The sequence below is a fragment of the Columba livia genome, chromosome W, assembly GCF_036013475.1.
Source record: "Columba livia isolate bColLiv1 breed racing homer chromosome W, bColLiv1.pat.W.v2, whole genome shotgun sequence".
Taxonomy (NCBI): domain Eukaryota; kingdom Metazoa; phylum Chordata; class Aves; order Columbiformes; family Columbidae; genus Columba; species Columba livia.
Genome location: NC_088641.1, coordinates 7,708,935 through 7,997,292, shown reverse-complemented (window position 1 = coordinate 7,997,292; position 288,358 = coordinate 7,708,935). Strand labels below are relative to the sequence as shown.

General features: G+C 42.8%; 5 protein-coding genes and 1 long non-coding RNA gene across 17 annotated transcripts; 5 read left to right on the top strand and 1 right to left on the bottom strand.

Moving 5' to 3' along the window:
* The first annotated feature begins 15,594 nt into the window (after window positions 1-15,594).
* Window positions 15,595-21,596, top strand: LOC135577086 (uncharacterized). Its single transcript, XR_010468683.1, has 4 exons — window positions 15,595-15,807; window positions 16,889-17,149; window positions 18,106-18,276; window positions 18,627-21,596. It is a non-coding gene; the product is annotated as an uncharacterized LOC135577086 (long non-coding RNA).
* A 28,762-nt stretch (window positions 21,597-50,358) lies between these two features.
* LOC135577085 (zinc finger protein 366-like) lies at window positions 50,359-64,556 on the top strand. Its single transcript, XM_065044779.1, is given in 4 exon segments — window positions 50,359-52,715; window positions 52,718-52,768; window positions 52,771-53,855; window positions 56,567-64,556. Coding segments are annotated over 4 exon segments (1,503 nt in total). The 5' UTR covers window positions 50,359-52,573; the 3' UTR covers window positions 56,792-64,556.
* Window positions 64,557-74,660: 10,104 nt separating this feature from the next.
* Window positions 74,661-83,407, top strand: LOC135577212 (uncharacterized). The gene is made up of 3 exons (XM_065045108.1): window positions 74,661-74,736; window positions 76,731-80,526; window positions 80,839-83,407. The coding sequence occupies exons 1-2, from the start codon at window positions 74,661-74,663 to the stop codon at window positions 77,828-77,830; spliced, it is 1,176 nt and encodes a 391-aa protein (XP_064901180.1). The 3' UTR covers window positions 77,831-80,526; window positions 80,839-83,407.
* Window positions 83,408-117,138: 33,731 nt separating this feature from the next.
* On the top strand, window positions 117,139-222,068 carry LOC135577084 (polycomb group RING finger protein 3-like). Of its 11 annotated transcripts, none has more exons than XM_065044768.1 (10): window positions 117,149-117,434; window positions 132,873-133,009; window positions 151,685-151,802; window positions 176,028-176,124; window positions 178,747-178,802; window positions 179,921-180,031; window positions 180,797-180,885; window positions 182,334-182,471; window positions 187,022-187,102; window positions 216,444-217,070. In XM_065044768.1, the coding sequence occupies exons 2-10, from the start codon at window positions 132,977-132,979 to the stop codon at window positions 216,489-216,491; spliced, it is 771 nt and encodes a 256-aa protein (XP_064900840.1). In that variant the 5' UTR covers window positions 117,149-117,434; window positions 132,873-132,976; the 3' UTR covers window positions 216,492-217,070. The 11 variants fall into 11 exon arrangements, with proteins under 11 accessions (XP_064900850.1, XP_064900849.1, XP_064900840.1 ...); XM_065044772.1 differs by having other exon boundaries at window positions 117,153-117,434; window positions 132,873-132,913; window positions 216,444-222,068; XM_065044773.1 differs by having other exon boundaries at window positions 117,430-117,552; window positions 132,873-132,913; window positions 216,444-222,068.
* Window positions 163,468-170,555, bottom strand: LOC135577083 (endogenous retrovirus group K member 21 Gag polyprotein-like). 2 transcript variants are annotated; one of them, XM_065044767.1, is made up of 2 exons: window positions 169,679-170,548; window positions 163,468-165,279 (listed from the first exon to the last, which is right to left on the bottom strand). In XM_065044767.1, exons 1-2 carry the CDS (start codon window positions 170,079-170,081, stop codon window positions 165,110-165,112), a joined length of 573 nt encoding a protein of 190 aa, XP_064900839.1. In that variant the 5' UTR covers window positions 170,082-170,548; the 3' UTR covers window positions 163,468-165,109. The 2 variants fall into 2 exon arrangements, with proteins under 2 accessions (XP_064900839.1, XP_064900838.1); XM_065044766.1 differs by lacking the exon at window positions 163,468-165,279 and adding an exon at window positions 165,289-168,987 and having other exon boundaries at window positions 169,679-170,555.
* A 617-nt stretch (window positions 222,069-222,685) lies between the features above and the next one.
* Window positions 222,686-255,145, top strand: LOC135577082 (endogenous retrovirus group K member 21 Gag polyprotein-like). Its single transcript, XM_065044765.1, has 2 exons — window positions 222,686-223,507; window positions 224,199-255,145. The coding sequence occupies exons 1-2, from the start codon at window positions 223,105-223,107 to the stop codon at window positions 224,957-224,959; spliced, it is 1,164 nt and encodes a 387-aa protein (XP_064900837.1). The 5' UTR covers window positions 222,686-223,104; the 3' UTR covers window positions 224,960-255,145.
* Window positions 255,146-288,358: the final 33,213 nt, after the last annotated feature.

Genomic DNA, 288,358 nt, shown 5'->3' with positions numbered 1-288,358 from the left:
CCCCCTCTGCACCGATGTTGTAATGCTGAATGGAGAAGCCTGAGGGTGAAATTTAAACGTATCACCAGTGGATCCGTAGTTTTAATGAAACTGGGAAATTAAAGCAAAAATTTGTTAATAGACTTATTCTGTGGTAACTAGTTGTAAAAGACTTCTTATTAAATTCACCGTGCTAGTTTTTGAGGTCATGGGAGAGAATGAAAGAAAGGCCATTTTTTGAGACTAATGGAATGCCAAATTTGGAACAAAGTTTTACCATATGAATTCTTGTATTTGCCAGAAAGCCCTATACCTCTCTTGGATCAAGATTTGTTAAGTAAATTGTAAACTCAAATAACATTTTCTGAGAATTCTGTTTTGTTGCATGTCCTACAAGAAGCTGCTTGGATGGTGCAGATCTGCTTGCTGCAAGTGAGAAATCTCCAAGGAAATTTTGAATGCTGTATTTCCACTAGTATGAACAGCCAATGTTTCGGTAAAGCAAACACTACACTGATAGAACTGAAACAGGACTTCGATCCGGTAAGGGAAAACAATATCCAATAAATATGACAGCCAAAATGGAGTTAGAAACTTTGAGGAATAAATTTATGACAACCTTACAGGCTGACTGCATTCTATTAGACTTGCTGATCTGTCTGTTTATAGCTACAACATAGAAACAACCTGTGGCTATTGTGGGACAGTATGATGAGATTGCTATCAGACTGATATACCAATTGTTACTCTGATCAAGAAAATGCAGGGAATAAATTTAAGTCTTAATAGGCCATGATCCTTTTGTCATATATGTACCATTTGTGAAATTTAATTTTGATTTTTTGTTTGTAATCTATGTCTTTGTAAACTGCACTAGCTGGTTTTCTTAACAGCACAGCTTTTGGCATGCATAAATTTAAAATGTAAATTGCTGCAGAACCTCCAAGTCTTTAACATCAGGTCACAGACCATACTTGTGTCTGGTCTGATCCTACATACTTGCACAGTTTTTGTTGATGGTTCTGGGAAGTCTCATAAAGCTGTAGTGGTATGGTGTGAAGATACCGATTGGCATCATTCTGTAAAAATTATTGAAGGTTCAGCCCTGAAAAAAGGTCGTAGGTAGGCGCTGGATAGAGACTCGAACTCTTGTGGGTTACTCTGAGCAGTATTTATTGTAGAAGATTCACAGGAACAGCAGTGTTGGGTCACCTCCTCAGAGAGTGACAATCATACAGCAGTATAACTAGTCATTATTTAGGGTTCTAACAGGTATTATGCAACTAAGCAAAATTTATCACTGTCTATCACTGTCGATATCTATCACTGTCGATATCCTCAGGTTCCTTCCGTTCCAGTGGTCTGCGGGTTCCACTTCTACTTTCTTGGCAAGTACCGAACGAAAGGTCATCGGGTCACAGGGCTAGCTTCTTTCGAAGTTCCACCTGTCTCATTTGTTATCCATAGTTCACCAGTCTAGCATAGAAATCAGCAACCCTAACAATAGCATTTATCAATGTCTTAAGTAAGGGTACAAAACAAGCATAAGGTAACCACGCTCGTGGTTCTGCGTAAGGACTATACAGGGGACAAGCTGAGACTTGCAGCCTTAGCAGCACAGCTTATAACACTGATATAGGCCTAAAATCCTAATTTCCTACAACAGTCCCCCATTTTCTCTTTAAAATTTCCCAGTTTACTGATAACGATAATAAAGCTTCTGTTGATTCAAGAGATTACAGCAACAATTACAAAACATTGACATACATTGGATCAAAACAAAAATGATCACAATGACAATCACAATGACAATGACAACCATCAAAATCTTCTTCATTAACATTCCGAGATCAGGAAACCAGGAAGTCATCCATTGCCACAGGTCTGCGACAGCCCAGTTAGCGTCATCTCGTTGAATTTGCTGCATAACATGACTAACTTTCCAGATTTTATCCACTTCAGTTATCAATTGCTTACTCTGATCGATATACATACAGCAACTGGAGTTTAGCATGGTACAGACGCCTCCTTGCGAAGCTAGCAAAATGTCTAAGGCCATTTGATTCTGTAAAACAATCTGAGATAGGTTACGCAATTCTTGAATTTCTGGTGTCACTCCTTGATACCAATGCATATAATTTCTGATCTGAGCAAAACTGTTTTGCACATAGAGGAAGTACTGCGTTACTGCCTCGTCCCCTTCCAGGAGGGCAGTTTTAGCTGACATAAAAGTAAACGGTACTGCCAAAACTCACCCAAACAAAACTTCAGCAGGGCTGAGTTTAGTAGTAGCATGAGGAGTTGTACGAAGATCCCATGAAACAAGCGGTAATGCCTCAGGCCATTTGAGACCTGTGTCTGCAGTGACTTTTGCCAAATGATCTTTAATAGTGCGATTCATCCGCTCTACCTGTCCAGAAGATTGTGGATGGTAGGGCGTGTGAAAGGCAGCCTGTATATCAAGAGCAACATAAACTTGCATTAGAACAGCAGCAGTAAAGTGCGGTCCCCTATCAGAATCAATAATTTCAGGGATACCGTACCTCGGAAAGATATCACGAAGCAGGGTCTTAACCACAATTTTCGAATCGTTCTTGTGAGTAGGAAAGGCTTCCACCCAGTGCGAAAGTTGATCAACAATAACAAGAATGTACTTATATCCCATAGAAGGGGGGAGTTCTGCAAAATCAATTTGCAGTTTCTGGAAAGGAAAGCAAGCAGGCGGCCGCTTGCCAGGGACTGTTGTGACCTTTGTGACCCCATATTTCTTGCAAAGAGTACAAGAGTCAGTCAGGCGTTTTGCAGCACTGTAAACTCCAGGCGCTGCCCACAACTGTTGGATTTTAGAAGCTACAGCTTCAGACCCCCAAGAGTACGATCGTGAATCCAGCGAGTTAGAGGAAGGACATACCTCATAGGCAATAAGGGTTTATCACCTAGTTTCCAGATGCCGTCCTGTTGCGTTGCTTCCCAGCGTTTCCATTTGTTGAGCTCTTCTTCATCCAGTTCATCATAAAGGGCAGGACCAACAGGAAAAGGAAGAAGGGTAGCAACCACAGTCGTAGCAGGAGATGCATCGTGGACTGCCGCCGCTCTCGCCGCGGAGTCGGCCAAGGCGTTGCCATGAGCGAAAGAATCAAGGCGTTTAGTATGAGCAGGAATGTAAATAACAGCAATTTCTCGTGGTTCCTGGATAGCGAGCAGCAAATCATGAAATAATTGTCCATGAGCAATAGTACGGCCGGCGGAGGTCAAAAAACCGCGTTCCTTCCAAAGTGCGCCAACAGAATGACAAATGCCAAAAGCGTACTTAGAGTCTGTATAGATATTAACTCGGAGACCTTTAGCAAAAGTTGCAGCACGAGTCAAGGCAATTAGTTCTGCGGCTTGTGCTCCAAGTGCTGCAGAGAGAGGTTCAGCAAAAAGTACGCGATTTTCAGTGGCAACAGCAAAACCAGTAAAACGCTTACCATGCAGATAGTAACTTGATCCGTCTGTGAACAGGTTAAGGTCAGGGTGGGCGAGAGGAACATCTTGCAAATCTTCTCTGGTTTTAGAATAAGTGGTGACAAACTGCATACAGTCGTGTGGGTCATTGGAAAGGTGCACCTCAGGTAGAAGGGTAGATGGGTTTAAGGGTTTTGACCGTTTTAAAGAGATATTATCAGTCAGTAACAGGATGGCTTCGTATCGATGTGTGCACTGCGGTGAGAGAGACTTGGTAGCATATCGGGTTAGTAAAAGTTCAACTTCATGAGGCACGGCAACAATCAATTTGTGACCCAGAACAAGTGGGCGAACTTCTTCCACTAATTCCGCAGCTGCTGCTACTGATCTAAGGCAATGTGGTGACCCTTTAATAACTGGGTCAAGAGCAACTGAATAATAACCCACAGGTCTTTCATAGGGTCCATGAGGTTGTACTAGGACCCCCTTTGCAATGCCACCCTTCTCGGTAGCATACAAAGTGAAAGGTTTAGAGTAATTTGGCAGGCCTAAAGCTGGGGCTGTGACTAGGGCTTGCTTCAAAGATGCAAAGGCATTGGACAATTCTGGCGTCCAGACAATTGGCTCTGGAGCTTTGTCCTTTGTAGTTTCAATAAGTGGTCTAGCTAGTTCGCTAAACCCTAAAATCCATGGTCGACAGAACCCAGCTTGGCCAAGGAAAGCTCTCATTTGTTTTTTAGTAACAGGTGGTGTAATTTGAAGAACAGTGTTGATTCTGTCGGGATCAATCTTTCGAACTCCTCCTGCTAAAACAAAGCCCAGGTATTTTACCTCTGGTTCACAGAATTGTAACTTAACTAATGAGGCACGATGACTCCTATGATATAGTCGAATGCAAAGGTGCTCTGTATCAATTGCACAGGCCTCCCGAGTTCGGCTAGCAACAAGTAAATAATCAACATATTGAATCAGTGCAGATTTGTTTGGCAATTCAATATCTTGGAGATCATATTTGAGAATTTGCGAAAACAAGGTAGGGGAATCAGTAAAGCCTTGAGGGAGCCGAGTCCAAGTCAATTGGCGACCTTCCCAAGTGAAGGCAAACAAAGGTTGGCTTTCTTCTGCTACAGGTATGCTAAAGAAAGCTCCTGTCAGATCTAAAACAGTGTACCAGTGTGCCCAAGATGGAATTTTGGTTAAAATTAAACTTGGATCTGGTACAACTGGGTGCGGAGCTTCAACATAATAGTTGATTGCCCGTAAATATTGTACAAAATGGTACTCAGGATCTCCATCCTCATCTAGTCGATTTTTACTTACTGGAAGAATTGGGGTATTAAATGGACTCATAACAGGTTTTAGAATCCCTTCATCGAGGAAGGTTTGAATTTGTTTTCGCAAACTCGGCAATGCAACAGTTGGTATTGGATATTGCTTAATAGCAGGAGGGGGACCACCTTTAGTTTTAATAACAACCGGCAGCACAGACTTCAAAAGACCAATATCTTTAGTTGTACGACTCCAAAGTCCAGAAAGAACATTCTGCAATTCCCACGGAACGGCCACTTCTTTCTTCGGAGTATGATCTAGAGTGAAAACACTTCCAATAAAAATCAATTTAGCTTTACCTTTACCATAGGTCAATTGAGTGCCAAACTCTTGTAAGAGATCTCGTCCCAGCAAAGAAGTCGGTGCCCCCGGTGCAATAATAAAGCGAGCCCATGTAACTTTATCGCCTAAAGTAACAGGGAGTGGTTTAGAGAGAGCATGGTTAAGCACAGAGCCTGTAACACCCTTGATAGCAATAATTTCCTGCGATGTTTGTGGCACATCAAAGTTGAGAAGTGAGAGTGTAGCCCCAGTATCTACTAAGAAAGAGACTGATTTTCCATTAACATCAGCTAAGACATGGCCTGTAGAGGAAATTTCTAAGGTCATTATGCAATGCTTACTGAGAGTAGCTACGACGATATGGAGGCGGCGGAGCAGAAGGGGCATCAGTAATACCACCAAGTTGACTACCAGCAGTGGCAGCAGGTGCAGCTAGAGTAGCTCCTGGTTGATATTGAGGTCGCAACGGGCATTCACGTTGCACGTGTCCTAAATTACCACACCAAAAACAGGTTAATTGTGTTGCGTCATTTGTAGGGTTGGTAACAGCAGGGTTTGTAACAGGGAAAGAACCCCCCATGGGTGGAAAGGAACTTCCCATCCCGATTCCTCTGCCGAGGAGTCCCCGGCCCCGAGGGAAGCGAGCTCGGAATACCTCTCGGACTCCTCGGGGATACCCACGTCCCCGAGTTGCGGAAACCCCCTGAGCTATGGCTACAGCTAGTAAGTTCATATCTTCCTGTCTTTCTCTCCGATACTGTCTACGTTCGACCTCACGTTCTTTCTCCTGCCGAAGGCGCTCAGCCTCCCTTTCTAATTGTAGCTTACGTTGTTGCTCTTCTGTGCGGCCGTTATACACAAAATTAGCAACAGAGAGAACTTTTTGTAAATTCTCTGCTTGCCAGCCAGGCATATGTTTTTGAAAATGTTTTCGAATATCAGGGGCTGACTGATTGACAAAAATGCTAATAGCCAATGGTTCCTGAAAATTATCTTCGGTCATTCCTCCATACTGTATTAAAGCTTTTCTTAAGCGGTGCCAAAAGTCTCCTGGGTGTTCATCAGGAGCCTGTTGGCACTCTGTAACTTTTGACCAATTAGTCACTTTTTCATCACACTTTCGAATTGCTTCAATCAGCTTATCAATTGCAACTAAATAGGTAGCTTTTTGGTCCTCCTCATGTAAATTCCAATTTGGATCTTGTTCTGGCCAGGGATTACGTCCCTGTGTCTGTTCAGCCAATTCTTTATCTTTAGCCAGGATCTTTTGTTTTTCCTCATGTGTAAATAATTCGGACAAAAGTGTTTGCATATCATTCCAGCTGGGAGAGTAATCTCGGGCAATAGTTCGAATTATTTTAGAGCATCGCTCCGCGTCATCACGGAGTCGCGGCATTTTATCATGCCAGAGTAAAAGATCACCTGGTTTCCAGGGGTAATGTGTAGTTACCCTGAGAAGCGGTGGCTGGTTGCCAGCATTACTACGACCAGCTCTAGGATTAGCCACATAGGATAAAGTCATAGGGAAAATACCTGCAGGTGAATCAGTTTTGGGCTTAGAATTGTCACTTATTTCATCATCCAGATAAGCAAGTAATTGGTGTTTATTCATGCTCTTCTGGAGTTGCTTTCGTTTTCGTATATCAGCATAGTCAAACCACAAATACAAATAGTCCATTTGTTGGGGCTGGCGGTCCTCCAGGATTTTACGGAGAGACTGCAGTTTAGCTTCTTCAAATGAGCCATAAATCGGCCACCGATCATCAAGGGAAGCCCCAGCCACTCTGCTTATAAAAGGCCAATCATCTTGGCAGAGGGCGATTAATCTTTTTATGTGCAACCCTGCGGTTCCTGACAATCTTCCCCAATTTGAAATCATTTCAGCCAAAGGCGTATTTTTAGGAACTAAGGGTCCAGCCCCCATCCTTGTAAATATATTTAGAGACTATTTTCCTACAACAAACCCAATCAGCAGAACTTGGCACAGCTTTACATTACTAAGAGCTTTTTAAGGAGGAACCTCTACATTTGATTTGTGATTCTGAGTACGTAGTCAAGGTCCAACACACATATCTGATTCCGAACTTGTTTGTTTTAAAAAAGAACAAAAAGGAGGGAAGTAGGGGAAACACCACAAAACCAGTTGTCAAAAGCACTGTATGTGATGAAACACTTTGCAAGTATGACCCAAAACCATGCTAAATCAGAAAGAACCTACGTTAGTTATGGTCAAATCACTAGTTAATGGTGAATGAAAAGGCCACATCAGTTGATAATCTGGGGAAAAGATTATGCTTGTGTCATTACAGGCCAAGGATCGAAGTGGATTCCCACAAAATGGGTCAAGCCATGGCTGAATAAAGACAACAAAGATTCAACAGATGCAGATGGATAGGAGGGAGATAAGTTGTGAGGACTGTTTCAGATGTAAACCATGGATCCTAATTCAGTGTTATAGATGATCACAGACCTGGTAGTCTAGAAGCCTATTAGAAAGCAGGTGGTGTACCTTCTGTGGAGAATGGCAACTTGAGCAAACAGCAGGAGAGTCAAAAGGGCAATATTACATTTAGATAATTAATACAAAAATGAGGTAAAATTATGAGACATTCCTACCATAGTATCTATTGCACTCTTTCTCCCTAGTCTAGCAGCTGGTAAAGCTTTAGGAGACATATCAAAGTTAAGCTCTTGGTCTCTTAAATAGGTTAATATAACTTCTAAGATACTAACTCAATTAATAATAGATGTTGATGGTATTAGGCATGCTACTCTGCAAAATCGCACAGTTATAGATCTTTTAACACTAGGTCATGGTTGTGAAGAATTCGAGAGAATGTGTAGTATTTACTTGTCTGATCCTTCTTAATCTACTCATAGTACTTTAGACAAAATAAACCAGCACATTAAGAAGATTGTAATAGTAGAATTAAGGTTTGACAAATGGTTTGAAGGTTTGGGAATAGGTGGGTAGTTGTTTGATCTTATTAAGTAAGGTTTAACTGCATTATATGTAATTTTAATTATGCTGTTAATCACTTGTTCTATGTTGCAGTGTATTTCAAAGATGATTCAGCGTGCTGTTAAAAGGGCCTGACTGGTTCAAGATCAAAAAGGGGGAATTGTGGAGGGGTTTTTGTTAGATGGAGATTTATTGTTGAATTAGTCAGGCCCAAAGGAATCTCAAGGCCACTTCGAAAAGCTGAAAACAGGACCTGCTGTGGGAGAGAGGCAACTCTACAATAACAAGGCCTCAACATGACATAAATCAATGGACCTGTCATCAGTGAGACTCCAGCGCGTAGACAGCTCGTGAACATAGATGAGATCCAATCAATGAATGCATGCTTGGAGCGTGGATGCGTGATCAGAGAATAGTTGCATATATAAGGAGGCTTGTTCCTATAATAAATGGCTTTGTGTGATTCATATTGATTCGGAATGGTGAGTCCTTTATCGTTCCAACAGAAAACCTCCATTCTCTGTTGGACTTTGAGGGAAATATAGTTAACAAAGATGAGGAGAAAGCTGAGGTACTTAATACCTACTTTGCCTCAGTTTTTACCGGTAAGACAGGTGGCCCTCAGGACAACTCATCTCTGGAGGTGGTTGACAGAGATAGGAAGCCAAATAGGCCCCTTGTATTCCAGGAGGAAATAGTTGGTGATTTACTGAGCCATCTGGATCCTCACAAGTCTATGGGACCAGACAGGATCCATCCTAGGGTGATGAGGGAGGTAGCGGAAGAGCTCGCCAAGCCACTCTCCATCATCTTCCAACAGTCCTGGCTCACTGGGGAGGTCCCATACAATTGGAAATTGGTGAATGTTACCCCAATCCACAAAAAGGGCTGCAAAGCTGACCCTGGCAACTACAGTCTGACCCTGGCCTGTCAGTCTGACCTCGGTGCCTGGCAGGGTTATGGAGCAGATCATCCTGAAGGCAATCACACAGCACCTCCAGGATGGACAAGGGATCAGACCCAGCCAGCATGGGTTTAGGAGGGGCAGGTCCTGTCTGACCAACCTGATCTCCTTTTATGATCAGGCGACTCACCTGGTGGATGAGGGGAAAGCCGTGGATGTGGTCTATCTGGACTTCAGCAAGGCCTTTGACACTGTCTCCCATAATATACTCCTGCAAAAGCTGGTAGCCCATGGCTTGGACAAGTGTACTCTACGCTGAGTTAAGAACTGGCTGGAGGGCCGGGCCCAGAGAGTGCTGGTGAATGGGGCTGCATCTAGCTGGCGGCCAGACACTAGTGGTGTCCTCCAGGGGTCAGTGTTGGGTCCAGTCCTGTTGAACATCTTTATTGACGATTTAGATGAGGGGATTGAGACCATCATCAGCAAATTTGCTGATGACACCAAGTTGGGAGGGAGTGTCGACCTGCTGGAAGACAGAAGGGCTCTGCAGAGGGATCTGGATAGACTGGAAAAATGGGACGATTCCAATGGGATGAAGTCCAACAAGGCCAAGTGCCAGGTCCTGCACTTTGGTCACAACAACCCGCTGCAGCGCTACAGGCTGGGCACAGAGTGGCTGGAGAGTAGTCAGGCAGAAAGGCACCTGGGGGTATTAATTGACAGGAAGCTCAACATGAGCCAACAGTGTGCCCAGGTGGCCAAGAAGGCCAATGGTATCCTGTCCTGTATCAAAAATAGCGTGGTCAGCAGGACAAGGGAAGTGATCCTTCCCCTGTACTCTGCATTGGTGAGGCCACACCTGGAGTATTGTGTTCAGTTCTGGGCCCCTCAGTTCAGGAAAGATATTGAAGTGCTGGAGCGGGTCCAGAGAAGAGCAACACGACTGGTGAAGGGACTTGAACACAAGACCTATGGGGAGTCTTAGTCTTCAAACCATGTGCTAATATTTTTCCTCTTAGCAAACTTGAGGTATTCCATTGCTGTTTGAATATCGCAGTGGATTGATCAAACAAATTCCAAGAACTTTGATTTAACAAACGGTGTGCTGGGTGTTCAGAAGATAGTGGTGTTTAAAGACCTTCCTAATGCTACCCATACATTTTGACGAGAATCAAAAGCAGTTCTTAACAAAAACCCAGGAACTAGATTGCTTCTCAAGAGAATGAAAAAGATACAAATTTTCCACATGCTTAACACTTTATCAAGACCTACTTATAGAACTATATTACACATACATGTCACTGCTAAGTTAATGCAAGGGTTACGCTTCACTCTGTGTCCTCCGAAGGTTCTGTTGCAGGAAGTTGATTTGATTGAACGTGCTTCAACTCCAGCTTTACTGCTTGTCTTGGAACCCACAATGGACCTTGATCTGTGGAGAGACACATATGCCCTCTACCATTAAAAATAACAGGTACCGGTCCCTTCCACATTCCAGTGGTGGGATCGCAATACCTCACCATAAATTCAGGTAGAGTGTTTTTTCTTCCTAGTCTGATCTGATAATGATGGATGATTACAGGAGGCTCCTCATGGTCTCCAGTTAAACATAAATAATTCAAGGTAAACAACACCTTTGCTAAATGCTGTTGACAGTCTAACTCTTCTTGTTTCTGTTTGTTCAAATACCCTTTAATCATTTGATGTGCCCTCTCAATGATTCCTTGGCCTGTTGGGGAATGAGGTATACCTGTAACGTGTTTCACTCCCCTGTCGAGGATTGGCTCAAGGAGCACGGACATGAGTCCACCAAGCAACTGTACGAGCAGAGCCCATTTTAGTTGACATAAGTAGGCCTTAGTTAGCTTGTCTATTAGGCCGTGGGAAAGGGGGGAACGGAAAAGTACTAACTAAGGCAGGGTCAGGATATCCTTGAAGAGATAAGAGTCAGAAGAATGCGGGATGCGCATAGCTAGCTAAACCCAAGTAGGTGGAGTAAGTAAATGTAACCTTTTAGTGCTTAGCCTATTAGATAGAGACAAGTATGCATAATTTTGGTATTTGGTATAAATGCACGCTATCTCGGGCAATAAAGTCGAAGTATGCTTTATCTCTCATATTGGGTCGACCGCATTTCTTCCTCCGTCCGCTCGGGTTTGGAACTCTGATGGAATTTCTCTCTGCACTCCCCATTTCATTAGAAAAGTTCTAACTTTCTGACTAACATAGGCAGGGCCATTGTCTGTCTTAATCTTTTCTGGGACACCCATTACAGCAAAGCAAGCTGTGAGATGTTTACATACATGTTGTGCTTTTTCCCTTGGTAAAGCAGTAGCCCATATCATTTTTGAAAAAGTATCAATTGTGACATGCACATATTTAAGTCTTCCAAATTCTGGCACATGTGTCACATCCATTTGCCATACTTCTAAGGCTTTTAAACCTTGAGGATTGACACCGATTCCTATACCTAGCATCTGGCTTCCACACTAGGGACATGCCTGTACAATGCTTCTTGCTTCATTTAAAGTTAAATCGAATTGTCTTTGCAGACCTCTGGCATTCTGATGAAAGCTCTCATGACTTTGTCTTGCTTTTTGGAACTTATCCGTTGGAGGCATGTGCTGTACTGAACTTACTAAACTATCTGCAATTTGATTTCCTTCACCTAGACCAAGATTCCATTGATGACTGCGAATGTGAATCATACAGCAGGGTTCTTTTCTTTGACTGAAAATAGCTCTCAACCGTACAAACAATTTTCCTAATCGAGGATTATTCTATTGTCTTAGCAGAGCATTTTCCATTCTTGGTATTACGCCTGCTACATACAAAGAATCTGTGACAACATTTAAAGCAGACTTCAGCCAATTATTTAAGGCCCATATTACTGCCGTAAGCTCTAAAGTCTGTAATGAATCCTCTTTTGAACCTTCAATTAAATGCTGTTTTCACTGACTATTCTCTTGCCAGACACATGCTGCCTGGTGTCTTCGTTTTCCTGCATCTGTATATACTGTAAGCCCTTTGACAGGTTTTGCTTTTACTTTGCTTCTCTCTAACCACTGATTTGTTCTAAGGAATTGCCATAGCTTTCCTTTTGGTTGTCGTGAATGTACCTTGCCTGTAAATCCTAATAATGCATTCTGAATAGGCACCGAATTTCTCAGCCACCATTCTAGGTCAGCTCCATTTATTGGAATACTAATGTCGTCGGGTTCTTGACCGCTAATTTCTATTATTTGATATCTTCCTTTTCTAATTAGTTCTCCAACTGATTCTGGTCTTGTTTGAATGCTGAATTTTGGTTGGACACTAAGAAAAACCCATTCTAATAATAGTAAATCATTTTCTGTTTTCAATCTGACAGTGGCACAAAAGGAAAAATCTGCAGCGAGATCTATGGGGAATTCCCCATCTTTGTTTTGTCACTGGCAGATGATTGCACATGGATGTTCTAGATTGCTAATAAGAAGGGGAATTGGTTGATCAGAAAGTCTTCGGCTAGACCAATTTGTCTGTACTTTTTGTATAATATCGGAAAGACATTTGAGGTGCACGGATTCTAAGCTTACTTTCTTAGCAGGATCACCTCCTTTCAGAAGTGAAGTAAGAGGTGCTATGTCATTGTTAGTAATGCCTGCGCAATTTCTAATCCATTGAATGTCCCCTAACAATTTTTGGACATCATTTAATGTCTGTAAATCAGTATGTAATTCGATTTTTCGTGGACGAATCTGCGCATCACAAATGGACCAACCAAGGTATTTCCAAGGTGCAGACTTTTGAACTTTCTCTGGAGCTATAACCAACCCCTTTTCTTTGAGTTTGATCGTAATTTGGGCTATGGAACCTTCTGTGAACTCAGCTTGTTGACAGAACAGAATGTCATCCATATAATGGCAAATAATTGTTTGTTTCCATGATGCATGAATGGGTTGAAGTGCCCATGCAACATACATTTGGCACAGTGTAGGAGAATTTTTCATGCCTTGCGGTAACACTACCCACTCATACCTCTTAGATGGTTCCACTTTGTTTACAGAAGGCAGTGTAAATGCAAAACACTGTGTATCTTGCTCATGTAAAGGAATGGTAAAGAAACAATCCTTTAAATCTACAATTAGAATATGCCAATTTTCCAGTAACATTACAGGTGATGGTAATCCAGGCTGTAAGGCACCCATGGCTTGCATTTGATCATTTACCCTTCGCAAGTCATGTAATAATCGCCACTTTCCACTCTTTTTTGGTATTACAAAAATTGGGGTATTCCATGGACTAGTAGAAGGCTTGATGTGCCCTGCAACTAATTGCTCTTCTACTAATTCATGTGCCTTTTGCAGTCGCTCTTGCATTAATGGCCACTGGTCAACCCAAACTGGGTTATCAGTTAACCAGGTCAATGGAGGGTTGGGCGACTGCTCTCCAGTGACCACTAAGGAAAAGGTGAAGTAGTTAATATGGCACCAAGCTGCCCCAAGACGTCACGTCCGATAAGCGTCTCAAGGCTGCTTGGCAATTCCATTACATACACCCTAAGGGTTACACATTGACCTTCAGGGAAAACAATGGAAATGAGATCAACACTTATATTTGGAATAGTTTGACCCCCTACTCCAGCTACAGTAGGAAAGACTGATTTTTGAAGTTTCCATTTTTGTGGCCATTTGGATCGACTAATGATGGAGAAATTGGCTCCAGTATCAAGCATTGCATTCACATCTACAATAACAGTAGAATCAGATTGAAATAGTTGTACACGTAACATGGGACGCTGAGTCATTGATGAGGTGAAGCAAACTGCAGGACCTGTCGATCCAAATCCTTTATTGCCCCTTTCTGTTGAGGATGCTGGAGGAACTCCTGGAAGCATTGGTAGGCAGTTTTCCAATGCTACTACCTGAGCTATTTTACTCCCGGAGGGAATAAAAATTGGTGGATGCAGAGTGTAGACCATGATTTGAACAATTCCTGTGAAATCTGCATCAATTAACCCTGGTATTACTATAAGACCTTTGATACCAGCAGAAGAACGGCCAATCAACAAACCTCCAATGAGACTATTTTGTCGAAATAAAGGTCCTTTAGCATTTGTTGGTATTTTATGAACTGCAGTATCGGCCAATGTTATATCTACTGCTGTTTCCACATCAACTCCGAGGCTTCCTGCGGTGCTTGGCTTGTTGAGGTGAAAGAAACCTGGTTCACAGTTGGTTGCTGTTTGTAATACAGGTTTGGAGATGTTCTTTGTGTCTTCGCATGCACTCTGTTTGCACTCACTTGACTGTTTCCCAATCTCCGGCAAGTTTTTGTAGTATGAGTGTTAGATTGGCATATGTCACACCAAACTGCTGCAGTACAATTCACTCGCATGTGTTCTTTACTTCCACAGCAATGACAGGCATTGTATGATGATTTATATGGTTTATTTGTAGATCGCTGAACTGCTGGTACAACTGCTTGGATTGTAGATGAGACTTGCTGGCTAACTTGTCGAAAAGATCTCTGCATGACCCCTTCAAAAGCGGCAGCCATCACCTCCGCTTTTCAGTGTTCTTCTGTTCTGGCTACTCATGTCAGCATTTGTTCTACTGAAGATCCTGGTGGCAGAGTTGCTAATATTTGTTTGATCTTTGAATTTGCATTATCGAAGGCTAGCAACCGAAACATTTGGTTTTTCATTTCTTCTGACAAATCCGGGTTTTGCATTATTCCTTCATGTAGCCGGTCAATAAAATGCGTGAAATTTTCTGTAGTACCTTGGTGTATTCCGCTGAACGAGGGAGCTAAGGGTTCTGGTAAAGTTAAGAAAGCATCTAGAGCAAGTTGTGCAGCTTTCCGGTGAACTTCAGCAATAAATCACAGTTGCACTTCTATTGTAGCGTACTGTCCACGACCCGTATAGGCATCGGGTACCACTTTGGTTAATGGGTCATTTGGACTGGTGTGTTTGACTGTTTCTTGCTGCACTCGTTGATACCAGGCCGATTCCCACAGGAGGAATTGTGCTGGAGTTAGTAACAAACGCATTAAACTTTGGCAGTCCATGGGACACAATAAGTCAGCGGTAAAAATCCAATGCAGTATTTGTCTGGTAGCTTCTGAACGTATCCCATAGTTGGTGATTGCTTGTTTGGCTTGCTGTAAAATTTTCCATTCATGTGGTTCCCATACCGCTGTCTGGGTGTTCGGATTTTGAATTACCGGTAGGGCTAATTTTGCTGGAGACCAATCCCCTTCTAGGATGGCATCTTTAATGATCCATGACCATCTGCCTGGTCAAGGCTGTGGCTGGTCAGTAGATTCTATGGGTACCTTTGGTTGCATTGTTTGTGGAAGGCAACCTGTTTTTTGATACCCGACTTGTCTCTTATTTTTCTCTACATCTGATATTCGCAAGTTAAGTTGTTCAAGCTTACTGATAATAACTTGCAGTGAATGCTCTACTCCTTGGGGTGAGCCCAATGACGTAAAAGGAGGCTCACAGGATCCCTCCGCATGGATTTGTGGAGGTACGTCAGAGGGTGGCATTGGCCCCTGGTGCTGCGGCCCGACCCGGCCCGGCCATGAGGATGACGCGGTAGTCTCAGAGGAGGAGGTGTCTGACACGGGGTAAGGCGGAGGCGGAGCTGTAGGAGGAGGGCGGCACTCAGGGCCTCCCACATCCTGACAGTCCCCTGGTTGCATTTCCGCTTTCTTCTCAGATTGCCCCAGAGACTCAGACGGGGAAACTTCCGGTTCTCCTTTTGTGGAGGGCAGAGCCTCTAACTCTCGCTGCAGATCCGAATGCGAGAGTATTGGCTGAGCCGGGACCCCTCGACCACCTCGAACAGCAGGCAGACCCCACAAAGTAGCCCACAGGCACTTCCTCTCTTTCGGCCGACAACTTTGATCAGCACAGGTCTGTTCGGGTGCATGCGCTTTCGCAGCCGCCATTGCAGCACTTTGCTCTGCCTTCATAACTTCTAATGTCTCTAACACGGTTCTCCACAAATCTCTCAGAGCTTTGATTTCTTTCTCTTCTTCCCCTCTGATAGTCTTATCCCACATAGTGTCCCCCAATAATCTCCACTCCGTTGGGGAAAACAAAAGTGGAATTTCTTTAAAGTGTCCCCATTTCTGGGTGAAATAAATAACTTACGCTTATTTTATGGATAAAATAAACATTTAATCCAATTCCTTGTATTCCTTAAACACGTGTTCATTAGAGCATAAGCAAAACAGCGCTGGGTGCGCGGGGGATTCACTCCGCCCAACACGCACACCTTTAAACAATAAAAAGTGTGCTTAAATACAGTAAAGTATTACATATTCATAATGACCCCAGGAACGCCTATACATATTCATAACCTTTCCCCGCTTCTGATTAAAATGAGTCTCAGATAACCATTTCCATAGACCCTCCCCTGTTGCGCCTGCGCAGTGCCACTTGGTGAATTTGAGGAGGGGTCTTTGGGGGTCTTTGGATGAAGGCTCCTTCAGCTTCATCACAGTGAACTTTTTACCTTTGGCTCATTATGTTGAATTGACTGGGACCCAAGCTGCCAAGTTGAATGAAACCAGACTGGCGCCCCCTTTTGCTGTAAATCTTCGTTATCTTGTCTCCTCAAGTTTACAGCTAGGTGCAGTAAAACTTCTTATCTTGGCATTCGATGGGGTTCTGTTCTTCTTAACATAAAGCTCTAAACTAAGCATTTATTGTGTGACTAAGCCTTAAAGTGTTAGCTTGTTAGTAGGCACCCATTATAAGTTTAGTTAACCCTTAAAATGTTAGTTCCCTCTGTCAATATAACTTCATAAGCAAGTTTCATAACTTTTTACATAGAACTTAACCACCTTTCTCCAGGTTCAGAGCCCGTGCCTCATTTGGTTATATCTGTAAACATTAAACATCTTAGCACGAATCACAACTGCATTTTTCACATGGGCTAATGTAATCAATGTGATTAACTTTTCCTGTGACGATTTGATACCTCTCTTAGAGAGAATAGTCGTCGACAGCGCCGCAGCTGCCTCGAGCTCCATTCTGATGCTTTTAGGCGCAAGCAGTCTTTTCAGTAGGAGGCAAGTGGCCAGCTCGTCTGGTGCTTGTCTTTTGTTACTGGACAAAGCACACTCTCCTACAACCCGGTTTGGCTCCGTCTTTTAATGAATGCTGCTTACCGCAGTAAATGGCACTCCGGAGATCTTACTTTTGCTAACCATCCTCTGCTACCAGATGTGGAGAATGAAGAATTTGCATGGTAAGTCTCTTTGAGTGTGACGGGCGGACCGGCGAGGACAGAGATTCGGGCTCAATATGAGTTTAACATCAATGCTCTTTAATGAACATTTTAAAAACACATTGAATATCAATGTCCCCCAATATACGTTTTACCAACACATACATACTCTTTACTTAGTGGTCACCCGACAAGCACAGGCTATGATTAGTCACTCTCTGCAGTCACGCGTCCCCCCCCCCATGGTGATTAGCTGCAGGGCACTGTCCATGAGCTGTTCACACGCAGTGACGACAGCGCCCCTCCTGCAGCCTGGGTTGAGGATAGACCAGCTTCTGTTTACTTAAGTGACTTCCGTTCTGTCTTTGGTGTCTCCAGACAACCCTCCATGCAGGTCCTGGCCTACATCAAGCTCTGGCTTGTTCACAGCACACAGACCATGTCCTCTTTCTTCCAAAAACTCTCCACAAGTAGAGAGAAAGGAGAACCTCTCTCGACCGGCTAACCACCTTCCTTCTAATACACCCCAGGATGCCATTGGCCTTCTTGGACACAAGGGCACAGTGCTGGCTCATGGTCATCCTGCTGTCCACCAGGACCCCCAGGTCCCTTTCCCCTACACTGCTCTCTAATAGGTCATTCCCTAACTTATACTGGAACCTGGGGTTGTTCCTACCCAGATGTAAGACTCTATACTTGCCCTTGTTATATGTCATTAAATTTTTCCCCGCCCAACTTTTCAGCCTGTCCAGGTCTCGCTGGATGGCAGCACAGCCTTTTGGCGTGTCAGCCACTCCTCCCAGCTTAGTGTCATCAGCAAACTTGCTGACAGTACACTCTATTCCCTCATCCAAGTCATTGATGAATATATTGAATAATACTGGCCTCAGTACTGACCCTTGAGGCACTCCACTAGATACAGGCCGTCAACTAGACTCCGCCCCATTGACCACGACTCTCTGGCTTCTTCCCTTCAGCCAGTTTGCAGTCCACCTCAATACCCGATCGTCCAGACCAGACTCCCTCAGTTTAGCTGTGAGAATGCTGTGAGAGACTGTGTCAAATGCTTTACTGAAGTCAAGGTAGACCACATCCACCACTCTGCCATCATCCATCCACCTCCTTATGTCTTCATCAAAGGCTATGAGGTTGGTCAAGCATGACTATCCTGTGGGTGACTACAGTGGGTGCATGGATTCCCTGACGGAGGGCATGGGAACAGAAGTTAGCCTTGAAGATATTAAGGCCTACCCGTAAGAAAGTTGGGAGTAAAGGCGTATCTGGAGATATTAAGGTATACCCATGAGAGAGAAGGGAGTAAAAGAGTAACATTGATGATAGCAAAAATAGCCAATGAGATATTACTGCTGTAACTTGTAACCAATAATGAAGAGACACATAAACTGGTAAAACTGTATAAAAATGCACTTGTGGCAATAAATGGCATCTACTACTTTCATCCTGGAAGAACTTGGTCTATGTTGTTTGTCCATCTCAGTCGCGACATATGGTGACCCCGACGTGATCCTGCATGAAGAGGATCTCGCATGAAGAAGAGACAGCGGTGAATCTGTGACAGCTGAAGACGAGCTGGGGAGACGGAGCCCAGTACAGCTGATAGAGCAGCAGGGAGAAGCTGCCAAAGATCCGGATCCTTGAAAAGACACCACACCAAGAGTTGGTGAGCTACCAGAAATGGGGGGGGGGGACTTATCTAGAGAAGAGGGTATTATATTATCTACATGGGAATTGCTTCTGAAGAAGCAGGGTATTAGCCTTCTGGAACTGACTTTACGAAGGATGTTACTACGGGGCAAAGCACTACCTAAAGATCCAAAGAAACAACAAACAACTAAACTGTTAACGACTTTGAGAGGATTAAAAGAGCAACAGAAACATGCAGAGACAGTGTGTGTGGGGGGGAGGTGGCTTACCTGGGCTAGATTTGGGAAAAAAAAAAAAGTGCACTGTTCCAACCCCCCCTGTTACTAATGATTCTCCAGCACTGTTCAAGTCTGCCTTATCTGATGACTCGGATGAGGATGAGGGTCTGCAGCATTTTCTTGAAAAGTTACAAGGAAAAGGAGTATGTGTACGTGTTGCCCCAAGATCAGATAAAAACCATGAAAGACTCAAGCAAAATTAGACCTATGCAATGTAACAGCTATAGATCATTTAGGGTGGAACGATGGGGATTCATTGAAAGGGTCTTCCAACTCTTGGAAGAGACACTAATTGGCACACCACAATTACAGGTGTTATTAGTTTCTGAAATCCTGAGGCAGTCAACAGACCTTGCATATCAAGCTATGATAAAGGTGCCTGAAACTCACAAAGCAGCCAAATCATTTACAACTCTTAATCAGGGTCCCAATGAGAATTACATGCAATTTATTGACCATCTTCAAGAGACCGTCAGTAAGCAGGTCGACAACTTAGAAGCTAAGGAAGCACTAGTGTTGAGATTAGCAGTAGAGAATGCTAATGTTTGCTATCAACGTGTTGTCTGTGAGTTTTACAGTACAAATTATGTGCTTCTGTGTATTGAGTCTCTGAAAATCAAGCAGCTTGTCAGGAATGCGAGTTAATTGTTTCACTGGTTGTTGTTAGAATTGTTTCTTTGTGGTATTGATTGTATAAGTGTGCCGTAAAACCTTCTCCCCACTTTTCCCACTCCCACTGCGAGCAGCCCTGTGCTTCCCCTCCCTCCCTCCCTATTCTCACGATTTTTTTACTTACGAGATGGGGTCAGAAATAACAGTTTTCAGTCGTGTTCCTAAGAAATCGGTTTTGGGAGGTGTTTTCGAACATAGGAAAGCACTTGGTATGTGGAAAGAGGATCTTGTTAAATATTGAAATCAGTGGTGGCTGCTGTATAAGTTAAGTGATTGGGAAAACTGGCCGGAGAATAGAACCTTGAAATGTCTTTAAGTATAACACAGCAATCATAGATGTTTTCCTCTTTAACCTGTTTTCTTTGTGGGTATCTGTTTAAGCATGTTTCAATTTTAGTAGGTCTTCTGTCTGTTGTGTGGTACGGTGAGTTTGCAGACTGTTAAATCATGAGAATCCATGGACTCAAAATGTGCATTTCGCGATAATGCAGAAGACCATGAGTAATTTAGTTCTTTACTCCGTGAATGTGATGGTGAAATTTTGTGTGGAATAGCTGTTACTTTTCTTTCTAGCATGCTAGCTTTATTCCAGCATTCAGACTTGCACAACTCTGTGATAGGCAGTGTCTCATCGCAGTGTACTAAATTTGGCTCTTTTGTATGCACACCAAGTAAAGAATCCTGTTTTGGGGATAACAGTTGTAGCATGCCAGATGAGATGCTAATAAAAGCCTTGCCTAGTCCAGCTTGCTAAAGAACAGCGGGGGGGCGGATGCCGATTGGGCTCCAGCGCATCCTGAGCTGTTTTGTCAGGGAGACCCAGTGGCACCTCTACCTGGCTGAGCAGTAAGCAGTTCAAAGGTGCAATGCAAAAATCGAGATATTGTCTTGAATAAGTGTAACTGTGATCCATCTGCATATTTTAACTTGGTATTTGGTTTTCATAAAATTAGCCAATGAGATTTTACTGCTGTAACTTTTAACCAATAGTGAAGAGACACATGAATTGGTAAAACTGTATAAAAATGCACTTGTGGCAATAAATGGCATCTACTGCTTTCATCCTTGTGAGAAATGCAGTTTTGATTCATGTTAAGATGTTTAATGTTTACAGATATAACCAAATGAGGCATGGGCTCTGAACCTGGAAAAAGGAAAAGGTGGTTAAGTTCTATGTAAAAAGTTATGAAACTTGTTTATGAAGTTATATTGATAGAGGGCACTAACATTTTAAGGGTTAACCAACCACATAATAAGTGCTTACTAATGAACTAACACTTTAAGCCACATAATGAATGCCTATTTTAGAGCTGTATGTAACCAATTGTGTTAAGAAAAAAAAAAAAAAAAAAACAGAACCTCATCGAATGCCAAGATAAGAAATTTTATAGCACCAGCTGTAACCTTGAGGAGACAAGATAGCCAAGATTTACAGCAAAAGGGGGCGCCAGTCTGGTTTCGGTCGACTTGGCAGCTTTGGTTCCAGCTAATTCATCATAATGAGCCAAAAAGGTAAAGAGATCACTGTGACGAAGCTGAAGGAGCCTTCATCCAAAGACCCTCAAAGACCCCTCCTCAAAATCACCAAGTGACACTGTGCAGGCGCAACAGGGAAGAGTCAAGGAGGAGACTATGAAAATGGTTATCTGAGACTCATTTTAATAAGAAGCGGGAAAGGTTATGAATATGTATAGGCGTTCCTGGGGTTATTATGAATATGTGATACCTTACTGTATTTAAGCACACCTCTTATTGTTAAAAGGTGTGCGTGTTGGGCGGAGCGAATCCAATGAACACGTGTTTAAGGAATACAATTAAGGAATTGGATTAAACGCTGTTTATTCATGGAAAAAGCGTGAGTTATTTATTTCATCCTGGAAGAACTTGGTCTATGTTGTTTGTCTGTCTCAACCGCAACAATTCCCCTTGGTGAAGCCACGTTGACTGCCCCTAATGACCCTCTTATCCTTGATATGCCTTGAGATGGCACCAATGATAAGTTGTTCCATCACTTTCCTGGGGATGGAGGTGAGGCTGACCAGTCTATAGTTACCCGAGTCCTCCTTCTTGCCCTTTTTGAAGACCGGAATGACAATGATAAAAGGAGGTTATTCCAGGAAAATTGCTAGACCCAAAAGGGTATCAGTGGGCCTTTGTCATAACTTCCCCGAAGATGGAGGAAATTAAACAGCTGTGCACCTTGCTCAGACTATTGGAGGACCCTTCTGTTGTAGGGTTGATTGAGGGCAAAGAACAAGAAGTTGCAATTGCTATCACAAGGATGCACTGATGGAAATATCGCACCAGCTGAGACTCCCTGATTCTCATCCTTAAGCCGTATCATCAACAAAGTGTGATCAGCAAGACTTGCTCACCCTTTAACAGTCCCATATGCCAGTGCAGAAGTCTAATGGCAAGTGAAGACTAACAGTAGACTATTATGGCCTGAATAAAGTCACATTGCCACTGAGTGCTGCTGTGCCAGACATGCTAGAACTTCAATATAAACTGAAGTCAAAGGCAGCCAAGTAGTACGCCACAAATGATATTGCTATTGTGTTTTTCTCAATCCCCTTAGAAGCAGAGTGCAGGCCACAGTTTTATTTCACTTGGAGAGGTGTCCAGTACACTTCGAATTTTCTGCAACAAGGGTGGAAACACAGCCCTACCATTCATCATGGACTGATCCAGACTGCACCAAAACAAGGTGAAGCTACAGAATACCTGCAATACACTGATGACATAGTTGTATAGAGTAATACAGCAGAAGTTTTTGAGAAAGGGAAGAAAATAGTCCAAATCGTTCTGAAAGCTGGTTTTGCCAAAAAAAAAAAAAAAAAAAAGGAAGGTCAAGGGACCTGCACAGGACATAATTTTTTTGGAAAAAAATGGTAAGATGGATGTTGTCAGATCCCAATGGGTGTAATGAACAAAATAACAGCTGTCTCTCCATCAAATAGCACAAAGGAAACAGAAGCTTTCTTAGGCATTGTGGGTTTCTGGAGAACGCATATTCCAAATTATGGTATGACTGTGAGCCCGCTCTATCAAGTGGCTGTCATGGAGGGACCCCAAAATTAGTTGTAGGTGGACAACCAAGGTCCAAAACAGACTTTTATTCTGTCCAGGAAAGTTCGGCAAAACAACCAATTAGAAACAAGGTTTATACAATTAGTTAGCACTCTGGTAACGTAACATACAGGTTCGGATATCAGTTGAGGAAATTATTGGGATACAGCAAATAAGAATAATGGAGGTCCACAGCATGCATACCCACACTCACAAGAAAATGCCAGAGCCGTCCGACTCCAGGATACTACACTCGCTTATTTGGCGAGGAAATCATTTAATACACTCGCCTATCTGGTGAGGAAAATATCTATTAAGTTATCACTCACCCACATGTGGAGGTGAGGCAGTCCCAGTCCCGGGAGGTTACCTTAGATGGTGTCCCAGTCTAAGGGGAGGGCTCTTGACTGCAGCAGACCTGCGGCTCCGAGAGGACCACACAAAGGGGATCCTCAGCGGGAACCCCATTTTTATAGTCTTGTCAGATCTGGCTGTGGGCATTCCAGAAGCTTCTTGGTTTCTCTGTGCCCCCCCACTCTGGCTATGGGTGCCCTGAAACTTCTTGGTGCCTCTTCCCCTCTCCTGGCTAATGGCAAACAAAAGGAGCTATTAACTGCCCCACTGAAGGAGAGGGGGGATGTGTTGGGGAAGAGTGGCATGTGCATGCACCTTCCACATCGAAGGAAAGGGGGGGGAGGGCAGTGTGCAACTGCCACAGTGATCCAGAAGAATCATAGAATAGTTGGGTTAGAAGGGACCTTCACAGGTCATCTAGTCAAATCCCTGTGCAATAAGCGGGGATATCTTCAACTAGATCAGGTTGCTCAGAACCCCATCCAGCCTGGCCTTGAATATTTCCAGGGATGGAGCATATACCACTTCTCTGGGCAACCTGTTCCAGTGTTTTACCACCCTCATTGTAAAAAATTTCTTCTTCGTGTCTAACCTGAATCTCCCCTCATTTAGTTTAAAACCATTGCCCCGTTACCTACTGCAACAGGCCCTGCTAAAAACTCTGTCCCCATCTTTCTTATAAGCCCCTTTGAAGTGCTGAAAGGCTGCAATATGTTCTCCCCAGAGTCACCATTTCTCTATGCTGAACAACTGCAGCTCTCTCAGCCTGTCCTCATAGGAGAGATGTTCCATCCCTCTGATCATCCTGGCAGCCCTCCTCTGGACCCTCTCCAACAGGTCCATGTCTTTCCTGCACTGAGGGCTCCAGAGCTGCAGTATTCCAGGTGGGGTCTCACCAGAGCAGAACAAAGAGGGAGAATTACCTCTTAACCTCCTGGCCACGATTCTTTTGATGTATCCCAGGATACGGTTTGCCTTCTGGGTTCCAAGCGCACATTTCCAGTTTATGTCCAGCTTTTCATCCACCAGTACTTCCAAGTCCTTCTCTGCAGGGCTGCTCTCAATCCTTTCATCTCCCAGCCTGTACTGATACTGGGGGTTGTCCTGACCTAGGTGTAGGACCTTGCACTTGGCCTTGCTGAACCTCATGAGGCCCATTTCTCCAGCTTGTATATGTCCCTCTGAATGGCATCCCTTTGCTATATCAGGCGTGTCAACCACAGCACTCAGATAGCTGTCCCCTTCAAATTTACTGAGGGTGCATTCAATCACAGAATCATATTCGGTTAGGGTTGGAAGGGACCTCTGGAGATTATCTAGTCCAACCCACCTGCTAAAGCAGGTACACCTAGAGCAGATTGCACAGGAATGCATCCAGGCAGGTCTTGAATGTCTCCAGAGGAGATTCCACAACCTCTCTGGGCAGCCTGCTCCAGTGCTCTGGCACCCTCAAAGTAGTTTCTCCTCAAATTCAGATGGAACCTTCTATGCTTCAGCCTGTGCTTGTTGCCCCTCATCCTATTGTTGGGCACCACTGCAAGAAGTCTGGTCCCATCCTCTTGACATCCACCCTTGAGATATTTATAAACACTGATGAGATCCCCTCTCCGTCTTCTCTTCTCCAGGCTGAACAGACCCAGCTCTCTCAGTCTTTCCTCAAAAGAAAGGTGCTCTAGGCCCCTAATCATCTTCGTAGACCGCCACTGGACTCCCTCCAGTAATTCCTTATCCTTCTTAAACTGGGGAGCCCAGAAATGGACACAGTACTCTAAATGTGACCTCACCGGGGCAGAGTAGAGGGGGAGGATAACCTCCTTTGACCTGCTGGTCACACTCTTCTTAATGCACTCCAGGATACCGTTGGCCTTCTTGGCCACAAGGGTACATTGCTGGCTCATGGTCAACCTGTTGTTGACCAGAATTCCCAAGTCATTCTCTGTAATGATGCTTTCCAGCAGGCCCACCCCTAACCTGTACTGGTGCCTGGGGTTATTCCTCCCCAGGTGCAGGACCTTACATTTGCCTTTGTTGAACTTCATCAGGTGGTTCTCTGCCCAGTCCTCCAGCCTGTCCAGGTCTCGTTGAATGGCAGCACATCTTTCTGGTGTGTCAGCCGTTCCTCCCAGTTTGGTATCATCAGGAAACTTGCTGAGGGTGCACTCAGTCTCTTCATCCAGGTCATTGATGAACAGGTTGAACAGGACTGGACCTAATACTGACCCCTGGGGAACCCCACTAACTACAGGCCTCCAAACAGACTTTGCACCATTGATCAGAACCCTCTGAGCTCTGCCATCCAGCCAGTTCATGATCCATCTCACCGTGCATTCATCCAGCCCACACTTCTTGAGCTTGCCTATGAGGAGGTTGTGAGAGACGGTGTCAAAAGCCTTGCTGAAGTCAAGGTAGACAACATCCACTGCTCTTCCCTAGTCTACCCAGCCAGTCATATCGTCATAGAAGGCTATCGGGTTGGTCAAACATTATTTCCCTTTGGTGTACCCGTGCTGACTACTCCTGATAATCTTCTTTTCCTCCACATGCTTGGAGATGACACCCAGAATGAGCCGTTCCAATACCTTTCCAGGGATGGAGATGAGGCTGACTGGCCTGTAGTTTCCTGGGTCATCCTTCTTGCCCTTTTTGAAGACTGGAGTGATGTTGGCTTTCCTCCAGTCCTCAGGCACCTCTTCTGTTCTCCAAGACCTTTCAAAAATAATGGAGAATGGCTTTACAATAACATCTGCCAACTCTCTCAGCATTTGTGGGTGCATCCCATCAGGGCCCATGGATTTGTGGATGTCCAGTTTTTGTAGACTATCTCTAACCTGATCCTTCTCAACCAAGGGAAAGTCTTCCTTCTGCCTGTCTTTCTCTTCTATCTCTAGGGTCTGGAATACCTGAGGGCCACTTTTAGCAGTAAAGACAGAAGCAAAGAAGGCATTCAGTAACTCTGCCTTCTCTGTATCATCTGTCATCACTCATTCAGCAGTGGACCTACATTTTCCCTAACCTTCCTTTTATTGATGATGTACTTGAAGAAGCCCTTCTTGTTGTGCTTGACATCCCTGGCCAGATTTGCTTCCAAGTGGAGCTTGGCCTTCCTCATTGCATCCCTGCATACTCTGTTTCCTTGTATTCCTCCCAGGCAGTCTGTCCCTTTTTCCACATTACATAAACATTCTTCTTCCACATTAATTTTGACTGGAGTTTCTTATTCATCCATGCTGGCCTCTTACTCCCTTTAGTTGATTTCTTCCTTATAGGGATGCATCGGTCTTGGGCTTGGAGGAAGTGATGATTGAATATTAGCCAGCTCTCTTGGACCCCCCTACCTTCTAGAGCCCTATCCCATGGTATTCTTCCAAGCAGGACCTCGAAGACACCAAAGTTGACCTTGCTGAAGTCCATGGTTATAGTCCTACTTATTTTCCCGCTTCCTCCATGCAGGATCCCGAACTCCATCTCATGATCGCTACAGCTGAGGCTGCCCCCAACCGTGACATCTCCAACCAGTACTTCTTGGTTTGTTAGGACAGGTCCAGCAGCAGATCCCACTGTCTATATCACTGAAGAAGATATTAGACCATACTGGTCCAAATATGGACACCTGAGGGACACCACTTGTTACTGGTGTCCATCAGGATACTGAGCCATTGATCACTACTGGATGCAACCATCCAACCAATTCTTCATCCACCAAACACTCTGCCCACCAAATCTGTATCTCTCCAATTTAGAGAGAAGGATGTTGTGTGGGACTGCGTCAAAGGCTTTACAGAAGTCCAGATAGAAGACATCTGTAGACCTTCCTTTGCCCACTGATGTTGTTACTCTATTGTAGAAGGCCATTCAGTTGGTGAGGGAGGACTTGCCCTTGGTGAAGCCATGCTGGCTGTCTCAAGTCACCTCCCTGTCCTCCATATGCCTTAGCATACCTTCTAGGAGGATGTGTTCCATGATATTCCCAGGAACAGAGGTGAGACTGACAGGTCAGTAGTTCCCAGGGTCCTCCTTTCTACCCTTTTTAAAAATGGGTGCAATGTTTCCTTTTTCCAGTCATCAGGGACTTCACCTGACTGCCATGACTTCTTAAATGTCATGGAGAGTGGCTTGGCAACTATATCAGCCAATTTCCTCAGGACTCTGGGATGCATCTCATCAGGTCCCATAGATTTATGTATATTCAGGTTCCTCAAGTGGTCGAGAACCTGATCTTCTCTTACAGTGGGAGGGACTTTGCTCCCCCAGTTCCTGTCTTGCATTTCGTCCACTCAAGAGGTGTGGGAAGAGAGCTTGCCCATGAAGACTGAGGCAAAGAAGTTGAGTACCTCAGCATTCTCCTCATCCGTTGTTACCAATTTACCAGTCTTGCTCATTGAGGGGGTACACTTCCTTTGTTCTTCCATTTCTGGTTGACATACCTGTAGAAGTCCTTCTTGTTATTCTTTGCATCCCTTGATAAGTTCAGCTCCAGCTGTGCCTTGTCCTTCCCTACCCCATCTCTGCTCAACTGGGCAGTGTCCCTATACTCTTCCTGGGATACCTGTCCCTGCTTCCATTGCCTGTGCATTTCCTTCTTGCCGTTTAGTTTGACCATCAGGTTTTGACTCAGCCATGCCAGTTTTTTGTCTTCCTTACCTGATTTCTTACACCTGGGGACTGAGAGCTCTTGAGCTCTATGGAAAGAAACCTTAAAGATCTTCCAGCTCTATTCTTCTCCCTTTTCTTTGAGGGCGATTTCCCAGGGGGTCCCATTGGCTAACTCCTTGAAGAGCTGGAAATTTGCTTTCCTAAAATTCAGGGTCCTGACTTTACTCTTTGCCTGACCCGCATCCCTCAGGACTGTAAACTACATGAGCACATGATCACTGCAGCCCAGGCTACCTCCAGTCTTGATGTCACCAATTAGCTCACTTTCATTGTTGAATATCAAGTCCAGTATCACATCCTCTCTGGTAAGACCATCTGTTATCTGGCTTAAGAAGTTATCCTCATTGCACTCCGGGAGTCTCTTGGATTGCCTACAACTCACCGTGCTACTTTTCCAGCAGATGTCAGGGTGGTTGAATTCCCCCAGCAGGACATGGGAAAGCATTGGAGGAGATGGAAAGATGCTGTATGGTGTCCTACATGACAAGTCACAGAAACTGCTGAAGGACAAGGTGAATCGAGTCATTTTGGAATAAATGGAAAACCATCCAGCGGGGTTTAGATATTGCTGACTAAGAAAAGTGGCCAGTGCCACTCTACTCTGACTCACAGATTGTGGGAAATGCCCTGCATAAATGGAAGCAGACTGACAGCACAGAGATAAACCCATCTGGGCTGCTACATTGTGGCAAGATATTGCTGACCAGGTAGAGAACCTGGTTGTAAAACTATGTCATGTAGATGCTCATGTACCCAAGAGTCAGGCCACTGAAGAACATCTATTTATAAAAGCAACCAGCAAGCGGATCAGGCTGCTAAGACTGGAATGACACCAGGTAGATCTGGACTGGTAACATAAGGGTGAATTATTTATAGCTCAATGGGCCCATGATACCTCAGGACATCATAAAGAGATGCAATATATAGATGGGCTCATGATCGAGGGGTGAACTTAACCATGGACAGATTATCCATGAATGTGAGACATGCACTGTGATCAAGCAAGCCAAGAGGTTAAATCCTCTCTGGCATGGAGGGTGATTGCTGAAATATAAATATGGGGAAGCCTGGCACACTCTCACAAACCCACTAAGGCAAGCACTATGTCCTTACAATGGTGGGAAGCAACCACTGGATGGCTGGAAACATAACCTGTGCCCTATGCCACCACCCCAAATTCTATCCTGGGCCTTGAAAAGCAAGTTCTATGGGGACGTGGAACCCAAAAAAATAATTGAGCCAGACAGTGAGACTCATTTCTGAAACAACCTCATACACACCTGGGTCAAAGAGCATGGCATTGAGTGGATATATTGCATCCCTTATCATGCACTAGCCTCTGGGAAAACTGAATTATATAATGTACTGTTAAAAATTACCGTGAGAGCAATGGATGGTGGGACCTTCCAACATTGGGATACACATTTAGCACAAGCCACCTGGTTAGTCAACACTAGGGGATGTGCCAATTGAGCTGGCCCTGTCCAATCAAAACTTTCACATACTGTAGAAGGGCATAAAGTCCCTGTAGTGCACATAAAAATATGCTTGGGAAGACAGTCTGGGTTACTCCTGCCTCAAGCAAAGGTAACACCATCTGTAGGATGTCTTTTGCTCAACAACCTGGATGCACTCGGTGGGTAATACAGGAGAATGGAGGAGTCTGATGTGTATCTCAGGGGGATTTGATTTTGGGTGAGAATAGCCAATGATTTGAATTGTATATTGTTAATTGCTATATAATACTGTATGTCATCACTACTGTGGTTGCTATTTGCCATATTAATGGTATTACAGTAAGAGTCAACCAGATTAATGAAGAATGAACTTTGATGAAACTGAACAAAGTGCAACAATGATAGAATCAGACAAGTGCAGAGGCAATGGAACCAGAACTGTCTTCAATGTGCAATGATTCAACACCACACATTTTCTTTCCTGCCCTGAAGGCCTGTTATGACAGATGGAGCCCAAATTCATGGACTAAATTAACATAATGGACATTTTGGAGAGATGACTCATAGCCTAAGGGAATGATAGCTGTCTGTATATACAAAAAGAAAGGAAAGGTGACGATAGTTAGTTGGAACATATTGGAGATATACCTGCTGTGGCACAGACATAAACATAGCCACAGATGCTTTGAGATATACCTGTTCTGGTGCAGACTTATCCATGGCCACAGACACTTTGGGGTGTCCTGTTCCCACATGGACTCATCCACAGGTTACAGTCCCTTCGACTTGAGTTCATACTGGAGTTCTAGCCTTTCCAGTACAGCAGCACAGAAACAGCAGTGATGACCTGGTCATCTGCCAGCCCAGGCACATTGCCACTGCTGTTATCAAAATGTTCCCAGGCACAATAGAGTCAGATGATAAGCAGTACAGCAAGCAGCAAAAGCAAAAGCAGCCACTAACGAGTACTAGACTCTAATTTACAGTATGGCAAGCAAGCCCCATAGCAACTATAGGAGCCTGTAAACTAATAGCTAAAAAGCAATAACAACCATAAATTTGATCTAGCACATTCAAAAAAAAATCTGTCATTATCTTGAACCCTTTGAGCCCTATATGGGGTGCCAAAAAGGACTGTTGTCGTAATTTTCTAAATCAAATATTTCCTTCATATTAAAAGAAGACAGGTAACCCTGACATGATGGTTTCTGAAATACATTTCTTGGCTATTTTTAGCAACACAATTTAATCCTAACATTGTAATGTTTGGGAAACTTATTTGGCTTTTCTTACATCCTCAGTTATGATGAATATTAAGTAAGAAGAATATCAATAATATGTCACACCTAATGCCCTTCATTTCATTATCTTTAAGGACTTCATGGACATGAATAAATTAAGCATTAAGACAACACTCTGGAAGTAAGTAATATGCTATAAGGAAGAAATTGAAGTATGAGGAGTGACATGAATTACCCGAGTCAGTGGCTAATTGAGAAGCAGAACCTGAACGTCCTGGCTCTTGCTTTCAACTTCTAACCACTAATCATGTTTTCCACACTCGATTGCTGGGAGTGTTTTATTTTAGCAAAATCAAGCCAGGAACCTCATCAAAATGCTACAGTTAGAAAATCATGAATCAGAAAACATCTGGATCATGAGAGTGCTTGAGGAGGTTGCGTCCTAGAAGTCTTTCCATACACCTTTCCCAGTCAAGCAAAGAGAAAACCAGGAGAAGCTATTTTCGAGAAAACGTTGCAAGATTTCCCCTGCGGTTTCCTACCCAGGTCCTCTGCAGATATTTTTAAAGCAAATTACATGCAAAAGTCAGAGATGTGTGTCTGTAAGGGGAGTGGAGGAAAGGAAACTGTGCACTCACCAACCCGCTATGCTCCTCATAGGTGCTACCAGGTGTTCTTTTCACATCATTCTCAAGATGAATGAAAAGCAATCCAGAAGGTCTTCTTTTTTAAAACTTGGGTCTGCCTTAAAACTGAACTTTAAAAAGAGTCCATCCACCAAAAGACTGACTTTCAGATCTGGCCCAATGCAGCACTCACTGAAATCAATACAGTCCTTTCTTTTAGCTGCAAGGCCTGTGGCTATGCATAAGATGATGGTAATGTTTGATAACCAAGAAAAAAATTGTTTCCTTTAGACCTTCTTAAAAAAAAATAATGATACTGAAAAGGAAACAACGGGAGAATGAAATAAAAATGACAGTATACCTGTAGTATACAAAAATGCCTTTGAGAGCAAATTAGTGACCTCTACAACTTTAGCTTGTGATACAGTGCTTTCTCAGAGCAATAAGAAGCAATGAAACTGGATCAGTAATCAACAGCAAAATGATCAGCTTCAAATCTGGCAATTCGCCACTGATATAAAATGCGCACACACATACCCAGGTACAGATGCATATTCCCTCATGTGGCTAATTCTATAATGCTTTGGTGGGTGGTTTCAGGCCTGTCACATTTTGTGATTACAAGAGAACTGAGCTGAAAGATGAGGGGATGCTTCACTCAGCAAGCACTGATGCTTACAGACTTGAAAAGAGATCTCAGTCTTTGTTCTTGGAGGAGACTGTCTTAATATGGGCCTTAAGAGGTTCAAAGGATGCAAGTAAGGTCAGACAGGACTGAAAATAAGAGTATATAGGGAAATAAAGAAGAGGAAAACACAAAAAGAAAAAGATTGTGGAAAATTTCCCCCCTCCCAGTTACAGAGCAGTGAATACAGAAAAACTGTTCACTTAAATGGACTTAGGCTGAACAATGTTTTGTACCCCTGTCCTGTTGAGGAGGGGGTGATAGAGCAGCTTGGCAGGCACATTGGTGGCCAGCCAAGTCAACCCACCACAGCAATCAATTCAGGAGACAAAGAAAACCTGGATTTATTTTTATGCTATTTTGCTAATATCCATAATTTTATTTTCTTGAAATGTTGAGAAAAATAATGGTTATGAGTAAAACAATTGGTGATGTTTTTTTGCAATGCTCTTAACAGCACAATAAATCCAAAAATACTCAGTAAATCCAAAATACTTCAGTTGACTTCACAGGATTCATGCTGATGTAAGAGATTAAGATCATCTTCACAGTTATATAGGGCAGGCTGAAACCATTCTTACCATGCATTATAAAAACCTTAATCCACATAGTAACTTTACATGTGGAAAATTAACAAATCAATATTGCAGTTGAGCACAAGAATTATTTCACCCTGTTGCACCCTGTTGACAGCTATTTACAGTATTGTCTTGAGAATGCTGATTCATTCCCACAACCTGAACTGTGGCATTACAGTTATTAAGAAAAAGAACAGAGGAAAAACCTGTTCATTATGTTTTGCTATTTGTTAACCATCTGATTTGGAACCATTTGGACATTCACTGTGCAGATATAGCCTCTATGGATGGGACAGATGCCAAGAGAAAGTGCAGTGTCTCCTTCTCCCTTTATCATGTTCACTGCCGGGTGAATGTAGTTTGCCTTATGCAAGCTAACAATCTCTGCACTGTACGTGGTTACAGACAAATAAAAGAAAAACAAACAGCATGTCTAAGGAGGGACCAACAAGCTTGGCTGATGGCACCCCCACACAACGGGATGATTCAGGAGCTCATTTGGGTTTCATCTTCCCCCAGCTTATTAACCTACTCATTGTCAAATGCCTTATGACAAACCAAAAAGGACAGCACCATATGTAGACTGACTGTTAGTCAGGGTTTAAAGCAAGACGACAATAAACTGTGACAGACACTCCCGCCACCCCTTCCTTTAGATCAGAAAGATGATAGGGAAGATAAGGAGGAAGGAAGAGAGACTTAGACTTCAAGTTGGAGAGTTTTAAAGGGTTTACTAATACTACTAATAAATAGAGAAAATATACAAAATATACAAAACCAATCTTGAATGCTCGATGTGGAGTTAGCGTCACTCCAGCAGCAGCGGAGCTGGGTAGACGGAGCTGGTGTGGCTCCAGCAGCTGTAGGGCAGGTACCCGGAAGTCATGGGCAGGGCTTCACAGCAAACTGGAACCTGGTTGCAGGGATGCAGGGCCTGAGGACTTCCAGATCTCAGGCAGACAGAGAAGGTCTTCTCTAGATGCTGGCCATGGTCAAAGAGAGATCGATCCTTGTGATCACCCTCTTATATAGGGGGTATGACGATTATGGGATGGAATACTTCCATTGGTCAGTTCTAGTCACCTGTTCCATCCACCCCTCCTCAAACACGCCCCTCTCATGACAGAACATGGAAAATCTTATCAGTCTTTCCTGGCTACCATAGTAATAAATCTAAACATGAGCTTCTTCAGCATTCCATTGGTTTTCATATCAGCACCAAGTACAGCATTCAAGGAAAAATATGCAGGCAAAAACTCAGAAAAGTACAGCCACCTAGAAGAACTTAGCTGAAAGGAAAAATCATTAAAAGAGAACTGGTCATGTTTTTAACAAAACCAGGACACTGTTCAGCTTCTAGGTAACTTTCCCCAAGGTGGCATCTACTGGAGCTCACTGCAATTTCTGTCCAGGGCACGTGTCTGGATTCACTTTACCACTGTGTTGTTGAGTCTTGCTTCTATACCGAAAAGCAATACAGGAAGAGTGTGCCCGGGCCTGGAGAGCAGCCTATGCAGCTGCGAGTAAAGACTAGAGAACTTCTACAGCCAAAGACTTTGATTTTATCTCGATCTGAAACTTCAGTCTTACAAAAAAAAAAAAAAATCACCACAAGAATGGAAATTATGATCAGATGTTGCTACCTAGGCCAAATAGTGTGACTGAGTCGTCATTTTTTGCCTGTGGTCTCATTTTCTCAGGATGTAGTTGAATACTGTTGCTGCTGCAGTTACCTATGTATTCTTTCCTATATACACTGGATAGTCGTGCAAAGATTACTGTTTGAAACCCTCCTCAATTTTTTTAGCATGTTGACCATGGACTGGCATCATTAGAAAGAGCTTGTGAAGCACAATTTATTCCCTATTGGAATAAAAAGAAAAGAAAAAAAAAAGGCAGAAAAAAAGAAATCAAGTCCTTAACATCATAGACATTAGTCTGGTTTAAGATCTAGTCTGATCATACAGACTGGCACTAGTGGAATCTTCCTACTCCTCAGTGCTTACCCTGACCATGAATTTGTTTTTTCCTGGCCTCTCTTCTGCCTTACAGAGACTATCTACTGGACCAGGGAAGCATTTACACTTGTCTGCACTTATCTGCATTGAGGCTGGGACTGTACCTTTCTGAATTTGTGTCTGTAGATTCATTTTGGTAACAGCACAGTGAGAAAAAAAAAAAAAAAAAAAAAAGATAGAACTTCTAAAAACATTTTCTGAAAAAAACAGATGAATTTGTCTTTTAAAAACTTGGTTAAATATCATAAATAGTATCATCTGTTGTGACTTGGTTTGCATGACTCTAGATACTAATGCTTTTATTTCTCCACAGTCAGAAATTGCATAGGCAATGACCTTGCAAAGTAGTTTTTGGCATGAAATTTACAGTTTCAGTGCCTTCTCCTCCCTGGGTTGTGATTTTCTGGCAGGACTTGGGAGAAATGGACAGAAGTAAGAGCAAGTCAAATACTACAGTGGCTGCACCCTGGGAAGCAAGTTTACCTGGCCTTGGATGCGGCAACCTGAGCACTTGGGTGGTGGAAAGGGAGCTGACAGTGGGACCTGAGTCAGGATTAACAAAGACCTTACATCTCCTGCTCTCCTTGCTGAAGTAGGGGGCTCGCACAGTGCCCTTCAATCAGAATACCAAAGTCTTACAACCCGGTGAAGCTGCTGCATGAATGTTTGTGGACAGCTTCTTAGCATTGCAATCTCCAAGAAAGTGAAACCTGCTATTTGAAGAAGGACATCCATGACAATGAAGTCCTTCATAGAGGACTACACAGTTGATCACATATTTTCAGTGACTTATATAAGAATGATCATAACTTGGACAGTATAGGTTTTCAACTAAACTTTTGCAATGTATTCCCAATTGAGAGAAATAAAATTATATCTGATGGCAGTCTGCAGGGTTTAATTAACCTGGCATGCCTGGCGAATAAATAAATAAAACAAACTTTAAAAGTCTGGAAGATTCTATCATTTGTAAGAACTTGTGATGATACTAGAAAAACTATTTCAAAACAAAATCAAAATTTTTCAGCTATTAGACTGACCACACAGCACAACAGAATAATTTGGCCATGTGTGAGCCAACGCAGGCAGGTCGCAAGAAACAACTAGTGGCCATGAATGCAAAGAGCAAATTTATTTTAGTTACCTTGCTACCAGGGGATCTCTGAAACAGCACCTATGCTCCCGGGTAGAGGTGACACAAGCAGAGACACAAGTGCTGCAGAATTCAGCCCTGGTAGAAGATCACTGGGCCTGCTATGTTTGCCTGTATTTCAAGGCTTCAAGCAGGCACAGACTTCCGCTCTTTCTCACAACAAAGCAGGAATCTCAGGCACAATGATAAGGTACCTTAGAGTTTCTCACAGGCCTATGTTATCTAACATGGAGGTTCTACTTGTCAAGCACACAAGGTCAGTAAAACAATTAGTGTGATGTATGTGTTTTTTCTACACATTTCTACAAAGATTGTTATCTGCTGTTTCCTTATTTTTTGCAGAAAAGCAGAGTTGTTGACTTACTCTCCCCTCCCTCCCTTCCTTCCTTCCACCCTCCCTCCCTCCCTTCCTTCCTTCCCTCCCTCCCTCTCTCTGAAGGTACTGTACTTATATGAATTAAAGAGAATGAAATGATTGTTCTTATTCTCTTTCTTAAGTCATTTAAAACACTATTCCTGCTAGTTTTCTAAGTTTATTGCAATCTCTCCACAGGGGAGAGAGAAAGATCGATTACTAACATGAGAGCAGGTAGGGAGTTTAAGGCAAGACTCGTTCCAACTTCGGTAATTGGTAAGTTAAGTAGAAATGCTTTATGATTAATTCTTTAGAAGTGCAATACAGGGTTTTTTTTTAATTAAGAAAAGGCATTTATCAGATACAAATTTAACTGATAAAAATATAATAACCATATGCATTGACAAGTAGTACATTTATGCTATAGATATCTATAGCCTGTTTTTTAGATACTGGTGCTAATAGCATGTGGTTTAACCAATGCAGACAATAAAATGTTTTCCAGCGAGGCTTATAATATTCATAACATAACCTGCTGTTAATTTTGCATATAGGTTTTCTCCGAACAAAATCTTGTTACAGGCTTCACTAACTTTATCCTCAATGTTTCAGCAAGCTTCAATGGGCCGTTGCTAAAATAAACAGAGAAGCTGTGTCATATGCAAATTGATATATTTCATATATCATCTGCCACTACTGAAGTCTGCATCAACCTGTAGTATTGTGGGAGAAAAATTCCAAGAGTGTGTTTTTTATTGTTGTTTTTTGTTTGTTTTTTTCTCCTTCAAATGATATTGTGTTTATGACTACATGTTTTTATCTCTACTTATCTGTGTATACAATTAGTCTAGGAAAAGCAACATTTAAGACATGCTAAGACAGTTCCAGGTTCTCACTTGTAAAAAAAAAAAAGAAAATTAAGTTCACCTTTCATAGTATGTAACAACACCGAGGTTGATGACCAGCATCAATAACAGTATGGACTCAAATGTTGTCTGTTTATTTGTAGTTTACATTATTGTAGATACCAATACTATTTTTCATGTTGGGCATAAATGTATCAGAATGATCAGAAGTGCATAAAATGAGTGATTGAATGTAAATGTATGTTTCAAATACTGAAAGAGAAAATTCCCTTTCCCTCATGCTTTTATAAAAGGAGAATGTAGAGGTGGGGGGAAGAATTTGGACAGGTGATATTTCTCTGCAGAAGGAGAGCTTGGTCATCTTTTGACCCAATATTTCTTCAAGCCATGGCTCTCTGAAGTGCAAGGTCCTCTACAGCAGGGGTGTTGAACTCATTTTCACCAGCGGCCACATCAGCCTTGCAGTTGCCTTCAAAGGGCCAAATGTAATTTTAGGACTGTATAAATCTCTACAGGATGCCTGGAGCCCAGACAGAGCAGCTCTAAATTGCAGGCAGGCAGGCAGGCATTGCAGAGAGCCGGCAAGCAGCTGGAGCTGCCCCTCTCCCACTCCCACCAGGGCACCTGGGCTGTTCTTCTTCCCAAGGGACAGCTCTCCACTCCTACCCCTTGCTGAACCAACTAGTAGAATGGATTTTCTTTCCCCTCTATTTGGTGTCTTTCTGCAAGTTTTTCCATAGGAAGGAGTGACTACCCCAAATTTAGCCCGATTTCTGGGTAAGTTGTAAATTCTCTTCACTTTAAGAGCAGCATATGGGTTCTGCCAAAGGAGGTGGAAATAACTTGTTTCTTGAACTATGTAGCTTAATGTTGCAGCAGGGTCTAGTTTGGTACCAATTATTAGGTTCACTTGATGATACTTAACCCACAAAGAATTATCTGCTAATAGCAAGAAAATTCCAGATGTTGCCGTGAAAACCACTTGCCACATCTTTCGCTTAGGATACCTGGGTTTATGTTTTACATGAATAAATACTGATTCAAATTAAGTAGAAGATTTGGACAGCTATTTTGACAATTATGCGTTAACATCTGGAAAAACAACTTTACTTCAAGTGAGAAGTAGAAGAATCTCCTAAACATTAAAAAATATTTAAGCTCTGTATTTATTGTGGTATTTTGCTCAAATTGCAGTGTTAGTTTGAACTGCACTCACCAGGAAGTTTTGATCTTCTTCAGAAGATCAGTTTACCATGTAGATAAGAGCCAGTGGCAGCATTTAGGTAGAGATTTTGGTTTTGAAGTTACTAAACATTAATGAATTCTTGATTTGGACCATGTATACGATAAATTATTTATCTGAGAGACTGTCTGAAATACATAATGTATTGGGTTTGCATGGCAAGGTTTGAGGTGGGGAGGGCACTACAGGGGTGGCTTCTGTGAGGAGCTGCTAGAAGCTTCCCCTATGTCAAATAGACCCAATGCCAGCCAGCTCCAAGACGGACCCACGCTGGCCAAGGCCAAGCCAATCAGCAACTGCCGTAGTGCCTCTATGATAACATATTTAAGAAGGGGAGAAAAAAACTGCACACCACAATCAGCAGCCACAAGAGAGGAGTGGGAATATGTGAGAGAAACAACTACGCAGACACCAAGGTCAGTGAAGAAGAATAGAGAAGAGGTGCTCTAGATGCCAGAGAAGAGATTCCTCTGTAGCATGTGGTGAAGACCACAGTAAGGTAGACTGTCCCCCCACAGCCCATGGAGATTAACGGTGGAGCAGATATCCACCTGCAGCCCATGGAGGACCTCACCCCAGAGCAGGTGGATGCCTAATGGAGGCTGTGACCCTGTGGGAAACCCCTGCTGGAGCAGGCTCCTGGAAGGACCTGTGGATAGAGAGGAACCCACACTGGAGCGGGTTTGTTGGCAGGACTTATGGCCCCATGGGGGACCCACTGTTGAGGAAAGTTTTTTTTTTCCTAATGAAATAAATTACTCACGCTTTTTCCTCATTAACAACAATGTTTAATGCAATTCATTAAATTGTGTTCATTAAAGCATAAACAAAACAGCGCTGGGTGCGAGGGGAGCCTATGCTCTACCAACAGGCACACCTTAGGTTTCTGATGAACTCTTTTTATTGCCTCAAATAGTCCTTCTTGCACTCAGACTCCGTGGTTGGTTGTCACTAGGGGTCTTCTCTCTTTCTCATTGGTGGTTGGAGAGTTCTTTCTTCCTCAGTGTCAGTTTATTTGTGCGCAGACTCCAGGTTGTTGCTAAGGGGTCTTTTCTACCCGGCTCCCCCCTCCTTTCGTGGCGGTCGCCCCGGGAAGGTCACCTTCTCCTTCACATCACCCCCCCACCTTTCCTATATACATGTGCATATGGTACATTTAATTTCAAGAACAAGTTCCAGAACTCTTTACGTAAAACTTAACTATCTTTTAATTTTCCTCAGATTCAGAGCTCGTGCCTTATTTGGTTATATCTGTAAACATATTTGTCTTGTGGAAATTCCCCTTAAACGTTTTCTTGACACGAATCACAACTGCATTTCTCACACTAAGTTTCCCAAAGCAGAGACTCGGACATGGATTCCAGAAATTCTTCTTAAACAAATTATTTATTTATTAGGTACAGCTTAAACATCAGCTTGAGCTGGGTGCCTCCAGAAGAGGGACCCCAAGCAAAGGAAAGCCTGGGCAATTATACCCTTACAGTCTAAGCTTCCTACCACTCGTGTGTCAATTTGGGCCAACTGTAAAATTAGAATCTGGGGTCTCTCTGTTATTTTTTTGATCTCTTCATTTTTGTCAGGTGGGTCATTTATCTCTGTGGGTAGTTGTTTGTTTTTCATGACTAGACTAAAAGTCAATGAAAGTCCTGTCCTTCAGCTGCTATTTTGCACCTGCAGCTGGGAAGAAAACAAGACCTTGGCAACAGCCAAAACATTCTTCTGTTTCTCGTCTGCTTTAGATGTGCTATTCTGTTCTTTTACTTATCTCTTGGGATGCAGCTCCTGCTGATGATCAAAAGCTCCCTTGTCTTCTAGCTTGAACCAATTCTGGGACCATTCTAGGCAGAAAGTTTGAAAGTTCACAGCTTGCAGCCTAAGTAAACTTAGTTACTTAGGCTGAGTTATGCTAAGCAAGTTCTATAAGCAGTATACCAAATAAATCATTAAATCACAGTATGTTTGGGATTGGAAGGGACCTCAAAAGATCATCTAGTCCAATCCCCCTGCTGGAGCAGGAACGCCTAGGTGAGGTCGCACAGGAACATGTCCAGGCGGGTTTTGAATGTCTCCAGAGAAGGAGACTCCACAACCTCCCTGGGCAGCCTGTTCCAGTGCTCTGTCACCCTCACTGAGAAGAAGTTTTTTCTCAAATTTAAGCGGAACCTCTTGTGTTCCAGCTTGATCCCATTACCCCTTGTCCTATCATTGTTGGCCACCGAGAAGAGCCTGGCTCCATCCTCATGGCACTCACCCTTTATATATTTATAAACATTAATGAGGTCCCCCCTTAGTCTCCTCTTCTCCAAACTAAAGAGCCCCAGCTCCCTCAGCCTTTCTTCATAAGGGAGGTGCTCCACTCCCTTAATCATCTTGGTTGCCCTACGCTGGACCCTCTCCAGCAGTTCCCTGTCCTTCTGGAACGGAGGGGCCCAGAACTGGACACAATATTCCAGATGTGGTCTCACCAGGGCGGAGTAGAGGGGAAGGAGGACCTCTCTCGATCTACTAGCCACCCCCCTTGTAATACACCCCAGGATGCCATTGGCCTTCCTGGCCACAAGGGCACAGTGCTGGCTCATGGTCATCCTGTTGTCCACCAGGACCCCCAGGTCCTTTTCCTCTACACTGCTCTCTAATATGTAATTTCCCAACCTATACTGGAACCTGGGGTTGTTCCTGCCCAGATGCAGGACTCTACACTTGCCCTTGTTAAATTTCATCAGGTTATTCCCCGCCCAACTCTCCAGCCTGTCCAGGTCCCGCTGGATGGCAGCACAGCCTTCTGGCATGTCAGCCACACCTCCCAGCTTAGTGTCATCAGCAAACTTGCTGATAGTACACTCTATTCCCTCGTCTAAACCGTTAATGAATATATTGAATAATATTGGCCCCAGCATTGACCCCTGAGGCACTCCACTAGATACTGGCCTCCAACATGACTCCGCACCATTGACTACCACTCTCTGGCTTCTCTCCTTAAGCCAGTTTGCAACCCACCTCACTACTCTATTGTCTAGACCACACCTCCTCAACTTAGCTGTGAGGATGCTGTGGGAGACTGTGTCAAAGGCTTTACTGAAGTCAAGGTAGACCACATCCACCGCTTAAGGTAGTCTACTTAAGGTAGTCTACTTCTTAATATGATACCTGTATTTCTGATTCTTAAGTTATATTTCTAATCATTAAGAAATCACAGGATCCATATAGTTTAGGAAAATATAGGAGTGTAGCAATTTTTTTTAAGACTATCCAACCACAGTGTTCTTTGTATAAGTAGACCTTGTACCAGAGGTAGCTTCGTGCTTAGTAATTACACCCTATTGTTAGGATTGTCATAGATTTATGGCATATTCTTCTGAAACAAGACCTGGTCTTTAGAAATAGAACCTGAAGCAGGATAGTGAAGTAATAATTAACCAAAGACAATGTTGCTTAGTGTTGCTCAACAGATGGAGTTGAGTTAGCGGGCATGTGATGAAGATGAGAAATGACCCCTGAAGAAATGACCACCAAAAGGACTGTAAGAGACTGTAATGCCCACAAAAAAGGATGTTAGATGGCATCAGAGACCGTAGAATAAGTAGCCTCATGTTTATGTAATTAATTAGAATAGGCGTGTGATAAGAATTAGGCGTATTTCTAGGAAATGTAATGCATATATAAGTTTTCTGTTAATATAAGCCAAGTAAGAATGATCAGCTGGCAATGCACTTATGGAAGAGCATGCCCAGTGCTGTCCCAGCACCGATTAATAAAAGGAATGCTACTTTTAAAACAAAACAAAAAAAAGATATTTTAAGAGTTTATTAATTTACCAATTTTATGGTATCAATACCACGCTGGAGCAGTCTGTTCCTGAAGGACTGCACCCCGTGGAAAGAACCCACGCTGGAGCAGTTCATGAAGAACTGTAGCCCATAGGAAAGACTCTGGAGAAGTTCGTGGAGGACTGTCTCCCATGGGAGGGACCCCATGCTGGAGCAGGGGAAGAGTGTGAGGAAGAAGGAGCGGCAGAGACAATGTGTGATGAACTGACCACAACCCCTATTCCCCCTTCCCCTGCACTGCTTGGGGGGAGGAGACAGAGAAAATTGGGAGTGAAGTTGAGTCTGGGAAGAAGGGAGGGGTGGGGGGAAAGGTGCCTTTAAGATTTGGTTTTAGCTCTCATTATCCTACTCTGATTTGATTGGTAAGAAATTAAACTAATTTCCCGGAGTTGAGTCTGTTTTGCCCGTGATGGTAATTGCCGAGTCATCTCCCTGTCATTATCTGACCCACAAGCCTTTCATTGTATTTTCTCTCCCCTGTCCAGCTGAGGAGGGGAGCGAAACAGTGGCTTTGGTAGGCACCTGGCATCCAGCCAGGGTCAACCCACCACGCATAAATAAGAATATATGTATATTCGTATTCATAGTAAATGGTCAAAAGCAGTAAATGCTATTTTTAAACCCATTCCCCATTAATGAACACACAGAGCAATTTCAAATGAATGCTTAATAATTTGACTTTGAGTTTGAACTTCATTCTTAGATTTCACCTTTTAGGTTTGTTTTTCCTTGAAATAATACATTTTTGCAATCATTTGGAGTTTATTTGTTTTCACATTGTATATTTTATTGCTAGGATAACTGTAACATGATTGAGTATAATGGTAATTTGTAACACAACTAATATCTTTCTTCAGGAGTCAGGAAGAGGAGGTTTTTGGCTGGTGTGTTATCCTTATCATGCATTGCTGAGAATTATATAGTCTGAGGTCAGATTGAGTACAAATCCACTACCAGCTCATGGCACAAATTGAATGTTTGTGAAATGACTTTTCAGATATTTGCCTCAATGTTATTAAAAAAATTCATTGAAGCAATAAACCAAGAATAAAAAACAAGAATGAAAAGAGAGATGCTCTGTTTCTTTTGCTTAAAGTCTTATTGCTGCTATTGCTAAGAGCCATATTTATAGCACACATAAGTAAAAGGTCAGTCAGTTTCCACAGAATTAATCAAAGCCATTATTTCCATATGATTTGTTCTCAATTGTAATGAAAATACAGACAGATTTTTCTTTTGTTCTGAAAAATAAAAACACAACTACACCAATGATGGCAAAGATGATATGGAAACAAGTTGTATGGAAATCCTAAGTTAACAGGTCTGATTTGAAAAGCACAGAAATGGATAGAAGTCATTCTGTGAATGTCAGTTGTCCTTTTATACTTAGGACCAGGTTCTTTAATGGTGAAAACTTGAAAATCGGAGTTTTGGATGTAGAATACTAGCATTGAGTTACGTTCTCAGTAATGTTTTGTAGTCTATAATACAGATTTTTGATCAGGAGAGAATTTGAATCTTTGAATTTTAAAGAGTTTTTATTGTTTTCTTGTTCATTCAAACAAGCACATGGATAAGAGCCTTGCCTTAGGACTGTTGGGATGTAGGACAGATACTGGTACACTGGGAGGCAACCATGTGCATCTCGCAGATGCACATATTGGCACGTCTTCTAGGTGCTGTTTCTAGTAGGGTGTCATGGTTTAATAAAATAACAAAATACCAATACACTACTAGAAAATATATATATATAAAATAGAAATAAAAGATATTCAAGGCAATTACTCATGAACTCGGTCCACAACTGAGCAGCCAGTCCCAGCAAGCCACACTTGCTCCTAAAGCCAATCCCAGAGAGAGAAAAAGAGATAAAAAAGGCAGAAAAGCCCAGAGGCCTCTGCAGGATGGCAAAAGGCTGACCTAAATGTCCCAACCAAACTCCCCTGGCTCGATAGCAAGAGATAGCTGTGGCAGAATGCAAACCCCCCTCTCTCCCCCTCCCTCCTTCAGTATGGAAGGAGTAGGCACATCTCCCTCTCTCTCTGCTACTTGAGGCTAACAGCTTCTTTTGTTTGGCCCCAAAGCACCCTGGCCAGGGCCATAAGAAGAAGGGAGTGCCGAGGCGCCACTGAGCCGCTGGGCAGCTGCGGCCAGTGTGGGGGATGTTTGGAGGCTTCAGGGGCACCCACAGCCAGTGTGGAGGTGCAGAGAAGCTTCTAGAATGCCTGCAGTCAGATCTGATCAGCCAATAAAAAACGGGATTCTCGTCAAGACTCCGCTCATTGTCGCGGGTCTCTCAGAGCACGAGCCAGATGCTGCCACCGAGAGCCCCCCTCCCCGGGATGGAGACTCCGCTTGCCTTGCCACCATGTGTGTGAGTAAAACTTCTCACAGGATTGCGAGTATATTTATACTTTCCGTGCATATTTGCACGTGTAACTTTCCGTGCTCAATATGAGCGTGTGTAAAATTAATCCTTGCATAATCGTGGGTGTATTTTCCTCCCGTGCTTCCACATAAGCACGTGTAACTTTCTGTGCATATTTGCACGTGTACTTTCCATGCTTAATACAAGCACGTGTACTTTCCGTGCACATTTGCACGTGTAACTTTGCGTGCTCAATAGGAGCACGTGTATAAATTATTTCCTCGCACAATCGCGAGTGTATTTTCCTCCCGTGCTTCCACATAAGCACATGTAATATTCCGTGCACATTTGCACATGTAAGTAAATTAATCCTCGCAGGATTGCGGGTGTATTATAAATTTACCCTCGCAGAATCGCGAGTGTACACTTTCCGTACTCACTACGAGTACGTGTATCTCTTTAAAAATAATCCCACACCATGTTTAGGCAAGTGTGTACTTCTCCGGGATTCAGGGATGTCTCCAGCATTGTTTTGGGTGAAGCCATGTGCATGCACTCTGTGGACCGCCTGTTGTATTAGTTGCTGCCCCTTAATAATTTTCCTCAACTGATATCCGAACCTGTATTTAAGTCACTTTTGGAGTGCTAAAACCCTGTTTCTCACCGGTTTAAACTAACCTCGGGGTGCCTCCGTGACAATAGCAGAAGAGCAAAAAAAGCCCCACTCTTAAATCTGAAGCGTGATGCTAATGGGATGGAATACTCTCATTGATCAATCTGGATGTCAGTCAAGCTCTGCCCCATCTCTGTCTCACTGCCTCACACCTGTGGACAGAGCATTCAGAGTGTCCTTGGCCCTCAGACCAGAGCAATTAAAAACATTAGCTCTGTGCTGGGGTGTTATCTGCTTGTTCTCAAACTAAATCCAAATAATGAGCATGCTAGCTATGAAAAAGAAAGGTTTCTAACTGTATGAAGAAAATTATCCCATTTTCAGTCAAACTGGCACATAGTGCCAGATAGTATGTGGTACTTAGAATGGAAGAAGCACAGAGGGATGAATCCTGGTCGAATATAGTTTACCCCATATAGCACTTATATTGTTTCCAGTCTTTGATACTGCAAAGCCTCGATGATGCAGAAAGACATCTGTCTGAATGGACCGCACCACTGACCCAGATTTGTCAGCAGAATATTACCCTGAGAAACAAAAGCAGCCAATACTGAATAAGATAATAGGTCTTTTGTGCACTGATGGTTTAAAGAGGCAAAGGTGTGTAAGGATAGGTAGCTTCTTTTTAGTTGATGAGAAATAATCCATAGCTTCCGAGCACTAAAGAATGTTCCCCAGTTCTAATGAAACAAACTGCTCCTTAAAACAGACCTTGCAAGTGCTGTGTAGACTCCTACAGATAGTTGTAAAATAATTCATTAGTTTGATGGAAAACATAGCAACTACCTGAAGGGAAGTTATAGCCAGGTGGGGATTGGTCTCTTCTCCCAGGCAGTTAGCAATAGGACAAGGGGGCATGGGCTTAAACTCTACCAGGGGAAGTTTAGGCTGGATATTAGAAAGAAATTCTTTACAGAGAGAGTGATCAGGCATTGGAATGGCCTGCCCAGGGAGGTAGTGGACTCGCCGTCCCTAGAGGTTTTTAAACTGAGATTGGACATGGCACTTAGTGCCATGATCTAGTAAACGGACTAGAGTTGGACCAAGGGTTGGACTCGATGATCTCTGAGGTCTTTTCCAACCCAGTCGATTCTGTGATTCTGTGATTCTGTGATTCTGTTAAAACTTTTATACCCCCACTAACTAGACCAACTGTTTAAACCAAATGAACATTTTCTTCTTAAATGCAGTAATTTTACCATTCTAGTTTACTATCCCAGAAGACCATTGAAAAAGGAAGGAATGTCAGCTTGGAGAAGAAAGACTTATAGAAAGACAAATAATGTGAAGCCCTTGAACGAAGAAAGTCTGAAAAAAAAAGATGACTTGCGGCTTTCCTCTTTCTTGCTGAAAAGCTAATATTCTGAAACTGAGACTGCAGTTCTCCACTGCTGTAAAAAAGTCAATGGAATTTTATGGATGATATTCAGATTTTCATTCAGGAAAGGGGTCTAAGTTAATACTTACTGGTTATTTAAAACACACACTGAACTACATGCTGGATGTCTCTTTTTTCTTTATATCTGGCAGGAACCAGTCCTTCTTGCCAGGTTTCTAAAATAATAATGATCCAATGAAAAATTTTAATATTTGCTTTAGTTCCTTCCAAAATGAATATCTTTGTGACTTGTTTTTGTAAAACAAATGGTGTTATACTATTATTGAATCATAGAATGGTTTGGGTTGAAAGGTTGCAAGTTTTGCATAAATAGCAACTGAGTGAAAACTAAGTAAAGACTTTGGTGTTTAGTTCAACAGCTGTATGACTGAATACATTTAAAACTAAAATCTATACCGAAGGGTGAACTGAATGAAGGAGATCTCATTAAACCTATTAAGAAAAGCATAACCACCTCTATAATAAGAATTTACAAAAGTCAGTGACTGAAAAAACGGCTGGTTGTTTAATAAGGCTGGAGCTCTCCAACTGTTCAACTTTAGCTCAAGAAATGTAATAGTGTCATTTGTCACTGATCCTCACCACATTCTATGCAGAAACAGCTTTTAGATTTAATTCTTTCCTTATAGATGCCAATATTTCAGGCCTCAAGAGGAGAGCAGAAATGTACTCTTAGAGTGCACAGTTTCTACAGTCATATATGTTCATTTAAACATGGAAATTCTTTTCCAACTAAGAGCAGCTGTTCAGCCACCATTAGCCTTCCTACATTTTCTTCTGTTTCATCTTTTGAAATAAAAACCACAAGTGCAAACCTCATAAAAAGTAGCCTGTTTTTCAGAGGGTACATATAACTTTCACTCATTTTGGTTTCATTTCAGTTTTTAGCCCTGTGTTGCTCCAGAGCAAAATCAGAACAGTAGTAGTCAGTGTTTAAGCTGGAGCAACTTCATAACTTCCCATTTTTATTGCTGAGTGTTATAGATGATCACGATAAATAGCACGCACTCGTCGGAATAAATTGCTTAGAATTTATTGCAGCAAGCGGGCAAAACAGCGCTGGGCGGCCGGGGAGTCTCCTGCTCCACCGCGGCACACACTTTTCAGCAGCCGCAAGCCTGGTTAAATGTGGTAAAGGATTACATATTCATGGTTATTCCAGGAACGCCTATACATATTCACAACTTTTTCCTTGAAAAGGCCGTTCTTATTAAAATGAGTTCCAAGGAATTATAGCTATAGTCTTCACCTTTGGCTCTTTCCTGTTGCGCCTGCGCAGTGTCTCTGTGTGGTCACGGGCAGGGCTCTTTTGGATGAAGGCTGCAGTCTATCTTGTCGTGCACTTCTTATCTTTGGCCTAGCAGACTGGGTTTGGCCAAGGCTCCAATGGCTTGAGCTGGTTTTCCTCCCGCTTTGTGCTGAAGACCCCCGTTATCTCGTTCACACAAGGATACAACTGGGCCCTTATCTCTGTCAGTCTCTTACTGAATGTTCTGCAGGGTACACTAAATTAGGGTTTTACACATATAAGTTTTTTACAAAGACTACATACAGGTTGCATTGTTTAATGGCAGCATGTACTAATATCATGTTATATGATCAGGTTTCACAGCTACTGATAACATATCCATTTAGACCGGTTTGATTAACAAATATATCGTTAAGTCTATTACACTGAGCTTATGTTTATTCTGTAGATAGAAGGCACTTTCATACTGGAAGCAGAAATTTGGTTCTATTGAAGTCTAAAGACATTTTGCTGTTGATGTCAGTACAGAATATGAGCTGGGGACTATAACAATTTGCATGTTTATAGAGTGAATAGCATGATTTAAATACTTTTTTAAAAAATCCTTTTTCTGTAGAAATACGAGTGGAAATGAGAAAGTAAATGGTGATTCATATTCTGTGTTAAACTCTCTTCCCCTTTCATGAAAGTTAACTCGATAACATTATTAGCTGCTGCATAGAAATTATATTTTGGAAATACTTCAACAACTATCTGAAATCACTGTAGCCTTTCTTTTATTTTTTTAAAACTACACGGAGAGTGATTATTTGTGGTTCTATTTTTCAAAATAGTTTATTTCCAAATATACTTATTTACATAAAGAAAGAAACTGTGAGGATGCTTGTCTGTTCTATAGAAATTAACTTTTTTTATAAGATGTGGATTACTAGGTTCGGGGGAGGGGTTATGTTTAAGTGCCAACATAGCACAGAAACATCTGTCTCAGTGAGGTTTCCAGACCAATTATTCCAAACTAAAAAAATGAAATACTGCTGGTAAAACCTAGAATTTTTAATGACTATTCAGGTTTGAACTAAATGTTTAGAATCACACACTGCTGTACTAGATAGCATTCCATCTTAAATAACGAGGTGCTGGAGAAAGAAATTTTAAAGTGCTTATATAGGAAAGAAAAAAGGTCCCTAGGAGATATTTAATACAAAGTCTTTCACTTCATTCCCCCTTATTTATTGTTGAATACTAAAATGAGATAAGCTACTCCAGAATCAGATAGAACAAAATTAATGGGGAACTGCATTATTAAAAGCTTTCAAGTTATCTAATGAAATTATTTAAAGAAGGGACTTCTCCTTAACTATTTCTCACATGGTGGTCAAATCTGCAGTCTCTTCTGTGGTTTCTTCAGGACTCACATTTTTATGGAATTAAGTTCTGATTAATGTCAAGATCGTTCCTCCATCCAAATTAGCAAAGGTTTGCTACCGACATGAAAGGAGATGAGAAGAGAGGCTAGATTTAATTTTTTCTTGATTTCTACATTACGGGGCTTGGCAGTTTGAAAGGGAAAAAAAATAACAGCAAGGTTATCCATATTTAGGCTGTAAATCTGTACTTTCCTGTACTTTCTGTAAATCTGTACTTTCCCTGCCCTTTTAGGTCCTCTTTTGTTGGTGTCACGGAGGCACCCCGAGGTTAGTTTAAGGGACAACAGGGTCCAAAACAACTTTTATTAAACCAGTGAGAAACAGGGTTTTAGCACTCCAAAAGTGACTTGAATACAGGTTCAGATATCAGTTAAGGAAAATTATTAAGGGGCAGCAACTAATAATTCAGGAGGTCCATAGTGTGCATACACGTGGCATCACCAAAAACAATGCCGGAGCCGCCCCTGAGTCCGGGAAGAGTACACACTTGCCTGAACACGGTGTGGGATTATTTTAAAGGGATACACATACTTGTATTGAGTACAGGAAGTGTACACTCGCAATTCTGCGAGGGTAAATTTATAATACACTTGCAATCCTGCGAGGAGAAATACATGTGCAAATGTGCACGGAATATTACACGTGCTTATGTGGAAACACGGGAGGAAAATACACCCGCGATTCTGCGAGGGTTAATTTTACACGTGCTCATATTGAGCACGGAAAGTACGTGTGCATATGTGCATGGAAAGTAAATACACTTGCAATCCTGTGAGGAGAAATTTTACTCACACACGTGGCGGCAAGGCAAGTGGAGTCTCCATCCCAGGGAGGAGGCCTCTCGGCGGCAGCATCTGGCTCGTGCTCCAAGAGATCCGTGACAAGGGGCAGAATCTCGACGAGAGTCCTGTTTTTTATTGGCTGATCAGATCTGACTGTAGGCATTCCAGAAGCTTCTCTGCACCCCCACCCTGGCTGTGGGGTGCCCCTGAAGCCTCCAAACATCCCCCACACTGGCCGCGGGCGTCCAGTGGCTCCCTGGTGCCTAGGCACTCCCTTCTCCTAATGGCCCTGGCCAGAGTGCTCTGGGGCCAAACAAAAGAAGCTGTTAGCCTCAAACAGCAGAGAGAGAAGGAGATGTGTCTACTCCTTCCATGATGAAGGAGGGAGGGGGAGAGAGGGGGGTTTTGCATCCTGCCACAGTTGGATTATACAGCACCTCTTTAACTGAGCTGGTCACTGACTGTTTGAACACTTTCCCTTGTAGGCTTGGTCCTGTGATGTGTGTAACCGTGGACAGTGGAATATAACCATATGCTCAGTGAGAGCAACCAAAGGTTAGTAGTGCAAGGAAATCATTTATTTATAGTAATTTCAAGCAGTTCTAGAGCCTCTGCCATAACTTCGTCTTCCAGATAGACTGAAATTTTGCATAAAACAGGCTGTGGAAGAAGGGAAGAACTGACAGACAAGAGACAAGAGAGCAATTAGACACAACTGACTGTCACTTCTATGCATTTTTGGCAGCATTTCAATAATCTAACAAAGCCAGTACATAAAATAGCTGGGTTCTCAATTGCTATGGGCTTTCTGAAGCATTTTATACTCATTTTTCTGGGAAAGAATCAGATACACAATCTAAAAGACATTTGAAGGACAGGTCCACACTTTGAAGGGGAGATTTTGGTCTACAGGCATATTTTATGTTCAAATTGTGTGAGTTTAATATTGCTCAAGATGAACTTTGAAAAACTTTTTTTCCCTTTTAGAAAGAAGTGGAGTCTTTTTTTGGTATTCAGAGGATTCCCTTCCCCTTCTCCCTTTTTAATAAGTCAGTCCTTTGTACCCTAAGAATCTTCAAGATTTAACTGTTCCCCATTTTGCCCAGGGAGTTAGGATGACAAGGAAACATAACAAAATGCATACTCCCGAACAGTTCTGATGGAACACACACACATGCTTATATGTGTATTTATATATATATATGCATTCACACACATATTTGTACAGAGAGGGAGAGGGTGTGTATGTATACACTACTGCCAATTAATGAGCTAGGGACTGAAAGTCACATCCTGGTATAATTATTAGATACTTATCCCAGTTTTAAGCATTTTAAAGGTTTTTGCCCTATCACAGGTGTTTTTGGAATGATCATTTTAGAGATCCTATAATTTTCACTCTAATTACTATTCATTCTTTGTGCATGGATTGATCCCTTTATCTGAAGTATCCATCTTAAAGTTTTTTCATTGAGCCTTTGGCTTCACACAGTATCTCAACGATAATTCAACAATCTACTCTATTAGAAGGAAGTAATCTGTTTGCAAGCAGGTTTTTAAGATGCCTTCCCTTGTCCACAGCCTAACTAGGTCAGAGAGATGTGCTTTTATCTATCTTCAGAAGTGGATTTGCCCAGCACAGAGCTTCCTGAAATGAAACAGGAGCATCTTTAGTACTCTAACCATCTTCGTGCTCTCCACCCAATATTTCCAAGAATGGTTTTATAAACAGTATCAACATGTTATGGGTAACAATGGGAAAATATGTCTAGTTTTCCAACCTAACCTCCGCCTGGTTGGACAGTCACATGTATGCAGACATACACATACACACTTTCAGGTAAGTGCATGCAATAGGTAGAAGCCTTATTTAAGATGAATCAAAATTCATAATCAATGTTTTGGATGAACTTCATATTCAGGAGAAGATCCCTGAAATTTTGCCAGAAGACAATTATTAACCTGTTTTGTCACACTGTACCATAGAAAGGATCAGAGCATTTTTATGTGCCAATTACTCTGGATTGTTGGCATTAATTCTGTATTTAATTTTAGAGTGGGGGCTTTGCTCACCTGTTTAGAAACAAACAAAAAACCCCTAGACTATGTTTATAAAACTGAAAGTAATTCAGAGAGTAGTCAAAGGACTTTCCTCCCCCAAATCTGCTGGGTAAATATCTCTGGGATTAAAACAACAACAACAACAAAAAAATTAATCTCTGCCTTCTTATTACAATACAAAATGAGAGAAGCCAGGAAACATGGCACAAACCCTGATGGTACACAGTGTCCTTAGATCACTTGGCCATTGTTTTCTCTCACAGCATCACATGCTAATGATACAAACAAGTTTAATTTTTTTTTTCATGTCACAGCCATAATAAATGTGCACATTATTGTTTGCATTGCCATATCCTTTAGATGCACCACCAATTTCTAGAGCCTGTGCATGCACATCCAAGGACAGGATTTTGCCCACAAATAGCCTGACTAAATTAAATTAAGCAGAAACATTGCCATACAGATTCATCTGCTAAGTAGTGTGTCACAGTATAGCATGTTTATGTATGTTCACCACCAATTCTATCACCAAAGACAAAAGCTGCTTTGTTCTCCACTAGTCAATTTAATTCTGCTTTAAAAGGCATTTGTCTTATATGGGCCTCAGACATCCTTAGTTGCATTTAATTAAAAAACCAACAACCTCCAAACCATTAAACTAGACAATAAAATGAACAGGAAGAAAAAAAGAGATTTGGGGTTTTTGTTTGTTTTAAGGAATATGGGGAACACAGAAAAAGTTAAATATGATGAAGAATGAAGAAATGAGTTTTAATGCAGACAGTACACGAGCCTTTCCCTTTTCCTGCTGCCTGCAGCCTCGGAACCCTGTTACAAAACTACACAGAATTACTTTATTTGGTGAAGAATTCAGACCACACCCCTCACATATGGGTCTCCTCCTCTTGGAGACACAGAAATTTTCCAGGGGTCCTTGGAAGGAGAACTTGGAAATGCAAGAGCATGCCAACAAAAATGCCTCCTTCTGTTGCTCTTGAGGGTTCCTCATCACTACCAGACAGACCTAAAGATCACAATGATAGAGGCTCTTCCAGTCTCCCCTTGATGTGTCAACAGCCAGCACAACCCAAATACAGTTCCCAGATGATCGACCTCTGCAACTTTGGTTTTCAGTTCTACCGAACTCTGGAGCACTTTGAAGCCAAGCCCATTAAGCAAGAACCAGTGAAGCCTAAGATGGCATGGCCCAGTAGCCCAGCATTTATGCAGGTTCCTTACTCTTATTATCCCAAAGTCTGTCCTGGCTTAATGTTTCCTTTTGTTGTGCCCCCAGACTTTCATTTCAGGAACCCCTTTCAAATGAAAAGGTCTCCAGAGCCACCCTTCAGGAGGGCTGAAGTAAGAGGAAGTGGTGAAAATAAACAGAAAGTGGAAAGAGTAGATGTCAACCTTCAGATAGACTATGTTGATGTGGGGGGTGAACAGAAATGCTGGCAATATCTCATGTGTGAGAAGTCCTATACATCCAAGTACAATTTAGTCACCCATATTTTGGGGCACAGTGGCATTAAACCACATGCTTGCACCCTATGTGGCAAACTTTTCAAGCAGCTGAGCCACTTGCACACGCATATGTTGACACACCAGGGCACCAGGCCACATAAGTGCCAGGTGTGCCACAAGGCTTTCACTCAAACCAGTCACCTTAAGAGACACATGATGCAACACAGTGACATCAAGCCTTACAGCTGCAGGATCTGTGGCAGAGGTTTTGCTTATCCCAGTGTGCTGAAAGCACACAAGTCTAAGCATGAGAGTGGCTGAGAGAACATTTGTGTGGAGTGTGGTCTAGACCTCCCAACCTTGGCCCAGATGAAAAGACATTTAACAACCCACTGTGGCCTTATACAGTACAATTGCAATGAATGTGATAAGACCTTCCAGTATCTGAGTCAGCTGCAAAACCACATGATGAAGCACAGAGACATCTGTCCGTATATCTGCACTGAATATGGCATGGAGTTTGTGCAGCCTCACCATCTCAAACAACACTCCCTAACTCTCAAGGTAAGCAATCATGAGGTGCACTGTCACCTTGCATGGGAGGTAGCACAAGGATTACAAACTATTAAGGATACACATACCTCCTTGGAAAGAAGGTAATCAGTCTATAGAGCCTCATGCTGGCCCTTTGCCAGTGGGAGAATTTTATGCAGAGCAAAAGCCCCAGCAGCACTGGCAATACTAGAAGCTAAATGTCTCTTTCAGTCTTAAGAAAGTACATGCAAAAATGTTTTGTTATAAACAGGACCTAAATTAGAACACCTGTGTTACTTCCCAAAATTGTATTCACATCTCTCTGTTTCTGGGTTTTATCTTCAGAATGACTTTCTGTAAAATACTATAATTTTGTAGAGCTGTCTAACCCCCTCAGAAATTTTAACAGAAATTTTCTACTGAAAAACAGATATATTGCTTTGCGTCCCTTAACTGGGAAGTCAGTGGATATGCAGTAGGCGGTATGTATGCAGCAAAATAAAGTATATTATTACTCATCAAAATTTGAAGAATCATTATAATGAGACATTTAAGAAAAAAAATAACCTAAGAAAATTACCCCTTTGTGCATAAGTTATCCAGAATGCCAATTAATAAAAGTGGACAAGCAGGACCATAACCCCAGCCAATTTGTATCAAGTGGCAGTCTTGCCACTGCTGTCAATAATGGCAGCAGTATCAGTTTATACTAGGAGCAGGATTTGGAATACATCCAAAAGGATCACTTTAAAAAACAGGAAAAACATAAGTGTTCCATTCAACGATGTCTGAAATTAGTTTATCCACCTTCACAACAATGTTATTAAGATATATCAAAAAACTCACACATTTTATAAAAATTTGCTTCCAGTCTTGCATATTTTTCCTTTAACAATTGAATTTTGGCTTTTATACGAAAAACAGAAAGCTACAGCATTTTAGTCTAATAGACACATTTTATTTTAAAAAACAACCACCTCTACTTCCACATTTGCTTGTTCTTCCCTACTACACTCTTATAATTTCTGCTCTTTCTGGAGATTGCCTGGTCTTTGGATTTACCATGCAAAATTCTACCAATTCAAAACTTGATAGTTTTTTATCATAGGAAATGCAATGCCCTTGAACCTTCAGAGAGATTCTGCTTCTTTGTCCACAGCTGCAGCTGTGAACATAATTAACAGTACTTAGCTGCTCAAATGTAGCCTCACATCAGATAACTAGAGTTGCTGTTGGTGTTCACAGTCTTAGCGTTGCAATTAACTATTAAAACCACTTACTGGTACAAAAGTAGAGATTGTTTCGAGTCATATTTGTAATGGGGGCCTGCAGGAGGAGTAATTGCTCTTGGGACTTCACTAGTAAATCCTCATTACCTTCAGCAAGTTATATTCAAACTCTTAAAGTGCTTAGTGGTAAATTAATTCATTTTCATAGCATCTAAATGACTTTTTGAGGAGCTGATAGTTATACCACATGGCTGTGACTAAGAACATTGAATTATGCATTAGTAAATTGACCGGGTGGCATACAGGGTGCTAGAAATGCTCTGTAAACACCAGATAAAATGGGGTCAGTCCACTGGAGTTAGCCCAAGTCCCACTAAGAGTAGCTTTTCCTCTTCCTTGAATGTAACATGTATGTCGTTATTTGGTGATATTGCTTGAATACTTCTTGGTTATTTCAGATTATTTTCTATAGCTTTCTTCAAAACAGGGACAAGTCTTTTTTAGAAGCCAATGATGCTCAATTACTATAGGCAGGCAATACTTTACTCTCTTAACTGGTTAGCTTTTATTCTTGGTCAATAAGTGTACACATTTGACCAATATTTTACATAAGCAGAAGAGTAGGACAGAGAAGCTCTGATACTATGTCTCACTGATTTGTAAGCTTAGTGAGGGAAACAAAACTCATTATTTCATTAAGCTTATATTTTGTTTTTCCTCTCTGCTTCTCAGATTCTTGTAAGAATTTGCCAAGAAAAAATACATAAGTACCTATTACTTTAGCAAATGATGTTAAAAGCAAAATAATTTATTACCTGCTTTTCTATTGCAGAATGAATAATTTATATATTGCTGTACTAAAGATGAAATTATCTAGAAAATACTCCATCTGTTAGGGAATAGATTGCCTTAGCTTATTAAATTATTTGGTGTACTGCTTCTTATAGAACTTGTTTAGAAACTGCTTATATAGAATTCACTTGGCATAACTTCTGGGAGCTGTGAACCTTTGAACTTTCTCCTTTGTTAAGTAAAAAAGGCCTCAGAGTCTTCAAGCTAGAAGATAAGGGGAGCTGTGTCCCTGGAGATAAGGAACAAAAGAGCATCTAACAGAAGAATGTTTTGGCTATTGCCAAGAACTTATTTTCTCCAGCTGAAAGTGCAAAATAGCAACTAAGGGTCAGGTCTTTAACTGATGGCCCATCTGATGAAAATGAAGAGATCCAATGAAGAACAGGGAGACCCCAGACTCTGATTTTGCAATTGGCCCAGAGTGATATGCAGAAGGTGGGGGCTTGGATTGTGGAGATATACTTGTCCAGGTTTTTCCTCTGCTGAGGGCCTCTCTTTAGGAGGCACCCAACTCTAGCTGCTCTATGCTGTACCTTGTGAATAAATTATTTATTTTAGACTAATTTCTGGAATCCATGTCTGAATCTCTGCTATGGGAAATCTAGGGAAAAGGAACTTCTCTAACACATCTACAGAATGTTCTGTTTCTTTTTCTTATAGGGTGTGAAAGAGCACAAATGTAGAATTTGTGGCTGGGAATTTACTCTGCTGGCCAATATGAAGCGACATGTTCTGATCCACACCAATATCAGAGCCTATCAATGCCATTTATGCTTCAAGAGCTTTGTACAAAAGCAGACTCTCAAGGCCCACATTAATGTTCACTCTATTGTTAAACCCTTTAAATGCAAGGTAACTGTATCTTGTTTGGTGGCAGAAGCATAAATCCACTGGATATTTCTGTGATGTTATCACCTGGGTGATATGGTGGAATTAGAAAACCAAGACTTGCTAACACATTCTGTAGCTGCATTTAAATTAGCATAAAACAATCTAGTTTCCTTTATTGATCCATGTTCTGCTTAGGTAGCACAAAATAATGGAGGTAAATATCCGTGATTTATTCCCTTCCCCTTCAATATCAGTAACTTCCATCCTCAGATATTTTTCCACTTAATGAGCATTTAAATGCCACTGCAGTTTGAGGAGAATATACATACCTGAAATTTGCTTCGTACAGCCACCCAAACAGAAGTCTAAGTGTTTAATAGCTTGAAACACTGACTAAACACATAGATCAACTATGCACCCTGCAGAGGACCATGGAAAAGTAGCAGCCACAACTTCATACAGTGATGCTATGAAACAGATCAGGGAAGTCCTGGACTGGACTCTGCAGCCAACCAGAACTGGATTCAGTCTGTCACTAGGCCTCAGTTCACAGGGATGACTAGCAAGGTCCTCTCCTAATGTTGTCCATAAGGAAAAGGGACAAGATCCTCATGATCTCCCACTTTTATATGAAGTATTCACGTGGATGGGATGTTATACTCCGTTGGTCATTTTCTTGGTCACCTGTTTTTTCGTTGCCCCCTCTCGCGAGATGTGCATCCATTCTCATCCATTCTTATTAGTGACCTCGCATTCCATTGCTATGTCTACCAAAACATTTATCTGGTTCTTCAGGAAAATGCAGCTAATATGAAGGCTTTAGCTGACAGGCAAATTCACTAAAAGAGAAACTTGTTTTTAACAAAACCAGGACAAGTACCAAGCCGTACTACTGGAACAAGATAATGTAGCTTTTAAAACAACCAACCTGGCAAATCCAGCCGTGTTCCTGTCTGCCAAAGTGGAAGAAGGAAATTTGACTCACGATTGCCTGCAATCTCGGAAGTAGGCTCCTCCAAATTACTTAGCAGCTGCATACTCCTTACAGACCACAGTCAAGTGGAAAGGTAGAAAGAATGCATTTGTTTTGACTATTTATAATGCTTCTGTGTATACCATATACCAAATTATAGCATTGGGATTAAATAATGAGGGAACTGTACTTAATCCAATGGAGCATAGAATATATGGGCACAACAAAAAGAGAAAAGGTGGCATACTATTGACATTGATGCATGTATTGTGCGAGAACAAAAAGGATTTATATGTGAAAGTAATACTGTTAAGTCCCAAGATATTTGTTTGGATACAGAACAAATTTGAAGTGCAGCTTCAGGAGAACCCTGAAACTGTGCTCATGTATATAGGAAAAGGGTGTGCATGTATGTGAACTATATGTCATTCAATGCTTGTAGATGATCAGATGATAATTACTAATAATCATTCTAACATCTGTGTTTGTAATTTTACCGGAATAGTAGCATGTGATTTTAATTATTCAGCTCCTGTTATGACTCTACAGCTCTTACAATCAAATTATACAGTATTCAACGATATCTTACCTATTCCTATTGGAATGAACCTTACCTGGTGAAGAAGCTTTTGCAGCATAATGATCAACATCAGCTATTAAAAGTTAGAGAAAGCGGACAAAACTCTTTGGTTACTGTACATCATGACAAAGAAGAAATACACAGCGTATTGAAACAGGTAAAGAAAGATGGTGAACATAGGTGGTGGGATAGCCTTTTTGGATGGTCACTGACAGCCACTGGACTCTTTAACAAAATGCAGCATCCTGTTTTTGTTTTACTAGTATTGACTTTATCATGCCTAATTTTAATAATAATATTATATATTAGAATTTGGAATATGTTTAAACGAATAGACCACGTAACATATATGACAAAAGTTTTAATGAAGCTTTAAGCTCAATAGCTACAAACCTTCAAAAGAAAAGGAGAGGTTGATACCTGTATGTGGAGGGGTTTTGATAGATAAAGATTTGTTGCTGAATTAGTCGGGCTCAAAGGAATCTCAAGGCCTCTTAGAGAAGCTGAGAACAGAATCTGCTGTGAGAGAGAGGGGCGTTCCTCAATCACCGAGGTCCTGGAATGGTGTGAATCATTGGACGTATCATCAGTGAGACTCCAGCGCATGGACAGCCCACGATACTCATTTAGCGAATCCATGCTTGGAGCGTGGACGCGTGATTAGAATATAGTTACGTATATAAGGAGACTTGTTTCTGTAATAAATGGCTTTAGCGTGATTCACATTGAATCGACTTGTTTTGCTGAGTCCTTATCTCGTTCCTACAAATGGTGACCCCGACGTGATACTCTGAACGGCGTACCACCGAGGTCGGGGAAAAGCCTGTAGCGGCCCAGCCGGAGGCGGATCAGCTGGACTGAAGACCGGGCGGAGGCGTACGGACATTCCGCATTTTTTTTGAAGAAGTCACCGTAAAGGGTGAGCGGCTGGGAGCGGGAGGAGGGAAGAGTGAAGTTATGGGGCAAAATATATCCTCGAGGAAGAAGCTATAGTTAAACTCCTCCTGCCTATTCTCTCTATGAGAGGACTTAAATAGGAAGAAAGTAACATATGTAGACTATTAATTCGGTATAGAATTAATGGCTACCCGAGAGAAAACGAGAAGGCTTTTAAACGTTAACTTTGGGACGATAAAGGGCAGAAATTATGGAATAAGGTCAGCAATGGAGATGATAAAGAAACTAAATCACTAGCGACTACTTGGAAGCTTATATTGTCCACTTTAAAAGAACTTAAGGCGGAACGGGCTGCGGTTACTGGAATTTTTACAGCGTTACAGCCTGATAAGAACTCTAAAAATAACTGTGAAGCTTACCCAGTTCGTGTCTTTGATCCCCTTGCTGCCCCAACCCCTGTTGTGCCGTCGGCACCCCCGATGATACGGCAGTCTGGGGCGGGGGGAGGAAAATCACTCGGCAGATGGGCCCCCATACCATCACACGACCCTGAAGAGACTAAGCAGTTCAAGGAACTGGAGTCAGATAATTTGTCAAAAGAACTGGTGAAAGCTGAGAATGCTAAAGTTGTAAATAAGTCTAATATCAGTCCTTTTACTGATTCCTGTCCGCCTTTACCGCCTTCTACCCCTCTAAACTCCTACGCCGGAGGAGAAGCAGTCGCCGGATAAGAACTGGGCAAAAGAACTGTGTGAAAAATCAGATCACCTACTAGCGAGTGAATCCAACAGTCAGCAACGCGGTCATGCTGATCGTGACGGGAAAGGGGATTCATTGAAAGGGGCAGGTATCCCACAACTCCTGGAAGAGACACTAATTGACACACCACAGCTACAGACGCGACAAGTTTCTGAAATCCTGAGGCAGTCAACAGATCTTGCATATCAAGCTATGAGAAAGGTGTCTGAAACCAACAAAGCAGCCAAATCATTTGCAACTATTAATCAGGGTCCCAATGAGAATTACATGCAATTTATTGACCACCTTCAAGAGGCCATCAGTAAGCAGGTCGACAACTTAGAAGCTAAGGAAGCACTAGTGTTGAGATTAGCAGTAGAGAATGCTAATGTTTGCTATCAACATGTTATTTGCAAGTTTTACAGTACATATTATGTGCTCCTGTGTATTGCCTCTCTGAAAATCAAGCAGCTTGTCCGGAATGTGACTTAATTGTTTTACTAGTTGTTTTTAAGTGCGCCGTAAAACCTTCTCCCCGCTTTTCCCATTCAGGCTGTTCCCTGTGCATCCCCCCCCCCCCCCCCTCCCCCTCCCTCCCTCCCTCTTCTCAAGGTTTTTACTTGCAAGATGGGGTCAGGAATAATTGTTTTCAGTTGTGTTCCTAAAAAATCAGTATTGGGAGGTGTTTTAAAACTTAGGAAAGCACTCGGAATTATAAGGAAGGAATATCTTGTTAAATATTGAAATCAGTGTTAGCTGCTGTATAAGTTAAATGATTGGGAAAAGTGTCCGGAGAATAGAATCTTGTTGCGATTAATGTTGTTTTTGACGCCAGAAGAGCAGGACAAAACAAATCTCTACAAGAAATCATTAAATCATTTCAGACAGTTTTACAGGCAGGGCGATTTGAACTTCAACAAGCTGAGAGAGTTAACTGATAACACGCAGGTCACAGTAAACTTGTTAAAGTCTGCAGGATGCTTTCCTTATTAACCTGTTTTCTTTGTGGGTATCTGTTTAAGCATGTTGCAATTTTGGTAGGTCTGTGCTATGTGGTACGATAAGTTCCCAGTCTGTTAAATCATGAGAATCCGTTGACTCAAAATGTGCATTTTGTGATAATACAGAAGATCATGAGTAATTTAGTTCTTTACTGTGTGAATGTGATGGTAAAATTTTGCGTGTAGTAGCCGTTATTTTTCTCTCCAGCATGCTACCTTTGTTCCAGCATTCAGACTTGCACAACTCTGTGACAGGCTGTGTCTCATCTCGGTGTGGTGGATTTGGCTTTTCCATATGCACACCCTGTAAAGAATCCTGGTTTTGGTATAACAGCTGTAGTGCACCAGGTGAGACACTAAAAAAAAAAAAATAAAACAAAACAGAAAAAAAAAAAAGGCCTTGCCCAGTCCAGCTCGCTGCGGCGGCAGGGGGGCGGGTGCCGATGGGGCTCCAGCATGCACTGACCTATTTTGTCAGGGAGACCCAGAGGTACCTCCACCTGGCTGAGCAGTAAGCCGCCCAGAGGTGCAATGCAAATATTGAGATATTGTCTTAAATTAGTGTGACTGTGATCCATCTGCATATTTGAACTGGGTGTTTGGTTTTCACATCTGAGCTCAGTATTTTTGTTTGCATATTCATATTTGGTACCAAAAGAATCTTGTTTGGGGAGATAACTACAAAATGGGAACCGGTTCCACTGCTAAAATTCCACCTTCCTCCCCCTTAGGATGCATCCTTATACATTAGAGTAATTGCTTATATTGTTAGAAAAGCATTTAAATTGTTAAAATGCTATGATAGATGTGAATTTGGAAGAGGTTGTATTTAAAAGTTGCTAGAATATTAACTGATTTAGATTTAGGGAAATAGAATAATGGATTGATGTTTATTATACTGGTTTATACTGGTTTTTTTTTTTGACATCTCTAAATTGTCAAAGGTAAATGGAGCTAAGGAATGTAACTATTGCTGAACTACTTGAAATTGTATATGAAGTGTATTATGGTTGGAGTGAAATGGGAAAACAAAAGAAACAAAAGAGCAAAATATCCCAGGCCTGTGTGCAGCTCATTGTAACTGAGAAGTTTCCCAGAGCCTCCTACTTCGTACCAGCCATTATGCCAGCTGCGTGACCTTGGTTATATCTAAAACTGCAGCAGGAAGAGAAAGAAAAAAAACATCTGGAAAAACCTGGCTGCCTGCTTTACATCCCCCCCACTGCAGCGATGTAATACTGAATGGAGCAGTCCGAGGGTGAAGTTTAAAGGCATCCTTAGCAGACCCATAGTTCTAATGAAACTGGAAAATCAAACCAGAAATTTGTTAATAGACTTATTCTGTGGTAATTAGTTGTAAGAGACTTCTTAGTAAATTCACCATGCTAGTTTTTGAGGTCATGGGAGAGAATGAAAGAAAGGCCGTTTTTTTTGAGACCAATAGAATGCCAAATTTGGAACAAAGTTTTAATACATGAATTCTTATAGTTGCCAGAAAGACCTATACCTCTCTTACGTTAAGATTTGTTAAGCAAATTGTAAGCTCAAATAGCGTTTTCTGAGAATTCTGTTTAGTTGCATGGCCAACAAGAAGCTGCTGGGATGGTGCAGATCTGCTTGCTGCAAGTGAGAAATCTCCAAGGAAATTTCAAATGCTGTATTTCCACTAGTACCAACAGCCAATGTTTTGATAAAGCAAATACTACACTGAGAAATCTGAAACAGGACTTCGATCCGGTAAGGGAAAACAATATCCAGTAAATATGACAGCCAAATTGGAGTTAGAAACTTTGAGGAATGAATTTATGACAACTTTACAGGCTGACTGCATTTGATTGGACTTTCAGATTTGTCTATGAAACAACCTGTGGCTATTGTGGGACAGTATGATGAGAATGCTAACAGACTGATATACCAGTTGTCACTCTAATCAAGAAAATGCAGGGAATTAATTTAAGTGTTAATAGGCCATGATTCTTTTGTCATGTATGTACCATTTGTGAAATTGAATTCTGATTTTTTTTATTTGTGATCTATGTCTTTGTAAATTGCACTAGCTGGTTTTCTTAACAGCACAGCTTTTGGCATGCCTAAATGTAAATTGCTGCAGAACCTGCAAGTCTTTAACATCAGGTCATAGGCCATACTTGTATTTGGTCCGATCCTACATACTTGCACAGTTTTTGTCGATGGTTCTGGGAAGTCTCATAAAGCTGTAGTGGTTTGGTGTGAAGATAACAATTGGCATCATTCTGTAAAAATTATTGAAGGTTCAACCCAATTAGCAGAACTTGGCACAGCTTTACATTACTTAGAGCTTTTTAAGGAGGAACCTCTACATTTGATTTGTGGTTTTGAGTACATAGTCAAGATCCAACGTATGTATCTGGTTCTGAATTTTTTTGTTTTTTTGTTTGTTTGTTTTTATAAAAAAAAAGGGGGAAGTAGGGGAAACACCACAAAACCAATTATCAAAAGCATTGTATGTAATGAAATACTTTGCAAGTATGACCCAAAACCATGCTAAATCAGAAAGAACCTACATTAGTTATGGTCAAATTACTAGTCAATGAAAAAGGCCTCATCAATTGATAACCTGGGGAAAAGGTTATGTTTGTGTCATTACAGGCTGAGGATTGAAGTGGATTCAACAAAGATTCAACGGATGCAGATGGACAGGAGGGAGATAAGTTGTGAGGGCTGTTTCAGATGTAAACTATGGATCCTTATTCCGTGTTCTATATGCTCACAGACCTGGTGGTGTAGAAGCTTATTAGCAAGCAGGTGGTGTACCTTCTGTGGAGAATGGCAATTTGAACAATCAGCAGGGGATCCAAAAGGGTGATATTATGATCAGATAGTCAATGCATAGATAAGGTAAAACTATGAGATATCTCTTCCATAGTAATCTAAGTTTAGCAACAGATAAAGTTTTAGAAGGGATATTAAGGTTAAGCTATTGATCTTTTAAATAGGTTAAGATAACTTTTAAGATATTCATTCAATTATTAGTATATGCTGATGGTATTAAGTATATTACTCTATAAACTGCGCAGTTATAGATATTTAGGAGGTTAAGAGAAAATATCATATTAACTTGTCTGGTTATTTTGAATCTATTAAAATAGTGTGTTGATAAGGTTGTTATAACGGAATTAAGGTTTTAAGAATAGGCAGGTAGTTGTTTGATCTTAGTAAGTAAGGTTTAACTGCATTATATGTAATTGTAATTATGTTGTTAATCACGTGTTCTGTGTTGCAGTATATTTCAAAAATGATTCGCCGTGCGGTTGATGGGGCCTGACTAATTCAGGAAAAGAAAGGGGGAAGTGTGGAGGGGTTTTGATAGATAAAGATTTGTTGCTGAATTAGTCAGGCTCAAAGGAATCTCAAGGCCTCTTAGAGAAGCTGAGAACAGAATCTGCTGTGAGAGAGAGGGGCGTTCCTCAATCACCGGGGTCCTGGCGTGGCTTGAATCGTCGGATGTATCATCAGTGAGACTCCAGCGCATGGACAGCCCACGATACTCATTTAGTGAATCCATGCTTGGAGCGTGGACGCGTGATTAGAATATAGTTAAGTATATAAGGAGACTTGTTTCTGTAATAAATGGCTTTAGCGTGATTCACATTGAATCGACTTGTTTTGCTGAGTCCTTATCTCGTTCCTACACTGGGAGGTGCTAATGTGTTGCAGTCCCAGTAAGAAAGGCACTCAGACTTTGTTAGGAATCATTTAAAATGCTATTTATTGGAGCTAACACTATAAGGAGAGAATAGTATAGATAATCTTACGCCTCTTTAGAAGGTGGAAACCCTGAGTGGTATAGCATCAAACAAGACCCCAATTCACATGCAGCATGCTGAGCAGACCCTGTCCACAGAAGAGATTTTCTCCTTTTGGTCATTTGAGCTATTATAGGATTTTATTGCAAGAAAACAACTCTATTTATAATTTCTACTGTCAAACAGAAAGGATATTATAATGAGAACTTCTTGCTGCATTTGTAGATAAAGGCAAGGCCATGCAGATGGCATAATTGCTAGTACTGAGTGGGAGCTGCCTGCACCCCTTCTTTGAACATCCAATGCAGTACCAGCAATCACACGTTAATGTAAGTGGCTGTTCTTTTCCTAGTATTTCAGGTGCTGCTCAAGTGCTGCTCAGTGCTTCCACCTTCATAGGTGGCAAGGATCTCTTTCTCTTGGGGTGTGTAGTTACTCTGTTTCCCCAAACATAAGACCTACCTCATACATAAGCCCTAGCATGATTTTTCAGGATTTTTGAGGATGCTTGAAATATAAGCCCTAGTTACAGTTCATAAAAAAGTCAATTTAAATAGTGTCCAGGCAGCTATACACGTAAAAAAGTAAAATTAGTTGGCAATAGAATGCAGCAAGACAGATAGACCCTTTACCAAGAAAAGCAGACACCCCAAAAACAACTGCACTCAAAAGACCCCACGAGACACAAAACAATAAGGGTTGGCAAGCGCCGGGCTCTCACACACAGATGGGGTAGTCCTGCTAGTGTCACTCCTGTCACAGGCACGTTACCTGTGATCTGTTACCTGTGTTACCTGTGATCTGTCAGGTCCCTTGGCGTTCCAGCTGCTCTCTTCGGCGTTCGACTGCAGCCAAGTGTAGCGGTTGGCTCCCCCTAGTGACCAGAAGCAGCCACAACGCTCTAATATGATGGGCTCGGGAATGGAGTGACAACAGACAGACTGTTTGTGGAAAAATAAGACATCTCCTGAAAATAAGTCCTAACGCATCTTTTGGAGAAAAAATTAATGTAAGACCTACCCCGAAAATAAGCCCTAGCATGATTTTTCAGGATTTTTGAGGATGCTCGAAAATTAAGCCCTACTCCAAAAATAAGCCCTTGTTACAGTTCATTTAAAAAGTCAATTTAAATAGTGTCCAGGCAGTTATACATGTAAAAAAGTAATACATTTTGGAGCAAAAATTAATATAAGACCCTGTCTTATTTTTGGGAAAATAGGGTAACTGAGGATCCAAAATCCCAGTGGTCAGTCCTGAATTTTATCAGGGCTCCTTTGCCACATACTCCAGGAGATTTCCACATCTCCTGAGGTAGTATATAGGATATTTTGTACTCTGCCACTGTGAGAGTCGGTCCAAAAATGGAGCAGTATTTGCCTGAACATTGCCATCAAGAACTTAGAGAACTGAAGCCCTGACAGAAAGAACGCATGGACAACGACTTGGAGAGAAGTCTGAGGAGAAGCATTGTGTTGCACTGTTTCTCTGATTTGGGGGGTCTGCTACTAACAATGGCTGCTGTGTGGACTTTGCCTGCTGCTTCAGCCAAACGAGCCCCAGCCTCCTGAAAGCTATTGTTATGAGGGTCTCTTCGACCCAGGGACAATAGCTGCCATCCAGAAGAATGTGTTCTCACCTGCAGCCTCAGTTACACGTGTCCCTCACCTGCTCCCCCAAACAATGGCCAACAAAAAGGAGCATGCCCAGAAGCTCGCCAAGGGTCCTGAGGTCACCCAATGGACCAAAGACCCCTGAATGCTGGACATGTAAGCATTGGCAAAAGAAAGCGTGAATCTTTCGAGCCTGCGCAGTACGAGCCTGGACTGTGAAATCAAGGCGGAGACTGGCCTAAAACAATGGGAGCAAGGAGGGGTGAAGAAGCATAAAAGATGACTCCAGAATGAACACCGTTGAAGATCTTCCCACCAGAGGATCCCGAACCACGATGGAGGACTGGCAGAACTCCACGGGATCCGGAGACCAGAGGGACGCTTCTGGAACGGGACTAGTGATAAACGCAACCTCATTTCTCATCTTTACTTTTACTTTTCCCCATTTCTTTTCCCTTTTCTTTTTTTTACTTTCTCTCTCTATCACGTGCCGCTTTGCGGGCAAATTAATAAAGTAACACTGCTTGATTGAATTATAACCCCTTGGTATTTTAGTCGCCTTAATTTTGCGCTTCGAGATCAAGGTAAAAGAACCATCATGAGTCCATCACCGAATGGACCGTGACAGTTGTCAGTTTAGATAGGGCCCAGGGCTACTGCCCATGGTACTTCTTGCTTCACTTGTCGGAATGCTTGCTGTTGCTTAGGTCCCCACTCAAACTGATTTCACTGGGTCATGACATACAGTGGTTTCACAAGCTGACTGTATCCAGGAATGTGCATCAAACAGAATCTGACCATTCCAAGGAAAGTTTGAGTTATCTTCTAGTTGGTGAGTTCAGCAAACATACTCATTTTTTCTACTGCTTCCCTAGGCATTTGCGGTCTTCCATCCACCCATTTTGTGCCTAGGAATCATGTTTCTGTGACTTTAGACTTCTTGATGGTTGTATTGGTTGTACACGGAAAGGTTGGGGAGCAGAGGCTGCAGGGGCAGCCTCTGTGAGAAGAGGTAAGGGCCTGCCCTGTGCTGGACACAACTGGTTCCGGCCAACTCTGTAACAAACCCACCACAGTCCAAAGGTGAGCTGATCAGCAAAGCTGGTCATACCTTTGTGAAAACATATTTAAGAAAAGGAAAAAAGCCAGACAGGCGGAGGAGTGAAGAAAAAAAAGTGAGGAGTAGTACAAACACCAAGGTCAGAAAAAAAGGAGGAGGAGATGTTTCAGGTGCCAGAGCATGTATTTCCCTCCGGCCTGTAGAAGAGACCATGCTGAGATAGATATTCACACTGCAGCTCATGAAGGACCCCATGCCAGAGCAGTTGGATATGTCCTGAAGGCATTGCAAACCATGGAGAAACCATACTGGAGCAGATTTTCCTGAAGGATTGCAGCCTGCAAAGAGGACCTATGCTGGAACAGGGGAAAAGTATGAGGAAGGAGCAGCAGAGAGGAACTGTTATGTACTGACCGTTACCACCCCTCAAGTGCAGGGGGGGGGGGGGATGGAATAGTTGAAAATAAAGGAGTGAAGTTGAGCCTGAGAAAAAAGGAAGGTGGGGGGAAGGTGGGGGTTTTTAATCTTTATCACTATGTAAATCTATTTTAATTGGCAATAAATTAAATTAATTTTCCTCAAGTCTAGTCTGTTTTGCCCATGATGGTAATTGACACATGACTGCCCTGTGCAGAGAAAAGTCCCATCAGAGTTCCAGACCCGAGCGGACGGAGGAAGAAATGCAGCCGACTCAATATGAGTGATAAAGCATACTTCAACTTTATTGCCCGAGATAGCGTGCATTTATACCAAATACCATAATTATGCATACTTGTCTCTATCCAATAGGCTAAGCACATTTACTTACTCCACCTACTTGGGTTTAGCTAGCTATGCGCATCCCACATTCTTCTGACTCTTATCTCTTCAAAAATATCCTGACCCTGCCTTAGTTAGTACTTTTCCGTTCCCCCCTTTCCCACGGCCTAATAGACAAGCTAACTAAGGCCTACTTATGTCAACTAAAATGGGCTCTGCTCGTACAGTTGCTTGGTGGACTCATGTCTGTGCTCCTTGAGCCAATCCCCGACAGCCCTGTCTTTATCTTGAGCCATGAGCCTTTTAATTCCATTTTATCCCACTGTCCTTTTGAGGAAGGGGAGTGAGAAAGCAGCTGGATGTGTGCCTAGCAGCTGGCCAAGTTCAACTCACCACAATTGTACACCCTGCTTCCAGCAGGATTTCAATAACAGCTTAACCTTTTTCAACTGCTTCTTCCTTTGTCCCCAGAGAATGATGTCACTGATGTACTGATACAGGGAACTGACAATTAACTAATTAACACTTAAAGAACTAACCCTACCCCACATCACTAAAGACACTTAGAGAGCTAATCCTTTAACCCACATCACTATTGCCTAGCCTTGCTTAACTCTGTGTAACTTATTGTATGAAAAACAGGACTTCACTGACGCCTTGCAAAGATAATAATCCTTGGGTGCATCCTTGGTGCATCCTTGGGTGAACTAGATAACAGAAACTTGGGCACAGGACAGGAGATATGCCAGTTATAACCAACTCAGCAGTCTGAGACCTAACCAGCTCATCACACTAGACCAAAAGTGAGCGTGTACAGAGAAGAGGACCTGGGTTCATGATCACTGTGCAGCTGCAACCAGGAGGAGCTGGAGGTGGAGACTATGGAAATGGTCTCCCGGAACTCATTGTAATAAAAACTGCCTTCTCGGGGACAGGTTATGAATATGTATAGGCGTTCCTAAAACTTTCATGAATATGTAACACTTTACTGCATTTAACCAAGCTCATAGCTACTGTAATTTTACACACGTATTAGGTGAAATGATTCCCCGTGTGTTCGGCGTCGTAAATAAATACATACCTTCCTTATAACCTCAAGGGTTGCAAGGTCATTCCGGGCCTCATTTTGGCGAGCCAGCCAGGAGGGCATTCTGTTTCCTGCTTGAACAGCTGAGAAGATCTTAGGTGCACCCTGAAGTTTTCTTTTTGGAAAGATCTCCATCTCCGTTGTTCATTGCAGGAGCAGACAAAAGACCTCAGGCCACGATAGCGGATAAGGTATGTTGTAATAAAATTGCATTTAATCGCATTTGGCGGCAAGCCAGTGAGGCATGGAGAGACGTCTCACGCGTTGCCACAGTTCCGCAGTGGGAAAAGGTACCTGGGAAATGGGGAGGTTGCTGTCTGTTTGTGGGTACAGCTGCTAGCGATCTTGGGGGTAGATCGAGCAACTCCGAGATTTCTGCGTCTTGATTCTGAGATCCAGGATGGACTTTTGCTAATGACTAATTTAGCAAGAGTGAAGGGTAAAGCAGAAATCTTTTTTTTCAGCTGCTGAAAAAGGTAATAGTGAAAAAGGAATAATTGGTCTATAACTGCGTGTTATCTTTTGTAAGTGCCCGGGCATTCCATGCATTCCATTCTAAATCGTAAAGTAACTCCTAAATCCTAAGACCAACCAGTGTCTGTGTGAGCTGTGTGAGTGTGTGCTAATTACAGTAATTACTGTTTATGGTGGTATGCTTTAGCCTGTGATCTGTATAAAGCAGAAGATGAGCTTAAAACACCTCGATTTAAGTCACGTGACATATGAGTTAAAATTACAGTGCGCACGATGTAAGAAAGTATATGCAGATATGTTTTTCACCCTCCAAAATCAGGGACATAATAACAAAATAGGAACTGGTTCCGTTAAAATACTAGAATACCATCTTGCTCTTCTTAGGATGCATCCTTACACATCAGAGTAACTTAGTGGGGAAACCTGATAAAAGGAAGTTTGAAACAATATTGTATTCACTTGTGGTTTGAATGTGGGGTTATATCAATTAGTGGCAATTGAATGTTTTTCTGCAGAACTTGGAAAATAGGATGAGATACAGTACTTTAACATAATTTGCTTTTATTGTTATGTAATAATTTTGAGAACACAAAAGGATTTAAGTTGTTGAACTCTGATCCGTATTGAATTTATGTGCTAGTCGGAGATATGGAAAAAGAACAAACTAAATGTTATGTCATTGTATTTAAGAGTGGTTTGAAAGTGGCTAGAATATGAACTGGATCGGATCTAGGAAAATAGAAATAATGGACTTATGTTTAATATGTTGTTTTTCTGACATCTGCAAAAGGTAAATGGGACTGAGGAACATAACTATTGCTGAGCTAATTGGAATTGCATATGAAGTGTATTATGACTGGAATTAAATGGAAAAACAAGAAAGCGAAATATCCCAGGCCTGTGTTGTCACATAAATTACAAGCCTGTGCCAAACTGTAAGATAAACTCAACCTCCCCCATCTGTGTGACCTTGCCTGTGTCTAAACTGCAGCAAGGAGAGAAAGAGAAAAAAAAATAGAAAAAAAAAAACAAACACTGCTAGAAGTGGCAGAGGGGGAAGGAGGGAGGGGAGGACAAGCTGTATGCCTCTCAGGGTAGCCTGACACCTGAAACGGTACAAGCTCCCCTAGAGAAATTATAGAAACTGAGGGCAACAGAAAGTAGAAATTTGGAAATGTTGTTTGATGAAGCTTGGAGAGTATTCAGGAACAGGGAAAAGGAAGATTGTTGAAAGGATCAGAAAGTATGAAGAGGTTGGAAGGCTTTGAAAGCCTTTAGAGAGAGATCAGTGTATATCAGGAAAACGAATGTTGGGGAAGGTACAGAGGAAGTAGGCAGAGAGACAAACGGACAGTAGCAAGTTTTGAAAAAGACTGCTGGGAACCTGGAAGAACAGAAACAAGTGGAATTTTTGATGGATGGACAATAAGTAACAATTACATAGTAGGTAAAGGGAGTCACTGGCCAAAGTGAAAGGGCGTATTTTTGTGAAGCTTTGAAACAATAAATTGGGTAAACAAGTAGGTATTGATAAATTTCCATATATGTCCAATTCCTTGAAACCTTGTTGGGAGAAATTTGTTGGAACAAATGGATGCACTAATCAGATTCAAAAAAAGGAGAAATTACTCTGGAGGTAAATGATCAGCAATATACAAAAATAATGGGCTTGCTTTCAGCAACTGTTCCCACAGAAGGCAAGATTAATGAAGAAGTTGTGAACCAAGTGTATCCCGGAATATAAACTACTGATGTACCTGGAAGGGCAAAAATGCTCTACCCGTCGAGGTAAAAATCAAAGAAGGAGAAAAGCCGGTAAGGATAAAACAATACCCTTAGAAAAGGGAGGACAGGGAAGGAATTCGGCCAGTAATAGAGAAATTCATACAAATTGGGTTATAAACAGAATAACAAAGGACCTCTACCAGTGGTAGCAAACACTTTTCTGACTGTATTAACTCTAATTTGATTTGGTTTACTGTTTTAGATTTAAAAGATGCTGTTTTGCCTCTCTCTTCGTGAAGCCAGCCAGACAATATTTACGTAAAACACAGCTCACATGGACGGTGTTGCCACAAGGATTTAAAAACAGCCCAACAATATTTGGAAATCAGCTCGCTAAAGATCTTGAATCTTGGGAAGCCCCATCTGATGAAGGACAGATGCAACAATATGTGGATGTTCGCTACCAGGACACAGAAGACGTGCATAACCTGAACTGTAAGTTTATTGAACTTTTTAGGGCTCCAAGGATATGGGGTATCACAGAAGAAAGTCCAGATGATACAGCAACAAGTAACTTATTTGGGCTATGAAATTAGTGCAGGGCAGAGGACCCTGGGACAGGCTCAAAAGTAGGCTGTGTGCCAAACTCCAAAGCCTCAAACTGTACAAGAATTACGGACCCTTTTTGGGCATGACAAGGTGGTGCCGGTTGTGGATTTATAATTATGGATTGTTTGTCAAGTCATTGTGTGTACTAGCAGCCACAGATCAGGAACACCTGCAATGGAATAAAGGAGCTACACGAGCCTTTGAAGAACTTGGTAAGGCATTGATGACTGCGCCTGCTTTAGGACTCCCAGATGTGAGTAAACCATTTTTCTATTCTCTCACGAGAAGCAGGGAATATTCTTGGGTATACTGGCACAGGATATTGGCCCGTACTGACGAGCAGCGGCCTATTTCTCCAACCAATTAGATGCAACTGCAAAGGAGTGGCCTGGATGCCTGCGGGCAGTTGCAACAGTGGTACTGAACAGATAGGAGGCCCGGAAATTTACTGTGGGTCAGAAAATGACTCTGCTAGTATCCCACACGGTGTCTACAGTTCTAAAAGAAAAGGGGACATTGGCATTCCCACAAAGATTTCTCAAATATCAGGCTAAATCATCGTCACTAACATTGTCAATCCAGCTTCTATCCTCGGTGGTCACATTGGAAAACCAGTTCATGATAATCACCCAGAAACCATCGAAGCAACATACTCCAGCTGACCGTATCTAAAGGACAATCCTATGGAGAACATGGAGAACTGTTTTACGGACATAAGCAGCAGTATCCTGAATGGTGAAAGGCATGCTGGTTATGCTATAACTACTAGCCATGAAGTGATAGTGTTATAGTTGAATTGAATTTTGTGGGCTGTGTTTTGATTCTGTGGACCATATCCAAGATTCTTGGTTTTGTGAACTGTATCCAAGATGCTGTATCCAAGTTCAGGATGTGCATTCAAGCATGATTTTATATAACCATACCCTATTCTTAAAATTGACATAGATTTATGACATATTCTTTTAAAACAGGTAACTGAGAAATAACTAATAAACATGCGAATGTTACTTAGCATCGCTTAAACAGATAGCTTGTGTTAAAACAGGTGTGGAATATGCTAATGGTTGTCAAGAATTGTAATGAATATGTATGTGACCAAATTGTATAAATATAGTGTAGTCTGAATCAGTTGCTGGAACCAGCTTTGGGTGCGAACCCCTGGTTTCCCAGTGCTGAAATAAAGCACCGCATATAACTATGCCCGTGGTTATGTGTCTTGAATGCTAACATTTTTGGCGACCCAGATGGGACCTCGCGAGCATTGCTGAGGCGGATCGCATCTTGATCCTGCTCCAGCTAGCACCGAGGTATTCTTGGGGAGCACATCGGACGCGACCGACCCTCTGCTGCTCACGACGGACCTCTGACTGGTAAGAAGGTGCTTTATCTGGATTGTTGGGTACCCACTTGGTCTGGTTCTGGTCTGGTAGCCTGCTGGTCAGGCATCTGGTAGCCTGCCGGTCAGATGCGGCGAAAGCCATGCTCGGTTGGGCAGGGAGCTCCCGGGGTATCGCCTAGGCAGCCGTCCGTTAGACAGAGGGAAACCTCTGCAGGTTCGGCATCTGGTCTGGTTATTTGTGCGCACCTGGTCTGGTTATTTGTGCTGCTCAGCACCTGGTCTGTAGTTCTGGTGATTTAGTCTGTATTCACTGTTGAAATCGGTGATCTGATCTGTGTTTACTGTTGTTCTGGTAAAGTTACTTGTGTTATCTTTCTGTGTTGATATGTCTGATTCAAAGGTATCGCCGTTGAATTGTTTATTGAAACATTGGAAAGAGGCTGGGTTTGGACAGTCTATGCATAAAAAGAAGTTGATTGAGTATTGCACTCATTGGTGGCCTGAGTATAAATTACCAAATGAAGTACAGTGGCCGCCAGAGGGCACTTTGAACCATGAAATTATTGCTGAATTGATGAGGTTTTGTCAGAGAGAGGGCAAATGGGATGAAGTTCCATACATCGATCTCTTCTTCTGTCTCGAGTGAAAGCATGATTGGAGAGAGGGCTGTGGGTTAATGTTAGTGCAAGGTAACAGCAATAATAAGTGTACGGGATGCACAACGGAAAAGAAATGCATGACGTGTTTGGCTGTAGAAAATAGCAGTGGTAATGATTCAAAGACGGATTTACTGTGTCTTGATGTTGCGCCTTCTGAGGAAGGGGTACCAATTAGACCCTCCGCGCCTGTCCTTCCCGTTGATAGTGATGACGAATCAAGTGATGAAAAGGAGACAATAGCCGGTGTAAAAGGAATAACCGTAACCCCAATATCTCATCAAACTAGAAACAGAGAAAAAGAAAAGGAAGCGCAAAAGGGGGGAGGATTATCAAATGTGATAGCACCCCTGCGGCAGGCGGTAGGTGTTGGGGGGGAACCAGTCTATGTAAAAGTCCCTTTTTCGCCGGGGGATTTAGTGATCTGGAAGCAGTCGGTTGGTCTTTATTGGGAAAACCCAGATAAGGTCGCAAAAGTGATTAAGATGATAATTAAGACGCAGAATCCTGATTGGGATGATTTACAAGTAATTTTAGATACATTAATGGATTCTACAGAAAAGGATATGGTTATACGGGCTGCAAGGGATAAGGTGAGAGAAGATATCCGGAATGGGAGAGTAGAGGGCAATGTTGATGAGAATTTTCCAAAGGAAGATCCCCGATGGAATTATAATACAGGAGGCGGGTTATGCCGCCTCCGGAGGTATCAGGATTGGTTACTGATTGGCGTTCAAACTGCTATGCCGAAGCAAATGAATTGGTCAAAATTGTATAATGTAAGGCAGGAAAAGAATGAGTCTCCCTCAGCCTTTTTAGTAAGATTGAAAGAAGCTGCCAAAAGATATACGGATTTAGACATAGAAACGGAACAAGCGAAAACTCAGTTGGCTCTAATTTTCTTAGGGCAATCTCAAGATGACATTCGAAAGAAGCTGCAGAAATTAGAGGGTGCACAATTAAGGGATCTGGACGTAATGTTAGAAACAGCTTGGAAAGTTTATAATAATAGAGAAAAAGAACAATTGAGACGCCACCAGCAAAATTTGTTGGCTTTGATCCAGGGACAAGGCAGGGGAGTAGGGGTCCGGGGTAGGGGAGCTGGAAATAGTCGAGGAGGAGGTCGGGGACGTGGTTCGTGGAGTGCCCAAGGAACTCCCCTGAGACCCCTCATGAGGCTGGGCATAAATCAATGTGCTTATTGTAGGCAAGAAGGACACTGGAAAAATGAATGCCCGGCTAGGAGCCCCGTGGGTCAGATGTCCAATGCGACGGGAAATGCGGTACAGACTATGGTGTTAGGGGAATACAGTAATAACAGCTGACTATATGAAGGCACGGAAGTGAAAACCCGGAATAAGGAGCCCTTAGTGACAATACAAGTGGGAGACCGGGACGTAAGATTTTTAGTAGACACGGGAGCTACTTACTCTGTATTAAATTCCTTACAGGGGGCGGTGGGTCACAGAGCTACAACAATTGTTGGTGTCACAGGGAAGGAGGAAGTACGGCCATTCCTGCAACCTTTGGATTTGTGTTTTGGAGAAAAGGAGCTAACCCACAAGTTCTTATATGTTCCAGATTGTCCAGTTTCTCTTTTAGGACGAGATTTGATGACTAAATTAGATGCCACAATAACATTTGAGGATGGAAATTTGGTAATGAAAGTTCCGGAGTCAAAGGTAGGACAAATTTTATTACTAAAGGAAAATCCAATTGTAAAAATACCACAGGCAATAGAAGATGCAGTGATTCCCACGGTATGGGAAACTGACATACCTGGGAAGTCAAAGGCAGCTAAACCTGTGAAAGTAGCACTGAAGGAAGGTGCTGAACCGGTACAATTAAGACAGTACCCATTGAAATTGGAAGCCATATTAGGAATAGTATCTTTAATTGAGAAAGTTTTGAAATATGGAATTCTAGAAGAATGTGAATCAGAATACAATACTCCAATCTTTCCAGTAAAGAAACCTGATGGTAGCTATCGACTAGTCCAAGACTTACGAGCAATAAACCAGATCACTAAGGACATACATCCAGTAGTTGCAAATCCGTATACCTTGTTAACATCTGTGAAAGAGAAATATAAATGGTTTACAGTACTTGATTTAAAAGATGCCTTCTTCTGCATACCCCTTGACCAGGAAAGCAAAAAGCTATTCGCTTTCGAATGGGAGAATCCACACAACGGGAGAAAGGCCCAATTAACCTGGACACGCCTTCCACAAGGATTTAAGAATAGTCCAACTATCTTCGGAAATCAACTTGCCAAAGAACTTGAGGAGTGGACTACGAGAGGCTATATCGGAATTCCTCGACAATGTTATTTGATGCTGCAATATGTGGATGATATTCTGATTGCTGCTGAGACCCAAGAACTTTGCATTCAGGTAACAATTGAAATATTGAATCAATTAGGAATGAATGGATATAAAGTGTCAAAAAATAAAGCTCAGATTGCATCCACAACTGTGATCTATCTAGGATGCGAGCTTTCTCAAGGACAGCGAAGACTGAGTATAAACCGTGTACATGCTATCTGTGCGATCTCAGAACCGCGTAACTTACATGAATTAAGATCTTTTCTAGGAATGGCAGGATGGTGCAGGCTCTGGATCATGGACTATGGACTTATTGCCAAACCTTTATACGAGGCACAGAAGAATAAGACCTTGGTGTGGGAAAGACCACAATAAGAAGCTTTTCAAAAATTGAAACAGGCTTTAATGCAAGCGCCTGCTTTGGGCCTACCTGATCTGAGTAAAGACTTCCAGTTATTTGTACATGAACGACAGAGACTTGCTCTAGGGGTATTAACCCAACGGTTGGGATCTTGGAAAAGGCCCGTCAGTTATTTCTCTAAACAACTTGACCCGGTAAGTGCTGGATGGTCGGCGTGCTTGCGGGCGGTGGCTGCTACCGTGATATTAATTCAGGAAGTCCGGAAACTGACTATGGGGAAAAAGATCGAAGTGTTTGTATCCCATATGGTGACTACTGTATTGGAACAAAAGGGGGGCCATTGGCTTTCCCCAAGTAGAATGATGAAATATCAGGCAATTTTGACAGAGCAGGATGATGTTACCCTAAAAACAACTAACCTAATGAATCCAGCTGTGTTTTTAAGCGCAGAGACTGAAAAAGAAAATCTGGAACATGATTGTGTGGAGGTCATTGAATATACCCACGCAAGTCGACCTGACCTGAAAGATACCCCATTGGAGAAGACGGATTGGGAGCTTTTTACTGACGGCAGTAGTTTTGTGGAAAGCGGAGTGCGGTATGCAGGATGCGCGATTACTACTGCCAAAACAGTAATTGAAGCTAAATCCCTACCACCAAACACATCAGCACAGAAAGCTGAGTTGATAGCCCTAACTAGGGCATTAGAGCTCAGTGAGGAAAAAAGGGTCAATATTTGGACTGACTCAAAATATGCGTTCGGGGTTGTTCATGTACATGGAGCTCTTTGGAAAGAGCGTGGACTACTCTCCTCCCAAGGAACAAGCATCAAGTACCAAAAAGAAATATTGAACTTGATTAATGCCGTTCAAAAGCCATCACTAGTTGCCATCATGCACTGTAAAGCTCATCAGAGTGGGACATCAAAAATTATTGAAGGAAACCGACTTGCTGATCAGACAGCCCGATCAGTGGCACGACGAGTCTGGATGATGGCGGGTCTTGTCTCCCAAAAGGTAAGAGTAATTGATTTATTACCTACACCTTCAGAGGCACCTGAATATTCTACAGAAGATGAGTGTCCTGGTTTTGCTAAAAACAAGTTTCTCTTTTAGTGAATTTGCCTGTCAGCTAAAGCCTTCATATTAACTGCATTTTCCTGGAGAACCAGACACATGTTTTGGTAAACCTAGCAATGGAATGCAAACTTATTGATAAGCACGGATGGACATCTCGCGAGAGGGACGAAGAGAAACAAGTGACCGAGAAACTGACCAACTGTGTATAACATTCCATTCACGTGAATACTTCATATTAAAGTGGGAGATCACGAGGATCTCGGCTCTTTTTTCCCTTTTTTTTCCCCTTCTGCTTATGGCCGACATTAGGAGAGGACCTTGCTAGTTGTCCCTGCAAACTGAGGCCTAGTGAGAGACTGAATCCAGCTCCGGTTGGCTGCAGAGTCTAATCCAGGACTTTGGTTGCCGGCTCTGCAGTTGCTGAGACTTTCAAGATTGGTTTTGTATATTTTGTATTATTTTCTCTATTCTTATTAGTAGCATTAGTAAAACATTGTTAATTTTTTCCAACTCTTTTCTCTCTGTCCTTCTTTCCTCCCAATCGCCTCTCCTTAGTGTAAAGGGGGGAGAGGGAGGGGCAAAAAGGGGGAAGTGGGAGGGAGAGGGGGTTAACAATACATCTGCCAGGGTTTTATTGTCACCCCGCAATCTTAACCCTCGACAATGAGAAATTGGCAAGACTAGTAAAAGCCGTCAAGGATAATTCTGGATGGTATGTATCCACCAACGGACAAATTGTGGTGCCAATCACAATTATGAGAGGGATACTTCAGGCGGAGCACCAGAAGTGTCATTGGGGTGCAGAAGCATTGGTAACTTATCTAAGAAAACAAATTATCTCGGTCCAGATGTTAACAATGGCAAAATCTATCACAGCTAAGTGTGAAATTTGCTTGAGAAATAATCCTTTAGTTAAAAGAAAAGTAGATATGGGAAAAATTAGGACAGGTGTACAACCAGGGGATTGTTGGCAAATAGATTATGTGGAACTCCCCAAAACTCGAGGATTCAGATATCTGTTAGTTGGGGTATGCACCTTTTCAGGATGGCCAGAAGCCTTCCTTTGTCGCACCAACCAGGGACAAGAAACTGTAAAATGGTTACTGAAGGAAATAATTCCTAGATTTGGAGTACCATTGGGAATATCATCTGATAGGGGACCGCATTTTGTTGCTCAAGTGGTAAAAGAAGTCAGTAGATGTTTGGGAATTAAATGGGAATTACATACCCCGTGGAGACCACAGTCTAGTGGCCAGGTGGAGAAAATTAATCAGACGTTAAAACGACAACTTAGCAAAATTTGCCAGGAAGCAAAAATTCAATGGCCCCAGGCCTTACCAATAGCGTTATTGCGAATTAGGATTAAACCTAGGAGTGGAATGTCGGTAAGTCCATACGAAATTCTGTATGGCAAACCATATGAAGCACCTGATCCGAATCCAAGTGTACATGTAAAAGGTAATCAGGATGTGTACAATTATGTGTTGTCTCTCGGCAGGACATTGAATCGACTCAGATCCATATTAGTGTGGAATCGCCCACTAGCACTTGAGAATCCGGTACATGATATAGAGCCTGGAGACACGGTGTATATAAAGACTTGGAGAGAAGATCCTTTAAAAGAACGTTGGGACAGACCTTATCAAGTACTTTTAACTACATTTACCGCAATCAAGGTTGCTGAAATAGACTCCTGGATACATTACACCCGAGTGAAGAAAGTCCCAAAACAGTGGCAATCACAATTAGTGGGTCCAACAACACTTAAAATCACAACGCAGGATGTCTAACTTTTGTTACCATTTTGTTTTTATAGTAGTTTATGTACCCGGACTGTATGCCACACTGATTTGCAAAGTCACTGGAGAACAATTATGTAAAACACAAAGGGCTATAGGAGATAGTGACGATACTCAAATGCCACAAATAGCTGGATTGGGGCCTTGCTAGGCAAATTGAACCTGAACCTGGGAGGATGGGTACATTCATTATTAGAGAGTTTATTTTTGCTTGCCATTATAGTTGCTCTTTTCTTTTTGCTTTATGCTTGTATTAAGCATCAAATAAGTCAATCAAACGCCAGGAACGACATTACTGTTCTTAGCAGACCCACTTTTGACAACCCTCCAGCTTATAAGGAAAACATAATGTAGTGAAAATGCATTGTCTAGGAATAGAAAAGCATTTTCAAAGGGGGGAAATGTTATAGTTGAATTGAATTTTGTGGGCTGTGTTTTGATTCTGTGGACCATATCCAAGATTCTTGGTTTTGTGAACTGTATCCAAGATGCTGTATCCAAGTTCAGGATGTGCATTCAAGCATGATTTTATATAACCATACCCTATTCTTAAAATTGACATAGATTTATGACATATTCTTTTAAAACAGGTAACTGAGAAATAACTAATAAACATGCGAATGTTACTTAGCATCGCTTAAACAGATAGCTTGTGTTAAAACAGGTGTGGAATATGCTAATGGTTGTCAAGAATTGTAATGAATATGTATGTGACCAAATTGTATAAATATAGTGTAGTCTGAATCAGTTGCTGGAACCAGCTTTGGGTGCGAACCCCTGGTTTCCCAGTGCTGAAATAAAGCACCGCATATAACTACGCCCGTGGTTATGTGTCTTGAACGCGAACAATAGAATCTGGACCTCTGCCTAGAAGTACTTCAGCATAAAAGGCAGAAATAATCACCCTTACTTGTGCTCCAGAACTACCTGAAGGTAAAACTGAACTTCTATATGGACTCTAAGTATGCTTTCAGGGTCATGCATGTGCATGGAAATTTTTTAATAGGCTTATTCTGTGGTAACTAGTTGTAAAAGACTTCTTAGTAAATTCACCGTGCTAGTTTTTGAGGTCATGGGAGAGAATGAAAGAAAGGCCATTTTTTGAGACCAATGGAATGCCAAATTTGAAACACAGTTTTACCATATGAATTCTTGTATTTGCCAGAAAGCCCTATACCTCTCTTGGGTCAAGATTTGTTAAGTAAATTGTAAGCTCAAACAACATTTTCTGATTATTCTGTTCAGTTGCATGTCCTACAAGAAGCTGCTTGGATGGTGCAGATCTGCTTGCTGCAAGTGAGAAATCTCCAAGGAAATTTGGAATGCTGTATTTCCACTAGTATTAACAGCCAATGTTTCGATAAAGCAAACACTACACTGATAGAACTGAAACAGGACTTCAGTCTGGTAAGGGAAAACAATATCCAATAAATATGACAGCCAAAATGGAGTTAGAAACTTGGATGAATAAATTTATGAAAACCTTACAGGCTGACTGCATTCGATTGGACTTTCAAATTTGTCTGTTTATAGCTACAACATAGAAACAACCTGTGGCCATTGTGGGACAGTATGATGAGAATGCTAAGACTGTTACTCTGATCAAGAAATGCAGGAAATGAATTTAAATCTTAATAGGCCATGATCCTTTTGTCATATATGTACCATTTGCGAAATCTAATTTTGATTTTTTTTTTTTATTTATAATCTATGTCCTTGTAAATTGCACTAGCTGATTTTCTTAACAGCACAGCTGTTGGCATGCATAAATGTAAATTGCTGCAGAACCTGCAAGTCTTTAACATCAGGTCACAGACCATACTTGTGTCTGGTCTGATCCTACATACTCGCACAGTTTTTGTTGATGGTTCTGGGAAGTCTCATAAAGCTGTAGTGGTTTGGCATGAAGATAACAATTGGCATCATTCTGTAAAAATTATTGAAGGTTCAACCCAATTAACAGCTTTACATTACTTAGAGCTTTTTAAGGAGGAACCTCTAAATTTGATTTGTGATTCTGAGTACGTAGTCAAGGTCCAACTCACGTATCTGACTCTGAACTGTTTTTTTGTTTTTTTGTTTTTTTGTTTTTTTAAACAAAGAGGGGGAAGAAGTAGGGAAAACACCACAAAACCAATTGTCAAAAGCATTGTATGTGATGAATCACTTATATCTAAGTGGTGCAGCCCAAATTTGCCCTGAAACACTTCGCATGTATGACCCAAAACCATGCTAAATCAGAAAGAACCTACATTAGTTATGGTCAGATCACTAGTTAATGGTCAGTGGTCAAGGCCACATCAATTGAAAACCTGGGAGAGAGGCTATGCTTGTGTCTTCACAGATCAAGGGCCTCAATGGTTGCTGGCACGAAATGTGAAACCTGTGTTATCTTCCTGACAATGATTGCTTCAGCTTCTGCATTTTTGATGCCTGCACAGACGAAGAATAACATGTGGATTACTTTAGCCAACATGACTGACCAGGACTCCATATGCCTAGCTATGGCATCTCCGGAAAACCCCTTCTGCACATGCTTTGTTGGCATCCTCCTTGGTGACTACTGCAGCATCACACAATTGTTTCAAAATAGTGGTCGGTGCAAAGGCATTGCAACGAACTGTAATAATGCCAACATGGCACTTTGGATTAATTGCCTCCCCGAAGCAGGTATTGAACCACAGGAACTGGAATTGCTGGTATCTATGCCCATGGACGCTTGTATCCAGCTGGTTTGTGAACAGTGTCAGAACAATATACAAGAACATGAATGGATAAAACTGCAAAATGTTAATGCTACCCTTGGTGACTATAGAAATGAAACTCGATGGTGTAATGCCTCGCAGAAGAATCCAAGGGGTGTGGTTGATAATGTGGGAACAGCGACCCCAAAACCTCCTGTATGGTGTATTCTTGATCTGTGGAGATAGAGCCTGGCCAGGAATTCCTTCTAATGCTGTTGGAGGACCGTGTATTTTGGGACAATTAACTCTCTTAACACCCAATGTATCTATGATAAGAGATCGCAGAAGAGCAAGACGGGAAAAACACTTTTTGCATGTATATGAATCAAAATGTAAGGATAATGTAGATTTTTGGGGATCAGGGTTAAGAGTTTTAGGATCTCTTTTATCTGATGTTGTCACAGCTAAAGCTTTAAATACTTTAGAAAAACTAGGATGCTGTCTAGTTAAGCAAACTAACAGAACTCTAAGGCTTTAAGTGGACTTTTGTTAGATGTAGATTCTGTAAGACATGCTACACTGCAGAACAGAGCCTCAACAGACTTTTTGTTATTAGCTCAAGGACATGGGTTTGAAGATTTTGATGGGATTCATTAAATAAATTGTTTAGTGGCTGGGAGCTTTCAGGGTTGTTGTTATCAGTAGTGAAAACGGCACTGATTGTCTTGATGATTGTTGTGGCTGTGTTACTAATGTTGCCATGCATGATTTCTCTGCTGCAAAGGGCCCTGCAGTGGACAATGAAGGCAATTTTTTTAGCACAAAAACAAAAAGGGGGAACTGTGGGACTACGGTGGGTCCTTGGATTCCCTGATGGAGGGCATGGGAACAGAAATTAGCCTTTAAGATTTTAAGGCCTACCCGTGAGAAAGATGGGAGTAAAGGAGTATCCGGAGATGTTAAGGATGTACCCGTGAGAGAGAAGGGAGTCAAAGAGTAACATTGATGATAGCAAAAATAGTCAATGAGATGTTACTGCTGTAACTTGTAACCAATAGTGAAGAGACACATGAATTGGTGAAACTGTATAAAAATGCACTTGTGGCAATAAATGGCATCTACTACTTTCATCCTGGAAGAACTTGCTCTATGTTGTTTGTCCATCTCAACCACGACATCTACATTCTTCCACTATGGGAATAAAAGACATTGGCTATGTCAACGGCGGCTTATAATTTTGCTTGTTTTGTCTCCAGTTCCATCTGCAGCTGGGACACGTCCGGGACAGCAGCAGCCAAAGTTGGGGTCACTTAATTTAGGACTTTATAATCTATCATTTACTTTGCATTGGCTTTTTTTTTGCAGGCCATATCAGTCTAATGTAGAGGGAATGAGTTGACATTACAACACCTTGCTTTTCTCAGTGTTCAAACGGGAGTTCAAACCTCCCAATCAGTTTGATGCTGGTTTTAATTGACAACTTCCATTGCTATTGGTACGTGTTATTTGGGGATGTGTAAAAGGCCCACCGCCTCCGATTTAGTTAGTTTACAGAGTTTAGAGTTCTCTCTACAGCAGTAATGCCAAAGGCCCATTGATGTCCCTATGAGTCACTTGCCCAGATTGCCTAATTCTGGCAGGGTATAGGGATAAGTGGTGATGTGTTGCTGGGGCTGCCTGAGCTCTGCAGCAGGAGCCAGATTGCCTTGTCCTGCCCTGCCCAGCTCCATGCCTTGTTCAACCACTGGTGTGGACCCAGCTGACCTTTTGTTCTTCCTTAATAACTGTGACGTGGGCTGTTCCCCTCATCTTCGGAGGGGAAGAGGAAGACCAGGTGTCCTGATCCCAGTGCTCCAGCCTTTTGGTGAGCCAGCTTGTCAAATACTGATAAGGATAATGGCTGAAACACTGTGGCAAAACCAGTTCATCCAGCCACAGGAGATGATACATTCAGTATAGTAATTGAAATGATCCAAAAGCGGTGGCAGAAAGAATTACTAAACTTGCTAAAGACAAAAATCTTTGGCGGGGAAAGGGAAAAGCCACAGTGTGCTCAGTGCTAGGAGTGGCCCTGGTGGCAGATCAAAGCACCAAGCACCTGGACAAACAAACCGAGCAAGAAACAGTAAAGGTCCTACAGGACCAGTTAGCTGCAGAACTCAGTACCACTCAGCGTCTCCTTGTAGATCACATGCCTTAGACCGGGAGAAAATCTTACGGTCTGAATAGGAAGAATATAAGCAGGCAAAAAATTACCAGACAAATCTTGATTCTGTTCCAGACAGTGAGCCCAGTTTTACCAGCCCAGCACAAGCAGCTGAGGAACAGGGTCTTAAACTCCTGTATCCACCTGAAATAAATAACTTACGCTTTTTCTATGGATAAAAAACATTTAATCCAATTCCTTGTATTCCTTAAACACGTGTTCATTAGAGCATAAGCAAAACAGCGCTGGGTGCGCGGGGGATTCACTCCGCCCAACACGCACACCTTTAAACAATAAAAAGTGTGCTTAAATACAGTAAAGTATTACATATTCATAATGACCCCAGGAACACCTATACATATTCATAACCTTTCCCCGCTTCTGATTAAAATGAGTCTCAGATAACCATTTCCATAGACCCTCCCCTGTTGCGCCTGCCCAGTGCCACTTGGTGAATTTGAGGAAGGGGTCTTTGGGGGTCTTTGGATGAAGGCTCCTTCAGCTTCATCACAGTGAACTTTTTACCTTTGGCTCATTATGTTGAATTGACTGGGACCCAAGCTGCCAAGTTGAATGAAACCAGACTGGCGCCCCCTTTTGCTGTAAATCTTCATTATCTTGTCTCCTCAAGTTTACAGCTAGGTGCAGTAAAACTTCTTATCTTGGCATTCGATGGGGTTCTGTTCTTCTTAACATAAAGCTCTAAACTAAGCATTTATTGTGTGACTAAGCCTTAAAGTGTTAGCTTGTTAGTAGACACCCATTATAAGTTTAGTTAACCCTTAAAATGTTAGTTCCCTCTGTCAATATAACTTCATAAGCAAGTTTCATAACTTTTTACATAGAACTTAACCACCTTTTTCCAAGTTCAGAGCCTGTGCCTCATTTGGTTATATCTGTAAACATTAAACATCTTAGCACGAATCACAACTGCATTTTTCACACACCTAAAGAATTGGAAATTATCTGGGAAGTATCTTATCCCCAGAACGAGGAAGCAACAATGAGGCCCCTCATTAAACCTGAATCTACTGACAACAGCCAAGCAGGGGCGGGTTTGCAAATTGCCACCCAAACAATACCATTCTCTGTGGCAAATTTATTGGAGATTCAGGAGAAATATAGCAACTTAGCCCAAGAAACATCCTGCCAGGATGACTCCCCTGACCCGGGGGCTTCCTGAACCACTGAAACTGCATGCGGCACGGCTGCAGGACCTTTAGGGGGATGTGCCGTCTCCATGGAGTGGGGGGCGTGGTCCCCGGGGTGGTCGAGCCGTGGCTTGGGGGAAGGTGGCTCAGGAGTTTAATTATGGCAGCATGGATTTGATGAGGAGAGTCACAAAAACGAAAACTGCTGTACCAAGAGTGGAACAGCAGGTAAATCGAACTCCTCCCCTAGGTGTCTTGGAGACAAAGAGAAAGCTTTTGTGGGCTGAGAGAACTGAGAGGGGAATTCTCCAAGATTTAATAGATGGAATGTCTACCCTGGCCCTGGAAAAGCTTCTCAGGGCATGGAAGACACTCCATAAAAATGAACTGCCTGCTTGGGGGGTCATGAAAGCAGAGCCCTGACACGGGACAGTAATTCTCCCTGAGACACCCACTGCTCCTGAGGGTGGATAACAGACCAGCCGCCCCCAGTCAGTAAGCCAAGGGGCGGCCAGTGCGATCATTTAAAAAGGCTCACAGAAACTGTTAAGGGGGTTTGCCAATCAGCAAATCCCCTTGACTCCTTTAAAATCAATCCACCACTTTACTGCTGAGGTGAACCAAGACTTGGCCACAAATGAGTTCAATGGGTTGCCTCCCACTTACTGCTTTCTGTCCCCAAGCCCCCTCTATTCTTCCAGGGAAAAAGTAAAACAAGGACCCCGCAACCCCGCTCCACAAAACCGGACAACCTGTCCTCATGAAACTACCCACCACTGGCACTGTACCCTTCATTTTAAAGACAACAATGAACATTTATGCATGGAAAGCTACTGACACCCATGGGAAAGAGCACCAGATCAGCACCCGGTGGATCATCCCTTCATTTTTTAAAAGAAAAAAAAAAGGGGGGTGGAAGAAAAGTTGCCTTTTAGTAATATTGTTATTTTAGTATGTTTGGGGATTTTTATTTTGTATGTTAGCTTTCTTTTATCCTACATGAGAGAAATTGTGTGGGGCAAATGTATATTCATATGTTGTATAGGGCTAACACTGTTTTTGCTAGTGTGCAACCAGAATATACCCAATTTAGCTCGGGAATTGATACAAGGTTTCATATATATTTGGAAATAAATTTGCAATGATTGGTTTGAATCTTAGAAAATTAGTTAAAACAAAAACCAACCAACCAAACAAACACCAAAACCCATGAGGTGCGGAAATGACCTCGCAACCCTTGAGACTGTAAGAAGGTATGTATTTACTTATTTATTTACGGCGCCAGACACATGGGGAATCATTTCACCTAATACGTGTGTAAATTTCCAGTAGCTGTGAGCTTGGTTAAATGCAGTAAGGTGTTACATATTCATGAAAGTTTTAGGAATGCCTATACATATTCATAACCTGTCCCTGAGAAAGCAGTTCTTATTACAATGAATTCCGGGAGACTATTTCCATAGTCTCCACCTCCGGCTCCTCCTGGTTGCAGCTGCGCAGTGATCATGAACCCAGGTCCTCTTCTCTCTACACGGTCACCTTTGGTCTAGTGTGATGAGTCGGTTAGGACTCAGACTGCTGAGTTGGTTATAACTGGCATATCTCCTGTCCTGTGCCCAAGTTTCTGTTATCTAGTTCACCCAAGGATGCACCAAGGACGCATGTCCCATCCCAACAGATGGGATGAGGGATGAGTGTACTCTATACGCGACACGCGCCCTGGCTCAACAGATGAGACCAGGTGTGAGTTAACTCTGGGTTAATTCTGCACAGTTATGTGAAGTGAATGACAGACAATCGCCTCTGGGGTCCAATTCAATTGTGAGTTTTACTAAAAGTACTTGTTGGAATATTGGTTACAGCGAATGGTGACTTGGCAAAAGCATAACAGAACTTATCAACACATTAACAGCAAAAGTCCTACTACGAGCGATATATTGGCAACCATCAATAGTTATAATATGAAGTTTAACCAGAACCCAACGGCAGAGCTTAAAGATGGTGTTATCCTTACATGTTTAAAAGGGAAAGTGGTAGAGAGGGAAGAAAAACTAAGGTATAAAGGAGAATTAATTACATAAACATGAGGCTACTTATTCTATGGTCTCTGCTGACATATAATGTCCTTTTTGTGGGCATTACAGTCTCTTACAGTCTTTTTGGTGGTCGTTTCTTCCTTTTTCAGGGTCATTTCTCATCTTGATCACATACCCACTAACTGAGCTTTCCACATTGGCAGCACACAAGCTTATCTGTTAAGCAACACTAAGCAACATTGTATAGTCTTTGGATAATTATTACTTCAGCATCCTGCTTCAGGTTCTATTTCTGAAGACCAGGTCTTGTTTCAGAAGAATTTGCCGTAAATCTATGACATTCCCAACAACAGTGCATAATTACTGAGCACAAAGTTACCTCTGGTACAAGTTATGCTTATACAAAGGACATTGTGGTTGGATAGTCTTAAAAGAAATGCTACATTCCTATATTTTCCTAAGCTATATGAATCTTATGATTTCTTAATGATCAGAAATACAGCTTAATAATCAGAAATACAGGTGTAGGAACGAAATAAGGACTCAGCAAAACAAGTCGATTCAATGTGAATCCCAGAACCATCAACAAAAACTTTGCAAGTATGTAGGATCGGACCAAATACAAGTATGGCCTATGACCTGATGTTAAAGACTTGCAGGTTCTGCAGCAATTTACATTTAGGCATCCCAAAAGCTGTGCTGTTAAGAAAACCAGCTAGTGCAATTTACAAAGACATAGATTACAAATAAAAAAAAATCAGAATTCAATTTCACAAATGGTACATACATGACAAAAGAATCATGGCCTATTAACACTTAAATTAATTCCCTGCATTTTCTTGATTAGAGTGACAATCAGTCTGTTAGCATTCTCATCATACTGTCCCACAATAGCCACAGGTTGTTTCTATGTTGTAGCTATAAATAGACAAATCTGCAAGTCCAATCAAATGCAGTCAGCCTGTAAAGTTGTCATAAATTCATTCCTCAAAGTTTCCAACTCCATTTTGGCTGTCATATTTACTGGATATTGTTTTCCCTTACCGGATCGAAGTCCTGTTTCAGATTTCTCAGTGTAGTATTTGCTTTATCGAAACATTGGCTGTTAATACTAGCGGAAATACAGCATTTGAAATTTCCTTGGAGATTTCTCACTTGCAGCAAGCAGATCTGCACCATCCCAGCAGCTTCTTGTAGGCCATGCAACTGAACAGAATTCTCAGAAAACGTTATTTGAGCTTACAATTTACTTAACAAATCTTAACGTAAGAGAGGTATAGGACTTCCTGGCAACTATAAGAATTCATGTATTAAAACTTTGTTCCAAATTTGGCATTCTATTGGTCTCAAAAAAAACGGCCTTTCTTTCATTCTCTCCCATGACCTCAAAAACTAGCATGGTGAATTTACTAAGAAGTCTCTTACAACTAATTACCACAGAATAAGTCTATCAACAAATTTTTGGTTTGATTTTCCAGTTTCATTAGAACTATGGGTCTGCTAAGGATGCCTTTAAACTTCACCCTCGGACTGCTCCATTCAGTATTACAGCACTGCAGTGGGGGGGAGAGAGAACCCCCCTTTCACTGCTTTAAAAGCAGGCAGCCAGGTTTTTCCAGTTGTTTTTTCTTTCTCTTCCTGCTGCAGTTTTAGATATAACCAAGGTCACACAGCTGGCATAATGGCTGATACGAAGTAGGAGGCTCTGGGAAACTTCTCAGTTACAATGAGCTGCACACAGGCCTGGGATATTTTGCTCTTTTGTTTTCCCATTTCATTTCAGCCATAATACACTTTATATGCAATTTCAAGTAGCTCAGCAATAGTTACATTCCTTAGCTCCATTTACCTTTTACAATTTAGAGATGTCAAAAAAAAACAGTAAAAGCCAGTATAATAAACATCAATCCATTATTCTATTTCCCTAAATCTAAATCAGTTAATATTCTAGCAACTTTTAAATACAACCTCTTCCAAATTCACATCTATCATAGCATTTTAACAATTTAAATGCTTTTCTAACAATATAAGCAATTACTCTAATGTATAAGGATGCATCCTTTTCAGTGTTTCATCTGGTGCGCTACAGCTGTTATACCAAAACCAGGATTCTTTACAGGGTGTGCATATGGAAAAGCCAAATCCACCACACCGAGATGAGACACAGCCTGTCACAGAGTTGTGCAAGTCTGAATGCTGGAACAAAGGTAGCATGCTGGAGAGAAAAATAACAGCTACTACACGCAAAATTTTACCATCACATTCACACAGTAAAGAACTCAGTTACTTATGGTCTTCTGTATTATCACAAAATGCACATTTTGAGTCAACGGATTCTCATGATTTAACAGACTGGGAAACTTATCGTACCATATAGCACAGACCTACCAAAATTGCAACATGCTTAAACAGATACCCACAAAGAAAACAGGTTAATAAGGAAAGCATCCTGCAGACTTTAACAAGTTTACTGTGACCTGCGTGTTATCAGTTAACTCTCTCAGCTTGTTGAAGTTCAAATCGCCCTGCCTGTAAAACTGTCTGAAATGATTTAATGATTTCTTGTAGAGATTTGTTTTGTCCTGCTCTTCTGGCGTCAAAAACAACATTAATCGCAACAAGATTCTATTCTCCGGACACTTTTCCCAATCATTTAACTTATACAGCAGCTAACACTGATTTCAATATTTAACAAGATATTCCTTCCTTATAATTCCGAGTGCTTTCCTAAGTTTTAAAACACCTCCCAATATTGATTTTTTAGGAACACAACTGAAAACAATTATTCCTGACCCCATCTTGCAAGTAAAAACCTTGAGAAGAGGGAGGGAGGGAGGGAGGGGGAGGGGGGGGGTGGGGGGATGCACAGGGAACAGCCTGAATGGGAAAAGCGGGGAGAAGGTTTTACGGCGCACTTAAAAACAACTAGTAAAACAATTAAGTCACATTCCGGACAAGCTGCTTGATTTTCAGAGAGGCAATACACAGGAGCACATAATATGTACTGTAAAACTTGCAAATAACATGTTGATAGCAAACATTAGCATTCTCTACTTCTAATCTCAACACTAGTGCTTCCTTAGCTTCTAAGTTGTCGACCTGCTTACTGATGGCCTCTTGAAGGTGGTCAATAAATTGCATGTAATTCTCATTGGGACCCTGATTAATAGTTGCAAATGATTTGGCTGCTTTGTTGGTTTCAGACACCTTTCTCATAGCTTGATATGCAAGATCTGTTGACTGCCTCAGGATTTCAGAAACTTGTCGCGTCTGTAGCTGTGGTGTGTCAATTAGTGTCTCTTCCAGGAGTTGTGGGATACCTGCCCCTTTCAATGAATCCCCTTTCCCGTCACGATCAGCATGACCGCGTTGCTGACTGTTGGATTCACTCGCTAGTAGGTGATCTGATTTTTCACACAGTTCTTTTGCCCAGTTCTTATCCGGCGACTGCTTCTCCTCCGGCGTAGGAGTTAGAGGGGTAGAAGGCGGTAAAGGCAGACAGGAATCAGTAAAAGGACTGATATTAGACTTATTTACAACTTTAGCATTCTCAGCTTTCACCAGTTCTTTTGACAAATTATCTGACTCCAGTTCCTTGAACTGCTTAGTCTCTTCAGGGTAGTGTTATGGTATGGGGGCCCATCTGCCGAGTGATTTTCCTCCCCCCGCCCCAGACTGCCGTATCATCGGGGGTGCCGACGGCACAACAGGGGTTGGGGCAGCAAGGGGATCAAAGACACGAACTGGGTAAGCTTCACAGTTATTTTTAGAGTTCTTATCAGGCTGTAACGCTGTAAAAATTCCAGTAACCGCAGCCCGTTCCGCCTTAAGTTCTTTTAAAGTGGACAATATAAGCTTCCAAGTAGTCGCTAGTGATTTAGTTTCTTTATCATCTCCATTGCTGACCTTATTCCATAATTTCTGCCCTTTATCGTCCCAAAGTTAACGTTTAAAAGCCTTCTCGTTTTCTCTCGGGTAGCCATTAATTCTATACCGAATTAATAGTCTACATATGTTACTTTCTTCCTATTTAAGTCCTCTCATAGAGAGAATAGGCAGGAGGAGTTTAACTATAGCTTCTTCCTCGAGGATATATTTTGCCCCATAACTTCACTCTTCCCTCCTCCCGCTCCCAGCCGCTCACCCTTTACGGTGACTTCTTCAAAAAAAATGCGGAATGTCCGTACGCCTCCGCCCGGTCTTCAGTCCAGCTGATCCGCCTCCGGCTGGGCCGCTACAGGCTTTTCCCCGACCTCGGTGGTACGCCGTTCAGAGTATCACGTCGGGGTCACCATTTGTAGGAACGAGATAAGGACTCAGCAAAACAAGTCGATTCAATGTGAATCACGCTAAAGCCATTTATTACAGAAACAAGTCTCCTTATATACGTAACTATATTCTAATCACGCGTCCACGCTCCAAGCATGGATTCGCTAAATGAGTATCGTGGGCTGTCCATGCGCTGGAGTCTCACTGATGATACGTCCAATGATTCACACCATTCCAGGACCTCGGTGATTGAGGAACGCCCCTCTCTCTCACAGCAGATTCTGTTCTCAGCTTCTCTAAGAGGCCTTGAGATTCCTTTGAGCCCGACTAATTCAGCAACAAATCTTTATCTACCAAAACCCCTCTACATCCCAGGGCAAAACACAAGCATGGGAAAATAAAGGGAAAAGGAGATAAAAGTGTGTAATTGATTTAGCAGTTCTCTCTGCTAAAGAAACAATACAGCGACCATTTCTGTCCCCAAAGAGCTACTTAAAGAGAATACTGACTCTGCTGCCTGCTTTCAGTTTCCTGTTCATTTTTATACAATTCCTGCAACCCTGCACAATCTCTCAAGTCTTCTACCCATTTTACTCTTGGAGCCACACACACTCCCCCTGCCTCCAAGGACACTTCCCCTACTCACCAGCTAGTCCAGCTTGATATCCACTAGTGATGACACACTGACATACACACCCTCACTCATTACAGTTGAGGGCACCAGAAACACACGGGATCCATGGTCAGATGCATTCTAAGTTGATGGCACTTAGACCTCCATATGCACACATGCCCACAGAATAGCGAGCCTCCCACTTTTTAAGAACCAACATCAGCAGATGGCAAAGACAGACTCCTTGACAATAGAAAAGTATTGTGACCCAAGGGGATGTTGACCTAGCCATTAACTCGAGTTTCTCAGAACAGCAACCAACCAGAATCCAGTATAAAACCACTCTACCTGCATGGGATATCAGTTTAGAACAATGAAGATTAATACATGCTGCTGACAATACGTCCACACCACCTGCATGGTACAAGTATGCACTGAATCTGCATGGGACAAGCACGTGCTGATTACATGAACAATAGTAACTGATTAGCCCACATCTTAACATGGGTGATTTGATTGGTCTACACAAGTGTATTGTAACATATATAAACTCTGTCATGCCAGTAACACTTCACATAATGTATTTATAGCTGTGTGCACAGGTAAGGGTTCATAAGTATATACTTGCTTCACTAGTTGGAATTCTGTAATATCTTGTAATATACATATATTTGCTTTACTATTGCAGTATGTATACATTTGCTTTCCTAGCGGTAATTTTGTAGTGTCTTGTAGTGTGTGTGTGTGTGTATATAATTGTTTTTATTACTAGCAGTTTCGTAGTAATTTGTACTAAATCGATTCTCAGAAACTCAGACCTCCATGTCCTTGTGTATTGAAGAATCCTGAGAACCCCGTGGTTATGATCTTTACACAACTGCATGTAAGGAGCCATTGAAGGAGGAATGTTGTTTTTGCAACTGTAAATCTGAAACCCGATAAAGACTGAGAGACATCTGGCTATCAATCTTGAATGTAAAACTAAGTCTCTTTGAGCTAATCTTGGAATGCAAACTGATTCCTGTGTTTAAAAATTAAGCTAGGGGGAAGGGTAGCCGGAGAGCCAGGAATTCATACTCTCAATGGAAATAAATCAATAAGGGGAGTGGGTTTTTAGAATTAGATGAATGAGATATGTAAACTGAGGCAGGCATTGGGTAGTCTGTAAACCCTGCAGTACCCAACCAATAGGGAACAGGGGAGGGAATTTGCAGCCAGGATTCAGGGGGTATATAAGCAAGGGATTTTTGCCCTATTATGTGTGCCTATCTTTAGGTAGGACACCCAGTTTTGCAGAATCATTAATAAAATATACTTTGCTGAGAGATCCTGCCTGAGTCTATTATAATGGCAAGATGATTATTTCCTACAAATTTGGGGGCTCACCTGGGAATCGAAGTTGTCATTTTGGGGGTCCCTGTTGCCGAAGGACGAGAAGGCGTGCCCTGTTGATTTCAACAGTCCCGTGGATCATCAGTGGGGACTCCAGGAGGGACCGACAGAAACCCTGAGGCTGTATTGAAGAAGGCAGATCCCTGTAAACCATAGGGGAAAGGATAAAGGAAAAAGTGGTAGGCACAATACAAGCAACCAGGCAGCTCTGTGCATGGACCAAGGTAAGAAAACAGACTGCTAAGTACTACCTTGGTGGTTGGGGGCATTCTGAGAGGAGGGACGAGGTGGAAGGAGAAGCCTTGGGACTCAGAAGGGGGAACAAAAATGCTAGGCCTAGGAAGGATAAAGGAAAAACCACTGATGACATTCCTCCATACAGTCTATTAGGGAGGATTTAAGGTATTGGGGAGACATGTCATGTAAAAAAAATGAAAGATAAAAAGAAAGTTATAAAGTATTGTGTTTTTGTCTGGACAAAGGAGCCCATAACAGGGTGGAAGGTATTCTAGTCAAAATATGGATCCGATGACGATTGGCTATGCCAAGATCTAAATTGGTACATAGAAAAACTGTAGTGGGTTCAAATCCTCCTCAGAACCAGGGTGGGTTTGAGTCCCTCCCGTGCTGCAGCATTTTTATGAGTGCAAAGTGCGTGGCCTAATCAGCATAAAGCACACATAAAAGGGGGTTTGAGTCCCTCTTGGGAATGGGAAAATATCCTTTAGACATAAACCGTTGACCAAGTCTGAGACTAGGATTGGATCCAGCCTCGCCTAGACTCCTCTCTGAGAAGGAGTTGAGAAAGTAAGGGGGTCCTTTCTGAACCTCATGACTCAACAGGAGGGTCTCCCTGATTTTTTTTAGCAATGGGAAATAAACTCAGCATAGAAAAGGGGACACCTTTGGCTCAGGTATTGCAAAATTGGGAAAAGATTTATGGTACAGCAAGTTTGTCAAGAAAAGCATGCAATGACCTTATGTCAATAATTTGTAACTAAAAATCACGTAGAAAACAGATGTCCTGGACAAATGAATTACTGGTATGTATAGGATGATTTGCCATATGACCACCATAAAGAGGATGGTCAAAAATTAGTATGAAAACCTCAAGAAAGAATTTTAGCTGCAGTTGTGAGTAATTTAGCTAAGGCGCCTGCAGAGCCAGTCTCTGCAACACCCTACGCTCCTCCCTCTGTATCGCTTCTTGATTCCCTCCCCAACTGTCTTTACTGTCCTTACTGCTTTTGCTGGGCTTTACCCTGGGACTGCTAAAGTTATTTTGCAGTGCAGCCAGCAGCAGATGTGTGTGTGTGTGTGTGTATGTGTGTGTAGGGGAAGGAGTGTGTGAGGGGGGATGTACGTGTGAAATGCTCTCCCCCCTCCAGTGCTACATGTATGCACCCATTAACCCTGGGGATTTGGTTATGTGAGAAAATCAAACTCTTAAGCTAAGGGAAGATGGGGATCGATGTGCATCATTATTTTCTATTTTTTTTTCAGGATATTGAAACGAAGAAATAAACTTAACAGCAGAATCAATTATACTGTTAAGCAGGCATTCTTTATTTTATCAGTGCTGGAGAACACTAGGAATTATTATCTATAAGTCCTGCAGGGACTGGATGCTCTTGTGTTGCTTATCACATATTTGTTACAATTTTTAGAAATTTTTAACATACAATACATCTCTACTAAGAAATAATTGATGAAGTTAGTTATTCTTGATTAGTTTCTTACTTACGATACATCTATTAATTACTAGTCAAATATAAGCTAAGCACTCTGCTTCTAAACAACGTATTATTACTTAATCTTCTGTCTCCCTCTTGTCATGCAGAAGGACCTAATACTTGAAAAATATCCCCTCATTTTGCAGGTGGTTAGAAAACTTTTCTCAAGTCAATTGGTTAATGATGGATATGTCTTTTGTAACTTAATCACAGTATACATTAATTTAGCAGCTTCTCTTCAATATAATTCATCCTGAGCTGATGTTAGCCTGTTATTGAGAGAGTTAGTCTGTCCAGAAAGATAATTTAAAAGAATGTGGAAATTAACCCTACAGAGAGGCAGAAACTGAACTGCCTGGCCCCAAGATGATTCCAATTGAGATTATAATAATCAAACAGAGATAATTGCCAAACAGTGGTTAAAAATCTGATAAAAGTAGTTAGAGCTTTCGAGGAGAGAAGAGTAAATTGAACTAAAGTGCAGGAATATAGACAGAACCCAGCGACTACTGGGGAAGATTTTGACAGGCTTTGTAATGAACTAATAGCAAGCATGTTTGTGGATCAAACGGTCTCTGATGTACGAAATTATGTGCTAGCCTGGCAAGGGAATTTGCAAAGATTCTGAGTGTGGCTGTGTTTGTGTATGATGGTTGGGAAGAGAAATAAAAAGTTGAACTAATGAAACAAAGACAGAACTGGAGATTGATTTGTTAGCAGTAGCTTTAGCTAGGAATTTGCAAGTGAAGGTTAAGGATTGAGGGAGGAGAAAGAAAAAAAAAAAAAAGAGAAGAGAAGAAAAAAAAACCCACCAAGACCAACAAAAACACGGAGGATTCAGACCTGTCAAGGTTTAAAGCAAGGCAACAATAAACCGTGGCAGATGTTCTCTGTTAGGCCCTATAGATCGCAGGCAGACAGACAGGGTCCTCTCTAGATGCCAGCGATGGTTGAAGAGTGTGAGACCCTTGTAATCTCTGCTCTTACATAGGGTGTATGATGATTATGGAACAGAATACTCAGTTGGTCAGTTTTAGCCACCTGTTCTGTCCACCCCTCCTTCCAAATATCTCCTGCTATCAGTTAACCTTGGTTACCATAGTAATAAATCCAAATATGAGCTTCTTCAGCATTCCATTGGTCATCTTATCAGCACTGAGCACAGTGTCCAAGAAAAATATGCAGTTACTTAGAAGGCACTTAGAAGAACTTAGCTGAGAGGAAAATTCACTAAAAGAGAAACTGGTCTTGTTTTTAACAAAACCAGGAAGAGACCGAAGTCGAGTGATAAAAGGGAAAGAATGAGAGAAAATTGAATGCTATTATTGTGGAAATCTGGGACATTTACCCCTGAGGCGGCAACTATTCATAATGACTAAAGGAGGAAAACTCAATACTTTGGAAAATCAGAAGGGCTGAAAATTTTTTGTATGTGGGGAAACTTGTTTAAATCGCAAAAGGACATATAATTGGTAAAATAGGAGGTCGTGACATCAAGTTTTAAGTAGATACAGAAGCTACCCTATCCCTTTAAAATTTTACCCTAAAAATATCTAAGACCGAAGATAGAGTTGTAATAAACAGGGTAGCAGGGGGAAGGAGAGATAATTATGAATAAACTATTTGTGACAATAGGAAATAAAAGTGTATGGGGAAGGTTTACTTCAGTGGAAGATTCCCCAGCTTATTTATTAGAGAGAAATCTTTTATAGGCTCTGGATGTGGAAACACAGTTATTGCCTGGGGGGGTTGACAAGGAGAAAATTTGAAAGATATTATATTACCTGGAAGTTTGTGTTGGTTTTGGATGGGGTGGAGTTAATTTTCTTTATGTGACTATGGTTTGGTTTTATGTGAAAAACAGTGTTGATAATACAGAGATGTTTTTGTTATTGTTGAGCAATGCTTGCATAGAGTGGAGGCCTGTTCTGCCTCTCACACCATCCCACCAGCAAGTGTCGGGGGATGGGGGGGGCAGGGAGCTGGCAGAGGAAACACAGCTGGGATAGCTGACCCAAACAAAGATTGCTTGAAGGATACTATTTGTCTTTGTATTGCTTTAGCAGAAAAAGGTCACCGTGAATCTTTTTCTAAGCTTCAGCTGTATCAGAAAGAAATAACATATTTAGGATTCATATTAAAAGGAAAAATTAGTAGACCCAGAACGGGTCCAAGCTATTGTAGAAATATCTTGAATGAACCTTAAAGAAGCAATTGTCAAAATTAGTATTAGAAACTAGATTACCCTGGACTAGATGTCTGCCTATAGCCCTGCTGAGAATCAGAACTGCTTCTTGCAAGGATATAGAAATTTTGCTTTATGAAATGCTCTTTGGGATACCATACCTAGGCAGAAATAATGGATCCCCACAGTTCGAAACTAAAGATATGTTTCTCAAAAACTATATACTCGGGTTGTCTTCTTCTCTATCTTGGCTCAGGCACCAAGGGCTTCTAGTACAAACTCCGACATTAGAGTTTGCAGCTCACAAGTTTACATCCCAGAGACTGGGTCCTAGTCAAATCCTGGAAGGAAACTAAGCTTCAGCCAGACTGGGAAGGGTCATTTCAAGTTTTACTGACCACAGAGACAGCAGTACAAACAGCTGAGATGGGGTGGACTCATTGCACACAGATTGAAGGGCCAATCAAACCTCCAAAGGCCAACGGCAAGTGGCAAGTACAGACAACTGATGACCCCCTTCGACTAAAGATACAGAGATGAAAATGAAATGGAACATTTGGGGATTATTAATCCTACATTGTGGAGAATTTACAAATGGGTTACTCATTATTAACATCACTAAAACTGAAGGTTCCCTGACAATTCGAGTAGATGCTTGCCAGATCCTTAATTGTGAGGATGTACAGAGCCAAAGATAACTGAGTTATGAAAGCAAATACTCTGATAAAATGATGCTGCTAGAATAACAAGAAGAAAGAAGCAGTACCAAATACCTAACTCCTGAAGAAAAAAAATGTGAAATCATGTTACCTAGGCTTTAAGCCACCTATAGAATTATATCATAAGAAAGTGCAAAACCAACAAAAGTAAAAAATAAGAAGAGGAGGAAATTGTAAGGAGCCATTGAAGGAGGAATGTTGTTTTTACAAAATTGAGCACCTGACCACAGCGGGGGGGAGGACTGAGAGACATCTGACTATGAATCTTTAATATAAAACAAAGTCTCTTTGAGCTAATCTCGGAATGCATACTGATTCTTGTATTTAAAAAGTAAAGCTAGGGGGAAGGGTAGCCAAAAAGCTAGGAATCCATATTTTAAATAAATCAGTAAGGGGAAAGCGTTGTTAGAATTAGATTAATGAGATATGTAAACTGAGGTGGGTATCGGGTAGTCTGGAGACCCTGCAGTACCCAACCAATAGGGAACAGAGGAGGGAATTTGCAGCCGAGATTCAGGGGGTATATAAGCAAGGGATTTTTGCCCTATTCCGTGTGCGTACCTTTAGGTAGAACACCCAGTTTTGCAAAATCATTAATAAAATATGCTTTGCTGAGAGATCTTGCCTGAGCCTACTATACTGGCAAGATGAAAATTTCCTACACCCTCTAAGCTCAGGGTGGAAGAGACCTCTCTGCTGTACTCTGCGTTTCTCCCTAGGGTGGCCCCTGTGGGATTCTCAGCCCAGTATTGCTCCCTCGTGCGTGCACACTTTTTTCAGGTAGCATCCTTGTATGCTATCTTTTTGTCAAGATGAGGGTGACTGGGTGCAGGGTGAATTTACCCAGAAATAGCCCTTGTGCAATACATGGTTTTCCCCTGCCCAATTTAGTCTTCTTGTCACACAGGGACAGGCACCCCGGCACTGCTTTCCCCAAACCTGTATCTTCTCCACATGCAAAGACAAGCACCCCAGAACAATATTCCCCAAATGGGCACATTTCTGCATACAGGGACACTCATCACTGCCGCAAATGATGTGATAACGAAGAGAAGCTGCTAAATTAATGTATACTGTAATTAAGTTATAAAAGACATGCCCATCATTAACCAATTGACATGAGAAATGCTTTCCAACCACCTGTAAAACGAGGGGATATTTTTCAAGTTTTAGATCCTTCTGCATGACAAGAGGGAGACAGAAGATTAAGTAAGACACTGTTTGGAAGCAGAGTGCTTAGTTTATATTTAACTAAAAATTAATAGACATATTGTAAGTAAGAAACTAATCAATTATAACTAACTTTATCAATTATTTCTTAGTATAGAAGTATTGTATCTTAAACATTTCTAAAAATTGTAATGAATATGTGATAATTGTGTGTATATAAGGAATTCAAGAGCATCCAGTTGTTAGAGCACTTACAGAGAATAATTCCCAGAGCTCCCCAGTGCTGTCAATAAAGAATGCCTGCTTAAGAGTATAATTGACTTTGCTGTTTATTTTTTCATTTCAGTTAGCGAGCCAGGCAGGAGAACAAATTCTGTACAGTTGCAGGATCTTTTGAGTCAAGGACTCTCTTGGCACACCCTGGAGCTTTCTCTGGAGAGACTCCTCATCTCAGTCAGATCACTGTGGGGGCAAACAAGGACCTCTTGTAAGAAGGCATTCTTTTCTGAAAGTGGGGACCGGTCATGTGGTTGTAAACTATCCATAAGTCGTGATACAGAATTTACACAGGATAGTGTATACCAGGTTGCTAGCAACTTGAAGGTATACTGTAGTTACTGTAGAATTGTTTGTGTGGACAACTTTTGGTTGTTCCATTACTCTGTTGTGGTGTAAAGTTGGCTCTGTACATAGCTGTAAAGTATACTGTAGTTTTGTTTAATTCTTGGATACACCTTGGTTTTGGTTATGCACCTTAATGCCTAAATATACAGCAGAAGCTGCTGTGGCTTTAACTTGTAAGGAATGTGGGTGTTGTGAACCAATCTATGTTGTAAAACGTCCTAATTGTAGTGCTGAGTGTTATAAAGATTTGAGCTGTGTGCTTGAATTGCTTTGTGTTAACTGTAAGTATTGGAGAGAGTGGGATAAACTTGGAGTACAAACTGTGAGTATTGTATGTTGTGGGAAGCTTTTAGTATTATCTGTGGAGTGTTGATATATGTATTAATACTCCTAGTTTGTATTTGTTATAATATTAGCTGTGTTGTTCTGTATAAAACTTAATGGGAGGACAGCACAGTAATGGTATTCTGAAAAGGAGCCTGTTACGGTGTATTTTAGCTCACAGGAAAGAGACTGGGGAACCACCTGGTGACAATGTGAATAGAGTGTCAGTTTACTGCAGGGTGACAATAAATCGTGGCAGATGCTCTCTGTTAACTCCCCCCCTACCTTCGCTCCACTAAGGAAAGGTAATAGGAGGAAAAAGGAGAGAGACTTACAAGTTGGAAAAAGTTAAAAATGCTTTACTAATGCCACTAATGAATAGAGAAAATAATACAAAATATACAAAACCAATCTTGAATTTCCTGGGGTAGGGCAGAGTTGCTCGCGGGGGAGCTGGCGCTCCAGCAGCTGCAGGGTAGGCACCCTGACGTCCTGGGCTGGACTCCGCAGCAAACCGGAACTGGATTCAGGGATGCAGGGTCTGGAACCAGGCCTCGGATTGCAGGCACAACAGGCAGGGTCCTCTTCAGATGCCAACCATGGTCAAAGAGAGCTAAACCCTTGTGATCTCCCACTTTATAGGGTGTATGACGTAGATGGGACGGAATACTGTTGGAAAGTAAAATGTGGGAAAGCAAGATGTGCAGTTCCAGCCATCTGGATGATAAAGGAAGATCAATACTAACATGACCACCAATGAGAAGTTCTCGGGTGTTGCAGGTTGTTGGCCCAGATAAAGTTTCAGCTTGGATTCAGCCATATGTTTTACGGACTGCTATCAACCTTTGGGGCAGGGATTTCCTATGGCAATGGCACGTTACTTCAACCACTGCAGACACAAATTTATCTTAAGGGTCGCTGATCTAAAACCCCTGCTCAAACTTACTTGGTTGTCAGACAAGCCAGTTTGGGTCGACCAGTGGCCCTTGAAAGGGGAAAAACTGTTCCAGGCTCATTCACTAGTTCAAGAACAGTTGCAGGCAGGACACATAGTACCTTCCACGAGTCCGTGGAATACTCCTATTTTTGTTATCCTGAAAAAATCAGGGAAATGGCGTTTGCTACAAGATTTACGTGCAATTAATGCAGTAATGCAACCTATGGGAGCCTTACAACCTGGCGTCCCAAATCCCACTATGCTGCCTAGTAATTGGACACTACAGATTATAGATTTAAAGGATTGCTTTTTTACCATTCCACTACATCCTGACGATTGTCAGTATTTTGCTTTCTCAGTTCCCAGCATTAACAATGCTCAGCCTATGCAGCATTATCAGTGGACGGTTTTACCTCAGGGTATGAAGAACAGCCCCACAACTTGCCAGCTTGTTGTGAGTACCACTGTGCAGCCTACACGTGAGGCATTTACAGAGGCTATAATATATCATTACATAGACGACATTTTAGTTTGTGCTGAACAATCTGATTATCTCCAAGGTGCGGTAACACACTTACTTCAAGCTTTGAAACTTTATGGCTTAAAAGTTGCACAGGAAACAGTACAGACTGTGCCTCCTTGGAAATATTTGGGCTGGATTTTAACAGAAACTATGATCAGACCCCAGCCTTTGACAATTAATAATGACGTTAAGACACTGAATGATTTACAGAAATTGATGGGTACAATTAACTGGGTACGACCCATGCTTGGAATTTCTAACCATGAACTCCAGCATCTGTTTAATTTGCTAAAGGGAGATTTAGATTTAACATCTCCTCGCACTTTAACTCCACAGGCACAGAGAGAATTAGAGCTGATAGCACACAAAATTACAAACTTACAGGCTGACCGCATTCGAATGGATTTGCAGATTTGTCTATTTATAGCTACAACACAGAAACAACCTGTGCCTATTGTGGGACAGTATGATGAGAATGCAAACAGACTGATATACTTGGAATGGATTTTTTTGCCCAATTCTTTTCGTAAAACTATTACTGAGCCCCTGGAATTGATTGTTACTCTGATCAAAAAAGACAGAGAACGGATTCAGGCTTTAGTAGGCCGTGATCCATCTGTCATATATGTACCTTTTGTGAAAGCACATTTTGATTTTTTTGTTCACAATCTCTATCCTTGCAAATTGCGCTATCTGATTTTCTTAACAGCATAGCTTTTGGCATGCCTAAATGTAAATTGCTTCAAAATCTACGTGTCTTTGATATCAGACCACAGACCGTACTTGTATTCAGTCCCATGCCAAATGCTTGCAGAGTTTTTGTTGATGGTTCAGGGAAGTCTCATAAAGCTGTAGTGGTTTGGCGTGAAGATAACGATTGGCATCATTCTGTTAAAATTGTTGAAGGCTCAACCCAATTAGTGGAACTTGGCGCAGTTTTGCATGCCTTAGAGCTTTTTAGGGAGGAACCTCTAAATTTGGTTTGTGATTCTGAGTACATAGTCAAGGTCCTACAGTGCATCCCCTCCGCTTTTCTTAAAGAAATCTCACAACAGCAGCTCTTTGATATGTTTGTATCATTGCAAACTGCATTACAGCTTCGCAAACACCCACTGTTTGTTACTCATATACGCTCTCATACAACTTTACCAGGTCCCATAACTGAAGGCAATGTAATTGCAGATTCTTATACTGTAGCTACAGTCCACTTCCAGTCTTCCAGGGCTTCACATGCTTTCTTCCATCAGAATGCTGCTGCCTTAAAAAAGGTGTTTGGTCTCACTCTCCAGCAAGCGAGAGACATAGTGCGCTCTTGCCCGGAATGTCAAGGTCTGATTACAAGCTCGCCCTCCCTTGGAGTTAACCCTCGCGGACTCTCAGCTAATGACATTTGGCAGTCTGATGTTACACGTTTCATCTTTTGGCCGTTTGAAATATGTACATGTTTCTATAGATACTTTTTCAGGTATGCTTTCTGTGGGAAACTGCAGCGGGTCTGTGGAATCCTTGTCAGAAAATATGGGAGTAGAGATCAGCCTTGAAGATATTAAGATTTACCCTTGAGAAGGATGGGAGTAAAGGAGTATCCGGAGATATGGAGTTGTACCCGTGAGAGAGGAGAGATGTACCCGTGAGAGAGAAGGGGATAGAAGAATAACATGGATGATAGCAAAATTAACCAATGAGATGTTAGTGCTGTAACTTGTAACCAATAGTGAAAAGACACATGAACTGGTAGAATTGTATAAAAATGCACTTGTAGCAATAAATGGCACCTATTACTTTCATCTTGAAAGAACTTGGTCTATGTCGTTTGTCTGTCTCAACCGCGACAGCTTTGTGCATCTGTGCATACAAGTGAGAAAAGCATAGATGTTCAGCATCACTGGACCCGCTGTTTTGCTATGCTGGAAGTGCCACAACAGATTAAAACTGACAACGGTCCTGGATACACTGCTAGATCCATGCAATATGTTTTACAGCAATGGGATGTTTCGCATGTCACAGGTATTCCACATTCTCCCACTGGACAGGGTATCATTGAACGAGCACATTCCACACTGAAAAAGATGTTATTAAAACAAAAAAGGGGGAATATGATGCCTCAAGAACAATTAGACAATGCAACATATACTTTAAATTTTTTGAATCGTACTATGTCTCCCTCCGTTATCGCAGCAGTGGAAAAACACTTCCATGTTCCAGATTCACTGTTTCAGAAACCAAAGGTTTTATACCGGGATCCCCTGCACAACAGTCAGTGGCAAGGGCCTGTAGAACTATGCTTGTGTTCTTCTTCCAACAGGACCAAAGTGGCTTCCTGCGAAATATATTAAACCTTTCTATGAGTTGGACAAACATGATGCAGGACCCAGTACCAGAGATGCAGCATCTGTCCCTGCAGCAGAGGGTGATGAAGAAACAGAAGAGACCGAAGAAGGAGGCCAGTGATGTTACCTGGGGACAGCTAAAAAATTACAGCAAAACCTATTAACAATTGTTTGTCAGAGAAGTCTGTCTGTTTTATCAGCGATGGGGGGATGGAGGTGTAGTTCAGAGTAAATTGGCTTTTGTTTCTGTTCTGGGTCTTAATGCATAAGGTATCTAAAGCAACCATAGAAGATGTTTTGAGTTTGTAAATTAGAGGTATTAGCATATCAGAACTGTATAGATTACTAACTGGTAAAATAAATCCTTCAATGCATTTTTTTTCCTTATTAGGATAACTGACTAGCTCTCTCCAATATTTGTATTTGTTGTAATTTGTATTATTCTGTTCTATTGTAGGTTGATTTGCAACAAGAAAATGACACATAAGGTATGATGATCCACAGTGGGCATTCAAACTCACCAACAGAATGCCCCCTTTTGACTTTGGAGGCAAGAGGTGACTGCACCAGTACTCCAGAGTAGTTTGTCAGATGACTGTGGTCACAGGCTGGATTGTGAGGCAGTACACATTCCCCTGAAATCTGGAGCCTTCAATGAGGAGGTTGATGGCTCTTTAGCACCTTCTGTGCCCCACTGTGCCTGTCCCCACATATATACACCTAGAATGGTACCAGGGTATTGTCAACCAGCTTCACCTCTACCAACTGATGGGTCAGGAGGGGTGGGACCCTCGGTCAATTGACAGGGTCCTTAACAAAGAAGGTGCCCAGACTAGCTGAGAAGCTTCTGGACTATGTTGTAATGCCCACAGCCACATCTGGCCAAACAATGAAATGGGGTTCCCACCGAAGACACCCTTTGCGTGGTCTTCTCGGAGCTGTGGGCCTGTAAACTAGAGTCCTTTCCTTAGACAGGAACACCATCTAAGGAAACTTCCTGGGATTAATGACACCTCACTTCTTTATCTGAGTGAGTGACTATTTCTTGTGAGTACCCTGAAGTAAAAGGCCTCTAGTTTTGTTTCTTGTGAGTGACTACATGCACGTTGTGGATCCTCATTATTCTTATGATATTGTATTTAAATAATCTCCTTAGCTGATACCTGAACCTGTATTTTCTGTTATCAGAGTGCTAAATATGTGCAATACCATTACATGGGTTTTTGGTGGGAACTGGATATGCTTGTGTGATGTTTTTTCTTGTAGTCCTCTGAATCATCTGGAGAATGATACAGAATGCAAAGAACAAAGCCAGGGTCCTTACTGCGCTCATTGAGAACCTGATGTTTAAAACAAAAAAGGCGGAAATGTTGGAAAGTAAAATTTGGGAAAGCAAGATGTGCAGTTCCAGCCATCTGGATGATAAAGGAAGATCAATACTAACATGACCATCTGGACGGTCAAAGACATAATACTAACATAATAATATATAAAGGGCCTTGGACAGATTACTTTGAAGTACGTTTCTTGTAATTGTAAAAAGTTATAGCCCAGGCTCGTGAGAATGGTGTCTCAGGACGGATAACCGCCCCCAAGTGCATGGGATGTGTGAACGTCCTTGGGCCTGGTCTGTGAATGAGTGGAAAAACAAGTGAGACAAACATCACATGAGTTTAGTGTGTTTTTAATAACAATTAGTGGACAAACACTTTTTGTAAACATCTTAGTCCAGGCCCGTGCCTGTAAATCCTGTCAATGGTGAATAAAGAAGGCAGCCTAGGCCTAGGTCAGCTCTCTGCTAGGCCCGGCTCAGCGCTCCTTCCTGAACAAGATCTCTGCCTCTGTGTGAATCTCTGTCTGCGTCCCGGTATGCGTCGTCTCTAATCACTGCAGAATACTTAGTAGGTCAATTTTAGTCACTTGTTCTGTTGGCCACTCCTTGCAAATAGACCCCTCTCACTTATGGGATGTGCACAATTTATCAGTACCCTTGGCTACCATAGCAGTAAATCTAAACCTGGGCATCTTCTGCATACCATTGCTTCCGTTATCAGATCCTGTCTGCAAAAACATGCAGCCAACTTCAGAAAAGTGCAGTTACTTAGAAGAACTTAGCTGAACGGAAAATTCACTAAAAGAGAAACTGGTCTTGTTTTTTGTGGATGGGTTTCTATTAGATGGAGATTTGTTATTGAACTAGCCAGGCCCAAAGGAATTTCAAGGCCACCTTGGAAAGCTGAAAACAGGATCTGCTATGAGAGTAAAATAGATCAGCAGCTACAAGGCAGCAACACGACGTAAATCAACAGACCTATTAGCAGTGAGACTCGGGCGCGTGGACAGCTCGTGAACATAGACAATATCCAATCAGTTAATGCATGCTTGGAGCATGGATGCATGATCAGGAAATAACTGCATATATAAGGAGGCTTGTTTCTGTAATAAATTGGCTTCACTTGAATTCACATTGGATTGTGTGGAGTCCATGATTTTTTGCCCTTGCAGTTTTTAACAAGACCAGGACATAGAGAAACCTTGATGAAATATTATGATCAGTGGCTACTGCATAAATTAGATGATGAGGAAAAATGGCCTCTTAATGAAACTTTGAGTTATGGTACTTAAATGTTATTCGTGAAGAAAGAAAGAAAATGGAGTCAAGTTTTGTTTGCTGATTTATTTTTCACTTTGAGAAACCACTCAGAGTGGCAGAAAGAATGTGGTATTAACTTGGCACCACAGGATCCTTTTGTTTTAACATTGGAAAAGGAGCAGAACAAAGTGCAGGGGAAGCTGAAATGATGTTGTTCAGCATGTAGTATAGGACGGGGTAGGGGAGGGCTTCCTAGAAAGAGTGAGGAGTCCTGACCTAGACTCCAGTTAAAATGTGCTTTTTGCAGAGAAGAAGCGCATTTCAGACAGAATTGCCCAAAACTGAAGTCTGCAGTCACAGCAGAATTTGATTGATGGGAACCTGAGGAATCTACCCTAGCAGATCTACTGGTTATACTAAAGCTAGAGAAATAGGGAAAAGAAATGGAGTTTTTAATTGATGCTGGAGCATCTTATTCGGTTTTGAATCAGGAATTGATACCATTAGCTAAAGATTTTGTAACTGTAGTGGAAGCTACTGGCCAACATGAGAAAGCTTTCTTTTTACAGCAAATCAAATATAAATTGAGAAAACAAATTGGAATTCATATGTTCTTAAATATGCCTGAGTCTCCAAAACTAAGATGAGACCTATTAGAACAATTGAAAGCAATAATGACATTCAAATGAGGTGAAGTAAGATTCGAGACAAAAGAACTGAGATTTTGAATTTGGTCATGATTCAAACTGACAAGCAAAGCCAAATACCTCAGGAAATATTGGCTCAAGTATTTCTGGGGGTATGGGCTTCAAGAGTTCCTGGTAAATCAAATAATGCAGAACCAGTGAAAATTAATTTGAAACCTGGAGCTGGACCAGTCAGAATCAAACAATATCCTCTGAAATTAGAGGAAAGAGAAAAAAAAATCAGTAACTTCCTGCAGTTTAGACTGCTGATAGAATACCCGTAAAGAAACCAGATAATAAAAGCTATAAAGTTAGTGCAGGATTTGAAAGTAATGAAGAAAATTACACCAAACAGTGGCTAACCCTTACACATTGTATAACAAATTATGAGACAATCAGAAATAGTTTACTGTGTTGGATTTGAAAGATGCATTTTCTGTCTTGCAATAGCGAAAGAGAGTCAGACTGGGAGAAAAGCCCAATTAACCTGGACAGTGTTACCCCAGGGATTCAACAACAGCCCTACTATTTTTGGAAACCTGTTAGCATGGGAACTTGAAGCCTGGGAAGCTCTTTCAGGAAATGAGACTTCATTATCTCCTTATAGTCACAAAAACGAAAGAAGATTGCGTGCAATGTACTCTAAGTTTACTAATTTTCTGAGATTAGGTGAGTATTGAGTTTCCCAACAGAAGGCCCAGCTGATACAGCACCAAGTGACTTATCTGGGATTTGAGATCTCCAGAGGACAGCGAGAGCTGGGGATGGAGCAAAAAGAACCTATATCTGCTGGACACCAGAACCTGCAAATGGTAAAAGAGCTCAAGACATTTCTTGAAATGACAGGTTGGTGCTAGGGGAAATCCCATGGGCAAGGCTGCTTGAAGGTAAAGGGGCCCAAGATAGTTGGTTAGTGTTCAGGGACTGCTTCTACCAGGCTCAAGATCAGAGCATCCCAACACGTAGGAAGTCAAGGAAGGGAGCCAGGAGACCTGCTTGGTTAAACAGGGAACTGCTGGGTAAGCTTAAATGGAAGAGGAGAGTTTATAGATCATGGAAGGAGGGGCTGGCCACTTGGGAAGAATATAAGGCTGTTGTCAGAGGGTGTAGGGAGGCAACTAGGCAAGCTAAGGCCTCCTTAGAATTAAACTTGGCGAGAGGGTTCAAGTACAACAGAAAGAGCTTCTTCAAGTACATGGCAGATAAAACTAACACCAGAGGCAATGTGGGCCCACTGATGAACGGGGTGGGTGCCCTGGTGACAGAAGATACAGAGAAGGCAGAGTTACTGAATGCCTTCTTTGTCTCTGTCTACTCTGCCAGAGGCTGTCCTGAGGAGCCCCGTACCCCTGAGGCCCCAGAGGAAGGCAGGACAATGGAGGAGTTTGCCTCGGTTGATGAGGACTGGGTTAGGGAGCAGTTAGGCAATCTGGACATCCATAAATCCATGGGTCCGGAAGGGATGCACCCACGGGTGCTGAGGGAGCTGGCTGAGGTCATTTCTGGACCTCTCTCCATCATCTTTGCCAAGTCGTAGGAAATGGGAGAGGTGCCTGAGGACTGGAGGAAAGCAAATGTCACTCCAGTCTTCAAAAAGGGCAAGAAGGAGGACCTGGGTAACTATAGACTGGTGAGCCTCACCTCCATCCCTGGGAAACTGATGGAACAACTTATCCTTGGTGCCATCTCAAAGCATATCAAGGCTAAGAGGGTCATTAGGGATAGTCAACATGGCTTCACCAAGGGGAATTCATGTTTGAGCAACCTCTTAGCCTTTTATGAGGACATAACCAGGTGGATGTGGTCTACCTTGACTACAGTAAAGCATTTGACAGTCTCCCACAGCACCCTTACAGCTAAACTGAGGGAGTGTGGTCTGGACAATCAGGTAGTGAGGTGGACTGTGAACTGGCTGAAGGAAAGAAGCCAGAGAGTCATGGTCAATGGGGTGGAGTCTAGTTGGAGGCCTGTATCTAGTGGAGTGCCTCAAGGGTCAGTACTAGGGCCAGTATTAAATATATTCATCAATGATTTGGCTGAGGGAATAGAGTGTACTATCAGCAAGTTTGCTGATGACACTAAGCTGGGAGGAGTGGCTGACGCACCAGAAGGCTGTGCTGCCATCCAGCGAGACCTGGACAGGCTGGAGAGTTGGGCAGGGAAAAATTGAATGAAATATAGCAAGGGCAAGTGTAGAATATTGCATCTGCGCATGAACAACCCCAGGTCCAAGTAAAAGTTGGGGAATGACAAATTAGAGAGCAGCGTAGGGGAAAGGGACCTGGGTGTCCTGGTGGACAGCAGGATGACCATGAGCCAGCACTGTGCCCTTGTGGCCAGGAAGGCCAATGGCATCCTGGGGTGTATTAGAAGGGGGGTGGTTAGTAGGTCAAGAGAGGTTCTCCTTCCCCTCTACTCTGTCCTGGTGAGACCACACCTGGAATATTGTGTCCAGTTCTGGGCCCCTCCGTTCCAGAAGGACAGGGAACTGCTGGAGAGAGTCCAGTGTAGGGCAACAAAGATGATTAAGGGAGTGGAACATCTTCCTTATGAAGAAAGGCTGAGGGAGCTGGGTGTCTTTAGTTTGGAGAAGAGGAGACTGAGAGGTGACCTTATGAATGTTTGCAAATATATGAAGGGCAAGTGTCAGGAGGATGGAGCCAGGCTCTTCTCGGTGACAACCAATGGTAGGGCAAGGGCTAATGGGTTCAAACTGGAACACAAGAGGTTCTACTTAAATTTGAGAAGAAACTTCTTCTCAGTGAGGGTGACAGAACACTGGAAACAGGCTGCCCAGGGGGCTTGTGGAGTGTCCTACTCTGGAGACATTCAAAACCCGCCTGGACACATTACTGTGTAACCTCATCTAAGTGTTCCTGCTCCGGCAGGGGGATTGGACTAGATGATCTTTTGAGGTTCCTTCCAATCCCTAACATTCTGTGATTCTGTGACTTTGAGTTTACAGTTATATGAACTGTTAAAAGAAAACACCTCCAAGTTGAATTAGACTGGAGAAGCCAGGAGGGCATTTTAACAACTGAAAAAGGAACTGATGAAGGCCCCAGCCCTGGGCGTCCCCGATGTCACCAAATCATTTTGGTTGTACTCACATGAAAGGCAAAGTATTGCTTTGAGTGTTTCAGCACAGCAATTAAGATCTTGAAAACTAGCAGTGGTCTGCTTCCCTAAGCAATGAGATGAAGTGAGCAAAGGCTGGCCTGGATGTCTTTGAGCTGTGGCGGCTGTTGTACTCGATGTACAGCTCTCTATGGGACAGAAAGTTACTGTGTTAGTGTCCTCTGAAATACCAAGCGGTGTTTGGGGAACAAGACGATGTGAATATTGTCACTGCTAACATTGTCAATCCAGCCTCTTTCTTTCCTTAGTGGATCTGTTTCAGAGCCTGTGGTCCACTATTGCTTAGAAACAATCGAAGCTGGCTGTTTACTCCAGTAGACCGGATTTAAAGGAACAGCCACTGGAAGATGCTGAAGACTCCTGGTTCACCAACAGAAGTAGCTTTGTAAAGCAAGGAGTACATAAAGATGGGTATGCCGTAACAACTACCCATAAGGTAATCAAAGCTAAACCTTTACCTCCAGGGACTTCCGCCCAGGAAGCTGCATTCACACAAGCTTTAGAATTATCCAAAGAGAAGAAGATTAATATTTGGACTGATTCAAAGTATGCTTCTAGAGTGGTGCAAGCCCATGGAGCCATTTGAAAAGAACAAATTTTATTAACAGCACAAAGAAAACAGATTAAACATGATACTCCAATTGGTGGAAGCTGTGCTGTTACTAGAAAGTTGCCATCATGCATTTCAAGGAGCATGAAAAGGGAAACACTGATCAGGAAATTGGAAATGAATTGGCAGATTATACTTTGAGACAAGCTGCTGAAAGGACAGAGACAGATATGAAGGTAATGTCTCTGATCCTGGAAGGGTCTCCTTGAACCAACATCAGTAAACTATGCCTTGCAGTATGTTATGGGAAATTGTATTAGAACACAACAAAAGTCATTGGGGAGCTGATGTTCTATACCAAGATTTAATTAAAAGGTAAGAGTGAATTTATATACTATTTGGAGACAAGTGACCCAGCAATGTGAAACATGGTTGTAAAACAATCTTAATACTGTAAATGAGGTACAAATAGGAACAATTAGAAAAAGAAATGTACGAGGACAACATTGGCAAATAGATTTCTCCAAACTCCCTAGAAAAGGGGGGTATCGGTATTTGCTGGTTTTAACAGATACTGTCATGGTTTAACCTGAGCTAGCAATACAACCACTATAGCTGCTCACTCCCTCCCTCCCCCTACCCCCCCCCACATAGGGGAGAGAATCAAAAGGGAAGGGAGAAATATTGATTGAGATAGACACAGTTTAATAAAATAACAAAATATTAATACTCCTCCCGGAGCTCTGTCACTAAGCAGAGTAATTCCTCTACCTGGGCATACTTCCCACAGGTGTGCTCACTACTGCCATCTGGTACTGACGTGAGAGTAGGTGTATCTTCTTGCTTCACTCTTAGATAAAAGCAAGGTCATGCACGAGGCATAATAACTGGTGAGATAGGAGAGGGTGGTTCATCTCCTCCCTTTGCTTGCTCTGTTCCAGAAATAGGTCTGGTCTCTGCAGATGGAGACGAGCCGCCCTCTCTTATCTCACATGCAAATGGACTGGGTTATAAAACTTCCTCACTTGGGTCATTTTGTATGTGTGTGTGTTCGTGTGTGTGCTGCACGGCATTAACAAAGTTTCATCACATCCACCAAGACAGCTACAGAGAACAGGACAGGCCCGGCAGGCAGACAGGGGGCATGATATTGAGGATTCCCTATCCTCTGTCCACCTGGCTGAACATGGTGACTTAAGGGGTAGGGGGAATGGCAATATGTTCCTCCTGGCACAGCAGGCATGTCTCCTGTGACTACCCAACCTTCCCAGGTGCCCTTGCATAATAGGTATGAGGTTCTGCAAGTTTGCTGTCTACCTGAAAAATCTATAATGAACAATAATCTGAGTGCTGTACCAGGGTAGGAACCTTTCTCTTCACATCTTTAACCTGGCCCCAGGGAGGCAGTAGACTTCACTAAGAAGTGGGTCTGGTCTGCATATTAGGCCTTCTTTTCCCCTCAGGAGAGTATTCTATGACAATGACCCATCTTTTTTTCTCTATGGAAGTGATTTTCATGCAAGGCTTAGGCCAACTTAACATCGGTGACACCTCCAAGCTAGATGAGGTTCAACTTGCAGAACCTCATACCTATTATGCAAGGGCACCTGGGAAGGTTGTGTAGTCACAGCAATTAATCACCCAAGGCGGTAAACTCAGCCTGAGTATATGTTTAAGAGACTCTTTACAAACTCTTTACAGACTCTTCCCCAAGCACTGGGAATTGCGGGCTGCAAAGATTACCCCCCTGTTTTTTCGACACTGCTGAAAATTAAAGTCACAGAATATCCTGACTTGGAAGGGACCCACAAGGATCATTGACTCCAACTCCATATTCCATATAGGGTAACCTAAAAGATAAACCATGTATCACATAATAGAAGATGGTCACAAAGCAATCAAGGGGACATTTTACCATGAAGAACTTCAAGATGTGAATCGTGACAAGGACATAATCTATAAAACTGAGAAATCATCACAGCAAAAGGGAAAGGAAGAAACATCTGCTGATGAAATGGTATGGCAGGCCCCAGAAATTTAACAGTTGGATAGAAGCCTCCCAAGTCCAGATCATCTAGTGATTAGGGTTGGAGTGGGAGGAAATAGAAGGATGTCAGATGTGGGTTTCTGTATCGCGCTACCCAACAATGCTAGTGCCAGAATCTTCCCACAAAACACCAGCTTGAACCCTACCATATACCTGGTGAGGCCCCTGGAGATCTCAGGCAAGTATACTTTGCGGAAAGGCTTTTACCCATCTCTCTTCATGATGATGGATTGTATGAACCACCTTATTAACACCCACAACAAAGCTTCAGCCATTGACTCTCTAGCAATAGGTCTGGTCTATGACCACATCATAAGGAAATCCCCATCATCCCCCTGTGCTGCTTGGGAGGAGGAGGAGGTAGAAGAGTCAGGAGTGAAGGTGATCCTGGGAAGAAGGGAGGGATGGGAAGGTGTTTTTAGAGTTGTTCTTATTTCTCACTGTCCTACTGTTACAATAAATTGGCAATAAATTAAATTAATTTCCCCAATTCGTGTGTGTTTTGCCCATGACGGTAATTGGTAAGTGATCTCCTCCTTATCTCAACCTGTGAGCCTTTTGTCATACTTTCTCCCCCTGTCCTATTGGTGGAGGGAAGTGATAGAGCAGCTTGGTACGCACCTGGTGAACAGCCAAGGTCAACCCACCAGAGAGAGTTTACAGCTACCTGTAAGACTGCTATGGGATGCAGGCTTGTGCTATATGTGTTTTCTTCTCCTTTGGTCATTGATAACATCATAGGACAATGGGAAAAGCTCCAACTGAGTGAGGAGGGAGAAGACAGAAATGTATTGTGAACTGCTGGCATTCCTGCCCAGGCCTGCAGCAGTCAAAGAAAGAAGAGGTATAGAAAGGAGAGCAGTGTTCAAGGGGAAAAAAGAAAGAGGCTGGAGAAGCCTGACTGGTGATTGACACCCCTCATGCCCTGTTAATAAAGTTTAATTAAAATAGATTGTTGCTGTTGCTTTTGGCTTCTTGAACCCTCAATAGAGAAGGCAGGCGGCAGGCCCCCCTTGCAATGTAGCATATACCTATTTAAGTAAAGACTTTTGGAAAGTCTCTTGTGATCAAACTGGGAACAGAATTTAGATATCTGACAGACGGGACTCACCTGCTCAGATGCACAGACCTTGAAGCTACATATGGCATATCTACAGTGTTGGCATGTGCCTTTTTACCATACCGTAACCTCTGGATAACTTTATTCCTAGAGCTAAGCACAGACATGACAGTCATGATATACACTGCGTTTAAGACTCAGTGAATTGTTAACCTGCTGGCAAAACTTCTAGGAATGTGCCACACTGAATATCCTGTTTCTAGTTGCCTTCTTAGACAAAGTGGAAGCAGACTGTATCGTGTCTTAATCTTTGTGCGTGTATGTATAAATGTGAAGATATGTATCTAGATTACATAGAAAACACGCATAATAGGGAAGGTACAAATTGCCCTGGAAAGATTAATTTTTGAGTACTTGTCTTTGTAATCTTAGTGTTCAGCTATGTGGTGTGAGTTCAACCTCAGTTCCTACTTTGCAAATTTGTCCTCATGCTTTGTCTTTCAGCAGGGCTTTCAGTTGGAGTGTTTGACTTATGCAACCCAATGAAAAATTGCAAATATCTTGTCACCAGCATTCCCAGCTTCTGTTTCAGTTTCATTGTAACTGGTGGACTTCTTAAAGCTCCAACTTATAGAAGTATGTGATTATTTGGGGGAGGATGTTAAAAAACCAAACAACCTATATGCTTCTGGAGAGAACTTTGGAATATGATATGGCTTTAAACGTTGAAATCTGAAAGCATGAAAATTGTCTAGAATGTAAGTCTTATTTATTAATCTCATTATTTTGAAAAATTCAACTCACCTTTACAGAATGTTGGTTCTGTTAGGCATTGGACATTCATTTTCTGGACTCATAAAATGTGAGCACGTCTTGGAGAGGATGTGAGCTGTTTCTGAAGTCTACACATGTGGATGGGGGAATATTTGGGTCCTAGAGAATCTAGTACAGAAGTTGGATTGCATGTGTGAGTTTAATGTTGGGAGTTTGTTCTGGTGCCTTTTTGCACTGTCAGAGGACTAGGGTTGTTAAGTCCTTTGTGTGGAGGTTGTTGGTGGAGAAAAGCTGTTGATGGTGTGAGAAATGCAGTTGTGATTCATGCTAAGATGTTTAATGTTTATAGATATAACCAAATGAGGCACAGGCTCTGAACCTGAAAAAAGGAAAAGGTGGTTAAGTTCTATGTAAAAAGTTATGAAACTTGCTTATGAAGTTATATTGACAGAGGGAACTAACATTTTAAGGGCTAACTAAACATATAATGGGTGCCTACTAATGAACTAACACTTTAAGGCTTAGCCACACAATAAATGCTTAGTTTAGAGCTTTATGTTAAGAAGAACAGAACCCCATCGAATGCCAAGATAAGAAGTTTTACTGCACCTAGCTGTAAACTTGAGGAGACAAGATAACGAAGATTTACAGCAAAAGGGGGCGCCAGTCTGGTTTCAATCGACTTGGCAGCTTGGGTCCCAGTCAATTCAACATAATGAGCCAAAGGTAAAAAGTTCACTGTGACGAAGCTGAAGGAGCCTTCATCCAAAGACCCCCAAAGACCCCTTCCTCAAATTCACCAAGTGGCACTGGGCAGGCCCAACAGGGGAGGGTCTATGGAAATGGTTATCTGAGACTCATTTTAATCAGAAGCGGGGAAAGGTTATGAATATGTATAGGCGTTCCTGGGGTCATTATGAATATGTAATACCTTACTGTATTTAAGCACACTTTTTATTGTTTAAAGGTGTGCGTGTTGGGCGGAGCGAATCCCCCGCGCACCCAGTGCTGTTTTGCTTATGCTCTAATGAACACGTGTTTAAGGAATACAAGGAATTGGATTAAATGTTTTTTATCCATAGAAAAAGCGTAAGTTATTTATTTCAATGGGTTGTGCAGGGTTTATTCCTGTGGAAATAAGGGTGTTGGTGGGCTGTGGCAGTAAGATCTTTCCTTGTATGTTGCAACAGTGTTTGTCCTCCCAGTATGAGAGGGAAATGTTAGAAGGGTCATGCATAAAATGTCTGTCCCTGTTTATCACATCATTTGCAGCAGTGATGAGTGTCCCTGTATGCAGAAATGTGCCCATTTGGGGAAGATTGTTCTGGGGTGCTTGTCTTTGCTTGTGGAGAAGATACAGATTTAGGGAAAGCAGTGCCAGGGGTGCCTGTCCCTGTGTGACAAGAAGACTAAATTGGGCAGGGGAAAACTATGTATTGCACAAGGGCTATTTCTGGGTAAATTCACCCTGCACCCAGTCACCCTCATCTTGACAAAAAGATAGCATACAAGGATGCTACCTGAAAAAAGTGTGCACGCACGAGGGAGCAATACTGGGCTGGGAATCCCACAGGGGCCACCCTAGGGAGAAACGCAGAGTACAGCGGAGAGGTCTCTTCTATCCCGAGCTTAAGGGGGAACTGGAAAGACACTGCTCTCCTTTCAGCACACGCATAAAGGAGTGGGATAGGAAGAATGGATAACGCGAAACCAATCCCGTATCTCGACAGCAGCAAGGATGAGCGCATGTGTACACACAGTGCGCATGCGCTATTTGCATGACACGCTCGGCTTCATTCGGTCTGCACTCGGCAATTTCCGTGGCTTTGTTTTAAACTCAGACTCGGAAAATTGGGGGGAGGGGAGGAGGAAGAAGAAGGAAAGACAGAAAGTATTTTTTTTCTTTTTTTTTTTTTTTTTTTTCTTTTTTTCCCTTCTTATTTGACAGGGGTAGGAAAAAATAAAAGGGGAACTGGAAGGAAAAGGGAACGGGAATCAACCCCCTGAAGAGAAAAGATTCCTGCTCCTCCCCCTTCTCTTAGCAGCTGGGCACAGCGTTGCTCGTCTTCTGTTGCCGTTGCTGCCATTTGTTGACAGGTCAGTCTGCCGCCCTCCGGTGCTGGGGGATGGGACGGACGGGACGCGACACTGGGTCGGGTGTGGTCAGGCTGTGCTTGAACTTTTTGTGATACTGAAAATGCAAGTTATTGTCTCGGTGGGTTCGATGGTATTTTAATAGATAGTGTGTTGTGTGGGTTTTTTTTTTTTTTTTTTTTTTTTTTAGTTTTCCTTAAACCCCCTTCTTTTATTCGTGCTTAAGGGTAGCTTTTGCCTACCAAGGGGAAAGGTGTCTGTTCCTTTAAAAAAAACCTACTAACTTCTTCTCCCCCTACCTTTCCCCTCTCCCCTTCTGTTTTCACTCCTCCCTTTCCTATTCAAATTATTAAGCTTCCTGGTTTCTGGAGGAGTGGTAACGCTTCTTTCTTTCCTGATGCCTGGTTAGTATGCCCCTGCATCCTGCTAACAGACTCTTGTCCTCAGGTTTGTATGGAGGCCTTGCATTATTGTGGGTTGGCTTAGGTGTGTAGCTCAGCAGGGTGATAAAGAACGTTTGTGGAGAGGTGGTGGTGGTGGGGTCTGGATGAGAGCTAAGTCGCGTTCAGAGAGCTCCCTCCACTCCTATTAAGGGTTTTGCACTGATTAAACCCCCACTGTTGGGAGGGGGAGGGAATCTGTCTTTAGTTAGAATGGAGTGGGTGTATTCCTCGCTAAATGACTTCAGTTATGCAGATGTGAGGGTTTGATGCTGCGTATGGCTTAAGTTTTCAAGTCCTGTGAGAAGCAGGAATTGAAGTAGCACTAGTAGATTAAAAAAGGAATGTTTGTGGTTTGCATTTGCTTCCATCCCCTGAGTATTTGTTCTACTACCAAGTTCTGTTTGCTTCCCGCAAATGTTGAATTTGTCAGTGAGTTGTGGTGTTATGGAATAATGTGGTGCCAGTCGGTCTATTTTTGCAAAGTAATTGATTTAGCTTCAGAGTATCCTATGAAGAAACTGTAAGAGACTTAATCCTTGAATACTATGGTTGTATAATACTTGGATGCTCTTTGCTAGTTCACATATATTTTTTTTTTTTGTTTTGGTAAATGTTGTATATACTCTATAACTCTGTGAATGTGTAGTTTCAAATCAGTTTAGTCTCTATTATTTTTCTTTTTTCCTTCCCTCTGGATGTGAAATATGGGTGACTGAGTAACCTAGATTTAGAAAGTCTGATTACCCATGTGTGCTCTAGAATGTTTCTTTAGAAGTGTTTTGTTTTGGTATTTTTCAGGAGTCCTACATAATTGTCTACTGATGTTTCTTAAAATAAAAGTTGTGGATGAGAAGGTTAAAATTAAAAAAAAAAAAATCAGATGCTATTTAAACACAACATTCATTCCAACTTTGAAATCTCATGTGCATAACGATCGTTCTGGACTAAAGTAATATTAGACCAAAATGTTGGATGCTTCAGGAATATATTAAAAATATTTGCATGGAAACTAAGCTAGATATGATCTGTAAAGTGGCTGTATGTTTTGAAAAATGCTTCAAATGTAATGAGATCTTGCAAGAATGTGAGTGTGGAATATTCCCCTTTGTTTATATGTGTATATATAACTTCATCCTTTTCTATTGGGATAGTGATCTGGCTGGTATATAGTTTGACAAAGAGATACTAAATGGAAGCCTTTATCAGCAGTATTTGGTGATGCAATGGATTTCAGTATGTTGATATTCTTGAATGTCCCGTGGTTTAAACTGTTTCATTTTTCATATTACTGGTAAAAAGGGTTGAGTAATAGTTCAAACTACCCCCTCATGCTCTGTTAAGTGCTCTATCAGGTTTGAAGGGAGGCCAGAGAAAAATGACATAGGAATGTCAGATTAGAATGTCTGAAATAACAGCTAGAAAGATGCTGCCCAATTCCTGAATCTGTTACTTGGTACAGGACTTGTGTTGGAGTCCTGTCTCTAGGGCAAATTAATAATTTTAATAAAACACAGATTTTTGGGAAGATGAGAGTCAAGGCTCACAGACTTTGTTATAAATGTACTTGCTATGCTGAATGAAGTAGTTAATGCAATCAAAGGGTGGAGAGGGTGGGGTTGCATCGCATTAAAACCAGCCTTTATGATATGTACCATTGTGTTTTATTGTTGATTGAAACAGATACTGTATGCAGCAGTTCTTATTGTAGCCTGTTTTGAAAAGCTGAGGAAAAACTTGCTGTTCTTCAAATCAGGTTTCTGTTTCTTGTTTTTAGCTTTGTTATCATTCAAACTCTAACATGTCTCTTTTCATAGAGTTTCAAGAGTCTGTAGGAATACATATGTCTACTTCAGAGAACTTGATTTATTTATTTTTTTAAACCTACATTGTATAGGAAGAACTTACCAAATTGCACTTTCCTTTTGAAGCACTCGAGACAAATTCTTTTTAGAGATTATTCTTTATAGCAGCAAATGTAATGCTCAGATGTTGTCTCTAGGTATAGAGAGGCTAGTTAAAAAAAGTGAATTTGCTATGAGTAGTTTACTTCATTTAGAAAGGCATAGTTAAATAACAATTAATATCACAGAATGTTTGGGGTTGGAAGGGACCTCTGGAGATCTAGTCCAAACCCCCTGCTAAAGCAGGTACATGTAGAGCAGGTTGCACAGGAATGCGTCCAGATGTGTGTTGTGGTTTGTTTTTTTTTTTTTTTAAGTATCTCCAGAGAAGGAGACTCCACAGCCTCTCTGGGCAGCCTGTTCCAGAGCTCTGTCACCCTCAAAGTAAAGAAGTTTCTCCTCATATTCAGATAGAACCTCCTGTGTTTCAATTTGTGCCCATTGCCTTATCCTGTTGTTGGGCACCACTGAAAAGAGTCTGGCCCCATCCTCTTGAAACCTACCCTTGAGATATTTATAAGCATTGATAAGATCCCCTCTGAGTCTTCTCCAGGCTAAAAAGACCCAGCTCTCTCAGCCTTTCCTTGTAAGAAAGATGGTTCAAGACCACTAATAATCTTTGTAGCTCTCTGTTGGACTCTCTCTAGTATTTCCTTGTCTTTCTTGAACCGGGGAGCCCAGAACTGGGCACAGTACTCCAAATGTGGCTTCACCAGGGCAGAGTATAGGGGGAGGATAACCTCCCTTGACCTGCTGGTCACACTCTTCCTAATGCACCCCAGGACACCATTGGCCTTCTTGGACACAAGGGCACATTGCTGGCTTGTGGTTAACTTGTCCACCAGGACTCCCAGGTCCTTCTCTGCAGAACTGCTTTCCAGCAGGTCAACCCCTAACCTGTACTGATACATGGGGTTATTCCTCCCCAGGTGCAGGACCCTACACTTGCCTTTTTTGAACTTCATTAGGTTCTTCTCTACCCATTTCTCTAGCCTGTCCAGGTCTTCCTGAATGGCAGCACAGCCTTCTGGTATATCAGCCATTCCTCCCAGTTTTGCATCATCAGCAAACTTGCTGAGAGTACATTCTGTCCCTTCATCCAGATCACTGATGAATAGGTTGAACAAGGCTGGACCCGGTACTGACCCCTGGGGAATGCTGCTAACTACAGGCCTCCAACTGGACTCTGCACTGCTGATCTAAACCCTTTGAGCTATGCCATTCAGCCAGTTGTAAATTCATCTCACTGTCCACTAATCTAACCCACACTTCCTGAGCTTACCTGTGAGGATGTTATGGGAGACAGTGTCAAAAGCCTTGCTGAAGTCAAGGTAGGCAACATCCACTGCTCTCCCCCGTCTACCCAGCCAGTCATGTTGTCACAGAAGGCTATCAGGTCGGTCAAACATGCTTTCGCCTTGGTGATTCCATGTTGACTACTCCTGATAACCTTATTTTCCTCCACATGCTTAGAGATGACATCCAGAATGAGTTGTTTCCAGGGATGGAGGTGAGGCTGACTGGCCTGTGCTTTCCTGGATCCTCCTTCTTGCCCTTTTTGAAGACTGGAGTGACACTGGTTTTCTTCCAGTCCTCAGGGCACCTCTCCTGTTCTGCCTGACCTTTCAAAGATGATGGAGAGTGGCTTAGGATTCATGTTATCATTAGGGGGTTCTTTAAAAAAAAGTCAAACTGAAAAGACAAAAAGACAATTGCAAACAACAACAATAAAAAAAAAAAAAAAAATCCAAGCAAAACCCTGCCCCCAACCCCCCAGCTATTTGCAATCAACCTGTCATTCCTCATAGTTGTGAATTATTTGTACTATGTTTTGCAGAGGCATAAAGAAATGGAATTCTTATGTGTTTTCTTTAAAATAATAATAACAACAATAAATTGATGGCTGAATAAAGGTAGATAGGGGACCTAAATAAGTGTGTGAGACAGTATGGTGAGCTCAAGACTTACTTATAGATGAAAAAATGGTTGAGTTTGTCCAAAGCAATGGGAAGGGAATTCATGATATCTTTGTATGTTTGGGTTGCTGTTAACCATTTTATGTTTTAACCTTGTGACTGACACTAACATTAAAACTGACAATGTGTAAAAACTCTTATTTTAGTGGTATTAACTACCATTATTAGGTGAAACTGAGGATGTATTTGCTTTGCGATTAGCATAGTATGGTGGGAAACATTTATGTGTGTGTTGGGGAATGGGCACTGTACAGTATGTGCTTAAGAGCAACTTTTTTTAGGTTATCAGAACAAAGATTTAACTACTGACTTGTGAACAATTATTTAGTTTAAAATTAAACTGAGAATTTTTTTTCCTCACCCTTATATCTTGCTGTGGTTTAACTCCAGCCAGCAACTAAGTACCATGCAGCTGCTCACTTACTCTCCCCTCTTTCTCCCTCTGCCAGGGGGGATGGGGGAGGATTGGAAGGGTAAAAGTGAGAAACTTGTGGGTTGAGATAAAAACACTTTAATAATTAAAAAAAAAAAAAAAAAAGAACCTGAAAGAACAAGATAAAAAGTATGAGCCAACTGGCTAAATACAACTGTTCATTTTTGGGGTGTAATGATTGTATTCCCAGAGTTTAGGGCCAGAAGGGACTGAGATTTTTCTTTGTTTTGTTTTATATGTTGTGTGTGTGTGGTCGTTTGGTTGTGTTGTGTGTTTTTTTTTTCTTTTTTTCTTTTTTTTTTTTTTTTTTTGTGTGTGTTTTTCTTTTTTTTTTTTTTGTATGCGGTTTTTAAAGCTTAATATTTTTTTTTTGGAGGGGGGAGAGGGCAGGCAAATATAACCTGGCCACTTGTTAAACGTGATAAGTACTCCCCAATCCTAGAACATGTTGTCCCCAAATGCAGGTGCCTGCTGCTGTGTGCATGTTGCCCCACCCCCTGAGATCCTGCACTTGAGAGGAAAAGTTTTACTGTGTCCATTAGGAAACTGAGTGGTTCAAGTATAGATTGCAAATAATACTCATCTGGTGTAAAGCTAAAATATTTAAGTTGTTTTGGAAGCAATAAGTGTGGATGATTTCTTTACTGAATTAGGTATATGACTATGGTGGGTTAACCTTGGCTGGCTGCCAGGTGCTCATCAAGCTGTTCTCTCACTCTTCCTCAGCAGGAGAGGGGAAGAAAATAAGATGAAAAGCTCATTGGTCAGGATAAGGACTGGAAGATCACTCCTTAATTACCATCACAGGCAAAACAGACTTGGGGATGATTAATTCACTGCCAATTAATAACAGAGTAGGATAGTGAGAAACAAAACTAAAAACATAATTTCCCTGCCCCCCCCCCCCTCCCCCTTTCTTCTCAGGCTTACCTTCTCCTGACTCTTCATGGTAGGGTAGGGGTTGTGTTCAATTTGTAAGGCTTCATTTCTGCTGCTCCTTCCTCCTTGCACTGCTTGCACTGTTCCCTTTCTCCAGTATGGGGCCCCTCTCAAAGAATACAGTCCAAGAACTGTTCCAGCATGGGCCCTTTCCATGGGGCACAGTCCTTCAGGAACAGACTGCTTCAGTGTGGGTCCCTGTCGTGGTTTAACCTGAGCTAGCAATACAACCATGATAGCTGCTCACTCCCTCCCCGCCCCCCGAGTAGAATGGAGGCACCCATTTGCAGACCAGACTTTCTTTTCAGGGAAGTTTGCTATGTCCCTGGGGCCTGAATCAGGGATGTTGTTGTCAACTGATGAGCTTAGTACAGCCTTTGTACTGTTACCCACTCCGGCTCTTTCATGCAGGTACTGATGATGTTGCAACAAGAAGTCCAAGGTTGATCAAAAGAGATTTCGGGGCCCTGAGAAGAATGACAAAAGATTTGAGAGTACAGGCAGTGTTTTCCTCAGTCCTCCCAGTAATGGGGAGAGACTTCAGAAGTAAGCATGCCCAAGACACCAATACCTGGCTCCAGGACTGGTGCCTCTGCCAGAACTTTGGTTTCTATAACCATGGAAGAGTGAGTCTTTGAGGCACAAGGTATGCTGGGGCTTGATGGGATCCTCCTGTCCCAATGGGGGGAAAAGCTTCTTTGCTCATAAGCTGGTGGGACTGACTGAGAGGGCTTTAAACTAGAATCGATGGGGCAAAGGGGATACCAACAGGAGAGATGAAAGTAAGCCAAGTGTTGGCATGGCATCGCTTGAGGGTGGCAGTGCTAATGGGAGCATTTACACTGCTCCAGGGAGCACTGAGGGCTTAGGAGCCCATCTGAAATGCTTGTACACCAACACATATGGCATGAGAAAGAAACAGGATGAACTGGAAGGCATTGATCAGTTCCTAGAGCTATGATGTCATTGGTATTCATGAGACTTGGTGGAATGAGTCCTACAACTGGAGTGCTGGTATGGAGGGCTATAGGCTGTTCAGGAAGGATAGGCAAGGCAGGTGAGGCAGAGGAGTTGCACTGTATGTAAGGAAGAGGTTTGGATTGTATAGCCCTTACAGTTAGTGATGATATGGTTGAGAGCCTCTGGGTAAGGATTAAGAAGATGGAAAACAAAGCAGGTGTTGTAGCAGATGACAGCACTGATGAATTGCTTTATAAGCAATTAGGAGAAATCTCTGGATCGGTAGCTCTTGCCCTTATGGGAGAGTCCAACTTCCTAGACATCAACTGGGAATACCATACTGCTGTGACAAGTAGGTCTGGGAAATTCTTGAAGTTTGTGGGAGATAACTTCTTGTCACGAGCACTCAGTGAGACAACTAGGAAAGGTGCCCTCCTAGACTTGTTATTTGTGAACAAAGAAGAACTTGTGGGAGATGTGATGGTAGGTGGCTGTCTTGGCCACAGTGGTCACAAAATAGTTCCGTTTAAAGCTTTTTGTGTAGTGAGGGAAAAAAGGTCAACAAAGTTGCTACCCTGGACTTCATCAGAGCAAACTTTAGGCTACTCAGGGAGCTACTTAGGAGAGTCACCTGGGAATCTGCCTTTGAGGGCTTAGGAGTCTGGTGTGCTGGTCAGTTTTTAAGAACTACCTTAGCTGAACAGAGAACTCCTTGTGGAACTCAAGAAGAAAAATAAATTGAATGATCTCTGGAAGTAAGGTCAGGCTTCGCAGGAAGAATTGTAGTCCACATGTGCAGGGAGAAGGCACAAAAGGCCAAAGCTGAACTAAAGTCAAAACTGGCCAGTGTTGTGGCCGACGAGAGACTTCTTAAGTTACATTAATGGCAATAGGTGGTCTAAAGAAAACATTGGACTGATACTTGTTGTTGAAGATGGTCACCTGACAAATAGGTATGAAGAAAAAGTGGAGGCATTCAATGTGCCTTTTTTTTTTCCTCATTTCGTCAGTCATTAATAATTCTGATAGTCTTTAGGCTGCCCAGTCCTTTAAGTTGAAGGACCATGAGTGCAGGAACAGTGACTTTCCATTTGTGGACACTGAAATTGTAAGGGACCAGATGTATCAGCTGAGTGTTCATAGGTCCATGGGGCCTGATGGGATTCATCCCAGAGTACTGAAGGAGCTAGCGGATGTTACAGCAGGACCCCTCTCGATCATCTTCCAAAGGTCTTGGGAGTCTGGGGAGGTAATCACTGGCTGGAAGCTAGCCAATGTTATTTCACTTCAGAAGAAGGGTGTGAGGGAAGACCCAGGAAACTACAGACCAGTTAGTCTAACCTCAGTTCCTGGAGAAATTATAGCGAAGGTTGTACTGGGTTCTATTGAAAGGCATTTAAAGAACAGTGAAATCATCAGGCACAGTCAACATGGGTTCACGAAAGAAAAGTCCTGTCTAACTAATATAATATCTTTCTATGATAAGGTCACTCACCTAGCAGATGAAGGGAAGGCAGTGGATGTAGTTTTTCTGGATTTCAGTAAGGCTTTTGGTACTGTCCCCCAGAGCATTCCTTCCTGTATCGAGGGCTCCAGAGCTAAATGCGGAACTGCAGGTGAGGTCTCACAAGAGCCAAGTAGAGTGGCAAATATCTGCTGTGGTGCCATGGAGCACCTCTTTCCTCTCCTTGTCTGACCTTGGTGTTTCCTTTGCTGTTTCTCACTCTTGTTCCCTTGTTGTGTGAGCCAACGCACGCAGGTCACAGGAACAGCCAGAGGCCACAGATGCAACCGAAAGAGGAAATTTATTTTGTTACCTCGCTACTGGGGGATCTCTGAAACAGCAATTAAGGTCCTGGGCAGAGGTCATGCAAGTGGAGACACAGGCACTGCATAATTGGTGAAGATGAACAAGCCTGCTCATTTTGGCCTCTATATAGGGATTCACACAGGCGCAGTTTACCACATTGCTTTGATCTTTGCCTGCAGGAATCTCAAGGATGTATGATAAGGTGCCTTTATGACTTTTTTCACAGGCCTGTTATCTAAACACAGAGGTTCTACTTGTGATTTATGTGTTTTTCTACGCCCCAGATGCAGTCGCTTGATCATGTTTACAGTTATCCTCCTTGCCATTCTTGTGCTATTTCCACACGTTCCACCCCCTCATACAAGAGACTGCTTCTGTTGGGGCCAGCAAAGCTGGAGTTGTTCATTTGGGCTTGTCAGGTGTAGCACAGAACAATTTACAAGGGCACGCAATAAACACATACAGAAAAAACACATACATAAACATACATAAACACATACAGAAAAAGAAAAAACATATTTCTACAATAATGCTTTAAATCAGGTGTCCCGTTCATCTTGTCAAGGAATTAAACGAGTCATTTAGCCAGGCATTATCAGTAGGTTGTTTCAGTTGCTGCATTAGTCCCAAAGATGTGAAATGTCTTCTTCCATGCTGGCTAGTTCATCATCTATGTTGAAGCAACACTTGCCTTCAAAATCAAAGCAGCATTTACAGCCACTACCTGCTCAGAGAAAACAACAATAAGAAACACTTATGTCAATATCTTTTAGCATGGTATAATTCTGTAATACAGCTGTTGGGGTTGTCATGTCACATTGTTAAGAGATGTGCAGCTGTTAATTTCTCCTAAAAATTAAAGTAAAATGATTTGGGTACAGTAGAGGCTGAACAAATCTAAGTTCACCAGGACAAAACTTAATTGATCAACAGGAACGTTGTCGCCTTCAGGTAATACATACGCTGTTGTTCCAGCTCCTTCAGCTAGTATTACTCTGGGTTTAACAACCTGGTATGGGAATAATTGCCCATGCAGACTGGAAAGCTGTGGCCTGCACTTATTCAGATTGGACTTGAATTTGTTGTTGGGTCTATGGCAGCAAGAACATTGTTCCAATGCTGTCTCCACTAGATAAAACTTAGGTATTCACTGAAAATACCTGAAATCAGTACCCGCCTCCACTGTATACCAGTTTCCAAGGGAAAACACCAATTCATCAGGTTCAGCATATGCTTTTAAAACTGTTGCACGCAACCATTGATATAGCATAGGTGCAATAATGTCTCATTCTTCAGGACCTCTGACATTTTGCAGCTGGGCATATCCTCGTTGTATCTGATCATCATTGGCTATAGGGCTTAATAAATCTTTTTCATCCACTAATAAATGCATAGATGCAGCTCCACTATCCTAAGCTGGCAAAATCCATGCCAGTATTCCTTCCCCACTCTTCTGCTGAGAGATCTCTAAAAATTCCTTTAACTCTCTCGGAGGGTAAGGACACATGATCTGCCCCCCATCTGCTTGTTCCTGCTGCCGCATCATTTGTATGTGGGGCTGTGCTCCCACCACCTCCTTGCCATTTAAGTCAGGATCAAATTCAAACTCAATATTGGAGTCTGAGGATTCACTCCAAATATTTCCATCCCATTCCTCGGGATTCCAAGATTGTTTTGTGGTGAGAGCACAAAACTGAGAACTAAAAAACTTTTTCCATATTTATCCCTTTGTTTCTTAGCAATGCGCACTACCAACTGCTCTACATTATCTTGCAACTCGTAGCAGCGCTCTGCTTGAACTGTAATTACTTCTTGCGTGATCACCTTTGCATCATGTAAAATCTCAACCTCCTATTCCAATTCTCTCATTTTACTCTGCAATGCAACAACTTCATGGTCAAGAGCTCTAAAACCAGTAACTAATAACCATCCCAATTTTCCTGCTAACTTGCGAGAAGGATCCAATGCCGTTTTCCACGGCAACACGCGCATAGCTGTTTCAGTTGCTTGGGGGGTAATCACTGCCCCCTCATCTATCTCAGGCCATGCCTCCAAAGGAGCCAGTTTTGCCAGAAAAGCAGCCATGGGGGCCTGGTGCTCCGTACTGGGCCATACTGGAATGCAGGGAGTCACCAGCATAGCCTCCCCAGTCCCTGACTTTTTTTCAAACCATGGCATGTCTGTTTTTAGTGACTGCTGACCATGCCAAATGTGTGAACGAACACAGGCAGGTTACAGGAACAACCAGAGGCCACAGATGCAATGCAAAGAGGAAATTTATTTTTGTTACCTTGCTACCGGGGGATCTCTGAAACAGCACCTAAGCTCCCTGGCAGAGGTGACACAAGCAGAGACGCAGGCACTGCAGAATTCAGCCCTTGGTGAAGATCAATGAGCCTGCTCATTTTGAAATGTATACAGGGATTCATGCAGATACAGTTTACCACACTGCTTTGATCTTTGCCTGCAGGAATCTCAAGGATGTATGATAAGGTGCCTTTACAGAACCAAAGAATAGTTAGGGTTGGAAGGGACCTCTGGAGATCATCTAGTCCAACCCACCTATTAAAGCAGGTACACCTAGAGTAGACTGCACAGGAATGCATCCAGGTGGGTTTTGAATGTCTCTAGAGAAGGTGACTCCACAATCTCTTTGGGCAGCATGTTCCAGTGCTCTGTCACCCTCAAAGTAAAGAAGTTTCTCCTCATATTCAGATGGAACTTCCTATGCTTTAGTCTGTGCCTGTTGCCCCTCATCCTATTGTTGGGCACCACTGAAAAGCATCTGACTCCATCCTCTTGACATCTACCCTTGAGATATTTATAAATATTGATAAGATCCCCTCTCAGTCTCTCCTCATAAGAAAGATGCTCCAGACCCCTGATCATCTTTGTAGCTCTCTGCTGGACTCCCTCCAGTAATTCCTTGTCCTTAAACTGAGGAGCCCAGAACTGAATGCAGTACTCCAGATGCAGCCTCACCAGGGCAGAGTAGAGGGGGAGTTCCTCCCCAGGTGCAGGACCCTATGCTTGCCCTTGTTGAATTTCATTCGATTCTTCTCTGCCCAGTCCTCTAGCCTGTCCAGGTCTTGCTGAATGGCAGCACAGCCTTCTGGTGTGTTAACCCTTCCAGTTTAGTATCACCAGCAAACTTGCAGAGGGTCCACTCAGTCTCTTCCTCCAGGTCACTGATGAACAGGTTGAACAGGACTGGACCTAGTACTGACCCCTGGGGCCCCCACTAACTACAGGCCTCCAACCAGACTCTGCACTGTTGATCACAACCCTCTGAACTCTGCCATCCAGCCAGTTCATGATCCATCTCACCATGCATTCATCCAGCCTGCACTTCCGGATCTTGCCTATGTTGTGAGAGACAGTGTTAAAAGCCTTGCTGAAGTCAAGGTAGACAACATCCACTGCTTTCCCCTTGTCTACCCAGCCAGTCATACCATCATAGAAGGCTATCAGGTTCGTCAAGCATGCTTTCTCCTTGTTGAATCCATGCTCACTACTCCTGATAACCTTCTTTTCCTCCACATGCTTGGAGGTGATGTCCAGAATCAGTTGTTCTTTCACCTTTCCAGGGATGGAGGTGAGGCTGACTGGCCTGTAATTTCCTGGGTCATCCTGCTTGCCCTTTTTGAATAGTGTAGTGACGTTGGCTTTTTTCCAGTCCTCAGGCACCTCTTCTGTTCTCCCTGACCTTTCAAAGATGATGGAGAGTGGTTTAGCAATAACATCTGCCAACTCTCTCAGCACTTGTGGGTGCATCCCATCAGGGCCCATGGATTTGTGGGTGTCCAGTTAGTCTAAACTATCTCTAACCTGATTCTCTCAACTAAGGGAAAGTCTTCTGCCAGACTTTCTCTCCTGTCTCTAGGGTCTGGGATACCTGAGGGCCAGTCTTAGCAGTAAAGATGTAAGCAAAGAATGTATTCAGTAACTCTGCCTTCTCTGTGTCATCTGCCACCAGGGCATCCACCTGATTCAGCAGCGGACCTACATTTTCTCTAACCTTCATTTTGCTGCTGATGTAAGCAGAGTAGCAGCCATATCCATTGGCGTGGGACACAGAGACCCTTGGGTTTGTCTCCAGCAGCCAGGCCGGAGTAATCCATAAGTTTGCCAGAGGTAGCAGCCTTATAACATCCCTTAACAGTGTTCGCCCCTATTCTGGACTCTCATGAGAGAAAACTTATTGTCTTGCATTAAAAAAACATTTGGTACAGGTGAGAACTACAATTTGCCAATCTATCAAGCAACTAAGAGCAGCCCCAGCAGTTTGGGTACTCCTGTAAATAAAATAAAATGCATGTTAAAATGCTAGCACTCGGTCCTGAAGTTGTTTGTATTAAGGGTTAGTATCTTTGCACAGTCACCAATAGCTGGTCTAGATAAAAAAAACTAAGTGTACTTCATTATTAGCTTTCATAACGCATCGTTGTCTTTTTGCATTCAGAGCACGTAGCATATGGGCAAGTTTGGCTTTTTGATTTTCCCCTCTTAAGAAGATAAACGCCACTCTTTCCTTCCATCTGAATTAGAACGTTGCTGTGTTCTCTCCAAGTAAGGGGAGATATTTGATAATGTCTTTTGGAAAACATCTTCATTGATCATAAGCTTGTGTTATGATGTTTTTAGAATGCTCTGTAATTCAGTTTCTACTACCACAATATAAATTAGGACATTTTTTGCTGAAGGAATGGATTATGTTGCAGCAGAAGCATCCTCAAGTCCATTCTTCTCTACAGCCAAGAGATTTTCTGTTCTCTGTGTGAAGTTTATTGTTGTTAGTACCAACACAAAGGCTTTTAATGCCACTTTGCTTTCAGTGTGGCAATGTTTAACATTTATCTGAATTTTCTCTGAAGGTGGTAAAAAAATGTACCCGAAGGAGGTCCTGAGAGATATTTCAGTTGCATTGCATTCTGGTTTTTGTCTATTGTTGTCATGAAGTTTCATTGTACCATAGTGTTTATCATCTTCTTAAGGAATATAAAAGCAAACTTATAATTGCAGACTATGCCTTTGTTTTTGATGGAGGAAGATAAAGAAGCAGTATTCATTGTTTGTCTTTATGTCATGTTTTAACCTCAGCCAGCAACTAAGCACCACACAGTCGCTCGCTTGTTCACCCACCTCAGTGGGATGGGGGAGAGAATCAGAAGAGTAAAAGTGAGGAAACTCATGGGTTGAGATTAAGACAGTTTAATAGGTAAAGCAAAAGCCACGCACACAAGCAAAGAAAAACAAGAAATTCATTTGCTACTTCCCATTGGCAGGCAGGTGTTTAGTCATCTCCAGGCAAGCAGGGCTCCATCACATGAAACAGTTACTTGGGAAGACAAATGCCATAACCCTGAATGTCCCCCCCTTCCTTCTTCTTCCCCCAGCTTATATACTGAGTGTGATGTTGTATGGTATGGAATATCCCTTTGGTCAGTTGGGGTCAGCTGTCCCAGCTCTGTCTCATCCCAACTTTTTGTGCATTCCCAGCCTACTTGCTGGTGAAACGGTGTGAGAAGCAGAAAAGGCCTTGACTGCTTAGCAACAACTAAAACATCAGTGTGTTATCAACATTATTCTAATACTAAATCCAGAACACAGCACTATACCAACTACTAGGAAGAAAATTAACTCTATCCCAGCTGAAACCAGGACACTGTATAACATCTGGATATTTCCTGTGTGAATTACCTTTATAAAAATTGCCTTCATTTGTCAAGCTAATATGTTCATGTGATTATGCTCTGTTTGGAAAGTGATGGAAAATATATGAAGATTTTGGAGATATGGCAGATTTCCATCTGAATTTTTTTTGAAAATGAAATGGAGAGCAGATACTTTAAAATAGATTTTGAGAATAATACTGCTTGCTGTGGATCTTCAAATACAAATCTTTTTAACAGAGCAGTCATTTTCTTCTGTCATTCTCATTTGTGCAGATGTGGTGGGTTGACCCAAGCTGGCAGCTAAGCATCACACAGCTGCTTGCTCACTTCCCCCACTAGAGGGACAGGGGAGAGAATAGAGGAGCAAAAGCAAGAAAACTTGTGCTAAGAGATAAAGATAATACAATAAGCTAAGGAAAAAGGAAGAAGATAGAAATATGAAAAAAGTAGACCGATGTCCAGACAGTCCCTGAGCAATGGCTACTTACACAAAACCCCCCTCCCCTCTGATTTTGTTGCTGTTGCATGTTGTTACATGGCATGGAATATCCCTTTGGTCAGTTCAGGTCAGCTGTTCTGGTTGTGTTCCCTCCCAATTTCTTGCATTTCCCAACCTATGCGCTCTGGGGCAGAGTGAGAAACAGAGAAGGCCTTGACACTGTGTAAGCACTGTTCATCAATAGCTAAAACACTGATGTGTTATCAGAATTGTTTTGGTCACAAATCCAAAACAGTACTGCACTGCCACAGCTCTCTTCCTCCTGAATAAGCTCTGCTATCCACGATGGGCTCCAAGCTGTCTGTGGATGACACTGTGCATGTTGTGATTGTCAGAGGTGGCTTTGGAGGGACGGAGATGCCAGCTATCTGAAGCCCTGGGCAATCTACTTTGTGCTGGTGGTTAGCATCATACAGGCTGCTATGAAGAAAATTAACTCCATCCCAGCCAGACCCAGTACAGCAGATAATTGATTTTTATTTTTTTTTTTTTCATTTTTGTATTTTTCCTACCACGTTATATCAGGACTGCTTGAATTTTGGGCTGTTTTTTACTTTTCTGTGGTAATCTTGTCCTTTCATAGAGGATGTTATATGGGTGTTTCCTGAAGTTCCTTTTTCTTCTAATTCTGGCAGGCTTTCATTTTCTTTATCAAAAATGAATGCCTTTTTTTTTCCTTTGAGTTGTTCTGAATTAATACATGTAGGTAGTGTTAGGTGAGCTTAGTAAGTTAAGATTTCTATGTGTTGCTGGATTTTAAGGAGTTTTGGATGCTAACTTTTAGATTATTTTTATATCTTTTCAGGTCTCTGGATGGCAGACTGAAAAGAAATGCAATTTTAAGAGGTATGCCTCATGTAGCCCAAAATATTCCTGACTAGCATATGTGCTAATGATAAAACCACTCCTATGAGGAGGGGTCTCTGCCTGTCATCTGTTTCTGTGAGTCTACTCTAAGTTTTCTTTACTGTAATCTCTGAAAGCTGCTTCTTCAAACCTGTTTTGTTAGTGGCATAACTTTACTAAAGAGGTCTGTAATATGTTGCTTATCCTTTGGGTTGGTAATTTTAACAAGACGTTATCTTAGCAGAGAAAATATAGCATGAATGAGGATACTTGACTGACATGTCTAACCCCTTCTACCCTCTCCTGTTGTGGATTTTCTTTAAAATGGGAGAGTACTCCAAATGCTTTTGTAGTTTCCTTTACTCCATTCCTTGGATGAATACTTGGGCTATCAAAAGAAAACTTTTCTTTCTCTTCAGGATTGAGTCAGGTCTCTGAAACTTTATAAGGTCTTCTATTTCTTTAAGTAGTCACAATGTGGATTTTTTGGTTCTGTCTAAAGAATGGTTCCTAGTGAAAAGTGCTTATTTTGGGGGTTAAGAACAGCTCTTCAGCTCATCACAGAGCTGCTTGTTTCACTGGCTTCTAAACTCTGTTTGCAAGGGTCCTAAAGAGTGATCTAACCAGGAAAGGGCTGATTTTTCACATTTCATGTTTCCTGCTTTCTTTTTCAGTAAATGGGATGCAAATTAATTTTAAAGAGGTATCATCTATCTGAGAAGAGTTTTATAATTTAAAAACTGTGAAATTAGAGTGGAGAGTAGTTTCCTCTCTTCCAATAATGGATTTGAGTGTAAGGGATCATGTTATGACGCTGGTTCTCACTGGCTGGGTTAAGAGTAAGATGTTTCTGATCAAATGCCATTGTGCAGTAGATAAAGAATTTCAGTTATTTACAGTACTTCTCAGTTTGTCTAAGACTTCCTGTTTTAGCAGATTATTTAAACAAGTAACTGAGTAGCAGAGCTAGTGAAACTTTGTATCCTACAGATTGATCTTGATTGGCTGTGACTAACTTTTTAAACAAGTTATGCTAAGATTTTTCTGTAACTCTCCACTAATTGCTACAAAACAGTATTTTGGATAGAGGTTTGGTGGCAGCTGAGGTTTGCTGTGTTCAATTGTGGAAAACAGACATACAAAAGCTGAAGGTAAAACTGCAAATGTTCGAGTCCTGGTCCCTCCTTCATGGCTGTTTGCTTTTATTTAAGAACATAAGTATCTATGAGATTTTTTTACCTGTGAACTTGACTGCAATCATATGAAAGATTCAGAAATTCTTGGCCATGCATCTTGTATGCACTGACTAGTCACATAAGCATTGTTACCAAAGAAAGCCAAGCTAAAAACATATTCAGTTAATATATAGGTGTGCGTTTCCCGTATAGCTCCAGTGTACTCTAGTGAGTTTATAAATCAGTCTCTAATCCAGAAGGCTGAATGTGATGTGATTTTGTTTTCTTAAATTAAGAATAAGAATTTGATGCAACAAGACTTGAGTCTAGATGATGCTTTGCAAAGATAAACTTATATTCTGTTCTTGTTACTTAAAGCTACAACTACTTTCACCTCTAATCTTTTTCTGCTAGTTGTGAAAGCAACAAGGTTTAAATGCTGTGATCGTGCTATCTTAATTAAGTAGAGTTGATTTCTATGTAACTATGACTAGATATTGTTTTCCTCAAGTACTCAGCGCAACTTGAAAACAGTCCAAGTGATAAGAAATTTGTCTTTCATATCATTCGAATAGACCAATGCATGGAGTATTAACATTTGATCCCTTGCTTAATAGGGGTGAACAATGTGATTTCATCTGTTTTGCGATTTTAAATAGACTGAGCTTTACATGGGCACTTCCTGTTTATTTGGAACAAAATGCATTTAAACTTGAATGCAGGTAAGAATCTGTGCACTAGGTTAGTGGATAGTCAGGAGGGTTGGGATAATTTGTTTCAAATCTGTCTCTTGTTTAACAATGGCCATAGGACTCCTCTCAGTTACAATTATTGTTTGAACTATTAGAAGGCATAATAAGTTGTGTTTGAATGTTACAAGCCATCTTACAACTTATGTATACTGAAAATATGTATTTACTATTCAGAGGTATTTCTTTTTCCTTTTTAAATTCAAAATTAGATTGAATTACTTGCTCTGGAGAAGTTTTCAAATTAACTTTTGGCTTTCTTTTGGACAAAGTGCTTGCTGATTAAGGGATAGGAAGATGGGATTTTTACAGAGTCTGTTGCCTGCATTCCAAAATGGGGGTGGGGGGTGTTTTACCTTTTGTCACATACCTTTTCTCTCTGGCGACCAATGACAGAACCCAAGGGAATGGCAGGAAGATGTGCCAGGGGAGGTTTAGGTTGGACATTAGGAAAAGGTTCTTCACCCAGAGGGTAATGGAGCACTGGAACAGGCTCCCCAGGGAGGTGTCACAGCCCCAAGCCTGACAGTATTCAAGGCGAGACTGGACAATGCCCTCAGACACATGGTGTGAACTGTGGAGTTGTCATATGCAGGGACTTAGAGTCCTGCAGGGACCTCACAAAATCATCTAGTCCTCAAGCAGGGTCAACTAGAGACAGTTGCCCAGGACTGTGTCCAGTCAGGTTTTGAATATTTCCAAGGATGGAGACTCCACAGCCTCTCTGGGCAACCTGTGCCAGTGTTTGCCTGCCCTCACAGTGTCCTGGTTTTGTTAAAAAAAAGACCAGTTCCCTTTTAGTGATTTTTCTTTCAGCTAAGTTCATTTACTTTCTTCCAGCATTCAGGAACCTTTCCCATTCACTATGACCATTCAAATATAATTGAGAGTGTCCTCACCATGATATCAGCTCCCTCAGCACTTGTGGGTGCAACCCATCAAGCCCCATGGATTTATGTATGTCCAGTTTATTTAAGTGCTCCCTATGTCCTTCTCCACCGAGGGTAATTCTTCCTTATTCCACATTTTCCTTCTGGTCTCAGGGGCTTGGGATTCCTGAAGGCCAGTCTTATCAATAAAGACTGAGGCAAAGAATGCATTGAGTACCTTGGCCTTTTCCATGTCCCTCGTTACCAGTTCCCCTGTTCCATTCAACAGCTGGCCCATGTTTTCCCTAGTTTTCCTTTTGCTGTATATGTACTTGTAGAATCCTTTCTTTTTGCTCTTCATGCTCCTTACCGAATTCAGCTCCAGGTTGGCCTTGGCTTTTCTAACCCTATCCCTGCAAGATCAGACAGCATCTCTGTTATGAGCAAAAAGCAGTTGTGGATCCCTCAGGGATGAGGCACAACACTTGGCAAGTGAAAGCTTTGGCTTTAATGAAAGCATAGCATTACCACAGTGAGAGCGCCCCAGGACACTGATGCTAATCAAATGGGGACCTGACACAGTGGAACCCTGCTCGGGAGTGAAGCTCAAGGGGGTGGATAACAAAACTTGTGCTGATTAACATGAGATACATATGCCATGTCCTGTTTTGCTCATTAGCGAACTCACTGATGTAATGCAGGCACTGTTGTAGGAATTCTGAGATACACAGCTGGCCTTCACGTTGATGCCCATGTAAGGGTATGTGCAGATGAGGGAGAAGCAAACTATTCCAGGTTACTGTAACAATGAGATAAGATGAGCTTGGGACTCTACATACTCGGATTGGGGAGGTGAACTATCCTGGGCTACCATAACAAAGTCTTCTTATGCCCTGCAATCTCTACACTCATCCTGAGTACCCTGCCCCTGCTTCTACCTCTTATATGCTTCCTTTTTATGTCTGAGTTCAATCAGGAGCTCCTTGCTCATTCAGGCCTTTCCTTGCTTTCCTACTTGTTGGAATGGACCTTTTCTGAGTTTGGAGAATGTGATCCTTGAATATAAACCAGCTCTCCTGAATCCCTCTTCTCTCTAGGGCCATATCCCGTAGGATTCTTCCAAGCAGATCTATGAAATGCTTGAAGTTTGCTTTTATTCCACTTTTTGTGATAGATGTGAATGCTGGGTTAATTTAGGCCTTTGAGACTGTTAGCTAGGCACTAAAGACAGATGCTGAAACTTTTAAAGACTATTGAAACTGAACATAAATCTGTCTCAATGCTTTTATGGGAACCCATCAGTAGAAGAAGGATTAACTGTTTTGTTTAGTTGATTGATAATTACAAAACTAATAATATTTCATATGGAATTAGTAAACTATTTAGACAAATGTAAAATCTTAAGCTTCAATAAATGTTGAATTCACTATTGGTGACATAGAAATAACTTTGAGCAAACATCAGCACAAGTCCGGGAGTGTATTCGTAATTGTGTAAGTGAAATTAAGATTGTTTAACACTAGAGTTTTGGGGATTATTTTTGGTATGCCTTTATGATGTTGTGTCAAAATAGTTCTAACATTAATAGCTTTGTAATTATTTTTTGTTCTGTTTCCTTCTAATATTTTAATTAGACATAATTCAAAAGCTTTTCCCCTACAACACTGTACTTCTGAGTGTGTGTATGGTTACAGGAAAAATACATTTGTGGTGATTTTATAAAAACTGATTTATGTAAATGACAAACATTTGTTGGGTGGTAGGTCATAGAGTGCTGGTACTTTCTCACCAGAACAGACCTATGGTTCAACTAACCCAGTATCCCATCTGAGGTGACAGATGTTAACAAATGCCATACAGGAATGTGCAAGATATCCTGTGTTAAACATCTATTCAGATGGGGAGTTTCTTCCTAAGTATTCATAGAATCATTTGGGTTGGAAGAGACCTTTAAAGGTCATTGTCACGGAGGCACCCCGAGGCTAGTTTAAGGGACAACAGGGTCCAAAACAACTTTTATTAAACCGGTGAGAAACAGGGTTTTAGCACTCCAAAAGTGACTTAAATACAGGTTTGGATATCAGTTGAGGAAAATTATTAAGGGGCAGCAACTAATACAACAGGCGGTCCACAGAGTGCATGCACATGGCTTCACCAAAACAATGCCGGAACCGTCTCTGAGTCCAGGAGGAGTACACACCTGCCTGAACACGGTGCGGGATTATTTTTAAAGAGATACACGTACTCGTAGTGAGTACGGAAAGTTAGTACACTCGCGATTCTGCGAGGGTAAACTTATAATACACTCACAATCCTGCGAGGGTTAATTTACTTACACGTGCAAATGTGCATGGAATATTACACATGCTTATGTGGAAGCACGGGAGAAAAATACACTCGCGATTGTGCGAGGAAATAATTTATACACATGCTCATATTGAGCACGGAAAGTACACGTGCATATGTGCACGGAAAGTATAAATATACTCGCAATCCTGTGAGAAGTTTTACTCACACGTGTGGTGGCAAGGCAAGTGGAGTCTCCATCCCAGGGAGGGGGGTTCTCGGCAGCAGCATCTGGCTCGTGCTCCGAGAGACCCGCGACAATGGGCGAAGTCTCGACGAGAGTCCCGTTTTTTATAGGCTGATCAGATCTGCCTGTAGGCATTCCAGAAGCTTCTCTGCACATCCACACTGGATGTGGGGTGCCCCTGAAGCTTCCAAACATCCCCCACACTGGCTGCGGGGCCTCGGCACTCCCTTCTCCTAATGGCCCTTGCCAGGGTGCTCTGGGGCCAAACAAAAGAAGCTGTTAGCCTCAAACAGCAGAGAGAGAGATATGTCTACTCCTTCCATGATGGAGGGAGGAGGAGAGAGGGGGGTTTGCATCCTGCCACAGTCATCTAGTCCACCCCCCCCTGCAATGAGCAGGAACATCTTCAACTAGATCCGGTTGCTCAGAGCCCCATCCAGCTTGGCCTTGAATGTTTCCAGGGATGGGGCATCTACCACTTCTCTGGACAACCTGTTCCAGTATTTTACCACCCTCATTGTAAAAAATGTATTCCTCATGTCTAGCCTGAATCTCCCCTTCTGTAGTTTAAAACCATTACCCTTTGTCTTATCCTAACAGGCCTTGCTAAAAAGTCTGTCCCCATCTTTCTTATAGGCCCTTTTTAAGTACTGACAGGACACAATAAGGTCTCCCTGGAACCTTCTCCAGGCTGAACAACCCCAACTCTCTGAGCCTGTCATCACAGGAGAGGTGTTCCAGCGCTCTGATCATTTTTGTGGTACTCATCCTGGTTAATACTTGGATTTACTCCTTGGTAATCTGTGCACATTCATTGTTTTGGCTGAATTCCTGCATAGTCAAATAACTAGTGTTATATTTAATTTTTGTGCCTGGGTGTTTGCTGTTTTAGGTATACTTTTAGACTTAACTTCTAATAGGTAAACAAAGTTATGCTTTCCATTGCCTTCAGAAGGGTTCACTTCCTATTTGGCTAGTGGTTTAAATGACAGTTTAAGCCTACATTTATACAGTCCTAAAATTACATTTGGCCCTTTGAAGGCAACTGTGAGGTTGATGCAGCCTCAGGTGAAAATGAATTTGACACCCCTGGCTTAAGCTATCTCCTAAATATTTCGGAACAATGGCCATAAATAGCTGTTCTGCTATAGAAATGTGTGTAGTTCATACAGTTTTTTTTTAAATTGGAAATCTCATTTGCTATATTGAAACTGCTAAATATGTGGCTGCTCTTCAGTTGCATGGAAACCTAGCTATAAAATAAGGTTTAGAAAAGAAGTAATTGAGTTCCACGGCTGTTGCGGTTGAGATGGACAAACGACATGGACCAAATTCTTTCAAGATGAAAGTAATGGATGCCATTTATTGCTACAAGTGCATTTTTATACAATTCTACCAGTTCATGTGTCTTTTCACTATTGGTTACAAGTTACAGCACTAACATCTCATTGGTTAATTTTTCTATCATCCATGTTATTCTTCTATCCCCTTCTCTCTCACGGGTACATCTCTCCTCTCTCCGGATACTCCTTTACTCCCATCCTTCTCAAGGGTATATCTTAATATCTCAAGGCTGATCTCTACTCTCATATTTTCTGTCAAGGATTCCACAGACCCACTGCAGTTTCCCACAATTTCCCCTTTTTTTATTTTTGCTAAAAGTGCTGCCCTCATTGTCCACTGCAGGGCCCTTTGCAGCAGAGAAATCATGCATGGCAACATTAGTAACACAACCACAACAATCATCAAAATGATCAGTCCTGTTTTCACTACTGGTAACAACCATCCTAAAAACCCTCAACCACTAAGCAATTTATTTAACAAATCCCATCAAAATCTTCACACCCATGTCCTTGAGCTAATAACAAAAAATCTATCGCGACCCTACTCTGCCATGTGGCATGTCTTACAGAATCTACATCTAAAAAAAAATACACTTAAAGCCTTTTAAGTTCTGTTAGTTTGCTTAACTAGTCAGCATCCTAATTTTCTAAAATATTTAAAGCTTTTAGCTGTGCCAACACCAGATCCAAAAGATCCTAAAACCCTTAACCCTGATCCCCAAAAATCTACATTATTATCACATTTTGACTCATATACACGCAAAAAGTGTTTTTCTCGTCTTGCTTTTCTGTGATCTATTATCATAGATACATTGGGCGTTAAGAGAGTTAATAGTCCCAAAATACACAGTCCTTCAACAGCATTAGAAGGAATTCCTGGTCAGACTCTATCTCCACAGATCAAGAATACACCATACAGGAGGTTTTGGGGTCGCTGTTCCCACATTATCAATGACATCCCTTGGATTCTTCTGCGAGGCACTGCACCAACGAGTTTCATTTCTATAGTCACCAAGGGTAGCATTAACATTTTGCAGTTTTATCCATTCATGTTCTTGTATATTGTTCTGACACTTTTCACAAACCAACTGGATACAAGTGTCCATGGGCATAGATGCCAGCAATTCCAGTTCCTGTGGTTCAATGTCTATTTCCAGGAGGCAATTAATCCAAGGTGCCATGTTGGCATTATTACAGTTCGTTGCAATGCCTTTGCACCGACCACTACTTTGAAACAATTGTGTGATGCTGCAGTAGTCACCAAGGAGGATGCCAAAAAAGCATGTGCAGAAGGGGTTTTCTGGAGATGCCATAGCTATGCATATGGAGTCCTGGTCAGTCATGTTGGCTAAAGTACTCCACATGTTAGTCTTTGTGCGGGCATCCAAAACTCAGCAGCTGCAACAATCATTGTCAGGAAGATAACACAGGTTTCACGTTTCGTGCCAGCAACCATTGCGGCCCTTGATCTGTAAAGACATAAGCATAACCTCTCCCCCAGGTTATCAATTGATGTGGCCTTTTCCATTGACCATTAACTAGTGATTTGGCCATAACTAATGTAGGTTCTTTCTGATTTAGCATGGTTTTGGGTCACGCTTGCAAAGTATTTCATCACATACAATGCTTTTGACAATTGGTTTTATGGTGTTTTCCCTACTTCTCCCCCCGTTCTGTTTTAAAAAAGAACAGAACCAAAACAAAAAACACAGTTCAGAAGCAGATACGTGTATTGGACCTTGACTACGTAGTCAGAATCACAAATCGAATTTAGAAGTTCCTCCTTAAAAAGCTCTAAGTAATGTAAAGCTGTGCCAAATTCTGCTAATTGGGTTGAACCTTCAATAATTTTTACAGAATGATGCCAATTGTTATCTTCACACCAAACCACTACAGCTTTATGAGACTTCCCAAAACCATCAACAAAAACTTTGCAAGTATGTAGGATCAGACCAAATACAAGTATGGCCTATGACCTGATGTTAAAGACTTGCAGGTTCTGCAGCAATTTACATTTAGGCATGCCAAAAGCTGTGCTGTTAAGAAAACCAGCTAGTGCAATTTACAAAGACATAGATTACAAATAAAATAAAAAAATCAGAATCAAATTTCACAAATGGTATATATATGACAAAAGGATCATGGCCTATTGAAACTTAAATTCATTCCCTGCTTTTCTTGATCAGAGTAACAAGCAGTATATCAGTCTGCTAGCAATCTCATCATACTGTCCCACAATAGCCACAGGTCGCTTCTATGTTGTAGCTATAAATAGACAAATCTGCAAGTCCAATCGAATACAGTCAACCTGTAAGGTTGTCATAAATTTATTCCTCAAACTTTCCAACTCCATTTTGGCTGTCATATTTATTGGATATTGTTTTCCCTTACCAGATCGAAGTCCTGTTTTAGATCAATCAGTGTAGTATTTGCTTTACCGAAACATTGGCTGTTGATACTAGTGGAAATACAGCATTTGAAATTTCCTTGGAGATTTCTCACTTGCACAAGCAGATCTGCACCATCCAAGCAGCTTCTTGTAGGCTATGCAACTGAACAGAATTCTTAGAAAACGTTACTTGAGCTTACAATTTACTTAACAAATCTTAACCTAGGAGAGGTATAGGAGTTTCTAACAACTATAAGAATTCATGTATTTAAACTTTGTTACAAATTTGGCATTCCATTGGTCTCAAAAAATGGCCTTTCTTTCGTTCTCTCTCATGACCTCAAAAACTAGCATGGTGAATTTACTAAGAAGTCACTTACAACTAATTACCACAGAATAAGTCTATTAACAAATGTTTGGTTTAATTTTCCAGTTTCATTAGAACTATGGATCCACTGCTGATGCCTTTAAATACTCCTTCAGTATTACAGCTCTCTAGCAGTAATATTTCTTGGGGGAGGGGTGCGGGGGGGGGAATAAAACTTCCCTCTCGCCCCCATCTGAGATGGCAAGACGTACAGCCCAGCATGAAAACACATCACTTTGAACTCCACATCAAACCAACCTGGCTCCACTCCACCCTCAAATCAGTAGCAGTCTGACCCAGAGAAGCACTGAACACTGTGACCCCCCAAAGCTGACCAGTGTGAAAAGACTGACTTCAGCAAGGAGGTAAAATGATGAGCTCTTTTCCCCAGATGTGCCAAAACCTAGGAAACAAGACAGAAGCAAAAAGAAACAGCACCAACAACCCCTGATTCAAAGCTGAAAAACAACACAGTGCCACAACAAAAATGGATGACAATACTTCAGGGAGGAAAAAAAAAAAAAAAAGGACAGAGCGGGGGGAGTGAAGCCCCCCTTTCTCTGCTTAGCAGCGGGAAAACAGGTTTTTTCCTTTTTTTTTTTTTTTTTTTTTTTTTTTTTTTTCTTTTTTTTTTTCTCACCGCAGTTCAGATATAGCCAAGGCCGTGCATAATCACTGGTACGAAGTGGGAGGCTCTGGCAAACTCCTCAGTTACAATGAGCTGCACACAGGCCTGGGATATTTTGCTCTTTTGTTTTCCCATTTCATTCCAACCATAATACACTTTATATGCAATTTCAAGTAGCTCAGAAATAGTTACATTCCTTAGCTCCATTTACCTTTTACAATTTAGAGATGTCAAAAAACATAAACCAGTATAACAAGCGTAAATCCATTAGTCTATTTTCCTAGATCCAAATCAGTTAATATTCTAGCAATTTTTAAATACAACCTTTTCCAAATTCACAGCTATCATAGCATTTTAACAATTTAAATGGTTTTCTAACAATATAAGCAATCATTCTAATGTGTAAGGATGCATCCTAAGGGGAGGCAAGGTGGAATTTTAGCAGTGGAACTGGTTCCCATTTTGTAATTATCTCCCCAAACAAGATTCTTTTGGTACCAAATATGAATATGCAAACTAAAATACTGAGCTCAGATATGAAAACTATATACCAAGTTCAAATAAGCAGATGGATCACAGTTACACCAATTTAAGACAATATCTCAAGTTTTGCATTGCACCTTTGAACTGTTTACTGCTCAGCCAGGTGGAGGTACCTCTGGGTCTCCCTGACAAAATAGGTCAGTGCGCGCTGGACCCCCATCGGCACCCGCTGCGCCCCGCCGCAGCGAGCTGGACTGGGCAAGGCCTTTTTTTGTTTTGTTTTGTTTTTTAGTGTCTCATCTGGTGCGCCACAGCTGCTATTCCAAAACCAGGATTCTTTACATGATATGCATACAGAAAAACCAAATCCAGCACACCGAGATGAGACACAGCCTGTCACAGAGTTGCGCAAGTCTGAATGCCGGAATAAAGGTAGCATGCTAGACAAAAGAAAAAAAAATAACAGCTACTACACACAAAATTTTACCATCACATTCATGCAGTAAAGAACTAAATTACTTATGATCTTCTGTATTATCACAAAACGCACATTTTGAGTCAATGAATTCTCATGGTTTAACAGACTGTGAACTTATCGTACCATATAACAAAGACCTACCAAAATTGCAACATGCTTAAACCGATACCCACAAAGAAAACAGGTTAATGAGGAAAGCATCTTGCAGACTTCAGCAAGTTAACTGATAACACACAGGTCACAGTAAACTTTTTCCCAGCTGTCAGAAATGATTTAATGATCTTTTGTAGGGTTTTATTTTGTCCTACTCTTCTCACCCTAAAAACAACATTAATTGCAACAAGGTGTTATACTTCAAGATTCTATTCCCCGGACACTTTTCCCAATCATTTAACTTATACAGCAGCCAACACTGATTCCAATATTTAACAAGATCTTCCTTCCTTATAATTCCAAGTGCTTTCCTAAGTTTTAAAACACCTCCCAATACTGATTTTTCAGGAACACAACTGAAAACAATTATTCCTGACCCCATCTTGCAAGTAAAACCTTGAGAAGGGGGAGGGAGGGGTAGAAAACACAGGCTGCTTGCAGCACGACTGGGAAAAATGGGGAGAAAGTTTTATGGCGCACTGAAAAACAACTAGTAAAACAATTAACTCACATTCCTAACAAGCTGCTTGATTTTCAGAGAGGCAATACACAGAAACACATAATATGTACTGTAAAACTTGCAGATAACATGTTGATAGCAAACATTAGCATTCTCTACTGCTAATTTCAGCACCAATGCTTTGTTAGCTTCTAAGTTTTCAACCTGCTTATTGATGGCCTCTTGAAGATGGTCAATAAATTGCATGTAATTCTCACTGGGATCCTGATTAATAGTTGCAAATGATTTGGCTGCATTGTTGGTTTCAGGCACCTTTATCATAGCTTGATATGTGAGGTCTGTTGACTGCCTCAGGATTTCAGAAAGTTATCGTGCCTGTAGCTGTGGTGTGTCAATTAGTGTCTCTTCCAGAAACGCACAGGGTCCCGTGGTTTAACTGTAATCGAAACTGGGGGTAAATCCCAGCTTTTTGGTAAGTTCGGTTTACGCTCTGAAACTCTACCCCCACCCTCAGGAATTTGCTTTTCAGCAGTGTGGGAGGGAGGCAGGGGCAGGTTGGGGGGACCGAAATCTGTAGGAATTATGTTATTTGGCTCGGTCTGGCTCACCACGGGGGGGTCCTCCCCACTTAAATCTCCAGGCAAGGGGGGATAGGAAAAAAAATGTCAATTTTTTTCTTCCGCGACTGATAGCGGCGGGGCAGAGGGTTGAACCGTGATCAGTGGCGGTGATGCAGACGGCAGAACCGCGGTTGATGATGGTAGAGCGTCGAGCCGTGATTGATGACAGCGGAGCAGTCGGCCAAACGCACTGCTCCGACTGGTGCTCCGACTGGTGCTCTGAGGGCCCCTCCCGAGACCATAACGCTGTTTTTTCATGTGAGTCTTTCATAGCTTTTAACTGATCTCGGGGCCACACATATGTATACGACTCTTTCATAGTTTTTTATGATCTCGGGGCCACACATATGTATATGAGTCTTTCATAATTTTTTTCTGATCTCGGGGCCACACATACGTACGCTCCTCCTTTATTCCTTTTAACTTTCCAATTAAGTGCCGCAGATCCTTATCCGTGTCAGATAATATGGACTTGGGCGGTTTTGACGAATCTTTAGTAACGGGGGGGTCGGAGCAGTACTTAATCTTGCTTTTTTCTCCGAATCTGGCCCAGGAGAGCCAGGAAGACCATCCCCCTCTGCCGCCTCTGCCTGTTGCTGTTTTAACTCTTTCAGAGTATCTAATAACAAGCGCCACGTTGTTAACAGTTCAGTTGCTTCCTTGGACCCTTGGGTAGCACTGTCAAACAGTTTATCTCCCAAGTCCATCCATTGTGACACACTAAATGCTGTCACAGGATTAACCTCTAAACCTTGTGCTTTGCCCCATAGTAACATTTTTCTTAAAGTCAGTTCCGGAAGGCTAACACCCTGCTTCTTCAGAAGCAGCTTCCATGTGGATAATATAGTACCCTCTTCTTTAGATAAGTTTCACCCCCCCATGTTCCCGGTAGCTCACCTCCTCCTTAGCGAGGTGTCTTTTCAATTGATCCGGATCTTCGGCAGCTCTCCTCGGCTGCTCTTATCAGCTGTTCCAGGCTCCGTCTCCACAGCTCTTCTTCGGCTGTTCACAGCTTCACGCTGTCACCTTGTCATGCGAGATCCTCTTTAGGCAGGATCACGTCGGGGTCACCATATGTCGCGGTTGAGACAGACAAACGACATGGACCAAATTCTTTCAAGATGAAAGTCATAGGTGCCATTTATTGCTACAAGTGCATTTTTATACAATTCTACCAGTTCATGTGTCTTTTCACTATTGGTTACAAGTTACAGCACTAACATCTCATTGGTTAATTTTTCTATCATCCATGTTATTCTTCTATCCCCTTCTCTCTCACGGGTACATCTCTCCTCTCTCCGGATACTCCTTTACTCCCATCCTTCTCAAGGGTAAATCTTAATATCTCAAGGCTGATCTCTACTCTCATATTTTCTGTCAAGGATTCCACAGACCCGCTGCAGTTTCCCACACATGGCATAGGTTTTGATCTATTTGATATACTGTGGAAACAAATAACGTTTTCATTCTTCTTTGACAGCTAGTTACTAGGTTAATAAAATCTCAAACACCATAAAACAAATTTGGGTTCTCTCTCTTTTTACTATTTAGCCCTAAGACCTAGAAGTCTTCAGTTACTCTTATATATCATACAGTGTAGATGCACTTCAGTAGTTTATAATGGAATGTAATTACCTATTTCAGTGCTGATATATTTCACATTAGTTTGAAACTTTAGCTTCTGATAGATCTTTATGCTTAGCTTACCACTTAGTCTATTTACCTTAATCCTTTTCTATGTTTAACATGCTTAGGGTTCAGGTTACCATCTTGTCATACTCACAGAATCACAGAATGGTTAGGGTTGGAAGGGACCTCTGGAGATCATCTAGTCCAACCCACCTGCTAAAGCAGGTACACTTAGAGTAGATTGCACAGGAATGTGTCCAGGTGGGTCTTGAATGTCTCTAGAGAAGGAGACTCTACAACCTCTCTGGGCAGCCTGTTCCAGGCTCTGTCACCCTCAAAGTAAAGAAGTTTCTCCTCATATGCTGATGGTACCTCCTATGCTTCAGTCTGTGCCCATTTCCCCTCATCCTGTCATTGGGCACCATTGAAAAGAGTTTGGCCCCATCCTCTTGACACCCACCCACCGTTGTGATATTTATAAGCATAAATAAGGTCCCCTCTCAGCCTTCTCCAGGCTGAACAGACCCAGGTCTCTCAGTCTTTCCTCATAAGAAAGGTGCTCCAGACCCCTACTCATCTTTGTAGCCCTCCACTGGACTCCCTTCAGTAATTCCTTATCCTTCTTAAACTGGGGAGCCCAGAACTGGATGCAGTACTCCAGATGCACCGGAGCAGAGTAAAGGGGAAGGATAACCTCCCTCGACCTGCTTGTCACACTTTTCTTAATGCACCCCAGAATACCATTGGCATTCTTGGCTACAAGGGCACTTTGTTGGCTCATGGTCAACCTGTTGTCAACCAGGCCTCCCAAGTCCTTCTCTGCAGTGCTGCTTTCCAGCAGGTCCACCCCTAAACTGTACTGGTGCCTGTTATTCCTCCCCAGGTGCAGGACCCTACACTTGCCCTTGTTAAACTTCATTAGGTTCTTCTCTGCCCAGTACTCCAGCCTGTCCAGGTCTCCTGTTTGAAGCTTTGCATACTGTACAAAAATGTTCCACTATTCAAATTCTGAAATGTATTCCAGAACAAACTCAGTTAAAACAAGTATTTGTGAGCCATGCCTACTCAGTTTACTGGAGAGCAAGTTTATCTACTAACCAAGTGTAATCTGGTAAACTGCAATGTAGGAACCAAGTGTAATGGATTGTAAACCAGTTTAATCTCCTGTTTTAATTAAATATAATGCTGTCATCTTATGCTACCAGTGCAATTTTTATTTTGATATATATGTATAAGCAGGTGGTTTCTTTATCATATTTAAAACTGCCCCCATAAGGGTTGTTTGTGGGATCAGAATGTATCTGCTTCCTGGGTAATTTATTGTCTCTTGTATTTTAAACAAAAGGAATGAAAAACGTTGCATATATTCTGAGAATAAACAGGACATAAATCTAAGTATTCAGTTGCAATTAGGGGGAGGGAAGGTTTAGGAAACTTGAATCATAATCCTTGGCTGTATATTTATGAAAATTATATGTTTGAGAGTTAAAGGTTACTTAGTTTCCTAGCACAGTTTGAATTTGTTCCATCCCACCAGGTGAGATGAGGGGTGAGTTAACTCTGAATACTATGCGCAGTAACAGAAAGTGATGACAGTCACCTGAGAGGTTCAATTAGATCACGAATCTACTAAAAACACACAGTGGAATTACAGTGAATAGTGACTTGGCAAAAGTTTGTAACTATATCATAAAACTTAGCAAGACTTTGACAGCAGAACTTGCAACGATATTACTCTTATGTGCCCAGAATAAAGTTAGAAAGAGAGAGAGAGGAAAAGAAAAGAGGTAGATTAAGATATCAGAAGAAAAGGTAATCACCGCGCCACAGGTCGGTCGGTCCAGCGACACCCTCTGGAGGGGGGGGGGGGTGGATGCGTTGAAAACTTTGTTAATGCTGTGCAGCACACACGCACACAAGTGTCCCAAGTAAGAAAGTTTTATAACCCAGTCCATTTGCATGCGAGATAGGAGAGGGGCAGCTCATCTCCTCCCTCTGCTCGTTCTTCATGCTAATTAAGAAGATTGTTCCAGAAATGAGTCGGTGGTCAAAAAATTAGAGGAATGGTAGCAGTACTGACCAGAATTGAGTTGTTTTGTCCATTAGGGGTAGCTGGTGGTTCGTGATTTCTCCTAGAGGTTGACTGTCCACTAGATGACCCATCTTGGTCATCCCAATTAACCAGGAATGACTGAGACCTTGATAGGCCTCAGGAAGGAACACTGTTAATTGTCTTAATCTCAAAAATTTATGCCTTTGTTTCACAGAGACCTTGAGTGGCTGTGAAGGCAGATACTCTATCTTTTCCTGTCCAAAGTTGCAAAAAACAGCTGTTTAAGGCATAACATATACTGTTAATGAGTCCTTTGTTTTGCAAAGGATGGGGGCTGCTTCAAGGCTGTCACAGAAGTGACTTTTTTTTTACTCTTCTTTTTGAGATTCCATAAGCAGAAAGATAATATATATTTAAAAGGTAGGAGTATATTTGTTATTGAAAGCATGCATTTTGTAGTCAGTTTGTGTTTACCAGTGATGGGCAATGTTGCAAAAAAAAAAAAAAAAAAAGCTGTTTAATTTTAAAATTCTGATTGCTTTCCTTTTAATGGTGGTTGTAGCATCCTTTAATTTGGGAAGGAGGGGGGAAAAGCTCTGTATTTCACATTTCTGAGTACAACAGGGTTTAGCTCTACTGATGGGACAAGGAGTTTAGTTTGTCATGTTTTCTTTATTTAATTTTATTTTAAACATTTAAGAAACCTGGTTTATTTTACTTTTCAGATCTCTTTTTTGGATATGGATTCAAAATCATGCTCTAACCATAAGGAGATGAGAGGCTGACATTTAGTTTGGTTAACCCAAATTTGTCAAATTGGACATATTCCTTTTGATTTTGCACTTTGCCAATTACAGGAGGATCTCTTCAGTTTCAGATGTCTTAATTACTAGCTTGACTGAAATTAGATGAGTAAAATAGGATTTGATCTTAAATCTGCATCCCTTGGTGTATTGGATGTAAGTGGCAAGGGGGGCAGACTGCAGGGGTGTGGCCTTTGTGGGAAGAGGTGGGGACTGCCCTTTGCTGGACATAGCTGGTGTTGTGGTTTCACCCGAGATAGCAATCGCATCCACAATAGCCATCACAACCACAATAGCCACTCGCTCACTCTTCCCCCCCCCCCCCCCCCCAAAAAAACCAGGGGAGAGAATCGAAAGGGTAAGAAGAAACTTATGGATTGAGATAAACACAGTTTAATAAAATAACAAAATAATACTAATATAACACCACTACTACTAATAATATATATTAAATGGAAAATAGAATGGAAAATAAAGGTGCTCAATGCAATTCCTCACGAACTCTGTCCATATCGAGCAGCCAGTCCCAGGAAGGGAGCACCCTGGTCCTGGGGGAAGAGGGAAAAAGGCAGAAAGGCCCAGAGGCTCACTGTAAAATGGCAGAATGGCAAAAGTCCAAACTAAGGAACTCAGACTCAACCGAAGTGGAGCAGAACCAGAACAGGTCTCTGTCTCCCTAGCCAGAAAATCCGATTCTCCCTAAATATGAAGCATGATGCTAATGGCATGGAATATTCTAACTGATCAGTCTGGATGTCAGTCAAGTTCTGTCCCATCTATGCCCCCCTCTTCCTAGCTGCCTCTCACCTGCAGGCAGAGAGCTCAGAAAGACCTTGGCTCCCAGACAACAACTAAGATAACAGTAAGCTCTTACATTCTCTTTGTTCCAACAAAAACACTGGAAAGTTAATTGAAGAAAAACATTAACTCTGTCCTGGGGTGTTATCTTCTTGTTCTCAAACTAAATCCAAATGACAACTGTGCTAGCTATGAAAAATACAAGTTTCTAATTTCATAAAGCAAATTAACTTCCTTTCAGTCAAAACAGCAAAGCTGGCTTGGCAATGGACCTACCACAGGCCAAAGCTGAGCCCATCAGGAAAGTTTGTGGCACCTCTGTGAAAATATATTTAAGAAAGGGCAGAAAACACTGGACAGAGAGAGGAGGAGGGAACAAAAAGAGTGAGAAACAATAAAGTCAACACCAAGGTCAGAAAAAGGAGGAGGAGGTGCTCCATGGTGCTGGAGCAGATATTCTCTACAGCCTGTGGAGGATCCATGCCGGAGTAGATAGATATTCCTAAAGAAACCGCTGCCTGTGGAGAACCCACAACAGAGCAGAAGTGTGAGAAGGACGAAGCAGCAGAGAGAAACCATTATGTACTGACTGTAACCCCCCACCCTCATCCCCACTGTGCAGCTCAGGGGAGGTGGGGTGGAAGAGTCTGGAGTGAAGGAGTGAAGTTGGGCATGGGAAAGTAGGGGAAGAAAGGTGTTGGTTTAATGTTTGTGGTTTTGTTTCCCACTACCCAACTTAGTAATTACATTTTTATTTTAGTTGGCAATAAATTAATGTTCCCTAAGCCAAGTTTGTTTTGCCTGTGACCATAATTGGTAAGCAATCTCCCTGTTTTTATTTTGAACCATGAGCTTTCTCATTCCTGTTCTTTCTACTTTCTCTCTCTATTCTGCTGAGGAGGGGGAGTGACTAAACAGCCTGGTGGGATTTTGGCAGTTAGTCAAGGCTAACTCACCACACTTGGTCAGTGTTAATAATGTACTAGGACTTTTCCACTCTGAAAACCTGACATATAAAATAGTGTAGATTTCAATTATTTCACCATTCATTTTTATAATATTTTAAAAGTTTAGTACTCAAAATATATATGTAAGTATAAAAGAGCCTGAAGCTATCTACATAAGCATATCTTTAAGGTGAATTATAGTTAGTCATTTATTTTGAAACTACTTTTACCTCATCAGTACATCTGAGTTCCTATGTAATGTGTGGGTGATTTTTTTTTTTTTTTTTTTTATAGATACCAAAGATGATGACTAGAAAGATTAAGCTTTGGGACATTAATGTCCATATAACCTGTCATTTATGCAACGGATACCTGATTGATGCCACCACTGTAACAGAATGCTTACATACTTGTAAGTAGGAATATAATGCTGTAAGCTAAAATTGTTTTTGTTACTTGATGTTCTAGATGTTTCAACAGTTTTAGTTGAAGTTTAAAGTTTCACTGTGTATCAGCCAGAATAATGCAAGCTTTGCTATGCACTTATAATTTTTCAACAGAAATATACTGTTTTGTGAGACAAATAAGGAGAACAAACTTGAAACCATGTACAGTAAATGGTAATGTATATGTTTAGGAATGTAGTTTTTCTGCTGAATATTAGAAGAAACGTGCCGTGTTTTACAGAGATAATATGATGTTTCAGATGTGCCAGAGATAATTTTTTCCACTGCATTTGATTCCTAGATGCTGTTCATTAGCCTTAATGTATTTGCTTTTCTTGGTTTTCTTCCCATTCCTTTTTTAGCTCATTCTTGAGTCCCTTTTCCATGTGTTCCACGTCTCTCAAGTTTCTTGGTGTTCTGTTTGGAGTAAAGCATTTAGAACCTTAAGCTTTTGCTTTATTTTGTCCCAAATTATGTAATGCTGCCATTAACAATAAAAAAAAAATCTTGCTAGAGGGTCACTTTTTCATTGTTCTAAAATTCATTTATTTGTTTATTTGTGACCCTGAAACATGCACTGCAAGTATGTGTGTTCACATAGGTTGTGTCATTTCTCAGAAATGCATTTTTAGAGTAAACCTACAGGGTGTCTTGTGGAACTTCCCTTATAAATTTATGTTTTCAGAAAGTTTTGTTGCTTTTGGTTTCATCCTTATGGTATTAATTCTGAGGTGAGACATAGCCTCATATTATGGGTGGAAGGGTGGGGAGAAGCATTTTAAAGAAGAGCTGTAGGAAAAGTGAGTTTTCCCACTTTGTTTCTTCATTTGTACCTTTTTGTGACAAACTGAGCTGACCTTGTGCTGAGTTTAGTTTAGGAGGGGTTGGTATCTCCTTATTCAAAACTGGAGGATCTACTGATAGCAAGTGAGAAGTTAGTGGTTTTAGAAAATGGGTTTGATTCTTTTGTTTACTTGTTTTAAACAGGTTAGTGCCTCACCCTTGCAACTGGATCTGCTAGTATGTTCCATTGGAGCAGACTGTAATGCAAGATCTGGGTTTAGTGGGCAAAATTACTAGGATTGGTCTAATAATAACCTCTACCAGCAACAGTAATTTAATCTTAAATATGTAAATGCAATATATAAGCAAAGCAAATGTAATGTTTTTTTTGGCTTTAACTGCTGTTTATTCAAACATACCATCATGTCTGAGAGGTAGATGGCACTACCGCTACAGTTCTCTTGCCTTATACCATAAGGGCTGTTGTAAGGCTGCCTATAATTAAAGGAATCACTGTTTAAGGAAAATATGTTTAACCTTTTTTAATAATAAAAAATACATAATCTAGATAACTTGAGCTTTTTTAATTTCTGAAATTTGAGCTGGAATTTGTTTAAAACTTCAAGTCAGGAAAACACTTAATACTGTAATGTATTATTATTAGTGAAAAAACAGTAGTACTGGTTAAAATGAGGGAATTGGTTGTGTATAGACTTAGAAACAGTTCCAAAAGCATGTTGCTCTGTAGTATCCATTTTAACAGTTTTTATCTGTATACTGAAGACCTTTCCTCATTTAATTTCCTGATTGAAGTCTAATTGTAGTGTATTTTGTGAAAGTGAAAAGTTAAATTGCATTTGATTAAAATGATTCAAAGCATCTGACTTGAGGAAAAATAAATTACTCTTTTGCCAAAGGTTTATTATCATAACACATTTTTCTTCTACGTGCATCCATGATAAACAGCAAATTGGCTAGTTATCTTAATGGCATGCAGTGTCCATGACATCCTTTGTGAAACCTGAACAGTACAAGTAAATATGCTATTGACCTATTTGAAATGCTATTCTGGTAACTGGGAATGGCACTGTATTCCAAATTTAAGCAAGTTTTGTTGGGATGATACTGTAAATCAGCTAATTAAAAAAGACTTCTAAAACCAAATCAATTTACGATTTTAGAAGCAAGCATCCTTTATTGACACGTTGGCTCCCACAGGAATAGTTTTTGCCTAGTGCCCCCCCCCCCCCCCCCCCCCTTTTTGCCTAGTGGGCCCACCCTTCCCCCCAACAATTCCCAGACACAGGCTATATCCACACAGATCATACATATTCATTACATTTTCAATAAATGCTTTGCATATGCATTACATCCCTTTGTTATTCAGCTTGTAACCTGCTTGTGCTGGTGTCACCTTATCTTCCCAGAGCAAGGGCATTGTCTCCTAACCTCCTTCTGCTTATCTTAACAAATACCATTCTTGTGACTTAACTCCTAACAAGTTGTTGTGGTTTAACCCGAGCTAGCAATGCAACCATGATGGCCACTCACTCACCCCCCCCCCCCAACCGCCCCCTCAAATAGGGGAGAGAATCGAAAGGGAAGGGAGCAACTTGGATTGAGATAAACATAGTTTAATAAAATAACAAAATGCTAATACACTACTAGTAAATAAATATATTTAAATAGAAATAAAAGATACTTAAGGCAATTTCTCATGAACTCTGTTGACACTGAGCAGCAAGTCCCAGCAAGCAGCACCCTGGTCCCAAAGAGAGAAAAGAGGAAAAAAAAAAAGGCAGAAAGGCTCAGAGACCTCTGCAAAATGGCAAAAGGCTGTACTAAATGTCCCAAACCAAACTCCCCCTGGCTCTGACAAAAAGAACAAAGAAAGAATGCGCGAGAGAGAGAGCACGCCCGAGAGAGCAAGAGAGAGACCAGAAGATCCCAACTCTCCTTAAATATGAAGCATGACATTAATGGGATGGAATACTCTTATTGATCAGTCTGGATGTCAGTCAAGGTCTGCCCCATCTATGCCCTCCTTCCTCCATGACTCACACCTATGGGCAGAGCGCTAAGAACATCCTTGGCTCTCAGACCAGAGCAATTAAAAACATTAGCTCTGTGCTGGGGTGTTATCTCTTATTATCAAACTAAGTCCAAATAATGACCATGCTAGCTAAGAAACAGAAAGGTTTCTAACTTAATGAAGAAAATTAACTCATTTTCAGTCAAACCAGCACACAAGTGCCTAACACCTAACAGCTGTGAACCTTGTTCTTATTAACTTAGTAAATGCCTAAAATGTATGACCCTTATTCATATAGACTTATTACTAATTGCTGATTTTAGGTATCAGGGAAACCTCCAACTAGATATAATTTTCTTACCATAGCTACAATGCATCACTTCTCTGAATTAAGAACAGTCATGAAAAATGTTCATTAAGAATGTTCTCTTCTCCAGAGTGAACAAGCCCAACTCTCTCAGCCTTTCTTCATAAGAGAAGTGTTCCAGCCTTATGATTATTTTTGTGGCCCTCCCCGGACTTGCTCTAACAAGTCCATGACTTTCTTGTACTGGGGACCCCAGAGCTGGATGCAGTACTCCAGGTGGGGTCTCACAAGAGTGGAGTAGAGGGGCAGAATTAAAGAATCATAGAATGTCCTGAGTTGGAAGAGACCCACAAGGATCATCAAGTCCAACTCCTGTCACAGAACCACAGAATGTTGGGATTGGACGGGACCTCAAAAGTTCATCTAGTCCAATCCACCTGCCAGAGCAGGAACACCTAGATGAGGTTACAGAGGAATGTGTCCAGGCAGGTTTTGAATGTCTCCAGAGTAGGAGACTCCACAACCCCTCTGGGCAGCTTGTTCCAGTGTTCTGTTACCCTCACTGAGAAGTTTCTTCTCAAATTTAAGTGGAACCTCTTGTGTTCCAGTTTGAATCCATTACCCCTTGTCCTATCATTGGTTGTCACCAAGAAGAGCCTGGCTCCATCCTCCTGACACTCACCCTTTATATATTTGTAAACATTAATGAGGTCACCCCTCAGTCTCCTCTTCTCCAAGCTAAAGTGCCCCAGCTCCCTCAGCCTTTCCTCATAAGGGAGATGCTCCACTCCCTTAATCATCTTCATTGCCCTGTGCTGGACTCTCTCCAGCAGTTCCCTGTCCTTCTGGAACTGAGGGGCCCAGAACTGGACACAATATTCCAGGTGTGGTCTCACCAGGGCAGAGGAGAGGGGAAGGAGAACCTCTCTTGACCTACTAACTACTGTTGCTTTTTCCATGCAAGAGACGGAACCTGACACACTAATGTGTTGTTCACAGAGTTCACTTTATTGTCGGACCGGGCTAGCTTTATACCAAAGCTGCCCTGTCCACGCACCTTGCAACAATGTGATTGGTTGTAACTCGTGCTATACAATAACGTGATACCACGTGCTCTGCACTGCACTTGTGTGTCCCGTGCTCATTCATTGTTACTTTCTAATGGGGCTCCTTTTGTTTCTTTTGTCTCTGGCTTCACCTCTCAGCCAGCCGGGGCAGGGGGGGGGCTCTGCCACTACATCTCTCCCTCTTTTATTTAATATAATATTAACAATATGCTGTATCATGCTTTAAAGACAGTGCAAAATACAGGGTAAGAACATTAAGGTTAATACAATTACAATTAACAAGAACAGACCTGTTTTCAATATTCCTTTTAACCAAACAAGGCATCCAACCCAAAAAACCCAGAATCTTCTGTTATTTTCTTGTTCTGCAAATCTTTTCTCTTTTTATCTTTTAAGTTCAAACAACACATACAATCAAACTCTTCATAACTGTGACCATGGCCAATAAAAATATTAATTGCTGCTCTGTTTTACAAAGTGGTATTCTCAACATTGGCTACATCCGTTGCTAAAAGTGATAACACCTCTGAGGTTAAGGGTTGTCATCATTGCAGTTGGTTTCTTCTTTGTTAGCTAGCCAAGGTCTCATCCACTTTGCCAGGATCCACAAATTATGGTTACCTGTAGAAACACAAGCATATCCCCTTCCCCAGGTTATTAATGACATAGGACCTTCCCATTGTTGTGTTGTTGGATTAAACACATTAACCTTAGGTACATTTTCAGAAAAATCTTTGACATTTTTGATATGGTGCATAACAACAGGTTCCATTTCAGTCTCACTTTTAGGATTAAGCCAATTCAGCACATACAGTCTGAAATAAATAACTTACGCTTTTTCTATGGATAAAAAACATTTAATCCAATTCCCTGTATTCCTTAAACACGTGTTCATTAGAGCATAAGCAAAACAGCGCTGGGTGCACGGGGGATTCACTCCGCCCAACACGCACACCTTTAAACAATAAGAAGTGTGCTTAAATACAGTAAGGTATTACATACTCATAATGACCCCAGGAATGCCTGTACATATTCATAACCTTCCCCCGCTTCTGATTAAAATGAGTCTCAGATAACCATTTCCATAGACCCTCCCCTGTTGCGCCTGCGCAGTGCCACTTGGTGAATTTGAGGAGGGGTCTTTGGATGAAGGCTCCTTCAGCTTCATCACAGTGAACTTTTTACCTTTGGCTCATTATGTCGAATTGACTGGGACCCAAGCTGCCAAGTTGAATGAAACCAGACTGGCGCCCCCTTTTGCTGTAAATCTTCGTTATCTTGTCTCCTCAAGTTTACAGCTAGGTGCAGTAAAACTTCTTATCTTGGCATTCGATGGGGTTCTGTTCTTCTTAACATAAAGCTCTAAACTAAGCATTTATTGTGTGACTAAGCCTTAAAGTGTTAGCTCGTTAGTAGGCACCCATTATAAGTTTAGTTAACCCTTAAAATGTTAGTTCCCTCTGTCAATATAACTTCATAAGCAAGTTTCATAACTTTTTACATAGAACTTAACCACCTTTTTCCAGGTTCAGAGCCCGTGCCTCATTTGGTTATATCTGTAAACATTAAACATCTTAGCACGAATCACAACGGCATTTTTCACAAGTCCCTTCATCAATACCTCTTCTGGGCTCACACTAATTCCTCCTTGTTTTTTCAAAACAGACAAAAGATTTTTCAAGGTGCGGTGTGCACACTCAATAATTGCCTGGCCAGTAGAATAATAAGGGACTCCGAACTGGTGTTGTACCTTCCACTGGACGAGGAAGGTTGCAAGTGTGTCAGAACGGTATGCGGGACCATTATCTGTTCTGATTTGTGTAGGGACACCCGTGACAGCAAAAGCTCGTAATAAATGATGCTTTACCGCTTTTGCATTTTCTGAGGTCAAAGCTGTAGCCCACAGCAGTCCTGAACAGGTATCACAGTATCACAGTATGTTTGGGATTGGAAGGGACCTCAAAAGATCATCTAGTCCAATCCCCCTGCTGGAGCAGGAACGCCTAGGTGAGGTCGCACAGGAACATGTCCAGGCTGGTTTTGAATGTCTCCAGAGAAGGAGACTCCACAACCTCCCTGGGCAGCCTGTTCCAGTGCTCTGACACCCTCACTGAGAAGAAGTTTTTTCTCAAATTTAAGCGGAACCTCTTGTGCTCCAGCTTGATCCCATTACCCCTTGTCCTATCATTGTTGGCCACCGAGAAGAGCCTGGCTCCATCCTCATGGCACTCACCCTTTATATATTTATAAACATTAATGAGGTCCCCCCTTAGTCTCCTCTTTTCCAAACTAAAGAGCCCCAGCTCCCTCAGCCTTTCTTCATAAGGGAGGTGCTCCACTCCCTTAATCATCTTGGTTGCCCTACGCTGGACCCTCTCCAGCAGTTTCCTGTCCTTCTTGAACTGAGGGGCCCAGAACTGGACACAATATTCCAGATGTGGTCTCACCAGGGCGGAGTAGAGGGGAAGGAGGACCTCTCTCGATCTACTAGCCACCCCCCTTGTAATACACCCCAGGATGCCATTGGCCTTCCTGGCCACAAGGGCACAGTACTGGCTCATGGTCATCCTGTTGTCCACCAGGACCCCCAGGTCCCTTTCCCCTACACTGCTCTCTAATATGTAATTTCCCAACCTATACTGGAACCTGGGGTTGTTCCTGCCCAGATGCAGGACTCTACACTTTCCCTTGTTAAATTTCATCAGGTTATTCCCCGCCCAACTCTCCAGCCTGTCCAGGTCCCGCTGGATGGCAGCACAGCCTTCTGGTGTGTCAGCCACACCTCCCAGCTTAGTGTCATCAGCAAACTTGCTGATAGTACACTCTATTCCCTCGTCTAAATCGTTAATGAATATATTGAATAATATTGGCCCCAGCACTGACCCCTGAGGCACTCCACTAGATACTGGCCTCCAACTAGACTCCACACCATTGTCTACCACTCTCTGGCTTCTCTCCTTAAGCCAGTTTGCAACCCTCCTCACTACTCTATTGTCTAGACCACACCTCCTCAACTTAGCTGTGAGGATGCTGTGGGAGACTGTGTCAAAGGCTTTACTGAAGTCAAGGTAGACCACATCCACCGCTCTGCCATCATCCATCCACCTTGTTACATTCTCATAAAAGGCTATGAGGTTGGTCAAGCATGACTTACCCTTGGTAAAGCCATGCTGACTGCCCCTAATAACCCTCTTATCCTTGATATGCCTTGAGATGGCACCAAGGATAAGCTGTTCCATTACTTTCCCAGGGACAGAGGTGAGGCTGACCAGTCTATAATTACCCGGGTCCTCCTTCTTGCCCTTTTTGAAGACTGGAGTGACATTTGCTTTCCTCCAATCCTCGGGCACCTCCCCCGTTTCCCAAGACTTGGCAAAGATGATGGAGAGCGGTCCAGCAATGACCTCAGCCAGCTCCCTCAGCACCCGCGGATGCATCCCATCTGGACCCATGGATTTATGGATGTCCAGACTATTTAATTGCTCCCTAACCCAGTCCTCATCGACTAAAGCAAACTCCTCCATTGACCTGGCTTCATCCGGAGTCTCAGGGGTACAGGGCTCCCCAGGACAGCCTCCGGCAGAGTAGACAAAGAAGGCATTCAGTAATTTTGCCTTCTCTGTATCTTCTGCCACCAGGGCACCCACCCCGTTCATTAGTGGGCCTACATTGCCTCTGGTATTAGTTTTATCTGCTCTGTATTTTAAAAAGTTCTTTTTGTTGTCCTTGACCCCTCTCACCAGATGTAATTCTAAGGAGGCCTTGGCTATCCTAGCTGCCTTCCTACATCCTCTAACAGCAGCCTTATATTCTTCCCAAGCGGCCAGCCCCTGCTTCCATGACCTGTAAACTCTCCTCTTCTGCTTGAGCATACCCAACAGATCCCTATTCAACCATGCAGGCCTCCTGGCTCCCTTCCTTGACTTCCTTCGTGTGGGGATGCTCTGATCCTGAGTGTGGAAGAAGCAATCTCTGAATGCAATCCAGCTATCTTGGGCCCCTTTTCCTTCAAGCAGTCTTGCCCATGGGATTTCCCCCAGCAATTGCTTGAAAAGGCCAAAGTTAGCCCTGCTAAAGTCCAGGGTTGCAATTCTACTTGCTATTCTGTTCCTGCCACCCAAGATGCTGAACTCCACCATCTCGTGGTCACTGCAACCCAGGCAGCCCTCAACCTTTACTGCTTCGACCAGACCCTCCTTGTTAGTGAGGATGAAGTCCAGCAGTGCACCTCTCCTAGTCGGCTCCTCCACCATCTGCATGAGGAAGTTATCATCAATGCACTGGAGGAACCTCCTGGACTGTGGCTGGCTGGCTGAATGGTCCTTCCAGCAAACATCAGGGAAGTTAAAATCCCCCACAACAACCAGGGCCTGTGACTGTGAGGCCACTCTCAACTGCCCATAGAAGGCCTCATCAACTTCCTCAGCCTGATCTGGTGGCCTGTAACAGACGCCCACAACAGTGTCACCCCTGCCAGCCTGCCCCTTGATCCTGACCCATACACTCTCAACTCGCTCGTCATCCACTCCTGGGCAGAATTTAGTACATTGTAGTTGCTCTCTCACATAGAGAGCAACTCCACCACCACGCCTGGCTGGCCTGTCTTTCCTGAAAAGGGCATAGCCATCCATGACCACATTCCAGTCATGTGAACTGTCCCACCATGTTTCCGTAATTGCCACCAGATCATAATCTCCCGACCGAACATAGGATTCTAACTCCTCCTGCTTATTCCCCATGCTGCGCGCATTGGTGTACAGGCATTTCAGGGAGCGAGCAGAGCACACCAATTTCTCCCTAGGGGCATAGGAGGCCACCTGGTCCTCATCAGTTTTAGCACGCTGCCCCACCTGGACAAGCCCAGCTACAACCCCATCCCCCTTCGAGCCTAGTTTAAAGCTCTCCAAATGAGCCCAGCTAATTCCTGCCCTAGCATCCTTTTGCCCCTGCGAGATAAACCTTTCCCGCGTGACACTGTCCGGACTGGTGACTTATAAAACCAACCATTATCAAAAAATCCAAAGCCCTGCCTGTAGCACCAGTCTTGGACCCAATCATTTAGACACTGAACTTTCCTATTGCATCCCACATCGTTACTTGAAGATGGAAGGAGTGAAGAGAAGATCACTTGAGCCCCTGAGTCTTTCACCATCCTTCCCAAGACCTTGAAATCGTTCTTCATTCCCCTCAGACTACGGGAAGCAGCTTCCTCCCCATCTGTCTGGAAGACCAGCAGCGGGTAGTAGTCTGTCGGGTGCACCAGTTTGGGGAGCTCTCTAGCAATATCCTTGATCCGGGCTCCAGGTAGACTACAAACTTCCCTAAGATGAGGGTCAACTCTGCATATTGGGCCCTCTGTTCCTTTCAGAAGGGAATTTCCTATTACAATCACCCTTCTCTCTTTCTTATCAGAGGCAGTCTTAAGTTGTGAAGCCTCTTCCTATGTGATCTTGTAGGCAGGCTTGGCACCACCTCCTCACCTACCTCTTCTTCAAGATCCAGGGCCTCAAACCTATTACGGAGGGGCACCTGGGGAGACAAAGCAGGCAGGGAGGGGGGCTGCCCGTGACGCCGAACCGGAATACACTTCCAACCCTCATCGTCTTTTAGGTCCCCTACCTCTGCCCGACAGCAACAAGGGCAGGGCTGTCTCCGGACTTCCGCCTCTGTCCGAGAGGGCAGGAGGTCCATCTCCTTTTGGGGGGTACCTCCCTGGGACCTTTCCGACTGGCCCGTCAGGGTGTTACTCCCTTTCGCACTCCCTGATGGTCCTCAGCGTCTCAACCTCCTCCTTAAGTTTCACAACCATGTCAAGCAGGTCTTGCACCTGCTCACACCTCACACAGGTGGAGTGCTGGCCTCCCTCCCCCGGCAGCAGCAGGCTCAGGCACTCCCTGCAGCCGGAGACCTGAACAGCCACCGTTCGGGACAGAACCTCCTCAGTCTGCGTAGCCACAGTCTGTTTGAGACAAGCTCTCCTCCTGGAGGCGACCATGGTCGTCAGCACTCTGGGATGCTGGCAATAAGTTAGAGGGGCTGACAAGCGACAACTGCTCTCTGTACCCTGCTACACAAGCTACCACACCTGCTGCTGCAGCACAGTGTGGGTGGGACTCACCCGCTACACAAGCTGGTTGCTCCTCCCTACACCTGGTGGGCAGCGACTAGTCGCTCCCAAAGGATTTTTCAAGGCAAGGGGAGGGGGTGTGATCACCGTCACCGTGGGAACGCCCCCCGCCACGTCAGCCGCTCTCTCGCAATGGCTGCCGCGGCTGCAGGAATTGGGACTCGACGGGAATCACGCTGTCCCTGTACGTTTCCCTCTGAGCTTCCTAATCTCGGCTGAACCTCGTGGTCGGAATTTGGATTTAGGAAAATGAAAATAATGGATTGATGTTTAATATGCTGGGTTTTGACATCTGTAAATTTTAAAAGGTAACTGGAGCTAAGGAATGTAACTATTGCTGAGCTAATTGGAATAGCGTATAAAGTGTATTATGGTTGGAATGAAATGGGAAAACAAAAGAGCAAAATATCCCAGGCCTGTGCTTGAACATAAATTTCAGGCCTGTGTCAAGCTGCAAGACAAACTCAGCTCATTGTAACTGAGGAGTTTCCCAGAGCCTCCCATTTCGTACCAGCGATTATGCCAACTGTGTGGCCTTGGCTACATCTCAACTGTAGCAAGAAGAGAAGGGAAAAAAAAATGGAAAAACCTGGCTGTCCGCTTTCAAGGCGGTGAAATGGGGGTTTTCTCTCCCCCCCACTGAAGCGATGTTGTTGTACTGAATGGAGCAGTCTGAGGGTGAAATTTAAAGGCATCCATAGCAGATCCATAGTTCTAATGAAACTGGGAAATTAAACCAAAAATTTGTTAATAGACTTATTCCGTGTTAACTAGTTGTGGAAGACTTCTTAGTAAATTCACCATGATAGTTTTTGAGATCATGGGAGAGAATGAAATAAAGGCCATTTTTTGAGATCAATGGAATGCTAAATTTGGAATAAAGTTTTGCCAGATGAATTCTTGTATTTGCCAGAAAGCCCTATACGTCTCTTAGGTCAAGATTTGTTAAGTAAATTGTAATCTCAAATAACGTTTTCTGAGAATTCTGTTTAATTGCATGTCCTACAAGAAGCTGCTTGGATGGTGCAGATCTGCTTACTTCAAGTGAGGAATCTCCAAGGAAATTTCGAATGCTGTATTTCCACTAGTATGAACAGCCAATGTTTCAATAAAGCAAACACTACACTGATAGAACTGAAATAGGACTTCAGTCCGGTAAGGGATCTAACTCCATTTTGGCTGTCATATTTATTGGATATTGTTTTATATCAAATAAATATGACAGCCAAAATGAAGTTAGAAACCTTGATGAATAAATTTATGACAACCTTACAGACTGATTGCATTCTATTGGACTTGCAGATTTGTCTGTTTATAGCTACAACATAGAAACAACCTCTGGCTATTATGGGACAGTATGATGAGATTGCTAACAGACTGATATACCAATTGTTACTCTGATCAAAAAATGCAGGGAATGAATTTAAGTCTTAATAGGCCATGGTCCTTTTGTCATATATGTACCATTTGTGAAATTTAATTTTAATTTTTTATTTACGATCTGTGTCCTTGTAAATTGAACTAGCTGATTTTCTTAACAGCACAGCTTTTGGCATGCCTAAATGTAAATTGCTGCAGAACCTGCGAGTCTTTAACATCAGTAAGTTCACAGATAGTTCATAGATAATTAATGCAAAGATGAGGTAAAATTATGAGATATTTCTACCATAGTGTCTATTGCACTTTTCCTCCCTGATCTAGCAGCTGGTAAAACTTTAGGAGATGTATCAAAGTTAAGCTGTTGGTCTCTTAAATAGGTTAATCTAACTTCTGAGATACTAACTCAATTAATAGTCGATGTTGATGGTATTAGACATGCTACTCTACAAAACTGTGCAGTTATAAATCTTTTAACACCAGGTTATGGTTGTGAAGAGTTCAAGAGAATGTATTGTATTAACTTGTCTGATCATTCTGAATCTATTCATAGTGCTTTAGACAAACTAAAACAGCATGTTAATAAGATTGTCATAGTAGAATTAGGGTTTGACAAATGGCTTAAAAGTTTGGGAATAGGTGGATAGTTGTTTGATCGTATTAAGTAAGGCTTAACTGCATTATATGTAACTGTAATTATTGTTGTTAATCATGTGCTGTATGTTGCAGTGTATTTCAGAGATGATTCAGAGACCTGGACAGGCTGGAGAGTTGGGCGGGGAAAAATGTAATAAAATATAACAAGGAGAAGTGTAGAGTCTTGCATCTGGGCAGGAACAACCCCAGGTTCCAGGAGCGAGGCTAGCTGCTTCTCAGAAATACGATACCCAGAAGAACGTAATAGCTGCAGTAAAAACTGCAAATACAGTTTATGTTCCTGAGAAGCGGCTTGCCCTATGCTAACGCAATCCCGCAGCTCTCTCGTTCAACGAGGACTGCTTGTCCCTATCTATACCATAGGGATTAATGTGGCCACAAATAAAATTTACTCACCCGTCGGATTGCGTGGTCACCGCCAAACACACTGCTCGACGAAGAGCCTTCAGGGGTCACACACTCACACGGGGCACCATTTGCGGTGATTAGAGACGACGCATACCGGGACGCAGACAGAAATTCACGCAGAGGTCTTGTTCAGGAAGGAGCGTAGAGCCTGGCCTAGCAGAGATCTGACCTAGGCCTAGGCTAGCTTCTTTATTCACCATTTACCATTTTATAGGATTTACAGATACAAGCATGGACTAAGATGTTTACACAAGGTGTTTTTCCACTAATTGTTATTAAAAACACACTAAACTCATGTGATGTTTGTCTCACTTGTTTTTCCACTCATTCACAGACCAGGCCCAAGGACATTCACACATCCCAGACACTTGGGGGCGGTTATCCGGCCCGAGATACCATTCTCACGAGTCTGGGCTGTAACTTTTTACAATTATGAGAAAGATACTTCAAAGTAATATGTCCAAGGCCTTTTATATATTATTATGTTAGTATTATGTCTTCGACCATCCAGATGGTCATGTTAGTATTGATCTTCCTTTATCGTCCAGGTGGCCGGAACCGCACATCTTGTTTTCCCACATTTTACTTTCCAACAGTGGGTGCCGAGGGAGCTGGCTGAAGTTATTGCTAGGCCACTCTCCATCATCTTTGTTAAGTCGTGGAAAACGGGAGAGGTGCCTGAGGACTGGAAGAAAGCAAATGTCACTCCAGTCTTCAAAAAGGGCAAGGAGGAGGACCCATGTAACTGTAGACCAGTCAGCCTCACCTCCATCCCTGGAAAGGTGATGGAACAACTTATCCTTGGTGCCATCTCAAGGCATATCAAGGATAAGAGTGTCATTAGGGGCAGTCAACATGGCTTCACTAAGAGGAAGTCATGCTTAACCAACCTCATAGCCTTTTATGAGGACATAAGGAGGTGGATAGATGATGGCAAAGCAGTGAATGTGGTCTACCTTGATTTCAGTAAAGCATTTGACACAGTCTCCCACAGCCTCCTTGCTGCTAAACTGAGGACGTAAGGTCTGGATGATCAGGTAGTGAGGTGGACTGCGAACTGGCTGAAGGAAAGAAGCCATAGAGTTGTGGCCAATGGGGCAGAGTCTAGTTGGAGGCCTGTATTTAGTGGAGTCCCTCAAGGATCAGTACTGGGACCAGTACTATTCAATATATTCATTAATTACTTGGATGAGGGAATAGAGTGTACTATCAGCAAGTTTGCTGATGACACCAAACTGGGAGGAGTGGCTGACACGCCAGAAGGCTGTGCTGCCATCCAGAGAGACCTAGACAGGCTGGAGAGTTGGGCGGGGAAAAATGTAATGAAATGTAACAAGGGCAAGTGTAGAGTTTTGCATCTGGGCAGGAACAACCCCAGGTTCCAGTATAAGTTGGGGAACGACCTGTTAGTGAGCAGCGTAGGGGAAAGGGACCTGGGGGTCCTGGTGGACAGCAGGATGACCATGAGACATGGCTGTCTATGGACACATGGACACATGAATGTACTTTTGTCTGCCAAACGGTGCAAATTCAGTAATATCAGTTTGCCATAACTGACCTGGCTGCAAGCCTCGAGGATTTATTCCCTTTTGTTGCAGAGGCACTATGCGGGCACAATCAGGCCAAGCTGCAATAATGGATTGAGCTTGTTCCTTGGTAAGTGCAAACTGTTTTCAGAGTGATGCTGAGGACTGATGGAAGAACTCATGAGATTGTCTGGCTTGTTCAAAAGGAGATACATCTGTCACTGCCACAAGTTTGTCTGTAATGTTGTTTCCCTCAACTAGACCACCTGTTAGATTAGAATGGCTTTTTATATGCATTATAAATACTGGCGCTGTCCAGGCAATTCTAATCTTATCCGCTGAGCAGTATTCTGTTAAATTTTTCTTGCAATCTGCTCAAGCGCTTTTTGTGCTTCTGGTGTAAGGCACCGTGGTTCTTGGGGGTCTCGTCCCCCACAGAGGAGACTAAAGAACGGTTGCAAATCTGTATTTGTAATTCCCACAACATTTCTTATCCACTGCAAGTCCCCTACCAACTTCATTGCATTGTGAAGGGTTGCTACCTTTGCTTTCATAGTAAGCTTCTGAGGTCTAATCATGGCCTGGGTTAGCTCATATCCTAAATATTTCAATGGTGCAGTTCGCTGTACTTTTTCTGGTGCCACAACCAGACCCCACTGACCTAATTGCTTTGTCAACTGAATTACTGTATCCTCACTAATTTCCTTTTCATTGCACAAAAGGATATCATCCACATAATGATAGATGATCATCTGAGGGTGTTGTTGCCTAAACGACTTTAAAGCCAAATCTACATACCATTGGCAAATAGTAGGAGAATTTTTCATTCCCTGAGGTAACACTACCCAATGATATCTTTTCGTGGGAGCTTGATGATTAAGCACTGGAACAGTAAAGGCAAACTTTTCACAATCCTCTGGCTGTAATGGGATCATGAAAAAACAATCCTTCAAATCAATGACAATTATATCCCAATCTTTTAGAAGCATGGTTGGGGTAGGAAGACCTGGTTGCAGTACGCCCATATCTTTCATTACTGCATTAATTGCCCTGAGATCCTGTAACAAACACCACTTCCCTGATTTCTTCTGGGTAGTAAAAACAGGTATATTCCATGGGCTGGTGAAAGGGACCAAATGTCCAAGACGGAGTTGCTCTTCAACCAACTCCTCTAAATGCACGAGCTTTTCTTTTGGTAATGGCCAGTGATCCACCCAGACAGGATCATTTTTTTCCCAACTCAGCTTCATATAAGGCTGGGTGTCACTCGCCGCAATGGCCATTATCAAAAAGGCGACTGCAGGGCTCTTCCCCACTGAGACATCACATCTCTTCCTAGTAATGTAATTGTCATGTTCAGAACATAAGGTCGTACCCATGCTTCTAAGCCCTCAACCTCTTCTCTTATCTTAACCATATGTGTGCTGATGTGGGTAGGAGTGCCCCCCCCAATCCCCACTACCATGGTATTTACTGCTTCTAAAGGCCAACATGGAGGCCAATCAGTGCAAGGGATAATCATCACATCTGCACCTGAATCTAAAAGCATTCTTTTTCTTCTAATCTCACTTCCAGGCCCATATATGGAAACTAACCTAGATGGTTTGTCCAAAGTCAGTTTTTCTGTGAAAGCAACCACAGGGGCTCCAGTAGAGCCAAAACCTTTCTGACCTCTTTCCGCATCTAAAGCCTTAGGATCACATGCTCTAAAGGGTACCAATTGCGCTATACGGGTTCCCTGTTTAATTGTCACAGGGGGTGTTAAGACTTGCAACATAATGCCTATGGGTCCAGCATAATTGGCGTCTACTAATCCAGGCAAAACAAACAATCCCTGTCTTGAAGCAGAAGAGCGGCCTATTAAAAGCGCACTCAATCCATACCCTAGGGGCCCCGTTACTGTAGATGGAACTACATGTACAGACTGGTCTGTTATTGTGACATCTGTTTCCACAGCCAGATCGACGCCTGCACTTCCTGAGGTTGCTGCCCTGAGCTCGGACAAGCAACCATGGCTGTTCCCCCTCTCGGCTGGTATTGTGGTGTGATCGCGCCCCAGCCCCTGGCGCTGGCCCTCCTGTTTCCCGGCAGCGGTGTCCCATCTTTTTAAAATTTTGATCGACACTCCACTGCTCGGTGTCCATACTTATCACACTGACTGCATGTGCCATCGAAGCGCGAATAATTGAGGGGAGCTGGCAACTGACTAGTGCCATTACTAGGTCCCCCTCTCCGAGCGTACTGAGGGCAGTTTCTTTTAAGATGTCCTGTCTGTCCGCAAGTAAAACATGCTAGGCCAAGAGAAGAAGGGCTTCGGCCTTTCATTGCAGGCTTAAGTGCTGCAGCCAAGGCCACAGCGTGGGCTTGAGCATGTATTTTTGCCTTTTCTACCTCCTGTTGCATAATTGGTACCCGTGTACAAGCTTCCACCATCTCTGCCAGAGAAGCAGTTTTTCCCAAACCGGCTAATATCTGTTGGCATTGGGTGTTTGCATTCATCATGGCCAAATCTTTCCCCACAGCAGCTTTTGCCTCTGGAGTCAGGTTAGGAGAGGCATCTATAGCTTCTTTTAAACAGTCCACAAACTTCATATAGGGTTCCCCAGGATCCTGCTTTATTGTAGAATAGGGTGGCACAGGGGTACCTATATTTGGCAATTCTTTCACTGCCGCCAGAGCAAGCCCTTGCGTTTGCTGCAAAATCCTTGGATGAAGTGCTGCCTGAGTGGCACCATCCGCATATTGTCCATGACCCGGTAATTGGTCCATGCTAGGTAATCGCAATGGATCATCAGCTGGTAAATGAACATTTTCTAACACTGCCGATTCCACCTTCCCCTGCCACTTGTCCAAGAACAACAAATACCCTGTTGGGGGAAGCAGTAACTCCATCAATGCCTTAATATCTGTCAGAGTTAGTACTTGCCCCTTGAAAAATGAATTGATTAGCTGCATCACATGCTTATTATCCATACCATATTGCATAACTGCACTTTGCAATTGCTTAACCGTTTTCCAATGAAAGGGCGACCACTGCCTTTGTCCTCTGTTATCTATGTGCACTGGCATTGCTGTAATACTACCAGGTAACATAATCCCTTCGATGGTTGCATCTCTGATTACCCCTTGCCAGTGTTGCCCTGCATTATAAGAGTGATCTTGAGGAATATCTCTACCCTGATGCACAGGGGCAGCACCCAAATTGTCATTACTGTCACTGCTATACAATTCCCTTGTGTTTCCCTGTGGATCAGTGAGTCGCCGCATATTCGTGAACTGATCTATCTACTGACCCAGTCTCTTGCCCTTTTCCATATCGCGCTCGCAAATATTCATCTGCTTCCTTTATTGACCACATCCCATCTTCTACACATTGCTTTGCCCATGTTTGTATTCACTCCTTTTTTATTCGGAGCTCCTCAGGAGTGAGGTCCAATTCCGCCCCCTCCCGTTCCTGTTTTCCCCGTTTTTCACATTCCCTGCCAATTGCTTCCAACCCGTCCTTAATTGCTTCTGACGCTTTTTTATATGCTATTAACCGCGAAGTTTTGCTGTTACCGCCATCTAGTCGCTTCATAGCGTTTAGAACTTCTTGCATCTGGCTCTCCTGCCGTCTCAGTAAGTCCTTCAGGCTCTGCACGTGGCTCTCCTCCTGGAAGTCAGGGCGATTCTGTGGTGCTCCCTCCTGGTGCTCCATTGGATCCTCCGGCAAAGGCACATCAGCTGGATTAACTTGTCCTGGCTTGTTGAAACTTGCTGGTTGCTGCCATTCGTCGTCAGAGGCAGGCCATGGCTCAAAGGGTGCAGAGGGTATAATTTGCTCTCCGCTCCAGAACTCCAAGTCTGATACGGGACATACCAGCGGTATCGATTTTTCGGAGTTCTCAGAGAGGGGGCAGCTCACGGCGGGCGGCTCCGGGGGGACGGCACACACCTCCGGCTCCCCTGAGACTTCCTCCATCAGCTGCCTGACCTCCCGCCACGGTCCGGCGAGGTCGCAAGCCTCGCGGCTCCCCCTTGTGACCGCTTCCCATAGTTCAGTCCCTATGTCCTCCCATGTACCGGGAGAAAAAAATTCGTCCGTCGATCGGACACACCCCTTCCGCTGGGCGAATAGTATCTTCCTGTTCGTGCAGCCAGCTGCAGAATACTTTTCACTATTATTTTTTCTTCCGCGAATGCCACGTTTCCCATGCCACCTGATTCCCCGTAGGCCTACTTTCCACTATTCTCTGAGCACACGGCTAATCCTCACCATCCAGGTGCTATCCTCACCGTCCAGGTGGCTTTTCCTCGATCTTCTTCGATACGAAGTATCACATTGGGGTCACCAAAATGTTGCATTTTTCCATGTGAGAGACGGAACCTGACACACCAATGTGATGTTCACAGAGTTCACTTTATTGTCAGACCGGGCTAGCTTTATACCAAAGCTGCCCTGTCCACGCGCCTTGCAACAATGTGATTGGTTGTAACTCGTGCCATACAATAACGTGATAGGCTGCATGTACTGTCCATGCGTTCTGCACTTGTGTGTCCCGCGATTGCTTATTCATTGTTACCTTCTAATGGGGCTCCTTTTGTTTCTTTTGTCTCTGGCTTCACCTCTCAGCCAGGCTGGCGACAACCCCATCCCCCCGGGGGGGGGGGCTCTGCCTCTACAAACCACCCCCTTTCTAATACACCCCAGGATGCCATTGGCCTTCCTGGCCACAAGGGCACAGTGCTGGCTCATGGTCATCCTGCTGTCCATCAGGACCCCCAGGTCCCTTTCCCCTACACTGCTCCCTAATAGGTCATTCCCCAACTTATACTGGAACCTGGGGTTGTTCCTGCCCAGACATAAGACTCTAAGTCCCTGCATATGACAACTCCACAGTTCACACCATGTGTCTGAGGCCATTGTCCAGTCTCTTCTTGTATACTGTCAGGCTTGGGGCTGTGACTACCTCCCTGGGGAGCTTGTTCCAGTGCTCCACCACCCTCTGGGTGATGAACCTTTTCCTAATGTCTAGTCTAAACCTCCCCTGGCACATCTTCCTGCCATTCCCTTGGTTTCTGTCAGTGGTCACTGAAGAGAAGAGTTCAGCACCTACCCTTCCTCCTCCCCTTGTGAGGAAGCTGTAGACTGCGATGAGGTCTCCTCCAGGCTGAACAAATCAAGTGACTTTAGCTGCTCCTCATACAGCTTCCTCTTCAAACTCTTCACCAACTTTGTAGTCTTCTTCTGGACTCTCTCTAGTAGCTTAATATCTTTTTTATACTGTGGCACCCAGAACTGCACACAGTACTCCTGGTGAGGCCACACCAGTGCAGAGTAGAGCGGGACAATCACTTCCCTCAATCGGCCGGCAGTGCTGTGCTTGATGCACCCCAGGACACGGTTGGCCCTCTTGGCTGCCAGGGCACACTATTGGCTCCTGTTCAACTTGGCGTCGACCAGAACCCCCAGATCCCTCTCTGCAGAGCTGCTTTCCAGCATCTTGTCCCCCAGTCTGTTTGTACAGCCAGGGTTACCATGTCCCAGATGCAAAATCCAGCACTTAAGAGAGAATTACCTCCCTTGACCTGCTGACCACACTTCTTTTCATGCACCCCAGGATATGATCGGCTCTCTGGGCTGCAGGCATACACTGCCAGCTCATGTCCAGTTTTTCGTCCACCAAGTCCATCTCCGTAGGGCTGCTCTCAGTCCATTAATCACCCGGCCTGTAACGATGTTGGGGATTACCCCAACCCATGTGCAGGACCTGGCACTTGGCCTTGTTGAATTTCATGAGGTTCACAATGGGCCCACTCCTGAAGTCTGTCAAGGTCTCTCTTGATGGCATCCCGTCCCTCTAGTGAATCAACTGCACTGCTTAGCTTGGTGTCATCTGCAAACTTGATGAGGGTGTACACAATCCCATTTTCTGTGTCATTGATGAAGTTATTAAACAGTATTGGTCCCAGTATAGACACCTGAGGGACACCACTCATTACTGGTTTCCACTTGGACATTGTTCCATTGACTGAAATGCTTTGGATATGGCCATCCAGTCAATTCCTTATGCATCTATGTAATGGAGGCACCCCAAAAGTCAATTTTAGGTGGACAACAAGTTCCAAACCAGACTTTATTCTAGCCAGAAAAGTATAGCCAATAAACTGACTAGAAACAAGGTTTATTCAATTATTTAGCACTCCGACAATGTAAAATACAGGTTTGGATATCAGTTGAGGAAATTATTGGGGTATAACAACATAAGAATAATGAGGATCCACAGTGTGCATGCATATAGTCACAAGAAACAAAACTAGAGGACTCTTTCACTCAGGGGTACCCAGAAGAAACAGTCACTTGCCTGGGTTAGGCAAGGACTCACTCAAGGATATATCCAGCAGAGGAAAATAACCACTCACCACAGGAAGAGGTGAGGCACTCTCAATCCCAGGAAGTTTCCTTAGATGGTGTCCCAGTCTAAGGGGAGGGCTCCAGTTCACAGACCCGCTGCTCCAAGAAGACCACTCAAACGGGGTCTTCGGTGGGGACCCCATTTTATAGCCTGGTCAGATCTGGCTGTGGTCACTTACGTTATGGTCCAGAAGCTTCTCAGCATTTCTGGGCACCTCCTTTGTTGAGGACCTTGTCAATCGACTGAGGTTCCCACCCCTCCTGCCCCTCCAGCTGGGTGGAGGTGAAGTCGCCCTGCCCCCAGGTATGGGGATGGGGAGGATGTGACTGTCAGCACCATCCTAGGTGTGTACATGGGGACAGGCACATTGGGGCACAAAAGGTGCTAAAGAGCCATCAACTGTCCTATTGAAGGCTCCGGATTTCGGATCTGTCAGGGGGATGTGCAACTGCCACAATCTAACAGTCCATCCATCAAACCAATATCTCTCCAGTTTTGAGGCAAGAATGTTGTAGGGGACCACATCAAAGGCCTTACAGAATTCCAGGTGGATGATGTCCACTGATGCAGTCCCTCTATTGTAGAAGGCCACTATATTAGTCAGGCATGATTTGCCCTTGCTGAAGCCATGTTGGCTGTCTCTAATCACCTCCCTGCCTTCTATACGTTTCAACATGTCTTCCAGGAGGATCTGTTCCATGATTTTATCAGGCACAGAGGTGAGGCTGACTGGTCAGTAGTTCCCAGGGTTCTAATTTTCCCCCTTTTTAAAAATGGGTGTGATATTTCCCTTTTTCCAGTCACTGGGGTCTTCACCTGACTGCCATGACTTTTCAAATATGATGGAGAGTGCCTTGGCAACTACATCAGTCAATTCCCTCAGGACCCCAGGGTGCATCTCGTCGAGTTCCACAGACTAGCGTATGTTCAGGTTCCTCAGGTGGTCTCAAACCTGATCTTCTCCTATGAAGGGAAATTCTTCATTCCCCCAGTCCATGCCTTGAAGTTTAGAGGTTTGAGAGATGTGGGAAGAGAGATTACCATTTGCTCTCCTAAGATTCTTCACCTGGCTCATATCCCTCAGGATTGTGAATCTCACCAGGGCATGATCACTGCAGCCCAGGCTGCTATCAGTCTTGACCTCTCTGATTAGTTCATCTGTGTTGGTGAGCAAGAGGTTCAGTAACCCTTCTCCTCTGGTTGGGCTTTCTATCATGGGGATTAAGAAATTATCCTCAACGTACTCCAGGAGTCTTCTGGACTGTTTATACCTTCCTGTGCTGCTTTTCCAGCATATGTTAGGGTGATTGAAGTCCCTCAACAGGATCAGGGCCAGTGAGCATGAGGATTCCTGTAGTTGAAGTAAGAATGCTTCATCAACAGGCTCCCCTTGTTTGGGCAGCCTGTAGTAAACACCAACCACAAGATGTCCTTTGTTGGCTTGGCCCCTAATTTTTACCTATAAGCTCTCAGCCTGTTCTACGCTATTTTTCAAATACAGCTCTGTACAGTCAGTCCATTTTTTTTTTTACATAGAGGGAAACCTCCCTATATCTCTTTTCTTGCCTGTCCCTTCTGAACAGTTTGTAGTCATCAATTACAGCACTCCAGTCATGTGATTCATCCCACCATGTTTCAGCGTCAGTGATTAGATCATAACTTTCTAGTTGCACAGTGGCTTTCAACTCCTCCTCTTTGTTACCCATTCTGTGTGCATTGGTATAGATGCACTTCAGTTAGGCTACCTACCTTGTCACCTTTTCAGAGGAACATGCCCTAATTCCTTTGAGGCATTTCACAGATATTTCCCTGTTGGTTCCTAATACACCAGCAACCCCTGGCTCCTGTCTGGTGCTCAAAACTCTATCCCCCTCCACCACTAAATATCGTTTAAAGCTTTCCTTGTAAGTCTGGCCAGCTTGTTGGTGAAGACCCTCTTGCCCCACTTGGTCAGGTGAATGTCATGAGCTCCTAATAGACCCAGCTTCTCAAAGATACATCTATGGTCATAGAAGCCAAAACCTTGAGTATGGCACCAGCCAGTACACAGCCAGGCATTCACCTGTTCAGTTCTTCTCCTCTTTCCTGAACCCCTTCTTCTGACTGGGAGGATAGAGAACACACCTGTGTTCCAGATCCTTTTAACATTGCTCTGAGTTACATATAGTCTCTTTTGATGGTTCTAAGTTTCCTTGTCACAGTATCATTGGACCCTATGTGGAATAGTAGGAGCAGATGATAATCTGTAGGATTCATCAGGCTGGGAAGCCTCTCAGTGACATAATGAATGTGAGCTCCTGGTAGGCAGCAGACTTCTCTAGAGAAATTGTCTGGATGGCAAATGGGTGCTTTGGTGCATCTCAGTAAGGAGTCTTCAATTATAATACTAATATTTAATGTGCTTTTCTAGTAGCACTGGTTCTAATGTGGTTGGGTGGTTGGATCAACTTTGGTTGCCTTTTTCTTGTCCATTACTCATGTGTTGTTTGTTCTCCAAACCCAGAGTGTTGTCTCTGTTATGCAGGGACACTTTAGGGGAAGGTTCTTCCTTCTGCCACAAGCAGAGACGAGTCCAGTCTCCTTCATTTTGTGAGTTTCTTGTGTCAGCTCAAGGTTGGATTCAGGCTCATCTTCCCCTTGCACAACCTTAAGGCTGGACTGTCACTCAGCCTGGGACAGCACACAATAACGCCTATCAATCTCTCACATTCCTGGATACTGTGCTGCCTGTTGAGCTCCTCTTGTAACATAGCTACTTGTTTGAGGAGTTCTAGCTGGGCACACTTGCAGCTATGACATTTGTCACTGCCTTCAGGTGTTAGGGGGGCTTCCAGGTGCTGCAGCTCCATGCAACCTGAGGTCTGGACAGCTATTTCAGTTCTTGGGAGGTCTGTTTGGGTGGAGACATCAGCATAGGTAGGCTGTAGTGCTTTTGTTTGGGTTTCAGCCTCAACCTTGCAGTTGCAGTGGGTGGATACCATTTTCTCTCAGCAGGTCACAGTCTCCTTATAGTTCTCAGAAGAAAAATGGCCCACTTACTTATAGAATGGTAGTTCTTTTGAAAGATGTCATCCTTCTGATTCTAATTCCCTGGAGACCTTAAGTTTCTGGGTAGGCTTGCACAGCCACCAGTTAGTTGGGGTGACCATCAGGGCTGTAGCCTAAGCCTACAGGTGAGCAGAACAGGCATCAGTCCAACAACTGACAGTGCATTGCCCTTTTTATGAAAACTGCTGACAGCACTCCCAACCAGTGCCACACTCTTGGTCACTAGCACTCCCTAGGGGCTGGTTAATGCATCTTCCTGGGGTTTGAACCCACCATGGGGACTGCCAGCACCACCCAACTCTTGCCCTCTCCTCTCGCAAGACCTTTTGCCTGGCAGCTGGTCCCTGCACAGGCACAGCCCAAGAATGTCAGAAAAGCATTCAGATATCCCTGGCTACCTCACAAGTTTCTTCAAACTACATCTTGTTTTATTTCTTTTTAATTATTTATGTTCTTGTTATTAGTCTGTAGAAGCTGCTTGGTGAAGTATTTGGAGGAAAATAACACCTGTCCAACATGTCGGATTGTTATACACCAGAGCCATCCATTACAGTATATTGGGTAAGTGTGCAGTATGAAAGAAAAAGCACAACTAGTTACTCTGTGGTCTGTACAAACTTTTCAAATACAGCACAATTTCTCTCTACATTTTTTTTTGCTTATCAGTATTTTAAATATATATAAAGAAGCCTCATTAGAAGACAGAAGATTTATATAAAAGAGGTAAGGTATTGAATTCTGCTGTGAATTTGTAGTTCTTATGAAGTAAATATTTTTCTCTTGAGTCGGACAAACACAATAGACTTTATTGTTTAATTTCTGAGTGAAGTTTAATGAGATTTAATTGCTTCTTGTTTTGTATGCCTGGATCATAGAGGTTGCACATATGGAACATCTACATGAATTACACTTTTATTAAATCTTCAGAACAATGACTGGCAGTTGAACAGTGGTTTTTCAGCGACTGAGAGGGTATATTCAAAGACTTTGCAAATACACAGCATTATTGTTGATTTAGTCTTTCAAAGAACTGTTTAGTTCATAGGTGCAGATGAGAAAGTTGGTAGGAAAAAAGTTAGAGTAGTGGCTTCAACATCTTGAATGGAAAAGTGTGTGAAAGAGTTGTGCCTACTTCTTTCCATTCCCATACAGGGCTCCCTTACTGTGTGACCTAAAATGAATGGGGTATTATATCATAATTTCCTTATTTTTCAGTGTATTTTATGTGTATTTGTACATTACCTTTCTTTTTCTTCAACAGTTTCCTCTCATTTTAAAAATTTCAAAGGTATCAGTGAAATGTTTATACCACCTGACTTGGCTGTATCTTCACTAGAGATTTGTACCATAGCAACTTTCATTGATATAAATGTTGAGACTATGTTCACAATAGCTTCTGCATGTTGTGTAGTCTCTTGTCTACCTCCATACAAAGTTTCTTTTTGTTTCTGACACTGCTTCAAATGTGCACATCTCAGTTCTAGTGCAGCTTTTGAAGAAGTGGCTATAGAAAATTAATTTCATTATTTTTCCACTTTCACTGAGAAATGTGCATGTCCTATAAAAAACTTTATTAATTGTTCAAAACTGAGTCTTCAGGAGTCAGAAATAAGATAGGTTTTTCTTATACCTTCCGAGAATGATGTAGAGACTGTACTGGAGTGTATTTTGAAATATAACAAAACAGTAATGATAAATCCATGCCAGTAGGCAAGAAGAAACAAATGGCACTTAAGACAACATGGTTGTCCTCTGTAAAGCTACAGGAATAAATCCGTGTATTGGTTCAGAAACCTGTTTTCAATGCTAAGAGAGGCCTGGGATTATAACCTCAAATTGAGTAGTTAGAAGTGGATTTGACAGTTGTTTGTGGACACTGAATGCACATTATTATGTCTTTTTAAAAACTGATCCCCTTCTTCAGTCTGGGTTCTTTGCTCTATTCCTTCAAAAAATGAAGATGCCCTCCTAGATAAGTATTTTCCTTGAGCTAGTTACAAAATACTGCCCCTTAAAAATTAAAACAGATAGCCTTTGTCCAACCTGCTTTTAGAAGTCTGTGGTTTCTTCAATAAAGAATTAATAGTGAGGAACTTTGTATTATGCCTTAGTTATAAGAATCTGTGATTTAATTCATCTGGGGAATAGGTAAAACAAACACATCTCATGTTTCATCATTAAGAATGCTGTTAAATTCTCATCTCTGCTCTCATACTGATGGCTAAAATAATTCATTTAGATTGAAATGTTTTTGGAGATGTTCCTGTAATCTGTGACATTTAAAAATCCTAACCTGAGAGTCAAAAGCTGGAGTTTGGTATTGTAAACTCTTCTGGGGTTAAAGCCCTGGTAGCAGCTGAGGCTGACAATTTAGCTTGTATTGGATTTTATTTATAGTTTGGAAGTCAGGGTAATGTTCTGGTTCTTTCAGGCAATGACTTGTTTTAGAGTAATCCAGGAAATAGCAGCTTGTGGTTAAACTTCAGTTGAAAACATGTGTTTAGAATCTTAACCAGTCCTGCTTCCCCATCATTTCCTTCCTTATGTCTGTCCACCCTTTTTAGCTAGATGGGATTCTGAGCTACATGATGTTGCTCTTAGGTAAAATGCTGGATTATAAGAGCAAACACAAATTTTCTTTCCTTTGTTCTCTTGTTTTTTTCTTTTTTTCCTCATGTTTTTATAAATCCCAGTATGAATAACTAAACAACCTAGAAACATGAGAGATTAATTAAAAGGGATAATAAACAGTCTAGTTTCTAGAAACAGAAAAGTGTCTAGTGTCTGCAAACAGAAAATTAAAAAAAAATGCTTTTGTCAAAATTGTCAAGGAATTTTGAGAGTTCTGTTACTAATGCACATGCAGGTATATACATCTGTCACAGGATGCCATCCTTTGTATCATAAAGACCATCGTTTATAGCATCCTTCCTAGCATTTCTGTTAAACTTTTGTCAGTTTACCTTTTGTCAGTTCTTGTCTTAGCCTGAACCTTATCTGCATCCCTTTCTTATTACTGTTATCTCATGTTTGATATTTCAGTTATCCAGGATAAATATTTTTATTTCTTATAACATTTAGAGATTTGTAGAGTTGATTTAATACTGAATCTTTTAAAGAGAAATGTTTTGAATCAAGATGGCTAATTTAAACCTTCAATTTTTCTTTTTATTTCCCTGCTAGTCATGATAGAACAATGCAAGATATTGTTTACAAACTTGTGCCAGGCCTCCAAGAAGGTAAGTTTTCTGGTATGACTTTTTTTTACTGAATGTTAGATTTACACATAATTCCTTTACATTAATGAAAAGAGGAAGTGTTCATGGAGGGATGAAAAATACCATCCTTGCTTGTTCCAGTTCTAGCACTACATTTCCTCTGTACTTCAGTGTTTGGGGGGGTTGGTTTGTTTGTTGGTTTGTTTGTTTTTGTTTGTTTGTTTTGTTTGTTTTGTTTTGGGGGTTTTTTTCTTTTTTTGTTTGTTTTGTTTTTGTTTTTTTGTTTGTTTGTTTGTTTGTTTTTTTAATTTTAGACTTGTACTAGCAGTGTTACTGAAAAAACTTCAGAAATTAAAATGCTGGTGTTATTTCAGGAAAAAGTAACATTATGTAAACCTAAATAGCACTACAACTTTTTCATGTTGGCATTCTATAATTTGCATACATTCTTCTTTAATAAACTGTGTGCATATTCATTTCTTTTTTGACAGCTTTGCAGAGTTCTCAGAGGTAGAATACTAGTGTAGCATAAATTTTAGTTTCAGTGAACTTTTCTTCTCCTAAGATGTACATAAATCATTTGCTAGCAGGTACCTTTGCATTTGTGTTCTTATAATTTACTTTGATAATGAACTAAAAGAATGCTTTATAGTAATTGTTCAGTATTATTTTTCAGTTATGTGTTTCTACTTTTATTTAAGTAGAATATTTCAGTCCAATTAAGGTGTCAAGTGAGGACATTATCGGACATTTATAAGCAAATTTGGGTAAAGAGAGTATTTTAAAATTGTTTCTAGGATATTGAAAATCAGAAATATGGATAAAAATTAAAACTCAATATTTTGACAGAAATATTGAAGGGGAAAAACACAAAGTATGGTACGGTATTTAAAACTTATCTTATATGTAATAACAGAATGGTGTCATAATAGCTCTGCAAATGACTTGGTAGTATTCTGTCTCTCAAGAATAAGATCTAGGGTAACTTGATTATGGCAGCAAGAGTAGAGAAGTAGCAAAAAGTGCTAATACCACTTCCTGCCTGACAAGCTTTTTTTACAGAACAGAGGAGGGGTTTGGAATACCTTGATATTGTGCAAGAACATTATTACATAACTAATATTTACAATTTTAAACAGCGGAAATGAAAAAGCAGAGGGAATTCTATCACAAACTGGGTATGGAAGTACCAGGGGACATCAAAGGGGAGACATGCTCTGCAAAGCAACATCTAGCTTCACATCACAATGGTAAATGGTCTTATGTTTATTTTGTCTTGGGATGGGGGTGCAGGCTGCCATTAAGCTGCTGAAAGGATCTGTCAGAGGTAGGTGTCTAGCTAATATTTATTAGCACTCTTAACTGTTGTATAATATTGTACCAGTCTTTCTTGTGCTTATTTATTGTACTATATACAAGAACTCACCATCTAACTGTAGCATTGTTTTGCATCACACTTGTTTATAGAATGTGTTCTTTTATCTGGCTGTATTGTGTTCCTGGTGAAGATCTTCAGTAGTATCTATAATATGCGATAACTCTATAATAAGAAAAGGTTACTTTTTATCCCAGTCCTGAATTACATTAACTTCAGAAACTGCTGTTGTTAAGTGTAATTTTGTGATAGAAATGCTGTGGTGGTTATACTTAAAATGTATGTGTGTGTGTGTATTTATCCAAGGGCAAAGGAATTCTCAAATTTGTGACTGTGAGGAGAGCATATATCAGTTTTACAGAATAGTGAATGAAACTTGCAGCAAGGTGTCTTGAACTGATTTTCTAGGAACCTTTGGATTAGTGTCCACATCTCTACTACCAAGAATAAAACTGCTTTCCAACTTTTTTCCTGGTTAGAAGAGAAGCTGATCATGCTCTGACAAGAGTAATTACTTACAAAAACAAACCCAAACAAAAGAACTCCACAGTTGCTCTTATAGTCTTGACTTTGTTTCAGGATTACCTGTCATCCGATATGTGTAATTTAATTACTGTAATGCTCTGCTTTCTTCTGAAAGGTGAAACTAAACCAGATGAAAATTCAAACAAAGAAACTTCTGAAGAAAAAACAGAAGAAGATAATGACTATCATCGAAGTGATGAACAGGTAGGCGTACTTCTGATATAGGGCATTCCTTAGTTTTATTTTGTATTTCCACTTTAAATGATTATTTTTCTTTTATATACGTTTCTCTATGACAGAGACAAGATATAGTGTTCTCCCATGCTTTTGTGTAAACTTGAGCTTCATCATTTTTATTTAGGTAGCTGTGGAGAAATTTGGTTTTGAGAATTTCATCAAGGTTTGATAGTTATAAATATTTCTGAGTTTCCTGAATATTGGCTAAACTCTGTGTTGGCTTTCATCTCAACTGGATTTCAAGTCATTTGGGACCATTATCTGAGAGTCTACTCCCATGCCACTCCAGTGCATCAGGACTGAATATGTTTCAATAATTAGAATGAAAAGTCTTTTTTAACTTAGCATTTAGTTTCAAGTTTTAAACACAAAACCTGTTTGAGTATGAAACTTGCTATTGGAATATACAACTCATTGCCTTTATGTTTCCCTGCTGTGTCCAAAGTGAATTAAATTTGGATTAATTTTCCATTTAATGATTGTGCAGTGGTAATATTCAGATGGGTTGTGCTTTCTACTAGATAATTTAAGTGCACAGAATAAATCTTAAACTAAAGAGCTTAGACTAGATAAAGAAAATAGATGATTGAGAAGAGGGAACTGAAGCACAGAGATCAAAAGGCCATTTTTCCCATATAATCTTTTGAACTTCAAAAATTTGTTACATCATCTGCATCAGTAAATTTTAAAGTTCAAAATATTCTTTTAAAACATACCATAAATATTAAATTGTGTTACTGGATTCAGAGGTTAGATTAGAAACAGTCATTAAAATTGATAACAGCTGATTAACAAAATGATTTAAAACTATTCAAAATTATTTTAAAACAATTCAATGGGATTTGTTATAATTAAAACAGCGGCTTGATTACAGATTTGATGATGTCAAGGGTCACACTACTTACAAAAGAGAAAGTTAAATCACTTACATATAGACACACACAGGTATATGATTAAAAGCTTATATACAAATCTATAAACACACACATACTTGTGCGCATTAATCCATGGATATTTGAATATATCCACACACACTAACCAAACTTCCAGGGGGGAGGGAAATTACCTCAGGGTCCTGACAGGTTTTTATAATGATATCTTGCTTTGGCCTTGACCTAGGCTGCGTCTGAACTAGTTAACTTTGCAGTTAAAATAAAGCTCTGGAACAAGGCAGCTCTAAAGTTCTGCCTTAAACTTTTGTCCAGATCCTTTTTGAGTTGAATGGTGCTTAACAGTAAGCTGACAAAATACTAGACAATCTTTTTTTTAATGACACGGCATGCATTTCACTTTAAACAATACTGGGATTCAACATTTTCACTTTTTTTTTGACCTAATAAATGCTGTATGTGAAATACATAATGGGAACTGCAGGAAATTCTGTCAACTAGCCCTGTGTTTGCTTTTCCCTGAAGGTAAGCATCTGCTTGGAATGCAATAGCAGCAAATTACGTGGATTGAAACGAAAATGGATCCGCTGCTCAGCACAAGCAACAGTCTTGCATCTAAAGAAGTTCATTGCTAAAAAACTTAACCTTTCTTCTTTTAATGAGGTAATGTTTTAATGTTTAAAAATTATTTTGCAAATGAAAATCTTATGGATTATTTTCAAAATAGTGTTGTTCCTTCCAAACAGATTAAAAAAAAACAAAACTAAGCAAAACAAAACTGGAGCTCACTCTATTTCCTAATGTAAAGGAACAGAAAATGGCTTTTTAGGTTGAGGAGCTGAATGCAGACAAATAGTTTTTTTTCCAAATTTACCTCCCCCCCTTTTAATTTAAGGATGCTAGTTATCTTCCCTTTTTTTCTCCCCCTCTAATACAATGGAGATGTAGCTCTTAGTGGTTATACAAATTTGGCAGTGTAGCTCAGTGTGTTGTTTCATGATCAGTTTTAAAACATACCAAAAGGCTTGGTTATGTGTTTTCCACCTGTGTTAAAACTGACTCCTGCAAGATGCTTTGTTTGGTGGCCTTAAATGAAGGGATATGCTGCCCTAGCAGAAATTTTTCACTTAATGCAGAGAATGGATTATAACACTTGGACACTACCGAAAGACTGATTTAATGGAAAGCAGCGCATATACTTTCTTCTGCTTCTCTACTCTGAGTGAAACTCAGCCTTGTGCAGTATCAGCTGGTGCCACCTTCCCTTCAGGGAGTACATCATTGAACTGTTCGTGGGAAGAAATAATGGTGGAGGGTAAGGGAAGAAAGGGGTTTTTCTATCCTCTGCAAGTTGTGTTATTTCAGATTCTAAAACCAGAACACATAATGGCAGGCATGTGAAAACATTGCCTCTGTTCCCTCTTTGTTGATATTAGTCATAGTCCCCCTCTATCCAGCCTGACTCTCAAACTTCCATCTCTGGAAAACTTCCAAGGATGGTGATTCCATGACCTCTTTGGACAACTTGTTCTGGTGCTTAATTATCCTTGCAGAGATTTTTTTTTTTCCTCCTTATATCCTGTCAGAACTTACTCTGTTTCCATTGATCACCATTGTCTCATTCTCCCACCATGCACCTCAGTAAAGAGCCTAGCTCTGTCTTCTTTATAGGCTTCTCTCAGGTATTGGAAGGCTGTAACTATGTCCCCTTTAAGCCTTCTCTTCTCAAAGATAAATAGGCCTAGTTCCCTCAGCCTCTCCTTATAGGGTCTGTGTTCAAGCACGCTGACCATCTTGGTGACCCTCCACTGAACTTGCTCAAGTTAATCAACTTTTTTCTTGTACTGGAGGGGCCAAAACTGAATGCAGCATTCCAGATGTGGTCTAATGAGTGCTGAGTAAATGGGAATAATCACTTAAAATCATAGAATCATAAAATGGAAGATTGGAAGGGACCTTCAAAGATCATTTAGTCCAAACTCCCTGCCATGGGCAGAGACATCTTCCACTAGATCAGGTTGCTCAAAGCCCCATCCAACCTGACCTTGAACACTTCCAGGGATGGGGCATCCACAACTTCTCTGGGCAACCTGTTCCAGTGTCTCACCATCCTCATAGTTAAGAATTTCTTCCTTACATCCAATCTTAACCTACCCTCTTTTCAGTTTAAAACTGTTGCCTCTTGACCTGTCACTACAGGCCCTAGCAAAATGTCTTTCTCCATCTTTCTTATAAGCCCCCTTTATATATTGAAAGGCCACAATAAGGTCTTTCCAGAACCATCTCTTCTCCAGGCTGAACAACCCCAACTCTCTCAGCCTTTCTTCATAGGAGAGGTGTTCAGCCCTATGATAATTTTCGTTGCCATCCAGTCTCATGTCCAGTCTTTCGTCCACCAGTACCCCCAAGTTCTTCTCTGCAGGACTGCTCTCAAGCCATTCATCTACCAGTCTGTACTGATCCCCTGACCCAGGTGCAGGACCTTACACTTGACCTTGTTGAACTTCATGAGCCTACTCCTCAAGCCTGTCAAGTTCCCTCTGGATGGCATCCCATCCCTCTAGTGAATCAACTGCACTGCTCAGCTTGGTGTCATCTGCAAACTTGCTGAGGGTGCACTCAGTCCCACTGGCTATGTCGATGAAGATATTTAATAGTATTGGTCCCAGTACGGAACCTTGAGGGAAACCACTCGTTACTGATTTCCACTTGAACATTGTTCCATTGACTTCCTTCAGTTTACTGGCTGTGCTTCTGTCGATACATCCCAGTATCCTGTTAGGCTTCATCATTGCCAGAGCACACTGCTGATTCATGTTTAACTTGCTTTCAACCAGGACCCCCCGGTTCTTTTCAGCAGAGCTGCTACCCAGCTTGTAACATCTCATTACTTTGCTGTTATTCTTGTTGAATTTCATGAGATTCTCATCAGCCCATCCTTCTAGCCTGTCTAGGTCCCTCTGAATGGCAGTCCTGTCCTCAAGTGTGTCAGCTACACTCCTCCAGTTTGATGTCATCCACAAGCTTGATGAAGTGGATACTGTGTCCTCCTCCAGGTCACTGATAAAAAGACTTTCAACAACACAGGTCCCAGGATAGACCCCTGCAATTCTCTGCATGTCACTGGCCTCTGTGTAGAGTATTAACTATTAACCACTGCCCTCTGAGCCTGACAATCGACCTGGGTCTTCACCCATCAGGTAGTCCACCCATCCAGATCATAATGTCCCAATTTGGATACAAGGATGCTGTGAAAGATGGTGCTGAAAGCCTTGCTTAAGTCAAGGTTGACAACATCCACTGTTGTCTCCTCATCCATGGATCTAGTAATTTCATTAAAGAAGGCAATCAGGTTGGTCAAGCATGATTTTTTTCCCTTGGTGATTGGGAATAGCCGGCATGGATTTACCTTTGCCTTTATGTGCCCAGAAATGGCTTCCAAGAGGACTCACTTCATGATTTTCCCAGGGATCACCAAAGTGAGACTGACTGGCCTTTAGTTCCCTAGATAGTCCCTTCTTGCCCTTTTTGAAGATTGGTACAATGTTTCTCCAGTCACCGAGTACCTTCCCTGATCTCTGTGACTTTTCAGTGATGACAGTGTGGCCTTGCAATGACATCAGCAAGCTCTTGTGGCACCCTTGGATGCATCTCATCTGGTCCCATGGACTAGTGTGGGTTGAGATTTCTTAATAGATCCCTGACTCAGTCCTCTTTTGCTACTGGCAGTTTGTCTCCTCCTTGAACCCTGTCTCTAGGCACAAAATGGCATGGGAGACCTTGTTGATGAACACCAACACAAAGAAGGCATTGAGTACCTCAACCTTATCTGCAGACACTGTCACTAAATTTCCCACTCTATGCAGCAGTGGGCTTACATTTTCCTTGTTTATACTTTAATTGATAATGTAGCAGGAAAAGTTTTTCTTGTCGCCCTTGATGTCCCTTGCCAGTTTCAGCTCCAGCTGAGCTTTGGCTTTCCCCAAATCATCCCTGTATATCTGGGCAGTGTTTCTATATTCTTCCTTTGTAGCCTGCCCTCACTTCCATCTCCTGTATATGTCATTTTTCTCATGAGCTCCCTTTAGGCAAGCTGGCCTCCTGATACATCTACTCATTTTTCTGAGTATTGGGATGGACTGTTCTTGTGCTTGGAGGACATCCTTAAAGTCTTGTGATCTCTTGAGCTCCTTTGCCCTTCAGATCTGCCTCTCATGGGATCCCACTTACCAGCTTCCTGAAAAAGCAAATTTCTGCTCTACTGAAGCCCAGGATCTGTACTCCGCTACTTGATTTTCTCGCTCCCTTCAGGATCTTGAACTTCACTATTTCATGGTTGCTACAACCAAGGCTGCCATTGATTTTCATCTCCCCAGAAAGTTCTTCCTTTTTGGTGAGTAGTAGATCCAGCTGTATGTCACCTGTAGTTGGCCCATCTAGCATCTGTGTTAAAATTCCTAACACCTTTCAGAAACCTGGATTGCTTTCTTAGTAATTACACCTTTTTCTTTTGTGTTTAAACTTACTGTTCCACTGCAGCAATCTCTGGTTTTACAACCTACTTGGCCCTTAATGAAATGTATGAATGTTCATTCAACAGTACTTGTGTTTCAGGAGTCCTCCGTCTCCCTTTAAGGGCACATGGCATTTTTGTGGAAACAGTGTATTGGTATGTCCAGTAAAAAATATCTTTTGAGGAAGAAGGCCCTAAGGATGCAAACACTTGGTTGAATGCTATAGACAAATCCTGATTTGAGTTATTGTCTGTCAGCTAAGCCATGTTAGTGGACTGCATGCATATTCTTAGCTTGCTCAGGTTCTGGTAAAGTACCATTAGCATATGCCACTTTCATGGTGACTTACCGTTTCAGTACGTCACCTTGCAGTCAAATAGGCTAAGGTCATGTGCATGATCAAGTTCTTTCAAAGCCGACATAGAAAAATAAAACCAAGTATAAAGTGTCTGCAAAAAAAGTCCTTAACACTGATCTATAAGTAGGGAATAGCCTTTTATAAATGTATTTTCAAAGTAGAGAGTCACTTGCTGAGTACTGTGTAAACAATTTTCATAGCATGTCAAAGGACAAAGCTGTCTTTACATGAGAATTGAGTTCTGTTTCTTTGATCTTTTTATTGGGAGTTACCTGAAATGTATTGTTTCAAAGCCATGTTCTGTGTCTCAATAAATTAATTATTTCTTCTTTTTACATCAGCTGGATATATTATGCAATGAAGAGATTCTTGGCAAGGACCATACACTCAAGTTTGTAGTTGTTACTAGATGGAGATTTAAGGTATGACACAACTGCTTTTCATCAAAATTTTCATGTTCCATGTAAATCATTAGCTGACTAAAGAACAAAGTTCATAAAGCATACATCATGCAGGCCTATACTGCAATAACTTCAAAATTGTTAAAAGATTTATTTTAAAATGTGTAATAAACTATTTTTAAAAAATATATATTTTTCTTAACTCAAAAGAGAAAAATAGGGGAAAATGTAAAATGTTCCACTAAGGAAAAGGGGATATTGATGGCAGATGTCAATTTAATAGTAATTAAAAATATATAAGGTAAAGGAGGCTAAAGGCATTGAGAATGACATTTTTCTCAGCCATGTCAGTCAGATACAACTAATATTACTGTGTGTAGATTGTTAAACTGGTTACAGTGCAGAAGAGACAAATATTCAATGCATTCGTATTCTGTAATTTGGAAGAGAGAGGCTGAATATACTCATTAAAGGAGGTGCTCCCGACTTCAGTTCAAGATGCTTGTAGCAATGTTTAGTAGGCATAAACAAGGCTGAGGAAAGCAACTGAGTGGGTCTCTAGATTACTGATGTTAGTTTATCTAAACAAAACAAAACCAAAACCCCATACAAAAAAACTTAGAGCTGAAGAGTAAATGATGGGGGATTCATAGTGAGTATAATTTATCAATCACTGGTTATTTATGGCCACCCAAATAAAATTACTGTAAGTATGATGAAATATCAAGTTGAAGATCTAGGATACAAGTCACATCCAGAGTATCAGGGTGTGTGCCATTTGGGAATGATAACTTTGAAAAGGGGTTAGTGTTCATAATGGACATGCAACACAACACAAGCTTCTAGGATAATATTGTGGTATTATAGAAAGATGTAATACATTTGGATGCATAAATAGAAGGGATGAATGAGAACAGGTAGGCAATTTTTATCTGTCTATGAAGAAATAATTAATTTCAGATTGGGAAATGGAAGGTAGGAGACTGTGGTCAGTTATGACATATTCATGAAGTACCTGGAAAAGAGGTTAAATAGTGAGGTGACACTGGCACTAATAAAGTTATTCAAGACAGTAAAGATAAATGTTGGTGATTAAAGGTTCCAGGAGGCTTTTACAGTACTGGATGACCAGGTGATAAAAGGGCACCTAAAGTTCAATATGGGTAAATGTAGAGATGCATGCTGGGGAAAAAATGTATCTGAACTTTATATATAAAAACAGTGGGGTCTGAGTAGACTGCCATCAAACAGAAATCAGGTTTTAGGGTTACACATCAAGATATCGGCTCAGTAATGGTTTAAGAAAAACCCAGAAGAAAAGCTAGAAATTATTAGGAAAAGAATAGAGAGATAAACAAGAGCACTGCTGTGCCTCTCTATAAATCTACTGTTTACCTGTATCATGAAGACTTCTAATGTTAAGAGTGGCATGGAAAAGGCAGCAACTGTAAATGTTTTATTTGGAGAAAGAGATGAAGAGTATCAAGTGAAACTCGTAGGTATGAGGTTTATACTGAACAAAAGGAAGTGATTTTGTTGTAAATTCCATTTACTCTGATAGGGGATTGAATTGGGGGAGACACAGATGTCACGGAGGCACCCTGAGGCTAGTTTAAGGGACAACAGGGTCCAAAACAACTTTTATTAAACCGGTGAGAAACAGGGTTTTAACACTCCAAAAGTGACTTAAATACAGGTTCGGATATCAGTTGAGGAAAATTATTAAGGGGCAGCAACTAATACAACAGGCGGTCCACAGAGTGCATGCACATGGCTTCACCAAAACAATGCCGGAACCATCTCTGAGTCCAGGAGGAGTACACACTTGCCTGAACACGGTGCGGGATTATTTTTAAAGAGATACATGTACTCGTAGTGAGTACGGAAAGTTAGTACACTCGCGATTCTGCGAGGGTAAACTTATAATACACTCACAATCCTGCGAGGGTTAATTTACTTACACATGCAAATGTGCACGGAATATTACACATGCTTATGTGGAAGCACGGGAGAAAAATACACTCGCGATTGTGCGAGGAAATAATTTATACACGTGCTCCTATTGAGCACAGAAAGTTACACGTGCAAATGTGCATGGAAAGTACATGTGCTTGTATTAAGCACGGAAAGTACGCATGCAAATGTGCACGGAAGTTACACGTGCTTATGTGGAAGCATGGGAGGAAAATACACTCGCGATTGTGGGAGGATTAATTTTACACGCGCTCATATTGAGCACAGAAAGTTACACGTGCATATGTGCATGGAAAGTATAAATATACTCGCAATCCTGCGAGAAGTTTTACTCACACACGTGGCGGCAAGGCAAGCAGAGTCTCCATCCCGGGGAGGGGGGTTCTCGGCGGCAGCATCTTGCTCGTGCTCCAAGAGACCCGCGACAATGGGCGGAGTCTCGACGAGAACCCCGTTTTTTATAGGCTGATCAGATCTGCCTGTAGGCATTCCAGAAGCTTCTCTGCACCCCCAGACTGGCCGTGGGGTGCCCCTGAAGCCTCCAAACATCCCCCACACTGGTTGCGGGCGCCCAGCGGCTCACTGGCGCCTAGGCACTCCCTTCTCCTAATGGCCCTGGCCAGGGTGCTCTGGGGCCAAACAAAAGAAGCTGTTAACATCAAACAGCAGAGAGAGAGAGGGAGATGTGCCTACTCCTTCCATACTGAAGGAGGGAGGGGGAGAGAGGGGGGTTTGCATCCTGCCACAACGGATCACAACCAATATTCATTAATAAGAGCTTTTATGAATCATAGAATACCAGGTTGGAAGGGACCACAAGGATCAACTGGTCCAGCCTTTCTTGGCAAAAGCACAGTCTTAACAACATGGCCCAGCACCCTTTCCAGCTGAATCTTAAAAGTATCTAATGGTGGGGAATTCACCACTTCCCTGGGGAGATTATTGCAATGGCTGATTGTTCTCATTGTGAAGAATTTCCCTCATGTGTCCAATCGGAATCTCCCCAGAAGTAATTTGTACCCATTGCCCCTTGTCTTTTCTATGTGACTCCTTGTAAAAAGGGAGTCTCTATCTTCATTGTAGCCACCCTTTAAATACTGGGACATGATGATAAGGTCTCTCCTAAGCCACCTTTTCTCAAGGTTGAATAAACCCTGTTCTCTCAGCCTTTCATCATATGGCAGGCTTCCCAGTCCTTTGATCATCTTTGTAGCCCTTCTCTGGACCCTCTCCAGCCTGTCCACATCTTTTTTGTATAATGGGGACCAAAACTGAACACAGTATTCTAGGTGTGGCCTGACAAGCGCTGAGTAGAGTGGGATAATGACTTCCTTGTCTCTGCTGGTGATGCCCTTGTTGATGCAGACTTTCCTTGCTGCAGCAGCACACTGTTCACTTACACTGAGCTTGTTGTCCACCAGGACCACCAGGTCCCTTTCCACACAGTCGGGTAGATCCCAGCCTGGGCTGCACTCATGATTTTTGTTTTCGTGGGTGCAAGACTTTAAACTTGTCCTTTGTTGAACTTCATAAGGTTCTTGTCAGCCCACTCTTCCAGCCTATCCAGGTCTTCCTTCAGGGTGCCTCTCCCTTCCGAAGTGTTCACTTTTTCACTCAGTTTGGTATCATTGGCAAACTTGATCAGACTATTACTAACAGCAGATAACTTTATACAGTGTATTAATGTATTCCCTCACACACTCAGTCATAGTTATCCAGTTGGAGAAATATCAGGGAGACCAACCCCAGCTGTGTACTCAGAAGCAGTGTCATGCTGACATGCCAGTGGCTTCTAGGTAGGTGTTCAAACAGTCCTTTATGACACTTCTCTCTCTGTTGATACCTAAGTTAAACTTACGGTATTGTCAATTTTCATTCAGTTTCACAGAATCACAGAATCAAAGAATGTTAAGGATTGGAAGGGACCTCAAAAGATGATCTAGTCCAATCCCCCTGCCAGAGCAGGAACACCTAGATGAGATTACACAGGAATGTGTCCAGGCAGGTTTTGAATGTCTCCAGAGTAGGAGACTCCACAACCTCCCTGGGCAGCCTGTTCCAGTGTTCTGTCACCCTCACTAAGAAGTTTCTTCTCAAATTAAGTGGAACCTCTTGTGTTCCAGTTTGAACCCATTACCCGTTGTCCTACCATTGGTTGTCACCGAGAAGAGCCTGGCTCCATCCTCCTGACACTCACCCTTTATATATTTGTAAACATTAATAAGGTCTCCTCAGTCTCCTCCAAACTAAAGAGACCCAGCTCCATCAGCCTTTCCTTATAAGGGACATGCTCCACTCCCTTAATCATCTTTGTTGCCCTACACTGGACTCTCTCCAGCAGTTCCCTGTCCTTCTTGAACTGAGGGGCCCAGAACTGGACACAATACTCCAGGTGTGGTCTCACCAGGGCAGAGTAGAGGGGAAGGAGAACCTCTCTGGACCTACTAACCACCCCCCTTGTAATACACCCCAGGATGCCATTGGCCTTCCTGGCCACAAGGGCACAGTGCTGGCTCATGGTCATACTGCTGTCCACCAGGACCCCCAGGTCCCTTTCCCCTACGCTGCTCTCTAATAGGTCATTCCCCAACTTATACTGGAACCTGGGGTTGTTCCTACCCAGATGCAAGACTCTACACTTTTCCTTGTTATATCTCATTAAATTTTTCCCCGCTCAACTCTCCAGCCCGTCCAGATCTCCCTGGATGGCAACACAGCCTTCTGGCATGTCAGCCACTACTCCCAGTTTGGTGTCATCAGCAAACTTGTTGATAGTACACTTTATTTCCTCATCCAAATCGTTGATGAACATATTGAATAATACCGGCCCCAGTACTGACCCTTGAGGTACTCACTATATACAGGCCTTCAACTAGACTCCGCCCCATTGACCATGACTCTCTGGCTTCTTTTCTTCAGCCAGTTCGCAGTCCACCTCACTACTCCATTGTCCAGACCACACTCCCTCAGTTTAGCTGTAAGGATGCTGTGGGAGACTGTGTCAAATGCTTTACTGAAGTCAAGGTAGACCACACCCACCACTCTGCCATCATCTATCCACCTCGTTATCACCTCATCACCTCATAAAAGGTGATGGTTGGTCAAACAGGACTTCCCCTTGGTGAAGCCATGTTGACTGCCCCAAATGACCCTCTTATCCTTGACATGCCTTGAGATCACACCAAGGATAAGTTGTTCCATCAGGTTCCCAGGGATGGAGGTGAGGCTGACTGGTCTATAGTTACCCAGGTCCTCCTTCTTGCCCTTTTTGAAGACTGGAGTGACATTTGCTTTCCTCCAGTCCTCAGGCACCTCTCCCATTTCCCAGGACTTGGCAAAGATGATGCAGAGTGGTCTAGCAATGACCTCAGCCAGCTCCCTCAGCACCCACGGGTGCATCCCATCCAGACCCATGGATTTATGGATGTCCAGATTGCCTAATTGCTCCCTAACCCAGTCCTCATCAACCGAGGCAAACTCCTCCCTTGTCCCGACCTCCTCTGGGGCCTCAGCAGTACGGGGCTCCTCAGGACATCTTCCGGCAGAGTAGACAAAGACAAAGAAGGCTTTCAGTAACTCTGCCTTCTCTGTATCTTCTGTCACCAGGGCACCAAACTCGTTCATCAGTGGGCCTACATTGCCTCTGGTGTTAGTTTTGTCTGCCATGTATTTGAAGAAGCTCTTTCTGTTGTCCTTGACCCCTCTTCACCAGGTTTAATTCTAAGGAGGCCTTAGCTTTCCTAGTTGCCTCCCTACATCCTCTGATAACAGCCTCATATTCTTCCACTTGAGCTTACCCAGCAGTTCCTTGTTTAACCACGCAGGTCTCCTGGCTCCCTTCCTTGACTTCCTACGTCGGGATGCTCTGATCTTGTGCCGGGTAGAAACAGTCCCTGAACGCTAACCAACTATCTTGGGCCCCTTTACCTTCAAGCAGCCTTGCCCATGGGATTTCCCCCAGCAATTGTTTGAAAAGGCCAAAGTTTGCCCTGCTCAAGTCCAGGGTTGCAATTCTGCTTGTTGTGCTGTTCCTGCCACAGGAGATCCTGAACTCCACCATCTCATGGTCGCTGCAACCAAGGCAGCCTTCAACCTTTACTGCTTCAACCAGACCCTCCTTGTTAGTGAGGATGAAGTCCAGCAGTGCACCTCTCCTAGTCGGCTCCTCCACCATTTGCATCAGAAAGTTATCGTCAAGGCACTGGAGGAACCTCCTAGACTGTGGCTGGCTGGCTGAGTAGTCCTTCCAGCAAACATCAGGGAAGTTAAAATCCCTCACAATAACCAGGGCCTGTGACTGTGAGGCTGCTCTCAGCTGCCTGTAGAAGGCCTCATCAACTTCCTCACCCTGATCTGGTGGCCTGTAATACACACCTACAACAGTATCACCCCTGCCAGCCTGCCCCTTGATCCTGACCCATACACTCTCAACTCGCTCGTCATCCACTCCTGGGCAGAATTTAGTACATTGTAGCTGCTCTCTCACATAGAGAACAACTCCACCACCACGCCTGGCTGGCCTGTCTTTCCTGAAAAGGGCATAGCCATCCATGACCACATTCCAGTCATGTGAACTGTCCCACCATGTTTCTGTAATTGCCACTTCTCTGATGTTTGCTGGAAGGACCATTCAGCCAGCCAGCCACAGTCCAGGAGATTCCTCCAGTGCATTGATGATAACTTCCTCATGCAGATGGTGGAGGAGCCGACTAGGAGAGGTGCACTGCTGGACTTCATCCTCACTAACAAGGAGGGTCTGGTCGAAGCAGTAAAGGTTGAGGGCTGCCTGGGTTGCAGTGACCACAAGATGGTGGAGTTCAGCATCTTGTGTGGCAGGAACAGAATAGCAAGTAGAATTGCAACCCTGGACTTTAGCGGGGCTAACTTTGGCCTTTTCAAGCAATTGCTGGGGGAAATCCCATGGGCAAGACTGCTTGAAGGAAAAGGGGCCCAAGACAGCTGGATTGCATTCAGAGATTGCTTCTTCCACGCTCAGGATCAGAGCATCCCCACACGAAGGAAGTCAAGGAAGGGAGCCAGGAGGCCTGCGTTGTTGAATAGGGATCTGTTGGGTATGCTCAAGCAGAAGAGGAGAGTTTACAGGTCATGGAAGCAGGGGCTGGCCACTTGGGAAGAATATAAGGCTGCTGTTAGAGGATGTAGGAAGGCAGCTAGGATAGCCAAGGCCTCCTTAGAATTACATCTGGTGAGAGGGGTCAAGGACAGCAAAAAGAACTTTTTCAAATACATAGCAGATAAAACTAATACCAGAGGCAATGTAGGCCCACTGATGAATGGGGTGGGTGCCCTGGTGGCAGAAGATACAGAGAAGGCAGAATTACTGAATGCCTTCTTTGTCTCTGTCTACTCTGCCAGAGGCTGTCCTGGGGAGCCCTGTACCCCTGAAACCCCGGATGAAGCCAGATCAATGGAGGAGTTTGCTTTAGTCGATGAGGACTGGGTTAGGGAGCAATTAAATAGTCTGGACATCCATAAATCCATGGGACCAGATGGGATGCATCCGCGGGTGCTGAGGGAGCTGGCTGAGGTCATTGCTGGACCGCTCTCCATCATCTTTGCCAAGTCTTGGGAAACGGGGGAGGTGCCCGAGGATTGGAGGAAAGCAAATGTCACTCCAGTCTTCAAAAAGGGCAATAAGGAGGACCCGGGTAATTATAGACCAGTCAGCCTCACCTCTGTCCCTGGGAAAGTAATGGAACAGCTTATCCTTGGTGCCATCTCAAGGCATATCAAGGATAAGAGGGTTATTAGGGGCAGTCAGCATGGCTTTACCAAGGGTAAGTCATGCTTGACCAACCTCATAGCCTTTTATGAGAATGTAACAAGGTGGATGGATGATGGCAGAGCGGTGGATGTGGTCTACCTTGACTTCAGTAAAGCCTTTGACACAGTCTCCCACAGCATCCTCACAGCTAAGTTGAGGAGGTGCGGTCTAGACAATAGAGTAGTGAGGTGGGTTGCAAACTGGCTTAAGGAGAGAAGCCAGAGAGTGGTAGTCAATGGTGCGGAGTCTAGTTGGAGGCCAGTATCTAGTGGAGTGCCTCAGGGGTCAGTACTGGGGCCAATATTATTCAATATATTCATTAACGATTTAGACGAGGGAATAGAGTGTACTATCAGCAAGTTTGCTGATGACACTAAGCTGGGAGGAGTGGCTGACACGCCAGAAGGCTGTGCTGCCATCCAGCGGGAGCTGGACAGGCTGGAGAGTTGGGCGGGGAATAACCTAATGAAATTTAACAAGGGAAAGTGTAGAGTCCGGCATCTGGGCAGGAACAACCCCAGGTTCCAGTATAGGTTGGGAAATTACATATTAGAGAGCAGTGTAGGGGAAAGGGACCTGGGGGTCCTGGTGGACAGCAGGATGACCATGAGCCAGCACTGTGCCCTTGTGGCCAGGAAGGCCAATGGCATCCTGGGGTGTATTACAAGGGGGGTGGTTAGTAGATCGAGAGAGGTCCTCCTTCCCCTCTACTCCGCCCTGGTGAGACCACATCTGGAATATTGTGTCCAGTTCTGGGCCCCTCAGTTCAAGAAGGACAGGGAACTGCTGGAGAGGGTCCAGCGTAGGGCAACCAAGATGATTAAGGGAGTGGAGCACCTCCCTTATGAAGAAAGGCTGAGGGAGCTGGGTCTCTTTAGTTTGGAGAAGAGGAGACTAAGGAGGGACCTTATTAATGTTTACAAATATATAAAGGGTGAGTGTCAGGAGGATGGAGCCAGGCTCTTCTCGGTGGCAAACAATGATAGGACAAGGGGTAATGGGATCAAGCTGGAACACAAGAGGTTCCACTTAAATTTGAGAAAAAACTTCTTCTCAGTAAGGGTGACAGAGCACTGGAACAGGCTGCCCAGGGAGGTTGTGGAGTCTCCTTCTCTGGAGACATTCAAAACCCGCCTGGACATGTTCCTGTGCAACCTCACCTAGGCGTTCCTGCTCCAGCAGGGGGATTGGACTAGATGATCTTCTGAGGTCCCTTCCAATCCCAAACATACTGTGATACTGTGATCACTGTTTGGACTGGTGTTTTGTAAAACCAGCCGTTATCAAAGAATTCAAAGCCCTGCCTGTAGCACCAGTATTGTAGCCAATTGTTTATGGTCTGAGTTTTTCTATTCCATCCCATGTCATCACTCAAAACTGGAAGGAGGGAAGAGAAAATCACTTGAGCCCCAGACTCTTTTACCATCCATCCCAAGGCCTTGAAATCTTTCTTCATTCCCCTCATACCGCGGGGTGCAGCTTCCTCCCCATCTGTCTGGAAGATCAGCAGTGGGTAGTAGTCTGTTGGGTGCACCAGATTGGGGAGCGTCCTGGTGATGTCCCTGATCCCGGCTCCAGGTAGACTACAAACTTCCCTATGATGAGGATCAACTGCATATTGGGCCCTCTGTCCCTCTCAGAAGGGAATTGCCTGCTACAATCACCCTTCTTTCTTTCTTATCTGAGGCGGTCTTGAGGTGTGGAGTCAACTGCCTCTTTCTGTGTGACCTTGTAGGTGGGCCTTGCACCACATCCTCACCTACCTCTTCAAGATCCGTATCCATAATCACAGAATTTTTCATTAGCTGTATAATCATTATAAGCATAAACATTTTATTCTACATTATTTTATGATTATCTCAGTTAATAAAACTATCCATTGAAATGTGATTAACCATACAACAGTGTCTCTTAACAGATATACTAATATCTCCTTAAGCCTTATCCCTTTTGTCACCCTCAAGTTCCAGACAATCAAAACCCTCCCTAATATACATGGCTACCCCACCTCTTCTCCTTCCTTGCTTATCCCTTCTATAGAGTCTAAAGTCATCCATTGCAGCGCTCCAGCTATGAGAATCATCCCACCATGTTTCTGTGATGGCAATTAAATCATAGTTTTTCTGCCTCACAAGGGCTTCCAGCTCCTCCTGTTTGTTGCCCGTGCTGCGTGTATGCGTATAGGTGCACTTCAGCTGAGCCATTGATTCCACTGGGTCAGCAGACTGAAGGGTCTCATTAGCACTACCCTCAGATGCTGGCATGTCACCCTTGGGTGTGCCTCTGTGTGGGGTCCCGGTCCAATTTCGGACTCAGGAAGGTTCAAAAATTATTCCAGCATTGAGATTAAGACACAAACGAGGTCAGACGCCGATTTTTGTGCCTAAAGACAGAGTAAAAAAATCTATTTCATTTTCACACCTAAAGTCAGAGCAACAGAGGAGAAGGGGTGGAGTAATTAGGAAGAAAGTTAAGCAAGCAAGCATGCAAGAAAATAAACAGGAGATAAGCAGGAGATAGTCACTGCCAGGCATCCAAACATCGTCTTCTGTCTGGCAGCTCTCAGGTTCCAGGCCTCAGTAGTGTTGGCAGTTAGCAGGTCTCAAGTCCTGGTAACACTTGGCAGTTTGCAGGTCTCAGGTTGCGCCAGTATCAGAGTCCAGGTTCTGGTAACAGAGTCCAGATCCCAGTAGGTGCTGGTGGCGCTCAGGTCTCAGGTCCACCGGTCCCAGGTGACAGGTTTTGGTCCTGGTGGTGGATGGGCACACTTGCAAGTGGTAACCTGGTCATTTTATGGCAGTTGGTGGTGGGTGTTGCCTGAGCACACTGCAGGCCTGGTCACAGATGTTGGTGGCTGATATTGCTTGAGCTTCATTTGAGCTTACACAAGCTTCAAGCATTCTTGGAGTTTTAGCAATTCACAGTGATCATGCACTTTGCACTTTAACTCACTGTATTTAGGCCTTTACAGCAGGCCTAATTAAGCAAGCAGCATGAACAAACATTTTTCTATAACAAGCAGGCCTTAAGCATATTATTTTAGCAAGCAAGCTTTGAGACAAATAATTCACAATATCTCAGCCTTCCACACTTATGCTGTGTGTTAAGGACCACAGTCTCACACACACGCTCAAACTGTATGCTAAGAGCCACTATCTCTTACACCACCCTGTGGCTCAAAGATTGCTATTTTGATTGCAGATTGTTATCGTGATTGCAGAGTGTTGTCTTTGTGGTCTTCAGGCGGCGATAGAAGGAGAGGATAGTGGAGTGGGAAAAGAGCATTTGCTTATACAGTTTCAACAGTTGAAGATTTTGATTGGTATACCAGCTGGACATATTTGGCATTGTCTGGTGAGGAAGCAGCTGCAAACTGTGAATTAACCGCAATGCGTTGGATTAGTTGTATTAAACATGGAATAATGCATGGTAAAAAGATTGGCATAGCTAAGCCACATGATATATAAAACAAAACGCGTTTAATCCGTAGGATACCCGGAAGCCATGAGAATGGATCAAATTCCTGACTTTTCCAGGTTTGGATGGGAACATAGGCTAACTTCCTTATTCCAGTGGTTATTTGTTTAACAACTTCACCGTTGTAATGAATTTTTAAACAACTTGAATCATTTAATTTACCACAAACACCTCCTTCTGCTAACAGGTAGTCGAGAACCATGCAGTGCTGCAAAATTGTTGTTCGCATTTGTGTGGCCTGGTCTGCCAATAGGTCCAGGGCACGAGCAGTTTCATTGGTAATTATTTCTAAAACAGCTTGTAATAGAATAATGGGATTTAGGTTATAAATAGGTTCTCGAGCAGCGTTAAACCACTCATAGGGGTTCCAGGTGGCAGGTTCATAATACTGAATGATCTGTTGAGGGGTCCAGTCATCTTTCCCCCACTTTTGGCTAGAACCACTTGTCAGAGCAGTATTAATGGATCTTTTGTGTGAGATCATCATACAACCGGACACCTAGGTCTTTATCATCAGTTCCAGGGAGCAGAAAGAATAAGGGACGGATTACTCCGACATAGCATACGCCAGTCCAATTTGCTGGCAGTAGTTTGTATGCATACTGACCACAAATCCAATAATGACATTTTAAGGCTTGAACACCATTCTCAAACAGACCTGTCTGTGGGTTCTGAAGGTGAGTCAGCTCCTCCTAATGGAGTAGACTGTAGAATGGTCTGATTTCGGATAAGATCTGTGGCTTTGCAAGACCAGGCACCAATTTCACAGTATCACAGTATGTTTGGGATTGGAAGGGACCTCAAAAGATCATCTAGTCCAATCCCCCTGCTGGAGCAGGAATGCCTAGGTGAGGTTGCACAGGAACATGTCCAGGCGGGTTTTGAATGTCTCCAGCGAAGGAGACTCCACAACCCCCCTGGGCAGCCTGTTCCAGTGCTCTGTCACCCTCACTGAGAAGAAGTTTTTTCTCACATTTAAGTGGAAACTCTTGTGTTCCAGCTTGATCCCATTACCCCTTGTCCTATCATTGTTTGCCACCGAGAAGAGCCTGACTCTTTTGTTCATCCATTTACACCTAACTTTAATTCCCCCAATATTTGTTGTTTCATTTTTTGAGGACCAATAAATGGCAAATCATTTCTGGTATCCGGTTACATTCACCCAAGCCCATTTCCCTATGCAGGGTAATAGGGAATTGTCATTGGTGTTATATAGCCTATAATACTGTTTTTTCTCCTTGGGAATATTCGCTGAGCGCAGGTTAATGTTAGAACAGTCAGTTGGTACACAGTCATGAGTAATGCAGTGATCATCACACGTATAAGTCCAATTGCATTTACTGATTCCCATAAAACCACCATCTTTTGGGGTTTGATTCAGACAATATTGATCTAGAGCTGGATATTGTATTAGCCAGGGTGATGGTGCATTTTCTTCCCAAAAGGTATTGTTGCCAATTATATTATAATTGCTCACAAGCCATTTGGGAGCGATGGGGACAGAGGTCCATGGCCAGCTTTCCAGATCTAATGGTCCTCCACATACCCAGCAATTGGTGAGGTTATATGTACGAGCTATGTGATGACCCAGAGTTATAAACTCATTTTCCCATTCATGATTGGAGATATCATACTGGAGGTTCGCCGAGATACTAAGAATGGAGAAAGTGGCTGACAAAAGTAATACCTGAAATAGTACATGATACATTCTGAGAATTACCAACAAAGTTTATCTGAGATTAGCATTAGTCTTTGCAGTGGTGGTTTTGATTCAGTCCCACGGATTTCATCTGTTAAAAGAAAAGAGAGTATGCTCGGTCCTAAGAGAACTGGGCTGAAATATTAAAAGGAAGGTATAATCCATCTTGTGTTGATTTTGTGTTCCTTTCCAAGAGCATCTTTTGCCTTCCAGGCATATTTGTTTAATGGCTCTTTAAGGACTAGTGGTACTTCTCCCACTGTGGGGAGTTCTACTAACACAGGTTGACCAGGGTAGTATGACGAATTCCTGGGGTGATCAGGACCAGAAAGAGCTGAGATTATAGTCGGTGGCTCAGGGAAGAATGCTGTGATTTTTGGGCATCCATTCTTACCCCACCGGCTATTTACATGAGTTGTAGCTTCTCGCAGGCAGTTTGCCCACCCAGTTTCCTGTGGTTTTAGGAAGCGTTTGAGAAGGCCATTAGTTCTCTCTACTATCCCATTAGCTTCCAGATAATAGGGAGTGTGGAAAACCCACGCAATTCCTTCTTTGCTTGCCCAATTTTGGACGTCTTTGGAGGTAAAATGAGAACCATTATCTGATTGGATAGATTGTGACTTGGGAAAAGTGCCAAACCAGCAATCCAAAGCGATCACTGTATTTTCTTCAGTTACTCAAGCAAATGCCATTGCTTGAACTAATCCTGATATTATTTCTACTCCTACTAGCACATACTGTTTTCCCTCAGACTTTTAAAAAGGACCAATATAATATATCTGCCAGGCTTCCCAAAGTCCTTTTCCCTGTCTCAGGTGTAAGGGAGCTTCTTTTAGAGGATGTCTGTCTAAACGGCTGTCTCCCATAATATACTCTTGCAAAAGCTGGTAGCCCATGGCTTGGACAAGTGTACTCTACGCTGGGTTAAGAACTGGCTGGAGGGCTGGGCCCAGAGAGTGCTGGTGAATGGGGCTGCATCTAGCTGGCGGCCAGTCACTAGTGGTGTTCCCCAGGGGTCAGTGTTGGGTCCAGTCCTGTTGAACATCTTTATTGATGATTTAGATGAGGGGATTGAGACCATCATCAGCAAATTTGCTGATGACACCAAGTTGGGAGGGAGTGTCGACCTGCTGGAAGGCAGGAGGGCTCTGCAGAGGGATCTGGATAGACTGGAAAAATGGGCTGATTCCAATGGGATGAAGTTCAATAAGGCCAAGTGCCGGGTGCTGCACTTTGGTCACAACAACCCCCTGCAGCGCTACAGGCTGGGCGCAGAGTGGCTGGAGAGCAGTCAGACAGAAAGGGACCTGGGGGTACTAATTGACAGGAAGCTCAACATGAGCCAACAGTGTGCCCAGGTGGCCAAGAAGGCCAACGGTATCCTGTCCTGTATCAAAAATAGCGTGGTCAGCAAGACAAGGGAAGTGATCCTTCCCCTGTACTCTGCATTGGTGAGGCCACACCTGGAGTATTGTGTTCAGTTCTGGGCCCCTCAGTTCAGGAAAGACATTGAAGTGCTGGAGTGGGTCCAGAGAAGAGCAACACGACTGGTGAAGGGACTTGAACATAAGACCTACGAGGAGAGGCTGAGGGAGCTGGGGTTGTTTAGTCTAGAGAAGAGGGGGCTTAGAGGTGACCTCATCACTCTCTATAACTACCTGAAGGGAAGTTATAGGCAGGTGGGGATTGGTCTCTTCTCCCAGGCAGTTAGCAATAGGACAAGGGGGCATGGGCTTAAACTCTGCCAGGGGAAATTTAGGCTGGATATTAGAAAGAAATTCTTTACAAAGAGAGTGGTAAGGCATTGGAATGGCCTGCCCAGGGAGGTGGTGGACTCGCCGTCCCTGGAGGTTTTTAAACTGAGATTGGACATGGCACTTAGTGCCATGATCTAGTAAATGGACTAGAGTTGGACCAAGGGTTGGACTTGATGATCTCTGAGGTCTTTTCCAACCCAGTCGATTCTGTGATTCTGCGATTCTGTGACACTGGTTGCAGGCTGAGATACAGGTTTGACAGTTTTCTTGAGTTACTGGCCAGCCTCTAGCATGGGCTTCTTGGTAGAGATCCTTGGCTCTGATATGTCCTCTTTTGAGGTGTAGCCATTTTGGTCAATCAGGACTCTGCCACATCTGGTTTCCTCCCCCTCTGCCTTCAAATCTAGGTTAAAACCCTCTCAATAAGTCCCGCTAACTCCTGCCCCAGGATCGTTTTCCCCTTTTGAGACAGGTCCATCCCATTTGTTGCTAGCAGACCAGGTGCCATGTAAGCTGACCCATGATCAAAAAACCCAAAATTCTGCCGGTGGCAGCAGTCCTGCAGACAGGTATTGATCTGCTGGGTCTTCCTGTATCTTTCCTCATCATACCCTGCAACTGTGGGGACAGAGGAGAACACTACTTGTGCTCCTGATCACTTGACCAGTCATCCCAAGGCCCTGAAGTCTCTCTTGACCATCTTTAGTTTTCCCTTTAACCACTTATGTTATCTTTAACCAGTATGCATCATTAATAAGATTACATTTACAGTAGATCTTTCCCAATTATATTAAAGATGTACATTTTACAATATCTAGTTAGGTATCCTAATATAATTGTCATATAATGCCCCAGTACATGAATGGTTTGATCGTTACAATCATGTGTTAACATGGTCACTACTGAAAAAGTTAACACATTATTGTAACGATCAAACCAGTTTCATCTAGCTTTTACTGTTGATATTAGTGGCTTGATCTGACCAAAAGTTCTCAGCTAGCCTATCCCTAGTTTTGCCCTTCTTATCTTCTTGCAGGTTTTCTCAGATATGTGTCCCAATGATATGCAGCTCTGTGTAGCATCAGAGCTGGGCTTTGGATCCTCAGAACAAACACAACTAAATAGTTGCGGGCAGAGGAACACAAACAGAGATACCCCCCTCTCCCCAAGAAAAGCAAATTATTCAAAAGAAAGCTCATCACCAACCGACCAATGCCCAGCCAGTCCCTGAGCAATTGCAGCCCCTGCCAACATCCACCCATGCTGTTTTATTGCTGAGCACAATGTCATATGGTATGGAATATCCCTTTGGTCAGTTTGGGTCAACTCTCCCAGCTGTGTCCCATCCCAACTTCTTGTGCACCTCCAACCTACTTACTGGCAGGGTGGTATGAGAAGCAGAAAAGACCTGGATGCTATGGAAGCACTGCTCAGCAATAGATAAAACATTGGTGTGTTATCAACACTGTTTTCATCACAAATTAAAAACATAGTTCCATACAAGCTACTATAGAGAAATTTAACTCTATCCCAACCAAAACCAGTACAGAAGGACATATTGATATCCTCCTTTAGTTCATCGAAGTTTATCTGTATAATCCATTTGCAGTATTTGCCAGGTTCCAAGGCTTCTCTGATGCAATGGAGGTGGCATCTTAGTTTTACTAGTTTGCTTTCTTATCATTACAGTTTGCTTTTGTATTGTGTACTTTTTAATTATGTGTTCAATTTCTTGTTTCATTTGTGGCCAAATATATTAATAAATTTCTTGAATGAGAGTGCACTGTACTCCTTCGTGTAACATATTATGACAATCTAAGATGCTTTGCTTTCTTTCAGACAACCCTAGTATCCATGTCTTCTTATTTTTACCTTTTTCCTGGTTTAAACTGCAGCAATTATCCTGAGTCAACTGATCTATTTTATCACTAAACTGTTTCTCAGTATTATTTTCTATCTCTCATGTGCTTTAACATGCTTATATATTTTTCTCACTGTCTCTCTGAGCTTGTAAAATAAACCTCTGGTTTTCTTCCATCACTATTGATCTTCTATTGTCTGCTTTCCATCCCCCTTTCTTCCAGTCGTAAGTCTATTATTTTATTCCATTATTAACATAATCACTGTCGATAAAGAGAGATAATGCGTTCTCTTTAAAGGATTGCTGTCTTTTAATAACTTCTGTCATAGCCTATAATTCTGCTGTTTGAGATAATATTTTGTTGTATATTGACCCTGTCTAGCAACTGAATACCCACATAGTCCCAGCTAAACTCAGTACATCCTTTCTCCACTTTTCCTGCTATTTATTCTCCCATTTTAATAACAGCAACATATTGGACTATTCTTTGTCCTTGTTCATACCTAGCACTCTTGTCAGTGAACCACATCTTTAGTTTATTACTAGGTTCCTTTAAAGGGCAGGCACATCAATGCATAGTTCTTCTTTCCTGAGCAATTGCTCTTTGTTCACAATTGGGATCCACCCCTTATTCAGTTCTGGTTGTTGTAATAGTCATACAGTACTCCATCACCACCACCACGCCCAGCTCATTAATATTAACTCCATAAATTGGTGTGGTGGGTTAACTTTGGCCAGCAGTCAAACGCCCACCCAGCCACTCATGCAGCCCCCCTCCTCAACAGGACAGGGGGAGAAAATAGGATGAAAAAAAGTCAAGAAAAAGACAGGGATTTCACTTACCAATTGCCATCACAGGCAAAGCAGACTCAACTTGGGGAAAATTAATTTAATATAATTTACTTCATTACCAATGAAAATAGATTTGGATAGTGAGAAACAAAAACAACAACAAAAAAATAAATACCTCCACTACCTTCCTCAAGGCTTAACTTCACTCCTTCATTCCCAACTCCTCAAGCAGCATGGGGTGGATGGGGGGGTTACAGTCAGTACATAACAGATCCCCTTTGCCCATCCTTCCTCTTCACACTTTTTCCCTGCTCCAGATCAGGTCCTCTCCACAGGCTGCAGTCTGTCAGGAAAAAATCTCCTCCAGCATGGTCTCTTCCACAGACTACAGTCCTGTCAGGAAAATATGCTCCACCATGGGTTCTCCACAAGCCGCAGTTCCTTCAGGAAATATCCAGCTGCTCCAGTGTGGAGTCCTCCATGGGCTCCCATGTGATTATCTGCTCTGGGGAATACCTGCTCCAGCATGGTCTCTCATGGGCTGGAGGGAAATCTCTGCTCCAGCTCCTGGAGCATTTCTTCCCCTTCCTGTTTCTTCTCTGACCTTGGTGTTCACACTGCTGTTTCTCACTTTTTTTTTCCTCTCCTCTGCCTGTCTGACATTTTTGACCTTTCTTAAATATGTTTTCACAGAGGCACTCCTAGTTTCGCTGATTGGTTCAGCTTTTGTCAGTGGTGGGTCTATTGCTGAGCCAGCTGAAATTGGCTGTGTCCGGCACAGGGCAGCTCCTGGTCTCTTCTCACAGAGGCTACCTGTGCAGCCTCCACACTACCAAAACTTTGCCATGGACACCTAATGCAATTGTATTATATCTGGACTGTCAAGGGTGAAAGTCTTAGACTGTTATAGCCCAGACTGCTGCTAAACAGTCTTTCCACAGCCAGATAATTTATGTTCTGCCCTCTGAAGAGTATGCATTTTGTATTTTTGTAATAGTACTGCTCCCATGGAATCAGCCAGAGCTTTTTAAAGCAACTTCTTTCAATTTAGTTAAAGCATCATGTTCCCTGTTCCTGTTCCATTCCTGATTATTTCTCAGTAATTTCCATAATGGTCTCCTGATACCAGCTTTCTTTTTCTCCAATTACAATTCCCAAATAGTTTACCTGGGGTTGCCCTAATTGGGCCTTATTCAAATTGAGTTTAAATCCTATTTGGTCTGTTAATCTTAAAACTCAGCTACTTGTCTTTTACACTTCTGTAGCTCAATCACTAGAATATTATCTGCATAACGTTTCTGCTTTGTAAAACCCCTGCAGTACCTAAGTAAAGGCATATAATTTGTCTCTAAATGTGAAAACAAATCTCTTAACTGATTCTTCAGTAAGTCAGATGACAATGAAACAGATGTATAACTGAAAACCACTTGATATTTTCTTGTAAATTAGCAATAATTTTAGACATGCATACTACAAAAGGAGCCATCCTCAGGATGAACTTATTTATCTGTCAGTAGGATACCATCATTCTCCAAGGTCTTTATCAGCCTTTTTAACAGGCCATAATGGAGAATTATATTGTCAAGCCCCCGAGGGCACTAATAGGTCTTAATGGTCCTGATCAGCCTTACTTGGGGCCTCCAGATCCTCTGCCCAGGAGCCCCAGTTCAGCTCAGACATGAGCCTTCAGTCCTTGCCTATGTCATAGGAGTACTGGGCTCCAGGTCAGCCACAGCTGTGCTTGGCCATAGACCCCAATGATCTGGACCCTGACCTGCAGACTGATTTCCTAGTCTGACCTTGGCCTTGCCTCGTTACTATGGAGCTACTTGGTGATCACTGTCTGACTCTGGTTACTCTCATGGGACCTGATCCTGACACTAACCTGCAGATTGACTTCCTGGCTTGATCTTGGACTTGCCTCATCACCATGAACTTGCTGAGGATCTGGACTCTTAGTTGAACTTGTTTACCATCCTTGTGTCTACCCCGCTCACCTTGCTCAGGTACTGTGAGGGCTCTGGCCAGCAAGGCCCCTGCCTTGCTGGCCTTGTGATTGCATTTGGCTCCTCATCCCTTAGGGAGCAGATGGCTCTCACTGCACCCTGACATGTGAGTTTATAACTTATCACAAAGCACCTTGTTCTAAATACTCCTAAATGATTTCTCCCAGAGCAGTACTAGCTTTTTTAGGATATGGATATTGTATAAGGGGGACAAACTGAGAGTCCCACTGTTTCAACTTGGTCATTTATTTTTTTCCACACTGTAGGATTTTTTTCTGCCATAGTCATGGGAACTGTTGTTTCCAGAATTCTTTATCTATTTCAGTTAAAGTTTGTATTTATTCTCTTGAATCTTTATACCGGTCTTTCCCTGCTTCCTGTATTCCTTTATATTTCTACAAAATATCACTATAAAAATGAAGATTCCATGTTCCATTATCCAGTCAATTCATAAAATAAGAGGTTATTTGCTATTATTTATTATCGTGGTTTAACCCCAGCTGGCAACCAAGCACCAGACAGCTGCTTGCTCACTAACCCCCCCCCCCAAGTGAGATGGGGGAGAGAATCAAAAGGGCTGAGATAAGAGCAGTTTAATAAGACAGAAAAAACAAACAAAAACCAATAATGATAATAACAACAACAATATATACATATAAGTGATACACAAGGCAATTGCTCAAAATCACCAGTCCCATACAGCTGATCCTGGAAGAGCGGAGATCCAGAAAGCAGTTAGTACGCAAACACAATTGCACCGAACAGCCAGTCCCAGAAAACAGAGAGTCCCAGTCCCAAACAGCCAATTCCAAAAAGAGAGCAAAAAGGCAAAAGACAGAAGACCAAAAGAGCAAAAGGCCAAAAACTAATGAGACGGAAAAGCTAGCTCCAGCTATATACAGATGTTGTGGATGAGTGATTTAGGGTCCTGCTTGACACCGAGCACTGTTTAGATCACTTAAAGTGTGACTTAAGATTTCGATGGCAAGGTTCACTCTACTGCTTACTGCATGGAGGAAATATGCCAAGCAGAATCAGGTGAGAGTTGTTTTAGAGTGATTTCTATGGGGACAGAAGATGCAAAAGGGTACAGGGAGGACCTTGCATTGAGTCACAAGGTTCAGAATGGACCCCTTGGCTTTCTAAACTCCTTCTTAGAGAGAAGTCTAGGTGCAGCTAGATCCAAATTTAGTCCTAGACTTGATCAGTGGTTCATATCTAAGAGAAACAGAAGGTAAGGGAAAACAGGTAAAGGATTTATGCCCAAAGGATTATATGTATACATCCAATTCTTTATATCACTTTGCTAGGGTTTCAAAGTTTCATCATTCTGCATCTCAACCTGCTTATCTCCCCTCCAGAGGACTGGTGTCAGGTTGCTTTGAAGTCTGGAACCTAGGTCTCTCAAAGCAAACTCTCAGGTATCCAAGTTCACAGAAATAAATAATTTAATGGAGTAGTACAGCAGCAGAGTTGGCTCGAGCTGGGTGCCTTGGCAGAGGTCCCAGCCAAGCATAGAAATCCCTGGGTTTTTATTCCCTTACAGACTATTTACCCACCCCTCACACCATGATTGAGTCCAAAAGCAATATTTGAATCTGCGGTCTTCTTGCTTCTCATTGGATCCTTTTCACTGATCTCAGATGGGCCTTTGTTTTGTTTAGCTGTAGGTATTGTTTAAAGTCCATAGCCACTTCGTGTCAGCCTTGAAGGTGTTGTTTTGTCTGAATGAATTCTATTTCTTCCCAGCAAAGTGCAAAGCAGGTCTTATCTCACAGGTGTCTGTGATGACCTATAGCTGCTTTTGTTTTCATTAAGCAGATACAAGTTTGGTGAATACAAACAGGACTTTGCAACATACAACTTAAGATTTCAGCAAATTCAGCTCACTTAACATGAGGCAGACAGTACATTAAAAATCACACAACACAGAATCACAGAATGATTAGGCTTGGAAGGGACCTCTGGAGATCATCTAGTCCAACCCACCTGCTAAAGCAGGTACATTTAGAGTAGATTGGACAGGAATGTGTCGAGGTGGGTCTTGAATACCTCCAGAGAAGGAGACTCCACAACCTCTCTGGGCAGCCTATTCCAGTGCTCTGTCACCCTCAAAGAAGTTTCTCCTCATATTCAGATGGTACTTCCTATGCTTCGGTCTGTGCGCATTGCCCCTCATCGTTGGGCACCACTGAAAGGAGTCTGGCCCCATCCTCTTGACACCCACTCACGCGTGAGATATTTATAAGCATAAATAAGGTCAGCCTTCTCTTTTCCAGGCTGAACAGACCCAGATCTCTCAGTCTTTCCTCATAAGAAAGGTGCTCCAGGCCCCTAATCATCTTCGTAGCCCTCTGCTGGAGTCCCTCCAGTAATTCCTTGTCCTTCTTAAACTGGGGAGCCCAGAACTGGACACAGTACTCCAGATGCAGCCTCACCAGGGCAGAGTAGAGGGGGAGGATAATCTCCTTCGACCTGCTGGTCACACTCTTTTTAATGGACCCCAGGATACCATTGGCCTTCTTGGCCACAAGGGCACATTGTTGACTCATTGTCAACCTGTTGTCGACCAGAACTCCCACATAGTTTTCTGCAGTTCTGCTTTCCAGCAAGTCTACCCCTAACCCTGTACTGGTGCCTGGAGTTATTCCTCCCCAGGTGCAGGACCCTACACTTGCCCTTGTAATAGTAAGTGATTCATTCTATTTAATACACATTTACTTAAGCTAAATGATTGATATGAAACTTAAATTGAGCTCACCCTGTGATCTGTGAGTAGTAAAAGATCATCGCCATACAGCCACGCTTTTTTAGCAGACAGAGCTTAAAGTCGGCTCACCCAGGATGTCATATTTAAGGAATAAAGTGATTGGTTCTTAGTCAAATTGCTTACAGTGGGAAAGGTATATATGAGGCTCCTTGCATCCACAACTTATTGGTGTTCAGTGTGCTGTTCTGTTTGCTCATGGGTTTCCTAAAACGAGTTCTTGGCCTGGCTGCAGTTCAGGCATTTACCTCCTTTGGAGCCTATACCAAACTGCTGCTGGTTTGGTTGGAGGGGTTGAGTGCATCCATCACAATGGAGCATGAAGCTAATGGTAGGGAATATTTCATTTACCAACCTGGGTGTCAGTCTAGGTGCTGTCCTGTGACCCCTCCCAGCTGCTATGTGTACCTACAGCTGGAAAGCTGAAAAAGTCCTTGGTCTCCTTGGCAACAGCCAAAACATTAGTGAATTCTCACATTCTTTTCATACCAAGTTCAAAACAGTCTAGCTACTAGAAAGAAAACATTAACTCTGTCCCAAGGAAGTGGTGTAGTCACCATACCTGGAGGTGTTTAAAAGGCATTTAGATGGGGTTCTTAGGGACATGGTTTAGTGCTAGAGTTAGGTTAGGTTATGTTTGGACTCGATGATCCTAAGTGTCTCTTCCAAATGAAATGATTCTATGATTCTACCATTCCCTCAGGATCAGCTGTTCAGGACCAGGGTGCTCTCTTCCGGGGACTGGCTGCTTAGTACAGATGGAGTTTGTGAGGAATTGCATTGAGTATCTTTTCCATTTTATTTTCCATTTTATATATATTATTAGTAGTAGTGGTATGTTAGTATTATTTTGTTATTTTATTAAACTGTGTTTATCTCAATCCATGAGTTTCTCCCTTCCCTTTTGATTCTCTCCCTTATTTGGGGTGGTAGGGGTGGGAGTGAGTGAGTGCCTATCGGGGTTGTGATTGCTAGTTTGGGTTAAACCACAACACCCTATTAAATGGTCTTTATCTCAACCCACAATTTTTCTTACTTTTATCCTTCCAATTCCCCCATCCCCTGGGAGGGAGCAAGCAAGTGGCTGTGTTGTGCTTATCTGCCTACTGGGGTTAAACCACAACACAGAATTCTTCCAAGCAGGTCTTTGAACAGACCAAAGCTTGTAATCCCGCCATTTACTTTGTTCCTTTCTTTCAGCACAAACCCTGACTGCTCCCTCATTGCAGCTGCAGATTCATGCTCTTGTATCTCTAGGATCTTAGAGAAAATCCTGTCAATCTCCTTTTTATCACCTTTGACATCATGCAGCCTGCTTACCTCCACCCTGCAGCTCCTTTACTTTCTGTCCAGGAAAACAATGTATTTTTTTCTCTACTTGATACAAAATACTGAGGTATGTGGAGCCTGAACACTGAGGTATACTGCTGCTACAGCTCTTCTTTTCAACTGTTGTATCACTCTTTTTAACTTATCCCATGTTTTCTTCCTAATCCATTTTGCCATATTTTCTCCTGAATCCTTTAACGCTTTCCACAGCCTTACATAGATTTGGTCCATTTCTTCTGATTTACTAATCTTATTGTCGCTGTTTCCTGTACCTATTTCTCTTATCCTTATTTCTCTGCAACCTCTTCTCTACTCTCCATCTTCACAATTACTCTAAGTCCCTGTTTTCTCTTGATCCATATAAGAATTTTTTCCCTTTTCTCCTGAACCTAGTCCCTAATACTTCATAAAACACAGTTATCTCTACCCATTGATTCCAGGGAGGTTTCCCTGCATTTTGCTGCATGGACAGTTGTTGTGACAGCAGGAATACATTTGGGCTGTTAATTCTCATAATTCATCCACTGCTGAAAGAACCTGATTCATCCCTTTTTCTGCCAGGGGAGCTGGAAGGAAAGGCTGGTCAGTACACAATAGATATCACGTCCTGCCAATGTCTGAGAAATCACACATTTGTTCGTAATACCTTGTCTATCTTATCACGTCCTTTGTAAGAAGGGGCAGACCACTCAAGGAGGACTACAAGGATGTCGTGAAATTATGCAGGGAGAAAATTAGAAGGGTTGAAGCCCAACTAGAGCTGATATGGCTACTGCTGTAAAAGGAAAAAAAGATGTTTCTGTAAATACATGAACAACAAAAGGAGGACCAAGGAGAAACTCCATCCTTTAGTGGATGCGGGGGGAAACATAGTGACAAAGGACGAGGAAAAGACTGAGGTGCTTAATGCCTTCTTTGCCTCAGTCTTTAATAGTAAGACCAGTTGTGCTCTAGGTACACAGCTCCCTGACGTGGAAGACAGGGATATGGAGCAGAATGAAGCCCAAATAATCCAAGGGGAAAGGGTTAGCAGCCTGCTCCACCACTTAGACATGCACAAGTGTATGGGGCCAGATGGGATACACCCAAGGGTGCTGAGGGAGCTGGCGGAGGTGATCATCAAGCCACTTTCCATCATTCATCAGCAGTCCTGGCTAACCAGGGAGGTCCCAGTTGACTGGGAGTTGGCAAATGTGACAGCCATATAGAAGAAGAGCCAGAGAGAGGATCCAGGGAACTACAACCCTGTCAGTCTGACCTCAGTGCCGGGGAAGATTATGGAGCAGATCATCTTGAGTGCCATCATGTGGCACATACAGAATACCCAGGTGATCAGGCCCAATCAGCATGGGTTTATGAAAGGCAGGTCCTGCTTGATTAACCTGATCTTCTTCTATTACAAGGTAACCCGTTTAGTGGATGAGGGAAAGGCTGTGGATGTTGTCTACCTAGACTTTAGGAAAGGCTTTGACACTCTTTCCCACAGCATTCTCCTGGAGAAAATGGCTGCTCATGGCTTAGACAGGCATACTCTTCGCTGGATAAAAAACTGGTTGGATGGCCGGGTCCAAAGCATTGTGGTGAGTGGAGTTAAATCCAGTTGGCAGCCAGTCACAAGTGCTGTTTCCCAGGGCTCAGTATTGAGGCCAGTTCTGTTTAATCTCTTTATCAACTATTTGGGTGAGGGAATTGAGTGCACCCTCAGTAAGTTTGCAGGTGACACTAAGTTGGGTAGGAGTGTTGATCTGCTGGAGTGTAGGAAGGCTCTACAGAAGGATCTGGACTGGCTGGATCGATGGGCTGAGGCTTATTGTATGAGGTTCAACAAGGCCAAGTGTTAGGTCCTGCAGCTGGGTCACAACAGCCCCATGTAGTGCTACAGGCTTAGGGAAGAGTGTCTGGAAAGTTACCCAGCAGAGAAGGACCTGGGGCTATTGGTCGATATCTGACTGAACATGATCCAGCAGTGTGTCCATGTGGCCAAGAAGGCCAATAGCATCCTGGCTTGCATCAGAAATAGTGTGGCCAGCAGGACTAGGGAAGTGATTATACCCCTGTACTAGGCACTAGTGAGGTCGCACCTCAGATACTGTGTTCAGTTTCAGGCCCCTCACTACAAGAATGACATTGACATGCTGGAGTGAGTTCACAGAAGGGCAACAAAGCTGGTGAAGGGTCTAGAGCAGGAGTGTCAAACTCATTTTCACTGGGGGTCACATCAGCCTCGCGGTTGCCTTCAAAGGGACAAATGTAATTTTAGGACTGTATAAATGTAACTACTCCTACATTTATACAGTCCTAAAATTACATTCGGTCCTTTGAAGGCAACCGCGAGGCTGATGTGACCCCCAGTGAAAATGAGTTTGATACCCCTGCCCTGGAATATCAGAGGTCTTGACTTAGACTGACCTCCAGAGGAAGATGCATCTCTTTAGCCTTTTGGTTGCAGGGAGTGCCTGGGGCTTCTTGCTGAGGCTGGAGTAGAAGGAGATGGTGCCATTGTCTGCAGAAGATGTGTGTTAGTAGAGAATCTCTGTTGCAAAGTAAAGGAGCTGCAGGGTGGAGGTAAGCAGGCTGCATGATGTCAAAGGTGATAAAAAGGAGATTGACAGGATTTTCTCTAAGATCCTAGAGATACAAGAGCATGAATCTGCAGCTGCAATGAGGGAGCAGTCAGGGTTTGTGCTGAAAGAAAGGAACAAAGTAAATGGCGGGATTACAAGCTTTGGTCTGTTCAAAGACCTGCTTGGAAGAATTCTGTGTTGTGGTTTAACCCCAGTAGGCAGATAAGCACAACACAGCCACTTGCTTGCTCCCTCCCAGGGGATGGGGGAATTGGAAGGATAAAAGTAAGAAAAATTGTGGGTTGAGATAAAGACCATTTAATAGGGTGTTGTGGTTTAACCCAAACTAGCAATCACAACCCCGATAGGCACTCACTCACTCCCACCCCTACCACCCCAAATAAGGGAGAGAATCAAAAGGGAAGGGAGAAACTCATGGATTGAGATAAACACAGTTTAATAAAATAACAAAATAATACTAATATACCACTACTACTAATAATATATATAAAATGGAAAATAAAATGGAAAAGATACTCAATGCAATTCCTCACAAACTCCATCTGTACTAAGCAGCCAGTCCCCGGAAGAGAGCACCCTGGTCCTGAACAGCTGATCCTGGGGGAATGGTAGAATCATAGAATCATTTCATTTGGAAGAGACACTCAGGATCATCGAGTCCAAACATAACCTAACCTAACTCTAGCACTAAACCATGTCCCTAAGAACCCCATCTAAATGCCTTTTAAACACCTCCAGGTATGGTGACTACACCACTTCCCTGGGCAGCCTGTTCCAATGCCTGACAACCCTTTCCGTGAAGAATTTTTTCCTAAAATCAAATCTAAACCTCCCCTGGCACACCTTGAGGCCATTTCCTTGTCCTATCACTTGTTACTTGAGAGAAGAGACCAACACCCACCTTGCTACAACCTCCTTTCAGATAGTTGCAGACAGCGATAAGGTCTCCCCTCAGCCTCCTTTTATCCAGGCTAAACAGGTTCCTTCAACCGCTCCTCATAAGACTTGTGCTCCAGGCCCCTCACCAGCTTTGTCACCCTCCTCTGCACTCCTCTAGTGTTTCAATGTCCTTCTTATAATGAGGGGCCCAAAAATGAACACAGTATTCAAGGTGGGGCCTCACCAGCGCCAAGTACAGTGGCACAATCACTTCTCTAGTCCTGCTGGCCGCACTATTCCAGATACAAGCCAGGATGCTGTTGGCCTTTTTGGCCACCTGGGCACACTGCTGACTCATAATCAGCCAGTTGTCAATCAACACCACTGGCCTTTTTGGCCACCTGGGCACACTGCTGACTCATAATCAGCCAGTTGTCAATCAACACCACTAGATCCCTCTCTGCCAGGCAGCTTTCCAGCCACTCTTCACCCCACTGCCTGGAGTTGTTATGACCCAAGTGCAGGACCTGGCACTTGTTAAACCTCATACAATTGGCCTCAGCCCAATGATCCAGCTGGTGCAGATCCCTCTGTATGGCTATCCTATCCTCCAGTAGATTGACACTCACACCCAATTTGGTGTCATCTGCAAACTTACTATGGGTGCACTCATTCCCCTCATCCAGATCATTAATAGAGATTAAACAGAACTGGCCCTAATACTGAGCCCTGCGGAACACCACTCGTGACCGGCCGCCAACTGGATTTGGCTCCATTCACCACAACTCTTTGGGCCCGGTCCTCCAGCCAGTTCTTTATCCATCGAAGCATACACCCATGTAGGCTACACACCATGTAGAAGCTGCCAGCTTCTCCAGGAGAATGCTGTGGGATATGGTGTCAAAGGCCTTACTGAAGTCTAAGTACACAACATCCACAGCCTTTCCCTCATCTACTAGGTGGGTAACTTTGTTGTAGAAGGAGATCAGGTTGGTCAAACAGGACCTGCTTTTCATAAACCCATGCTGACTGGGCTTGATCACTTGTTTTTCTTGTATGTGCCATGTGATGTTACTCAAGATCATCTGCTGCATGACCTTGCCCAGCACTGAGGTTAGACTGACGGGTCTGTAGTTTCCTGGATCGCACTTCCAGTCCTTCTTGTAGATTAACTCTGTCCTGGGGTGTTATCTTCTTGTTCTCAGACTAAAAGCAATCAACAACTGTGCTAGCTATGAAAAAGAACATTTTCTAACTGCATGAAGAAAACTAACTCACTTTCAGTCAAACTAGCACATAGGAAAAGCAAAGCTGTGTGTGAAAGCAGAGCAAAATAAGGAATTCATTCACTGCTTCCTGTAGACCTGCAGCTGTTTAACTGTTTCCAGGAAAACAGGGCTTCCTCATGCATAATGGTCCAAATATCCCCCCTCTTCTTCCTTCTTTCCCACAGCTTTTGTTGAGTCCCCTCCCAACTTCTTGTGTACCCCCAGCATACTCGCTGATGGGTCAGTGTGAGAAACAAAACGCCTTGATACTGTATAAGAGGACAGAGCCAGGCTCTTTTCAGTGGTGGCCAGTGACAGGATGAGACGATGGTCACAAACTGAAATACAGGAGGTTCCCTCTGAACATCAGGAAACATTTTTTGACTGTGAGGGTGGCTGAGCACTGGAAGGGGTTGTCCAGGGATGTTGTGAAGTCTCCCTCCTTGGAGATATTCAAAAGCCATCTGAATACGGTCCTGGGCAACTGGGTCTAGGTGAGAGGGTTGGACCAGATGAACTCCAGAAGTCTCTTTCAACTTCAAACATGCTGATTCTCAGCATATACTTTTCCTCTCTTTGGCCAGCTCTTTTCAGGTAACTATTGCTCCATCCACGCATGAACCAATTCACACAAAGTCACGCATAAGAGGCTTTTATAACCATTCTTTATGTTGTGTAAACTTGAACTGTAGAACTCTGTACTGCAGGATGATGTAGGTGTTCAAAGTTTACATAGCTTTAAAAAAGCAATGGGTAAATTCACAGAAGAATTATTGGGTGAGGACTATTAATACAAGGCTCTATATCTGGCTTAGGAAATTCCTGAATTGTTTGAGATTGGGGAGCATTCTGGAGACTATTGCTATTTACTTGCCCTATTCTTATGCCCTTCCCCAAGGGTCTGTGTGTCTGCAATTGGCTCCTGCTGGGAACAGGTTCTACTGTAGATGGCCAGACCTAGTGTTAGTTAGCTACTCTTAGGATGATCAATTGCTGAAACAAAAGTAGAAGGTTTCTCTTGGCAGGGGCTCTGTAGGTGGGGTATCTTGGTTAAAATTTCTAATATAGCTACTCTGATAGTCCCTCTAAGCTTTAATTTGTGAAACAGATGAGTCTTATTTTTAAAGTATATGAATTCTTTTTGGTTTTGCCCCTTAACATGTCTGATGATTCTGTCTTACAGAAAGCACCTCTACTGCTACATTACAGACCCAAAATGGATTTGCTGTAGGAGAACTGTATTTTCCTTCTGGACAGCTTTTTGCAGACTGTCATCTGGCACCTTAGTGCAGCACTTAATTCTCATGTGACATGAACCAGCAGAATAATTTTGGAAGATCGTAGTGCTTCTATAGCAGACTGTCCTTCTGAATATTTCTAGGGATGTGCTGCATGGATTTTTGGACAAAAATATATATATATTTATTTTTGTACAAATAAAATAAATCGCAACTCAACAAGATTCTACTAGCACTGAGTTTACAGGTAATGAAAACACTTCACAGTTCCATGGAAGTCAGCCTGATTCATCTATTTGTAGTTACACAAAAATAAGTTAAAATGGTGTGGGAGAAATTTAAACTTTGCTTTTAATGCCAAATTACTATATTTACTTATATTTTTGTCTTTTAACTTTACAACTTGTTTCAGTATGTTTTTCTGAGGTGTTCTTGTTTTATATAGTATGCCCAATTATGTCAGCTTTAATGATGCCATTCTATAGAGCATTCAACATACCTAATGATACAGTGACTGTTGATATTTATTATGCTGCATTAAAAACTTTCTTAAAGCCTGGAGATCCAATTACTTCATTAGTTTTGCACAGTGTTTGTTCTTTATTTTGTATTTCAGTAGTGTTTTAATATCCTCCCTTTGCATGTTGATTTGAAATGAGTCCACTTGATTTTTTTAATATGCCTTAATATTTTGCCATGGCATAAATTACATCTGATCATAAGAAATACTAATAAGTGCTGAACTTGTGAAATTGTTTTAAATCAAATATGTCATTGGGGCTTGCAAAAATAAAATCTTAATTTAGGGAGTATTTGCTATTTCATTAGCTGTTAAAATTATGGCACCTTTTGTTGATGTTGCACAAGTTTCCATTTCACTAGCTAAAAATTCTTCAGGTAATTACAAACCAATTCTGTGTTTCTTTTACTGTTTTCTATATGAAACCATAGCTGTTTGTAGCTCAATTACTATTTATCTTTGAGGTCAGATTAGATTACAGGGGCACCATCTGGCCTTAACTGATAATTTTGTTTGTGTCAAGCCCTGAGAGATGCAAAGTACGCTATCTGTATGTGTGTCTGTGTACAGATGTGTGCACCTTAGGGAATCCACTTTCAGTAGTGTTTAACAGTAGCAGTGTTGACTACACCAATTGAAAGGCTTTTTAAAATAGTCAGCTTCATAAAAATGTGATAGTAGTTGAAAGTGACTTCTGCAAGCTGTATGCTGCATAGCATTATATATAGCATGGATGTGAATGTATCCAACATGGGGTCTTAAGTAACTGAAAAGAATATAAGTAGTATTATTGGCAGCCTTCAACTGAGTTTTCCTGTCAGCTGAAAATGGCAGTTATATCAAACACACTATTCTTCCATAAAATGTCAATGGCTAGGAAAATCAGTATGCCTGTTAGCACTGTCCTGCTTCTTCCAGCTGTGCTCCCCTACTTTGCTTGATAATAGCAGGTTGATCTCATAAGAGGCTTATTCAAGTTTTCTAAATCCTACTGCCTCTTCTTGAGTTTTCCAATCGCTACATTGCTCTGTGCATCTTCCATGCTTTTCTTAATTAAACTTTTCAGTTATTCTTTTTGTAGTTCTGCTGTTGCCAGAGGGAAGCTCTAAGTTCTCTTGTTTGTCTTAGGAAATGGGGCCCTTGTTTTAATTTATGGCCAAAGGTGGTAAATGGTGAAGAAATTAAAAGAAATGCAAAGAAAAAGTGTATTGAACTATGGGGATGGTCAAGAGAGCCACAGTAAGGCCAATGGAGTAGAGCCATCTTTGAAAATGATGATGTGAGACCAATACATTTGAACACCTGGGTTAGACATGACTTCTTTATGTCAAGGCTTAGAGCAGGGGTGTCAAACTCATTTTCACTGGGGGCCACATCAGTCTCGCGGTTGCCTTCAAAGGACCGAATGTAATTTTAGGACTGTATAAATGTAGGAGTAGTTACATTTATACAGTCCTAAAATTACATTCGGCCCTTTGAAGGCAACCGCGAGGCTGACATGGCCTCCAGTGAAAATGAGTTTGACACCCCTGGCTTAGCTAATGTGTATGCGATGGAATTAGAGGTTTGCTCTGGTTTTGCTGTACTGTTTCTGGACTCGCTTACCTACAATTTAGCTTTATCTGTTTTTAGTATTAACAGAAGTGACAGAAGAGGATGAGATCTAATTAGTCTCTATTTTTGATAGTTTTTCACAGAACAGTGAATGCAGATGATTTGGATGTATATGTAAGTTAACATAATAGGCCTTTCTGGAGCTATTATTGTATACTTCCCAGTGTAAATCAGGGGCTAGTTCCAGTTGGTGAGGCTTCCAAAGAGTGCAAATATGGTTATAAACATCCATCCTTCATGAACCCCTAATGTACCTGACACAGACACAGAGCTCAAGCCCAGAGACCATGTAAATGCCTAATTCATTGTTCAGCTACAGTCTAAAGGTTTAATAAATATATTTGTGATTGGTCTACTTCAGCATGTGTACAGTGTGGAACCTTATTGCAAGATCAGATGTTGATGCAGTGCTGTTGAAGTTTATCGGGATTTTAGTATTTCTCTGTGTAGCTCTATAAGTGAAAGAGGTTAGTAGTTACAAACATAAATTCATAAAGCTCTCTGCCATTTGGTTCTAAATCTTTCTCTAACACTCTGTAGTATAGAATATACGTTTGCAAGTTTGTAACTACCTTTGGAATCACTCAAATTTGTTACAGTGCTATATCAATATATTTAAATCTGTTTATATAGGTATGCATCTGTAGCCAGTGTAACACTTATAGCTGGTGGCTGCTCATAATAAAAAAAAAAAAACCCACCAAAAAACAACCAGAACCCTATTGTTCACATCATGTCACAATAGATATCTTCATTACAAAAACTATTTCCCATGGGGAGGGGTGGGATGGTGTCTGCACTATTTGTTTGGTTTCTAGCCTTATGGAAAGACTGGATAGACTAGAACTGAATTCAAGTCAGAGGCAAGCCTTGGAGTCAAAGTCGTGTTTTACTTCTTTGAAGCTTTAGAAACACTTGATTTAATGTCATGATTATATTGGCTAAAACAGTACTGACTTCTTTCTCTCTCTTTTTTTTTTTTAACTTTTAAATCTGAAAGTTGGGCTCAGTATAGATATTTTTTCAATACTGATGAGGTCATGATTAATTTATTTTGATCTTAATAAAGATAACATTACTGTGAAGTAATTTTTACAGCCACTTACACTGGTAAAAAATTGCGGTAAAAAGGTATCTTGTAGCATTATCCTCAGCAGCAATGAGACTAAATTATCCCAGGCTCAGAGTCTCACTAGATAGTTTTCATTAAAAATTGGTAATTCACAGAAAAATATATAATATTACATTTAAATAAGATTTGGGAGCTTGGAAAAATTAACTTTATAAAAATTATTTACTGTATTAAGCATTCTGGTTTATTTTATCATTAGAGTATTTTTTTGTTTCAAAGGTCCAGCTTTATTTGCAGGCATATAAAACTGTAAAAAGTTTTTACAGCTTCTTCCTGTTCTATTAGGTTTGAATGGACTTTATTTGTATGTCTTTGCTATGTATGGCTAAAGAGCTTTGCTTATTCTTTTGTGCAAATGGTCAGAAACATGCATTTATAAGACATATGTTTAAACTGTAAATTTAGCATCTACTTCTAGATTGAAAAGCAACATAGGGATTTTCATAAATACATTCAGTGGGGTTTTACTTGGGATTTTCATTTGTGGTTTGTTGGTTTTTTAAGAATAAAGTTTGGAATTTTATGGGTTTGCAAGATCTTTAAGTGGAAGAACTACCCATCGGCAATATTTTAAAATGGATGATCTAGCAAGAAACTTCAATATGAATTGTAGAAGTAATATGCAAAAGATGCAACCTATCTGAAATTGTTTTGTGCCATTGCTATGTCTGGTATCTTTGCATGCCATCTGACCTGAGAATATTTATTTTTATTGGTTGTGCAATAATATACACAACATTGTCACCTCTGAGAATGTGGGGCTGCAAAAATGAGGTTACATTTATGATAATACTGATTTTTTTCAATAGACTGAACCTTTGAAAGTGCATTTGGCTCTATTGTTGTTATAATGGCATAATTAGTCTTCAGAGATTCACTTTTTCTTACTGAATGGTAAATGGAACTATACAGCTAGCCTATTTTTCAATTACCTTGTTTCCCAAAAAATAAGATAGGATCTTATATTAGTTTTTGCTCCAGAACTTATTACTTTTTTACACATACAGCTGCCTGGACACTATTTAAATTGACTTTTTAAATGAACTGTAACTAGGGCTTATTTTTTTGAGTAGGGCTTATATTTCGAGCATCCTCAAAAATCCTGAAAAATCATGCAAGGGCTTATTTTCGGGGTAGGGCTTATTTTCAGGGAAACAGGGTATAGGAATCTTACCACTGAGTTAAGTATAATTGGAAAGAGTCAACTAGTCTGTATGATAACACATTAATCTTCATAAATGTGTTTTCTCAGTGATACTTAAGAAATGTGTTTAGTACATAAGGCTGAATTTTACAGAAAAATCTAATTTCTGCATTTCCTCAGGTAATTGATTCAGTTTGGACATTTCACCAGAGATGTTAATACAATCTATGCTTCAGATTTTCTGCCTGAAGTTAATAACAAGAAAAAATGCCATACATACTAGAATCTTTGCATAAGATTCACTTAACTATAATTGAGAGGTATTGACTTCTGTCTGTTTTAAAGGTACAAAGAGAGCATGGAAAAATAATTTAATATCTGCTTTCATCAAAATCTGTCATCATGTACAGACACTGTCTAGGAACCTGCCTTTTGTGGGAAGCCAACAGTCATATTTTTACAATGGAGTTTGATATGCCTATACGCAAATTTAAAACTCTGTTATTGTTCGAGCCACTTGAGTGGATCCTCAAGGCTTCTAGGAAACCTTTTGAAGCCACCATGATCTGCTGAGGTCAGATTGCAAGATAGGGGCTAAAAGGACAATTCTGTGAACTCTTACAATGGCAACTTTATTACTAACTTAGGTGGTTTAACTGAAAGCAGTGGAATCATTCATTTGGACAAAATTACTTATATGTGTGTCTGCAAGATGGAATCCTAATTTTTGAAGGGTGGACTGGTGTTTCTGTATCTTTTAAGTTAAAAAGCATTGGTTTTTATTGGTTCTTTTATCCAAGTAATTTAATTGGACAAAAATATTTTATTCTTTTTTCTGCAAAAACATTAAGGTTAAAGGACAATAAACCAGTACAATAGCTAAACCTTTATCATCGATATGTGGTATAATAAAGATACTGAAATTATCACAGTGTAAGGCCATATTTTTTGACTTGGTTTCACTTGAGACATTACTTTTTTATACTGTTTCTATGCTGTTTCCAGTGTGATTTTTGTACTATTGGTGGCTAGTTTTGGTCTAAAGAAGCCTTTTGGGATTATTGCTTAATGTTTTGATTTTACGATAGTGATGCTTGTATCCAGTGTTTTGCCAAATAATATTATATGCTTGTTAATAAAAGTAAAAAAGCTAACTGAAATCCTGCCAGGCTGGTGGTAGTTGTTCTGTTCCATTCCCCCTTCTCCCCCTTGTACTATATTATGTGAGCTAGTCCTTATGTTCTTAAATATACATGGTTCTGTAATCAATCTTTATTATCTGACAAATGTGTGGCCATAATTGCCTATCAATTAATTAACGTCTTCTGTTGTGGGGACAGGAAGTAGGTACTTTACCGTTTTCGTGTATTTTTGAGTATAAATATACTTAGAATAGAATATAGAATAGAACTGCACACAGTATTCAAGGTGAGGCTTCACCAATGCTGAATACAGAGGGATAATAATCTCTTTTGACCAACTGGTTATGCTGTGTTTTGTAGTGTCAGAACCCCCCCTGGGGGGATGGGGTTGTCACCAGCCTGGCTGGAAGGTGAAGCCAGAGACAAAAGAAACAAAAGGAACCCTATAAGAAGGTAACAACCAATGAGCAATCGCCGACACGTGCAGGCAGAGCGCATGGACAGTGCATGCAACCTATCACATTACTGTATAGCACGTGTTGTAACCAATCACATTGTTGCAAGGCGCGTGGACAGGGCAGCTTTTGGTATAAAGCTAGCCCGGTCAGACAATAAAGTTGAACTCTGTGAACATCACATTGGTGTGTCAGGTTCCGTCTCTCACATGGAAAAAGCAACATTTTGGTGACCCCAATGTGATACTTCGTATCGAAGAAGATCGAGGAAAAGCCACCTGGACGGTGAGGATAGCACCTGGACGGTGAGGATTAGCCGTGTGCTCAGAGAATAGTGGAAAGTAGGCCTACGGGGAATCAGGTGGCATGGGAAACGTGGCATTCGCGGAAGAAAAAATAATAGTGAAAAGTATTCTGCAGCTGGCTGCACGAACAGGAAGATACTATTCGCCCAGCGGAAGGGGTGTGTCCGATCGACGGACGAATTTTTTTCTCCCGGTACATGGGAGGACATAGGGACTGAACTATGGGAAGCGGTCACAAGGGGGAGCCGCGAGGCTTGCGACCTCGCCGGACCGTGGCGGGAGGTCAGGCAGCTGATGGAGGAAGTCTCAGGGGAGCCGGAGGTGTGTGCCGTCCCCCCGGAGCCGCCCGCCGTGAGCTGCCCCCTCTCTGAGAACTCCGAAAAATCGATACCGCTGGTATGTCCCGTATCAGACTTGGAGTTCTGGAGCGGAGAGCAAATTATACCCTCTGCACCCTTTGAGCCATGGCCTGCCTCTGACGACGAATGGCAGCAACCAGCAAGTTTCAACAAGCCAGGACAAGTTAATCCAGCTGATGTGCCTTTGCCGGAGGATCCAATGGAGCACCAGGAGGGAGCACCACAGAATCGCCCTGACTTCCAGGAGGAGAGCCACGTGCAGAGCCTGAAGGACTTACTGAGACGGCAGGAGAGCCAGATGCAAGAAGTTCTAAACGCTATGAAGCGACTAGATGGCGGTAACAGCAAAACTTCGCGGTTAATAGCATATAAAAAAGCGTCAGAAGCAATTAAGGACGGGTTGGAAGCAATTGGCAGGGAATGTGAAAAACGGGGAAAACAGGAACGGGAGGGGGCGGAATTGGACCTCACTCCTGAGGAGCTCCGAATAAAAAAGGAGTGAATACAAACATGGGCAAAGCAATGTGTAGAAGATGGGATGTGGTCAATAAAGGAAGCAGATGAATATTTGCGAGCGCGATATGGAAAAGGGCAAGAGACTGGGTCAGTAGATAGATCAGTTCACGAATATGCGGCGACTCACTGATCCACAGGGAAACACAAGGGAATTGTATAGCAGTGACAGTAATGACAATTTGGGTGCTGCCCCTGTGCATCAGGGTAGAGATATTCCTCAAGATCACTCTTATAATGCAGGGCAACACTGGCAAGGGGTAATCAGAGATGCAACCATCGAAGGGATTATGTTACCTGGTAGTATTACAGCAATGCCAGTGCACATAGATAACAGAGGACAAAGGCAGTGGTCGCCCTTTCATTGGAAAACGGTTAAGCAATTGCAAAGTGCAGTTATGCAATATGGTATGGATAATAAGCATGTGATGCAGCTAATCAATTCATTTTTCAAGGGGCAAGTACTAACTCTGACAGATATTAAGGCATTGATGGAGTTACTGCTTCCCCCAACAGGGTATTTGTTGTTCTTGGACAAGTGGCAGGGGAAGGTGGAATCGGCAGTGTTAGAAAATGTTCATTTACCAGCTGATGATCCATTGCGATTACCTAGCATGGACCAATTACCGGGTCATGGACAATATGCGGATGGTGCCACTCAGGCAGCACTTCATCCAAGGATTTTGCAGCAAACGCAAGGGCTTGCTCTGGCGGCAGTGAAAGAATTGCCAAATATAGGTACCCCTGTGCCACCCTATTCTACAATAAAGCAGGATCCTGGGGAACCCTATATGAAGTTTGTGGACTGTTTAAAAGAAGCTATAGATGCCTCTCCTAACCTGACTCCAGAGGCAAAAGCTGCTGTGGGGAAAGATTTGGCCATGATGAATGCAAACACCCAATGCCAACAGATATTAGCCGGTTTGGGAAAAACTGCTTCTCTGGCAGAGATGGTGGAAGCTTGTACACGGGTACCAATTATGCAACAGGAGGTAGAAAAGGCAAAAATACATGCTCAAGCCCACGCTGTGGCCTTGGCTGCAGCACTTAAGCCTGCAATGAAAGGCCGAAGCCCTTCTTCTCTTGGCCTAGCATGTTTTACTTGCGGACAGACAGGACATCTTAAAAGAAACTGCCCTCAGTACGCTCGGAGAGGGGGACCTAGTAATGGCACTAGTCAGTTGCCAGCTCCCCTCAATTATTCGCGCTTCGATGGCACATGCAGTCAGTGTGATAAGTATGGACACCGAGCAGTGGAGTGTCGATCAAAATTTTAAAAAGATGGGACACCGCTGCCGGGAAACAGGAGGGCCAGCGCCAGGGGCTGGGGCGCGATCACACCACAATACCAGCCGAGAGGGGGAACAGCCATGGTTGCTTGTCCGAGCTCAGGGCAGCAACCTCAGGAAGTGCAGGCGTCGATCTGGCTGTGGAAACGGATGTCACAATAACAGACCAGTCTGTACATGTAGTTCCATCTACAGTAACGGGGCCCCTAGGGTATGGATTGAGTGCGCTTTTAATAGGCCGCTCTTCTGCTTCAAGACAGGGATTGTTTGTTTTGCCTGGATTAGTAGACGCCAATTATGCTGGACCCATAGGCATTATGTTGCAAGTCTTAACACCCCCTGTGACAATTAAACAGGGAACCCGTATAGCGCAATTGGTACCCTTTAGAGCATGTGATCCTGTAGGAACGAGATAGGGACTCAGCAAAACAAGTCAATTCAATGTGAATCACGCTAAGCCATTTATTACAGAAACAAGTCTCCTTATATACGTAACTATATTCTAATCACGTGTCCACGCTCCAAGCATGGATTCGCTAAATGAGTATCGTGGGCTGTCCATGTGCTGGAGTCTCACTGATGATACGTCCAATGATTCACGCCATGCCAGGACCCCGGTGATTGTGGAACGCCCCTCTTTCTCACAGCAGACTCTGATCTCAGCTTCTCCAAGAGGCCTTGAGATTCCTTTGAGCCTGACTAATTCAGCAACAAATCTTTATCTATCAAAACCCATCCACACTTCCCCCTTTCTTTTTCTTGAATTAGTCAGGCCCCATCAACCACACGGCGAATCATTTTTGAAATATACTGCAACACAGAACACGTGATTAACAACATAATTACAATTACATATAATGCAGTTAAACCTTACTTACTAAGATCAAACAACTACCTGCCTATTCTTAAAACCTTAATTCCGTTATAACAACCTTATCAACACACTACTTTAATAGATTCAAAGTAACCAGACAAGTTAATACAATATTTTCTCTTAACCTCCTAAATATCTATAACTGCGCAGTTTATAGAGTAATATACTTAATACCATCAGCATATACTAATAATTGAATGAATATCTTAAAAGTTATCTTAACCTATTTAAAAGATCAATAGCTTAACCTTAATATCCCTTCTAAAACTTTATCAGTTGCTAAACTTAGATTACTATGGTAGGGATATCTCATAATTTTACCTTATCTATGCATTGACTATCTAATCATAATATCACCCTTTTGGATCTCCTGCTGATTGTTCAAATTGCCGTTCTCCACAGAAGGTACACCACCTGCTTGCTAATAGGCTTCTAGGCCACCAAGTCTGTGAGCATCTATAACACTGAATTAGGATCCATGGTTTACATCTGAAACAGTCCTCACAACTTATCTCCCTCCTGTCCATCTGCATCCGTTGAATCTTTGTTGAATCCACCTCAATCCTCAGCCTGTAATGACACAAACATACCCTTTTCCCCAGGTTATCAACTGATGAGGCCTTTTTCATTGACTAGTAATTTGACCATAACTAATGTAGGTTATTTCTGATTTAGCATGGTTTTGGGTCATACTTGCAAAGTATTTCATCACATACAATGCTTTTGATAATTGGTTTTGTGGTGTTTCCCCTACTTCCCCCTTTTTTTTTATAAAAACAAACAAAGTTCAGAACCAGATACATACGTTGGATCTTGACTACGTACTCAAAATCACAAATCAAATGTAGAGGTTCCTCCTTAAAAATCTCTGAGTAATTTAAAGCTGTGCCAAGTTCTGCTAATTGGGTTGAACCTTCAATAATTTTTACAGAATGATGCCAATTGTTATCTTCACGCCAAACCACAGACTGTGAACTTATCGTACCATATAGCACAGACCTACCAAAATTGCAACATACTTAAACAGATACCCACAAAGAAAACAGGTTAATAAGGAAAGCATTGTGCAGACTTCAGCAAGTTTACTGTGACCTGTGTGTTATCAGTTAACTCTCTCTCAGCTTGTTGAAGTTCAAATCTCCCCACCTGTAAAACTGTCTGAAACGATTTAATGATTTCTTGTAGAGATGTGCTTTGTCCTGCTCTTCTGGCCTGAAAAACAACATTAATTGCAACAAGATTCTATTCTCCGGACACTTTTCCCAATCATTTAACTTATACAGCAGCCAACACTGATTTCAGTATTTAACAAGATATTCCTTCCTTATAATTCCGAGTGCTTTCCTAAGTTGTAAAACACCTCCCAATACTGATTTTTTAGGAACACAACTGAAAACAATTATTCCTGACCCCATCTTGCAAGTAAAAACCTTGAGAAGGGGGAGGGGGGGGGGGAAGTGGGGGGGGGGGCTCAGGGAACAGCGTGAATGGGAAAAGCGGGGAGAAGGCTTTACGGCGCACTTAAAAACAACTAGTAAAACAATTAAGTCACATTCCCGACAAGCTGCTTGATTTTCAGAGAGGCAATACACAGGAGCACATAATATGTACTGTAAAACTTGCAAATAACATGTTGATAGCAAACATTAGCATTCTCTACTGCTAATCTCAACACTAGTGCTTCCTTAGCTTCTAAGTTGTCGACCTGCTTACTGACGGCCTCTTGAAGGTGGTCAGTAAATTGTGTGTAATTCTTATTGGGACCCTGATCAATAGTTGCAAATGATTTGGCTGCTTTGTTGGTTTCAGACACCTCTCTCATAGCTGGATATGCAAGATCTGTTGACTGCCCCAGGATTTCAGAAACTTCTTGTGTCTGTAGCTGTGGTGTGTCAATTAGTGTCTCTTCCAGGAGTTGTGGGATACCTGCCCCTTTCGATGAATCCTCTTTCCCATCACGATCAGCATGACCGTGTTGCTGACTGTTGGATTCACTCGCTAATAGCTGATCTGATCTTTCACACAGTTCTTTTGCCCAGCTCCTATCCGGCGACTGCTTCTCCTCCGGCGTAGGAGTTAGAGGGATAGAAGGCGGTAAAGGCGGACAGGAATCAGTAAAAGGACTGATATTAGACTTATTTACGACTTTAGCATTCTCAGCTTTCACCAGTTCTTTTGACAAATTATCTGACTCCAGTTCCTTGAACTGCTTAGTTTCTTCAGGGTCGTGTGATGGTATGGGGGCCCATCTGCCATCCGTCGCTAACCTTATCCCATAACATCTGCCCTATATCGTCCCAAAGTTCAATTTTTAAAGCTTTTTCAGCTTCTATCGGGTAGCCGTTAGTTCTACACCAAACCAACAGTCTACGGATGTTACTTTCTTCATATTTAAGTCCCCTCATAGAGAGAATATGCAGAAGGAGTTTAACTATGGCTTCTTCCTCAGAGGATATATTTTGCCCCATAACTTCACTCTTCCTTCCTCTCGCTCCCAGCCGCTCACCCTTTACGGTGACTTCTTAAAAAAAATGCGGAACGTCCGTACGCCTCCGCCCGGTCTTCAGTCCAGGTGATCCGCCTCCGGCTGGGCTGCTCCAGGCTTTTCTCCGACCTCGGTGGTACGCAGTTCAGAGTATCACGTCGGGGTCACCTAAGGCTTTAGATGCGGAAAGAGGTCAGAAAGGTTTTGACTCTACCGGAGCCCCTGTGGTTGCTTTCACAGAAAAACTGACTTTGGACAAACCATCTAGGTTAGTTTCCATATATGGGCCTGGAAGTGAGATTAGAAGAAAAAGAATGCTTTTAGATTCAGGTGCAGATGTGATGATTATCCCTTGCACTGATTGGCCTCCATGTTGGCCTTTAGAAGCAGTAAACGCCATGGTAGTGGGGATTGGGGGGGGGCACTCCTACCCACATCAGCACACATATGGTTAAGATAAGAGAAGAGGTTGAGGGCTTAGAAGCATGGGTATGACCTTATGTTCTGAACACGACAATTGCATTATTAGGAAGAGATGTGATGTCTCAGTGGGGAAGAGTCCTGCAGTCGCCTTTTTGATAATGGCCATTGCGGCGAGCGACACCCAGCCTTGTATGAAGCTGAGTTGGGAAACAAACGATCCTGTCTGGGTGGATCAATGGCCATTACCAAAAGAAAAGCTCGTGCATTTAGAGGAGTTGGTTGAAGAGCATGATCTAGTCCAACTCACCTGCTAAAGAAGTTTCACTTAAGACCAGATCACACAGGAATGCATCCAGGTGGGTTTTCAGTGTCTCCAGAGAAGGAGACTCCACAACCTCTCTGGGCAGCCTATTCCAGTGCTCTGTCACCCTCAAAGGAAAGAAGTTTCTCCTCATATTCAGATGGAACCTCCTGTGCTTCAGTCTGTGCCCATTGCCCCTCATCCTATCATTGGGCACCACTGAAAGGAGTTTGGCCCCATCCTCTTGACACCCACCCACCCTTGAGATACTTACAAGCATAAATATGGTCCCCTCTCATCCTTCTCCAGGTTGAACAGACCCAGGTCTCTCAGTCTTTCCTCATAAGAAAGGTGCTCCAGACCCCTACTCATCATCATCAGTACTCCAGATGCGGCCTCACCAGGGCAGAGTAGAGGGGGAGGATAACCTCCCTTGACCTGCTGCTCACGCTCTTCCAACTGAAATGATTTTATGATTCTAAAATGACCTCACACGTGACATGAGGTGGTGGTGTGTACCAAAATCTTCAACGCATCCACCCCCCCTCCAGAGGACATCATGGGACTGATTGACCTGTGGAGCGGTGATATTTTGCTCTCTCTCTCTCTCTGTCTCTCTGGTATCTTAGTTTTCCTTTTCTCTTTTTCTTCTTCTTGACCGTATAAGGGTAACATCATTTTAAGTTCTGCTACTAAAGTCTTGTTATGTTTTGTGATATAATAATATACGTTTGCCAAGTCACTAATCATTGTAATTTGTATTCCACGAAGTGCATTTAGTAAATTCATAATTGAATTGGACCTCTCGAGTGATTGTCTGTCATTTACTTCGCATTACCATGCAGAAATACCCAGAGTTAACTCACACCTGATCTCACCTAGTGAGACAGGGTGCGCATCACGCTCAGAGTTAACCCTAATACTACCTGGTGGGACAGGACAGCATTCATCCACTCTGCACTTCCTGAGCTTACCTATGAGGATGTTGTGAGAGACAGTGTCAAAAGCCTTGCTGAAGTCAAGGTAGACAACATTCACTGCTCTCCCTTCGTCTACCCAGACAGTCATGCCATCATAGAAGGCTATCATGTTGGTCAAGCATGCTTTCTCCTTGGTGAATCCATGCTGACTACTCCTGATAACCTTCTTTTATTCCACATGCTTGGAGATAATGTCCAGAATCAGTTGTTCTTTCACCTTTTCAGGAATAGAGGTGAGGCTGACTGACCTATAGATTCCTGGGTCATCCTTCTTGCCCTTTTTGAAGACCAGAGTGACATTGGCTTTACTCCCGTCCTCAGGCACTTCTCCTGTTCTCCCTTACCTTTCAAAGATGATGGAGAGTGGCTTAGCAATAATATCTGCCAGCTCTCTCAGCACTCGTGGGTGCATCCCATCAGGGCCCATGGATTTGTGAATGTCCAGTTTGTGTAAACAATCTCTAACCTGATCCTCCTCAACCAAGGGAAAGTCTTCCTTTTTCCAGGCTTTGTCTCCTACCTCCACAGTCTGGGATTCCTGAGGGCCAGTCTTAGCGGTAAAGATGGAAGCAAAGAAAGCATTCTGTAACTCTGCCTTCTCTGTATCATCTGTCACCAGGGCACCCACCTGATTCAGCAGCGGACCTACATTTTCCCTAACCGTCCTTTTGCTGTTGATATACTTGAAGAAGCCCTTCTTGTTGTCTTTGACATCCCTGAACAGCTTTAATTCCAAGTGGAGCTAAATTCTTAAGGAATTAATTTTCCTTTGTTAACAAAATCAAGCAAACAAATTTTTTTCTGTGGAAAGAATTGGCACAATCCCCACTGGATTCAGTGTGCTTTTAGGCAGACTATTGGGGGGGTAGATAAGTACATATTTTCATTGTTGACCTATAGCAAATATTTCATCATTTGGCCTGTAAAGGTTTGTAATCCTCTTACATGACAGCTTATCTTTCTGGGTCTCATCTGCCATAACCCTAATGAGTCCTGTTTGACTGTGTTCCCATCACATATCTGGAGGTAGAAAAGGATGACATGGAGAAGGGAGAATCATGTTTTTCTGGCTCAGCTAGAAGAAGCAAAGGTCTTGGTCTCTTTTGTGATAGAATATCATATTCTGTGACAAGCAAATTGGTGATTACACAAGGAAGTATAAATGACATTTGAAAACTGAAATAGAGAGACCAGCCAAGAATTTAGCAGCTCATAGTATCCACTTCTGGGTTGTCTGTGTTAAGCATAAGTCCCAAGCTGAACAAATTCTGATCTTAATAGAGGATTTTGAAGCTTCCAGTATCTAGGGAAGAAATTGGGCAGACATTTTGATTTTAGGGTCAATCTAGAGACAGAAATTAATGATAAAACACCCATTTGTAGGTGGATGCTGTGTTCTTTGAGGTTAAAGAGAACTGAAAACTTCTTTAAAGGAAAACTAAAAGGAGGGTAATCATTATTTGATTGCTGTAATTAAACATTAGCAAATGGCTTAGTGAGGATGTTGACAAAACCCACTGGAACAACTCTTTTCTGAGTTACTTTGTGCAGTCTGCAAAAGCAGATTCATCACAGTATTACAACTATGTTTCTGGTTATTTCCATCTTTCAATATTATTAATTTTGGCAAATGCTGGCATTCCAGCATCCTAGGCTTTGCGATTATAATCTATGGATAGATAGGTCTGCATGCAGCCTGGAAAGGATGACATTTGTGTTACCCATATTACTTAACCCTGTAGGCTTCTCTCTCCTTCAGCTAAGCTTTACTGTTTATGCCTTGTACCTCTATGATTAGGGCACTGTGAAATGCTGACACATAACAAACAAGTGTAATGTCAGCATGTAATGTGTGAGGGAGGCAAGGTATATGCAAATTTAACTGACCAGAAGCTGTAGTCACAACCCACCACATTATTGATCTATTAAAGCAATTTCAACTTCAGTTTCATATGGGAGCAAATAAATGAGTGTCCAAAGAACCATTTGGACCTTGTTGAAGGGCTCTATCTGATATGAAAACTTTGCCCTATTGCTTAGAATGGCAACGGTTCACTCTTTCAAAAGGCCTGACATATTTCTCAGCATGAGAATTCAAGAAGATAGATCCAACTGTACCAAATCAGATTAAAGGTATGTCTTGTGCAGGATCCTGGGAAGCCTAGGGAAAAGTATAAGAAAAGGGAAAGCATTTAATGGTTCTTTCCCTAGACTCTTGCAATCTGGAGTTCACAGTTAATAGCCTTGAATGGGTTTTTCTTCTGTGAGCTTGTCCGGTTTCATTCAACTTCTGCAAACTTTTAGCATCCTGTGGCAAGGAGTTTCACAGATGAATTCCATGCTGTCTCAAGAGTAACCTCATTTTTTTGTTTTGTTCTGAATTTACCACTGTCCCGTCCCAACAGATGGGATGAGGGATGAATTAACTCTGAACGTGACATGCGTCCTGACTCAACAGGTGAGACCAGGTGTGAGTTAACTCTGGGTTAATTCTGTGCGGTTATGTGAAATGAATGACAGACAATCACTCCAGGGGTCCAATTCAATTATGAGTTTTACTAAAAGGATGTGTTGGAATACCAGTTACAGCGAATAGTGGCTTGGCAAAAGTATTTTACGATATCACAGAACTTATCAATACATTAACAGCAAGAGACCTTCTACGAGCAAAGTATTGGCAACCATTAATAGCTTACCAAGAATCCAACAGCAGAGCTCTTATGGCTCCGCAGCATGGATGATGAGACTTGTATGATGATGTATGGCCTCCAGTGTCCCACAGCGAGGATGCTGCTGGGGTTTGTAGTTTGGGAGTGCAGCATCCTCTGGTGTCTGGTCCAGTTCCCGTGGAGAGGCTGCTGGGCTGAAGGTCCTCAGGGTGGTGGGTTCCCTACCAGTGCTGTTTTAGGTGAGCTTTTTTATAGCTCTCAGAGTAGAGGAAAGTCTGGGGGGAAGGGGTGACTGTGAAAGATCGACAAGCCTCGACAAATCCCAGGCGATGTTGAATGGTCTCAGCTTTTCCCCTTCGTGTGTCAAGCTGGGCATATCAGAAGATGGAGATACGTGCCCTCCGGCTTATCCCCCACCTCCGGTGTTGGCCAGCTGGCCTGGGCTGTGGTTCATTAGTTTGTTGTTGATATGTAAATCGCATTTCACCCTATACTGAATGTGTCATCTCCTGTGGCTGGATGAACTAGTTTTGCCACAATGTTTTCAGCCATGATCCTTATCAATAAACAACAAACACCTAGTTTCATTTGATATCCCTGAGATTTTTTTCGTAGAAGAGAATTATCATTTCCCATTCACCATCTCTGTGATACTTGTGATTTTTATGAACCTGATATTCCCCAGGTCCAGACCTCCAATCAGTTTTCTTGACTTATTTGCACCTTTCCTAATTTTTATCTTTTTTGAGATGCTGTCAGGGAGCAATGAGTGCAGACTTCTCCCTAAGGAAAAGGGATCTGGGAGTTCAGTGATAACAAGGTAGGCAGAGGTGGTGGCCTTGCCAGTAAGGTGTCAATTCTGTAGTACCTGAGTGAAATGAGCAGGGTAGGCCTGAAAGTGGTAGCAAGGATCAGCCAAGGATCAACAAAGTCAGTGGTGACAAAGCAGGTCCAGGTCAAGCTGGGAAGTCTGTGAGTCAGGGTCTGGATCAACCATGGCCAGTGGCCATGGCCAGTCCATGGCCAGTCACAGGGATAGCTGCGATACAGATGTAGCTCAGGGGGGAAGCAAGAACTAGAGCCTCAACTTAAAACTGGGGTGATGGTGGTGTGTGTGTGTTAGTCCTGACTAAGGCCTCCCAGGAGAGCTGGCTGGGAGTGCTCTCTTCAAGGTCACAAAAAGAAAGTGGGCCAGCCCTTGTCTGCACTACCTCTAAGTTGGTACAAAGCCTGGACAGCCAAATGTCTGGGGGAAGATGCTCTCAGGGCCTCGACAGATGCAGTGTAATAAGTGATGGTCAAAATTGTTAATGTTGAACAAATCGAGTAGGATTCAATTGTATTATGCATATTGTTGTAAGCAGTAACTGCGCTTGTGCAAGTTTGATTATGTTTTGCAGAACCTTGTAGTAGTAGTTAAGCCAATGCCTGGATTGCCTGGATGGTGCCACAGATAACAGGACTCCCGGATGGTGCCACAGATAACAGAGCGCCCGGATGGTGCAACAAAGTTCCAGAGACGGAAATTCCCAGCGTGTGAACGAGCTTATAACATATATAAGCACACATGAAAAGTTGAGTGGTGTGCCTGTTGGCGGAACTGAGCTTCCCCCGGTCACCCAGCGCTGTTTTGCCTAATTACCGCTTGCTAAATAAAATCGATTGATTGGCTCAAAATCGATTTATTGGCTCTTATTTATAACAAATTTTGGTGCTGTGACTCGGATTAAGGATCTCTGGGAGGGACTCCTAAACTTCAGGGAGGCGCCCCGTCCCGTTTTCAGACGGCCCTGGAGTGGACGGAGGATCGCCCTGAAACCTTAACCTCCGAACCCTAAATTTAGGTAATTAGGCAAAAGAACTGAACCCCGTAAACCTTTGTGCATGAAGAACCGGACGAAGACCCCGGGGAGGGTGAGTATAGAAAGCAATTCCGTTCGGTTGGGGTGGGTATCCTGGAGTGTGCATGAACGAGACGCCCCCCCTGCTTGGGGAGGAAGCGAAGTGAGTGTGGACCCTGCCGTAAGGCAGGGCGGGACTCTCTAGTAGTGCGGTTCTCATTGCCCGCGAGGGCGTGAGCCACGAACGAGGGGTGCGTGTGTGTGTGAAAGAAGACACTCCGGAAGATGGGACAGAGGAAGAGCAAGCCTTCTGATCCCATGGGGAAGGGACCCAAGGAGAGGTTACCGGATATTCCCCGAGATTCCCCATTGGGCCTTATGCTCAAGAATTGGGAAGGTGCAGCTTGCACGCGAAACAAAGGTAGGGAAAAAAATGGTTTATTATTGCATGCATGTCTGGGGAAACCAGCAGATTAGACCAGATCATTTATTTTGGCCAATTTTTGGTTCATTTGAAGATTGGATTTGTCAGGCCCTAAATTTTTATGTAAATGATAAGGAGCCCTTTGATCCTGAGGAGAGCGAATATGCGCGTTGTTGGCTACCTCCTGCGACTCGCGCTGGGATTTTTACCATAGGCGAAAAAAAATCTGGCCGCAAAAAGAGGGCTCCCGAGGAACGTCCACCCCCTCCCCCTCCCTATGATCCCCCGCCAGTAGCGAATCCAAGGCCCTCCTCTCCCCCTATGCCTTCGGCTTCTGAGGAGGATTCCGATTCTTCGGGGTCAGTTAGGGGAACCCGAAGACTCACGAGGAGTCAAGCTAGGCAGCAAACGACATCAGGGGCAGGACAGCAAGCATCATCAGAAACAGGACTATACCCATTATGAGAAATAGCGATGGGAGGTCCACAACCCGGGGTGGGATTTGTGTCAGTGCCTCTAAATTCGGGGGATGTAAGAGAATTTAAGAAGGAAATGGGGAATTTGTTAGAAGATCCCTTAGGAGTTTCGGAAAGGGTAGATCAGTTTTTAGGACCTAATTTATATACCTGGGATGAACTGCAAGCTATTTTAGGGATACTATTTACCGCAGAAGAGCGGGAAATGATTCGGAGGGCTGGGATGAGAGTTTGGGACCAGCAACACCAACAAGGGCCGGGTGCTGACATTAAGTGGCCCCAGCAGCGCCCTAACTGGGATAATCAAAACCCGGAACACAGGGGCCATATGGGAGATCTCCGCACTATAATCGTCCAAGGGATTAAGGAATCTGTCCCTCGAGGGCAGAACATAAATAAAGCCTTTAACGAACAACAAAAGAAAGATGAGACTCCCACAGAATGGTTAGAAAGACTAAGAAAGAGCTTGCAGCTTTATTCCGGGATAGACCCTATGACACCGGTCGGGCAATCTCTTTTAAAAACACAGTTTGTGGTGAAGTCATGGCCGGATATTAGAAAGAAGTTAGAAAAGTTGGAAGATTGGCAAGAGAAAGGGTTGGATGAGTTGCTAAGGGAAGCACAGAAGGTTTATGTGAGAAGGGAGGAAGAGACTCAGAAGAGGCAAGCTAAAATTTTAGTAGTGGCAGTTCGAGAGGGACAGAGGACGGCTCCACAGAAGGGAGGGCCACCACACATAGGTGGGAATGGGCCACCTCAGGGAAGTCAAGTCGGACTGAAGGATTTGAAGGAAATCGAATGTTTTTACTGTCAGAGGAAGGGACATATGCGAAGGAGCTGTAGGAAACGTATACAGGATGAGAAAATGTATTTTGCTGAGTAGGGGTGTCAGGGGCTCTATTTGCTGGGGACTTCTAAAACAACAGAGCCCTTGATAAAATTGAAATTAGGTCCCCAGCACCAGGAGATGTAATTCCTGGTAGATTCAGGGGCAGAAAGATCTACTGTCCAAACTGTACCCTGGGGATGCACTCCATCCTTGGAGAAAGTACAAGTAATAGGAGCAAAAGGAGAACCCTTTTCTGTACCCATAATTAAAGGAGTAGAAGTAGAATCCCCATCCCGGATAGGGGTAGGGTCCTTTTTATTAGTATCTGAAGCTGAATATAACCTATTAGGAAGGGATTTAATCGTTGAATTGGGAATTAGTTTGGAGGTAAAAGATCGAGAATTGAAAGTAAAACTGTACGCTTTAACAACCGAAGACGAAGCTAAGATCAATCCTGAAGTATGGTACACTCCCGAGTCGGTTGGAAAATTAGATATTCCACCGATTACAGTGACAATAACGGATCCAGAAGTACCGATACGTGTTAAACAATACCCTATATCACAGGATGGGAGACGCAGGCTGCAACCAGTAATTGATCGATTGTTACAACAAGGGTTACTAGAACCATGTATGTCGCCCCACAATACCCCCATCTTACCTGTAAAGAAATCAGATGGGTCCTATCGTCTAGTACAAGACCTCCGTGAAGTAAATAAAAGAACAGTAACTAGATTTCCGGTAGTGGCCAACCCTTATAACCTATTAAGCCAAGTGTCCCCAGAATTGACCTGGTATAGTGTAATAGACCTAAAGGATGCCTTCTGGGCCTGTCCTTTGAGAAAAGAATGTCGTGACTATTTTGCCTTTGAGTGGGAGAACCCTGATACCCATCGGAAGCAACAACTTAGATGGACGGTTCTTCCACAGGGATTTACTGAATCTCCAAACCTCTTTGGGCAGGCCCTGGAACAAGTCTTGGAGAATTTTGAACTGGAACCTGGAGTAGTTTTAGTACAATATGTAGATGACCTATTAATAGCTGGAAAAAGCCAAGATAGTGTGCGAAGCACCAGCATTAAGTTATTAAATTTCTTGAGTCTAAAGGGTTTAAAGGTATCAAGATCTAAACTGCAATTTACTGAGGAAGAGGTAAAATATTTAGGGCACTGGTTGAGCAAAGGGACTAAGAGACTAGATCCAGATCGAGTAAATGCTATTTTATCCCTCCAGCCTCCCAAGAATAAAAGGCAGGTGCGACAACTTTTAGGTCTTTTCGGCTACTGTAGACAATGGATTGAAAATTACAGTAACAAGGTTAAGTTCTTATATCAGAAGTTAATGGGGGAAGGTCTGATGAAATGGAGTACAGAAGATGATAAACAATTAGAAAACTTAAAAGCTGATTTAGTAAATGCCCCAGTACTGAGTCTGGTGGATGCCCGAAGACCTTTTTACTTATTTGTTAACACGGAGGGTGGAACGGCCTTTGGGGTCCTAATGCAAGAATGGGCAGGTAAAAAGAAACCCGTAGGATATTATTCCAAATTATTAGATCCAGTTAGTCGCGGTTGGCCTACCTGTTTACAGGCCATAGTTGCTACTGCTCTCCTAGTTGAAGAAGATGGAAAAATAACTATGGGAGGGGAATTAAAGGTATACACACCTCATAATATACGAGGGGTATTGCAGCAGAAAGCTGACAAATGGATTACGGATGCTAGGTTATTGAAATATGAAGGGATCCTATTGCACTCTCCTAAGTTAGAGCTTGAAACCACTAACTTGCAGAATCCAGCCCAATTTTTGTATGGGGAACCGAGCGAATCTCTTTCCCATGATTGTATCAGGGTAATAGAATATCAAGTCAAAATAAGAGAGGATTTAGAAGAAGAGGAGTTGCTATGTGGAGAAAAACTGTTTGTAGATGGATCATCGCGGGTAGTGGACGGAAAGAGGAAATCAGGATACGCCATAATAGATGGAAATAGCTGGACAACTAAGGAGTCAGGTCCCCTTAACTCAGGATGGTCGGCGCAGGCTTGTGAGCTGTTCGCAGTATTGAGGGCGTTACAGTTGTTAAAAGATAAGAGAGGAACAATATTTACAGATTCTAAATATGCATTTGGGGTGGTTCACACGTTCGGAAAAATTTGGGAAGAGAGGGGACTAATGAATTCTCAGGGTAAAGGATTAATACATGAGACCTTAATACAGCAAACTTTGGAGGCATTAAGAGGGCCCAAACAAATCGCGGTAGTTTATGTAAAGGGCCATCGGAAGGGAACCTCCACGCAAATAAGAGGGAATAATTTAGCAGATGAGGAAGCTAAGAAAGCTGCGTTACTGGTAATAAAAGCAGTTGAACAGGACTCTGTACAAACTAGGTATGCTATGAGATTTACAAATCAGGAAAAGGAGAAATTGGGGCAAATGGGAGTCGAACAAGAGGGGAAGTGGTGGCTACCTGATGAGAGGGAAATGCTCCCGAAAGGAGTAGCTTGGCGAGTTTTAAGAGAATTTCATAGAATTTCATACTCCATTGGGGAGTACAGGCCCTGGTAGATCAGTTCGCTAATAAATATATGACCCTGGGAGTGTATGATTTAGCAAAAAGAATCGTTGGAGAATGTTTAACCTGTCAAAGGATAAATAAACAGTGTCTTAGGGAAAGAGTCCCTGGGGAGAGGCAACTGGCCAAGAAGCCATTTGAAAGGATTCAGGTAGACTTTACGGAATTACCGAAGGTAGGCAGGTATAAGTATCTCCTAGTTTTGGTAGATCACCTAACTCACTTTGTCGAAGCCTTTCCGGTAGTTCGGGCCACTGCGAGGACAGTAGTAAAAATATTATTAGAGCATATCATACCTAGATATGGGATCATGTCAGTTATTGATTCGGACAGAGGACCCCATTTTACTTCCAAAATAATTAGAGAAACGTTAGAAGGTCTGGGAACCAAGTGGGAGTATCACACTCCTTGGCACCCCCAGAGTTCAGGAAAAGTTGAAAGGATGAACGGAGAAATTAAAAAGCACCTGACCAAATTAATGTTAGAAACCAGAATGAACTGGGTAAAGTGCCTCCCCTTAGCCCTCTTGAATATAAGGACACAACCGAGGGCCGATACAGGACTTTCCTCCTTTGAAATGTTATATGGAATGCCCTATGATTTGGAGAAACCAATCAAACACCCTAAAGTGGAAGAAAAGATGTTACAAGAATATCTTATAGAACTCATGAGAAGGAGGCAAGAACTGTTAAAGCGAGGCCTGGTGGTTCAAAGACCACCTTTAGATGTAGCAATACATAGTATTAAGCAGGGAGATCAAGTACTCGTAAAAACATGGAAGGAATCATTGTTAACCCCTCGCTGGGAGGGACCTTTCCTTGTTTTACTCACCACAGATACCGCAGTCCGCACCGCGGAAAGAGGATGGACACACGCTAGTCGAGTAAAAGGTCCTATCCTACATACAGACTGGGAAGTCACCGGTGAACCGGATGAGTTGAAGCTGACCTTAAAGAGGAAACAGACACGTGACGCATAGCCCTGGATATTAGGCTTTTTATGGACAATTGTATGGAATTACACAAGTTGCACATCGCATGTCCTGTATGTAAGCAATGCAATCTGTGGGTACGTCGCGTGTGTAACGGGTGCGAGATACAGCAGTGAAAAAAAAAGTTTCCATATGTTGAACGATGGTGTAATGAGTGTTGGGGAAAAACCTTAGATACCATTGGGATATTAATAATCACCGATAAGTCCAGAAATTTGGGAAATAACCAAGAGGAAGTGTTCCAAACTCTGTGAGGATTCGGGACAGTGGCAAAACCCTTGTATTTGAAAATAGCCCTATTGGGTTGAGTATTGGAAAGTGGGTTGTGACAGAACAAGGAGAGAATTCAGGAGGCAGTCCCCTGAAGACCACAACTGCTGCCAAGAAGATAACTTACCCGGCTATTCTGAAGCAACAGAGTAGGCCCAGGGCAAGGCAGAGGGGTATCCTTGTGGGGATTGTCAAGTGCCTCCGAAGACTTCTAAAATAAAACAGCTCCGTTAAGCAGAACAACCCTCAACAAAATGAACCTCCACTGGCTGATTTTCAGCCAACCAGGGGCCGGGTCGCTCTCCCTAATCCTCCTTATCTTACCGGTAATAATAGCAATAAACCAGGGGAGTTCCCACCAACCTTTTAAATGGACTCTCTATCGATGGGAGGACCAAACGATAATACAACAACAGACCACATCAGGGTCACCTTCTTTTACTACAACCTTATGCCAATTAGTTCAGATTGAGCCATGCCTTAACAAAATAGGGTTTTATATGTGCCCCAGCACAGGGCCCTCGTATTGTAATACCCCAGGACACTATTACTGCGCTTACTGGGGGTGTGAAACGATTGCTTCAGACTGGCCAATTCCTCCGGCAAATACTGATAAGTTCTTAAGGGTTGGATGGGGACCTGCAGGGTGCACTCCTCCCTCGGGAGAAATGAGTTCCCTACAATTAGCTCCCCGCGGTTACACCCCACCCGACGGCAACTGTGAATATATATCCTGAACATAGTGGATGGTTTGTTGGAAAAACCTGGGGAATGCGATATTATCAACCGGGTGCTGATAGAGGAGGCATGTTTCTCATAAAGAAAGAAGAAGTTAAACCGACCCCTCGAGCGATAGGTCCCAATCCAGTAGTAAAATCCCCTCCCCCTCTAGGTAGGGAGACAAAGACAGTAGAGAAGGAGAATATAATAGTAATAGAGGAAACTGTCACTGAAGCCTTGAAATCTCTGAATATTGAAGCCCCGGAATCTTTGAATCCTCTATGGGGAATTATCCTGGCTGCTTATCAAACCCTAAACTATACTCAACCCAACTTAACCATGGGTTGCTGGTTGTGTTATAATGTTAATCCACCCTTTTATGAAGCTATAGGGGATAATCGTCGGTATACCATAAACAAGGAGTCTGTGCCTATTCAATGTCCTTGGGAAAAGCAGAAAAGAGGGATAACTATGCAACATGTAACTGGGATAGGGACTTGTATAAGTAAAGTACCAAATTCCAAGAGACCACTTTGTGGGAATATCATACCGAGCCTTAATAAAACCACAGGATATATTATTCCCCCGAATGGAACAAAATGGATATGTTCTAGGACGGGACTTACTCCATGTGTGTCTTTAAAGGTGTTCAACAGTTCCCGAGAGTATTGCATGTTAGTTACCATCATCCCAAGGATATTGTATCATCAAGAAAATGTAATGTATGATATTTGGGATACAGGACTCCATCGTACCAAACGGGAACCCATTACAGCCATTACTATAGCCATGTTGCTAGGGTTAGGGGTAGCCGGAGCAGGAACAGGGATAGCTTCACTTGTTCAACAAAATCAAGGATTCAATTCCTTGAAGACTGCGATAGATGAGGACCTAGAGAGAATTGAAAACTCCATAACCGCCTTAGAGAGATCTCTAACCTCGCTATCTGAAGTGGTGTTGCAAAACAGGAGAGGGATGGATCTCCTTTTCTTACAGCAAGGTGGACTATGCGCAGCCTTGAAGGAAGAGTGTTGTTTTTATGCAGATCACACAGGGGTAGTCCGAGACTCGATGGCAAAATTAAGGGAGTGACTGGAACAGAGAAAAAGGGAAAGAGAAGCTGCAAAAGGGTGGTACGAGTCTTGGTTTATTCAGTCCCCGTGGCTAACTACATTGCTATCCACAATAGCTGGACCCTTGATGATATTATTACTCACCCTAACCTTTGGACCCTGTATCCTAAATCGACTTATTGGACTAGTTAAAAACCGTGTAGAGCAGGTACACCTTATGCTGATACAGAAACATGGAACTGATGAAGAAGCTGAAATGACCTTACTAGCCCGAAAAGCAGTAACTCGATTTGATCAACAAATAAATGAGTAAAAAAAAAAAAGGGGGAATTGTAATAAGTGATGGTCAAAATTGTTAATGTTGAACAAATCGAGTAGGATTCAATTGTATTATGCAGTAGTCAAGATTGACTATATAGTGACATAATGATGCTTTCGGTGTTCTTCTCTACAATAATTCCAAACATGTAATGCTTTTGTCTGCTACTGAACATGGAGGTAATTTCATCAAATCATCTCTCATCATCCAAGATCTCATTCCTAAGTGGCTATGATTAGCTCAGAGCCCATCATTTTATACAATAAATTGATTGTGTTTTTCCCCTGTGTGCATCACTTCACAGTTATTTACACTGAATTTCATCTGCCTTTTTATTGCCTAATAACTCAATGTGATCACGTGCTTTTGCAGGACATCACAGTCAGCTCTCATGTTTGATTAAGTTAGTATTACCAATGAACTCTAACCCCTCCCTACTTCTCTCCTGCCCTTTTCCAGTTCATTTACAAATGTTGAACAGTACAGGTCACTAATACACCCCCCGCTTTGGAGATCTCCTTCCACTGAGAAAACTGAGAAATTATTTCTATTCTCTGATTTCTGTTTTTTTAACCATTTTTTTAAATTTGTGTGACAAATTTTTCCTCTTATCCCATGGCAGGTTAGTAAGAACCAGATTCCTTTCTCTGCATGCTCATTTAGTCCTCCCAAGAACTCCAATAGGCTTGTGTTTTTGTGGTGGATTAACCTTGGCTGGCTTCCAGATGCCCACCAAGCCACTCTATCACTCCCCTTCCTCAGCAGGATGGGAGAGAAAATAAGATGAAAAACTGGTGGACTGAGATAAAGGAAATTTAATAAAGAAAAACAAAGGCTGTGTAGAAGCAAAAGAAAACAAAAATATTTATTCTTTACTTCCCAACAGCAGGCAACGTCCAGTCTCTTCCTGGGAAGTAGGGCCTCAGTACGCATAGCGGTTGCTTCAGAAGACAAATGACTTAATAATTGTCCTGGTTTTGTGTCCTGGTTTTGTTAAAAACAAATTTCTCTTTTAGTGAATTTGCCTGTCAGCTAAAGCTTTCATATTAGCTGCATTTTCCTGGAAAACCAGATACATGTTTTGGTAAATATAGCAATGGAATGTGAGGTTATTGATAAGCATGGATGCACCTCTCACAAGAGGGGCAACGAGAAACAGGTAACCAAGAAACTGACCAACGGAGTATAACATCCCATTCATGTGAATACTTCATTCAAAAGTGGGAGATCACAAGGATCTCGTCCCTTTTTCCTTATGGCCGACATTAGGAGAGTACCTTGCTAGTCGTCCCTGTGAACTGAGGCCTAGTGACAGACTGAATCCAGCTCTGGTTGGCTGCAGAGTCCAATCCAGGACTTCAGGTGCCAACTCTGCAGTTGCTGGGACTTTCAAGATTGGTTTTGTATATTTTGTATTATTTTCTCTATTCTCATTAGTAGCATTAGTAAAACATTTTTAATTTTTCCAACTCTCTTCTCTTTGTCCTTCTTTCCCTCCCAATCACCTGTCCTTAGTGGGAAGGGGGGAAAGGGAGGGGTTGAAGGGGGAGAAGTGGGGGTTTTATTGTCACCCTGGTTTTATTGTCACCCCTCCACGGTTTTATTGTCACCCTGCAATCAAAACTATGACATTTTGTTAAAAACAAGTCCAGTTTCTCTTTTAGTGAATTTTCCTTTCAACTAAGTTCTTCTAAGTAACTGCACTTTTCTGAGTTTGGGTGCATGTTTTTGCAAACAGTAGCAACGGAATGCAAGGTCGCTGATAAAAATGCACATCTCATAAGTGAGAGGGGCATATTTGCAATGAGGGGCAAACAGAACAGGTGACTAAAATTGACCTACTAAGTATTCCATCCCATCCATGTCATAAACCCTATAAAAGTGGGAGATCACGAGGGTCTCGCTCCCTTTGACTATGGCCAGCATCTGAAGAGGACCTTGCCTGTCGTGCCTGCAATCTGAGGCCTGGTTCTAGACCCTGCATCCCCGAATCCAGTTCCGGTTTGCTGTGGAGTCCAATCCAGGACTTCCGGGTGCCTGCGCCGCAGCTGCCAGAGCAGCCAGCCCTGCGGGGAAATGCTGAGCTGCCCCGGAAATTCAAGATTGGTTTCATATATTTTGTATTATTTTCTCTATTTTATTAGTAGCATTAGTAAAGAAATTAGCCTGCTGGCAACTAAGTCATTTTATTTTAGGTGAGTGGACATTGCTGTAAAAAAGCATCATAACCACCCCAAATACTTATTAAATCTTATTTCCATAAAATTTATGCCAAATTCTGAAGTGTATAGCACCATATTTTTAGAAATGTGTGCTCAGGGTGCTTTTCCCTCCTTCTCTGGACAAGGTAGTTCACTACATATCATGCCAGTTCCCCCACCCTGTGTGGCGAATGCACTCAACTCCCCCCCAGCCAAGCCAGCAGCAGTTTGGTATGGACTCCAAATGAGGTAAACACCTGGGATGCAACCAGGCCAAGAACTCCTTTTAGGAAACCCACAAGGAAGCAGAACAACACACTCTTCACTGATAAGCTGTGGATGCAAGGAGTCTCATGCATACCTTTCTCACTATATGAAATTTGACTATGAGCCAACCACTTTATTCCATAAATATGACATCCTGGGTGAGCCTACTTTGAGCTCTCTCCACTCAAGAAGTGTGGCTGTATGGTGATGATCTTTTACTACTCACAGATCACTAGATGAGTCCAGTTTAGGTTTCATATCAATCATTTAGCTTAAGTAAATGCGTATTAAATAGAATGAATCACTTAGAATTATAAGGTTGTGTGATTTTTAATATACTCTCTGCTTCATGTTACTTAGTAAGCTGAATTTGCTGAAATCTTAAGGTGTATGTTGTAAAGTTATGCTCATATTTACCAAACTTGCATCTACTTAATGAAAACAAAAGCGGCTACAGACTACTTTGGACACGTGAGAGATAAGACCTGCTTTGCACTTTGCTGGGAAGAAATAGAATTCATTCAGACAAAACAACACCTTCAAGGCTGACACGAAGTGGCTATGGACTTTAAACAATACCTACAGCTAAACAAAACAAAGGCCCATCTGAGATCAGTGAAAAGGATCCAATGAGAAGCAAGAAGACCGCAGATTCAAATATTGCTTTTGGACTCAATCATGGTGTGAGGGGTGGGTAAATAGTCTGTAAGGGAATAAAAACCCAGGGATTTCTATGCTTGGCTGGGACCTCTGCCAAGGCACCCAGCTCGAGCCAACTCTGCTGCTGTACTACTCCATTAAATTATTTATTTCTGTGAACTTGGATACCTGAGAGTTTGCTTTGAGAGACCTAGGTTCCAGACTTCAAAGTAACCTGACACCAGTCCTCTGGAGGGGAGATAAGCAGGTTGAGATGCAGAATGATGAAATTACAAAATCCTAGCAAAGCGATATAAAGAATTGGGTGTACACATATAATCCTTTGGGCATAAATACATATAATCCTTTACCTGTTTTCCCTTACCTTCTGTTTCTCTTAGATATGAACCACTGATCAAGTCTAGGGCTAAGTTTGGATCTAGCTGCACCTAGACTTCTCTCTAAGAAGGAGTTTAGAAAGCCAAGGGGTCCATTCTAAACCTTGGGACTCAACCCGAGGTCCTCCCTGTACCTTTTTGCATCTTCTGTCCCCATAAAAATCGCTCTAAAACAAATCTCACCTGATTCTGCTTGGCATTTTTCCTCTATGCAGTAAGTAATAGAGTGAACCTTGCCATTGAACTCTGTTAAGTCACACTTTTCTTCAAGTGATTTAAACACTGCTCTGCATCAAGCAGGACCCTAAATCACTCATCCACGATGCTGTCACATTATTTGTATGAGGGGTTATGCTTCCACCACCTTCCACCTTGCCTTTTAAGTCTGGATCAAATTCAAACTCAATACAAACCATGGCATGGCTGCTTCTGGCAACTGCTGACCATGCCAAGTGTGTGTGGGAAACTGCAGCGGGTCTGTGGAATCCTTAACAGAAAATATGAGAATAGAGATCAGCCTTGAGATATTAAGATTTATCCTTGAGAAGGATGGGAGTAAAGGAGTATCCGGAGAGAGGAGAGATGTACCCGTGAGAAAGAAGGGGATAGAAGAATAACATGGATGACAGAAAAATTAACCAATGAGATGTTAGTGCTGTAACTTGTAGCCAATAGTGAAAAAACACATGAACTGGTAGAATTGTATAAAAATGCACTTGTAGCAATAAATGGCATCCATTACTTTCATCTTGAAAGAACTTGGTCCATGTCGCTTGTCCGTCTCAACCACGACATATGGTGACCCCGACGTGATCCTGCCTAAAGAGGATCTCGCATGACAAGGTGACTGCGTGAAGCTGTGAACAGCCGAAGAAGAGCTGTGGAGACAGAGCCTGGTACAGCTGATAAGAGCAGCCGAGGAGAGCTGCCGAAGATCCGGATCGATTGAAAAGACACCTCGCTAAGGAGGAGGTGAGCTACCGGGAACAGGGGGGTGAAACTTATCTAAAGAAGAGGGTACTATATTATCCACATGGAAGCTGCTTCTGAAGAAGCAGGGTGTTAGCCTTCCGGAACTGACTTTAAGAAAAATGTTACTATGGGGCAAAGCACAAGGTTTAGAGGTTAATCCTGTGACAGCATTTAGTGTGTCACAATGGATGGACTTGGGAGATAAACTCTTTGACAGTGCTACCCAAGGGTCCAAGGAAGCAACTGAACTGTTAACGATGTGGCGCTTGTTATCAGATACTCTGAAAGAGTTAAAACAGCAACAGGCAGAGGCGGCGGAGGGGGATGGTCTTCCTGGCTCTCCTGGGCCAGATACAGAGAAAAAAGCAAGATTAAGTACTACTCCGACCTCCGCTGTTACTAAAGATTTGTCAAAACCGCCCAAGTCCGTATTATCTGACACGGATAAGGATCCGCGGCACTTAATTGGAAAGTTAAAAGGAATAAAGGAGGAGCGTACATATGTGTGGCCCCGAGATCAGGTAAAAGCTATGAAAGACTCACATGAAAAAACAGCGTTGGGTTATGTGCGATCTCGGGAAGGGGCCCCTCGAAACACCGGTCGGAGCGGTGCGTTGGGCCGACCGCTCCGCTGTCATCAATCGCGGCTCAAACCTCTCCTCTACCATCATCAACTGCGGTTCCGCCGTCTGCGTCACCGCCATTGATCACAGTTCAACCCTCTGCCCCGCCGCTATCAGTCGCGGAAGAAAAAAAAAATGGACATTTTTTTTTTCCTATCCCCCCTTGCCTGGAGATTTAGGTGGGGAGGACCCCGCCATGGTGAGTCAGACCGAGCCAAATAACATAATTCCTATGGATTTGGGTCCCCCCAACCTGCCCCCACCTCCCTCCCACACTGCTGAAAAGCGAATTCCTGAGGGTGGGGGTAGAGTTTCAGAGCGTAAACCGAACTTACCAAAAAGCTGGGATTTACCCCCAGTTTCGATTACAGTTAAACCACGGGACCCTGTGCGTTTCTGGAAGAGACACTAATTGACACACCACAACTACAGGCACGATAACTTTCTGAAATCCTGAGGCAGTCAACAGACCTTGCATATCAAGCTATGATAAAGGTGCCTGAAACCAACAATGCAGCCAAATCATTTGCAGCTATTAATCAGGGTCCCAGTGAGAATTACATGCAATTTACTGACCATCTTCAAGAGGCTATCAATAAGCAGGTTGAAAACTTAGAAGCTAACGAAGCATTGGTGTTGAAATTAGCAGTAGAGAATGCTAATGTTTGCTATCAACACGTTATCTGCAAGTTTTACAGTACATATTATGTGTTTCTGTGTATTGCCTCTCTGAAAATCAAGCAGCTTGTTAGGAATGTGAGTTAATTGTTTTACTAGTTGTTTTTAAGTGCGCCGTAAAACTCTCTCCCCATTTTTCCCAATCATGCTGCAAGCAGCCTGTTTTCTACCCCTCCCTCCCCCTTCTCAAGGTTTTTACTTGCAAGATGGGGTCAGGAATAATTGTTTTCAGTCGTGTTCCTAAAAAATCAGTATTAGGAGGTGTTTTAAAACTTAGGAAAGCACTCGGAATTATGAGGAAGGAAGATCTTGTTAAATATTGAAATCAGTGTTCGCTGCTGTTTACGTTAAATGATTGGGAAAAGTGTCCGGGGAATAGAATCTTGAAGTATAACACCTTGTTGCAATTAATGTTGTTTTTAGGGCGAGAAGAGCAGGACAAAATAAATCTCTACAAGAGATCATTAGATCATTACAGACAGTTTTACAGCTGGAACGGTTTGAACGTCAACAAGCTGAGAGAGAGTTAACTGATAACACACAGGTCACAGTAAACTTGCTGAAGTCTGCAAGATGCTTTCCTCATTAACCTGTTTTCTTTGTGGGTATCGGTTTAAGCATGTTGCAATTTTGGTAGGTCTTTGTTATATGGTACGATAAGTTCACAGTCTTAAGTTATGAGAATCCGTTGACTCAAAATGTGCGTTTTATGATAATACAGAAGATCATAAGTAATTTAGTTCTTTACTGCGTGAATGTGATGGTAAAATTTTGTGTGTAGTATTATTTTTGTTTCTTTTCTCTAGCATGCTACCTTTATTCCGGCATTCAGACTTGCGCAACTCTGTGACAGGCTGTGTCTCATCTCGGTGTGCTGAATTTGTTTCTTCCGTATGCATACCATGTACAGAATCCTGGTTTTGGAATAACAGCTGTAGCGCACCAGATGAGACACTAAAAAAAAAAAAACAAAAAAAAAAAACAAAAAAAAAAAAAACAAACAAACAAAAAAAAAAAAAACAAAAAACAAAAAACAAAAAAAAAAAAAAAAAAAAAAACAAAAAAACAAAAAACAAAAAAGGCCTTGCCCAGTCCAGCTCGCTGCGGGGGCCGATGGGGCTCCAGTGCGCACTGACTTTTTTTGTCAGGGAGACCCAGAGGTACCTCCACCTGGCTGAGCAGTAAGCGGCCCAAAGGTGTAATGCAAAAAATTGAGATATTGTCTTAAATTGGTGTAACTGTGATCCATCTGCTTATTTGAACTTGGTATATGGTTTTCCTATCTGAGCTCAGTATTTTAGTTTGCATATTCATATTTGGTACCAAAAGAATCTTGTTTGGGGAGATAATTACAAAATGTGAACCAGTTCCACTGCTAAAATTCCACCTTGCTCCCCCTTAGGATGCATCCTTACACATTAGAATGATTGCTTATATTGTTAGAAAAGCATTTAAATTGTTAAAATGCTATGATAGATGTGAATTTGGAAGAGGTTGTATTTAAAAATTGCTAGAATATTAACTGATTTGGATCTAGGAAAATAGACTAATGGATTTATGTTTATTATACTGGTTTATACTGTTTTTTGACATCTCTAAATTGTAAAAGGTAAATGGAGCTAAGGAATGTAACTATTTCTGAGCTACTTGAAATTGCATATAAAGTGTAGTTGGAATGAAATGGGAAAACAAAATAGCAAAATATCCCAGGCCTATGTGCAGCTCATTGTAACTGAGAAGTTTCCCAAAGCCTCCTACTTCGTACCAGCCAGTATGCCAGCTGTGTGACCTTGGTTATATCTACACTGCACAGAATGAAAAAACAACTGGAAAAACCTGACTGCCTGCTTTTAAAGCAGTGAAAGGGGGGTTCTCTCTCCCCCCCACTGCAGCGATGTAATACTGAATGGAACAGTCCGAGGGTGAAGTTTAAAGGCATCCTTAGCAGACCCATAGTTCTAATGAAACTGGAAAATTAAACCAAACATTTGTTAATAGACTTATTCTGTGGTAATTAGTTGTAAGTGATTTCTTAGTAAATTCACCATGCTAGTTTTTGAGGTCATGAGAGACAACGAAAGAAAGGCCGTTTTTTGAGACCAATAGAATACTCAATTTGGAACAAAGTTTAAATACATGAATTCTTATAGTTGTTAGAAACTCCTATACCTCTCCTAGGTTAAGATTTGTTAAGTAAATTGTAAGCTCAAATAACATTTTCTGAGAATTCTGTTCAGTTGCATGTCCTACAAGAAGCTGCTTGGATGGCGCAGATCTGCTTGCTGCAAGTGAGAAATCTCCAAGGAAATTTCAAATGTTGTATTTACACTAGTATTAACAGCCAATGTTTCGATAAAGCAAATACTACACTGATTGATCTGAAACAGGACTTCGATCTGGTAAGGGAGAACAATATCCAATAAATACGACAGCCAAAATGGAGTTGGAAACTTTGAGGAATAAATTTATTATAACCTTACAGGTTGACTGTATTCGATCGGACTTGCAGATTTGTCTATTTATAGCTACAACATAGAAACAACCTGTGGCTCTTTTGGAACAGTATGATGAGATTGCTAGCAGACTGATATACTGCTTGTTACTCTGATCAAGAAAAAGCAGGGAATGAGTTTAAGTTTCAATAGGCCATGATCCTTTTGTCATATATATACCATTTCTGAAATTTAATTCTGATTTTTTTATTTTATTTGTAATCTATGTCTTTGTAAATTGCACTAGCTGGTTTTCTTAACAGCACAGCTTTTGGCATGCATAAATGTAAATTGCTGCAGAACCTGCAGGTCTTTAACATCAGGCCATAGGCCATACTTGTATTTGGTCTGATCCTACATACTTGCAAAGTTTTTGTCGATGGTTCTGGGAAGTCTCATAAAGCTGTAGTGGTCTGGCGTGAAGATAACAATTGGCATCATTCTGTAAAAATTATTGAAGGTTCAACCTAATTAGCAGAACTTGGCACAGCTTTACATTACTTAGAGCTTTTTAAGGAGGAACCTCTAAATTTGATTTGTGATTCTGAGTACGTAGTCAAGGTCCAATGCACGTATCTGCTTCTGAACTGTGTTTTTTGTTTTGGTTTTGTTCTTTTTTAAAACAAAAAGGGGGGAGAAGTAGGGAAAACACCACAAAACCAATTGTCAAAAGCATTGTATGTGATGGAATACTTTGCAAGTGTGATGCAAAACCATGCTAAATCAGAAAGAACCTACATTAATTATGGCCAGATCACTAGTTAATGGTCAATGGAAAAGGCCACATCAATTGATAACCTGGGGGAGAGGTTATGCTTGTGTCTTTACAGATCAAGGGCCACAATGGTTGCTGGCACGAAACGTGAAACCTGTGTTATCTTCCTGACAATGATTGTTGCAGCTGCTGTGTTTTGGATGCCTGCACAGACAAAGACTAACATGTGGAGTACTTTAGCCAACATGACTGACCAGGACTCCATATGCCTAGCTACAGCATCTCCGGAAAACCCGTTCCATACATGCTTGGTTGGCATCCCCCTTGATGACTACAGCAGCATCACACAATTGTTTCAAAATAGTGGTCGGTGCAAAGGCATTGCATCAAACTGTAATAATACTAACATGGCACCTTGGATTAATTGCCTCCTGGAAACAGACATTGAACCACAGGAACTGGAATTGCTGGCATCTGTGCCCATGGACACTTGTATCAACCTGGTTTGTGAAAAATGTCAGAACAACATACGAGAACATGAATGGATAAACTGCAAAATATTAATGCTACCCTTGGTGACTATAGAAATGAAACTCGTTGGTGTAATGCCTCGCAGAAGAATCCAAGGGGTGTCATTGATAATGTGGGAGAGCGACCCCAAAACCTCCTGTATGGTGTATTTTTGATATGTGGAGATAGAGCCTGACCAGGAATTCCTTCTAATGCTGTTGAAGGACTGTGTATTTTGGGACTATTAACTCTCTTAACGCCCAATGTATCTATGATAATAGATCACAGAAGAGCAAGACGAGAAAAACATTTTTTGCATGTATATGAGTCAAAATGTGATGATAATGTAGATTTTTGGGGATCAAGGTTAAGGGTTTTAGGATCTCTTGTATCTGGTGTTGGCACAGCTAAAATCTTTAAACATTTTAGAAAATTAGGATGCTGGCTAGTTAAGCAAACTAACAGAACTTAAAAGGCTTTAAGTGGACTTTTTCTAGATGTAGATTCTGTAAGACGTGCCACATGGCAGAGTAGGATCGCGATAGATTTTTTGTTATTAGCTCAAGGACATGGGTGTGAAGATTTTGATGGGATTTGTTAAATAAATTGCTTAGTGGTTGAGGGTTTTTAGGATGGTTGTTATCAGTAGTGAAAACAGGACTGATCATTTTGATGATTGTTGTGGTTGTGTTACTAATGTTGCCATGCATGATTTCTCTGCTGCAAAGGGCCCTGCAGTGGACAATGAGGGCAGCATTTTTAGCACAAATAAAAAAGGGGGAATTGTGGGAAACTGCAGCGGGTCTGTGGAATCCTTGACAGAAAATATGAGAATAGAGATCAGCCTTGAGATATTAAGATTTATCCTTGAGAAGGATTGGAGTAAAGGAGTATCCGGAGAGAGGAGAGATTTACCCGTGAGAAAGAAGGGGATAGAAGAATAACATGGATGATAGAAAAATTAACCAATGAGATGTTAGTGCTGTAACTTGTAACCAATAGTGAAAAGACACATGAACTGGTAGAATTGTATAAAAATGCACTTGTAGCAATAAATGGCATCCATTACTTTCATCTTGAAAGAACTTGGTCCATGTCGCTTGTCTGTCTCAACCGCGACAAGTGTGTGAGCTGATGCAGGCAGATTGCAGAACAACCACAAATGACAGATGCAATGCAAAGAGTAAATTTATTTTAATTAGCTCAGTAACCAGAGGATCTCCAAAAAAGCACCTGAGCAGAGGTCACACAAGCAGCGACACAGACACTGTGTGTAAACCAACACAGGCTCGTCGCAAGAAGCAACCAGAGGCCACGAATTCAATTGCAAAGAGGAAATTTTATTTTAGTTACCTCTCTACTGGGGGTTCTCCAAAGCAGCACCTAAGCTCCCAGGCAGAGGTGATACAAGTGGGGATGCACGTGCTGCAGAATTCAGCCCTGGTAGAAGATCGCTGGGCCTGCTGTGCTTGCCTGTATTTCAAGGCTTCAAGCAGGCACAGCCTCGTGCTCTTTCTCACAATAAAGCAGGAATCTCAGCCATAATGATAAGGTGCCTTAGAGTTTCTCACAGGCCTATTTTATCTAAAACAGAGGTTTTTCTTGCCATTCTTGCGCAATTCCCATACACACTGTTTAGTTCAGTCCTTCTTTAGAAGATCAACAAGCCTGCTGGTTTCGCCTGTATATTAGGGATTCACACAGGTGCAGTTTACCACACTGCTTTGATCTTTGCTTGCAGGAATTTCAAGGATGTTTGATAAGGTGCCTTTAAGACTCTTCACAGGCCTGATTATCTAAATCCAGAGGTTCTACTTGTGAAGCACACAAAGCTAAACAACAATTAGTGTGATTTATGTGTTTTTCTACACCACAGCTGCAGTTACTTGAATATATTTACAATTCTCCTCACTGATCTTCTGTTATTCCCACACGGTCACCCTAAAATACCCCTATACTCCCAGTAAAGAAAAATAGATTAGATTAAGATGAAGACCCAGAATATCGCTTTGTACAAGATTTAGAGGTGGTTAACCAGCACGTAGTGGTTCTTTACCCAGTTGTGCCTGATCCCTCCACTGTAGTCTTACAAATACCTCTTTGGGCAAAATGTTTAAATGTTTTACTGTAGTTAATCTAACCACTGCTTTTTTTTAGTGTCCCACTAAGACAAAACAACTAGCTTTTGTTTGCTTTCACATGGAAAGGGCAGCAGCTGACCTGGATGTGTCTCCTACAAGGGTTTGCAGGGTGTCCTACTTTTTTTTTTTTTTTTTTTGTGAATACTGGGAAATTATTTAAGAGATCTAAAACTGCTGTGTGAATCTGTTCTTGTGCAATATGTAGATGATTTGCTAGTAGTGAGTAAAGATGAAAGAGCTTGTACAATAGATACTGTGCATTTATGTACTGCCTTAGTGGAGGAAGGGGAACATGAGCTATGTTATGGAAAGACTGTAGTTTTTTCACATCATCAGGGAAAAAAGAGGCAAGTGGGGAAGAAATACACAGTTTACCAGAATCAGTCCAACTGCCAAAATAAATGGCTGTAATGCACTGCACTGCTCATACTAAAGACACTATAGAAATCAGTAAACAACTTAGCTGATGCAGCTGCAATGGCTGCAGCCAGACAACTACTGAGGCAGTGTATGATCGCAATTTTGTTGGTGAACCAGAGTGAACCACCAAGCTTAACAGACACCATAATCATATATGAGTGTCCTCGTTTTGTTAAAAAACAAGTTTCTCTTTTAGTGAATTTGCCTGTCAGCTAAAGCCTTCATATTAGCTTCATTTTCCTGGAGAACCAGATACATGTTTTGGTAAACATAGCAATGGAATGCTAACTTATTGATAAGGAAAGATTCACATCTCGCGAGAGGGGCAACGAGAAACAGGTGACCAAGAAACTGACCTACTGTGTTGTCCTGGTTTTGCTAAAAAACAAGTTTCTCTTTCAGTGTATTTTGCCTGTCAGCTAAAGCCTTCATATTAACTGCATTTTCCTGGAGCACCAGACACATGTTTTGGTAAACCTATCAATGGAATGCAAACTTAATGATAAGCACAGATGGACATCTCGCAAGAGGGGCGAGGAGAAGAAAGAGACCAAGAAACTGACCAACTGGGTATAACATTCCATTCACGTGAATACTTCATATATAAGTGGGAGATCACGAGGATCTCGTGTTCTTTTCCCTTTTCCCTTCTGCTTATGGCCGACATTAGGAGAGGACCTTGCTAGTCGTCCCTGCGAACTGAGGCCTAGTGAGAGACTGAATCCAGCTCCTATTGGCTGCAGGGTCTAATCCAGGACTTTGGGTGCCGGCTCTGCAGTTGCTGAGACTTTCAAGATTGGTTTTGTATATTTTGTATTATTTTCTCTATTCTTATTAGTAGCATTAGTAAAACATCTTTAATTTTTTCCAACTCTCTTCACTCTGTGCTTCTTTTCCTTCCAATCGCCTCTCCTTAGTGAAAAGGGGGGAGCGGGAGGGGGAAGTGTGGGGGGGAAGAGGGGGTTAACAATACATCTGCCAGGGTTTTATTGTCACCCCGCAATCTTAACCCTCGACAGATAATTGGCGCCCAATGTGGGGCAAGAGAAAGGGGTAAATTTGAAGATTTTTGGCTTTTCCACTGCTCTGACGTACCTTTCAGTTTTCTTGGCACAGTGCCAACTCATAGAGTTGTGATACTTTGCTTTGGATATTATTTAGTTGTTTTAAGGCAAAGTGAATTACACTGATTTAAAGATGTTATGGCATAAGTTGTATCAGTTATTTTCTACACAGTGCTCACTGATTCCATATCTGTGTTGGGCTTTCTTTTTAAATCGAAGTATTCATTATATAACAACAAGGAACTGGACAATGGTCATGATGATGCTGTGTGGTTTGTCACTGGTTTATTTCATTATACTGCAGCCGCTAATGAATTTCTACTCGCTTCTGCTTTACCTTGAAAAGCCTCCAGGAGAGATTAAAGAGCAGTACGGCTCTGTGTTTGCTAATTGGTCGAGCGAATCTTTAGAAAGGCTGACTAACAATACTTTCGTTTTTTCGCTAGGACAGTTCACAAATGTTTTAGAGAACTTTGAATATCCTTGGAGTTTTGATAGAACTGTGATGGTGTTGTCTGGTTTGCTGAATGTGTGTCAGTTTGTGCTTCTGTTAAGAGAAATGGCGTTCAACAGGAGGTTGGCGTCTCTTTGTTGTCCTGAGATTTGCGGTGCATCTTCGGAAGCTTTAGCAAAAAGCACTCCGAGCCGCTCGAGAAAGAGCAAAACAGCCAAAACTGCCGCTGCAGCCACTGCCCCCACAACGGCGGCTTCGCAGGCTGAAGCTACAGCTCCTCCGCAGAGTTCCTCTGCCAAGGTCGCTGCAGATAACGTTACTTCTCCAGCCTCAAAGGCTAACAAGGCAGCCCCCCCTTCTTCACACACTGGGCACTGTTGCTGCTGTAACCACTGTGACAGTCATTCAGACTCTGGAAATGAATCAAATGATGGTAAACCCATATCAGCATCAGTTGCTGGTTGTAAGAAAGTCACTAGAAAGACTACCCGTGCAGCAGATGATGGCACAGGGCCAACATCAACCCAAGGTGCATCATCAGGACAGGGAGGAGATGAAGTGACCACCACTCGGTCCTTTTCTCCAGGTGAGCTGAGAGATCTGAGAAAAGACTTTAGTCGTCGTGAAGGCGAGAATATTTTAACCTGGCTGCTCCAATGCTGGGACAATGGGGCAGAAACAATTGAATTGGAAGGTGGTGAAGCCAGGCAGCTGGGATCTCTGTCAAGAGATTCCACCATTGACAGGGCAATTTCAAGAGAGTCTAATGCCACTAGTCTCTGGACCCGACTCCTGGCAGCTATGAAAGTAAGATTTCCCTACAAGGAAGATTGTATATCCAAGTTAGGGAAATGGAATACTATGGAGAGAGGTATTCAGTTCCTGAGAGAATTAGCTGTGCGAGAGATCATCTATTTTGGATCAGACAACCAAGAGGGGACAGACCCAGATAGAATCAATTGTACACGATCTCTGTGGCGCAGATTTGTACAAAGTGCACCCCCTGCATATGCTAGGTCATTGGCAGGAATGGTCTGGTCAGCTAGAGGTCAACAAGAGATTAATGAAGTGATTGAGCAGCTTCGGAACTTTGAGGACAGCCTTGCTGGTTCTCTACGGGCTTGTGTCTCTGCTGTAGAGAAACTGTGTGAAAAATCTGATGACCGGTTTGAAAAGCTGTTGCAGGAAATCAAAGAACTCAGAGAAGACACCTACCATTCACGACCTGCACAAACCTATGTTTCAGCTATTAGGAAAAGGCGTTTCCAATCTCGCGAGAGAGGACAGAGGCAGCCCACAAAAAGAGGTTCACTGTGGTTCTTCCTACATGAGCAGGGAGAAAACATGAATAAGTGGCATGGAAGACCTACCTCAGAACTTCAGGAACGAGTACGTGAGATAAAAGGAAAAACTCCTAGGAAGGTGGCTGCTCCAGTTTACAAAAGGAGCAGAAGAGATTCTGATGCTCTTGAAGGAACCTCTAATTCACACCCAGAGACTGTGCAAAACAGAAATTAGAGGTGCCCTGCCTCCAACCAGGTGGAGGAAAGGGATAACAGAGTTTATTGGACTGTACAAATACGATGGCCTGGTACAACACACCCCCAGGAGTACAAAGCTTTAGTGGACACTGGTGCTCAGTGCACAATAATTCCTTCCAATTATAAAGGAACGCAATCCATCAATATTGTTGGAGTGACTGGGGGATCCCAGGAACTGACTGTTGTAGAGGCTGAAATGAGCCTAACTGGAAAAAACTGGCAAAAGCATCCCATTGTGACTGGTCCAGATGCTCCGTGCATCCTTGGCATAGACTACCTCAGGAGAGGGTATTTTAAGGACCCAAAAGGGTATAGGTGGGCATTTGGTATAGCAGCTGTGGACACTGAGAAAATTGAACAGCTGTCTGATTTGCCTGGTCTTTCAGATGACCCTTCTGTTGTAGGACTGCTGATGGTTGACGATCAGCAGGTGCCAATTGCTACCACAACAGTGCATCGCCGGCAATATCGCACCAACCGAGACTCTTTGATTCCGATCCAGAAGTTGATCCGTCAATTGGAAAGCCAGGGTGTGATCAGTAAGACTCGCTCACCTTTTAACAGCCCAATCTGGCCAGTGCGTAAGTCTAGTGATGAGTGGAGACTAACTGTGGACTATCGTGGCCTGAATGAAGTTACACCACCACTGAGTGCTGCTGTGCCTGACATGCTAGAACTGCAATTTGAACTGGAGTCAAAGGCAGCTAAGTGGTATGCTACAATTGACATTGCTAATGCATTTTTCTCTATTCCTGTAGCAGCAGAGTGCAGGCCGCAGTTTGCTTTCACCTGGAGAGGCATCCAGTACACGTGGAATCGCTTGCCCCAGGGGTGGAAACACAGTCCTACCATCTGCCATGGACTGATCCAGACCACGCTGGAGCAAGGTAAAGCTCCAGAACACTTGCAATATATTGATGACATCATCGTATGGGGCAACACAGCGAAAGAAGTCTTCGAGAAAGGTGAGAGAATAATTCAGATTCTTTTGGATGCTGGTTTTGCCATAAAACGAAGCAAGGTCAAGGGACCTGCACGAGAGATACAGTTTTTAGGAATAAAATGGCAAGATGGTCGTCGTCAGATCCCAATGGATGTGATCAACAAAATTGCAGCAATGTCTCCACCTACTAATAAAAAGGAGACACAGACTTTCTTGGGCGTTGTAGATTTTTGGAGAATGCATATTCCTGACTACAGCCAGATTGTGAGCCCTCTCTATCGAGTGACTCGTAAAAAGAACCAATTTGAGTGGGGCCCTGAACAACGACAAGCCTTTGAACAAATTAAGCGTGAGATAACTCATGCGGTGGCCCTTGGACCAGTTCGGACTGGACTAGATGTTAAAAATGTGCTCTACACTGCAGCCGGAGATAATGGACTTACCTGGAGCCTCTGGCAGAAAGCACCAGGAGAAACCCGAGGTCGACCCTTAGGTTTTTGGAGTCGAGGATACAAAGGATCTGAGGCCAATTATACTCCAACTGAAAAAGAGATACTAGCAGCATATGAAGGAGTTCGAGCTGCTTCAGAAGTGATCGGTACTGAAGCACAGCTCCTCCTGGCACCTCGACTGCCGGTGCTGAGTTGGATGTTCAAAGGGACGGTTCCCTCTCCACATCACGCAACCGAAGTTACGTGGAGTAAATGGATTGCATTGATCACGCAACGAGCTCGAATTGGAAATCCCAATCGCCCAGGGATCTTAGAAGTGATTACAGACTGGCCATAAAGTAAAGACTTTGGGATGTCTCCAGATGAGGAGGAAGTAAAACGTGCTGAAGAAGCACCACCGTATAATACTCTTTCAGAGACTGATAAGCAGTATGCACTGTTCACAGATGGATCCTGTCGTCTTGTAGGAAAACATCGAAGGTGGAAAGCTGCTGTGTGGAGTCCCACACGACAAGTTACAGAAGCCACTGAAGGACAAGGTGAATCTAGTCAATTTGCAGAAGTGAAAGCCATCCAGCTGGCTTTAGACATTGCTGAACGAGAGAAGTGGCCAATACTTTATCTCTATACTGACTCATGGATGGTAGCAAATGCCTTGTGGGGGTGGCTACAGCAATGGAAGAAAAGCAACTGGCAGCGCAGAGGTAAACCCATTTGGGCTGCCACACTGTGGCAAGACATTGCTGCTCGGCTAGAGAGCCTGCCTGTGAAAGTTCGGCATGTAGATGCTCATGTGCCTAAAAGTCGAGCCACCGAGGAACATCTAAACAACCAACAAGCGGACCAAGCTGCTAAGATTAAAGTAGCTGAGGTGGACTTGGACTGGCAACATAAAGGTGAACTTTTCCTAGCTCGGTGGGCCCATGATGCTTCAGGGCATCAAGGTAGAGATGCAACATATAAATGGGCTCACGATCGAGGGGTGGATTTAACTATGGACACTATTTCACAGGTTATTCATGAATGTGAGACTTGAGCCGAAATCAAACAAGCAAAACGGTTAAAGCCTATATGGTATGGGGGGCGATGGTTAAAGTATAAGTATGGAGAAGCTTGGCAGATTGATTATATTACACTTCCACAAACACGTCAAGGTAAGCGTTATGTACTTACAATGGTGGAAGCAACCACTGGATGGTTGGAAACATATGCCGTACCTCATGCTACAGCCCGAAATACTATCTTGGGCCTTGAAAAGCAAGTCCTTTGGCGACACGGTACACCAGAAAGAATTGAATCAGACAATGGTACTCATTTCAAAAACAGTCTTATAGACAGTTGGGCCAAAGAACATGGTATTGAGTGGGTATATCATATTCCATATCATGCACCAGCCTCTGGGAAAATTGAAAGGTACAATGGTTTGCTAAAAACTACACTAAAGGCACTTGGTGGTGGAACCTTTAAAAACTGGGATTCACATTTAGCAAAAGCCACTTGGTTGGTCAACACCAGGGGATCAACCAATCGAGCCGGGCCTGCCCAATCAGAAATTCTACAGACTGTAGAAGGAGATAAAGTCCCTGTAGTACACACGAAAAACATGTTAGGAAAGGCAGTCTGGGTTACTCCTGCCTCAGGCAAAGGCAAGCCCATTCGTGGGATTGTTTTTGCCCAGGGACCTGGCAGCACCTGGTGGGTGATGCTTAAGGATGGAGAAGTTTGGTGTGTACCCCAAGGGGATTTGAGTTTAGGTGAAAATATGCAATACTGAACTGCATAATGTGAATTGCCATGCTAACAGTGTTTAATAAGTGTCTTTCAGATCAAAACAGTGATGATGAAGCCAGAGCTAGCTTCTTCGAGTGGCGCCTGACAACTTCTTCGACGTTGATATCTTTAACCCACAAAGAGTGGTCATGAGATGTACTTGTACTATTTTTTTTTTTCCTGCCCTGGGAGACTGTCGTGACAAAATGAACTTAATGAACTTTTTAAAGGATGGTCCACTGATTAATTACTCCTGTGTATATATGTACATATGTATATATATATAGTAGTAGTGATTAATTAGATTGTATTGATAGATTGTATTGATAAGGTTTAAGCATTCAGTGAATGGCATATTATAAGGGGTGGAATGTCCTGGTTTTGCTAAAAAACAAGTTTCTCTTTCAGTGAATTTTGCCTGTCAGCTAAAGCCTTCATATTAACTGCATTTTCCTGGAGCACCAGACACATGTTTTGGTAAACCTATCAATGGAATGCAAACTTAATGATAAGCACAGATGGACATCTCGCGAGAGGGGCGAGGAGAAGAAAGAGACCAAGAAACTGACCAACTGGGTATAACATTCCATTCACGTGAATACTTCATATATAAGTGGGAGATCACGAGGATCTCGTGTTCTTTTCCCTTTTCCCTTCTGCTTATGGCCGACATTAGGAGAGGACCTTGCTAGTCGTCCCTGCGAACTGAGGCCTAGTGAGAGACTGAATCCAGCTCCTATTGGCTGCAGGGTCTAATCCAGGACTTTGGGTGCCGGCTCTGCAGTTGCTGAGACTTTCAAGATTGGTTTTGTATATTTTGTATTATTTTCTCTATTCTTATTAGTAGCATTAGTAAAACATCTTTAATTTTTTCCAACTCTCTTCACTCTGTGCTTCTTTTCCTTCCAATCGCCTCTCCTTAGTGAAAAGGGGGGAGAGGGAGGGGGAAGTGTGGGGGGGAAGAGGGGGTTAACAATACATCTGCCAGGGTTTTATTGTCACCCCGCAATCTTAACCCTCGACATGTGTATAACATTCCATTCACGTGAATACTTCATATAAAAGTGGGAGATCACGAGGATCTCGTCCCTCTTTTTCTTTATTTTTCCCTTCTGCTTATGGCCGACATTAGGAGAGGACCTTGCTAGTTTTCACAGTATCACAGTATCACAGTATGTTTGGGATTGGAAGGGACCTCAAAAGATCATCTAGTCCAATCCCCCTGCTGGAGCAGGAACACCTACGTGAGGTCGCACAGGAACATGTCCAGGCGGGTTTTGAATGTCTCCAGAGAAGGAGACTCCACAACCCCCCTGGGCAGCCTGTTCCAGTGCTCTGTCACCCTTACTGAGAAGAAGTTTTTTCTCAAATTTAAGCGGAACCTCTTGTGTTCCAGTTTGATCCCATTACCCCTTGTCCTATCATTGTTTGCCACCGAGAAGAGCCTGGCTCCATCCTCATGGCACTCACCCTTTATATATTTATAAACATTAATGAGGTCCCCCCTTAGTCTCCTCTTCTCCAAACTAAAGAGACCCAGCTCCCTCAGCCTTTCTTCATAAGGGAGGTGCTCCACTCCCTTAATCATCTTGGTTGCCCTACGCTGGACCCTCTCCAGCAGTTTCCTGTCCTTCTTGAACTGAGGGGCCCAGAACTGGACACAATATTCCAGATGTGGTCTCACCAGGGCGGAGTAGAGGGGAAGGAGGACCTCTCTCGATCTACTAGCCACCCCCCTTGTAATACACCCCAGGATGCCATTGGCCTTCCTGGCCACAAGGGCACAGTGCTGGCTCATGGTCATCCTGTTGTCCACCAGGACCCCCAGGTCCCTTTCCCCTACACTGCTCTCTAATATGTAATTTCCCAACCTATACTGGAACCTGGGGTTGTTCCTGCCCAGATGCAGGACTCTACACTTTCCCTTGTTAAATTTCATCAGGTTATTCCCCGCCCAACTCTCCAGCCTGTCCAGGTCTTGCTGGATGGCAGCACAGCCTTCTGACATGTCAGCCACTCCTCCCAGCTTAGTGTCATCAGCAAACTTGCTGACAGTACACTCTATTCCCTCGTCCAAATCGTTAATGAATATATTGAATAATATTGGCCCCAGTACTGACCCCTGAGGCACTCCACTAGATACTGGCCTCCAACTAGACTCCGCACCATTGACTACCACTCTCTGGCTTCTCTTCTTAAGCCAGTTTGCAACCCACTTCACTAGTCTATTGTCCAGACCGCACCTCCTCAACTTAGCTGTGAGGATGCTGTGGGAGACTGTGTCAAAGGCTTTACTGAAGTCAAGGTAGACCACATCCACCGCTCTGCCATCATCCATCCACCTTGTTACATTGTCCCTGTGAACTGAGGCCTGGTGAGAGGCTGAATCCAGCTCTGGTTGGCTGCAGAGTCCAATCCAGGACTTTGGGTGCCGGCTGCTCGTCAGCTGCTGAGACTTTCAAGATTGGTGTTGTATATTCTGTATTATTTTCTCTATTCTTATTAGTAGCATTAGTAAAACATTTGTAATTTTTCCAACTCTCTTCCCTCTCTCCTTCTTTTCCTCCTGATCGCCTGTCCTTAGTGGGAAGGGGGCAGAGGGAGGGGCAAAAAGGGGAAGTGGGGGGAGAGGCAGTTAACAATACATCTGCCAGGGTTTTATTGTCACCCTGCAATCTAAACCCTCGACAATGAGAAGGACTGCTCGATGGAACAAAAGAGATAATGGGAAAAGTGGGAAACAAAACAAGATGACAACAGAATATGGGCAACTGGAGGAAAACCAATACTACCAAAGAAATATTTAATTGCTGTGACTAGGTAGTTTCATGACAAAGCTCATGGAGGAGCTGACCAGGTAAAGAGAATATGGACAGCACTGGGGGTTTATGCTGCCACAAAAAGAATCACCAGTAGCTGCCCGACCTGCCAAAAAGTTCTCAAATCTCAAACCAAACTCAGAGTTAGGAGGACGACCATGGGCCTCTGTAGCAGTTGCACTTCCCCCCTGAGAACTGATGTGGCAGTTGCACATCACCCTCTGATAACTGGAGCCTTCAATGGGGCAGTTAATGGCTCTTTTGTGGGACCCAGAGTTGGTTGACAGGGTCGTTAGCAGAGGAGGGGCCCAGAGAAGCTGAGAAGCTTCTGGAATGCCCACAGCCAGATCTGATCAGACTATAAAATGGGGTTCCCACCGAAGATTCCCTTTGGGTGATTTTCTCAGAGCAGTGGGTCTGCTGAGCCGGAGTCCTCCCCTTAGACGGGAACACCGTCTAAGGAAACTTCCCAGGACTGGGAGTGCCTCACCTCCTCATTTGGGTGAGTGATAATTTACTGAATATATCCTTGCCTAACCCAGGCGAGTGACAGTTTACCCTGGAGTCAGAGGGCTCTGGTTTGTTTCTTGTGAGTGTGTGCATGCACGCTGTGGATCTTCATTATTCTCATTTGCTGCACCCCAATAATCTCCTCAACTGATATCCGAACCTTTATCTTATGTTATTGGAGTGCTAACTAATTGTATAAACCCTGTTTTGGTCGGTTCATTGGCTGTACTTTTCCGGCCAGAATAAAATCTGTTTTGGAACTTGTTGTCCACCTAAAACTGACTTTGGGGTCCCTCCATGACAGCCTCTTTTCCTTTTCAGAGATTGCAAATAGACTATGCAGATATGACGGCTACAAATGGATACAAACATTTGTTAGTGATAGTGGATCATCTATCAGGGTGGATAGAAGCCTTCCCAACAAAAGGAGAAGATACAGGAGGAGTTACAAAAGGCTTACTGAAAGAAATTATACCCAGGTATGGGGTTCCAGAGTCAACTGAGTCATACAGGGGTACCCATTTTGCACCAAGAGTAATCAAAAAGCTGTATAAATCACAGGGAATAGAGATGAATCTTCATACTGTGGCAATGAGGAACGACGCACACCAAGATGCAGACAAAAATGCATGCACAGGCTCCGAGAAGACCACTCAAAGAGTGTCTTTGGCGGGAACCCCATTTTATAGTCTGGTCAGATCTGGCTGTGGGCATTACAACATAGTCCAGAAGCTTCGCAGCTTCTCTGGGCACGTCCTTTGTTGAGGACCCTGTCAACTGACCAAGGGTCCCACCCCTCCTGTCCCACCAGCTGGTAGAAGTGAAGTCACCCTGCCCCGTGGCAGGGGAGGATGTGACTGACAGCACCTTGGTACCACCCTAGGTGTGTACATGGCGACAGACACAGTGGGGCACAAAAAGTACTAAAGAGCCATCAACAGCCCCACTGAAGGCTCCAGATCTCAGGGGGATGTGCAACTGCCACACAATCCACTCTGTGACCACAGTCATCTGACAGGCTACTCTGGAGTACTGGTGCAGTCACCTCTTGCCTCCAAAGTGAAAAGGGGGCATTCTGTTGGTGAGTTTGAATGCCCACTGTGGATCATCATACCTCATGTGTCATTTTCCTGTTGTACATTATCATTACGAATCAACCTACAATAGAATAGAACAGTACAAGTTACAACAACTACTGTTGTTATCAAATATTGGAGAAGGCTGGTTAGCCATACTAACAAGGAAAACAAACGCATTGAAAGATTTTTTTGTATGGTTGGGTTTTTTTGTTTTTTACCAGTTAGTAATCTGTACAATTCTGATATGCTAGTGCCTCTAAATTACAAGGGGCCCAGTACAAACTCAAAACATCTTCTGTGGTTACTTTAGACACCTTTCACGATAAGACTCAGAATGGAAACAAAAGCCAAATTGCTCTAAACCACCCCTCCATCCCCCATCACTCGTAAACCAGACGAAACTTCTCTGACAAACACTCGTTAATTGGTTTCTTAGAAATACATACAGGAGGGGTCTCAACAAAATACTGTTGCATTTGATTAAATTTAATCCAATCTTTTTTTTCCAGTAATTGACTTTCTGGTGGTATCCATGCACCACCTACCCAGTGTGTGTCATTGTTACTGCACTGTTGCAGGAGATGATAGCTGAATAGGCTAGCGAAGTGTTAATTGGAGTGAGAGGCCTGCTGCTGCCTTCATAGTACTTGCATTTTGTTGTAACTTCTTTAGCTGCCCCTAAGTAACATCACTGGCCTCTTTCTTTGGTCTCTTCTGTTTCTTCATTACCCTCTGCTGCAAGGACAGACATTGCATCTCCGGTACTGGGTTCTGCGCCATTTTTCCAATTCATAGTAAGGTTTAACATATTTTGCAGGAAAACCACAGGCCTGAAATTTATTTTCAAGCTGTACAGCACAGGCCTGGGATATTTTGCTTTTTTTTTTCCATTTCATTCCAGCCATAATACACTCTATATGCAATTCCAATTAGCTGAGCAATAGTTACATTCCTCAGCCCCATTTATCTGTTGCAATTTCTTACAGATGTCAATAAACAGCATATTAACCATCAATCCATTGTTTTCATTTACCTAGATCCAAATCAGTTCATATTCGAGCAACTTTTAAATACACAAGTCTCCCAAGTTCACATCCATCATAGCATTTAGTTTTCTTTCCCATATCTCCAACTAGCACATAAATTCAATGCAAATCAGAGTTTAACAAATTAAGTTCTTTTCTGGACTCAAAATTATTAGATAACAATAAGAGCAAATTAACTTACAGTACTGTACTTCATCCCATTTTTTCCAAAGTTCTGCAGAACAACATTAATTGCAATTCAGCACTAAAACCCAGAATTCCACATTCAAGCCACATTTGAGTACAATATCGTTTCAAGTTTTCTTTTATCAGAGGATTCCCCCACAAAGTTACTCTAATGTGTAAGAACGCATCCTAAGGGAGAGCAAGGTGGTATTTGAGTAGCAGAACCAGTTCCCATTTTGTAATTATCTCCCCAAACCAAATTCTTTTGGTACCAACTATAAATATGCAAATTAAAATACTGAGTTCAGATATGTAAACCAAATACCAAGTTCAAATATGCAAATGGATCATAATTACACTTATTCAAGACAATATCTCGATTTTAGCATTGCACCTTTGGGCCACTTACTGCTCAGCCAGGCAGAGGTACCACGGGGTCTCCCTGACAAAACAGGTCAGTGCGCGCTGGAGACCAATCGGCACCTGCCCCCCTGCCGTTCTAGCAAGCTGGACTGGGCAAGGCTTTTATTAGTGTCTCATCTGGGGTGCTACAACTGTTATCCCCAAACGAGGATTCTTTATCCAGTGTGCATACAAAAGAGCCAAATTAATACATCAAGATGAGACACAGCCTATCACAGAGTTGCGCGAGTGTGGATGCTGGAATAAACCTAGCATGCTAGAAAGAAAAGTAACAGCTATTATGCACAAAATCTTATCATGATATTCACGCACTAAAGAACTGAATTACTCACTGTCTTCTGTACAATCACAAAATGTACACCTTGAGTCCATGGATTCTCATGATTTAAGAGTCTATGAACTTACTGTACCATATAACAGTCAAAGACTTATTAAAACTGTAATATGCTTAAACAGATACCTACAAAGAAAACAGGTTAATAAGGAAAGCATCTTGCAGACTTCAACAAGTTTTCTATGATGTGTGTGTTTTCAGTTAATTCTCTCTCAGCTTGTTGAAGTTCAAACTGTTTCACCTGTAAAACTGTCTGCAATGATTTAATGATCTCTTGTAGAGATTTATTTTTGTCCTGCTTTTCTCACTTTAAAAACAACATTAATTGCAACAAAATGTTATACTTCAAGGTTCTATTCTCCAGTCACTTTTCCCAATCATCTGACTTACACAGCAGCCACCATTGCTTACAATATTTCACAAGATCCTCCTTCCTTGTATTTCCAAGTGCTTTCCTATGTTCTAAAACACCTCCCAATACCAATTTCTTAGGAATATGACTGAAAACAGTCATTCCCAACCCCATCTCATAAGTACAAACCATGAGAAGAGGGAGGGAGGAGGGGGAAGCATGGAGCGGCTTACAGAGCAAGTGGGAGAAGGGGGGAGAAGGCTTACAGTGCACTTACACAAAAAATACCACAAAGAAACTGTAACAACTGTCAGTAAAACAACTCACATTCCTGACAATCTGCTTGATTTTCAGAAAGACAATACACAGAAGCACGTAATATGTATTGTAAAACTCACGGATATAGCTTATGTACAGGGAAAGTAGCTTGTTCTTTTACTAACGCAATCCCGCAGCTCTCTCATTCAGTGAGGACTGCTTTTCCCTGTTACACTAAGGGATTAGTGGCCACAAGGAAAATTTATTCACCCATTGGATTGCGTGGTCGCCGCCACACACACTCTGCTCGATGAAGAGCCTCATAGGCATCACACACTCACATGGGGCACCATTTGTGGCGATGAGGAATGACACATACAGATGCAGACAGACACATAGACACAGTATTCTTGTTAGCAACGAGAGAAGAGCCAGGCAGAGCTGAGCGGAGCTGAGCTAGGTTGAGCTGATTTTTATTAACAGTTGTCAATTTGTAGGTTTACAGATATAGGCATGGACTAAGAGGTTAGACAGTTTTTTCAAAAAATATTATTCTTAACACACCACACTCATGTTGTGACTGTTTTCAGTCACGTTCCCATGCATATCTTGTGGGCGGCATTCCAACCTACTCATTCACATGCCCAGGCCCAACATTCACACATCATACATATGGGGGCATTTTTTTCGACCCAAGATCACTCCTTACACTTAAAAAAATATGCTTCTGGATACCCTGTCCAAGGCTATTTAGCTGGAACTGCACATCCTGCCGTTCCCACATTTGCCAGTCTAAAAAAAAAGGACAATGGAAGGTAGATATGTCAAAGTTCAATAAAATCATGAGAGGCTTGTAAATAAGGACTGTTCACTATCTCTTCCAACAAAAAAAATGAAGCTAGCATGAGCTGTGTTGAAAAGAAACAAGAGGATGTGGTTTGTTATGCAATAGATAGTGGACTGGATGAACTCTTTGACAGAAGTAGTTGTGGATTCTAAATGTTTTCATGGGTTCAAGGGGAGATCACACAAGTCCCTGGAAAATAACTCCACTGAGGATTACTAAGTCTACAGCAATCATATATGGGTCAGGAAATCTCTGAGCTGAAAATAGGTAGAGGTTGGTAGACTATTGGGGGAAGTAGCACGCATGTTTGCATTGCTCTTACTCTACTACACCTATCTGCCACTTTTGGAGAGTGGGCAAAGTAGACAGCTGATCTGGTTTCATTATGTGGTATTAGTATTAATACTAATAATAATATTAGTAATAAGATTAATATTAGTATCAATGTTCATGTTTACAGATATTTGCCACTGACAAGATTCAATAACAGGGGAAACATAACAGTGAGCAAGGGAGAGCAGAATGCACCAAAGATGTATATTGAATGTCCTTTATATCTCCACCAGGGGGTATTTTGAGCTCTTCTTCTTTTAAACATAGTATGGGTTCTCCAAGCCTGAGATATAACCATCAAAATTATCAGAAGGCCCACTTTTCACCTTGAAATTTAGACCTGATTCTCCAAGACCTTGCGTCCAGGAGGTAACTTAGCATTAGTTTCAGATTTAAGCTGGACTTTTAACATTAATGGCAGCTGCTGCCAAGGTGTCCATTTTATTTTTTCCCTTTGAAGTTGCAAGAGATTTGCCTCCACTGGATATGATGTCTTGGGAATTCAAAAGAGCAGAACGCTGGTCTGCTTCAACCAGACCCTCCTTGTTAGTGAGGATGAAGTCCAGCAGTGCACCTCTCCTAGTCGGCTCCTCCACCATTTGCATCAGAAAGTTATCATCAAGGCACTGGAAGAACCTCCTAGACTGTGGCTGGCTGGCTGAGTAGTCCTTCCAGCAAACATCAGGGAAGTTAAAATCCCCCACAAGAACCAGGGTCTGTGACTGTGAGGCTGCTCTCAGCTGCCTGTAGAAGGCCTCATCAACTTCCTCACCCTGATCTAGTGGCATGTAATAGACACCCACAACAGTATCACGCCTGCCCCTTAATTCTCACCCATAGACTCTCAACTTGCTCCTCATCTGTGCCTGGACAGTACTCAGTACATTGTAGTTGTTCTCTCACGTAAAGAGCAACTCCACCACCATGCCTGGCTGGCCTGTATTTCCTGAAAAGGATATAGCCATCCATGACCACATTCCAGTCATGTGAGATGTCCCACCATGTCTCTTTAATTGCCACTAGATCATAAACTCCTTACTGTACACAGGTTTCTAACTCCTCCTGCTTATTCCCCATGCTGCGTGCATTGGTGTACAGCCATTTCAGGAAGCGACCTGAGCACGCTGATTTCACCCTAGAGGTATGGGAGGCCTCCCAGTCTTCATCAATTCTAGAGTGCTGCCCCACTGATGGAAGCCCAGCTACAACCCCATCCCCCTTCAAATCTAGTTTAAAGCTCTCCAAATGAGCCCTGCTAATTCCTGTCCCAGCATACTTTTGCCCCTGCGAGATAAACCTTTCCCACCTATCACTGTCCAGACTGGTGTCATATAAAACCAGCCATTATCAAAGAATCCAAAGCCCTGCCTGTAGCACCAGTCTTGTAGCCAATCATTTATGGACTGAATTTTTCTATTCCATCCCATGTCATCATCCAAAAATGGAAGAAGGGAAGAGAAAATCACTTGAGCTTCAGACTCTTTCACCATCCATCCCAGGGCCTTGAAATCTTTCTTCATGCCCCTCAGACTGCGGGGTGCAGCTTCCTCCCCATCTGTCTGGAAGATCAGCAGTGGGTAGTAGTCTGTTGGGTGCACCAGGTTGGGGAGTGCCCTGGTGATATCCCTGACCTGGGCTCCGGATAGACTACAAACTTCCTTATAATGAGGTTCAACCCTGCATATTGGGCCCTCTGTCCCTCTCAGAAGGGAACTGCCTACTACAGTTACCCTTATTTCTTTCTTATCTGAGGCAGTCTCGAGGTGTGGAGTCAACTGCCTCTTTCTACATGACCTTGTAGGCGGACCTTGCACTGCATCCTCACCTACCTCTTCTTCAAGATCCAGGGCCAAAAACTTGTTATGGAGGGGCACCTGGGGAAGCAAAGCAGGATCATCGAGTCCAACCATAACCCAGCACTTGGCCTTGTGAAACCTCATACAACTGGCCTCAGCCCAGTGATCCAGCTGGTGCAGATCCCTCTGTATGGCCTTTGTACCCTCCAGCAAATCAACACTCCCACACAATTTGGTGTTGTCTGCAAACTTACTAAGGGTGCACTCAAACCCTTCATCCAGAGCATTGATAAAGAGAATAAACAGAATTGGCCCCAATACTGAGCCCTGCGGAACACCACTCGTGACTGGCCGCCAACTGGATTTGGCTCCATTCACCACAACTCTTTGAGCCTGACCCTCCAACCAGTTCTTTATCCATCAAAGAGTACACTCATCCGGGCCATGAGCTGACGGCTTCTCCAGGAGAATGCTGTGGGATACAGTGTCAAAGGCCTTACTGAAGTCTAAGTACACAACATCCACAGCCTTTCCCTCATCTACTAGGTGGGTCACCTTGTCATATAAGGAGATCAGGTTGGTCAAACAGGATCTGCCTTTCATTAACCCATGCTGACTGGGCCTGATCACATGGTGCTCTTGTATATGCCGTGTGATGTTACTCAAGATGATCTGTTCCATGACCTTCCCCAGCACCAAGGTTAGACTGACATATTTTTAGTTCCCCGGATCCTCCTTCCAGCCCTTCTTGGGCATCACGTTAGTCAACTTCCAGTCAACTGGGACCTCCCCAGTTAGCCAAGACTGATGATAGATAATGGAAAGTGGCTTAGTGATCACCTCCACCAGCTCCCAAAGCACCCTTGGATGCATCCCATCTGGCCCCATAGACTTGTAGGTGTCCAAGTGGTGTATCAGGTTGCTAATCATTTTCCCTTGGAGTATTGGGGCTTCATCCTGTCTTCTGCCTCAGGGGGCTGGGTACCTGGAGTACAACTATTTTGACTATTAAAGACTGAGGCAAAAAAGGCATTTAGTACCTCAGCCTTTCCCTCATCTTCTGTCACTATGTTTCCCTCTAGATCCATCAGGGGACGGAGATTTTCCTTAGCCCACCTCTTGTTGCTAATATATTTATGGAAACATTTCTCGTTGCCTTTTACAGCAGTGGACAGGACTTTAGCCGTCCTGAAGGTGAGCCAATTGTCACTTGGCTCATTCAATGCTGGGACAATGGGGCTAATAGTTTGGACTTAGATGGCAGTGAAGCCAGTCAGTTGGGATCCTTGGCCAGAGATGGTGGTATTGATAAGACAATTGCAAAGAAGAAACGAAGTCAAAGCCTTTGGAGAAGAGTTTTGTCAGCAGTAAAAACCAGGGACCCTTTAAAAGATGATATCATATGCCGCCCAACCAAATGGACTACTATGGAGAGGGGTATTAGGTATCTGAGAGAACTGGCTGTGCGAGAGATAATTTACGGTTACCCACAGACAATTATAGATCCTGATGAAGTGCCATGTACCCGAGGTATAATGCGGAAGTTTGTGCAGAGCACACCACCTTCTTATGCCCGCATTTTAGGGTTACTCACCCTTTCAAAGGACGATCTGTCAACTGTGGGTGAAGTAGCAAACATGTTGCGGCAATATGAGGACACTCTCTCTTCTTCCCTACAAGCCTGTGTGGCAGCTGTGGAGAAACTGTGTGACAAACTGTCCAAGAGGGAGGACAGATCCTACTCATCACATACACAGGCCCGAGCCACAGATATTGGGAAGAGATGCCCGAGAGAAATGCAACATGTCACGAGGTGAATTATGGACTTTCCTGCATGATCAGGGAGAAGATATGAGTAATTGGCATGGCAAGCCCACTGCTGACCTACAGGAACAAGTACGTGAGTTAAAAAAGAAAGCTCCCAAGAGAAAAGCTGCTCCAGTTTCCAGTGGGAGGCTTTCCAGACAGAGCAGGAGGGATCCTTGTGTCTCCCTACCAGAGACTGAGCAAGGCAGCCAAATGGCATGCCACAACTGACATTGCTAATGCATTTTTCTCTATTCCTTTAGCAGCAGAATGCAGGCCACAGATTGCTTTTACCTGTAGGGGTATCCAGTACACCTGGAATCGACTGGCCCAGGGGTGGAAACACAGCCCTACTATCTATCATGGACTGATCCAGACTGCACTGGAACAAGGTAAAGCTCCAGAGCACCTGCAACTGGCAGGACATTGCTGCTCAACTAGAGAACCTGAATGTAAAAGTACAGCATGTGGATGCCCATGTGCCTAAAAGTCGAGCCACTGAGGAACATCAAAACAACCAGCAAGCAGAACAAGCTGCTAAGATTGAAGTAGCCGAGGTGAATTTGGACTGGCAACATAAAGGTGAACTTTTTCTAGCTCGGTGGGCCCATGATGCTTCAGGGCATCAAGGACGGGATGCAACATATAAATGGGCTCAGGATCGAGGGGTGGACTTCACCATGGACATTATTTCACAGGTTATCCATGTTTGTGAAACATGTGCTGCAATCAAGCAGGCCAAAAGGTTAAAGCCTGTGTGGTATGGGGGGCGGTGGTTGAAATATAAATATGAGGAGGCCTGGCAGATTGAATATATTATACTCCCTAGAACACGCCAAGGCAGGTGCTATGTGCTTACAATGGTGGAAGCATCTACGGGATGACTGGAAACATATCCTGTGTCTCATGCCACTGCCTGGAACACTATTCTGGGCCTTGAAAAGCAAGTCCTGTGGCGACATGGTACTCCAGAAAGAATTGAGTCAGACAATGGGACTCATTTTAAAAATAGTCTCATAACCAACTGGGCCAAAGAACATGGTATTGAATGGATATATCATATCCCCTATCATGCACCAGCCTCTGGGAAGACTGAGCGATATAATGGTTTGTTAAAAACTACTCTGAAGGCAATGGGAGGTGGAACTTTTAAAAATTGGGAGAAGAATTTGGCACAAGCCATCTGGTTAGTTAACACCAGGGGATCAATCAATTGAGCCAGTCCTGCTCAGTCAGAGCTTTTACATACAGTGGAAGGGGATAAAGTCCCTGTGGTGCATGAAGGAACATGTTAGGAAAAGCTGTCTGGGTTATTCCTGCTTTGGGCAAAGGCAAACCCATTCGTGGGATTGTTTTTGCTCAAGGGCCTGGATGGACTTGGTGGGTGATGCTGAAGGATGGTGAAGTCCGATGTGTACCTCAAGGAGATTTGATTCTGGGTAAGAATACTCAATTTCAAACTGTATGAGGGAAATTGCTGCATGACACTAACAGTGTTCCATAAGTGTCTTTCAGGTTGATGCAGTGGTGGTGATGAACCCTGAGCTAACCTCATCGAGTGGTGTCCAGTAACTTGCCTGAGACTGACATCTCTGACTTACAATTCCTGGACATGAACTGCACCAGATTGCACATCATCTCTCCTGCCTAGAGAGAGAGACTGCTGTGATAGAGAGACTTGCACTCATGAACTAGTGATATACATATTTTTGTGTGTGTGTATATATACATTTGAAGACAGGCAGAAAGCAGTAGTGATTTGGGTATGACTCAAATGGTATGGAATAAGGGGTGGAATGTCCTGGTTTTGTTAAAAACAAGACCAGTTCTCTTTTAGTGATTTTTCTTTCAGCTAAGTTCTTCTAGGTGGCTGCACTTTTCTGAGTTTTAGCCTGCATATTTTTTCCTAGGATGCTGTACTTGGTGCTGATAAGAAACCAACGGAATGCTGAAGAAGCTCGTGCTTAGATTTATTACTATGGTAGCCAAGAAAGACTGATAGGTTTTCCCACGTTCCGTTGTGAGAGGGGTGTGTTTGAGGAGGAGTGGATGGAACAGGTGACTAGAACTGACCAACAGAAGTATTCCATCCCATAATCATCATACCCCCTATATAAGAGGGTGATCACGAGGGTCACGCTCTCTTCGACCATGGCCAGCATCTAGAGAGGACCCTGTCTGTCTGCCTGTGATCCATAGGCCTCAGGCCCTGCATCCCTGCAACCAGGTTCTGGTTTGCTGTGAAGTCCCACCCATGACTTCCAGGGGCCTGGCCTGCACCTGCTGGAGCCGCCAGCTCCGCACACCCAGCTCCGCCGCTGCTGGAGTGACGCCAACTCCACATCGAGCACTTGAGATTGGTTTTGTATATTTTGTATATATTCTCTATTTATTAGTAGCATTAGTAAAACCCCTTCAAACTCTCCAACTTGAAGTCTAAGTCTCTCTTCCTTTCCCCTTATCTTTCTTATCATCTTTCCGATCTAAAGGAAGGGGTGGCGGGAGCTAAAGGGGATAACAGAGAGCGTCTGCCACGGTTTATTGCCGCCTTGCCTTAAACCCTTGACACAACCGATGACAGGACAAGGGGTAATGGGTACAAACTGGAACATAGGAGGTTCCACTTAAATATGAGAAGAAACTTCTTCACAGTGAGGGTGACAGAACACTGGAACAGGCTGCCCAGGGAGGTTGTTGAGTCTCCTTCTCTGGAGACATTCAAAACCTGCCTGGACACCTTCCTGTGTAACCTCATCTAGGTGTTCCTGCTCCAGCAGGGGGATTAGACTACATGATCTTTCAAGGTCCCTTCCAATCCCTAACATTCTGTGATTCTTTATGACACTTACAGGATGGAATACTCAGTTGGTCAGTTTCAGTCACCTGTTCTGTCTACCCCTCCTTACAAATACGCCCATCTCAGTTATGGGATGTTATCAGAATTATTTGCTGTCATAGCAGTAAATCCAAACATGAGCTTCTTCAGCATTCCATTGGTCGCTCTTATCAGTTTCGAGCACAGAGTCCGAAAAACATGCAGACAAAAATTCAGAAAAGTGCAGTTACTTAGAAGGCACTTAGAGGAAGTTATCTGAACGGAAAAAATCACTAAAAGAAAGAACTGGTCTTGTTTTTAACAAAACCAGGACATCCCTGAAGGAAGCTGCAGCCTGTGGAGAGGAGCCCATGATGGAGCAAGGTCCTGACAGAACCTGTGACCCCATAGAGAGAAGCCCACACAGGAGCAGGTTTTTTGGCAGGACTTGTGACCCCATGGGGGACTGTCCCGTCCCAACGGATGGGATGAGGGATGAGTTAACTCTAGACGCGACATGCGCCCTGACTCAACAGATGAGACTAGGTGTGAGTTAACTCTGGGTTAATTCTGCGCGGTTATGTGAAGTGAATGACAGACAATCACCTCCGGGGTCCAATTCAGTTGTGAGTTTTACTAAAAGTACTTGTTGGAATATTGGTTACAGCGAATGGTGACTTGGCAAAAGTATAACAGAACTTATCAACACATTAACAGTGAAAGTCCTACTACGAGCGATATATTGGCAACCATCAGTAGCTATAATATGAAATTTAACCAGAAATCAACATCAGAGCTTAAAGATGGTGCTATCCTTATATGTTTAAAAGGGAAAGAGAGAAAGAAAGTGGTAGAGAGGGAAGGAAAACTAAGATGTAAGGAAGAGAGAAAGAGTAATATATATATATATATATATATATGGAAGGAGAGACAAAGGAATGGGGGTATAGAAAAAAGGGAGAGAAGGAAAGAGCAGAGAGAAAGGAAGAAAGAAAAGAGTGAGGGATCCAGTCTCTTACGGTCCCCCAGTGTGGATGACAGGACTTGTACAATGATGTATGGCCTCGGTGTTCCAGGGCGAGGGTGCTGGGGTCAGGAGCGCAGCGTCCTCCGATGTCTGGTTCAGAGTGAGGGTCCTCAGGGTGCTGGTATTCTCTTGGTGAGGCTGGTAGGCTGGTATTCCCTTGGTGAGGCCGAGCTGGTATTCCCTTGGATGAGACTGGTAGGATCCCTGACCTGTGCTGTTTTAGGTGAGCTTTTTATAGCTCCCAGAGTAGAGGAAAGTCTGGAGGGGGGGAAGTGGTGATTGCGAAAGAGGACAAGAGGAAAGAGTCTGGACAAGTCCTGGGCCACGTTGAGGGGTCTCCACCTTGCCCCTTTGTGTCACGCAGAAATCCAGGGGGAAGTGGTGATTGCAAAAGATCAACAAGTTTCGACAAGTCCCGGGCCATGTTAAAGGGTCTCAACTTTTCCCCTTTGTTTGCCGAGCTGTGCATATCAGGAGATGGGGCTATGTGCCCTCCAGCACATCCTCCATCTCCGGTCGGTCAGCCGGCCTGATCTGTGGCTCGATAGCTCATTGTTGATATGAAGATCACAATTCCCCCTGCTCTGAATGTGTCATCTCCTGGCTGAACTAGTTTCGCCACAATGTTTTCAGCCATGATCCTTATCAATACACAACAGGGACCCATGCTGGAGCAATCTGTTCCTGAAGGACTGTACCCTATGGAAAGGACCCGTGCTGGTACAGTTCATAAAGGACTGTATCCCGTGGGAGGGTCACCATGCTGGTGCAGGGGAAGAGTGTGAGGAGGAAGCAGCAGCAGAGACAAAGTGTCATGAACTGACTGCAGTCCCCATTCCCTGTCCCCCTGTGCCGCTCAGAGAGGGAAAAGGAGGAAGAAGAGTTGGGGATCAAGTTGAGCCTTGGTAGAAGGGAGGGGTGGGGGAAGGTGTTTTTAGATTTGTTCTTATTTCTCATTGTCCTATTCAGTTTAATTGGCAATAAATAAAATTAGTTTCCCTAATTCGAGTCTGGCTTTGTCCGTGATGGTGTCCTGGTTTTGGTTCAACAAGACCAATTCTTTTTTACTGAATTTTCCTTTTGGTTAAGTTCTTCTAGGTAACTGCATTTTTCTGAAGTTGGCTACATGGTTTTCAGACACCGTCCACTCCAGAGCTGATAATACCTGCTGTTTACAGTTTTACTGAGCTAATGGTAGGAGTGGTATGCAGAAAAGGCCCATGTTTATATTTTATTGCTATAGCAGCCAAGGTCGCTGATAGAGCTCTTATGTTCCAAAAGTGAGGGGGTCATAAAATTGTCATACTTGTGGGGAGGGGTGGACAGAACAGGTGACCCAAATTGACCAATATGTATGCCATACACGTCATACACAGTTTAAAGCTGGGGGATCACGAGGGTCTTGCTCTCTTGGTCTATGGTTGACTTCTGAAGAGGACCCTGCCTCTTGTCCTGCCTGCGATCCTGATTTTGTTTCCAGTCCATGCATTCCTGAATCCAGTTCCCGTCTACTGTAGAATCACCCAGGACTTGCTGGTGTCAGCCCTCCCTTCCACCACAGCAGGCAGCTTGCTGTGGGCACTGCAGCTACTCCAGGAAATTCAATATTAGTTTTGTATATTTTGCATTATTTCTTTCATTATTAATATTATTAGTAAAGCTTTTTTAACTTTCCAACTTGTAAGTCTCCCTTTTCCTCCTTCTCCCTTTCGAGGAGGGGGGGGGGTGTTAATAAAGAGCATCTGCCACAATTTATTGTTGCCCTGCAATAAATGAATAAATGGTGACAGATGGCAATTGCCGAGTGATCTCCCTGTCCTTATCCCAATCCATGAGTTTTCATCGTACTTTCTCCCTCTGTCCTGTTGAGGAGCGGGAGTAATAGAGCAGCTTGGTGGGCACCTGGCAACCAGTCAAGGCCAACTCATCACCCAGTCCACCACGACCCCCAGTTCCTTCTCTGTCAAGTCACTTTCTAGCTCGGTGTCCCCCCAGCATATATTGGTGCACGGATTTTTTTCTTCCCCAGGTGCAGGACTTGGCAATTCCCCTTGATGAAATTCATGAGACTTAGAGAGATGGTGAGACTGAGCTACAGAGGGACTGTGAAGGGGGGGGGGGGCAAGTGTGAGGGAGAGAGATAGGCTAAGACCGAAGAGGAGATATGAGATATTCAGACAAACCAAGGGACACTTAAAAAGAGGGGGATAAGAGAGATCAAGAGAGAGGTGAATGCAGAGAGAGAAAGAGACATAGTCAAAGGGTGAGGGCTGGGAGGCAGAGAGAGTGACAGAGAGGGGGAGATCAAGAAAGAGGCCAAGATGGGGGAGAGAGAAGTCCAGGGAAAAAGATGCAGAGGAAGTGTGTATGAGACATGGGGGGGCAAAAGAGGGAGAGAGTAGAGCCTGCTCACTGGTGAGATGGGGTGAGAAGCAGAAAAGGCCTTGACTCTGTGTAAGCCCTGATCAGCAATAACAAAACATCCCTGTATTATCATCACTGTTTTCAGCACAAATCCAAAACATAGCCCCGTACTAGCTACTATGAAGAAAATTAACTCTATCCCAGCCAAAACCAGCACAGAGGGAATAAGATTAACTCATCACAACAAGCTATTTCTTTTTGTTTTGGTAAACAAAGCACAGCCAGCAGTAAAGCTGATGTTGCTAGAGAGGAGTAAAGGAAATGATACAACTAGAAGAGAGCTAGCAAACACCAAACACGTTCACTGTTTAGTATCCTCTGACAAGACAGAGGCTTCTCTGTGTAATAGCAAAGAATCGCCTTTATTGTCTCCAAGAAGTGCAGCCAACAGAGGCAGCAACTTGTACAGCAGTCTCTTGGTTCTGATTTGGGAGCTTCTGGAGCTTCTGAGGACAAGATCCAGGATCATCAAGGAACACCTGGGAACCCTCTGAGAAACATGAGGGTGCCTCCTGCTGTCAGGTGAAGAGGGGGTAGGGCAGCCATGAGGACATTGGTCTTAGGAAGCTCTAGCAGCTGCTAATAAGCATGATCAGCTGCCCTTGACCCAAAGGTGTCTGGAGCCTTTGTTGCAACCACCCCCAATTAGTGAGGGTCAAGCACCCTTTTAACTGGTGCTAGGAAGAGGCCTATATAAGAAACAGTCCCAGAGTACAGCTGACAGATGGAGCAATTTGTTCAAAATAGCACAAAGAAGGGAGTATCAGCTGAATTTGTACCAACATAACAATTGTAAGTATGATGGTGATATGCCACAGGGCAGCTTCCTTAGCAGGTGCTGGAGCTGCTGCTCCTGTCAGGGCAGAGGCTTCATTGCAGACAGAGCTTGGGGTGCTGGATGCAGCCTTCCAAGTCCCAGGCTGCAGGGACTGTCTGGGGCCTCTCTTTGATGCCAGGAGAGATGGTCACCTTTATGTGCTGTCTTGGAGGAGCTGTGTTGCTAAGTGGAGGAGTTATAGGAGGAAGTGAGAAGGCTGCACAGCATCGGAGAAGATGAAAGGGAGATAGATAATATGTTCTCTGAGATGCAATAGCTTGAAGAGGCTCAAATGCCAACTACTGTAAAGACACAGGCAGTGTCTACCCCTAGTATAAAGGTAAGTGCAAACTCTGGAGAAGGTGAAGGTATTGGGTTTGCGTGGCAAGGTTTTGGGGAGGGGTGGTGCTGTAGGGGTGGCTTCTGTGAGAAGCTGCTAGAAGCTTTCCATATGTCTTATGGAGCCAATGCCAGCTGGCTTCAAGACAGACCTGCCGCCAGCCAAGGCTGAGCCAATCAGTGATGGTGGTAGTGCCTTTGTGATAACATATTCAAGAAGGGGGAGGGAGGAGAAATAAGCAACAGCAGCTGGGAGAGAGGAGTGAGAATATGCAAGAGAAACAATTCCAGATACCAAGGTCAGTGAAGAAGGAGGGGGAGGAGGAGGTGCTCCAGGCACTGGAGCAGTGATTCCCCTGCAGCCTGTGGAGAAGACCATGGTGAGTCAGGCTGTCCCCCTGCAGCCCTTGGAGGTTCATGATGGACCGGATATCCACCTGCAGCTTGGGGATGACCCCATGCTGGATCAGGTGGATGTGCCTGAGGTAGGCTGCGATCCCATGGGAAGCCCACGCTGGAGGAGGCTCCCGGTAGGACCTGTGATCCCATGGAGAGAGAGGAGCCCACGCTGGAGCAGGTTTGCTGGCAGGATTTGTGATACCATGAGGGACCCACGCTGGAGCAGTCTGTTCCTGAAAGACTGCGCTCTGCGGAAGGGAGCCATGCTGGAGCAGTTAGTGAAGAACTGCAGCCCGTAGGAAGGACTCATGTTGGAGAAGTTAGTGGAGAACTGTTTCCTGTGGGAGGGACCCCATGCTGGAGCAGAGGAAGAGTGTGAGGAGTCCTGCCCCTGAAGAGGAAGGAGCAGCAGAGACAACGTGCGATGAACTGACCACAGCCCCCATTCCCTGTCTCCTTGGGCCGCTCAGGGGGAGGAGGTAGAGAAATTGGGAGTGAAGGGAGGGGTGAGGGGAAGGTGGTTTAAGATTTGGTTTTATTTCTACTCTGATTTGATTGGTAATAAATTAAGATAATTTCCCCAAGTCGAGTCTGTTTTGCCCGTGATGGTTACTGGTGAGTGATCTCTCCCTGTCCTTATCTCGACCAACAAGCTTTTGGGTTTGTGTTTGGTTTTAGGTTGTTTTTTCTCCCCTGTCCAGCTGAGGAGGGGAGTGATAGAGCAGCTTTGATGGGCAACTGGTGTCCAGCCAGGGTCAACCCACCACAGTGAAGGATGGAAGCTGGTGATTTCTGGCACCCAGAGGAAGGCTCCTGACCCACCAAAGAGTTTACAACTATGAACTAAGTTCACCATCCTCAAAGTTGAAGATGAACCAGATGTGCCCATACGCAAAGAACCTGGTCCACCTGACTCTAAACCATGCAAGACTACCAGAATCATAATCATCAGCAAGTGATCATAATGGGCGGCTCCCTGCTTTTGGGGGTCAGAGGCACCCATCTGCCTGCCTGACCTATCATCTAGAGAGGCTTGCTGCCTACTGGGGGCCAGGATGTGGGATGTTGTGGAGGGACTGCCAAAGCTCGTCCAACCCTTTGACTACTACCCCCTGCTGTTCTTCCATGTGAGCACCAATGATACTGCTGGTAGAATCCTGGACAGTATCAAAAGTGACTACAGAGCTCTGGGGGGCAGTAGTCAAGGTCATGGGGGCCCAGGTGGTGTTCTTGTCCCTCCTGCTGGTGAAGGGAAAGGGTGTGAGGAGGAGGGCGCTGATAACGCAGGTCAATAATTGCCCGCAGAACCGGTGTTCATACCAGGGTTTTGGGTTCTATGACCACGGGACCCCGTTTGCAGATCAGCATCTGCTTGGGAGAGATGGGACCCACCTCACCAAGCAGGGCAAAGGTATCTTTGCCAGCAGGATGGCTGATCTCATAAGAAGGGCTTTAAACCAAGAATGAGGGAGGAGGGAGAGAGTAACCAGTAGCCCTGTGAGGAAGTGACGGACAGGCATGATGTGCAAAGGACCTGGAGTGATGTGACTGAAAGGGATCACAAAATCAACAAAAGAGGGTCCACATTCGCAGGCCCTGGTTCTCATGGGGGACTTCAGTCACCTCAGTATCTGCTAGAGGGGCTTTGCTGGACCTCGTACTCAACCACAAGTATGAGCTTGTTAGGCATGTGAAGGTCAGAGGCAGCCTTGGCTGCAGTGACCATGAGATGGTGGAGTTCAAGACCCTGAGGGTAGGGAGGAAGGTGAAAAACACTAGAAGCTGCCCTCACGTCTGACAGAGCCAGTTCCAGCCTGCTTCAAGGCAGACCAACTGCTGGCTAAAGCTGAGCCAATCAGTGATGTTAGTAACATCTTTAAGAAAGGGTAAAAAATGCAGGAGCAGCCCGTTCCTGAAGGCTTGCATCCCTTGGAATGGATCAGTGCTGGAGCAGTTTGTGAAGAACTGCAGCCCTGGGAAGGACCCATTCTGGAGCAGTTCATGAAGGACTGTAATCCCGTGGGAGGGACTCCATGCTGGAGCAGGGGAAGAGCGTGAGGAGGAAGCAGCAGTAGAGACAAAGCGTTATGAACTGACTGCAACCCCCATTCCCTGTCCCCCTGTGATGCTCAGGGAGGGAAAAGGAGGGAGAAGAGTTGAGGATGAAGTTGAGCCTTGGAAGAAGGGAGGGGTGGGGGAAGGTGTTTTTAGATTTGTTCTTATTTCTCATTGTCCTATTCAGTTTAATTGGCAATAAATAAAATTAGTTTCCCTAATTCGAGTCTGGCTTTGCCTGTGATGGTAACTGCTGAGTGATCTTCCTGTCTTTATCCCAACCCATGAGCTTTTAGGTGTATTTTCTGCCCATCCTGTAGATGGAGAAGGAGCAATAGAGCGGCTTGGTGGGCACCTGACAGCCAGCCCTGCCTGGTCAACCCACCACAGATGGGTAACCTGAGAGGAATACAGAGACATTGTCTGAGCATCCAGCAATGAGGTTAGGAAAGCCAAAGTCCAAATGGAGCTTTCCTAAGTACGTAGGTGACAAAAGGAAGACTAGAGAAAATGTGGCTCTGCTGTTGAATGTGGCAAGGGACCTGGTGGTGCAGTGATGTCATCACTTAAAAGTATGAATCCTGTCTGCAATTGCTTACCTAAAGATACGTAAATCCTTTCAGTTTTAGGTCAGTCTGCTCGTATAACAAAGATAAGAGCGACTTGTGAAACGCCTAATAATGAACTACAGACACTACTGACCTTACAGCTTTAGACCTTTTGAAGCCCGCACAAGTAGTTGAGTCTTGCTTTAACACATATCTCAAGGGTGTGAACGTAGTGATAAGATTTTGTATATAATGCCTTTTACTTTTCATGCTGGCTTTATTCCAGCATCCAGACTTGCACGACTCTGTGATAAACAATATATTGTCTCTGTGTGCTAAATTTGGCTCATTTGTATGCACAATGGGTAAAGAACCCTGGTTTTGGGTCAACAGCAGGACATGTAAAAGGCTCGGGTACCAAATGCATTCCTCACCTCAGTCTATCCTGGCAAGACCAGCCTTCAGGCATCCCAGAGACCAGGGGGGAAATCTGGAACAAGGAAGATGTACCCTTGGTGGAAGAGGATCAGGTTGGGGAATATGTAAGCAACCTGGACTTATATAAGTCCATGGGTCCTGACTGGATACACCCACGAGTGCTGAGCTGGCAGATGTTATTGCAAGGCTGCTCTTGATAATCTTTGCTTGATCATGGTGACTGGGAGAGGTGCCTGAGGACTGGAGGAAAGCAAATGTCTCTCCTATCTTCAAGAAGGGCAGGAAGGAGGACCCAGGGAACTACAGGCCAGTCAGCCTCGCCTCCATTCCTGGGAAGGTGATGGAGCAACTGTTCCTGGAAACCATTTCCAGGCACACAAAGGACCAGAAGGTGATTGGGAGCAGCCAGCATGGATTCATCAAAGGGAAGTCGTGCCTGACCAAAACTGATAAACTTCTGTGATGAAGTGACTGGCCCGGAGGTTGAGGGGAGAACAGTGCATTTTGTCTACCTAGGCTTGACTAAGGTTTTTGACACCGTCTCACGTCAAATGCTCATACAGAAGCTGATGAAGTATGGGCTGGATGAGCAGACAGTGAGGTAGACTGAAAATTGGCTGAATGGCTGGGCCCAGACTGCAGTGATCAGTGGCATGAAGTCTAGTTGGACACCAGTGGCTAGCAGTGTACCCCAGGGGTCAGTACTGGGTCCAGTCCTGTTCAGCCTCTTCATTTAATGATCAGGATGATGTGCCACAGCGTACCCTCACTGAGCTTGCAAGATGACACAAAACTGGGAGGAGTGGCTGATATGCCAGAAAGGTCGTGCTGCCATCCAGAGGGACCTGGACAGGCTGGAGAAATGGGCTGACAGGAACTTCATGAAGTTCAACAAGGAAAGTACAACGTCCTGCACAACCCCAGGCACCAGTACATGCTGGGGGCCACCCAGCTGGAAAGCAGTTTGGCAGAAAAAGACCTGGGGGTCCTGGCGGATGCCAGGTTGAACATGAGCAAGCAACGTGCCCTTGCTGCAAAGAGGCCAAATGGTAGCCTGGGATGCATTGGGAAGAGTGTTGCCAGCAGGTCGAGGGAGGTGATCCTACTCCTCTAATCAATACTGGTGAGGCCACCCCTGGAGTATTGTGTCCAGTTCCGGGCTCCACAGTACAAGAGAGACACGGGCATACTGGAGAGAGGCCAACAAAAGGCCACAACGATGATTAAGGGTTTGGAGCATCTCTCCTATGAGGAATGGCTGAGAGAGCTGGGATTGTTCAGCCTGGAAAAGAGAAGGCTCAGGGGGGGATCTCATAAATGTATATAAATACCTGAAGGGAGGGTGAAAACAAGATGGAGCCAGGGTCTTTTCAGTGGTGCCCAGTGACAGGACAAGAGGCAATGGGCACAGACTGAAACACAGGAGGTTCTGTCTGAGACTCAGGAAACACTTTTTCACTGTGAGGGTGACTGAGCACTGGAACAGGTTGCCCAGTGGGGTTGTGGAGTCTCCCTCCTTGGAGATATTCAAAATCTGTCTGGAGATGGTCTTGGGCAGCCGGCTCTAGGTGGCAGTGCTTGAGCAGGGGGTTTGGACCAGGTGACCTCCAGATGTCCCTTCCAACCTCAGCTGTTCCATGATTCTATGAACAGACAGGGGCCCCAAGACAGAAATGCATGCACATGTAGACACTTGGCTTTTGAGGCAAGCTACAGTGTCCTTAAGTAATCTGTGATTAAGAGTCCACACCCTTAAATAACACACCCAAGATAGATTAAAATAAGGCTCTCATCTCTTTCAAAGACAAAGGGAGATACACAAGTTAGAGCTACTGCTAAAGCTCACAGTTCCGCTTCCAGCCTCATTTTATGTCAGATGAGCAATCTTGCTGGTCCCTTCTGTGTCGAATCACTATGGAAACATTGCCTTTGTGTGCTGATCCCAGACTGCTGAGCACATTCCATGCTTAGTTTGCAACCTATCAAGTTTCCATCCAAGACTCAGATCTCCTCCAGACCGAGTGTCACGTTCCTTCCCCCCACTCATTTCCCAGACAAAGTATTTGCTAAGGGACAGACTGTCCTTTCCCTGCTATGGCAGTAATAACTTTGTACCTCTCGATAAACAGGAAAAATGATGTGATCAGAGCCAATACTCTTAACTCCCACAAAACGGAAAAAGCTTCCAGAAGGTGAAGCTGGCAAAAGCTAACAACGTTATAGAAGTGAGAGAACCAAGAAGCTCCTATGGAAAGAACAAAGCCTCATTTCCAAAAGAAACTACCCAGTGAAAGTAGTGACAGCCATAAAGGCTTTCTACTGAGAGGTTTAGTAGGTCTGACAGTCTCCAGAACCAGTTATAATACTAGTAAGGTGTAGTTAACCACTTAACCTCCTGGCCATCTGATTTGACTGATTACCTCCAAGTCCCCAGAGATGTTTAAGTTAAAATGCAATTTCATTCTGTTCCATGTTCCACCCACCTCATGCAAATGTCTGGTTCTGGCACAGTACCAAACAGATGAAAAACCTGGTTAAATCAGATTAGAAGAGTTGCAAATAGTCTGAATTGCACCATGCATACTAAACATAAGTACCCGCAGGCACCTAAAGCAGAACTTGTTCCCCAATAGCTTCAAAAAAGTTCTCATCTCTTCCCATTTCTATATATGAATATGCCCTTATCTCCCCAAAAGGGATCATTTTTGCAGCACTTGTAAGCTCAATATCAGCATCACACTAAGGACAGCTACAGTGCTTTCAGTCAGCACAGAATGCAGGTAGAAGACCAAGCTGACCTAAGTGTCTCACTGGTCTCCAGAGCTATCACACACACACACACAAGTCAACATCCTCACACAGGTAGAGTCTCATTTGCCATCTTGCAAGACTCAGTCTAAGGGCACATCTGAGCTCTGAGGTGCAAATTTGTAGGAGAGCACACCAAATTCCAGATTGCTCTCTATTCATAGGTGTAGCCTCTCTACAAAGATTGTCACAGGTTGTGCCACATTTTTGGGAAAATAAACGTCTCTCACACAAATGCACAGTTTTCAACAGACTCCTTATGACTGTCAGGTATGCCAAATGCAAGGCCCCTCTTTTCTGAAGTGATGGTCTTAAGGTAGGAAATTATGTGATATCCCCTCCAGGCTCCCCTTGAAATGTTCTCAAAGGCTATTTTCACTATAGCACACAGCATTGTGAAAATAAACATCAGTAATTTGAAAGTAACAAAAATATAATTCTGGGAAATGTTCTTTCAATGAAGAACACTTCCTTGCAAATACTCAGCAGCAGAGTGCTAGAACAACACTCTCCCAGTTGCTGTTTGACATTATTTCTAAGCTAACAAAATCTAACACACTTGTGATTCTTAGAGGAGTTAATGCAGTAACTAAATTTAATTTTAAATGTAAGCCAGCAGATACTCAGATTCTAATCATAAACATGGACAGTAAGAGTTTGCGGGCTTTCCAAATGCTTTATGTAAAAGCAGAATGGAGTTTGCAAACCCTGCAAAGTAAACATCCTCAATAGACCAACTACATATAGATTTAAAATAAAAAATAATATACGTCAAGATACTGATTTTAAATGGGCCTTTCCTGGAAATTCAATGCGTGTACTATAAGTTTACGTGCTTAATCACTGCTACATGCACTGCACAGAATATGCACTTTAAAAAAAGTGTTTATGTAAATCACTCAGGGTTTCACCATGAAATGACTTTGCATACAGTTGTGAAGGACAGTTTAATTCCAGAATTTCTTCTACAGCTATCTGGATAATACATCATCACCAAAGAATCAACTGAAAAACAGTCCTTAAAATGCTTTATTGAACTGAGTCTTTCTGTAACTTGCAGAAGATGTGTCCGGAAAGACTGCAGTTGTGATTTTGTTGGGGTTTTTTTTAACATCCTCAACAATCAATTAAAAATGAATCTTTATTGAAGGTAACTCCTGAGATAAGCAGAAGACCAGTGTAAAAAGTTCCCTTAAAATATTTTCTGTTGCAGAGACTAAAAGAAAAAACAATGCTAATACTGTACTAGATGGAAGTGATCAGAATTTGAGAATTGAGAAAATGAGAATGGAACTCAAACGTTAACCTATGGGGTAGCTTCTTTTGTTGCTGTTATCTTAGATTAACATGCATATCACAGTTCTCTTAGGAACATCATCAGATTTTCAAGTCTAATTCTCAGAAGTTGTGTGCATTTTTATCTTTATAAGCTAACTTTACATTCCAAATAACTAAGGCCTTTCTGTCCCTTGCTTTGGGGCTATTATAATAATCCATTAAAAAAAAACCCTTATAGGATTAACAGTATAGGCAGATAGGGAGCATGACTCAATTAAAAAGGCTTTATTTTTAATGTCAGAAATATAACCCAAAACCCCAATAAATAAAGTTGGATAGGAAGTTAGCATTAGAAATTCAATTGTAATGTATGGAGATATCTGGGAAGTCAAATCCTCAAGCTCTCCCGATACAAAGGAGTCTCTGCAATCTATGAAGCAAACACATAAATATCTCAAAAAGATAAGGACTGGGAAGGCTTAGAACTAAGACAGCATAATCACAGAAGGCTAGGGATTGGAAGGGACCACGAAAGATCATCTAGTCCAATCTCCTCGCCGGAGCAGGAACACCTAGACGAGGTTACACGGGAAGGCGTCCAGGTGGGTTTTGAATGTCTCTGGAGAAGGAGACTCCACAACCTCCCTGGGCAGCCAGTTCCAGTGTTCTGCCACCCTCACTGTGAAGAAGTTTCTTGTCAAATTTAAGTGGAACCTCCTGTGTTCCAGTTTGTACCCATTGCCCCTTGTCTTATCATTTGTTGTCACCAAGAAGAGCCTGGCTCCATCCTCGTGACACTCACCCTTTACATATTTCTAAACATTAATGAGGTCACCCCTCAGTCTCCTCTTCTCCAAGCTAAAGAGACCCAACTCCCTCAGCCTTTCCTCATAAGGGAGATGCTCCACTCTCTTAATCATCTTTGTGGCTCTGCGCTGGACTCTCTCCAGCAGTTCCCTGTCCTTCTTGAACTGAGGGGCTCAGAAATGGACACAATATTCCAGATGTGGTCTCGCCAGGGAAGAGGGGGAGGAGAGCCTCTCTCGACCTACTAACCACGCCCCTTCTAATACACCCCAGGATGCCATTGGTTTTCTTGGCCACAAGGGCGCAGTGCTGGCTCATGGTCATCCTGCTGTCCACC

What these genes read in the sequence shown, in the direction of transcription:
- LOC135577212 (XM_065045108.1), top strand. Translation starts at nt 74,661, where the DNA reads ATGTTGATGAGAATTTTCCAAAGGAAGATCCCCGATGGAATTATAATA. An exon ending in GGGTTATGCCGCCTCCGGAG is followed by an intron (nt 74,737 to 76,730) that starts GTATCAGGATTG and finishes GACCACAATAAG; the next exon opens with AAGCTTTTCAAAAATTGAAA.
- LOC135577084 (XM_065044768.1), top strand. Translation starts at nt 132,977, where the DNA reads ATGAGGAGGGGTCTCTGCCTGTCATCTGTTTCT. An exon ending in TGTGCCAGGCCTCCAAGAAG is followed by an intron (nt 178,803 to 179,920) that starts GTAAGTTTTCTG and finishes AATTTTAAACAG; the next exon opens with CGGAAATGAAAAAGCAGAGG. An exon ending in ACCTTTCTTCTTTTAATGAG is followed by an intron (nt 182,472 to 187,021) that starts GTAATGTTTTAA and finishes TTTTTACATCAG; the next exon opens with CTGGATATATTATGCAATGA.
- LOC135577083 (XM_065044766.1), bottom strand. Translation starts at nt 170,081, where the DNA reads ATGGAGGAAGTCTCAGGGGAGCCGGAGGTGTGTGCCGTCCCCCCGGAG. An exon ending in TATGAAGCGACTAGATGGCG is followed by an intron (nt 168,988 to 169,678) that starts GTAACAGCAAAA and finishes TTCCCCCAACAG; the next exon opens with GGTATTTGTTGTTCTTGGAC.
- LOC135577082 (XM_065044765.1), top strand. Translation starts at nt 223,105, where the DNA reads ATGGAGGAAGTCTCAGGGGAGCCGGAGGTGTGTGCCGTCCCCCCGGAG. An exon ending in TATGAAGCGACTAGATGGCG is followed by an intron (nt 223,508 to 224,198) that starts GTAACAGCAAAA and finishes TTCCCCCAACAG; the next exon opens with GGTATTTGTTGTTCTTGGAC.